At 38.9% G+C, this 288,358-nt stretch overlaps 1 pseudogene across 1 annotated transcript; it reads left to right on the top strand.

The window, feature by feature from the left end:
• The first annotated feature begins 148,308 nt into the window (after positions 1-148,308).
• On the top strand, positions 148,309-152,414 carry LOC145093985 (nucleolar GTP-binding protein 1 pseudogene; annotated as a pseudogene). The gene is made up of 8 exons (XR_013703176.1): positions 148,309-149,906; positions 150,016-150,074; positions 150,147-150,179; positions 150,330-150,395; positions 150,483-150,815; positions 150,969-151,112; positions 151,195-151,407; positions 151,575-152,414. The product of XR_013703176.1 is annotated as a nucleolar GTP-binding protein 1 pseudogene (transcript).
• The last annotated feature ends 135,944 nt before the right edge of the window (positions 152,415-288,358 follow it).

The raw sequence follows: 288,358 nt of genomic DNA, 5'->3' as shown, positions 1-288,358 counted from the left end.
CCTAACACACGAGTTTAAAGACTTGAATAGTTCAAGGTCACTCAAGCCCTATTGGCAAGTCTATGTGCACTCACATCTTGGAGATGAAGTCACATACTGACAGGATGGGAGAGCTGGGTTTCAAAGTCTCAAGGAAGTTGGCTATTGACTAGGTTCTTGAATCACTTCCTAAGTCACATAGTGAGTTCTGTAAGGACTGCTATGTAATAGACTATGACATGACCCATAATGATCTTTCTTATTTTCTTGTTGTTGCTGAATCAGCAATGATTTAGGGCACTGGTAAAGCAAATTTTTTTGGAAGATCTACTTCCCAAACTATCATGGACATTGACAATTGGAACGTTGGAAGTCCATAAAAGTCTTCTCTTCCCAATGCAAAGGGATTGTCCATAGTCAACCCGGTTGACCAAATGGTAAAGAGAAAGGCTAAGTCTGAGATAGTCCCATGTACCATTTCCGAAGAGTCCATATGTTTCTATTGCCTAAAGAAGGGGCATTGGTTTTGAAGCTACCCAATTTACCTAAAAGTTCACTAGGATGGTAAAAGTCAATGAATTTGACTATGCTTCAGGTAAAGTCCACTATCTAGCTCTATTAAGTTCCTATTTGGAGATTCTTATTACATGATCTGACAAGGTCACATTTTGATGTTTTGTAGAATCGACGACAGGTAGCTTAAAACAAGAGTAAGCTAATTCTAATGGCGAGGAGATAGATTTCGATCGCGTCATTCGAAGATCAGAATTTTGAGCTACTGCTTAAGATTTATGATACATTGCTTAGGAATAGATAAAACATAGTTTTAGTATGTATTTGCATTGTAAGGATAAGTTTTTCTGCAAGTTTTAAATAAAAGAAAAGTTTTGATTTTTTTAGGTATCTTTACAATCGCATTTGAGAAAAATTGTTTTTTATATGATCCAATTGATAGCAATATTGGAAAATGGATTTGATTCTTTCGTTTGTGGTAGTGACATAATTTACCAAATAAGGTAAGATTCTCTTCACCCGAGTTTTAGTTGGATAGAAACTTGGAATCATGCAACCGATATCGTATGATGGGTGAGAATTTTCATCTTTGGAAAATTAAGTCTAATTCCTTGTTCACATGTATATGTGAGTCAAGTGAAGGACAAAGGGATCAGGTACGCTTGGGAGTGTGCTGGTCAGGTCCACCACAAAGATCGATAAGGATATTCATCATGAATTACTAAACGTTAGTAAATATGGTTACACTTACAAGTTTAAGTGTAATTCTGAAACATTGGAAAAGTTTCAGTGTACGGCAGAATGAATGAGAAGAATCAAATTAGGCAGAATGATAAAAGTTTCTCAAATCTGAAAAGATGGGAGAGTACTTTAGTATCATGTTTTATGATCATCTTAATGATTATGAAACCATATCACAATTCATCCTCTAAGGACATCCTAGTGCATTTTTATGGCTAAGAAGAGGAGTCATGAATTGTTGAAGTTGTTAAATCAAGAAGATGAGTGAAACTTCATTCCAAAAGAATTCTTAGAGTCATATTCCAAGATTGTAACTTTAATGGCATATCTTAAAGAAGGTTTATAATACTTGTCAAATGTAAGAGTAAAATGTTTTCTACTCTTGTACATTTGAAATTTGTAAGCTGTGATGTTTTGGATAGAACGAAGACCAACTAAGGCTAATTGTGTGAAGTGTTTGTCTTGATAAGAATCCGCACTATCTCTTATATATTTTTTGTCAAGGAATGGTTCTTGGCAAGATAGTCTTATATGTCAAGAGGACAGTGGGAGTCTAAAAGATCCTGAAAGAGTTTCAAGGACTAATCAAGAATAAAACCTATAGTTTATCACTAGCGCACTACTTGAGGTTTGTAACCTATCGTGTTGACATATTCTTATTCATGTGCCCATTCCAATTAATGTTGACTATGCATATGAGTTCTACAAGTTCTCAATTGTTTGCATAACAACCTGGAAGCAATGGTAGGCCTTGAGCTGCCAAGTGGCAAGATATTAAGATTGAACAAGTTCAATCCATATGAGTTTGAATTTGTCACTAACCTTGTCTTGTGATTATGGTTTTGAAAAATTTACATGGATAGGAACACATACACCATAAAATCTAAGTGTCATAATGTTTCTCTCCGATTCATGAAAATGATGGTGAGGAAATGCTTTCACTAAGTAGATTTTAAGTAGATAGCAATTGTGATATTTGCATTCTTAAAGTTGTTAGTGGACCATGTGTGGGTAACCGACACACTAACAAAGACTTGTAAGAAGTGGGAATGGTCTAAACAATTGGGACTATGATTACCGCATCCCTTTTCATAGTTCTAAAAATTGTTTAGACACACATGTGAGCTATCTAATAAAACGACTATGATTTTGATAAAGTCTTATCAAAGCGTCTCGTATCAGAAATATGAACTTTGGTAAGAAAGTCAATAAAGTATTGATTTCTAGAAGTCTAGTTGATTTCTGGATCCATGTTAAAGCTAGTGGGAGCATGAGTGTTATGCTAATAACTATCATGTTAGTGGGAGCATGATAAGTATGATAAGTGTTGCAAGTTAGCAATGTTAATTATAGAAAACAAAAGTTTCAATTAGGAAAAGTTGTTTTGCTATAATTAAGGGAGACAGAATTATACTTCATTTCAATTCTAAAAGCTTAGATTGAGATTTTAATCATCTTTAGTCAAGGATATATATATATATATATATATATATATATATATATATATATATATATATGTATGAATTTTATGTTGGAATGGTTCAAAATAAGGAAATTCCATATATATTGTGTTCTCAAACCTCAATTATGATTACAGCATCCCTCTTCATAGTCAAATTATGAAAACATGGAAAATCAAAAATATTGTAGCAAAAGACTGGTATAGGATCATGTCTTTATGTGAGACATCATGATTCGTGTCCCATATGCTTCGGATAGAGGATCGCTTACATGTTCTATAATATTTATCCATTCAAAATTTTCGAAATGCCTAGGGCATTAAGAGGGGAAAAGGTCTAGAATTGGATATGACTAATATGATTAAACAATTATTGAGGACAATCTGAGGTTTACCAAAGATGGTTTGATCATGGACAGTTGGAAATATGGTGTTAAATTTTGGAGAGGAACCATATTGACATATTCGGAAAGGAGGCGACTCTTGTTCGGAAGTGATAGTCAAAAAGGGAATATGGAAATGTTTTTCCATATTGGGAGTTGGATATTAAGAATCTATGAGAAAGTTAGAAACTTTTATGCAAGAAGGATGTTCAAAGGAATGTACTTTAAACTTGAGACTTCGTCGCCTTGGAATTTTCTTGTAACAATTTCCAGTGGAATGCATTGTAATATTGTTGGTCAAGTCTTTGTGACTCTTCGTACCTATACATCACAAAAAAATATTTCATAATAGTGTAGAATCTAACACATTCGAGTAGTGGCAAGGGTTTGGAATTCTAACACTTACAATAAAGATTTGGGATTGTGAAATGAGCATCATTGGAATCAGGTTCAATTGATATGTTTCACAAAGTAAGGATCATAGACAAACATAGTGTGTGTACATGGAGTATGGCATAACTATCGTTTTGAAAAACATAGTGTACATGCTTGAAGCATGGGACAACTGTTGTTTTAATTCAAGTATTAAGTTCATTATTTGAAACATTATGCAATGAATAATGTGTAAACAATATGGTGATAAATAAAAGGTGTTCTATTTATATTCATAAGTTCTGAGACCATATTGGATTCGATTAATCTTGTGTTTCACTTTGCATGTTTTGACTTCCAGAATAGCTAGGTTATTCTTTCCGAATAACTAAGTTATTTAAATTCTCGACAGTCAGTAATATGTTTGAAGTAGGTACTAATGAATATTGTCATGAATTGGGCTTGCAGATGTCTAAGATGTTAGACATAGTAAAAGTTGCTACAACATTCATGAGTGCTAATAAGTTCTGAGTATTGGATTAAACCAACGCTCACTTGTATCACTTCATGGAATTTATCTCGAGTAATCGTGAGACGGTAATATCATATAAGTCTTCAAACCTAGAAATATGATTTGTTGCCTATAAGTTGGTTGTACATTGATTGCATGAAAACGCATCAGTAACTTGATGTTATAAAACATGCTTTTGTGTATAATTCAATAAGTAGTAGAACAAGCATATGAGTCGAAGTTTATCTATTCCTTTTAGTCCTTGGAGGATTCGAAGCAATATATGGGCCCCTCTATGATTTTATTTTGACCTATGTACCGAGCCCGGTTAGAACCAAATTGATGTGTTCAGTTTAGTTCTATGTAAAAAAAATCGGAAATCGGGAAAAAACCGTTGGACAATAAGTACGACGTTGTTCCATGTATTTGTTTGGATGATATCTAGAACGGAGGATTATATGATCACTTCTCCAAAATGGCGCTTCATAGTTCAACAAAGTTTAAGAGCTACGATTGCTGGTCGGTTCCTAAAGTCTTTCTTGAAACTATAGTTATTAGACTTATCCAAGTGGGAGGCCGTTGGATAGGGTGTCTAAGTCCATAACTATATTTGAGATGTACTTGACCTGACCCAACATGGTCCATTTGGGTTACACTTAACCATAACAATTTGGATAGTCTTTTGAGAATAGTATAGTTATGATTTGTTAATATATTATAAGTTATAATATATTAATATGAAATCATATTATTTAATTAGTATTGATCAAGAATTAATTTGGAATTAATTTAGTGGTCAAAAGGTAACTAAGTAAATATGGACTCTTCTATTTATATAGAGTGGGCTAATGCTTGTTTAGAATGGGCTAAGATTGCTTGGAAAGTCCATACATAGTCCATGCAGCTTTAACCCATGGATCTGATGGAAATGAAAAGTCATGGGTATTGGGGTTTACATGGATGTAACCCTAATCCAGTACACAATATAAAGAGGTCCTTGGAACATGAAATGGCACTATTCTCTCAAGTCTTCCAAGGTGTTTTGGTGATTTGTGATTCCAGTTGAGGCATGCACATTATTGCTGCTAGGCTCTCAAGACTCCAAGCAATCAACCACAGGAAAAAGTATGTTGTTCTACTAAAGTTTTATATTACAAGTACCCCATAACATGCTGGTTAGGTTAAGAACCTTGGAAAATAAAATTTACATGAATATTAGAGAAAACATAGATCCAAGGTTTCTAGGGTTGCATGTACACCACAGGTGTGTTAGAATGCTCAAAACCCTTTAGTGGTATCAGAGCCTAGGCTTGATTTCATGATATTTGATGCAAAATGCTTGAAAAAATCGATTTTTATGCGCATTATTCTATGGAGTCGCCGAGTCCATGGGGGGACTCGACGAGTCTAAGCGAAAATGCATCCTACTCGTCGAGTAGGTTCTTGCACTCAGCGAGTAGGAGCTGTAGTGTGAGATTTTCGAGTTTTTTTTTGCTAGAAATGGACTAGAATCATTACACTAAACTGTTTTGGACTTATAAAACCTGTTTTTGATGTGGTAATGATTATGCTAATCCATTTTCAAGGGTTATTATCAAAATTTCAAGTTTTTATATGTGTTTATATGATTCTCGAAATTGTTGATATGAATGTTCGTAGTTATGAGTTTTAGTAGATCATAGGAATTATTTGCAAATTGTTTGTTAGTGTAATTCTTGATCTAAATGACTATTGATGGAGTCCATAATTTGTCCTCAAGATATAGATTACCCAAAGTCACTTCTTTAAAGAGTCAGTAAAGAACCATAGGTTACATGAAATGAAGAGTCTTCATTTTAATAGACCATTAAACTCATAAGTTATGGAGTTGAAAAGTCTTGAATTGTTTCAAAACTTTCCCTCAAGTCTTGGAATTTGTAAATAATCACACATTTTAATTCCAAACCCTAGAGTTTTAGAAGTTAAAATTCAACCCTTAAACTTTGTAGTATTACAAGTGAATAATAATAATAATAATAATAATAATAATAATTATATATATATATATATATATATATATATATGTTCATGTGTGTGTATAAGATCAAGTCAGTCTTACCGTTATTAGGCCTCATTCACGAAGCCGGTCTATAAGCGGGGTATAAGGTTGTTGCCTATAAATGGCAGCTTAATGGGTGTCCACTCTCACCCACCGCTTCCTTGACTGGTGGAGGGTCATTAGCCGAACGGGTAGGGCAAGGACTATAATTCTCGTTAAAAGTATAATTATAAATATAAAGTAACTAAACCTTTTATAAATTCCTAATCTTAGTTACTCTAGGAAAATGTGAATTTTGTGCTAACCCATGAAATTACACTTTGTACCTTACCAAGTCGTTGGTGGAGCGTGTGTGGGTAACCGGCACACTAACATGGACTAGTAAGAGTGGAAAAGGGTAACTTAATGTTTATCATAGATCGGTGGAGCGTGTGTGGTTAACCGGCACGTCGATTAGGTGATAACGTTTAAGGGTACCAAGTTAATTTGCATGGTTATTTACACCTTGTTTGTGATCCTCGGCATCCCAGTCACAAACTTAAGAAGGCACAATCGAGATTTAAACATGCCATTGAAAAGTTCAATTAATCCCAAAAGATCTAGGAGTCTCAAATCCAATTAAAACCTAATAATTTATTCGTTTTTCATGGTGGAAATTGGTGAATCGTCATTCACCTACCTTCAAGTATTTTGTAGCTTGGATTACGACATCCCTCTTCCTAGTTATAAAATATTGTGTTGGGTCGTAGCCTTAAAATTTCATATTGGGTATTATATTAAGGGCTTAAATCAACTAACTTGAATTTCTCTTGATGTAGATGGCTGGTTCAGACAACTATGGTCTTCCCAAATCTCTTGAAAAAGCTTGCCTAATGAAAATGATGTTCCGCGATTGGATCATGGAAATCATACTTCTCTTCCTCCACCTCCTCCAATAATTCTCCCTAACCCACAAGTTTAAAGACTTGAATAGTTCAAGGTCACTCAAGCCCTATTGGCGAGTCTATCTGTACTCACATCTTGGAGATGAAGTCACATATTGATAGACTGGGAGAGATGGGTTTTATGGTCTCAAGGAAGTTGGTTGTTGATTGGGTTCTTTAATCACTTCCTAAGTCACATAGTGAGTTCTGTAAGGACTGCTATGTAATAGACTATGACATGACCCATAATGAATTTCTGATCGCGAGGAGATGGATTTCGATCGCATGATTCGAAGGTCAGAATTTTGAGCTACTACTTAAGAGTTATGAATCATTGCTTAGGAATAGATAACACATAGTTTTCATATGTATTTGCATTGTAAGGATAAGTTTTTCTGCAAGTTTTAAATTAAAGAAAAGTTTTGATTTATTTTTTTTAAGTATCCTTACAATGACATTTGAGAAAAATTGTTGTTTATATGATTCCATTGATAGCAATATTAGAAAATGGATTTGATTCTTTCGTTTGTGGTAGTGTCATAATTTACCAAATAAGGAAAGATTCTCTTCACCCAAGTTTTAGTTAGATAGAAACTTGGAATCATGCAACTGGTATTGTATGATGGGTGAGAATTTTCATTTTCGGAAAATTACGAATAATTCCTTGTTCACATGTATATGTGAGTCAAGTAAAGGACAAAGGGATCGGGTACATTTGGTAGTGCGCTGGTCAGGTCCACCACAAAGATCGATAAGGCTATTCGTCATGATTTACTAAAAGTTATTAAATAAGGTTACACTTACAAGTTTAAGTGTAATTCTGAAACAGTGGAAAAGTTTCAGTGTATGGCAGAACGAATGAGAAGAATCAAATTAGGCAGAATGATAAAAGTTTCTTGGATTTGAAAGGATAGGAGAGTACTTTAGTATCATGTTTTATGATCATCTTAATGATTGTGAAACCATATCACAATTCTTCCTCTAAGGACATCTTAGTGCATTCTTATGGCTAAGAAGAGGATTCATGTATTGTTGAAGTAGTTAAATCAAGAAGATGACTCATACTTCGTTCCAAAACAATTCTTAGAGTCATACTCCAAGATTGTAACTTGAGTGACATATCTTAAAGAAGGTTTATTATACTTGTCAAATGTAAGAGTAATATGTTTTCTACTCTTGTACATTTCAAATTCATAAGTTGTGATGTTTTGGATAGAACAAAGACCAACTTAGGCTAATTGTGTGAAGTGTTTGTCTTGATAAGAATCCGCACTATCTCTTGTATATTTGTTTGTCAAGGAATGGTTCTTGGCAAGACAGTCTTATATGTCAAGAGGACAGTGGGAGTCTAAACAATCCTGAAAGAGTTTATCACTAGCGCACGTCTTGAGGTTTGTAACCTATCGTGTTGACATATTCTTATTTCTGTGCCCATTCTAGTTAAAGTTGACAATGCATATGAGTTTTACAAGTTCTCATTTGTTTCCATAACAACCTGGAATCAATGGTAGGCATTGTGCTGCCAAGTGGCAAGAAATTAAGATTAAACAAGTTCAATCCATATGAGTTTGAATTTGTAACTAACCTTGTCTTGTGATTATGGTTTTGACAAATGCACATGGATAGAATTTGTGATATTTGCATTCTCAAAGTCGTTAGTGGAGCGTGTGTGGGTAACCGACACACTAACATAGACTTGTGAGAAATGGAAAATGTCTAAACTATTGAGACTATGATTATGACATCCCTTTTCATAGTTCTAAAAATTGTTTAGACACACATGTTAGCTATATAAGAAAAGGTGTATGATTTTGATAAAGTATTATAAAAGTGTCTCGTATCAGAAATCTGAACTTTGGTAAGAAAGTCAATAAAGTATTGATTTCTAAAAGTCCAGCTGATTTTCTGGATACCTGTTAAAGCTAGTGGGAGCATAAGTGGTATGCCAATAATTATCATGTTAGTAGGAGCATGATAATTATGATAAGTGTTGCAAGCTAGGAATGTTAATTATAGAAAACCAAAGTTTCAATTAGGAAATCACCGTCATCCTCTAACAGACATCCCCAATCAGAGTAGTCAATGCCATGCGGCTCAAGGCATCGGCCACCACGTTGGCCTTCCCAAGATGGTACAAAATCTAGCAATCGTAATCTTTCAATACATCAAACCATCTCCTCTGCATCATGTTAAGGTTCTTCTTATCCACCAAATACTTCAAACTTTTGTGGTCGGTAAAGATGGCGCACCGAACACCCTACAAGTAATGCCTCTAGATTTTGAGGGCAAACAAAACCACCCCCAATTCCAGGTCGTGAGTGGGGTAGTTCGCCTAGTGAGGCTTCAACTGACTCGAGGCGTACTCGATCACATGCACCCTCTGCATCAAATCCGCACCTAACCCTTTGATAGACGCATCACAATACACCACCAAATCATCCAACCCCTCGGGTAGTGCTAAAATCGGAAGCCTCAGATAGTCTCTGTCTCAAGATATCGAAAGCCAACTGCTGATCCGGGCCCCACCGAAAAGTCACATTCTTCTTGGTCAAGCGAGTCAAGGGTACCACAACCTTGTAGAAATCCTAAATAAATCTCCAGTAATACCCCGCTAGACCCAAGAAGCTATGAATCTCAGATGCATTCTTCAGTATTTCCCTTCACATCACTGCCTCAATCTTGGCTGGATCAACCGGAATACCCTCTTGGTTGATGAGTTTCCCTAAAAATTGCACCTCACGCAACCAAAAATCACACTTCGAGAACTTGACATAAAGCTTTTCCGTCCTCAGTGTCTCCAATACATCCCTCAAATGTTGCTTGTACTGCTCCTTGATTTTATAATAGACCAAGATATCATCGATAAAAATGATCACAGACCGATCCAACATCGGTCTCCACACCCTATTCATGAGGTCCATGAACGCTGATGGGGCTTTGGTGACCACGAATCGCATCACCACAAACTCATAGTGACCGTACCGAGTCCTGAAAGTTGTCTTCGGTGTATCCTAATAATCGATGCACATCCTATGTTACCCGTCCTTCTTTTTAACAAACAAGATTGGTACTCCCCATAGAGAACTGTTCGGACGAATAAACCATCGGTCTAGCAAATCCTGAAGCTGCGTTGATAGCTCCTGCATCTTAGGCGGAGCTAGCCGGTATAGTGCCTTAGCTATCGGAGCAGCACCAGACACCAAATTAATTTGAAACTCTACTTGTCTCTCCGGAGGCACCCCAAGAAACTCCTCAAAAAAGACATCCATAAATCGCGTACAACTGGTACACTATCCAAATCTGTCGTGGTCTCAACCCTCGTATCTGAGATGTATGCCAAAAATCGTGAACAACCCTAATGGAGAAGTCTCCTATCCCTTCTAGCTGAACAGAGGGTTGGTCCCTAAGAGGCCCTCTCGCCATGAATAACCAGTTCTCCCCCACTTCGGTTTCGAACTTGATGGGTTTTGAGCACAATAACATTCCTATGGTGCACATACAACCCTAATGCTTTAGATCTAAATTTTCTCTAGTTATACATGCAATTTTCATTTTCCAAACCATGCAGCCTAACTAGCATACAACATTGATATTTGAAACATCAAACGAGTTAGATGATTACCTATTTGTTGTAGCTTGTAGAACTTGACCTTACAAGAGCTTAGCACCTCAAATGTGATGCCACAAATAAATCAAAAAACACCAAGAAAAAATTTAGGATTATGAGACAGAGCTTGGAGGCACCAAAATTGACTAGCTTCTTTTTAAAACACCCTTATATCCGATTTTAGGGCTTAGGGGGTTACATATATAGTGTAGAATTCTAAGGATCACTTGTAAACCCTAATCCATTCACTTAGGCTTTTGTTCCAATAATTAATTTGGACTAACACTTCATGGACTTTCACATAAGATTAGTCCATCACTAATCAATCATGGATTATTAGCCCAAACTATATGTATCACTAATTTACATAATCAACCCCTGTTAATTTAATCAGTCTCTTTTGATCACTAAATTAATTCCAAATTAAATCTTGATCAATACCAATTAAATAACATGAGTTCTCATTTAATATATTATTCTTATAATATATTAATAAATCACAAATAACATATTTCTCAATTATCCTTCCTATCAAATTGCTCTGGTGAATGCAACCCAAATGGACCATGCTACTATCGGGTCAAGTACATAGCAATTATAGTTATGGGCTTAGACACCTAATCCAATAGTCTCTCGCTTGGAACCAGACCGGTTTCATGACTCCATACGGTCACTATGAGTTTCTAGTGATGTCATTCGGGCTTACCAATGCCCTAACAATGTTCATGGACCTCATGAACAGGGTGTATAGACTGATGTTGGACCGGTCTGTGACATTCTTTATCAATGATATCTTGGTCTACTTTAAGACCAAGGAGCAGCATGAGTAGCGTTTGAGGGAGGTATTGGAGACACCGAGGATGGAAAATGTAACATTCCATTTTCAAGTAGCTTCAAATTCATCCCTCGGATTTTAATTTTGTCATTTTTGGCCCTTGGTTGGAAGGAAGTGGAAAGAAAAAACCATGCATGGCAAAGGTGGCAGCTGGGTGAGTATGCCCAGCATAAGCTGGGGTACGCCCAATGTAGAAGGTTAAATGGTCGCGGGTGTTGGAGACTTTCGTTCAGCGTACGAGATGTACGCCCAATGTACGGTCAATGACACTAAACCCTAATTTTAGGGTCAAGCGTTATATAAAGAACATGACGACTTGAACCCTAGCCCCTTATCAGCCTCCCCAACCTCCAAAAAACCCTATAATGTCTCATCGCTTCATTGTTGTGTGATTTTAATCTTGAGAAGCCCAACTTGGTGATTTTAAGCTTGAAAAAGGAAAGAAGAAAATGGCAAGGAAGGACTTGGGAAGTTTAAGCTCATAGATATGGAATAGCACCATCATTTGAGACTCTTTTGAGGTATAAAGTTCATAACTTTCCTGAAGAATGCTTAGATCTAATGTAGTGTGGTTTTGAAGTAATTTTGGTCCCAAGTATAGAACTTTATCGTGCAAATCCGATTTCTGGACTTAGAGTTGCCACTCTCAGTTAAAAATGAGTCCCTAAAGCAGAAAGTTGCCATCCTGAATGTCTTATTAGATTTATGCATGAGTTAAGATCATTTCTATGAGAATGGAATGTTATTTTTGGTGTTTGGGCTTATTAGGGTCCTGCAAAGTCACCAAGTCAGTGACTTTATGGATTAAGCCTTTAAAAGGACTTCGATCTATGATTTTAGCTTTTGGATTGGAGTATTAAACACTTAATGGTAAAGTAACTTAACAGGGGAGTACGCTGATCATACATGCAGGTACGCCCAACATACTCACCATTTAGCTAGTACGTCCAGCATAGTCATCAGATATGGGCCTTGCGAGTTTTGCGCCTCGGTTTGGGCCATACAGGGGATTTTGGTTATTTGGGCCTTAGTGGACCATTAGAAGTCAAATAATGTGGGCCAAGAAGACGTTTGGGCTTAGGGTAAGGCCCATTAGGGGGATTGGGCCCAATTTAGGAAATTGGGCCATTAGTGGGCCACTAGTGGGCTTGGAAAGCCTACCTAGTGTTGGGTTTTGTTTTGGTATTGGGCTTGGCCCAAATTACAGAAAAGACAAAATGGACTATGTGGACCCTTAGTTAGGATTGATAGCCCATATGTTGACTTAGCATTCGTTATTTTGGATAGTACGAGATTTTCTATGAGACGATACTTTAGGAGTCGATACTTCAGTTCAGACCGGCATTGCGAGGTGAGTTATCCTCACTATATCAACAGGGTCTAAGGCACCAAGGTTAGCCCTTTATTGGATTTGTATCTGGGTATTTGCTTGATATGTTTATTGATCTGCTTGATATGCATCCTAGTAGTTAGGATGGTATTATGTTAGTAACCTAGTTTAGGTTGGTATCCTAGTATATAGGATGATGTTATGTTAGTGATCGGTTAGGTCGGTATCATGGTTATTAGATGGATGTTGTGTTAGTGATATGTTAGATCGGTGTGATTATCTATTATATACATGCTAGCGTGTGATATTTATGTACACATGATTATTTGATTGGTATGGTCGTTGTGTTAAAGCGGGTCCTGCTTCGTGTTGTACGCCAGCATACCCAGGGTGGACCGGATAGACTGCAGGCCCAGGAGGGCACATAGACTGAATGCCTGATGTGGGCAGTCCACTCATACTGTAGACTCAGAGAGTGGACCAGGTGGACTGAAGGCCCGATGCGAGCGGACCAATCACACTGTAGACTCGATATGCATGGTTGTTCTGTGCTTTTTATATTATATGTTTATGGTTGTATGAGGTTGATATTTTAGGGGTAACTCACTAAGCCTTTGAGCTTATATTTGTCGATATTGTTTCAGGTAAAGCGGATGACCACAGGAAGGCGAAGGTGTGACCGTACACTCCCTCATATTTTGATTTTGATTTCTCGGATACTCTGATATGAAACTATTTGGAAACCTTTTTGTGATAACTTTTAGTATTTGAATTGTTTTTAAAAGTTTAAAATTGGCATGATTTTTATGGTTGTTACAAGTTGGTATCAGAGCCTTAGTTTGGGTGAATTGGAGGAGCACTCATGTGAATCCAGTCTCAAACTAAGGAAAATATTTTCAAAATGATTTTAAATGGTTTTCATAATAAGAAAAGGAGGATACAAGTGTACGATCAGCCGGAGCCAACAAGTAGACCCCAAAATACCATGCAGTTGTTTGATTATGTGATATGTTAGAACAACATGCTAGTGATAAGATAGGGATCCTCAAGAATTGTATGATAGAATTGAAGGGTTTTGAGCCTTTTAACACTCCTTTGGTGCACATGCAACCCTAGATGCTTTGGATCTATGTTTTTTCTATTATACATGCATACATTCAATATTCCAAAGCATCATCCTAACTAGCATACAACGAAGCATAAACAACATGAAATACAAGTTAGTTGGCATATCTTTTAGTGTAGTTGGAAGCCTTGAACCTTTAAGAGCTTAGCACCAATAATATGAATGCCTCAAATGGAATCACAACACATCTAAGACAAAGGATAACTTGAGAGAGGAATTCTTACACTCAAAATCGGTTATGGCTCTCCAAGAACACATGCATGGGGCGATTTCATGAGATAGGCATTTCTTATATATTGTGGCAACATTAGGGTTACACCATGTAAACCCTAATGTGCATGACTTTCCATATTCTTCATGGTCCATGGGTTTAAATATCCATGGATCATCCATGGGTCACCACATGGGTTTAGCCCAACATAAAGAACTATGGATCATAAGCCCACATTACAAGAACGAATGATTTACATAATCAATCCCCATATATTTAATTAGTCTCTTTTGATCACAAAATTAATTCCATATTAATTCTTGATCAATACTAATTAAATAATATGATTTCATCTTAATATATTATAACTTATAAAATTTTAATAAATCACAAATAACCTCTTCTCAAAAGACCATCCTATCAAACTGTCCTGATGATATGCAACCCAAATGGACCATGCTACTCTCGGGTCAAGTACATTCCAATTATAGTTATGGACTTAGACACTAACCCAACAGTCTCCCACTTGGATATGTCTAATAACTATTATTGCAAGTATGACTCCACAACGCGACTAGCAATCATAGCTCTTAAAATCCGTTGTCGAACTCTGACCTAGTCAATGATGTGTCCATTAGATAAGGGATCATATATTCCTCCATTTTAGATATCATATGGACTGAGACATGGATTATAATCATTCTCTTTGTCCATTTGTTGTTTCCCGATTTCCGATTTATGACGACTTACTAATTGAACAAATCAAATCAGTCCAAGCTTGGCCAAGCACTTAGGGGTGTCATCACTAAATCATCAAGGGGCCCACATATATCGCTTTTATCCAAATGGGGTAAAAGGAACGGATAAACTTCGACCCAAATTATTGCTTGTACTTACTCACCAAATTACACACAACAATATGTTTTATAACACCAAGTTACTGGTGTGTTTACATACATCAATGTAAAACCGACTCGCAACTACAACTCACATGCCTCCGTTTCAAGAACATAATATATTATCGTCTCACAATCACTCGTGATAAAATCCATGGAGTGATTCAGATGAGCGTGGGTTGAATCCAATACTCGAATCTTATTCCAGGAGAACTCATGAACACTACAGCTATGTCTAAAACACTTAGACAAACTACAGACCCATTCATGACCGTCTTGCCTCAATACCTACTTCCAAAGTATGATCGACTGTGGATGGTTTGAATAACCTAGTTATTTGGAAAGTCAAAACATGAAAAGTGAAACACAAGAATAATACTAATCCTATATGACCCCAAAACTTTTGATCCATATTGATTAGTCATTATTCATTGTATAATGTTTCGAATAATCAACTTAATACTTGACTTAAAACAACGGTCATTCCATGCTCCAAGCATGCACACTATGTTTGTCTAAGCAATAGCTATGCCATGCTCCAAGCATGCACACTATGTTTGTTTATGGTCGTTTCTTTGTGAAATAGATCAATTGACAATATTTCAATGGTGCTCATTTCACAATTGCAAATCCTTACCGGAAATGTAAGAATATCAAATTTTTGCCATTTACTATAGTCTGTTAGATTTTAAACTTATATGCAATGATCCTCTTGTAATTACCATGCATAAAAGTCACTGAGACTTGGCAATAGACATTACAAAGTATTCCAATGGAGAGCACTTCCACGGAAACAAAGTCTCAAATTCAAAGTACATATCTTTGAACATCCTTCTTTCATTAAGTTTTCTAATCTTACCCAGATTTGAGGAATAATTTCCATCTATAGAAAGATATCCATATTCCCATTTTGCCTCTTTTTAGAATATATGAATATGGTCCATCCATTTTTATACTTCCAACTATAAGCAACCAATCCTTGGCGAACCTTAGGTTGTCCTTAAATGTTGTTTAACCACTTTAGTCGTATCCAGTTCTATTACTTTTTCCCCTCTTAATGCCCTAGTCATTTGGAAAATTTTCGAATGGATAAATATTATAGCACATGTAATTGATCTTATACCCGAAGCATATTGGACACGATTCACAAAGAGATGATACATCACCAGTCATTTGCTACAATATTTCTATTTGCCATGTTCTCATAATTCGAATTATGAAGAGGGATGTTGCAATCATAATCACATTTTGAGAATGCAATTTACATTTCCATATATATAATTTCCTTATGTTGAACCATTCCAACATAAAATTCATATATATATATATATATATATATATATATATATATATATATATATATATATATATATATATATATATATATATATATATATGACTAAATTTGATTAAAATCTCACAATCTACGCTTTTAGATTTGAAATGAAGTATATTTCCTCTCCTTTAATTATAGAAAAACAACTTTTCAAACTCTGCAACTTGCGAATTGATACTTTTATTTTCTATCATTAACATTGCTAACTTGCAAGATTCACTATAATTGATTATGCTCCCATTAGCATAATAATTATTATCTTACTCGCATAACACTTATGCTCTCACTAACTTTGACATGTACCGAGAAATCAGCTAGACTTCTCAAACTCGTACACCTTTCTTTAGATATTTTACATGTGTGTCTAAACAATTTAAGAACTTACATCAATAAGTCTCAAATGTTTAGACCTTTTTTGCCATTTCTCATAATTCGAATTATGAAACGGGATGTTGTAATCATAATCAAATTTGAGAATACAAATAGCACAACTGCTATCTTCTTAAAATCTAGTTAGTGAAAGCGTTTCCTCACCATCATTTTCATGAATTAGATAGAAACCTTATGACACTTATATTTTATGGTGTATGTGTTCCTATCCATGTGAATTTGTCAAACCATAATCAAAAGACAAGGTTAGGGACAAATCCAAACTCTTATGGACTAAACATGTTTAATCTTAATTTCTTGCTACGTGGCAGCACATGGGCCTACCATTGCGTCCAAGTTGTTATGCAAACAATTGAGAACTCATAGAACTCAACTTTTAACTAGAATGAGCACATAAATAAGAATATGTCAACACGATAGGTTACAAACCTCAAGTTGTGTGCTAGTGATAAATAATAAATTTACATGGATGTAACCCTAATCCATCACATTATATAAAGGAGTCCTTGGCACTTGAAATGGCAATAGTTTTTGTGTGAGAACAAGGGTTGGCTGATTTCAAGAAGTGTTCTACTATTCTCCCAAGTTTCCAAGGTTTGTGGTGATTTGTGATTTCCATTTGAGGCATCCACATTATTGGTGCTAGGTTCTCAAAATCCAAGCAATCAATCACTACTAAAAGGTATGTAACTCTACTAGCTTATTTTGTTTCAAAGTTCCCTATGCCATGCTAGTTAGGTTAAGAACCTTGGGAAAGCAAATTTGCATGTATCTTAGTAAAAAATAGATCCAAGGTTTCTAGGGTTGCATGTACACCATAGGAGTGTTAGAATGATCAAAACCTTTCAATGGTATTAGAGAGTAGGATTATTTACTTGATACTTGATGCAAACTTGTTTTTCAAAATAAAAAACTGACCAGACATGAAAACTCGACGAGTTCTGGCCAAAAACTCGACCAGTTCTGGAGTTAATACATGAACTCGATGAGTTCCTTAGAGAACTCGACGTGTTTGTCTTCCAATTTGAAGTTTTTTGAGTTTTGCTGCTGAAATGGACTAGAAACATTACCCTAAACTGTTCTAGTTTTATAAAACTTGTTTTAGATGGTGTAACGGTTATGCTAATCCATTTTCAATGGCTATTATCAAAATTTCAAGTTTTTGTATGGTTTATTTTTCATTCTTGAAATTGTTGATATGAATGTTCATGAACTTATGAGTTTAGAAGATCATAGGAATTATTTGCAACTTGCTTGGTAGTTTAATTCTTGATGTTGATGTGGTTTAATGGAATCCATAATTTGTCCTCAAGTTATGGATTACCAAAAGTCACTCTTTTAAAGTTCATTAAAGAAACACATAGGTTACATAAAATGAAAAGTCTCTCATTTTGATAACCCATTAACTCATAAGTTATAAAAGACGAAAAGTTTTGAAAGTTACAAACCTTGCCCTCATGTTTTGGAACAAGTAGAGTCTCACACACTTTGGTAAAACTTTAGTTCCAACCCCTAGAATTTTAAAAGTTAAAATTCAACCCTTATACTTTATAATATTGTAATTTTAATAATAATGATATATGTATAAGAACAATTCGTTTTACTGTTAGTAGGCCTCATTTACAAAGTCAGTCTATAAGGCGGTATAAGGTTGTTGCTATAAAATGGCAGCTTAATGGGTGTCCACTCTCATCCACCGCTTCCTTGACTTGTGGAGTGTCGTTAGCTGAATGGGTAGGATAAGGAATTTAAATCCTCATTAAAAGTATGATAATTATAAAGTAACTAAATGTTTTTATAAATTCCCAATCTTAGTTACTCTAGGAAAATGTGAATAAGGTGTTAACCCATGAAATTACACTTTGCACTTTGATTAAGTCGTTAGTGGAGTGTGTGTGGTTAACCGGCACACTAACATGGACTTAACAAGGTAGGCAAAGGGTGGCTTAAGTTTTATCATGGATCGGTGGAGCGTGTGTGGTTAACCAGCACATCGGTTAAGTGATAAACATTAATAGTTCCAAGTAATTTGCATGGTTACTTCACACCTTGTTTTGTGATCCTCGGCATCCCAGTCACAAAACCTGAAGGGCACACTCGAGATTAAAACATGCCATTGAAAACTTCAATAAATCTCAAAGAATCTAGGAGTTTCAAAACCAATTAAAAACTAATAATTTATTTCGTTTTTCATGGTGGAAATTGGTGAATCGTCATTCACATATCTTCAAATATTTTATAGCATGGATTACGGCATCCCTCTTCTAAGTTATAAAATATTGTGTTGCGTCCTAGCCTTAATATTACATTTGGGTGTCTTATTAAGGACTATCTTTATATCTAATCTAACATTTTCTTTCTTCTTTTCATACGTCTTCCAACAACGTTGCTTCTGGCTCAAACCCTACCGGCTCCTTCTCTCTCATGAACCTTTGTGGGAGAGTCATCTTCGATGGATCCAACATTATGGATTGGATCTGGAACATCAGGGTGGTCACCCGGTATGAGGGTAAGGAATATGTCCTCGACAAGGAGCTTAAAGAACTTGAGTCGTCTGCTACTCCTGAGGAGATCACTGAATACTAGGCACATGAGAGAGATGCTACCAAAGTGGCATGTATCATGTTGGCCATAATGACAGCCGAGCTCCAAAAGTCTTATAAGGACTACTACCATTTTGAGATGCACCAGGACTTCATGTACCGCTACCATCAGAGTGCTCGTGTAACACCCGGATTTCTAGGTATGAGATTTTGTTCCTTTATTTTTGGGTTTTGTGGGGGAACTTGGCGAGTTGGCGTCTAGACTCGCCGAGTATGGTCGCGGATTCGTATGCGAGTTCGCAGCTGGAGTCGGCGAGTTCATGAGTGAACTCGGGGAGTCCACGCTGTTTAATGAAACCCTAATTTCCAGGGTTTGAGACCTATTTAAAGGCCCTTATGGCCGTCCATTGCGGCTACCACACCCTAGAGAGAGTCCTAGATCGCTTGTGAGGTGAAGAGAGGCCATTGTTGATCATTTGTTTATGAAATTTGAAGGAGAAGTTGTCCAAGGCAAAAGAAGGCTGAAGGAAGTGCACATCTAGTGTGTTCAGAGATCAAAGGCTTCATATTAAGGTATTCCTTCAGAACTTCTCCAGTTTTGGGTGTTGATTCATAGAGTTAGGGTTTTTAAACGCCTTTAGAAGAAGAATATATAGAGTATTTAGTCCCCTCTCGAGTTTGGGCTTTGGATCTGGACTCAAAGAGGTCCGGAGACTTTATCCCATGGAGCTTTATGAGTCATTTTGGGATTATTGGACATAGGTTGCCACTTTTGGGACTAAATCACCATTGGATGCCATTATGTTGATATGTAAGCATCAAATTTCGAGCTTTACGTGACTTTCGTTCTTGGGAAGGCTAGATCTGTGGATTAGGGGCACAGATCTGACCCCAGGAGGTCAATACAGATGGTGAATGGCATAAACTCGCCGAGTTGTTCTTGAGACTCGGCGAGTAGGGTTTGGGTTTCACGTGAATAGCTCTGTGAGTAGACTTGCCGAGTTGGGGGATAACTCACTGAGTCAGAAAGGGATTAGAGGATTGGTGTTCAAGGCGGTACTCGCCGAGTTGTTCTTGAGACTCGGCGAGTTGAGTCGGGGTGGCCCCGCGATTCATGCCAAGCGTGACTCGTCGAGTAAAGAGAAGGACTCGATGTGCCAAGAAAGGGACTAAGAGCGTCAGTGGACACGTGTAGACTCGTCGAGTCGCCCAAGTGCACTCGACGAGTCGGGTCAACTTTGACAGTTGACTTTTGTTGACTTTAGGGTTTGGTCAACAGTAAGGCCTTTGAGCCTGGAGAGGGGTAAAATGGTCTTTTACCCTTCTAAGGATGTTAAGAAAGGTTGGATTATAGTTATATTTATGGGAGTATTTGCTTTATGTGATCAGGCAGAGGCTAGATCACGTTTCTACCGAGGCAGAGACTTACCGAGATATCAGAGGTGAGTCTTCTCACTATAGTGTACCTGGAAAGGTACCTATGTGTGACCGAAAGGTCTTGTATGTTATGAGATGCATGTTTTGCATTGCATGTTCTCTATGCGCTATGTATGTGATATATATGTATGATATGGGCCGGAAGGCATTATGACGTGGACCGGAAGGTCAGGGAGTCATGGACCGGAAGGTCGATACGAGTAGGACCGGAAGGTCTACTGGGACTGGGACGGAAGTCCCCTGAGACACATGGACCGGAAGGTCTTGTTGAGTATGGCCTAGAAAGGCGTATGTGTGTAAGGGTGTTTTGGGGAACTCACTAAGCATTTGTGCTTACAGTTGTTGTGTTATGTGTTTCAGGTACTAGCGTGGACCCTGGAAAGGCGCCGGCGTGACTCGTACACACTAGAGAGAGGATTTGATTTTTGTGATCTTGGGATACGATATGTTTTGATAACTATTACTGGATATTTTATAAAACATTTTATGTGAAAATGGTTGTGAAAAAAATTGAAATTTTTGTTTTGAAATTCACGTTGTTACAAGTTGGTATCAGAGCCTTGGTTTGAGAGATTCGGATGCACCTTCGGGCGTATCTGAACTCAAACTGAGGATTTGAGGAAAATTTTGATAATGAAGTAAAATTTTTGAAAAGAGTAAGAAGAGTTTTGAGACAAACAGAGCATAGCCGTGTGTACGATCAGCCAGCGCCCGAACGGTGAATTCCCAAACGTACCCTTACATTATGTGTTATGAGATATGTTATGTTACATTATGCATGCTAGAGTAGGCTAGGTATACATATTAGGACTAGAGTGGCCTAATTTGTGATGCCTTAGCCTAGGAGATTTCTGCTGTTGAGATGCTTTTAGAGCGAGTATATAGCAGTTAGGAGCTCATGAGAGTAGAGTACTCGTAATCCAGGATCCAAGGAGGAGGACTTGGAGTGAATACAGATGTAGTGTGGTCAGTAGTATTGGGCCCGTACTACTGAAGACACCGGATCAGTGGGCATTCCAAGTAAGAATCTTTTGGACAACGGAGGACGAGTAGGGTGGCGTCATCGAGTATGTTTATGCTCGATCGAGTCTCTGATAATTTTCGTTATATTTCAGAGGCATCATGTTTGGGACACACCACAGACCTGAGGCGAGCGGTGTGACTGTCGAGGAGCTTCGTCAGATGATCCACGATGAGGTGGCTGCGACGATCAGGGCTGAGATTCCGGAGATGTTTGGGTGTATCAAGACCACACTGTTGGAGACTTTTGATGAGCGGTACGCCGCGGTGACTGAGGCCACAGCCGCTGCAGCTACAACAGTTGTGGCTGCTTCCAGACCTCAGGGAGATGACTCGTTGTTATTTCGGGAGTTCAGCAACACGAAGCCACCCGAGTTTGATGGGACGCAAGATCCGATCGCTGCGATGAGATGGATTGTTGACATTGAGGGATGCTTTTATACGTCTTCATGTTCGGATCGCTTGGGAGCAAAGGATTGGTGGAAGTTCGTGATAGCAAACTTCACTCTTGCAGAGATTTCAGCGGTGACCTGGGAGAGGTTCACCACCATGTTCAGAGAGGAGTACGTTCCCCCGGTGGAGAGGAAACGGTTGGTTCAGGAGTTCTTGACCCTCAATCAGGGTAATAATTCGGTTGCTGTGGTCACTCGGAATTTTCATGAGAGGGCGATGTTCTGCCCTGAGCAGGTGTCTATTGAGCAGGCACGGATGAGCCGGTACTTGGGTATTCTGAGGAGGGACATTCGGGAGTTTGTGTCGAACTCGACGTAGCAGACATTTGCTGAGCTCCAGGAAAATGCCCGGAAGAGGGAGATTGAGTTGGAGACTCAGGCAAGGGAGGAGGCCGAGTCTCATAGGATAGATCGGCGGCCGGCTTAGTCTCAGCCGGCACCCAAGCGGAACAAGTCCGCCGATTCGAGGACTGGAGGCCATAAGGGCCACACTTGCGGGAAGTGCGGCAAGGGTCATGAGGGAGCCTGTCGATCGGGTGTTTGCTACAAATATGGAAAGGAGGGGCATATCGCCAGGGATTGCCCCAAGGGATTTATGGTTTGCTTCCATTGCAACCAGACCGGTCATCGGAAGGCCGAGTGCCCTCAGCTACACCAGGGATCTACGCCTGCTGCTACGGTTACCGAGGTTCGACCGGTGAAGGCCAAGGCTCTGAAGGCTCGTAGGAGAGCTTTTCAGTTGACTGCGGATGAGGTCCGCGTGGCGCCCGATGTTGTGGCTGGTACGTATTCTGTATTTTATCTTTTGTTTATGATATTGTGCTTATATGATGATATGCGTAGGTACTTTTCTTGTGAGTTATGTACCTGCATTGGTATTATTTGACTCGGGTGTGAGTCGATCATTTGTTTCCTTCGCATTTTGTCATCACATTAGTATCCGTCGAGAGGCGTTGAGTCGACTGCTGCGAGTTTCCATAGCTGATGAGCGAGCAGTGTATGCTTCTGAGGTGATTCGAGGGTGTATCTGATAGTTAGTTTTGTTTACTTCTTTTTATAGTTTATTTTAGCATATTTCATTCATAATTTAGATAATTTCCATGCATATTTTCCCTTTTTGTTATTTTATGACTATTTCGGGTACTTTCGAATCTTGTGAGCATAATTGCAGGTTTTCGGGTCTAGCGGAGCGGGAGTGTTCGGGACGTATGGGAAGCGATGAGATTTGGTAGAGAAAAATGATGTTAGGCTTGGTGATTGTGGAGATGATGCATGGAGCGAGCTTGATGGTTATTTGAAGGCTTGGAGAGAAATAAACATTTAAATTTGCAAGATGCGGGAGTATATTCAAGCATGCATAGATTATTAATCGGGCGAGTTTACGAGCTATGAATCATTTGGAGAAGCCAAATTGGGCTTAAATTGAAGAAAACTTGAAGAAAAATGGGCTAGGAGCTGATTGGGCTCGCACTGGGCCAAGTGGGCTAAGCTATGGAGGCCCAAAACCTCAAAGATGCTACATTCAGGGACCACCCGCGCAACAGCACGCGGGTCGCGCAACCTCCTGCAGGGGCAATTTCGGAAATCCATTTGGAAGGCTATTTGAGGAAGGTTGGTGCCCATCTTTTAGAGACTCTTGGACATCCGATTTTTGAAGATTCTCTCTGGAGTTTTGGAGACTTTTGAAGGCCAAGAACCCTTGAAGAACATCATATTTTTACCTCTTGATTCTTGCTTAATGTTTGGTACAAATTTCTCTAACTTTGTTTCTTTGTGTTTAGCCATGCTTGGATAAGCTAATCTTGGTTGACTTTTGGTTAATCCTTTGAACTTTTGTTGAATGTTGAAGAATCCATGAACATGTTCTTAAATCTTTATGGGAATGTTTTGTGTTTTAACATCTTATCACTACTTGTATGTTTTAGTTCATGAGTTTAAATGTGTTTGTGGTGATTAGTTGGCTAATTTCTTGATTAAGTAAAGGATCCTCAAATTAGCAAGCAACAAATGATTTTTGTGTTGTTTTTGCTTCACACAATCATAAAAACATTTCCTCCAACATGGTGGTGAAAGCATTTGACCCCTCTTGGATTTGGTGACTTTTTGGTTCTTAATGCTAGTTGACTTTCACTAATTACATGCTATTTGGAATTAGTGACTTTGACTAAGGAAATTGTTGTGAGCTTCTCTAGCCATTTCAACAATTAAGAAAAGTCTAGGTAATCTCAAGCTCCTTGGATTACTATAGCCAAATTAAGGATTTAAATCAAAGTATTGCACCATTGGATTCTAATGATATGTTCATCAAAAGTCAAAGTGAGGAAACTTTAAGTCAACCATCTCTACCTTATTGATTTTACATCAAACTCTTATTTTTGTTGCATTTGTCTATTTAAATCATAGTTAATTCTAGTTTGTTTCAAGTATTTCAAAACACCAAAACCCCATTTTATTTTTATTGTCATTTTACAAGTATTTTTACAAAGAGATTTTTCATAGAGTTATAAATTGAACCAATCTCCGTGGATTCGATCCCTTTACCACTATACACTATTTTAGTGTGTAATATTTAGGGTTATTATTTGTGTTGGCCTCGACAACCACCAAATTTTTGGCGCCGTTGCCGGGGATTGGTTTTGATTTAATCAGTTTGTTTCTCTATGCCTACATCTCATTGTGCAGGTACTCTAATTTAAAACCCCGAAATTAAAAAAAAAAGTATGATTTGGAAATGAACACTCCTTGCACTGAAGACCAACTTTCTGAGCTAGCTCAGTTAGTTATGATGATTGAAAGTGACCAAAGTGTGCAGTCCACACCTCTTTTTTGTGATTTTTGTGCCCAAAATGGACATCATTCCGACATGTGTCCATATTTACAAGGAGAATGGGAAGAAGTGCAAGATAAGGGAAGCTACTACCGGTCAAACCAATGGAGTTATGATAAGCCTCAACATGATCAATGGTGGGACAACAACCAAGTTGGGGAAAATAACCATTACCAAAATCCATACCAAACATGGGGAAATAACCAATACCAACCAACTCCACTGTTCCTAGAACCCTATCCTTACCCTCCTCAACAAACTGAAACGCCAAGCATGTCCTTAGAGGACATTGTGAAAAGCATTGCCACTTCTACCCAAATTTTCCAGGAAACAACTCAAGCTAGCCTCAAAAGCTTAGAGCAACAAATAACACAAATTGCTCAATCATTGAGTATAGTGGAAGCTCAACACAAATTACCATCTGAAGAGAGCCCAGGTCATAAAGCATGTTGCATTCCTTTGAAAGATGAGAAAACTTTTTATGGCTCAAGAGTGTCATATGAAGAAGAGGAAGAAGAAGTAGAAGTGGAAGAAGTTATCAAAAAGGAAGAAGAAATTGAGAATGTTGTCAATGAAACTATAAACGAAGTAATAAGGGTTAACGAAAGAGAGATTGAGCCACCCACTACCAATGAGAAACTAAATCTAGTGGTAGAACAACCACAAGATCCGGAAACGATAAATCTGTCGGACCCTTCAAAGGATACCTATCCCAAGAAAGAAGACGCCCAACCGGTCACCTACTCAAAAACCATGTCCAAGATTTTAGAAAAGAAGGAAGAGTTCGTCACCTTAATGAACAAGTACAAGAAAGAATATGGTTGGATGATTGCTATTATCAAAGGTCTGAGTCCGGTATGGTTCTCCCGTAAAAAGAAAAGTCTAGGTAATCTCAAGCTCCTTGGATTACTATAGCCAAATTAAGGATTTAAATCAAAGTATTGCACCATTGGATTCTAATGATATGTTCATCAAAAGTCAAAGTGAGGAAACTTTAAGTCAACCATCTTTCCCTCATTGATTTTACATCAAACTCTTATTTTTGTTGCATTTGTCTATTTAAATCATAGTTAATTCTAGTTTGTTTCAAGTATTTCAAAACACCAAAACCCCCCATTTTATTTTTATTGTCATTTTACAAGTATTTTTACAAAGAGATTTTTCATAGAGTTATAAATTGAACCAATCTCCGTGGATTCGATCCCTTTACCACTATACACTATTTTAGTGTGTAATATTTAGGGTTATTATTTGTGTTGGCCTCGACAACCACCAGTATCCTTGAGATCTTCGGTGTGGAGTTCCTGATATATCTGGTCCCGATTGCGATGGGGGACATGTGTGTTATAGTGGGCATGGATTGGTAGAGCCGATTTGCAGCTATTATAGACTGCAAGCGTCAGTTGTTGACGATACGAGACCCTAGTGGGGGAGTGCTTACGGTGTATGGCGAGGGGACCTGATGTGGGTCAGCGTTTTGTTTGGCTGCCAGGGCGAGAGAAAGTTTGCAGCAAGGCTGCAGTGGATTCGTAGCTTATGTGATGGACACACGAGTGGCCGTGAGGAGGCCAAGTTTGATCGATGAGGTTCTGATAGTGTGCAACTTTCCGGATGTTTTTCCCGAGGAGCTACCGGGTGTGCCTCCAGAGAGGCAAGTGGAGTTCCGTATCGATTTGGTTCCGGGAGCAGCACCTATCGCCAAGGCGCCTTATCGCCTCGCGCTGCCAGAGATGCAGGAGTTATCCTCGTAGCTTCAGGAGCTGTTGGGGAAGGGGTTTATTCGACTGAGTAGCTCACCTTGGGGAGCGCCGATCCTTTTTGTCAAGAAGAAGGATGGTTCACACCGGATGTTTATTGATTACCGGGAGTTGAACAAGTTGACGATCAAGAACCGGTATCCGTTGCCAAGGATCAATGATCTGTTCGATTAGTTACAGGGGGCATCTTCATTATCCAAGATAGACTTGAGGTTGGGTTATCATCATATGAGGGTTCAGGATGAAGATATCCAGAAGACAACATTCCGAACTCGTTATAGGCATTACGAGTTTGTGGTGATGCCCTTTGGGCTCACCAATGCACCAGCTGCGTTCATGGATCTCATGAACAGGGTGTGCAGGCCGATGCTGGATCGGTCGTTGATCGTATTCATTGATGATATTTTGGTATATTCGAGGTCCAGAGAACAGCATGAGGAGCATTTGAGGGAGATCCTTGGAGTTCTGAGATCGGAGAGGCTATATGCAAAATTCTCCAGGTGTGAGTTTTGGTTACTGGAGGTTCAGTTCTTGGGACATCTTGTCAACCAGTAGGGGATATTGGTCGATCCGGCCAAGATTGAGGCAGTCATGAGGCGGGAGGTGCCGAGATCACCCACCGAGATCAGGAGCTTTCTGGGATTGGCCAGCTATTATCGGAGATTTAATAAGGATTTCTCCAAGATCGTTGTGCCACTCACCAAGATGACCCGGAAGGGTGTTGCATTTTCTTGGGGTCCGGAGCAGCATACCTCATTTAAGACACTTCGCCAGAAGTTATGCGAGTCCCCAGCATTAGCTCTTCCGGAAGGGATGGAGGATTTTGTGGTATATTGTGATGCATCGATATCGGGATTGGGAGCGGTGCTTATGCAGAGGGGGCATGTGATAGCGTATGCATTGAGGCAGCTTAAGCCTCATGAGTCAAGATATCCCACTCATGATTTGGAACTAGGAGCGGTAGTGTTCGCCCTCAAGATTTGGCGACATAATCTGTATAGGGTTCGGTGTACAATATACACGGACCACAATAGCTTGAAATATTTGATGGATCAGCCCAAGCTGAATATGCGCCAGAGGAGGTGGTTGGATGTGGTCAAGGATTATGATTGTGAGATCCTGTACCACCCGGACAAGGCTAATGTTGTAGCCAATGCTCTGAGCCAAAGGGCGGAGGGCGCCCCATTGCGGGATGTTTGTTTAAGATTGACAGTGAAGACCCCGGTGTTGGATGCTATCTGTGGGGCCCAGGCTAAGGCCGTAAGGTCAAAAAGCCAGAAGAGAGAGCGAGTTGTCGGGCTAGTATCGGAATTCGTTACTGATAGCCGGGGAATTATGACTTTTCAGGGTCAAATATGGGTACCATCCGTGGGCGGAACGTGTACCATTTTGTTGGAAGAGGCTCATCGATCGAAATTCTCGATACATCCCGGGGCCACTAAGATGTATTTGGACCTAAAAAAGGATTATTGGTGGCCCTGTATGAAGAGGGATGTTGCATGGTTTGTAGAGAGATGCTTGACCTGTCGCAGGGTTAAGGCCTAGCACCAGCGTCCACATGGTAAGATGCACCCATTAGAGATTCCCGAGTGGAAATGGGAACAGATTACCATGGATTTCATCACCAAATTGCTAAGGACTGCGAGGGGTGTCGATGCAATTTGGGTGATTGTGGACAGGTTGACGAAGACCGCTCACTTTCTTGCTATCAGTGAGAGCTCTTCTGCCGAGAGGCTGGCAGAGTTGTATGTGAGGGAGGTGGTATCGCGACATGGAGTTTCGATATCGATTGTTTCAAACCGAGATGTGCAATTTACTTCCAGATTTTGGAAGAAGTTTCACGAGGAGTTGGGTATGAGGCTGCATTTCAGTACCGCATACCACCCACAGATGGACGGGCAGAGTGAGCGGACGATTCAGACGCTCGAGGATATGCTTTGGGTATGTGTATTGGATTTCGGAGGGAGTTGGGACACGTATTTTCCCTTGACGGAGTTTTCATATAACAACAACCATCATTCGAGCATTGGCATGCCACCCTTTGAGCTGTTGTATGGGAGGAGGTGTCGAACCCCCATTTGCTAGGGAGAAGTAGGCTAGTGTGTGATGGGCAGCACCGAGATTGTGCTTCAGACGACAGAGCATATCCAGCAGGTCAGACAGAGGTTGTTGACCGCTCAGAGTCGGCAGAAGAGTTATGCGGACAGATGCCGGTCTGAGCTCGAGTTTCAGGTCGGCGACTTCGTGCTCCTAAAGGTCTCTCGTTGGAAAGGAGTGATCCGATTCAGGAAGAGGGGAAAGTTGGGGCCCCGATATATTGGTCCTTTCAGGGTGATCGCGAGGGTGGGCAGGGTAGCCTATCGTTTGGAGTTGCCAGCAGAGTTGGGTCAGATTTATGACACTTTCCACGTATCGCAGTTGCGGAAGTGTATAGCCGACGAGTCGGCAGTGGTGCCATTAGAAGATATTTAGGTAGATCCGAGCCTGAATTATTCTGAGAGACCGGTGGCGATCAGGGACCGGAAGATCAAGGTTTTGAGGAATAAGGACGTGTCACTGGTGCAGGTCCAGTGGCAGCATCGGAAAGGGTAAGAATTGACTTGGGAACCGGAGTGTGAGATGCGGGAGCAGCATCCGGAGTTTCTTGCAGAGTGAGACTTCAGGGGTGAAGTGTGATTCTAGTGGGGGAGAATTGTAACACCCGGATTTCCAGGTATGAGATTTTGCAAAGTGAGACTTCGGGGGCGAAGTGTGATTCTAGTCGCGGATTCGTATGTGAGTTCACAGCCGGATTTCCACGTTGTTTAATAAAACTCTAATTTCTAGGGTTTGAGACCTATTTAAAGGCCCATATGGTCGTCCATTGCGGCTACCACACCCCATAGAGAGTCCTAGATCGCTTGTGGGGTGAAGAGAGGCCATTGTTGATCATTTGTTGGTGAAATTTGAAGGAGAAGGTGTCCAAGGCAAAAGAAGGTTGAATGAAGTGCAAATCTAGTGTCTTCGGAGATCAAAGGCTTCATATTAAGGTATTCCTTCGGACCTTCTCCAGTTTTGGGTGTTGATTCATAGAGTTAGGGTTTTTAAACCCCTTTAGAAGAAGAATATGTAGAGTATTTAGTCCCCTCTCGAGTTTGTGCTTTGGATCTGGACTCAAAGAGGTTCAGAGACTTTATCCCATGGAGCTTTATGAGTCATTTTGGGATTATTGGACTTAGGTTGCCATTTTTGGGACTAAATCACCATTGGATGCCATTATGTTGATATGTAAGCATCAAGTTTCGATCTTTACGTGACTTTCGTGCTTGGGAAGGCCAGATCTGTGGATTAGGGGCACAGATCTGACCCTAGGAGGTCAATAGAGATGGTGCAAGGCATGAACTCGCCGAGTTGTTCGTGGGACTCGGCGAGTAGGGTTAGGGTTTCACGTGAATAGCTTTGTGAGTAGACTTGGCAAGTTGGGGGATAACTCAGTGAGTTAGAAAGGGATTAGAGGATTGGGGTACAAGGCGGTACTCGCCGAGTTGTTCTTGAGACTCAGCGAGTTGAGTCGGGGTGGCCCTACGATTCATGCTAAGTGTGACTCGTCGAGTAAACAGAAGGACTCGACGTGCCCAGGAAGGGACTAAGAGGGTCAGTGGACACGTGTAGACTTGCCGAGTCGCCCAAGTGCACTCGACGAGTCGGGTCAACTTTGACAGTTGACTTTTGTTGACTTTAGGGTTTGGTCAACAGTAAGGCCTTTGAGCCAGGAGAGGGGTAAAATGGTCTTTTACCCTTTCTGAGGATGTTAAGAAAGGTTGGAGTATAGTTATATTTATGGGAGTATTTGCTTTATGTGATTAGGCTGAGGCTAGATCACGTTTCTACCGAGGCAGAGACTTACCGAGATATCAGAGGTGAGTCTTCTCACTATACTGTACCTGGAAAGGTACCTATGTGTAACCGGAAGGTCTTGTATGTTATGAGATGCATGTTTTGCGTTGCATGTTCTGTATGCGTTATGTATGTGATATGTATGTATGATATGGGCCGGAATGCATTATGACGTGGACCGGAAGGTCAGGGAGTCAAGGACCGGAAGGTCGATACGAGTAGGACCGGAAGGTCTACTGGGACTGGGACGGAAGTCCCCTGAGACACATGGACCGGAAGGTCGTGTTGAGTGTGGCCTGGAAAGGTGTATGTGTGTAAGGGTATTTTGGGGAACTCACTAAGCATTTGTTCTTACAATTGTTGTGTTATGTGTTTCAGGTACTAGCGAGGAACGTGGAAAGGCGCCGGCGTGACTTGTACACACCAGAGAGAGGATTAGATTTTTGTGATCTTGGGATACGATATGTTTTGATAACTAATGCTGGATATTTTATAAAACATTTTATGTGAAAATGGTTGTGAAAAATATTGAAATTTTTTTTTTGAAATTCACGTTGTTACATCTCGTCAAGAGCGGTATGAAATCATCTCCTCCATGATAACAATCCGAATTAAGGATGGTGAACCGATCACAGGCCACATGCAGAAAATGCAAAGGTATGAGGACCATTTGTTGAAATTGAATGTGAACTTCCCTGAGGAGTTGGCAATTTACATCATTTTGCACTCCGTACCTTCGTGTTATGATCAATTCCGAATAACATACCACATGAACAAGGAGGAAGTTACTCTCAGCAAACTTCAAGGACTTTTGAAGACCGCAGAAAGTGGTCTTAAGAGTAAATCGGTTGTTAGCACTCCTACTCCTACGGCGGCCCCTTTCTTGGCAATCGGGCAAGGTAAAGGAAAGAAGAGGAAGAGACCTTTGATGGGTACCAAGAGAAAGTCCCTTGATGGATCCTCTTCAAGTGGAACCAAGAAAGGTTTCGTCACTCCTTCTGCCAACCCTCAAGAGGTTGAATGCTTCTATTGCCATGAAAATTCACACTGGAAGCGAAACTGCCCAAAGTACCTGCAAGATGTTAAGGATGGGACAGTGCAACCCAACCATGCAGGTATTTACACTATATGGTCTAATAAATCACCCCATTCTAACTGTTGGGTCCTTGATACAGGTTGTGGTATTCACATATGTTCTGATTTGCAGGGACTAAGAAGAAGTCAGAATGTGGAGCATGGGTAGATAAACTTGATCATGTGGAATAGGAAAGTTTCACCTGTCACCAAAACTGGACTTTATTATTTGTTGCTAAGTAGTGGGTTAGTTTTAGATTTGAATAAGTGTTGTTACTCGTCTGAAATGGACAGAAATATTATTTCCTTTCATGGTTTGTATAAACAAGGTTTTTCCTTTTCGTTTGATAATGAATGTGGTGGTATTAATGTTTTCTTTAATAATGTTCTTTATTTTAAATCATTACCTTGTGATGGTGTATATTAAATTGTGTCAGTTGTTGATAACCTAGCAAATAATGTATTGTGTATCGATTCTTCCACTAGCTTGGATAAAATATCATTATGGCATTGTCGTCTTGGACATGTAAGCAAGAAACACTTAGGGCAACTCCAAAAGGATGGAGTCTTGGAGTCATTTGACTTCAATTCGGATGATAGTTGTGAATCTTGTTTGCTTGGGAAAATGACAAAGTCACCTTTCACTGGTACTTGTGCTAGGGGTGAGGGTTGGTTAGATCTCATACATACTGATGTGTGTGGACCCTCCAGAACTGCCATAAGGGATGCTAACCACTTCTACGTGTCTTTTACTGATGATATTAGTAGATATGGATATATCTACTTAATCAATCATAAGTCAGAAACATTTGAAAAGTTCAAGGAGTTTAAATAGGAAGTGGAGAATCAGTTGGGCAGGAACATTAAGATGATTCAATCCGATCGAGGTGGTGATTATCTTAGTATATAATTCCTTCAGTATCTTAAGGAATGTGGGATTATCTCACAATTGATACCTCGCAGGACACCACATCTTAATGGTGTGGCCAAGAGGCGCAATCAAACCTTGTTGGACATGGTTCGTTCCATGATGAGACGTGAGACTCACGATAACTTTGAAACTCGAAGTGAGAGGTGTATTTTAATCGGCTACCCATAGAGATCCTTTGTTTACCTATTATATAGACCCAGTTATAATGTGCTATTTGTAGCAAGGAGAAGAGTCTTTCGCGAGAGAGAGTTCATGAGCTAAGGAAAAAGTGGGAGGCAAATTGACCTTGAAGAATTTCAAGAGTCAAGTGGTGAAGGAACCTCAAACCCTAGCAATCAACCTGAGGAGGAAACTTTTGTTGATCTGACAGATGAGTCTGTACCTCTGAGGCATTCCACGAAAGTTAGGAATGCACCTGAGCATTACTATGGTTTCCATATTAATGGGGTAAGTGATACACTTATCAGTGATGGCACACTGGTAAGTCTGGATGAGCCTAACAGCTACTCGGAGGCCATGGCAGACCCTGAGGCTGCTAAATGGAAAGAGGCTATTGACAGCGAGATACAATCCATGTATGACAATCAAGTTTGGAACTTGGTTGACAATGTATCAGGTCCTAAGACAGTCGGGTGCAAATGGATATTCAAGAAGAAGACCGACATGGATGGTAACGTACACACTTATAAGGCGCAACTGGTTGCAAAGGGCTTCTCTCAAACTCCGGGAGTTGATTATAATGAGACCTTTTCACTAGTAGCGAAGATTAAGTCTATTAGGGTTATGATAGCCATTGCTGCATTTCATGACTATGAAATATGACAAATGATTGTCAAAACCGCTTTCCTTAATGGAATGTTAGCCAAGGATGTTTACATGAGTCAGCCAGAGGGTTTTGTCAGTACGGAGTACCCTAATAGAGTGTGTAAGCTTAATAAATCCATCTATGGATTGAAACAAGCACCTCGTAGATGGAATCTTTGTTTCGATGAGATAGTCAAAGAGTTTGGATTTTTGAGGAGCGAAGATCAATCTTGTGTATATGTCAAGGCTAGTGGGAGTATAGTTCGCTTTTTGGTATTGTATATGGATGACATACTACTCATAGGAAATGACATGCCAACTCTGCAGGAAGTGAAGTCCTGGCTTGGGAAGTGTTTCGCTATGAAGGACCTTGGAGAAGCTGCTTATATCCTATGGATAATTATTTTGAGAGACAGGAGTAAAAGACTAATTGAACTTAGTCAGAGCACCTATGTGGATAAAGTGTTGAAAAGGTTCAACATGCAGAACTCAAGAAGGGTGAGTTACCGATCTAGAGTAACGCCAGACTGATTAATACTCAGAGCGTGAGTAAAGAGGCTGAGATAGCAGAGATGAGTTGAGTTTCGTATGATTCCACTGTAGGCTCGATCATATATGCTATGACTTGTACTTGTCCTGATGTGGCCTTTGCATTGAGCATGGTCAACAGATATCAGGGGAATCCTGGAAAGGATCACTGGACTGCGGTAAAGAACATTCTCAAGTACCTGTGGAGGACTAAGGACTGCGTCCTTACCCTCGGTGGGAGTGATGATTTGAGAGTAGTACGGTAGAGTGATGCTAGCTTCCAGACTGATGTGGATAATTTCCGCTCGCAGTCAGGGGGGCTACTTACCTTAAACAGAGGAGCGATTACTTGGAAAACTTCCAAGCAAGAGACAGTAGCTGATTCAACTTGCGAATCAGAGTATATAGCAGCAAGCGAGGCAGCAACGAAGGCTATATGGCGAAAGAACTTCATTGGAGACCTTGGATTTGTACCATCTATAAAGGAGCCAATGGATATTTTATATGACAACAATAGTGCGGTTGCCTTAGCCAAGGAACTGAGAGATCATGGAAGATCCAGATACATCGACAGAAAATACCATTTCATCAGACATCGAATAGAAGGACTTCTCGTGGAAAATAGGGTATCATCGGATGAGAACCCAGCAGATCCCCTCACGAAGGGATTGAGTAGGTTTAAGCAGCTTCATCATGCAAGGCGCATACGGCTAAAGGATGATATTAGTTTTGTAAATTAGATCTGTTTGAAATGTGTAAAGTGTAATTGACATTTGCTGGTGAATAAAAGTTGTTGTTTATTGATGAGTAAAGTGTTTCTATCTTTTGTCAATCCTTTTCTATCGTTTCATTTTGCATGTTTTGACTTCCAGAATAATTATGTTTTGGTATTTCATATTATTCATATTCTCCACAGTCGTTTATATGTTGGAAGTAGATATGAATTAAAACTGTCATGAAGTTCGTTGTAGATGTCTAAGATTTTTAACATAGCAAGGTGTTTCTACAACACTCATGAGTGCTCATAAGTTCTGAGTATTGGATTCAACCCATGCTTGCTTGTATCACTTCATGGAATTTATCTTGAGTAATCATGAGATGGTAATATCATATAAGTCTTCAAACCTAGAGATATGAGTTGTCGACAATGAGTTGGTCATGCATTGATTGTATGAAAATGTATTGGTAACTCGATGTTATAAAATGTGCCTTTGTGTATGATCCAACAAATAGTAGAACAAGTCGAAGTTTTATGTCAAACAAATCGGAAATCGGGAAACAAACTACTGGACAATAAGTAAGACATTGTTCCATATATTTGTCTGACTGATATCTAGAACAAAGGATTATATGATCCCTTATCTAAAATGGCGCTACATAGTTCAACAGAGTTTTAAGAGCTATGATTGTCGGTCGGTTCCTGAAGTCATAATTGAAACTATAGCTATTAGACTTATCCAAGTGGGAGATTGTTGGATAAGGTGTCTAAGTCCATAACTATATTTGAGATGTACTTGACCCGAACCGGCATGGTCCATTTGGGTTGCACTTCACCCGAACAATTTATATGGATAATCTTTTGAGAATAGTATAAGTTATGATTTATTAATATATTATAAGTTCTAATATATTAATATGAAATCATATTATTTAATTAGTATTGATCTAAACTTAATTTGGAATTTATTTAGTGATCAAAAGTGTGACTCTTGTATTTATATAGTGTGGGCTAATGCTTAGTTTGAATGGGCTAGGCTTGCATGGTAAGTCCATGGATAGTCCATGGAGCTTTAACCCATGGATCTCATGGAAATGAAAGGTCATGGGTATTAGGGTTTACATGGATCTAACCCTAATCTACCACACTATATATAGGAGTCCTTGGCAATTAAAATGGCACTAGTTTTTGTATGAGAACACGGGTGGGCCAATTTCAAGAAGTGTTCTACTATTCTATCAAGTTTCCAAGGTTTGTGGTGATTTGTGATTTCCATTTGAGGCATCCACGTTATTGGTGCTAGGCTCTCAAACTCCATGCAATCAGTCACGACTAAAAGGTATGTAACTCTACTAGCTTATTTTATTTCAAAGTTCCCTATGCCATGCTAGTAAGGTTAAGAACCTTGGAAAAGCAAATTTGCATGTATCTTAGTAAAACGTAGATCTAAGGTTTCTATGGTTGCATGTACACCATAGGAGTGTTAGAATGCTTAAAACCCTTCATCAAGGCCTCGAGAGGGCGGTCCAGACGTATAGAGGCTCAAAGAGTGGGCCAGATAGACTGAAGGCCTGGTGCGGGCAGTGCTATCATATTGAAGACTCAGAGAGTGGACCAGGTGGACTGAAGGCCCAGTGCAGGCAGACCAGTCACGTTGTAGACTCGAGATGCATGGTTGTGTTGTGTTTGGTATATGAGAGGTTGGTATTTTCGGGGTAACTCACTAAGCCTTCGAGCTTACATCTTTCGATTACTGTTTCAGGTACAACGGATGACCGCGGGAAGGCGAAGGTGTGACCGTACACTCCATCATATTTTGATTTAGATTTCTGGGATACTCTAATATGAAACTATTTGGAAAACGTTTTGTAATTACTTTTAGTCTTTGAAATGTTTTTAAAAGTTTAAAATTGGCATGATTTTTATGGGTGTCACAGAAAAGCTTTATGAAAAGTTCTCGAAGCGTGATTATTGGCTGCGTGAAGTACATTTTTTGGGGCATATCATCAACCAAGGGGGTATTTTTGTTTATCCAGCAACGATTGAGGAAGTTATGCGATGGGAAATACCAAAGAATGCAACTGAAATCTGTAGCTTCTTAGGCCTAGCGGGGTATTACCGGAGATTTATTCAGGATTTCTTCAATATTGCGGTACCTTTGACTCGCTTGACCAAGAAGAATGTGACATTTTGATGAGGCTCGGATTAGCAGATGGCTTTCGACACTTTGGGACAGAGGCTATGTGAGGGCCCTATTGTAGCTGAAGCCTCACTAGGCGAATTACCCCACTCACGACCTGGAATTCGGGGCGGTAGGGTTTGGCCTCAAAATATGGAGGCATTACTTGTACGGAGTCCGGTGCACAATCTATATTGACCACCAAAGTTTGAAATATTTTATGGATCAGCAGAACCTCAACATGCGTAGAGGAGGTAGTTGGATGTACTAAAAGATATGACTGTGAAATTTTATACCATCCAAGGACGGCCAACGTGGTGGCCGATGCCTTATGCCGCAAAGCGGCAAGCGTTACGATTAGAGATGTTTGTATGAGAATGACGGTGATTTCCCCCTTGTTGGATATGATAAAGAAGGCTCAGGTGGAGGGTTTGAAAAATGAGAAATGGAAGATTGTCTAAGTGTTTAGACATATCACAAGTTTGTTGCAGTGTTCGTGAGTACTCCAGAAATAAGATTTGAGTATTGGAGTAAACCCACGCTTATCTGAATCGCCTCATGGATTTTATCACAAGTGATTGTGAGACAATAATATCTTATATTCTTGAAATGGAGACGTATGAGTTGTTGTTTACGAGTCGGTTGCGCATTGATAACACGTAAACACATCAGTAACTTGATGTTATAAAACGTATTGTTATGTGTGATTTGATGAGCAAATAGTGCAAGCATATGAGTTGAAGTTTATTCGCTCCTTTTAGCCAAAGTAGGATAAAAGCGATATATGTGGGTCCCTTCATGATTTAGTGATGATATCCTAAGCGCTTTGCCAAGCCTGGACTAAGTTGATTTGTTCAGTTGTAGTCTGAGTCAGTCGTCATAAATCGGAAATCGGAAAACAACACATTGACAAAGATAATGATTACAATCCATGTCTCATGTCGATATAGTATCTTGAAGAATGGACGAATATTTGATCTCTTATCTAAAGGACGCATTACTGATAAGATCAGTGTTCGAAAACGACTTACAAAAGCTACAATTGCTAATCAGATTCTGAAGTCATACTTGCAATAATACTTATTAGACTTATCCAAGTAGGACACTGTTGGATTAGTTGTCTAAGCCCAAAATTATATTTGGTATGTACTCGATTTGATTATGAGCATGGTTCTCTTGGGTTGCCTTCACTCATGAAACTGTATGGGATGACAAGTGGAGAGATAGTAGGATTTATTATATGAATAATAAATTGGTACTCAAAATGATCCTATTAATATATTATAAGATTCATATATTATTTGGAAATCATATGATTAATTAGTAATTAATCAGAAATTAATCTAGTATTAATTTTAGGATTAAAAGGAACTGATTAATAATGGAGGGACTGGTGTTGCAAATCATTGATAGTTGCAAAATGGGTTGATCGACTCCATAAAGTTGAGTGGACGAAATCCTACAGGGAAGCCCTATAGATTTCGTCCAAGGGCTCTAAGGAACGAGTCCACGGGCTACTTAGGCATTAAATAGGAATTTCCTCCAGAAACCGTTGCAACACACATAGCTATTTAAAGACCCCTCCATAAGGAATTTTGGCCCGAATGCTTGACAAACCCTAGAGTGGCCGATTTCATCTCTCTCCTTCTCCATCCTTTACATTGAGTGTTTATGACTCCATTAGAGGTGCAACACTTGGGACACTAAGCTTTCAAAGGTCAAGGATATTCAAGTTGAACTTGTTATTGCTACATAACAAGAGAGCTAACATCTAAATCCTAATTTATGTGTCAACTTCAAAATTGTATGCTAGTATTAGGGTTATTGCTTTGGAGTTTGTATTTCCATGTTTAATAGAGAAAAACATAGATCCAAAGAAATTAGGGTTCCATGTACACCATAGAATTGTTTTAGAACTCAAAACCCATGACTTTGGTCCATTCATAGCATAAAAATGGTGTCTTGATGGGTATTATGACCTCATGCATGGATAAAGACTCTTGGAAAGGTCTTAATGGGTTGTTGGGAGCATATGGAACATGCAAAGCCATAAAGTTACCAACTTTATGCCTTAGGAAGTCTGAATGGACTCAGATCTAAATTTGGACGTTGAAATCCCAAGTATTAAGTAATTAATGGTCCTTTATGCATACTAGACTAGTACGTCGCGCGTAGGGACATGTACGTTGCACGTATGGCTAAGGAGTCAGTACGCTGAGCGTATAGGAGTGGTACACAAGGCATATGCACTCAATTGGAATTTTGGCTTGTTTTGGACTTGTATGTCCTTGGGCATTAATCAGTTATTTGGCCTAGTCATGTTTTGAGTTAGTGGCCCACTTTAACTGTTTTGGGCCATCGTTGCTATGGATGGGCCTTACTGGGCCATGAGGCCCACTAGTAAGTTTTGGACATGGACTATAAGCCCATTAGAAAAGGAAAGGATTCTAGGCCACTATGAAAGGACTTGGGCTGAGGTAATTGGGCTTTTTAATCAGATTGTATACAATCCTAATTTTGGGTTAATGGAATTAGGATTTAGCACGGGTGATTTCGGACTGTTATGCAAGCAACTTTTGTGTTCAGTAGACAAAGGTGAGTCTCCTCATCATACCAATGGGTCGAAGGCACCAAGGCTGGCCCATTTTGTGATATGTGGTACACTAGTTGATGTAGTAATGTATGATATGCTAGTTGTTATATGTTATGTGATACTTGCATGAAAGACCATAGGGGAGCCTGGGCGCTTGAATGTTAGACCATGTGGGGGAGCCCATGGCTTTCCAGGTAAAGACCATGGAGGAGCCCATGCCACTTGGATGCCAGACCATGTTGGGGAGCCCATGGCTTTCGAGGTAAAGACCATGGGAGAAGCCCATGGAACATAGGTGTTAGACCATGTGGGGGAGCCCATGGCATCCTGGAGTAAGACCCTGGGAGGAGCCCATGGCATCCTTATATGTTTATATGCATGGATTATGTGATTGATATGGATTATATGATTATGTGGGGTATGCTTTGGGGAACTCACTAAGCATTAGCTTATAGTTTGTTGGTTGTTTCAGGTACTCTGATTTTATGAATGATTATTTGACGTTTTGGATTTGAAAATAATTGTGATTGGAAATTTATAACTTATGAAAATGGAATTTGGTATTTAAAATTGAAAAATTTTATTGAAAATTTGGGTTGTTACTAGTTGGTATCATAGCCTTCGTTTGGGGGATTCGGGCACACCCTCAGGTGTGTTAGAACTCAAACTGAGGAAATGGTAAAATTGTTTTCAAAAATAAAAGTTAAAAACTTTTATACCAATTTTTTTGTAAGAAAAAGGGAGAGTGGAATGTGTGTAATCAGGAGAGCTGAAGTAAGTACTATTGTGTTACGCCCAGCATAGTGGCATGGGCAGCAAGTGAAAACGGAGGTAAAACTTCAACTTCAAAAATTCATAATTTCCTCATATAAGCTCCATTTTTTATGTTCTTTATATCCTCATGTAGGTATTTCCGACTACTACAATTTCTCTTTTGACCACATTGGCTAATTCTCAACTGATCTTAAATTTAACAATCTAAGAAGATTATAATGCTAATGACCATTGTAAAATTCATAACTTCTACATACGGACTCCGTTTTCGACTGTCTTTTTATTTTTAAACTCCTATTAACAAGATTTTCAATTTTATTTTAGATCATTTTGTCTAAAAACCGACTGATCTAAAATTCGATTAATGTGCCCGCACTACTACGCTGAAACTCGAAAAATCATAACTTCCTCTACTGAAGTCAAATTTGGATGTTCTCTATATGCACACTAGCGGTTAAAAAATATTGTGACTTTCATTTACATGACCAAGGCTAAAAAGTATTTTATCAAAATCTCACTTTTTACGATACGTAGAGTCGTGTTGGTTTAATCACGAAACTTCAACGCATCATAACTTTTTCATTATAAGTTGGATTTAAGCGTGTCGTACATCTCCGAAATCCTTGTCACAACTACTTCAACTTTCTTCTAGGATACCTAATTATTATTCTATTTCAGGTGAGTTTTTATTCCTATTTTGTTATATCATTATAAGCACGTATATTTTAGATTATTACACATAAATCATGTAATTATCAAATAATTCTTCTTTTTTACTTCCAAATAGGTTATAGTTGTTGACCGTAACTATTACATCATTTTATTAATGTCTATCAGGAAACACAGGCGTTACATACAACACTAGCACAATCTTTGCTCAATTTTTCATTACTAGAACCGAAAACGATGTCATTAACATACACTTGAGTGAGTCTGAGATAAATTTTTTCTTTCTTAATGAATAGTGTGTTGTCAATAACACCCCACTCGTAGCCATTTTAAAGAAGATAAGGAGTTAGTATATCATACCATGCCCTGATAGCTTGCTTCAATCCATAGACAACCTTATCCGGTCTGTACACACGATCGTGGAATTCTTCACTTTCAAAGCAAGGGTTGTTTGAGAAAAATTTTTACTCCAAATCACCATAAAGATTGTGTTGGGTTTTATATACTACAACATCCTATGGTGCACATACAACCCTAAATGACTTGGATCTATGTTTTCTCTAATTATACATGTAATGGTGTTTCTAAATCATTAAGCCTATAACTAGCATGCAAATAACATATGTATAATAAAAAAAAGTTTTAGACATACCTCTTCATGTTGTTGATCTTGCTAGGAAGACTTTGGCCTTTAAGAACTTAGTGCCCCAAGTGTTCCACCTCAAATGGAATCACAACTCACCTAGGACAAAGGTGACTCTTGAGAGAGAATTTCCATGCACCAAAATCGTCCATCTTTCTCTAAGAATAGAAGCACATGAAATTGATCATGAAGTAACATATTTATATGTAGGATACCCAAGGTCGTGGGTAAAACCCAAATCCCTACCCATGGGTTTTATAATCCATGGTTCATGTGGCCCAACTCTTTATGTATCCATACATAAACTTAGTCTAATATGGATCATAAGACCAAGACATATAAATATAACCAATTACCATAATTAGTCCCCATAAATTTAAATAGAGTCTTTTAATCACAAAATTAATTCCAAACTAATTCTTGATCAATACTAATTAAATCATATGATTTCATATTAATATATTAGAACTTATAATACATTAATAAATCATATATAACCTCTTCTCAAAGGTTCATCCAAACAAATTGTCCTGATGTTATGCAACCCAACTGGACCATGCTACTCTCGGTTTGAGTACATACCAATAATAGTTATGGGATTATACATCTAATCCAACATTCTTCCTTTAGGATAAGTCTAAAACTATTATTGGAAATATGACTACAAGATCCCGACTAGAAATCGTAGCTCCTAAAAGTTGTTGTCGAACTCTGACCTAGGCAATGATGTGTCCATTAGATAAGGGGTCCTATATTCCTCCATTCTAGATATCATATGGACTAAGACATGGATTATAATCATTCTCTCTGTCTATTTGTTGTTTCCTGATTTCCGATTTATGACGAATGACTAATTGAACAAATCAAATCAGTCCAGGCTTGGCCTAGCACTTAGGGGTATCATCACTAAATCATAGAGGGGCCCACATATATCGATTTTATCCAAATGGGGTAAAAGGAATGGATAAACATTGAGCAAAATGCTTGCTTGTACTTACTTAACAACTGACTGAGTAAGGTAAAGCACTTGCAGCACGCTAGGAGCATTGGGCTGAAGGAGAATATTAATTTAGATTAGATAGTTTCGAAGCGTGTAATAGATAAATGTAATTGACATTTGATGACTAAATAAAGGATTATTATTTATGTTGATTATTTACGTATTGTTTCACTTTGCATGTTTTGACTTCCCGAATAATAAGATTATTCGAACATTCCACAACCGCTCATACTTTGGGAGTAGGTATCAAAGAAGATTTTCATGAATTGGTTTGTAGATTGTCTAAAGTGTATTAGACATAGCAAAGGTTTGATGAAATGTTCATGAGTGCTTATGAATTTGATTTGAGCGTTGGATTAGACTCGTGCTTGTTGTTATCAGTTCATGGAATTTATCTCGAGTGATCGCAAGACGATAATATCCTATGGTCTTAAAACCTAGATATATGATTTATTATTTGCAAGTTAGTTGTGCATTGATAGTGCGTAAATTCATTAGTAACTTGATGTTATAAAACACATTTTCCTGTATGATTTGATGAGTGAATGGTAAATGCATATAAGTCAAATTTTATCTGTTCCTTTTATCCTAAGAGGGTAAAAGTCATATCTGGGCCCCTCGATGATTTGGTTCGACTTATGTGATGGGCCCGGTCAGGACTGAATTGATGTGTTCAATTAAGTTCTATATCAGACGAATCACAGATCGAGAAACAAACTGCTAGACAATAAGTATGACTATGTTCCATGTAATTGTCCGCACGATATCTAGAATAGAGGACTATACGATCCCTTATCTAAAGGACAAGTTATTGATAAGATCGAGAGTTTTGAGAACTGTGATTGCTAATCAGATCCAGAAGTTACATTTTCATTTGTAGTTATTAGGCTTATCTAAGTGGGAGACTGTTGGATTAGTATCTAAGTCCATAACTATATTTGGCATGTACTTGACCCGATTGTGCATGGTCCTTTTGGGTTGCCTTCACCAAAGCTACTTGACTGGATGGATAATAGAGAAAGAGGTTATTATGGTTTATTAATATATTATAAGAATAATATATTAAAGGAGAAATCATATTTGTTTAATTAACATTGGTCTAGAATTAATTTTGTGGTCAAAAGAAGTTAATTGAACTAAGGGGACTGAATTGTAATTATGTGATACTTACAAGGTTGGGCAAGGAAACCCTAAATGATAGGGTGGACGAATTCTAAGGATAAGTCCTTATGAATTCTTCCATAATGGGGATTCTAGAGTTGTAACTACGAATTTACGTAAAGATATCGGGCTTATCTCATACTTTAATTTTGACGCTTATTTTTATTCTTTAATAATTATACCTTTATAATTAAGTTATAAGCACACAAATACACATAATTCACATAGTATTCAAATATTTCATCTTTATTACTTCAAAAAGAATTGCAATGGTTGACCTAGACTATTACATCATCTAAAATGCTTAGCCCCGAAACCCGGCGTTACAATTCTCTCCCCCTTAGGATGATTCTGTCCTAGAATCATGCATCAACAAACAGATGTGGGTAGCGACTCATCATGTCACTTTCTGTTTCCCAAGTGAGATTTGGCCCATTCGAATGCTTCCATCGGACTAGCATTAGATCGACCATCTTGCGTCATAACTTCTTAGTATCGTGGTCAACAATTGCCTCATGCTCTTCGACCAGCCTCTTATTCTCATCCATTCATAACTCTGAGATTGGAATTATGTCAGGAACTTCTCCTGTGAATTTCCTTAAATAACACACATGGAAAGTGTTATGAATACCATCGAGTTCTTCGGTCAATTCCAGCTTGTAAGCTTGGTTCCTAATCTTCTGAAGAACATTGAACGGTCCAATAAGCCTTGGAATCTGCTTTCCCCATTTCCCAAATCTTATAAGTCCCTTCCACGGTGAGACTTTAATCAAAACCGAATCCCCAACTTCGAAAGTCATCAGTCGTCTTTTCTTGTCAGCGTAGCTCTTCTGACGATCCTGAGCTGCTAACATCCTTTCCTTAATCACTTTCAATTTCTCAGCAGTCTCATGGACTATCTCGGGGCCCATAAACTACTTCTCTCCTGCCTCAAGCCAACAAGACGGTGTACGACACTTTTGTCCGTACAAAGCTTGGTAGGGCTCCATCTTGATGCTTGAGTGGAAACTATTGTTGTAGGAAAATTCTACCAGAGGTAAGTGCTCGTCCCAGTTCCCTTGGAACTCGAGGGTACATGCTCACAGCATATCTTCCAGTGTCTGAATCGTTCTTTCACTCTAACCATCAGTCTGTGGATGGTAAGCTGTACTCAAACACAATTTCGTACCCAATTCCTCTTGTAGGCTTCTCCAAAATCTTAACATGAAACGACTATCACGATCTGATATAATTGTTAGAGGAACACCGTGAAGTCTTACAATTTCCTTCACGTAAGCATTTGCGAGCTTATCCATAGACCACTTCTCGTTGGCTGCTATGAAGTGTGCACTCTTAGTGAAACGATCCATGACCACCCAAATCATGTCATGTCCTTTCTTCGTCCTGGACAGTTTAGTCACAAAAGCCATGGTGATGTCTTCCCATTTACCCATGGGTATAGGTAAAGGATCTAAACTACCATACGGTTTATGATGTTGTGCCTTAACTCTCGCACATGTCACACGCTCGGCCACATACTTCGCAACATTGAGTTTCATCGTCGGCCACCTGTAGTAGGGTTTTAGGTCCCTATACATTTTAGTGCTGCCGGGATGAATCCAGTACATGGTCTTGTGCGCTTCTTCCATCAGAAGATCTCTTATTCCTCCCATCTTAGGTACCCAAATCCGATCTTGGAATACCTTCAGTCCTTGACGGTTTGTACCGAACACCAACATTTTTCCCAAACGTTCTTCTTTTCGTTCATTCTTCTCTGAAGCTTTTTCTTGAGTTTTCCTGATGCTTTCCACAATCATTGAGACGACTTCAATTCTCAACGCTCTTGGCCTTTTCCTTTCAAGATTGGCTTTTCGACTGAGAGCATCAGCAACAACGTTTGCTTTACCGGGGTGGCAAAGTATCTCACAGTCGTAGTCCTTGAGTAATTCCAGCCAGCATCGTCGCCTCATATTCAATTCCTTCTGATTAAAGAGATACTAGAGACTTTTATGATCAGTGAAAAGTTTGCACTTCGTGCCATAGAGGTAATGCATCCATATCTTTAAGGCAAATACTACCACTGCCAACTCCAGATCATGAGTGGGGTAGTTCTTTTCATTCTCCTTCAATTGTCGAGATGCGTATGCTATCACCTTTTCTCTTTGGGTCAGAACACAACCCAACCCGACTCCAGATGCATCACTGTATATCGCGAAGTCTTCAACTCCATCGGGTAGAGAAAGTATCGGTGCTTCGCATAACTTCTTCTTTAGCTTCTCGAATGCCTCTTCGTGTGTCTCGCTCCATGTATATGTAGCTCCTTTGCGGGTCAACGTTGTCAATGGAGCAGCTATCGAAGAAAAGCCTTGGATAAATCGTCGGTAATATCCGGCTAATCCTAGAAAGCTTCGAATCTCTGTGGGACTCTTTGGACATTCCCACTTCATTACAGCTTTGATTTTTGCTGGGTCATCCATTATTCCCTCCTGGTTAACCACATGACCCAAGAATTGGACTTGTCGCATCCAAAAATCACACTTGGAGAACTTTTCATATAGCTTCTCCTTCTTCAACACTTCTAATACTTCCCATAGATGCTTTTCATGCTCCTCTTGGCTTTTCGAGTAGATCAGAATGTCATTAATGAACACTATCAAGGATTTATTGAGGAATGGTTTACAAACCCTATTCATGAAATCCATGAATGCTACTAGAGCATTGGTTAGTCCGAATGACATGACCAAGAACTCGTTGTGTCCTTATCTCGTTCTAAATGCAGTCTTCTCAATATCCTGATCTCTCACCTTCAGCTGATGATATCCTGACCTAAGATCGATCTTTGAGAAATAGCTCGAACCTTGCAGCTGATCGAATAGGTCATCAATCCTTGGCAATGGATACTCGTTCTTCACTGTTGCCTTGTTCAGTTCTCGGTAGTCTATACACATTCTCATGCTTCCGTCCTTCTTTTTCACGAATAACACCGAAGCTCCCCAGGGTGATGAACTAGGTCGAATCAAACCGTTGTCCAACAACTCCTGAAGTTGCGTCATAAGCTCCTTCATCTCTGTCGGTGCTAATCGGTATGGTGCCTTTCTTATCGGTGTTGTTGCTGGTAACAAGTCTATTCTGAACTCCACTTGTCTATCCGGTGATAATCCAGGAAGATCTTCAGGAAAGACTTCTGGATAATCACACACGACTGGTATATTCTGCACCTCCTTCTTTTCCTTCTTAGCATCGATCACAAATGCCGAATATGATGCACATTTTTTGGACAAACATTTTTTAGCTTTCATCAGGGAGATGATTCCAGAATTTACTCTGCGTTTGTCCCCGTACACCATGAATGACTCTTTTCTAGGTGGGTTTACTCTTACTATCTTCTTTCAGGATAATATCTCGACATCGTTGGCGCTAAGCCAATCCATTCTGAAACGCTGTCGAAACCATTTAACTCTATGGGTAATAGCTCCCCGTGGAATTCGTTTCCGTTTAGGTCGATGGCTATGTTCCTGATACGATCACTAACTAGTATGAACTTGCCACTGGAAACTTCTACAATTAGGGCATTATCAAGTTTTTCTACGGGAAATGCAAGTTTACCACTAAACTTATGTGACACAAAGGAGTAGTTTGCTCCGGAATCAAACAATATATTGGCAGGCAAATCATTTACAAGAAAGGTACCTGAAACGACGTCTGCTGCCTCCTTCGCAGCCTCGAGCGTCATCTGGAAGGCTCCCGCCTTCTGCTTCGATGGGATTTTGGGTCTTCCTGCCTCCTTCTTCTTTAGGCAGTCCCTTGAAATGTGCCCTTCCTCATTGCACTCATAATAGACCTTCTTAGTGAACGTGCACTCGTTAGCATAGTGCCCAGGCTTTCCACACTTGAAACATGTGACCCCTCCGTCACATTTTCCTTGGTGCTTCTTCTTGAATTTGTCGCACCATTTTCCTTCGGCTCCTTCTCCTCTCGAACCAGACTTCGAGAATTTACTCTTCTTTCTGGACCTCGAGGATCCATCAAATTTCCTTTTCTCACCGACCTCCACTCTCTCCAGACATTTCTCTTGTATTTGGTTCTCCACATTCTTAGCAGCCCAGATGGCGACTTTCAGAGTGGTTACTTGCTTGACCATCGGACTAAAGTCCGCTGGTAATCCGAGGGCAAACTTATAACCTTGGAGAGTTTAGTAGGCACCAAGTAGAAGTTCGAGATGAGAATATTAAGATAGGGAAATCTTTATTTACGATAGACGTATAAATCATCCTTATCACTCTGAAACATTTACATGTTAGTTCTAATATCGTAGTCGTACATTTAGAATCCTGAACACATAAGGTTTCCAGATCCGGCCGGCAATAGACCATAGATCCGAACAAATAATAGTATATAGCACATAAAAGCATTTTAGGCATCTTTCCTAAAATAAACTAGTGCTTGTGTCTAAAATATACTAGACACTCCTCTCATAATCATCGCTTAGCATTCTAAGTTTAAGTCTAGAAATCCTACAAATTCCTAGTTCGCTTAAACTAATGCTCTGATACCAATTGCGACATCCCCATTTGTCATAGTCAGATTAGACCGATTTGTTTATACTTTGTTTTAAAGTCAGAGTAACCTTTTAAATAAAATAGTTGCGCAATTTTTCCCAAAACAAAGATATGATAAAATTTTATGAAAAGCATTTCCATATAAATGTATTTCATTAAAAGACTCGGGATGTCATGTTCGATACAGATCAAAAGTATAAACAATACAATATAAGCCTTACTACATTATTTCATATCTACAGACCTATATCCGTAATCCATCATCCAAGACATCACATCTACGCTCGAGCGCCACTACCTGTAATACATGAAACTGAGTGGGTCAGGCTTCGGAGCCTGGTGAGCACATAGGGGTTTCAACCCACAATAAATAAGTTATTTAATTTCATCAACCAACAATAAGTCGATTACCCGTTCCCGTTATCCTCACTTTACGTCCCTAAACACCTATCATAAGGGACCTAGCTTAAGGATCATCATCGGGATGGACACTACTGCTAAGGGGATTCCTCAGCAATAAATGTCCTTAAGGCAACCATGTGGGGGATGGAGTACACCGGTGAACACATCGTTCACAAACCCCTATAGGTTGCGAGCCTGCTAGTGTTTACTGGACTGTCTAGAAGAGTCCGTGGTCGTCATCCATACTCTGCTAGATGAAAGAATCAACAACAACAACATCGAGCCCTCTCATCATTTTATCACATATCATCTATTACATCTACCCATGTTTTAACCCAACATTTTTTTAGATATAAAATACATATACAGTTTAAATCATTTAAAACATGTATAAAAATCATTCATCAGTATAGACAGCAAGTATTTAGACAATATGCACACATAGCACGTAGTTTATATTAAATACTTCATATCTATGTGTAAGATGAAAGTGACTATGCACTCACTTGAAAAGTTGGTGGTTCTACCTTCGAACAACGCTTCGCTATCTTAAAACAATTATCCCTCTATAAAACCTAGTATCAATATCATTAGGGTTTAGTCTAACGTTAACCACGACTAATTAATAGTCTAGCTATTATTACTATTATATAAGCGTTAAACAATACTTATATAACCCATAATAATAGCCCAAATACTCCTTATAAGGTCCTAATAACATTACTATATTGAAACATAAGCTATACTAAAGATAGGGTAGGCATAGCTCACTTACAACGGTTTTCTTGAAAACCGAGCTTCGCTCGAGCAGTGTTTCTAAACCGAAATACCCTTTTTCTTGGGACTCCGGGAGCCTAGGGGCTTCTTTCGGGTGCTAGGGGGTTTACCTAAGATTAGGGGGGGTTTGGGGACTAGAGAGAGAGTTTAGAGAGAGAAAGAATAGGTTGGAATGCTGTAGAGAATGAAGGAACCCGGCACCTCTATTTATAGGCTGAAAAACAGCTCTGCTCGTCGAGTAGGTCCTCCTACTCGTTGATTCCATGCCACTTGTCACCTTCTGGTGGCTTGCCTTTGGGAGAAAGCCTTGGCCCATATTCGACGTTCTTTATATACGCGCGTAGGTAAAAACAAGATCTACAACTTTCATTTAGACTATGTTGGCTAATTCTCGACCGATCTTAAATTTATCAGTAGGAGGAGATTAAATTGTTAAATGTCCGCGTAAAATTCTTAACTTCTACATACGGACTCCGTTTTCGTCTGACTTTTTATCTTTGAATTTCTATTAATGAGATCTTCAACTCTCATTTAGGTCGCATAGGCGAAAAACCGCTCGATCTAAAATTCGAGTTTCGGGTCGTACACTGGTACGCCAAAACATCGAAAAATCATAACTTCCTCAAACGAAGTCGGATTTGGGCGTTCTTTTTATGGACACTTTTGGTTTAACGTATACTACAACTTTGGTTCAGATTAATAAGGCCAAAAATTCCTCTATCGTAAATTCACTACTTTACGTTTCCCGGTGTCGTACCGGTTCTGTTGCGAAACTTCGACGGGTCATAACTTCTTCGTTATAACTCGGATTTAGGCGTTATTTATATCCCCGGAATCCTTGTTTCGACCACAACGACTTTACATAAAGATATTGGACTTATCTCACACTTTAATTTTGACGCTTATTTTTATTCTTTATTAATTACACATTTATAATTAAGTTATAAGCACACAAATACACATAATTCACATAGTATTCAAATATTTCATCTTTCTTACTTCAAAAAGAGTTACAATGGTTGACCTAGACTATTACATCATCTAAAATGCTTAGACCCAAAAACCGGGCATTAAAGAAATGGACTAAAATCAATACCCTAAACTGTTTTGGACCTATAAAACATGTTTTTGATGTGGTAATGATTATGCTAATCCATTTACAATGGTTATTATCAAAATTTCAAGTTTTATATGTGTTTATATGATTCTTGAAATTGTTGATATGAATGTTCATACACTTATGAGTTTGGTAGATCATAGAAATTATTTGCAAAACTGTTTGTTAGTTTAGTTTTTGATCAAAATGTTTTTAATGGAATCCATAATTTGTCCTCAAGTTATAGATTACCAAAAGTCTTTCTTTTAAATTCCATTAAAAACTCATAAGTTACATAAAATGAAGAGTCTTCATTTTAAAAAACCACTAAATCATAAGTTTTGAAGTTGAAAAGTTTTGAATAGTTACAAAACTTGTCCTAAAGTTTTGGAACATGAAAAGTCACTTTAGAAAACTTTAGTTCCAAACCCTATAATTTTAAAAGTTAAATTCAACCCTTATACTTTATAATATTATAAGTTAATTATATATATATATATATATATATATATATATATATATATATATATATATATATATATATATATATAAGAACAAGCCGTTTCACCGTTAGTAGGCCACATTCATGAAGCCGATCTATAAGGGGGTATAAGTTTGTTGCCTATAAAATGGCAGCTTAATGGGTATTCACTCTCACCCACCGCTTCCTGGACTGGTGGAGGGTCGTTAGCCGAACGGGTAGGAAAATGACCTTAATTCTCATTAAAAGTATAATGAATATTATAAAGTAACTAAATGTTTTATAAATTCTCAATCTTAGTTACTTTAGGAAAATGTCAATTTGGTGCTAACCTATGAAATTACACTTTGCAGCTTTCTTAAGTCGTTAGTGGAGCATCTGTGGTTAACCGGCACACTAACTTGGATTTAACAAGGTTGGCAAAGGGTGGCTTAAGGTTTATCATAGATTGGTGGAGCGCGTGTGGTTAACCGACACATCGATTAGGTGATAAACATTAAGGGTACCAAGTAATTTGCATGGTTATTCACACCTTGTTTTGTGATCCTCGATATCCCAGTCACAAAACTTGAAGGGCACAATCGAGATTGAAACATGCCATTGAAAACTTAAATGAATCTCAAAATAATCTAGGAGTTTCAAAAACCAATTAAAACCTAATAATTCATTTCCTTTTTCATGTTGGAAACTGATGAATCGTCATTCGCCTACCTTCAAATATTTTATATCTTAGATTATGGCATCCGTCTTCTAAGTTATAAAATATTGTGTTGAGTCCTAGCATTAATATTACATTTGGGTATCTTATTAAGGACTATCTTTATATCTAATCTAAACTTGTCTTTCTTCCTTTCCAGATGTCTTCCAACAATGTTGCTTCTGGCTCAAACCCTACCGGCTCCTTCTCTCTCATGAACCTTTGTGGGAGAGTCATCTTTGATGGGACTGATTTCAGTGATTGGATTAGGAACATAAGGATGGTCACTCGCTATGAGGACAACGAATATGTCCTTGACAAGGAGCTGAAGGATCTTGACCTATCTACTGCTACTCCCGAGGAGATCGCTGACTTTAGGGCACATGAGAGGGATGCTACCATAGTGGCATGTAAGATGTTGGCCATGATGACATCCGAGCTCCAAAAGTCCTATAAGGACTTTTATCCTTTTGAGATGCACCAATATTTGATGGACAGATACCATCAGAGTGCTCATCAAGAGCGATATGAAATAATATCCTCCATGATAAAAACCCGAATGAAAGATGGTGAACCCATCATGGGCCACATACAGAAAATGCAAAGGTTTGTGGACCGTCTGCTGAAGTTGAATGTGAACTTCCCTAAGGAGTTGGCTATTGATATCATACTACACTCCTTACCTTCTTGTTATTATCAATTCCGAATGACATATCACATGAGCAAGGAGGAGGTCACACTCAGCAAACTTCAAGAACTTTTGAAGACCGCCGAAAGTGGTCTTCAAAGTAAAACGGTTGTTACCACTCCTACACCTACCACCGCCCCTGTTCTGGCTATCGGGAAAGGTAAAGGGAAGAAGAGGAAGAGCTCTTCGAAGGGTACCAAAGGAAAGTCCCTTGATGGCTCCTCTTCAAGTAGAACCAAAGGTGGTTCTAACACTCCTTCTAACAACCTTAAAGAGGTTGAATGCTTCTATCGCCATGAAAAGGCACACTTGAAGCGAAAATGCCTAAATTACTTACAAGATGTTAAGGATGGGAAAGTAAAACCCAACCATGCAGGTATTTACATTATATTTTCTAATAACTCACCCTATTCTAATTCTTCGATCTTTGATACAGGTTGTGGTATTCATATATGTTCTGATTTGTAGGGACTAAGAAGAAGTGAGAATGTGGAGTATGGGAAGATAAACTTAATCATGGGGAATAGGAAAGCTTCACCTGTCACCAAGATTGGATATTATTCTTTGTTGCTAAGTAGTGGGTTAACATTAGATTTGAATAAATGTTGTTACTCCTCTGAAATGGCGAGAAATATTATTTCCTTTCACGGTTTGTACAAACAAGGATTTACTTTTTCATTTGATAATGAATGTGGTGGTATTAATGCTTTCTATAATAATGTTCTTTATTTTAAAGAATTGCCTTGGGTGGTGTATTTTAAACTGTGTCGGTTGTAGATAACCTAGGAAATAATGTGTTGTGTATCGATTTTTCCACTAGCTTGGATAAGGCATCATTATGGCATTGTCGTCTTGGACATGTGAGCAAGAAAGGCATAGGCCAACTCCATAAGGATGGAGTCTTGGAGTGATTTGACCAAAAGTCGGATGATAGTTGTGAATCTTGTTTCCTTGGAAAAATGACAAAGTCACCCTTCATTGGTACCTGTGCTAGGGGTGAAGGTTTGTTGGATCTTGTACACACAGATGTGTGTTGACCCTTCTGAACTGCCACAAGGGATGCTAACCACTTCTTGTCACTTTTACTGATGATTACAATAGATATGGTTATGTCTACTTAATAAATCATAAGTCAGAAACCTTTGAGACATTCAAAGAGTTCAAACAGGCAGTGGAGAATCAGCTGGGCAGGAACATTAAGATGCTTCGATCCGATCGAGGTGGTGAGTATATTAGTACGGAGTTCCTTGACTATATTAAGGAATATGGGATTGTCTCACAATTGACACGTCCCAAACCACCACAGCTTAATGGTGTGGCTGAGAGGCGTAATCGAACCTTGTTTGACATGGTTCGTTCCATGATGATTCAAGCTTCACTACCAATCTCATTTTGGGGGTATGCCTTAGAGACTGCCGCCCATATTCTTAATCTAGTCCCTACCAAAAAGGTTGACAAAACACCTCACGAGATGTGGACTAGGAATGTTCCTAATTTGGACCATATCAAGATTTGGGGTTGCGAGGCGTTCGTGAGGCGCGAGACTCACGATAAGCTCGAACCTCAAAGTGAAAGGCGTATTTTCATCGGCTACCCACATAAATCCTTTGGTTACCTCTTCTATAGACCCATTGATTATGTGGTCTTTGTGGCAAGGAGAGGACTCTTTCAAGAGAGAGAGAGAGAAAGGGAGAGACAGACAGAGAGAGAGAGAGAGAGAGAGAGAGTTCATAAGACAAGGAAACAGTGGGAGCAAAATTCACCTTGAAGAAATTCAAGAGTCAAGTGGTGAAGGAACCTCAAACCCTAGCAATCAACCTGAGGAGGAAACTCCTTTTGATCCAACTGACGAGTTTGTACCTCTGAGGCATTCCACGAGAGTTAGGAATGCACCTGAGCATTACTATGGTTTCCATATTACTGTAGAAGGTGATACACTTATCAGTAATAGTACACTGGTAAGTTTGGATGAACCTAACAACTACACGGAAGCCATGGCAGGCCCCGAGTCTGATAAATGGAAAGAGGCTATGGACAGCGAGATACAGTCCATGTATGACAATCAAATTTGGAACTTGGTTGACAATGTACGAGGTCGTAAGAAAGTCGGGTGCAAATGGATCATCAAGAAGAAGACCGACATGGATGGTAATGTACACACTTATAAGGCACAACTGGTTGCAAAGGGTTTTTCTCAAACTCCGGGAATTGATTATGATAAGACCTTTTCACCAGTAGTGAAGATTAAGTCTATTAGGGTTATGCTAGCCATTGTTGCATTTCATGACTATGAAATATGGAAAATGGATGTGAAAACCACTTTCCTTAATGGAAGGTTGGATGAGGATGTTTACTTGAGTCAGCAGAGGGTTTTGTTAGCGCAGGGTACCCTAATAGAGTGTGTAAGCTTGAGAAATCCACGTATGGATTGAAACAAGCACCTCGTAGATGGAATCTTTGCTTTGATGAGAAATTCAAAGAGTTTGGTTTTTCGAGAAGCAAAGATGAGTCATGTGTATATGTCAAGGCTAGTCGGAGTATAGTTAGCTTTTTGGTACTGTACGTGGATGACATACTACTCATAGGAAATAACATCCCAACTCTGGAGGAAGTGAAGTCATGGCTTGGTAAGTGTTTCACTATGAAGGACCTAGGAGAAGCTGCCTATATCCTAGGGATAAGGATTTTGAGAGACAGGAGTAAGAGACTAATTGGACATAGTCAGAGTACCTACTTGGATAAGGTGCTAAATAGGTTCAGCATGCAGGATTCAAAGAAAGAAGAGTTACTGATCCAGAGTAACGCCAGATTGAGTAAGACTCAGAGCCTGAGTATAGAGACTGAGATAGCTGAGATAAGTTGAATATCGTATGCTTCCACTGTGGGCTCGATCATGTATGTTATGACTTGTACTCATCCTGATGTTTCCTTTGCTTTGAGCATGGTCAATAGATATCAGGGGAACCTTGGCAAGGCTCACTGGACTGCAGTAAAGAACATTCTCAAGTACCTGCAGAGGACTAAGGACTGGCTCCTTACCCTCGGTGGGAGTCATGGCTTGAGAGTAGTAGGGTATAGTGATGCTAGCTTCCAGACTGATAGGGATAATTTCCGCTCTCAGTCAGGCTGAGTCTTTACCTTAAATGGAGGAGCAATTACTTGGAAAAGTTCCAAGCAAGAGACAGTGGCTGATTCAACTTGCGAATCAGAGTACATAACAGCAAGCGAGGAAGCAAAGGAAGCAATATGGCTGAAGAACTTCATTGGAGACCTTGGAGTAGTACCAGCTATCAAGGAGCCTATGGATATTTTCTGTGATAGTGAAAGTGCAGTTGCCTTAGCCAAGGAACCAACGGATCACGGAAGATCCAGACACATCGACAGAAAATACCATTTCATTAGACATCGAATAATGAAGTACTCCTTGTGGAAAAGAGGGTATTATGGGATGAGAACCCAACAGATCCCCTCACAAAGGGATTGGGTAGGGTTAAGCATCTTCATCATCCGAGGCGCATTGGGTTAAAGGATGATATTAGTTTTAGAAATTAGATAGCTTTTGGAATTTGTAAAGTGTAATTGACATTTGATGATAAATAAAAGTTGTTGTTTATTTATAAGTAAAGTGTTGCTATCTTCTGTCAATCGTTTACTATCATTTCATTTTTTGCATGTTTTGACTTCCAGAATAATCATGTTATGGTATATCATATTATTCAAACCATCCACAGTCAATCATACTTTGGAAGTAGGTAATGAGGCAAGACTGTCATGAAGGGTCTGCAGTTTTTCTGGGACAAAAAGGTTGCAGTGTTCATGAGTGCACCTAGAATAGTGATTCAAGTATTGAAATAAACTCACGCTCACATGTATCACTTCATGGAATTTAACTCGAGTGATTGTGAGACGGTAATCTCATATAAGTCTTCAAACCTAGAGATATGAGTTGTTGACTATGAGTTGGTTATACATTAATTATACGAAAATGCATTGGTAACTCGATGTTATAAAACATACCTTTGTGTATGATTCAAAAAGTAGTAGAACAAGCATATGAGTCACATTTTATATGTTCCTTTTAGTCCTTGGAGTATTAAAAGTGATATATGGGCCCCACGATGTTTTTGTTTTGACCTATGTATTGGGACCGGTCAGAATTAAATTGATGTGCTCGATTAAGTTTGATGTCAAATAAATCGGAAATCGGGAAACAAATTGTTGGACAATAAGTACGACATTGTTCCATGTATTTGTCTGGCTGATATCATGAGAGCAGAGGATTATATGATCACTTATCTTAAATGGCACGTCATCTTAGTTTCGCGAGGCTTTGAAAGAGCTACGATTGCTGAACGGTTCCTGCAGTCATACTTGCAGTTATAGTTATTACACTTATCCAAGTGGGAGACAGTTGGATTAGGTGTCTAACTTCATAACTATTTCTGGTATGTACTTGACCCGGTTGGCATGGTCCATTTGGGTTGCATGGCATCAAAGGAATGTTCAAAGGAATGTACTTTAAACTTGAGACTTCGTCGCCTTGGAATTTTCTTGTAACAATTTCCAGTGGAATGCATTGTAATATTGTTGGTCAAGTCTTTGTGACTCTTTGTACCTATACATCACAAAACAATATTTCCTAATAGTGTAGAATCTAACACATTCGAGTAGTGGCAAGGGTTTGGAATTCTAACACTTACAACAAAGATTTGGGATTGTGAAATGAGCATCATTGGAATCAGGTTCAATTGATATGTTTCACAAAGTAAGGATCATAGACAAACATAGTGTGTGTACATGGAGTATGGAATAACTATCGTTTTGAAAAACATAGTGTACATGCTTGAAGCATGGGACAACTGTTGTTTTAATTCAAGTATTAAGTTCATTATTTGAACATTATGCAATGAATAATGTGTAATCAATATGGTGATAAATAAAAGGTGTTCTATTTATATTCATAAGTTCTGAGACCATATTGGATTCGATTATTCTTGTGTTTCACTTTGCATGTTTTTACTTCCAGAATAGCTAGGTTACTCTTTCCAAATAACTAAGTTATTTAAATTCTCGGCAGTCAGTAATATGTTTGAAGTAGGTATTAATGAAGATTGTCATGAATTGGGCTTGCAGATGTTTAAGATGTTAGACATAGTAAAAGTTGCTACAACATTCATGAGTGCTAATAAGTTCTGAGTATTGGATTAAACCAACGCTCACTTGTATCACTTCATGGAATTTATCTCGAGTGATCGTGAGACGGTAATATCATATAAGTATTCAAACCTAGAAATATGATTTGTTGCCTATAAGTTGGTTGTACATTGATTGCATGAAAACGCATCAGTAACTTGATGTTATAAAACATGCTTTTGTGTATAATTCAATAAGTAGTAGAACAAGCATATGAGTCGAAGTTTATCTATTCCTTTTAGTCCTTGGAGGATTCGAAGCAATATATGGGCCCCTCTATGATTTTATTTTGACCTATATACCGAGCCCGGTTAGAACCAAATTGATGTGTTCAATTTAGTTCTATGTAAAAAAAAATCGGAAATCAGGAAAAAACCGTTGGACAATAAGTACGACGTTGTTCCATGTATTTGTTTGGATGATATCTAGAACGGAGGATTATATGATCACTTCTCCAAAATGGTGCTTCATAGTTCAACAAAGTTTAAGAGCTACGATTGCTGGTCGGTTCCTAAAGTATTTCTTGAAACTATAGTTATTAGAATTATCCAAGTGGGAGGCTGTTGGATAGGGTGTCTAAGTCCATAACTATATTTGAGATGTACTTGACCTGACCCAGCATGGTCCATTTGGGTTACACTTAACCATAACAATTTGGATAGTCTTTTGAGAATAGTATAGTTATGATTTGTTAATATATTATAAATTATAATATATTAATATGAAATCTTATTATTTAATTAGTATTGATCAACAATTAATTTGGAATTAATTTAGTGGCCAAAAGGTAACTAAGTAAATATGGACTCTTCTATTTATATAGAGTGGGCTAATGCTTGTTTAGAATGGGCTAAGATTGCTTGGAAAGTCCATGCATAGTCCATGCAGCTTTAACCCATGGATCTGATGGAAATGAAAAGTCATGGGTATTGGGGTTTACATGGATGTAACCCTAATCCAGTACACAATATAAAGAGGTCCTTGGAACATGAAATGGCACTATTCTCTCAAGTCTTCCAAGGTGTTTTGGTGATTTGTGATTCCAGTTGAGGCATGCACATTATTGATGCGAGGCTCTCAAGACTCCAAACAATCAACCACAGGAAAAAGTATGTTGTTCTACTAAAGTTTTATATTACAAGTACCCCATAACATGCTGGTTAGGTTAAGAACCTTGGAAAATAAAATTTACATGAATATTAGAGAAAACATAGATCCAAGGTTTCTAGGGTTGCATGTACACCACAGGTGTGTTAGAATGCTCAAAACCCTTTAGTGGTATCAGAGCCTAGGCTTGATTTCATGATATTTGATGCAAAATGCTTGAAAAAATCGATTTTTATGCGCATTATTCTGTGGAGTCGCCGAGTCCATGGGGGGACTCGACGAGTCCAAGCGAAAATGCATCCTACTCGTCGAGTAGGTTCTTGCACTCGGCGAGTAGGAGCTGTTGTGTGAGATTTTTGAGTTTTTTTTTGCTAGAAATGGACTAGAATCATTACACTAAACTGTTTTGGACTTATGAAACCTGTTTTTTGATGTGGTAATGATTATGTTAATCTATTTTCAATGGTTATTATCAAAATTTCAAGTTTTTATATGTGTTTATATGATTCTTGAAATTGTTGATATGAATGTTCGTAGTTATGACTTTTAGTAGATCATAGGAATTATTTGCAAATTGTTTGTTAGTGTAATTCTTGATCTAAATGACTATTGATGGAGTCCATAATTTGTCCTCAAGTTATAGATTACCCAAAGTAACTTCTTTAAAGAGTCATTAAAGAACCATAGGTTACATGAAATGAAGAGTCTTCATTTTAATAGACCATTAAACTCATAAGTTATGGAGTTGAAAAGTCTTGAATTGTTTCAAAACTTTCCCTCAAGTCTTGGAATTTGTAAAGAATCACACATTTTATTCCAAACCCTAGAGTTTTAAAAGTTAAAATTCAACCCTTAAACTTTGTAGTATTACAAGTGAATAATAATAATAATAATAATAATAATAATAATAATAATAATAATAATCATATATATATATATATATATATGTTCATGTGTGTGTATAAGATCAAGTCAGTCTTACCGTTAGTAGGCCTCATTCATGAAGTCGGTCTATAAGGGGGGTATAAGGTTGTTGCTTATAAATGACAGCTTAATGGGTGTCCACTCTCACCAACCGCTTCCTTGACTGGTGGAGGGTCGTTAGCCGAACGGGTAGGGCAAGGACTATAATTCTCGTTAAAAGTATAATTATAAATATAAAGTAACTAAACCTTTTATAAATTCCTAATCTTAGTTACTTTAGGAAAATGTGAATTTCGTGCTAACCCATGAAATTACACTTTGTACCTTACCAAGTCGTTGGTGGAGCGTGTGTGGGTAACCGACACACTAACATGGACTAGTAAGAGTGGAAAAGGGTGACTTAATGTTTTTCATAGATCGGTGGAGCGTGTGTGGTTAACCGACACGTCGATTAGGTGATAACGTTTAAGGGTACCAACTTAATTTGCATGGTTATTCACACCTCGTTTGTGATCCTCGGCATCCCAGTCACAAACTTGAGAAGGCACAATCGAGATTTAAACGTGCCATTGAAAATTTCAATTAATCTTAAAAGATCTAGGAGTCTCAAATCAAATTAAAACCTAATAATTTATTCGTTTTTCATGGTGGAAATTGGTGAATCGTCATTCACCTACCTTCAAGTATTTTGTAGCTTGGATTATGACATCCGTCTTCCTAGTTATAAAATATTGTGTTGGGTCCTAGCCTTAAAATTTCATATTGGGTATTATATTAAGGGCTTAAATCAACTAACTTGAATTTCTCCTGTTGTAGATGGCTGGTTCAGACAACTATGGTCTTCCCAAATCTCTTGAAAAAGCTTGCCTAATGAAGATGATGTTCCGCGATTGGATCATGGAAATCATACTTCTCTTCCTCCACCTCCTCCAATAATTCTCCCTAACCCACAAGTTTAAAGACTTGAATAGTTCAAGGTCACTCAAGCCCTATTGGCGAGTCTATCTATACTCACATCTTGGAGATGAAGTCACATATTGATAGACTGGGAGAGATGGGTTTTATGGTCTCAAGGAAGTTGGTTGTTGATTGGGTTCTTTAATCACTTCCTAAGTCACATAGTGAGTTCTATAAGGACTGCTATGTAATAGACTATGACATGACCCATAATGAATTTCTGATTGCGAGGAGATGGATTTCGATCGCATGATTCGTAGGTCAGAATTTTGAGCTACTACTTAAGAGTTATGAATCATTGCTTAGGAATAGATAACACATAGTTTTCATATGTATTTGCCTTGTAAGGATAAGTTTTTCTGCAAGTTTTAAATTAAAGAAAAGTTTTGATTTATTTTTTTTAAGTATCCTTACAATGACATTTGAGAAAAATTGTTGTTTATATGATTCCATTGATAGCAATATTGGAAAATGGATTTGATTCTCTCGTTTGTGGTAGTGTAATAATTTACCAAATTAGGAAAGATTCTCTTCACCCAAGTTTGAGTTAGATAGAAACTTGGAATCATGCAACTGGTATTGTATGATGGGTGAGAATTTTCATTTTCGGAAAATTACGAATAATTCCTTGTTCACATGTATATGTGAGTCAAGTAAAGGACAAAGGGATTGGGTACATTTGGTAGTGCGCTGGTCAGGTCCACCACAGAGATCACTAAGGCTATTTGTCATGATTTACTAAAAGTTATTAAATAAGGTTACACTTACAAGTTTAAGTGTAATTCTGAAACAGTGGAAAAGTTTCAGTGTATGGCAGAACGAATGAGAAGAATCAAATTAGGCAGAATGATAAAAGTTTCTTGGATTTGAAAGGATAGGAGAGTACTTTAGTATCATGTTTTATGATCATCTTAATGATTGTGAAACCATATCACAATTCTTCCTCTAAGGACATCTTAGTGCATTCTTATGGCTAAAAGGAGGAGTCATGTATTGTTGAAGTAGTTAAATCAAGAAGATGACTCATACTTCGTTCCAAAACAATTCTTAGAGTCATACTCCAAGATTGTAACTTGAGTGACATATCTTAAAGAAGGTTTATTATACTTGTCAAATGTAAGAGTAATATGTTTTCTACTCTTGTACATTGAAATTCATAAGTTGTGATGTTTTGGATAGAACAAAGACCAACTTAGGCTAATTGTGTGAAGTGTTTGTCTTGATAAGAATCCGCACTATCTCTTGTATATTTGTTTGTCAAGGAATGGTTCTTGGCAAGATAGTCTTATATGTCAAGAGGACAGTGGGAGTCTAAACGATCCTGAAAGAGTTTCAAGAACTAATCAAGAATAAAACTTGTAGTTTATCACTAGCGCACGGCTTGAGGTTTGTAACCTATCGTGTTGACATATTCTTATTTCTGTGCCCATTCTAGTTAAAGTTGACTATGCATATGAGTTTTACAAGCTCTCATTTGTTTCCATAACAACCTGGAATCAATGGTAGGCATTGTGTTGCCAAGTGGCAAGAAATTAAGATTGAACAAGTTCAATCCATATGAGTTTGAATTTGTCACTAACCTTGTCTTGTGATTATGGTTTTGACAAATGCACATGGATAGAATTTGTGATATTTTCATTCTCAAAGTCGTTAGTGGAGCGTGTGTGGGTAACCGACACACTAACATAAACTTGTGAGAAATGGAAAATGTCTAAACTATTGAGACTATGATTATGACATCCCTTTTCATAGTTCTAAAAATTGTTTAGACACACATGTTAGCTATCTAAGAAAAGGTGTATGATTTTGATAAAGTATTATAAAAGTGTCTCGTATCAGAAATTTGAACTTTGGTAAGAAAGTCAATAAAGTATTGATTTCTAGAAGTCCAGCTGATTTTCTGGATACCTGTTAAAGCTAGTGGGAGCATAAGTGTTATGCCAATAATTATCATGTTAGTATGAGCATGATAATTATGATAAGTGTTGCAAGCTAGCAATGTTAATTATAGAAAACCAAAGTTTCAATTAGGAAATCACCGTCATCCTCAAACAGACATCCCCAATCAGAGTACTCACCGAACACCCTACAAGTAATGCCTCTAGATTTTGAGGGCAAACAAAACCACCCCCAATTCCAGGTCGTGAGTGGGGTAGTTCACCTAGTGAGGCTTCAACTGACTCGAGGCGTACTCGATCACATGCACCCTCTCCATCAAATCCGCACCTAACCCTTTGATAGACGCATCACAATACACCACCAAATCATCCAACCCCTCGGGTAGTGCTAAAATCGGAAGCCTTAGATAGTCTCTGTGTCAAGATATCGAAAGCCAACTGCTGATCCGGGCCCCACCGAAAAGTCACATTCTTCTTGGTCAAGCGAGTCAAGGGTACCACAACCTTGGAGAAATCTTAAATAAATCTCCGGTAATACCCCGCTAGACCCACGAAGCTATGGATCTCAGATGCATTCTTCAGTATTTCCCATCACATCACTGCCTCAATCTTGGCTGGATCAACCGGAATACCCTCTTGGTTGATGAGTTTCCCTAAAAATTGCACCTCACGCAACCAAAAATCACACTTCGAGAACTTGACATAAAGCTTTTCCGTCCTCAGTGTCTCCAATACATCCCTCAAATGCTGCTCGTACTGCTCCTTGATTTTATAATAGACCAAGATATCATCGATAAAAATGATCACAGACCGATCCAACATCGGTCTCCACACCCTATTCATGAGGTCCATGAACGCTGATGGGGCTTTGGTGAGCACGAATGGCATCACCACAAACTCATAGTGACCGTACCGAGTCCTGAAAGTTGTCTTCGGTGTATCCTAATAATCGATGCACATCCTATGTTACCCGTCCTTCTTTTTAACAAACAGGATTGGTGCTCCCCATAGAGAACTGTTCAGACGAATAAACCATCGGTCTAGTAGATCCTGAAGTTGCGTTGATAGCTCCTGCATCTTAGGCGGAGCTAGTCAGTATAGTGCCTTAGCTATCGGAGCAGCACCATACACCAAATTAATTTGAAACTCTACTTGTCTCTCCAGAGGCACCCCAAGAAACTCCTCAAAAAAGACATCCATAAATCGCGTACAACTGGTACACTATCTAAATCTGTCGTGGTCTCAACCCTCGTATCTGAGATGTATGCCAAAAATCGTGAACAACCCTAATGGAGAAGTCTCCTATCCCTTCTAGCTGAACAGAGGGTTGGCCAATAAGAGGACCTCTCGCCATGAATAACTAGTTCTCCCCCACTTCGGTTTCGAACTTGATTGGTTTTGAGCACTATAACATTCCTATGGTGCACATACAACCCTAATGCTTTAGATCTAAATTTTCTCTAGTTATACATGCAATTTTCATTTTCCAAACCATGCAGCCTAACTAGCATACAACATTGATATTTGAAACATCAAACGAGTTAGATGATTACCTATTTGTTGTAGCTTGTAGAACTTGACCTTACAAGAGCTTAGCACCTCAAATGTGATGCCTCAAATAAATCAAAAAACACCAAGAAAAAATTTAGGATTATGAGACAGATCTTGGAGGCACCAAAATCGACTAGCTTGTTTTTAGAACACCCTTGTATCCGATTTTAGGGCTTAGGGGGTTACATATATAGTGTAGAATTCTAAGGATCACTTGTAAACCCTAATCCATTCACTTAGGCTTTTGTTCCAATAATTAATTTGGACTAACACTTCATGGACTTTCACATAAGATTAGTCCATAACTAATCAATCATGGATTATTAGCCCAAACTATATGTATCACTGATTTACATAATCAACCCCTGTTAATTTAATCAGTCTCTTTTGATCACTAAATTAATTCCAAATTAAATCTTGATCAATACCAATTAAATAACATGAGTTCTCAATTAATATATTATTCTTATAATATATTAATAAATCACAAATAACATATTTCTCAATTATCCTTCCTATCAAATTGTTCCGGTGAATGCAACCCAAATGGACCATGCTACTATCGGGTCAAGTACATAGCAATTATAGTTATGGGCTTAGACACCTAATCCAATAGTCTCCCGCTTGGAACCAGACCAGTTTCATGACTCCATACGGTCACTATGAGTTTCTAGTGATGTCATTCGGGCTTACCAATGCCCTAACAATGTTCATGGACCTCATGAACAGGGTGTATAGACTGATGTTGGACCGTTCTGTGACAATCTTTATCCATGATATCTTGGTCTACTCTAAGACCAAGGAGCAGCATGAGTAGCGTTTGAGGGAGGTATTGGAGACACTGGGAATGGAAAATGTAACATTCCATTTTCAAGTAGCTTCAAATTCATCCCTCGGATTTTAATTATGTCATTTTTGGCCCTTGGTTGGAAGGAAGTGGAAAGAAAAAACCATGCATGGCAAAGGTGGCAGCTGGGTGAGTATGCCCAGCATAAGCTAGGGTACGCCCAATGTAGAAGGTTAAATGGGCGCGGGTGTTGGAGACGTTCGTTCAGCGTACGAGATGTACGCCCAATGTACGCTTAATGACACTAAACCTTAATTTTAGGGTCAAGCGTTTTATAAAGAACATGACGACTTGAACCCTAGCCCCTTATCAGCCTCCCCAACCTCCAAAAAACCCTATAATGTCTCATCGCTTCATTCTTGTGTGATTTTAATCTTGAGAAGCCCAACTTGGTGATTTTAAGCTTGGAAAAGGAAAGAAGAAAATGGCAAGGAAGGAATTGGGAAGTTTAAGCTCATAGATATGGAATAGCACCATCATTTGAGACTCTTTTGAGGTATAAAGTTCATAACTTTCCTCAAGAATGCTTAGATCTAATGTAGTGTGGTTTTGAAGTAATTTTGGTCCCAAGTATAGAACTTTATCGTGCAAATCCGATTTCTGGACTTAGAGTTGCCACTCTCAATTCAAAATGAGTCCCTAAAGCAGAAAGTTGCCATCCTGAATGTCTTATTAGATTTATGCATGAGTTAAGATCATTTCTATGAGAATGGAATGTTATTTTGGTGTTTGGGCTTATTAGGGTCCTGCAAAGTCACCAAGTCAGTGACTTTATGGATTAAGCCTTTAAAAGGACTTCGATCTGTGATTTTAGCTTTTGGATTGGAGTATTAAACACTTAATGGTAAATTAACTTAATAGGGGAGTACATTGCTCATACATGCAGGTACGCCCAACATACTCACCATTTAGCTAGTACGTCCAGCATAGTCATCAGATATGGGCCTTGCGAGTTTTGCGCCTCGATTTGGGCCATACAGGGGATTTTGGTTATTTGGGCCTTAGTGGACCATTAGAAGTCAGATAATGTAGGCCAAGAAGACGTTTGGGCTTAGGGTAAGGCCCATTAGGGGGATTGGGCCCAATTTAGGAAATTGGGCCATTAGTGGGCCACTAGTGGGCTTGGAAAGCCTACCTAGTGTTGGGTTTTGTTTTGGTATTGGGCTTGGCCCAAATTAGAGAAAAGACAAAATGGACTATGTGGACCCTTAGTTAGGATTGATAGCCCATATGTTGACTTAGCATTCATTATTTTGGATAGTACGAGATTTTCTTTGAGACGATACTTCAGGAGTCGATACTTCAGTTCAGACCGGCATTGCGAAGTGAGTTATCCTCACTATATCAACAGGGTCTAAGGCACCAAGGTCAGCCCTTTATTGGATTTGTATATGGGTATTTGCTTGATATGTTTATTGATCTGCTTGATATGCATCCTGGTAGTTAGGATGGTATTATGTTAGTAACCTAGTTTAGGTTGGTATCCTGGTATATAGGATGATGTTATGTTAGTGATCGGTTAGGTCGCTATCATGGTTATTAGATGGATGTTGTGGTAGTGATATGTTAGATCGGTGTGATTATCTATTATATACATGCTAGCGTGTGATATTTATGTACACATGATTATTTGATTGGTATGGTTGTTGGGTTAAAGCGGGTCCTGCTTCGTGTTGTAGGCCAGCATACCCAGGGTGGACCGGATAGACTGTAGGCCCAGGAGGGCACATAGACTGAATGCCCGATGTGGGCGGTCCATTCATACTGTAGACTCAGAGAGTGGACCAGGTGGACTGAAGGCCCGATGCGGGCGGACCAGTCACACTGTAGACTCGATATGCATGGTTGTTCTGTGCTTTTTATATGATATGTTTATGGTTGTATGAGGTTGGTATTTTAGGGGTAACTCACTAAGCCTTTGAGCTTACATTTGTAGATATTTTTTCTATTATACATGCATACATTCAATATTCCAAAGCATCATCCTAACTAGCATACAACGAAGCATAAACAACATGAAATACAAGTTAGATGGCATATCTTTTAGTGTAGTTGGAAGCCTTGAACCTTTAAGAGCTTAGCACCAATAATATGAATGCCTCAAATGGAATCACAACACATCTAAGACAAAGGATAACTTGAGAGAGGAATTCTTACACTCAAAATTGGTTATGGCTCTCCAAGAACACATGCATGGGGTGATTTCATGAGATACGCGTTTCTTATATATTGTGGCAACATTAGGGTTACACCATGTAAACCCTAATGTGCATGACTTTCCATATTCTTCATGGTCCATGGGTTTAAATCTCCATGGATCATCCATGGGTCACCACATGGGTTTAGCCCAACATAAAGAACTATGGATCATAAGCCCACATTACAAGAACGAATGATTTACATAATCAATCCCCATATATTTAATTAGTCTCTTTTGATCACAAAATTAATTCCATATTAATTCTTGATCAATACTAATTAAATATTATGATTTCATCTTAATATATTATAACTTATAAAATTTTAATAAATCACAAATAACCTCTTCTCAAAAGACCATCCTATCAAACTGTCCTGATGATATGCAACCCAAATGGACCATGCTACTCTCGGGTCAAGTACATTCCAATTATAGTTATGGACTTAGACACTAATCCAACAGTCTCCCACTTGGATATGTCTAATAACTATTATTGCAAGTATGACTCCACAACGCGACTAGCAATCATAGCTCTTAAAAGCTGTTGTCGAACTCTGACCTAGTCAATGACGTGTCCATTAGATAAGGGATCATATATTCCTCCATTTTAGATATCATATGGACTGAGACATGGATTATAATCATTCCCTTTGTCCATTTGTTGTTTCCCGATTTCCGATTTATGACGACTTACTAATTGAACAAATCAAATCAGTCCAAGCTTGGCCAAGCACTTAGGGGTGTCATCACTAAATCATCAAGGGGCCCACATATATCGCTTTTATCCAAATGGGGTAAAAGGAACGGATAAACTTCGACCCAAATTATTGCTTGTACTTACTCACCAAATTACACACAACAATATGTTTTATAACACCAAGTTACTGGTGTGTTTACATACATCAATGTACAACCGACTCGCAACTACAACTCACATGTCTCCGTTTCAAGAATATAATATATTATCGTCTCACAATCACTCGTGATAAAATCCATGGAGTGATTCAGATGAGCGTGGGTTGAATCCAATACTCGAATCTTATTCCAGGAGAACTCATGAACACTACAACTATGTCTAAAACACTTAGACAAACTACAGACCCATTCATGACCGTCTTGCCTCAATACCTACTTCCAAAGTATGATCGACTGTGGATGGTTTGAATAACCTAGTTATTTGGAAAGTCAAAACATGAAAAGTGAAACACAAGAATAATACTAATCCTATATGGCCCCAAAACTTTTGATCCATATTGATTAGTTATTATTCATTGTATAATGTTTCGAATAATCAACTTAATACTTGACTTAAAACAACAGTCATTCCATGCTCCAAGCATGCACACTATATTTGTTTATGGTCGTTTCTTTGTGAAATAGATCAATTGACAATATTTCAATGGTGCTCATTTCACAATTGCAAATCCTTACCGGAAATGTAACAATATTAAATTTTTTCCATTTACTATAGTCTGTTAGATTTTAAACTTATATGCAATGATCCTCTTGGAATTACCATGCATAAAAGTCATTGAGACTTGGCAACAGAAATTACAAAGTATTCCAATGGAGAGCACTTCCACGGAAACAAAGTCTCAAATTCAAAGTACATACCTTTGAACATCCTTCTTGCATTAAGTTTTCTAATCTTACCCAGATTTGAGGAATAACTTCCACCTATAGAAAGATATCCATATTCCCATTTTGCCTCTTTTTAGAATATATGAATATGGTCCATCCATTTTTATACTTCCAACTATAAGCGACCAATCCTTGGCGAACCTTAGGTTGTCCTTAACTGTTGTTTAACCACTTTAGTCGTATCCGATTCTATTACTTTTTCCCTCTTAATGCACTAGTCATTTGGAAAATTTTAGAATGGATAAATATTATAGCACATGTAATTGATCTTATACCCGAAGCATATTGGACACGATTCAGAAAGAGATGATACATGACCAGTCACTTGCTACAATATTTCTATTTGCCATGTTCTCATAATTTGAATTATGAAGAGGGATGTTGCAATCATAATCACATTTTGAGAATGCAATTAACTTTTCCATATATATAATTTCCTTATGTTGAACCATTCCAACATAAAATTCATATATATATATATATATATATATATATATATATATATATATATATATATATATATATATATTTGACTAAATTTGATTAAAATCTCACAATCTACGTTTTAGATTTGAAATGAAGTATATTTCCTCTCCCTTAATTATAGAAAAACAACTTTTCAAACTCTGCAACTTGCGAATTGAAACTTTTATTTTCTATAATTAACATTGCTAACTTGCAAGATTCACTATAATTGATTATGCTCCCATTAGCATAATACTTATTATCTTACTCGCATAACACTTATGCTCTCACTAACTTTGACATGTACCGAGAAATCAGCTAGACTTCTCAAACTCATACACCTTTCCTTAGATATTTTACATGTGTGTCTAAACAATTTTAGAACTTACATCAATAAGTCTCAAATGTTTAGACCTTTTTTGCGATTTCTCATAATTCAAATTATGAAACGGGATGCTGTAATCATAATCAAATTTGAGAATACAAATAGCACAACTGCTATCTTCTTAAAATCTAGTTAGTGAAAGCGTTTCCTCACCATCATTTTCATGAATTAGAGAGAAACCTTATGACACTTATATTTATGGTTTATGTGTTCCTATCCATGTGAATTTGTCAAACCATAATCAAAAGACAAGGTTAGGGACAAATCCAAACTCTTATGGACGAAACATGTTTAATCTTAATTTCTTGCTACCTGGCAGCACATGGGCCTACCATTGCTTCCAAGTTGTTATGCAAAGAATTGAGAACTCATAGAACTCAACTTTTAACTAGAATGAACACATAAATAAGAATATGTCAACACGATAGGTTACATGGATGTAACCCTAATCCATCACACTATATAAAGGAGTCCTTGGCACTTGAAATGGCAATAGTTTTTGTATGAGAACAAGGGTTGGCTGATTTCAAGAAGTGTTCTACTATTCTCCCAAGTTTCCAAGGTTTGTGGTGATTTGTGATTTCCATTTGAGGCATCCACATTATTGGTGCTAGGTTCTCAAAATCCAAGCAATCAATCACTACTAAAAGGTATGTAACTCTACTAGCTTATTTTGTTTCAAAGTTCCCTATGTCATGCTAGTTAGGTTAAGAACCTTGGAAAAGAAAATTTGCATGTATCTTAGTAAAAAATAGATCCAAGGTTTCTAGGGTTGCATGTACACCATAGGAGTGTTAGAATGATCAAAACCTTTTAATGGTATTAGAGAGTAGGATTATTTACTTGATACTTGATGCAAACTTGTTTTTCAAAACAAAAAACTGACCAGACATGAAAACTCGACGAGTTCTAGCCAAAAACTCGACGAGTTCTGGAGTTAATACATGAACTCAATGAGTGCCTTAGAGAACTCGACGAGTTTGTCTTCCAATTTGAAGTTTTTTGAGTTTTGCTGCTGGAAATGGACTAGAAATATTACCCGAAACTGTTCTAGTTTTATAAAACTTGTTTTAGATGCTGTAACGGTTATGCTAATCCATTTTCAATGGCTATTATCAAAATTTCAAGTTTTTGTATGGTTTATTTTTCATTCTTGAAATTGTTGATATGAATGTTCATGAACTTATGAGTTTAGAAGATCATAGGAATTATTTGCAACTTGCTTGGTAGTTTAATTCTTGATGTTGATGTGGTTTAATGGAATCCATAATTTGTCCTCAAGTTATGGATTACCAAAGGTCACTCTTTTAAAGTCCATTAAAGAAACACATAGGTTACATAAAATGAAAAGTCTCTCATTTTAATAAACCATTAACTCATAAGTTATAAAAGACGAAAAGTTTTGAAAGTTACAAACCTTGCCCTCATGTTTTGGAACAAGTAGAGTCTCACACACTTTGGTAAAACTTTAGTTCCAACCCCTAGAATTTTAAAAGTTAAAATTCAACACTTATACTTTATAATATTATAATTTTAATAATAATTATATATGTATAAGAACAATTCGTTTTACTGTTAGTAGGCCTCATTTACGAAGTCAGTCTATAAGGGGGGTATAAGGTTGTTGCTATAAAATGGCAGCTTAATGGGTGTCCACTCTCACCCACCGCTTCCTTGACTTGTGGAGTGTCGTTAGCTGAATGGGTAGGATAAGGAATTTAAATCCTCATTAAAAGTATGATAATTATAAAGTAACTAAATGTTTTTATAAATTCCCAATCTAAGTTACTCTAGGAAAATGTGAATAAGGTGTTAACCCATGAAATTACACTTTGCACTTTGATTAAGTCGTTAGTGGAGCGTGTGTGGTTAACCGGCACACTAAAATGGACTTAACAAGGTAGGAAAAGGGTGGATTAAGTTTTATCATGGATCGGTGGAGCGCGTGTGGTTAACCAGCACATCGGTTGAGTGATAAACATTAATAGTTCCAAGTAATTTGCATGGTTACTTCACACCTTGTTTTGTGATCCTCGGCATCCCAGTCACAAAACCTGAAGGGCACACTCGAGATTAAAACATGCCATTGAAAACTTCAATAAATCTCAAAGAATCTAGGAGTTTCAAAACCAATTAAAAACTAATAATTTATTTCGTTTTTCATGGTGGAAATTGGTGAATCGTCATTCACATATCTTCAAATATTTTATAGCATGGATTACGGCATCCCTCTTCTAAGTTATAAAATATTGTGTTGCGTCCTAGCCTTAATATTACATTTGGGTGTCTTATTAAGGACTATCTTTATATCTAATCTAACATTTTCTTTCTTCTTTTCATACGTCTTCCAACAATGTTGCTTCTGGCTCAAACCCTACCGGCTCCTTCTCTCTCATGAACCTTTGTGGGAGAGTCATCTTTGATGGATCCAACATTATGGATTGGATCTGGAACATCAGGATGGTCACCCGGTATGAGGGTAAGGAATATGTCCTCGACAAGGAGCTTAAAGAACTTGAGTCGTCTGCTACTCCTGAGGAGATCACTGAATACTAGGCACATGAGAGAGATGCTACCAAAGTGGCATGTATCATGTTGGCCATAATGACAGCCGAGCTCCAAAAGTCTTATAAGGACTACTACCATTTTGAGATGCACCAGGACTTCATGTACCGCTACCATCAGAGTGCTCGTGTAACACCCGGATTTCTAGGTATGAGATTTTGTTCCTTTATTTTTGGGTTTTGTGGGGGAACTTGGCGAGTTGGCGTCTAGACTCGCCGAGTATGGTCGCGGATTCGTATGCGAGTTCGCAGCTGGACTCGGCGAGTTCATGAGTGAACTCGGGGAGTCCACGTTGTTTAATGAAACCCTAATTTCCAGGGTTTGAGACCTATTTAAAGGCCCTTATGGCCGTCCATTGCGGCTACCACACCCTAGAGAGAGTCCTAGATCGCTTGTGAGGTGAAGAGAGGCCATTGTTGATCATTTGTTTATGAAATTTGAAGGAGAAGTTGTCCAAGGCAAAAGAAGGCTGAAGGAAGTGCACATCTAGTGTGTTCAGAGATCAAAGGCTTCATATTAAGGTATTCCTTCAGAACTTCTCCAGTTTTGGGTGTTGATTCATAGAGTTAGGGTTTTTAAACGCCTTTAGAAGAAGAATATGTAGAGTATTTAGTCCCCTCTCGAGTTTGTGAGTCATTTTGGGATTATTGGACATAGGTTGCCACTTTTGGGACTAAATCACAATTGGATGCCATTATGTTGATATGTAAGCATCAAATTTCGAGCTTTACGTGACTTTCGTTCTTGGGAAGGCTAGATCTCTGGATTAGGGGCACAGATCTGACCCCAGGAGGTCAATACAGATGGTGCATGGCACAAACTCACCGAGTTGTTCTTGAGACTCGGCGAGTAGGGTTAGGGTTTCATATGAATAGCTCTGTGAGTAGACTTGCCGAGTTGGGGGATAACTCATTGAGTCAGAAAGGGATTATAGGATTGGGGTTCAAGGCGGTACTCGCCGAGTTGTTCTTGAGACTCGGCGAGTTGAGTCGGGGTGGCCCCACGATTCATGCCAAGTGTGACTCGTCGAGTAAAGAGAAGGACTCGATGTGCCAAGAAAGGGACTAAGAGGGTCAGTGGACACGTGTAGACTCGTCAAGTCGCCCAAGTGCACTCGACGAGTCGGGTCAACTTTGACAGTTGACTTTTGTTGACTTTAGGGTTTGGTCAACAGTAAGGCCTTTGAGCCATGAGAGGGGTAAAATGGTCTTTTACCCTTCTGAGGATGTTAAGAAAAGTTGGAGTATAGTTATATTTATGGGAGTATTTGCTTTATGTGATTAGGCGGAGGCTAGATCACGTTTCTACCGAGGCAGAGACTTACCGAGATATCAGAGGTGAGTCTTCTCACTATATTGTACCTGGAAAGGTACCTATGTGTGACCGGAAGGTCTTGTATGTTATGAGATGCATGTTTTGCATTGCATGTTCTCTATGCGCTATGTATGTGATATGTATGTATGATATGGGCCGGAAGGCATTATGACGTGGACCGGAATGTCAGGGAGTCATGGACCGGAAGGTCGATACAAGTAGGGTCGGAAGGTCTACTGGGACTGGGACGGAAGTCCCCTGAGAGACATGGACTGGAAGGTCGTGTTGAGTATGGCCTGGAAAGGCGTATGTGTGTAAGGGTATTTTGGGGAACTCACTAAGCATTTGTGCTTACAGTTGTTGTGTTATGTGTTTCAGGTACTAGCGAGGACCCTAGAAAGGCGCCGGCGTGACTCGTACACACTAGAGAGAGGATTTGATTTTTGTGATCTTGGGATACGATATGTTTTGATAACTATTACTGATATTTTATAAAACATTTTATGTGAAAATGGTTGTGAAAAAAATTGAAATTTTTGTTTTGAAATTCACGTTGTTACAGGTTGGTATCAGAGCCTTGGTTTGAGAGATTCGGATGCACCTTCGGGCGTATCTGAACTCAAACTGAGGATTTGAGGAAAATTTTGATAATGAAGTAAAATTTTTGAAAAGAGTAAGAAGAGTTTTGAGACAAACAGAGCAGAGCCGTGTGTACGATCTGCCAGCGCCCGAACGGTGAATTCCCAAACATACCCTTACATTATGTGTTATGAGATATGTTATGTTACATTATGCATGCTAGAGTAGGCTAGTATACATATTAGGACTAGAGTGGCCTGATTTGTGATGCCTTAGCCTAGGAGATTTTTGCTGCTGAGATGCTTTTAGAGCGAGTATATAGCAGTTAGGAGCTAATGAGAGTATAGTACTCGTAATCCAGGATCCAAGGAGGAGGACTTGGAGTGAATACAGATGCAGTGTGGTCAGTAGTATTGGGCCCGTACTACTGAAGACACCGGATCAGTGGTCATTCCAAGTAAGAATCTTTTGGACAACGGAGGACGAGTAGGGTGGCGTCATCGAGTATGTTTATGCTCGATCGAGTCTCTGATAATTTTCGTTATATCTCAGAGGCATCATGTTTGGGACACGCCACAGACCTGAGGTGAGCGGTGTGACTGACGAGGAGCTTCGTCAGATGATCCACGATGAGGTGGCTGCGATGATCAGGGCTGAGATTCCGGAGATGTTTGGGTGTATCAAGACCACACTGTTGGAGACTTTTGATGAGCGGTACGCCGCGGTGACTGAGGCCACAGCCGCTGCAGCTACAACAGTTGTGGCTGCTGCCAGACCTCAGGGAGGTGACTCGTTGTTGTTTTGGGAGTTTAGCAACACGAAGCCACCCGAGTTTGATGGGACGCAAGATCCGATCTCTGCGATGAGATGGATTGCTGACATTGAGGGATGCTTCTATACGTGTTCATGTCCGGATTGCTTGGGAGCGAAGGATTGGTGGAAGTTCGTGATAGCGAACTTCACTCTTGCAGAGATTTCAGCGGTGACCTGGGAGAGGTTCACCACCATGTTCAGAGATGAGTACGTTCCCCCGGTGGAGAGGAAACGGCTGGTTCAGGAGTTATTGACCCTCAAGCAGGGTAATGATTCGGTTGCTGTGGTCACTCGGAAGTTTCATGAGAGGGCGATGTTTTTCCCTGAGCAGGTGTCTATTGAGCAGGCACGGATGAGCCGGTACTTGGGTATTATGAGGAGGGACATTCGGGAGTTCGTGTCGAACTCAACGTACCAGACATTTGCTGAGCTCCAGGAAAATGCCCGGAAGAGGGAGATTGAGTTGGACACTCAGGCAAGGGAGGAGGCCGAGTCTCATAGGATAGATCGGCGGCCATCTTAGTCTCAGCCGGCAGCCAAGCGGAACAAGTCCGCCGATTCGAGGACTGGAGGCCAGAAGGGCCGCACTTGCGGGAAGTGCGGCAAGGGTCATGAGGGAGCCTGCCGATCGAGTGCTTGCTACAAATATGGAAAGGAGGGGCATATCGCCAAGGATTGCCCCAAGGGATTTATGGTTTGCTTCCATTGCAACCGGACCGGTCATCGGAAGCCCAAGTGCCCTCAGCTACACCAGGGATCTACGCCTGCTGCTACGGTTACCGAGGTTCGACTGGTGAAGGCCGAGGCTCTGAAGGCTCGTGGGAGAGCTTTTCAGTTGACTGCGGAGGAGGTCCGCGTGACGCTCGATGTTGTGGCTGGTACGTATTCTGTATTTTATCTTTTGTTTATGATATTGTGCTTATATGATGATATGCGTAGGTACTTTTCTTGTGAGTTCTGTACCTGCATTGGTATTATTTGACTCGGGTGTGAGTCGATCATTTGTTTCCTTCGCATTTTGTCAGCACATTAGTATCCGTCGAGAGGCGTTGAGTCGACCTCTGCGAGTTTCCATAGCTGATGAGCGAGCAGTGTATGCTTCGGAGGTGATTCGAGGGTGTATGCTTGAGATCTTCGGTGTGGAGTTCCCGATAGATCTGGTCCCGATTGCGATGGGGGACGTGTGTGTTATAGTAGGCATGGATTGGTAGAGCCGATTTGGAGCTGTTATAGACTGCAAGCGTCAGTTGTTGACAATACAAGACCCTAGTGGGGGAGTGATTACGGTGTATGGCGAGGGGACCTGATGTGGGTCAGCGTTTTGTTCGGCTGCCAGGGCGAGAGAAAGTTTGCAGCAAGGCTGCAGTGGATTCGTAGCTTATGTGATGGACATACGAGTGGCCACGAGGAGGCCAAGTTCGATCGATGAGGTTCCGATATTGTGCGAGTTTCCGGATGTTTTTCCCGAGGAACTACCGGGTGTGCCTCCGGAGAGGCAAGTGGAGTTCCGTATTGATTTGGTTCCAGGAGTAGCACCTATCGCCAAGGCGCCTTATCGCCTCGCGCCGCCAGAGATTCAGGAGTTATCCTCGTAGCTTTAGGAGCTGTTGGGGAAGGGGTTTATTCGACCGAGTAGCTCACCTTGGGGAGCGTCGATCCTTTTTGTCAAGAAGAAGGATGGTTCACACCGGATATGTATTGATTACCGGGAGTTGAACAAGTTGACGGTCAAGAACCGGTATCCGTTGCCAAGGATCGATGATCTGTTCGATCAGTTACAGGGGGCATCTTCATTCTCCAAGATAGACTTGAGGTTGGGTTATCATCAGATGAGGGTTCGGGATGAAGATATCCAGAAGACAACATTCCGAACTCGTTATGGGCATTACGAGTTTGTGGTGATGCCCTTTGGGCTCACCAATGCACCAGCTGCGTTCATGGATCTCATGAACAGGGTGTGCAGGCCGATCCTGGATCGGTCGGTGATCGTATTCATTGATGATATTTTGGTATATTCGAGGTCCAAAGAACAACATGAGGAGCATTTGAGGGAGATCCTTGGAGTTCTGAGATCGGAGAGGCTGTATGCAAAATTCTCCAAGTGTGAGTTCTGGTTACTGGAGGTTCAGTTCTTGGGACATCTTGTCAACCAGTAGGGGATATTGGTCGATCCGGCCAAGATTTAGGCAGTCATGAGGTGGGAGGTGCCGAGATCACCCACCGAGATCAGGAGCTTCCTGGGATTGGCCAGCTATTATCGGAGATTTAATAAGTATTTCTCCAAGATCGTTGTGCCACTCACCAAGATGACCGGGAAGGGTGTTGCATTTTCTTGGGGTCCGGAGCAGCAGACCTCATTTAAGACACTTCGCCAGAAGTTATGCGAGTCCCCAGCATTAGCTCTTCCGGAAGGGATGGAGGATTTTGTGGTATATTGTGATACATCGATATCAGGATTGGGAGCGGTGTTATGCAGAGGGGGCATGTGATAGCGTATGCATTGAGGCAGCTTAAGCCTCATGAGTCAAGATATCCCACTCATGATTTGGAACTGGGAGCGGTAGTGTTCGCCCTTAAGATTTGGTGACATAATCTGTATGGGGTTCGGTGTATGATATACACGGACCACAATAGCTTGAATTATTTGATGGATCAGCCCAAGTTTAATATGCGCCAGAGGAGGTGGTTGGATGTGGTCAAGGATTATGATTGTGAGATCTTGTACCACCCGGACAAGGCTAATGTTGTAGCCAATGCTCTGAGCCGAAGGGCGGAGGGCGCCCCATTGCGGGATGTTTGTTTAAGATTGACAGTGATGACCCCGGTGTTGGATGCTATCTGTAGGGCCCAGGCTGAGGCCGTAAGGTCAAAAAGCCAGAAGAGAGAGGGAGTTGTCGGGCTGGTATCGGAATTCGTTACTGATAGCCGGGGAATTATGACTTTTCAGGGTCGGATATGGGTACCATCCGTGGGTGGAACACGTACCATTTTGTTGGAAGAGGCTCATCGATCGAAATTCTCGATACATCCCGGGGCCACTAAGATGTATTTGGACCTAAAAAAGGATTATTGGTGGCCCTGTATGAAGAGGGATGTCGCATGGTTTGTAGAGAGATGCTTGACCTATCGTAGGGTTAAGGCCTAGCACCAGCGTCCACAGGGTAAGATGCACCCATTAGATATTCCCGAGTGGAAATGGGAACAGATTACCATGGATTTCATCACCAAATTGCCAAGGACTGCGAGGGGCGTCGATGCAATTTGGGTGATTGTGGACAGGTGGACAAAGACCGCTCACTTTCTTGCTATCAGTGAGAGCTCTTCTGCCGAGAGGCTGGCAGAGTTGTATGTGAGGGAGGTGGTATCGCGGCATGGAGTTCCGATATCGATTGTTTCAGACCGAGATGTGAAATTTACTTCCAGATTCTGGAAGAAGTTTCACGAGGAGTTGGGTACGACGCTGCATTTCAGTACCGCATACCACCCACAGACGGAAGGGCAGAGTGAGCGGACGATTCAGACGCTCGAGGATATGCTTCAGGCATGTGTATTGGATTTCGGAGGGAGTTGGGACACGTATTTTCCCTTGACGGAGTTTTCTTATAACAACAACCATCATTCGAGCATTGGCATGCCGCTCTTTGAGCTGTTGTATGGGAGGAGGTGTCGAACCCCCATTTGCTGGGGAGAAGTAGGATAGTGTGTGATGGGCAGCACCGAGATTGTGCTTCAGACGAAAGATCATATCCAGCAGGTCAGACAGAGGTTGTTGACCGCTCAGAGTCGGTAGAAGAGTTATGCGGACAGACGCCGGTCTGAGCTCGAGTTTTAGGTCGGCGACTTCGTGCTCCTAAAGGTCTCTCCTTGGAAAGGAGTGATCCGATTCAGGAAGAGGGGCAAGTTGGGGCCCTGATATATTGGTCCTTTCAGGGTGATCGCGAGGGTGGGCAGGGTAGCCTATCGTTTGGAGTTGCCAGTAGAGTTGGGTCAGATTCATGACACTTTCCACATATCGCAGTTGCGGAAGTGTATAGCCAACGAGTCGGCAGTGGTGCCATTAGAAGGCCCATATGGTCATCCATTGTGGCTACCACACCCCAGAGAGAGTCCTAGATCGCTTGTGGGGTGAAGAGAGGCCATTGTTGATCATTTGGGGCATATCATCAACCAAGGGGGTATTTTTGTTTATCCAGCAACGATTGAGAAAGTTATGCGATGGGAAATACGAAAGAATGCAACTGAGATCCGTAGCTTCTTAGGCCTAGCGGGGTATTACCGGAGATTTATTCAGTATTTCTTCAATATTGCGGTACCTTTGACTCGCTTGACTAAGAAGAATGTGACATTTTGATGAGGCTCGGATTAGCAGATGGCTTTCGACACTTTGGGACAGAGGCTATGTGAGGGCCCTATTGTAGCTGAAGCCTCACTAGGCAGATTACCCCACTCACGACCTGGAATTCGGGGCGGTAGGGTTTGGCCTCAAAATATGGAGGCATTACTTGTACGGAGTCCGGTGCACTATCTATATTGACCACCAAAGTTTGAAATATTTTATGGATCAGCAGAACCTCAACATGCGTAGAGGAGGTAGTTGGATGTACTAAAAGATATGACTGCGAAATTTTATACCATCCAAGGACGGCCAACGTGGTGGCCGATGCCTTATGCCGCAAAGCGGCAAGCGTTACAATTAGAGATGTTTGTATGAGAATGACGGTGATTTCCCCCTTATTGGATATGATAAAGAATGCTCAGGTGGAGGGTTTGAAAAATGAGAAATGGAAGATTGTCTAAGTGTTTAGACATATCTCAAGTTTGTTGCAGTGTTCGTGAGTTCTCCAGAAATAAGATTTGAGTATTGGAGTAAACCCACGCTTATCTGAATCGCCTCATGGATTTTATCACAAGTGATTGTGAGACAATAATATCTTATATTCTTGAAATGGAGACGTATGAGTTGTTGTTTACGAGTCGGTTGCGCATTGATAACACGTAAACACATCAGTAACTTGATGTTATAAAACGTATTGTTATGTGTGATTTGATGAGCAAATAGTGCAAGCATATGAGTTGAAGTTTATTCGCTCCTTTTACCCAAAGTAGGATAAAAGCGATATATGTGGGTCCCTTCATGATTTAGTGATGATATCTTAAGCGCTTTGCCAAGCCTGGACTAAGTTGATTTGTTCAGTTGTATTCTGAGTCAGTCGTCATAAATCGGAAATCGGAAAACAACACATTGACAAAGATAATGATTACAATCCATGTCTCATGTCGATACAGTATCTTGAAGAATGGAGGAATATTTGATCCCTTATCTAAAGGACGCATTACTGATAAGATCAGTGTTCGAAAACAACTTACAAAAGCTACAATTGCTAATCAGATTCTGAAGTCATACTTGCAATAATACTTATTAGACTTATCCAAGTAGGAGACTGTTGGATTAGGTGTCTAAGGCCAAAATTATATTTGGTATGTACTCGATTTGATTATGAGCATGGTTCTTTTGGGTTGCCTTCACTCATGAAACTTGATAGGATGACAAGTGGAGAGATAGTAGGATTTATTATATGAATAATAAATTGGTACTCAAAATGATTCTATTAATATATTATAAGATTCATATATTATTTGGAAATCATATGATTAATTAGTAATTAATCAGAAATTAATCTAGTATTTATTTTAGGATTAAAAGGAACTGATTAATAATGGAGGGACTGGTGTTGCAAATCATTGATAGTTGCAAAATGGGTTGATCGACTCCATAAAGTGGAGTGGACGAAATCCTACAGGGAAGCCCTATAGATTTCGTCCAAGGGGTCTAAGGAACGAGTCCACGGGCTGCTTAGGCCTTAAATAGGAATTACGGTTTCCTCCAGAAACCGTTGCAGCACACATAGCTATTTAAAGACCCCTCCATAAGGAATTTCGGCCTGAATGCTTGACAAACCCTAGAGTGGCCGATTTCATCTCTCTCCTTCTCCATCCTTTACATTGAGTGTTTATGACTCCATTAGAGGTGCAACACTTGGGACACTAAGCTTTCAAAGGTCAAGGATATTCAAGCTGAACTTGTTATTGCTACATAACAAGAGAGCTAACATCTAAATCCTAATTTCTGTGTCAACTTCAAAATTGTATGCTAGTCTTAGGGTTATTGCTTTTTAGTTTGTATTTCCATGTTTAATAGAGAAAAACATAGATCCAAAGAAATTAGGGTTGCATGTACACCATAGAATTGTTGTAGAACTCAAAACCCATCACTTTGGTCCATTCATAGCATAAAAATGGTGTCTTGATGGGTATTATGACCTCATGCATGGATAAAGACTCTTGGAAAGGTCTTAATGGGTTGTTGGGAGCATATGGAACATGCAAAGCCATAAAGTTACCAACTTTATGCCTTAGGAAGTCTGAATGGACTCAGATCTAAATTTGGACGTTGAAATCCCAAGTATTAAGCAATTAATGGTCCTTTATGCATACTAGACTAGTACGTCGCGCGTAGGGACATGTACGCTGCACGTATGGCTAAGGAGTCAGTACGCTGAGCGTATAGGAGTGGTACACAAGGCATATGCACTCAATTCGAATTTTGGCTAGTTTTGGACTTGTATGTCCTTGGGCATTAATCAGTTATTTGGCCTAGTCATGTTTTGAGTTAGTGGCCCACTTTAACTGTTTTGGGCCATGGTTGCTATGGATGGGCCTTACTGGGCCATGAGGCCCACTAGTAAGTTTTGGACATGGACTATAAGCCCATTAGAAAAGGAAAGGCTTCTAGGCCACTCTGAAAGGACTTGGGCTGAGGTAATTGGGCTTTTTAATCAGATTGTATACAATCCTAATTTTGGGTTAATGGAATTAGGATTTAGCACGGGTGATTTCGGACTGTTATGCAAGCAACTTTTGTGTTCAGTAGACAAAGGTGAGTCTCCTCATCATACCAATGGGTCGAAGGCACCAAGGCTGGCCCATTTTGTGATATGTGGTACACTAGTTGATGTAGTAATGTATGATATGCTAGTTGTTATATGTTATGTGATACTTGCATGAAAGACCATAGGGGAGCCTGGGCGCATGGATGTTAGACCATGTACGGGAGCCCATGGCTTTCCAGGTAAAGACCATGGAGGAGCCCATGCCACTTGGATGCCAGACCATGTTGGGGAGCCCATGGCTTTCGAGGTAAAGACCATGGGAGAAGCCCATGGAACATAGGTGTAAGACCATGTGCGGGAGCCCATGGCATCCTGGAGTAAGACCCTGGGAGGAGCCCATGGCATCCTTATATGTTTATATGCATGGATTATGTGATTGATATGGATTATATGATTATGTGGGGTATGCTTTGGGGAACTCACTAAGCATTAGCTTATAGTTTGTTGGTTGTTTTAGGTACTCTGATTTTATGAATGATTATCTGACGTTTTGGATTTGAAAACAATTGTGATTGGAAATTTATAACTTATGAAAATGGAATTTGGTATTTAAAATTGAAAATTTTTATTGGATTTGAAAACAACCATGGCACACCCTCAGGTGTGTTAGAACTCAAACTGAGGAAATGGTAAAATTGTTTTCAAAAATAAAAGTTAAAAATTTTTATACCAATTTTTTTGTAAGAAAAAGGGAGAGTGGAATGTGCGTAATCAGGAGAGCTGAAGTAAGTACTATTGTGTTACGCCCAGCATAGTGGCATGGGCAGCAAGTGAAAACGGAGGTAAAACTTCAACTTCAAAAATTCATAATTTCCTCATATAAGCTCCATTTTTTATGTTCTTTATATCCACATGTAGGTATTTCCGACTACTACAATTTCTCTTTTGACCACATTGGCTAATTCTCAACTGATCTTAAATTTAACAATCTAAGAAGATTATAATGCTAATGACCATTGTAAAATTCATAACTTCTACATACGGACTCCGTTTTCGACTGTCTTTTTATTTTTGAACTCCTATTAACAAGAATTTCAATTTTATTTTAGATCATTTCGTCTAAAAACCGACTGATCTAAAATTCGATTAATGTGCCCGCACTACTACGCTGAAACTCGAAAAATCATAACTTCCTTTACTGAAGTCAAATTTGGATGTTCTCTATATGCACGCTAGCGGTTAAAAAATATGGTGACTTTCATTTAGATGACTAAGGCTAAAAAGTATTTTATCAAAATCTCACTTTTTACGATACGTAGAGTCGTGTTGGTTTAATCACGAAACTTCAACGCATTATAACTTTTTCATTATAAGTTGGATTTAAGTGTGTCGTACATCTCCGGAATCCTTGTCACGACTACTTCAACTTTCTTCTAGGATACCTAATTATTATTCTATTTCAGGTGAGTTTTTATTCCTATTTTATTATATCATTATAAGCACGTATATTTTAGATTATTACACATAAATCATGTAATTATCAAATAATTCTTCTTTTTTACTTCAAAATAGGTTATAGTTGTTGACCGTAACTATTACATCATTTTATTAATATCTATCGGGAAACACAGGCATTACATACAACACTAGCACAATCTTTGCTCAATTTTTCATTACTAGAACCGAAAACGATGTCATTAACATATACTTGAGTGAGTCTGAGATAAATTTTTTCTTTCTTAATGAATAGTGTGTTGTCAATAACACCCCACTCGTAGGCATTTTAAAGAAGATAAGGAGTTAATATATCATACCATGCCCATAGCTTGCTTCAATCCATAGACAACCTTATCCGGTCTGTACACACGATCGTGGAATTCTTCACTTTCAAAGCAAGGGTTGTTTGAGAAAATTTTTTACTCCAAATCACCATAAAGATTGTGTTGGGTTTTGTATACTACAACATCCTATGGTGCACATACAACCCTAAAAGACTTGGATCTATGTTTTCTGTAATTATACATGTAATGGTGTTTCCAAATCATTAAGCCTATAACTAGCATGCAAATAACATATGTATAATAAAAAAAAGTTTTAGACATACCTCTTGATGTTGTTGATCTTGCTAGGAAGACTTTGGCCTTTAAGAACTTAGTGCCCCAAGTGTTCCACCTCAAATGGAATCACAACTCACCTAGGACAAAGGTGACTCTTGAGAGAGAATTTCCATGCACCAAAATCGTCCATCTTTCTCTAAGAATAGAAGCACATGAAATTGATCATGAAGTAACATATTTATATGTAGGATACCAAAGGTCGTGGGTAAAACCCAAATCCCTACCCATGGGTTTTATAATCCATGGTTCATGTGGCCCAACTCTTTATGTATCCATACATAAACTTAGTCCAATATGGATCATAAGACGAAGACATATAAATATAACCAATTACCATAATTAGTCTCCATAAATTTAATTAGAGTCTTTTAATCACAAAATTAAGTCCAAACTAATTCTTGATCAATACTAATTAAATCATATGATTTCATATTAATATATTAGAACTTATAATACATTAATAAATCATATATAATCTCTTTTCAAAGGTTCATCCAAACAAATTGTCTTGATGTTATGCAACCCAAATGGACCATGCTACTCTCGGTTTGAGTACATAACAATAATAGTTATGGGATTATACATCTAATCCAACATTCTTCCTCTTGGATAAGTCTAAAACTATTATTGGAAATATGACTACAAGATCCCAACTAGAAATCATAGCTCCTAAAAGTTGTTGTCGAACTCTGACCTAGGCAATGAAGTGTCCATTAGATAAGGGATCATATATTCCTCCATTCTAGATATCATATGGACTAATACATGGATTATAATCATTCTCTCTATCTATTTGTTGTTTCCTGATTTCCGATTTATGACGAATGACTAATTGAACAAATCAAATCAGTCCAGGCTTGGCCTAGCACTTAGGGGTATCATCACTAAATCATAGAGGGGACCACATATATAGCTTTTATCCAAATGGGGTAAAAGGAATGGATAAACATTGAGCAAAATGCTTGCTTGTACTTACTTAACAACTGACTGAGTAGGGTAAAGCACTTGCAGCACGCTAGGAGCATTGGGCTGAAGGAGAATATTAATTTAGATTAGATAGTTTCGAAACGTGTAATAGATAAATGTAATTGACATTTGATGATTAAATAAAGGATTATTATTTATGTTGATTATTTACGTATTGTTTCACTTTGCATGTTTTGACTTCCCGAATAATAAGATTATTCGAACATTCCACAATCGCTCATACTTTGCGAGTAGGTATCAAAGAAGATTTTCATGAATTGGTTTGTAGATTGTCTAAAGTGTATTAGACATAGCAAAGGTTTGCTGCAATGTTCATGAGTGCTTATGAATTTGATTTGAGCATTGGATTAGACTCACGCTTGTTGTTATCAGTTCATGGAATTTATCTCGAGTGATCGCAAGATGATAATATCCTATGGTCTTAAAACCTAGATATATGATTTATTATTTGCAAGTTAGTTGTGCATTGATAGTGAGTAAATTCATTAGTAACTTGATGTTATAAAACACATTTTCCTGTATGATTTGATGAGTGAATGGTAAATGCATATAAGTCAAATTTTATCTGTTCCTTTTATCCTAAGAGGGTAAAAGTCATATCTGGGCCCCTCGATGATTTGGTTCGACTTATGTGATGGGCCCGGTCAGGACTGAATTGATGTGTTCAATTAAGTTCTATATCAGACGAATCACAGATCGAGAAACAAACTGCTAGACAATAAGTATGACTATGTTCTATGTAATTGTCCGCACGATATCTAGAATAGAGGACTATACGATCCCTTATCTAAAGGACAAGTTATTGACAAGATCGAGAGTTTCGAGAACTGTGATTGCTAATCAGATCCAGAAGTTAAATTTTCATTTGTAGTTAGTAGACTTATCTAAGTGGGAGACTGTTGGATTAGTGTCTAAGTCCATAACTATATTTGGCATGTACTTGACCCGATTGTGCATGGTCCTTTTGGGTTGCCTTCACCAAAGCTACTTGACTGGATGGATAATAAAGAAAGAGGTTATTATGGCTTATTAATATATTATAAGAATAATATATTAAAAGAGAAATCATATTTGTTTAATTAACATTGGTCAAGAATTAATTATGTGATACTTACAAGGTTGGGCAAGGAAACCCTAAATGATAGGGTGGACGAATTCTAAGGATAAGGCCTTATGAATTCTTCCATAATGGGGATTCTATAGTTGTAACATCCGGTTTTCCAGGTATATTGATTTATGTTATATTCCTTTAATTATGTGAGGTGACTCGCGAGTTGGTGCTTAGACTCGTCGAGTCTAGTCGCAGTTGGATGACATGGTTAATGAGGGGACTCGACGAGTCAGGGGAGCGACTCGCCGAGTCAGAGCTGACGGAAGAAACCCAAATTTCTCAGGTTTGGGACCTATTTAAAGGCCCTTATGTCCTCCATTTGCGGCTACCAGTTCATAGAGAGAAACCCTAGAGTGTGTGAACGTTTTGATAGAGAATGGAAGCCATTCTTGACCTTTGTGGTGTTGTTTAGCAAGAAGAAGGAGATTCTAGCCAAGAGGAAGCAAAGAAGGTTGCTATACTGTGGATTTGAGGCTAAGATCATCTCATTTGAGGTACCATTTCGATCCATCTTCTAATTTATGAAGTAGATATGGATTTAGGGTTTCTTATGCCCTTTTGTTGGGATGAGTTGATGTCCAAATAGTCCCGTATGGCGAGGAGGCTTTAGATCTGGATCCATAGAGGTCCAGGGAGCCTTACTCATCAAGCTTTATGAAGAGCAATGAAGATTAGGACCTTGGGTTGAAGTATTTGGGGCTAAATCATCATATATGGTCATTTAGACGTTGCATGTGCATCAAGATAGACACTTTACATGATTGTTGAGCTAGGGGAGGTTAGATCTAAGGATTAGAGGAACAGATCTGACCTCAGGATGTCTCTTGAGTTTGTGAATGCCATGAACTCACCGAGTCCAGGAATAGACTCGACAAGTAGGAGCGGGTTTCCCCGAGGATCACAAAGTTGACGACTCGCTAAGTTGAGGGAATGATTTGGTGAGTCAGAGGGGATTTAGGGGACTTGAGTTCACGACTGAACTCGCCGAGTCAAGAGTCGGACTCGACGAGTTAGGATGGGTTGTCCCATAATTCACGATTAGTGTCGAGTTGAACAATGGGGGATTGACTTAGTGAGTCAAGTGAGTGCCAGGATTTTTTTGTAAGGACACGCATGGACTCGCCGAGGCACATTGGTGCACTCGCCGAGTCTGGTCAAAGTTTGACCATTGACTTTGTTGGCTTTTAGGGTTTGGTCGACATTTGTACTAGTGGACTGTTTGAAGGGTAAAATGGTCTTTTAGCCTTCTTAGAGGACATATGGGAGTCTAGTCTAGCCTGGAGAGCTGATATTAATTGAGATGATTGTTATGTTTTAAGCTGAGGATAGATCAGTGTATACGCGAGCAAGATACTACCCGAGATATCCGAGGTGAGTATTCTCACTATATTGTACCTGGAAGGGTACTTATGTGTGACTAGAAGGTCTTGTATGATATGATATTTGTGTTATATGTTGATATGTGATATGTATGCGTTATGTATGCTATGTATGATGAGGACCGGAAGGTCAAGATGATATGGATAGGAACATCAAAAGGACATAGACCGGAAGGTTAGGACATTACGGATCGGATAGTCGACACGGGTAGGGCCGGAAGGTCTACCGGGATTCGGGACGGAAGTTCCTTGACAGACATGGAATAGGAGGCTCCCACAGAGTTATGGCCTGGAAAGGCATATGTGTCGTATGTGGTATTTGGGGAACTCACTAAGCATTTATGCTTACAGTTGTTGTGTTGTGTTTCAGGTACTAGCGAGGACCGTGGGAAGGCGCCGGCGTGACCCGTACACACATAGAGAAGACTTGATTTTGATCTTGTCATATGTTTTGAATTGATAACAATTGTGGAACACTTTTGAGAATGTTTATTATATGAAAATTTTGGTTGTTGAAAAATGAAATTTTTGTTTTGAAAATCACGTCGTTACAAGAGTTATCTTTTGGGCTTCTTGGTGGCTAAGTAACCAGATAAGGATAATGACTGAAACCCTAATTCTCACGCCTATATAAGAACCTCGTGGGCATGAGAATTCGGCTACACCTAACCCTAGAAGTCTTAGAGTAGAATTTTCCCTCTCCCATCTCTCTCTTGCTTCATCCAATTGATTTTGGTGTTTGTGATTCATTAGAGGCACAACATTTGAGGTGCTATGGTTTTTAAACATTCAAGATCTACAATCAACAATAAAGGTATTCATCTAACTTGTTTATTTGATATTCAACTAGTTTTGTTGTATGCTAGAAATAGGGTTTTACAAGTCTTAGACAATATGCGTGAACCATTAGAACAACTTGATCCAAGCATTAGAGTTTGGATCTCTAGAACCTCTCTATAGCTTCGAAACCCCCCGAAAAGCCTAGGGAACCTCCCTAGCACGAGGCAGAAGCCCCAGAGCGCCCGGCGACTCAGAGAAGAAGAGCCTTTCGGCTTGGGAATGATGCTCCAGCAGAGTCCAGTTTTGAGAAAAACCCGTTGTAAGTGAGCTAGGCTTAACCTATCTTTAGTATAGCATATGTTTTAATATAGTTATGATACTAGGACCTTATAATAAGTATTTGGACTATTATTATGAGTTATATGTGTGTTGTTATAATGTCTTTTTAAGCACTCGCGGTACGGGGAATCTGGTTTTGAGGTCCGCTTGGGTTGCCAGATTCAGAAGTGCTATATGCCAAATTGATCATGCCCTCCGGTGTTCCATGTCTGTACATAGTGGGTGAAGAGTATTGTTTAACATGTATATAATAGTAATAATAGTTAGACTATTAATTAGTCTCGGAGAATATTATATTAAACTCTAGTGGTAATGATACTAGGTTTTGTCAAAGGAGTTGTTTAAAGTAAACAAAGTGTTGTCCGAGTACCGAGTCACCACCTTATCAGGTAAGTGCATAGTTACTTTCATCTTACACATAGATACGAAGTATTTTATATAAATTACGTGCTATGTGTGTATACTGTCTGAATACTTGTTGTCTATGCTAGATGAAAACGTTTTATACACGTTCGAAAATGATCTAAACTGTATATGTATTTTGTATCTACAAAATGTGTTGGGTAAAACATGGGTAGATTAGAGGTGAGATAAATGATGAGCGAGGAAAAGCAAGATGAATGATGAGTAATGATATATGAGTGATAAAATATGGTGCAAAGCAATGAACTAAGCGATGAACCAAAGCGATGAGCCAAAAAGATGACCCAAAACGATGAGCCAAAACAATGAGCCAAACGATGACCTAAGCGTTGGCCTCGTCATCTAGCAAAGTATGGATGACAACCACAGACTATTCTAGACAGTCTACTGGAACACTAGCAGACTCACAACCTGTAGGTGTTGTGAATGATGTGTTCACCCAGTGTACTCTAAAAACCCATTGACAGGTATTACGAGTGGACTCTCGAAAACAATACTGTCAATAAACAAGATAACCTCTGGCGACTATGCAGACTTAGTACCGATTTCTTAGGATACTCCTTAGGAATGACTAAACGAGGAGTATCTGAATCTTAGGGTAGATCGTTAAGAGTAAAGAAGATAATAGGGATGGGTAATTAACTTAATTGCTTGATGATTAAAGATAATAATTATATTATTATGGGTTGAAAACCCTATTTACTCACCAAGTTTCCCAACCTGACCCACTAAGTTTATTTGTATCACAGGTGTTGATATGAAGTCATATTATACTGAGAGATTAAGGAGATATAAATCAGTAGTGATAATGAATGTAATTTCTTTTTATGCTTATGTTTCTTTATTGACGATGACATCCCAAATGTTTTAAAATGAATAAAAATATTTTTCTTTGGAAATGCTTTGGTAACGTATTTATCATGTATTACTGGGATCAAATTCTGCAACATTTTTATTAAAAGTTGTACTCTGATTTTTATAAAGCATAAATAAAATTGTTCCTTTCAGGCCATGAAAATGGGGATGTCACAGTTGGTATCAGAGCATTAGTTTAAACAAACTAGGAATATGGATTTATTTCTAGACTTAAACTTAGACTGCTAAGTGATGATAATGCAGAGTGTGTCTAATATATTAGGTAGTACACCTGAATAGACACGGGCACTAGCTCATTTAGGGAAGATGTCTAAATTGCTTTTATTTGCTAAATGATTTGTGATGCTTTATGATGATATCGTTTGATCGGATATATAGTCTGTTGCTGACCGGATATGGAAAATTTATGTGTTTTTTTTATTTCTATACGTTCAATTACGATATTAGAACTGGCATGTAATTTTTCGAAGTAATAAGGAGAAATATGCATCTAAACCTTCCTCTGTCTATATTCTCGTCTTGACACACCAAACGACTGCTTCGGTGTGCAAAACATCATGGTGAAGACTCGTAGTGAATTGAGTAAATGGAGGAAATGAGAAGGCTTACGATAGTGAGTGGTACCTATCGGAAGATATCGTAAGAGTGATATCTTGCCTTTAGAAGGCGTCTAAGAAATAATACGTCTAGTACGGGAGAAGTACACTTTCGATTAGGAGAAAGAAAGATTTTTGGTATAATCCATGAAGTTATCCCATCGTCTAACATTTCCATCACTAACCGAATTGAAGGGGAATTGATGATTGAAGACACGCATGGAAGAAGTCCTAGTAGAGTCTAGAAAAAATTATATGATTGTTTGGACACATTTGTATGTGTTAAAATTGTTTTTGTGATAATGACTTGGAGAACTGCGAGTCAATACTTAAGACTGCTATGAGTAGGTGTGAAAGGTAGTAGAGGCTTATACTACCGGAAGTATAGGACTCACACTTGGATTAGGGAAAGTCATAAGGATACCAAGAAGCTAGTAATTGATTTTGTTTTATTCAAGTATGGCATTACCATTGTTTCGGTAATGACTAAGAAGATTGTTGTTATTCCGACCCTGATGGTCATATCAAATCGATTCCGACTAAGATGAGTGTGTTACGTGGTTTAGAGAACCAAGTTCGATGTAGCATCTGACTTAAGCCAGAAGAGTGAAATCAAAGCGATCAGTAGAGTTATGGTGATAATTATTCGTAGCTAGAAATGCTACCCTTTAAGATGAGATTAGAACATGAAGGAAGGTAGAGTCTGTTATGGAAGACTCTAAGAGGCCTAAGTCTAAGCGTTGCAACATATGATGGTAGGTCATTAAAATTTGACACATAGTTCCATTGTTGTAATAAAAGAAATTATCTTAAGTTTGTATCTAGGAAGGATCGAGATTGTGACTTGAAGGTCATAAATTGGAGTCTAACGTGAGATAAGGAGCAAGTGCAAGATAGTGCACCGCCTACAGTCAAGGAGTCCAAGAGTTAGATACTCATTCGAAGGAACAAATATGTTACAATTATTACCTAGGATGAAGAGATAACGTATGGAGTCATTATACTTCCCTGTTTCGTTGACGATTCCGGGACGTGCGTAATCATCCTAAGGGGGAGATAATTGTAACGCCCGCAGATCTGGGCTTGTCAATTTAGAGACAATGAGCATCAAAAATGAGTTTATGATGGTAGATTATTTAGAAGGAATAATCTTAACCAAGTGGTAGTATACATTACAAGGGTTCCGTACATATAAAGAATGCCGAAATCCGAGTTATAATGAAGAAGTTATGGCCCGCCGAAGTTTTACGGCAAAACTGGCACGACACCGAGAGACGTAAATAGTGGATTTACGATAAAGGACTTTTTAGCCTTAGCAATCTAAACAAAATTTGTAGTATATGTTAAACCGAGAACATACAAAAAAAACAACATCCAAATCTGACTTCGTATGAGGAAGTTATGACTTTTCTAAGATTTGGCACAGCAGTGCACGACCCGAAACTCAAATTTTAGTTCGAGTGGTTTTTGGCCTACGCAACCTAATTGAGAGTTTAATATCTCATTAATAGGAACTCAAAGATAAAAAGATAGACGAAAACGGAGTCTATATGATGGAGTTACGAATTCTTCGCGGTCATTTAACAGTCTAATCTCCTCCTACTGTTAAATTTAAGATCGAGCAAGAATTAGCCGACGGAGTCAAAATGAAAGTTGTAGATCTTATTTTTACATATGCGTGGATATAAATAACATCGAAAAATGAGCTCGTATGAGAAAGTAATGAATTTTTTAAAATCGGCTTATTTCCACCCTGTGTGTGATGCCACGTGTCAGCACGAAGCTCAAACTAGGAGCCCAAGTTGGCTCATGACGTGAGCATCATAGAACTCACGACGTGAGTGACCCTCCAGCCCCCTATAAATAAGAGGTGAATCCCTCTTCATTCATCACACGTCCCATCACTTCCCTCTCTCTCTGGAACCTATCTCTAGCCCCGACACACCCCGAAAAGCCTAGGGAACCTCCCTAGCACGAGGCGGAAGCCCCAGAGTGCCCGACGACTCCGAGAAGAAGAACCTTTCGGATTGGGAACAATGCTCCATTAGAGTCCAATTTAGAGAAAAACCCGTTGTAAGTGAGCTACGCCTAACCTATCATTAGTATAGCTTATGTTTTAATATAATAATGTTATTAGGACCTTATAATAAGTATTTGGACTATTATTATGAGTTATATACATGTCGTTATAATGAATTTTTAACCACTCGTGGTACGGGGAATCTGGTTTGGAGGGCCGCTTTGGGTTGCCGGATTCAGAAGTGTTATATGCCAAAATGATTCTGCCCTCCGGCGTTCCAGGTCTGGCCCCTGTCTGTATATAGTGGGTGAAGAGTATTGTTTAACTCGAATATAATAGTAATAATAGTTAGACTATTAATTAGTCTCGGAGACTAAACTCTAGTGGTAATGATACTAGGTTCTGTCAAAGGAGGTGTTTAAAGTAAACGAAGTGTTGTCCGAGTACCGAGTCACCACCTTATTAGGTGAGTGCATAGTTACTTTCATCTTCAACATAGATATGAAGTATTTTATATAAATTATGTGTTATGTGTGTATACTGTCTGAATACTTGTTGTCTATGTTGGATGAAACATTTTACACATGTTCTTAAATGATCTAAACTGTGTATTTATTTTATATCTACAAAATGTGTTAGGTAAAACATAGGTATAATAGAGGTGAGATAAATGATGAGCGATGAAAGATGAGATAAATGATGAGCGATGAAAGATGAGATGAATGAAGAGCGATGATATATGAGTGATAAAATATGGTGCAAAGCGATGAACTAAGCGACGAACCAAAGCGATGAGCCAAAACGATGAGCCAAAACGATGAGCCAAAACGATGAGCCAAACGATGACCCAAGTGATGGCCCATCATCTAGCAGAGTATTGATGACAACCATAGATTATTCTAGACAGTCGACTGGAACACTAGCAGCCTTGCAACCTGTAGGTATTGTGAACGATGTGTTCACCCGGTGTACTCTAAAAACCCATTGACCGGTATTACGAGTGGACTCTCAAAAACGATAATGTCAATAAATGAGATAAACCCTGGCGACTATGCTGACTTAGTGCCGATTCCTTAGGATACTCCTTAGGAATGAATAAACTAGGAATAGCTGAATCTTATGGTAGATCCTTAAGAGTAAAGAAGATAATGGGGATGGGTAATTAGGTTAATTGTTTGATGATTAAACATAATAATTATATTATTGTGGGTTGAAAACCCTATGTACTCACCAAGTTTCCCAACCTGACCCACTCAGTTTATTTGTATCACATGTGTTGATATGAAGTCACATTATACTAAGAGATTAAGAAGATATAAATCACCAATGATAATGAATGTAAGTTCTGTTTATGCTTATGCTTCTGTATTGACGATGACATCCCAAATGTTTTAAAATGAATAAAAATATTTTTTTTCGGAAATGCTTTGGTAACGTATTTATCATGTTTTACTGGGAACAAATTCCACAACATTTTTATTAAAAGGGGTACTTTGATTTTTATAAAGCATAAATAAAATCGGTCTTTTCTGGCCGTGAAAATTGGGATGTCACATATGACACTTAGATTTTTATACTATATGTGTTCCTATCTATATGAATTTGTCAAAACCATAATCACATGACAAGGTTAGTGACAAATCCAAGCTCATATGGACTGAACTTGTTCAATCTCAATTTCTTGCTACCCGGCAGCATAAGGGCCTACCATTGCTTCCAGGTTGTTATACAAACAATTGAGAACTCATAGAGCTCACAAGCATAGTCAACTTTAACTAGAATGGGAATAGAAATAAGAAGATGTCAACACGATAGGTTACAAACCTCAAGTTGTGTGCTAGTGATTATCGATAGGTTTACTCTTCATTAGTTCTTCAACATTTTCAAGATGATTAAGACTCCTACTAACCTCTTGACATATAAGATTCTCTATGTCAATAACCATTTCTTGACAAAAAAATATTCAAGAGTTAGTGCGGATCAAGACGAACACTTCACATAATTGGTCTTAGTTGGTCTTGGTCTTATCTAAAACGTCACACCTTACCAATTTCAAATATTCAAGAGTAAGAAAACACTTTACTATACATTTGACAAGTGTTACAAACCTTTCTTAAGATTATGTGACTCGAAGTACAACCTTAGAGTATGACTGTAAGACTTGTTTTGGAACGAAGTATGACTCATCTTCTTGATTTAACCATTTCAACAATTCACGATTCATCTTCTTAGCCAAGCAAATTAACCAAGATTTCCTCAGAGAATCAATTGCGGTATGGCTTTCCATAATCTTTAAGATCATCATAAAACATGATACTGAAGTACTCTCTTTCTTTTCAGATTAGAGAAACTTTTATCTTTCTGCCTAATTTGTTTCTTCTTATTTGTTCTGCCATACATTGAAACTTTTCCAATGTTTCGGAATTACACTTAAACTTGTAAGCATAACCATATCTACTAAACTTTAGTAAATCATGACGAATAGTATTATGGATCTTTGTGGTGGACTTAACCAGTGCACAACCAAGCGTACCTGATCCCCTAGTCTTTCACTTGACTCACATATACATGTGAACAAGGAGTTAGTCTTAATTTCCCAAATATGAAAATTCTCATTCATCACACAATACAAGTTGCATGATTCTGTGTTTCTGTCCAACTGGAACTTGTGTGATGAGAATATTTCCTTATTTTGTTAAATTATGACACTACTACAAATGAAAGAATCAAATCCATTTTCCATTATTGTTATCAATCGAATCATATAAACAACAATTTTTCACAAATGCCATTGTAAGGAAACTTAAAATAAAAAAAATCTTTTATTTAAAAATTTGCGGAAAATTTTTCCTTACAACACAATTACAAATGAAAAACATGTTGTTATCTATTCCTTAGTAATCTATCATGACTCTTAAGTAGCAGCTCAAAAATTTTGATCATCGATTCATGCAATCGAAATCCATCTTTTCGCGATCAGAATCAGCTTACTCTTCTTTTAAGCTTCCTTTTATTTTCTTCGATTCTACAAAACATCAAAATGCGATCTAGTCATATTATGTAATAAGAATCTCCAAATAGGAACTTAATAGAGTTAGATAATGGACTTTTCCTAAAGCATGGTCAATGTTTTTTTTACTTTTACCATCCAAGTGAACTTTCTGGTAAATAGGGCAGCTTTGCAACCAATGCTCCTTCTTTTGGCAATAGAAATATATGGACTCTTTGGTAACGGTACACGGGACTATCTCAAACTTAGCCTTTCTCTTTACCATTGGGTCAACTGGGTTGACTATGGCCGATCCCTTTCCATCGGGAAGAGAAGACTTTTCTAGACTTCCAATGTTTCCATTGTCAATGTCCATGTAACTATGGGAAGTATATCTCCAAATCGAATTTTCCTTTCCAGTACTCCAAATCATTGCTAATTCACCAGCGTCAAACAAATAATTAAGCTAAATAAGTTTCATGTCGTGATTTATCATCAGGGAGTGACTAAAGAACCCAGTCAATAGTCAACTTCCTCGAGACTTCGACACCTAACTCTCCCAGCTTGTAAATATGTGACTTCATCTCCAAGATATGAGCACATATAGACATTGCTTTCCAATAGGGATTGAGTGACCTTGAACTTTTCAAGAACTTCTGGGTTAGGGAGAATGGTGGAGGTGTAGGAAGTGAAGTATGATTCCGAGTCCCATTAATGCACGAAAAAGGGACTAATCTTTCACCTTGATCGCCATGTGGGATATCATCTTCGTTAGGAAAGCTTTATCCAAAAGTATAAGGAAGACCATAGTTGTCATAACAAGACATCTATGGGGGAGAAATTCAAGTTTAGTTGATTTAAGTCCTTAATATAACACCTAATATGAAATATTACGGCTAGGACCCAACACAATATTTTATAACTTGGATGAAGGATGTCGTAATCCAAGCTACAAAATATTTGAAGGTAGGTAAATGATGATTTACCAATTTCCACCATGAAAAACGAAATTTAACATTAGGTTTAAATGAATTGAAACTCCTAGATCTTTTAAGATTCATTGAACTATTTAATGGCACGTTGAAATCTCGATTGTGCCCCTTAAGTTTGTGATTGGGATGCAAGGAGTGAATAACCATGCACAGTAACTTGGTACACTTAATGTTACAACCACCTAATCAATATGGCAGTTAACCACACACGCTCCATTGATCTATTATTAACATCAAGCTACCCTTTGCCACACATTGTCAGTCCCAGATTAGTGTACTGGTTAACCACACACTCTCCACTAACGACTTAACAAGGTGCAAAGTGCAATTTCATGGGTTAGCACCAAATTCACATTTTCCTAAAGTAACTAAGATTGGGAATTTAACAAATTTTTGTTACTTTGTATTTATCATTATACTTTTAATGAAGGGAGAATTAATGTCATGTCCTACCCGTTCGGCTAACGACCCTCCACTAGTCAAGGAAGCGGTGGTTGAGAGTGGACACCCATTAAAGTGCCATTTTATAGGCAGTAACCTTATACCCCGTTATAGAACGGCTTCATGGGTGCGGCCTACTAACGGTAAGACTGACTTACTCTTATACATATATAAATATTAAGCCTATAATATCATAATAGTATAAGGGTTGAATTTTAAACTTTTAAAAATCTAAGGGTTGGAGTTAAAGTATACATGGGGGTAACTTTACAAATTCCAAAACTTGAGGGCAGGTTTTGAACAATTCAAAAACTTTTGGTTTCCATAACTTATGAGTTTAGTATGGTTTTATGGAATATTTTTCAAGTATCATAACTTGAGGACAAGTTATGGAAGACATAAAACTATCTTACGATGACATTTAAAAACAAGACCTTTCATTTTTTTCATAACCTATGAACTTAAATAAATCTTTTAAAATAAAAACTCCTCATTTTCCATAACTTGAGGACAAGTTATGGAGTTCATAAAAACCATTAATATCAATTATTCCAATTAACACAATAATCAAATAAATTTTCTATCAACAAGATTAAACTCATAAGCATAGATAATTCACATCAACAATTTTCAAGAAATTAGCTAATCACATAAACTAATACAAATCTTGAAACTTTGACAATTATTTTTTATTTGGATGAGGATAATCATTCATAGCATCAAAATCAAATTTTACGAACAAAAACGTTTTGTGGTAATGATCCTAATCCAAAACAGGCCAAAAAAACTCAAAAATTTGCATTCAGGACTGCCAACTCGTCGAGCCCCTTGATGCACTTGATGAGTCCAAGACAATCTTCAAGCAACTTGTCGAGTCACCCATTGGACTCGACGATTCCTACTGACAGAACGCAGAAAATTCGAGTTTTTTGCTCCGAAAACCAATAATAACATCAAATATAATAGAAAACAACCTATGGCTCTGATACCACTGTTGGGTTTTGTATGCTACAACATCCTATGGTGCACATACAACCCTAAATGCCTTGGGTCAATGTTTTCTCTAATTATACATGTAATGGTGTTTCCAAAGCATTAAGGCTATAACTAGCATGCAAATAACATATGTATAATAAAAAAAAAGTTTTAGACATACCTCTCGATGTTGTTGATCTTGCAAGGAAGACTTTGGCCTTTAATAACTTAGTGCCCCAAGTGTTGCACCTCAAATGGAATCACAACTCACCTAGGACAAAGGTGACTCTTGAGAGAGAATTTCCATGCACCAAAATCGTCCATCTTTCTCTAAGAATAGAAGCACACGAAATTGATCATGAAGTAACATATTTATATGTAAGATACCAAAGGTCAGGGGTAAAACACAAATCTATACCCATGGGGTTTTATGATCCATGGTTCATGTGGCCCAATTCTTTATGTATCCATACATAAACTTAGTCCAAAATGGATCATAAGCCCAACTCATATAAATATAACCAATTACCATAATTAGTCCCCATAGATTTAATTGGTCTCTTTTGATCACTAAATTAATTCCAAACTAATTCTTGATCAATACTAATTAAATCATATGATTTCATATTAATATATTAGAACTTATAATATATTAATAAATCATATATAACCTCTTCTCAAAAGTCCATCCTAACGAATTGTCCTGATGTTATGCAACTCAAATGGACCATGCTACTCTCGGATCGAGTACATACCAATAATAGTTATGGGCTTAGACATCTAATGCAACATATTGAACATTCACCGGAAACACTTCAAATTTCTTGTAAGAAGAATAAGCGATAAATAGTCTAATATCATCCAATGTTGAACATTCACCTGACACACTTCAAATTTCTTGTGCGACAAGTCTTTCCTTGTTTCTTGTAATAATTCCATCTTCATCCATTTTTTTTCTAAAGACCTAGCGAGTACCAATAATTGTTTTATCCATAGGACGAGGAACACAAGCCCAAACATTATTCCTTTTGAACACATGCAATGCATCTTTCATAGCTCAAATCCAATCCATGTCATTCAATGCATCATAACCTTTCTTTGGCTTAATCAACAACACAAATACCTTGAATGTTGGATAATCCGGACGAGGAGGAGATTTCTTTAATTTTAGGGAGAGAGGAATCTACATCAAGATCAATAGATACTTTAGATTTAGGATAAATAGAGGAATGGTCTTCATAATAAACATTTGAAGGAGTAGGAACGGTTGTAATGAATGAAACGTCATACTCATGTGACTCACTGAATTAGATAAGCTCATCCGAAATTCAACCTAAATGATCAACTAGATCTTTAGTATAGGAGTCTTCATCAAAATTCACATGAATTAATTCTTCAACAATTTTTAAATTAAACAATCTGAAATCCTTAGAAATTGATAAGTAACCCAAGAAAATCCTTCATCAGCTTTGGCTTGAAACTTTGGGAGCTGTTCCTTCATATTCCTAATAAAGCAAACACAAACAAAATATGAACATATGAAATACCATTCCTTCTACCTATTAACTACTCATAAGCGGTTTTTCCATGATGCTTAGCAACGATTGATCGATTTTGAGTATAACATGTAGTGTTAATAGTTTCATCCTAGAAAGAAAAAGAAAGAACAACTTCAATAACCATAGTCATACCTGTTTAGTAAGTGTACAATTTCTTTTTTCCACGACAGCATTTTGCTTAGTACTGAGAACAGCAGAAAAGTTCTATGATGTTCCTTTTCCTTCACAAAAACTTTATAGAGTGTGTTTGTGAAACTCAGTACCATGATCAATTCGGAGTTGTTTAAGTTTAAGATCATATAATACTTCACATTGTTTTATCAAAGATATAATCTCATCAGCTTCTTCATTCTTGTTTCATATAAACATTAACCAATTGAACCTATAGAACTCATCAACCATAATCAGTAAGCTTCTTCATCCTTGGGCAAGATCACGTTGATTCAAAGCGATATCTAATTCAGTTTCACTTAATACTCTAGCATCTTTTTCAAACAACAAATCTTTTTCTAACATATTGACCTTAATCTTTTTATCTTCTAGTCTTCCTCTTACATGGTACAGCTCTTGTGTCGCTATGTTCTATTCATCTAGGACTTTGTTGTAGTCTATAAGGATGGCATTACATGTGTCATTGTGTGTGACATCCCCAAAATCACGGCCAGAAAAGACCGGTTTCATTTATGCTTTTTAAATAATTTCAGAGTAAATTCTTTTGATTTAAAAGAGTTGCGGAATTTGTTGCCAAAACAAAACATGATAAAATAATATTTATCAAAGCATTTCATCAAGAGATGCATTTTCATTATATAATCAAAACTCGGGATGTCATGTTCTGATACAGACCATAAAGCATAAACGATAACATTACAAGTCATTCAACAAATATATACATATATAAAGACTTGTAAACAAAACAACTCAATGATTCATCCATCTTACGCCGTTGCGCCACTTCCTGTAATACAAATAAAACTGAGTGGGTCAGGCTTGGGAGCCTGGTGAGCATATAGGGTTTTCAACCCACAATAAATAATTTATATTTAATTTCACCAACCAATCACTATCCCGATTACCCATTCCCGTTATCCTCACTTTACGTCCCTAAAATAACATCTATCTCAAGGGACCTAATCTAGGATTTTCATCAGGACGGACATTACTGCTAAGGGGTTTCCTTAACAATAGATATCCTAAAGGCAACCATGAGGTGGATAGAGTACACCGGTGAACACATCGTTCACAACACCTACAGGTTATGAACCTGCTAGCGTTCCACAGGACTGTCTAGAAAGAGTCCGTGGTCGTTATCCATACTCCGCTGAATAACTAGATCAACAACAACAACAACATCGAGGCCTCTCATCCGTTTATTACACACCAACTATCTACCCATGTTCTACCCAACATATTAGTAGATAAAAATATATATTTTCATACATAGTTTAAAACCTGTATATCATTTTCATTCAATACATATTCCACATAACAGATGAGGCACACCCACATAACACGTATTTCATAGAAAGTAAATTAGATCTATGAGATAGAAGAGAATGAATATACATTCACACTTATAACAACAAAATTATACACATAAACAACAATATACTTAATACACTCAAACCATACTTGTATTATTATCGTGTTTATGAAAGGTAGTATACACTCACTTGATCATAAGACGATCAAACAACACTACGGCTTGTAGAAGTAGTAATCCTCAGCAGATCTGGAAGATCTCTACAAAAATCGAACTTCTCGCGGGCAGAGCTTCAGCTCGGAAATCGCGCTTCTCGGGATCTCGGGATCTCGGGACTTGCTTCGGGGCTCGAGAATATTACCGGGGCATCGGGGTACTTCTGGCATGCAAATCGAGGTAAAACAGGAGAGAGAAGAGAGAAAAGAGCAAAAGAACTCGGCTGCCCTCGCATCCTATTTATAGGAGGCTGGAGCCTTGGAGTACGCGGGGCGTACTGCGTTACGCGGGGCATACAGCCTCAGAATCGTCATTGCTTACGTATCCGAAGAACTCGAGTGCGAGGCGTGTCATGCTTCGCTGTATGCGGGGCGTACGCTAGTACGCTAGGCGTACTTCGGATGAGTCCGATGACTCCTCTTCGGATAATGCCAGATTTAATAATTAAATTTAATTATTAATTATTTAATAAACTTCGAAAATTCATATCTTCTTCATACGAACTCCGTTTTCGACGTTCTTTATATCCACACGTAGGTGAGACTACGCTCTACAACTTTTGTTTAGACTCCGTCGGCTAATTTTGATTTTGATTTTTATTATTTATTTTTAGGAGGTCGGGACAGAAAACTTCGTTATAAATTCATAACTTCTTCGTTTAACGTCCGTTCTCGCCTAACTTTTCATCGCTTCGATACCAACAACGAGACCTTCGATCCTCGTTTAGATTGCTTCGGCTAAAAACCGCTCGATCTCAAATCGAGTATTTCGGGCTGCATACCGCTAAGCCAAAACTTCGATAAATCATAACTTCCTCATACGAAGTCATATTTGGGCGTTCTATATATATTCGGAAACCTCATTTCAACTACTACAACGTTATCCAAACTTATCAAGCATATCTAATACTTTAATTTTGATGCTTATTTTTATTCTTAATTAATCAAACCACATAATTAAGCAATTAAGCACAAAACACATAATACTCAAATAATATACTTCTATTATTTCAAAACGGGTTACAAAGGTTAACCTAGACTATTATATCAACATTAATGACAGGCCCAGAAACACAGGCGTTACATTGTGTCTTTCTAGGTAAGGTTCACAATCATGCTTGTTCTAATCATTAGACTGAATCTTAATTTCTACATGTTTGATGATGATGAGGGTTCCATCCTTTGCCATGTAGCAATAATTCCTATGCAGGTTCGTTAATCCATCTTCCTCACTTGCTGCCACCTTACATATTTTCCCATTTAGTCCTATTGCTATCAACCTCTTCTTCTTCATCACCAAAGAACCACACCTGATGATCCCTTCTCACTTGAGCAACATAATCTCTGCCCTTTTCTTTTTCCTTAGCCTGTATTTCTTGAACCTTTCTGAGGTAGAATGCCTTGTCTTTTACCACGTTTTCTTTGCAGGCTTTGGCAAAGTGGTTTTCTTTGTGACACTTATGACAAACAATAACTCCATCTTGATCTTTGGTAGTGGTACCGGAGTCTGAAGATTTGTTAGTCTGTGGGGTTTCTTTTGAAGAGACATTTTGTGGCTGAGATTGGTGACGAAGAAGATTTCTGGGAGATGTCGGTTGGTTGTTCTGCAGTTTGAAGTTGCGATTGAAAGGTGGTTTGGTGAACTATTTATTTTTTTCGGAATAAGGGTAGTGGGAGTCTACTGAACTATTGGCTAACCAGGGCAATGGCATTCAGAAACTCTTCTTCATCATCAAGTTCTACATCAACTTCGTACAACTACTGTAAGTTGTCATATGAGTGTTGGTATGATGACTTTGTGGGATATGGGTACTGAGGAGTTTTAAATTCTTCTAACACTGTCGATTCTTGGGCTTGAAGTTCACCGTATAGCTTTAACAATGAGAGAGTTTGGATCTTTCTGTCTCCTTGGACTATCATTTTAGCCGTAGTCCAAATGTCTACCCAAACAATTCAGAAACTATAAGTTTGTTTGTGATTTCTTCTTATATTGCCAGCGTTTGAAAGTTTGGTGATGATGAGGTTGAATATCTTGAAGGAGTCAGCAATTCTTTCACCTGGTAAGGCTTTAAAGTTGGTGAATTCATTGATAGCTCTAGTAAGATTTTTATCTTGAGCCTGTTCAGACCCTTCATAGAGATTTTTAAGAATATCCAAGATCTCAGAGCAACACCACACAATATTTCATTGAAGGCGATTGCATCTTTCTCCATCTTCTCTAGGTCATCGTGGGTAGGTGTGCTCATGGCTACTTAACCTCCACCAAGTCTTTCTTGAGCACTGTCTGCTGCAATGGGAGTGAGAATAGGGAAATGAGGTCCTTCTTCTACAGATCTCCACACATCTCTACCGAGCCTCTTTAGATATCTTTCCATTCTTTGGTACCAATGATGATATTCACTTGCAACACGTATTGGGGCTCTATTAGAACCACCAACACTGTTTGAAATGTTTAGAGAATAAGCTTGTGCCATTTCCCTTGTTTTTTTTGGAATTTTCTTATCACCTTTCGTGGTATAGAAGACATTTTAAATCAGAGTTTTGAGAACAAATGCTTCGACTTTGAAAGGAATTAAAAGGCAACCACTTTGGCTCTAATACCAATTCCTGAGAGAAAAACTTGAACAAACGTTAGTAATGAGATAATAAGTTGCAAAATTATAGTTAATCACAGTGAATCTTGTTAGTTCAACAACAATAATAGTTAGATTGCGGAACTATAAGGAAAATAAATGGAAGAAAGTTTATATCAATAAGTAGTAAACAAGTAGATACAAGGTTGAATCATAACAAGGTTTGCATGCAAATACCAGTTAGTATAAGATGAACAACACAAGTGAAGAGGAATTCGATTTAATATATAGAGATGAACAATCTGATATTGATATACTTTCAACGATTGATCGATAGTTGGTAAATTGGTAAAGAATACATGAAGTGGGATGCTTTTATTTATAGAGTCGTAAAAGTTACATTAAAGAGTAAAATAATCATAAAGTGACTACTACAGTGACCATGAATGGTACACTGGATATTACACAAAATACAAGCAATGTTAATATAAGTAACATAAACAATTGTCATGCACAATTCAACTCTGTGCGTCATCTTCAACTCTGCGGTCCAAAAAAGACAAAAGGAGTTTCCAGTAGAATCTTCTCTGTGGTATCATCAAAGTAAAAGTCTTCGGTTCCTTTTAGCTGAAGAGGGTCACTTTTTGTTTCAGTATTACCATTACACAACTGACTAACAGAAATAAGATTGTGCTTAAGACCCTTTACGTATGATACATTTGAGAACTAAACTGACTTGCACTTGTTGGTACCATAAATTACACTTAAAGCATAGTAAGTGTAGCTTAACTTACAGAGGTTTTAGCAAAAATCAGGAAATTGCGTTGTTAGAGCTCCGACCCGAAAGCTTCTATTTTCCGGGCTCTTTGATGCCTCGGAGCCTTGCTAAACACCCCTAAGGAATAAAAGAACTTGGACTCAAGAAGAAAGAAGTCTCAGAGCAACTGGATTTAAAAGATGTGAGCAAATGAGGGATTTTCGCCACTTATTTATAGGCTGCCAGTAGCGATTACATGCAGAGTAATTTCAGTGTACGTCGTACTTTTGTGTTACGCCAACGTAGCGGCGTGGGCAACAAGCCAAAACGTAGGTAAAAGTTCAACTTCAAAAATTCATAGCTTTCTCATACAACTTCTGGTTTTGACGTTCTTTTTATCAATACATAGGTATTTCTGAGTACTACAATTTTCCTTTTAACCACGTCAGCTAATTCTCAACCGATCTTAAATTTGACAGTCTAAGAAGATTATAGTGCTAATGACCATGTAAAATTCACAACTTCTACATACAGACTCCGTTTTTTACTGTCTTTTTATCGTTGAACTCCTATTAACAAGATTTTCAATTTTCGTTTAGATCATTTTAGCTAAAAATCGGCCGATCTAAAATTCAATTTTTGTGTCGGCACTACTATGCTGAAACTTCGAAAAATCATAACCTCCTCTACTGAAGTCAATTTTGGAAGTTCTCTATATGCATGCTCACGGTTAACAAATACTATGACTTTCATTTAGATCACTAAGGCTAAAAGTATTTTATCAAAATATCACTTTTTACGATACATAGAGGCGTGTCGGTTTAATCGTGAAACTTCAACGGATCATAACTTCTTCATTATAAGTCGGATTTAAGCGTTCCTTAGATATCCAAAATGCTTGTCACGACTACTTCAACTTTCTTCAAGGATACCTAATTATTATTCTATTTTAGATGCACTTTGATTCCTATTTTATTATATCATTATAACCATGTATACTACAGATTATTACACACAAATCACGTAATTTTCAAATAATTCTTATTTATTACTTCAAAATAGGTTACAATTGTTGACCGTAACTATTACATCATTTTATTAATGTCTAGCACAAAACACGGGCGTTACATATAACATCAACACAATCTTGGCTCAATTTTTCATTAGTAGAACCCAAAATGATGTCATCAACATATACTTGAGCAAGGCTGAGATAAATTTTTCTTTCATGATGAACATGGTGTAGTCGATAACACCCCACTAGTATCCATTTCGAAGAAAATAAGGAGTTAGTATATCATACCATGCCCGGGGAACTTGCTTCAATCCATTGACAACTTTATCTAGTCTATACACATGATCGGGGAATTCTTCACTTTCAATGCCATGGGTTGTTTGAGAAAAACTTCTTACTCCAAATCACCATGATGATTCCTCCAGTTGTGTGAATCCTTGTGCAACAAGTCTTGCCTTGTTTCATGTAATAATTTCATCCTCATCCATTTTTTTCTAAAGACCCAACGAGTACCAATAATTATTTTATCCATAGGACGAGGAACCCAAGTCCAAACATTGTGCCTTTTAAATTCATTCAGCGTATCTTGCATAGCTCTAATCCAATCCACATCATTCAATGCATCATCAACTTTCTTTGGTTCAATCAACAACACAAAATTCAAGAAAATGAAAATTTTTGATGATATTTGACGACGAGTGCTATCTCCAGTAATGACATCTCCAATGACTTGGGAAATTGAATGATCACGAATACCTTGAATGTTGTATAAATGGAACGACAAGGAGGTTTCATCACTTTCAGGGAGAGAGGAATCAACATCAAGATCAACATATACTTTAGATTCAGGACAAATAAAGGAATGGTCTTCAGAATCAACATTTGAAAGAGTAGGAATTGTTGGAATGAATGAAACATCAGACTCATGTGACTCAGAGAATGAGGTAAGCTCGTCCAAAATTCACCATGTATGATCAACCAAATATTTAATATAGGAGTCTTCATCAAAATTCACATTAATTAATTCTTCATCAATTTTTTTAAATAAAACACTCGAAAAGCCTTAGAAATTGATGAGTAACCCAAGAAAATCCTTCATCATCTTTGTCTTGAAACTTTGTGAGCTGGTCCTTCTTATTCAAAGAAAAACAAACACAGCCAAAAATATGAAAATATGAAATATCATTCCTTCGACAATTTAACAACTCATAGGAGGTTCTTACATGATGCTTAACAATGATTGATCGATTTTGAGTATAGTATGTAGTGTTAATAGTTTCAACCTAGAAATAAAAAGAAAGACCAACTTCAATAACCATAGTTATACCAGCTTCAGTAAGTGTAAAATTTCTTCTTTCCATCACACCATTTTGCTTAGGATAGAGAATAGCGGAAAGTTCTGAGCAATTCCCTTTCCTTCACAAAAACTTTATAGAGTGTGATTACGAAACTCAGTACCATGATCACTTCGAAGTTGTTTAACTTTAAGAGCATATAATACCTCACATTGTTTTATAAAAGATATAATCTCATCAACTTCATCATTCTTGTTACATAGAAAAATTACCCAGTTGAACCTAGAGAATTCATCAACAATAACCAGTTTTTGTTTTTATAGCTCGAGATTCAATAGGAATATGGCTAAAAAAGTTCGTATGCAGAAGATGGAATGGAACAGTGATAGATGAACACTGCTTATGATTGAAGGAAGACTTAGTTTGCTTTCCTTTTTCACACATTGGGCACAATTTATCCCTTACAAATCTCATCTTCGGGAGCCCTCTTATAAGCTAGTCATTTAAGATCTTAGATGTAGATTTAAATTTAAGATGAGATAATCTTGTGTGCCACGACCAATTTACGTGACACTGTAAATGAGAGAAGAAGAAACGCATGCGAAAATTATCAACATAGAAGATATCTAAGATGAATATGTCATTGTGACAATCCGCTGAAAGAACAACATCATTGTTTGAATCAATCATTCTTCCTTCCTTTTTGCTAAATTTAACTTCATAATTACCATCACACAACTGAGTAATAGAAATAACATTGTGCTTAAGACCCTTTAGGTATGATACACTTGAGAACTGAACTGACTTGCACTTGATGGTACCAAAACCTTTTGTCTTTCCTTTCCCTTTGTCTCTATAGGTTTCTATATGGCCATCTTTCTTAACATAATCCTCCACAAGAGACTTGTATCATGTCATATCTCGAGAACATCCACTATCAAGATACAAAATATAATCTTGACCATGCATCACTTAAGAGCAGTTAAAACACTTTTTGAACCCATTTGGCAATATGTTTGACAATTAAATATTTAACAGAACTAAATATATTATAGCACTCAAAATGAAGACAATTTAAAGAATTTTCCTTTTTAATCCATTTAATATTACGAATCAAGATGTTATCATCCCTTTTTTTGTTTCACACAAATGTACAATCTCCCACTTTATGAGAGGTATCACTGCATCTATAACACTTTCTTACTCCGTAATAATTTTCTTTTGAAAATAAGGTTTACGATTTTTCATCAATTTGGGATTCCAGTGAGCGGAAACACATTCATTTGATTTTAAAGCTCTTTCATTGGCATTGGATAAATGTGAGTGATCAATGCTACAATATGTAGTTTCAGTGAACTGACACCCTGATGTTGAAGATTTTGAATCATCAGTGTCAAGAGACATTGAACTGAGATCAGTGTCATGACCACTAGTAGTGCATTCCAAGAATTCACAAATCGTGTCTTTAACAAAATGAATTTGACCATTATAAATGGGAAACTTGATAAAGTTAGTAGAATTTCGACACTCATACTCACGATCAGGCGTTTTACTAAAGGTTCTAAAGCAGTTAAAGGAGAAACACATGAGGTAAGTGTTGGATTAGGTGTCTAAGTTCATAACTATTTCTGGTATGTACTTGACCCGGTTGGCATGGTCCATTTGGGTTGCATGGCATCATGACACTTGGATAGACAAAATGAGAAAAGAACACTTATGGTTTATTAATATATTATAATTTCTAATATATTAATAATATTATTTAAATAGTATTGATCAAGAATTAATTTGGAATTAATTTTTTGATAAAAAAGAGACTAATTAAATATATGGGGTTGATTGTGTAAATAATCCATTCTTATATTGTAGGCTAATGATCCATGGTTTACTGAATTGGGCTAAAACCCATAGGGTGCTCCATAGATAGTCCACGGAGGTTAAAACCCATGGATCATGGAGGAAATGAAAAGCCATGTCAATTAGGGTTTACATAGTGTAGCCCTACTTGTGACACACTATATAAAGACCCCATGGCTACGAAAATTGGTACTAAGTGAAGACACAAGAGGGCTAGCCGATTTTTAGTGTGTGTATCCTTCTCTCAAAGTCATCCCAAGAGTTGTGGTGTTGTGTGAAACACTTGAGGCATCAGATTTGGGGTGCTAGGTTCACAAAGTTCTTAAGGAATCCAAGCAACAAGAAAGGTAAGTTCTTCTACTAGCTTTTATGTTTCAAGTTCACCATGCCATGCTAGTTACGTTATGAACCTTGGAAAAATCAAATTTGCGTGTATCTTAGTAAAACATAGATCCAAGGTTTCTAAGGTTGCATGTACACCTTAGGAGTGTTAGAATGCTCAAAACCCTTCAGTGGTATCAGAGCCTAGGCTTGTTTTCTTAATACTTGATGCATATTGTTGAAGAAAGTCGAAATTTATGCATTCTGTTGAGTGATCTCGCTTAGTCCATGGGGGACTCGATGAGTCCATGCATATATTCATCCTACTCGTCGAGTACGTTCATGCACTCGATGAGTAAGTGGCCTAGAGTGCAGTTTTCTGATTTTGCTGCTGGAAATTGTGACATCCCCATTTTTCACGGCCAAAACAAAGATATGATAAAATTTTATCCAAAGCATTTCCATAGAAATGTATTTCATTAAAAGACTCGAGATGTCATGTTCGATACAGATCAAAAGTATAAACAATACTATATAAGCCTTACTACATTATTTCATATCTATAGACCTATATCTGTAATCCATCATCCAAAACATCACATCTATGCTCGAGCGCCACTACCTGTAATACATGAAACTGTGAGCACATAAGGTTTTAAACCCACAATAAATAAGTTATTTAATTTCATCAACCAACAATAACCCAATTACTCATTCCAGTTATCCTCACTTTACGTCCCTAAACACTTATCATAAGGGACCTAGCCTAAGGATCATCATCGGGATGGACACTACTGCTAAGGGGATTCCTCAGCAATAAATGTCCTTAAGGCAACCATGTGGGGATGGAGTACACCGGTGAACACATCGTTCACAAACACCTACAGGTTGCTAGCCTGCTAGTGTTCCACTAGACTGTCTAGAAGAGTCTGTGGTCTTCATCCATACTCCGCTAGATGACAGAATCAACAACAACAACATCGAGGCCTCTCATCATTTTATCACAAATCGTCTAATACATCTACCCATGTTTTACCCCAACATTTTTGTAGATATAAAATACATATACACTTTAAGTCATTTAAAACATGTATAAAAATCATTCATCAGCATAAACAACAAGTATTCAGACAATATGCACACATATCACATAGTTTATATTAAATACTTCATATCTTTGTGTAAGATCAAAGTGACTATGCACTCAGTTGAAAAGGTGGTGATTCTGCCTTCGAACAACGCTTCGTTATCTCAAGACAATTATCCCTCGATAAAACCTAGTATCAATATCACTAGGGTTTAGTCTAACGTTAACCGCGACTAATTAATAGTCTAGCTATTATTACTATTATATAAGCGTTAAACAATACTTATATAACCCATAATAATAGCCCAAATACTACTTATAAGGTCCTAATAGCATTACTATATTGAAACATAAGCTATACTAAAGATAGGGTAGACATAGCTCACTTACAACGGTTTTCTTGTTAACCGGGCTTCGTTGGAGCAACGTTTCTAAACCGAAGACCCTTTTTCTCTGGACTTCGGGAGCCTTGGGGCTTCTTTCGAGTGCTAGGAGGTTTACCTAGGCTTAGGGAGTTTTGGGGGCTAGAGAGAGTTTAGAGAGATAAAGAAGAGGTTGGAATGGTGTGAAGAATGAGGGAACCCGGCACCTCTATTTATAGGGTGGAAAACAGCTCTACTCATCGAGTAGGTCCTCCTACTCGTCGAGTCCATGCCACATGTCACCTTCTGGTGGCTTGCCTTGGGGAGAAAGCTTTGGCCCATATTCAGCCACGTCACCCCTTTTGCAGCTGCACCCTACTGACTTCTAAACCCCGTAACTTTTGCATAAGAGAACTCACTTTTTGACGTTTTTTATATCCACGCGTAGGTAAAAACAAGATCTACAACTTTCATTTAGACTCCTTCGGCTAATTCTCGACTGATCTTAAATTTAACAGTAAGAGGAGATTATATTGTTAAATGTCCACGTAAAATTCATAACTTCTACATACAGACTCCATTTTCGTCTGACTTTTTATCCTTAAATTCCTATTAATGAGATCTTTAACTGTCATTTAGGTCGCGTAAGCCAAAAACCGCTTGAACTAAAATTCGAGTTTCGGGCCGTACACTACTACGCCGAAACTTCGAAAAATCATAACTTCCTCAAACGAAGTCAGATTTGGGCGTTCTTTTTATGGACGCTCTCGGTTTAACGTATACTACAACTTTGGTTTAGATTACTAAGGCCAAAAAGTCCTCTATCGTAAATTCACTATTTTACGTTTCCTGGTGCCGCGCAGGTTGTGTCGCGAAACGTCGACGGGTCATATCTTCTTCGTTATAAGTCGGATTTCGGCGTTATTTATATCCCCATAATCCTTTTTTCGACCACTACGAATTTACGTAAAGATATCGGGCTTATCTCATACTTTAATTTTGACGCTTATTTTTATTCTTTAATAATTATACCTTTATAATTAAGTTATATGCACACAAATACACATAATTCACATAGTATTCAAATATTTCATCTTTATTACTTCAAAAAGAATTGCAATGGTTGACCTAGACTATTAAGTCATCTAAAATGCTTAGCCCCGAAACCTGGCGTTACAATTCTCTCCCCCTTAGGATGATTTTGTCCTAGAATCATGCATCAACAAACAAATGTGGGTAGCGACTCATCATGTCACTTTCTGTTTCCCAAGTGAGATTTGGCCCATTCGAATGCTTCCATCGGACTAGCATTAGGTCGACCATCTTGCGTCGTAACTTCTTAGTATCATGGTCAACAATTGCCTCAGGTTCTTCGATCAGCCTCTTATTCTCATCCATTCGTAACTCTGAGATTGGAATTATGTCAGGAACTTCTCCTGTGAATTTCCTTAAATAACACACATGGAAAGTGTTATGAATACCATCGAGTTCTTCGGTCAATTCCAGCTTGTAAGCTTGGTTCCCAATCTTCTGAAGAACATTGAACGGTCCAATAAGCCTTGGAATCTGCTTTCCCCATTTCCCAAATCTTATAAGTCCCTTCCACGGTGAGACTTTAAGCAAAACCGAATCCCCAACTTCGAAAGTCATCAGTCGTCTTTTCTTGTCAGCATAGCTCTTCTGACGATCCTGAGCTGCTAACATCCTTTCCTTAATCACTTTCAATTTCTCAGCAGTCTCATGGACTATCTTGGGGCCCATAAACTACTTCTCTCCTTCCTCAAGCCAACAAGACGGTGTACGACACTTTTGTCCGTACAAAGCTTGGTAGGGCTCCATCTTGATGCTCGAGTGGAAACTATCGTTGTAGGAAAATTCTACCAGAGGTAAGTGCTCGTCCCAGTTCCCTTGGAACTCGAGGGTACATCCTCACAGCATATCTTCCAGTGTCTGAATCGTTCTTTCACTCTAACCATCAGTCTGTGGATGGTAAGCCGTACTCAAATACAATTTCGTACCCAAATCCTCTTGTAGGCTTCTCCAAAATCTTAACATGAAACGACTATAACGATCTGATATAATTGTTAGAGGAACACCGTGAAGTCTTACAATTTCCTTCACGTAAGCATTTGCGAGCTTATCCATAGACCACTTCTCGTTGGCTGCTATGAAGTGTGTACTCTTAGTGAAACGATCCATGACCACCCAAATCATGTCGTGTCCTTTCTTCATCCTGGACAGTTTAGTCACAAAAGCCATGGTGATGTCTTCCCATTTACCCATGGGTACAGGTAAAGGATCTAAACTACCATACGGTTTATGATGTTGTGCCTTAACTCTCGCACATGTCACACGCTCGGCCACATACTTCGCAACATTGAGTTTCATCGTCGGCCACCTGTAGTAGGGTTTTAGGTCCCTATACATTTTAGTGTTGCCGGGATGAATCTAGTACATGGTCTTGTGCACTTCTTCCATCAGAAGATCTCTTATTCCTCCCGTCTTAGGTACCCAATTCCGATCTTGGAATACCTTTAGTCCTTGACGGTTTGTACCGAACACCAACATTTTTCCCAAACGTTCTTCTTTTCGTTCATTCTTCTCTGAAGCTTCTTCTTGAGCTTTCCTGATGCTTTCCACAATGATTGAGACGACTTCAATTCTCAACGCTCTTGGCCTTTTCCTTTCAAGATTGACTTTTCGACTGAGAGCATCAGCAACAACGTTTGCTTTACCGGGGTGGCAAAGTATCTCACAGTCGTAGTCCTTGAGTAATTCTAGCCAACATCGTTGCCTCATATTCAATTCCTTCTGATTAAAGAGATAATAGAGACTTTTATGATCAGTGAAAAGTTTGCACTTCGTGCCATAGAGGTAATGCATCCATATCTTTAAGGCAAATACTACTGTTGCCAACTCCAAATCATGAGTGGGGAAGTTCTTTTCATTCTCCTTCAATTGTCGAGATGCGTATGCTATCACCTTTTCTCTTTGGGTCAGAACACAACCCAACCCGACTCCAGATGCATCACTGTATATCGTGAAGTCTTCAACTCCATCGGGTTGAGAAAGTATCGGTGCTTCGCATAACTTCTTCTTTAGCTTCTCGAATGCCTCTTCGTGTGTCTCGCTCCATGTATATGTAGCTCCTTTGTGGGTCAACGTTGTCAATGGAGCAGCTATCGAAGAAAAGCCTTGGATAAATCGTCGGTAATATCCGGCTAATCCTAGAAAGCTTCGAATCTCTGTGGGACTCTTTGGACATTCCCACTTCATTACAGCTTTGATTTTTGCTGGGTCAGCCATTATTCCCTCCCGGTTAACCACATGCCCAAGAATTGGACTTCTCGCATCCAAAAATCACACTTGGAGAACTTTTCAAATAGCTTCTCCTTCTTCAACACTTCTAATACTTCCCGTAGATGCTTGTCATGCTCCTCTTGGCTTTTCGAGTAGATCAGAATGTCATTAATGAACACTATCACGGATTTATTGAGGAATGGTTTACAAACCCTATTCATCAAATCCATGAATGCTACTGGAGCATTGGTTAGTCCGAATGACATGACCAAGAACTCGTTGTGTCCTTATCTCATTCTAAATGCAGTCTTCTCAATATCCTGATCTCTCACCTTCAACTGATGATATCCTGACCTAAGATCGATCTTTGAGAAATAGCTCGAACCTTGCAGCTGATCGAATAGGTCATCAATCCTTGGCAATGGATACGCGTTCTTCACTGTTGCCTTGTTCAGTTCTCGGTAGTCTATACACATTCTCATGCTTCCGTCCTTCTTTTTCACGAATAACGCCGAAGCTCCCCAGGGTGATGAACTAGGTCGAATCAAACCGTTGTCCAACAACTCCTGAAGTTGTGTCATAAGCTCCTTCATCTATGTCGGTGCTAATCGGTATGGTGCCTTTGCTATCGGTGTTGTTGCTGGTAACAAGTCTATTCTGAACTCCACTTGTCTATCCGGTGGTAATCCAGGAAGATCTTCAGGAAAGACTTCTGGATAATCACACACGATTGGTATATTCTGCACCTCCTTCTTTTCCTTCTTAGCATCAATCACAAATGCCAAATATGATGCACATTTTTTGGACAAACATTTTATAGCTTTCATCAGGGAGATGATTCCAGAATTTACTCTGCGTTTGTCCCCGTACACCATGAATGACTCTTTTCTAGGTGGGTTTACTCTTACTATCTTCTTTCAGGATAATATCTCAGCATCGTTGGCGCTAAGCCAATCCATTCCCAAAACGATGTCGAAACCATTTAACTCTATGGGTAATAGCTCCTCGTGGAATTCGTTTCCGTTTAGGTCGATGGCTATGTTCCTGATATGATCACTAAGTAGTATGAACTTGCCACTGGAAACTTCTACAATCAGGGCATTATCAAGTTTTTCTACGGGAAATGCAAGTTTACCACCAAACTTATGTGACACAAAGGAGTAGTTTGCTCTGGAATCAAACAATACATTGGCAGGCAAATCATTTACAAGAAAGGTACCTAAAACGACGTCTGCTACCTCCTTCGCAGCCTCGAGCGTCATCTGGAAGGCTCCCGCCTTCGGCTTTGATGGAATTTTGGGTCTTCCTGCCTCCTTCTTCTTTGGGCAGTCCCTCGAAATGTGCCCTTCCTCATTGCACTCATAATAGACCTTCTTAGTGAACATGCACTCGTTAGCATAGTGCCCGGGCTTTCCACACTTGAAACATGTGACCCCTCCGTCACATTTTCCTTGGTGCTTCTTCTTGAATTTGTCGCACCATTTTCCTTCGGCTCCCTCTCCTCTCGAACCAGACTTCGAGAATTTACTCTTCTTTCTGGATCTCGAGGATCCATCAAATTTCCTTTTCTCACCGACCTCCGCTCTCTCCAGACATTTCTCTTGTATTTGGGTCTCCACATTCTTAGCAGCCCAGATGGCGGCTTTCAGAGTGGTTACTTGCTTGACCATCAGACTAAAGTCCGCTGGTAATCCGAGGGCAAACTTGTTAACCTTGGAGAGTTTAGTAGGCACCAAGTAGAAGTTCGATACGAGAATATTAAGATAGGGAAATCTTTATTTACGATAGACGTATATATCATCCTTATCACTCTGAAACATTTACATGTTAGTTCTAATATCGTAGTCGTACGTTTAGAATCCTGAACACATAAGGTTTCCAGATCCGGCCGGCAATAGACCATAGATCCGAACAAATAATAGTATATAGCACATAAAAGCATTTTAGGCATCTTTCCTAAAATAAACTAGTGCTTGTGTCTAAAATATACTAGACACTCCTCTCATAATCATCGCTTAGCATTCTAAGTTTAAGTCTTGAAATCCTACAAATTCCTAGTTCGTTTAAACTAATGCTCTAATACCAACTACGACATCCCCATTTTTCACAGTCAGATTAGACTGATTTGTTTATACTTTGTTTTAAAGTCAGAGTAACCTTTTAAATAAAATAGTTGCGCAATTTTTCCCAAAACAAAGATATGATAAAATTTTATGAAAAGCATTTCCATATAAATGTATTTCATTAAAAGACTCGGGATGTCATGTTCGATACAGATCAAAAGTATAAACAATACAATATAAGACTTACTACATTATTTCATATCTACAGACCTATATCCGTAATCCATCATCCAAGACATCACATCTACGCTCGAGCGCCAATACCTGTAATGCATGAAACTAAGTGGGTCAAGCTTCGGAGCCTGGTGAGCACATAGGTTTTTCAACCCACAATAAATAAGTTATTTAATTTCATCAACCAATAATAAGCCAATTACCCGTTCCCGTTATCCTCACTTTACGTCCCTAAACACCTATCATAAGGGACCTAGCTTAAGGATCATCATCAGGATGGACACTACTGCTAAGGGGATTCCTCAACAATAAATGTCCTTAAGGCAACCATATGGGGGATGGAGTACATCGGTGAACACATCGTTCACAAACCCCTATAGGTTGCGAGCCTGCTAGTGTTCACTGGACTGTCTAGAAGAGTCCGTGATCGTCATCCATACTCCGCTAGATGAAAGAATCAACAACAACAACATCGAGCCCGCTCATCATTTTATCACATATCGTCTATTACATCTACCCATGTTTTACCCCAACATTTTTTTAGATATAAAATACATATACAGTTTAAATCATTTAAAACATGCATAAAAATCATTCATCAGTATAGACAGCAAGTATTCAGACAATATGCACACATAGCACATAGTTTATATTAAATACTTCATATCTATGTGTAAGATGAAAGTGACTATGCACTCACTTGAAAAGTTGGTGATTCTACCTTCGAACAACGCTTCGTTATCTTAAAACAATTATCCCTCGATAAAACCTAGTATCAATATCATTAGGGTTTAGTCTAACGTTAACCACGACTAATTAATAGTCTAGCTATTATTACTATTATATAAGCGTTAAACAATACTTATATAACCCATAATAATAGCCCAAATACTCCTTATAAGGTCCTAATAACATTACTATATTGAAACATAAGCTATACTAAAGATAGGGTAGGCATAGCTCACTTACAATGGTTTTCTCGAAAACGGGGCTTCGCTGGAGCAGTGTTTCTAAACCGAAAGACCCTTTTTCTTGGGACTCCGGGAGCCTAGGGGCTTCTTTCGGGTGCTAGGCGGTTTACCTAAGATTAGGGGGGGTTTTGGGGGCTAGAGAGAGATTTTAGAGAGAGAAAGAATAGGTTGGAATGTTGTGGAGAACGAAGGAACCCGGCACCTCTATTTATAGGCTGAAAAACAGCTCTACTCGTCGAGTAGGTCCTTCTACTCGTTGATTCCATGCCACTTGTCACCTTCTGGTGGCTTGCCTTGGGGAGAAATCCTTGGTCCATATTCGACGTTCTTTATATCCGCGCGTAGGTAAAAATAAGATCTACAACTTTCATTTAGACTATGTTGGCTAATTCTCGACCGATCTTAAATTTATCAGTAGGAGGAGATTAAATTGTTAAATGTCCGCGAAAAATTCTTAACTTCTACATACGGACTCCGTTTTCGTCTGACTTTTTATCTTTGAATTTCTATTAAAGAGATCTTCAACTCTCATTTAGGTCGCGTAGGCAAAAAACCGCTCGATCTAAAATTCGAGTTTCAGGTCATACACTGGTACGCTGAAACTTCGAAAAATCATAACTTCCTCAAACGAAGTCAGATTTGGGCGTTCTTTTTATGGACGCTTTCAGTTTAACGTATACTACAACTTTTGTTCAGATTAATAAGGCCAAAAATTCCTCTATCGTAAATTCACTATTTTACGTTTCACGGTGCCGTGCCGGTTCTGTTGCGAAACTTCGACGGGTCATAACTTCTTCGTTATAACTCGGATTTAGGCGTTATTTATATCCCCAGAATCCTTGTTTCGACCACTACGACTTTACGTAAAGATATTGGACTTATCTCACACTTTAATTTTGACGCTTATTTTTATTCTTTATTAATTATACATTTATAATTAAGTTATAAGCACACAAATACACATAATTCACATAGTATTCAAATATTTCATCTTTCTTACTTGAAAAAGAGTTACATTGGTTGACCTAGACTATTACATCATCTAAAATGCTTAGACCTGAAAACCGGGCATTAAAGAAATGGACTAGAATCAATACCCTAAACTGTTTTGGACTTATAAAACATGTTTTTGATGTGGTAATGATTATGCTAATCCATTTACAATGGTTATTATCAAAATTTCAAGTTTTATATGTGTTTATATGATTCTTGAAATTGTTGATATGAATGTTCATACACTTATGAGTTTGGTAGATCATAGAAATTATTTGCAAAACTGTTTGTTAGTTTAGTTTTTGATCAAAATGTTTTTAATGGAATCCATAATTTGTCCTCAAGTTATGGATTACCAAAAGTCTTTCTTTTAAATTCCATTAAAAACTCATAAGTTACATAAAATGAAGAGTCTTCATTTTAAAAAACCACTAAATCATAAGTTATGAAGTTGAAAAGTTTTGAATAGTTGCAAAACTTGCCCTAAAGTTTTGGAACATGAAAAGTCACTTTAGAAAACTTTAGTTCCAAACCCTATAATTTTAAAAGTTAAATTCAACCCTTATACTTTATAATATTATAAGTTAATTATATATATATATATATATATATATATATATATATATATATATATATATATATATATATATATAAGAACAATCCGTTTCACCGTTAGTAGGCCACATTCATGAAGCCGATCTATAAGGGGGTATAAGGTTGTTGCCTATAAAATGGCAGCTTAATGGGTATCCACTCTCACCCACCGCTTCCTGCACTGGTGGAGGATCGTTAGCCGAACGGGTAGGAAAATGACCTTAATTCTCATTAAAAGTATAATGATTATTATAAAGTAACTAAATGTTTTATAAATTCTCAATCTTAGTTACTTTAGGAAAATGTCAATTTGGTGCTAACCTATGAAAATACACTTTGCAGCTTTCTTAAGTCGTTAGTGGAGCATGTGTGGTTAACCGGCACACTAACTTGGATTTAACAAGGTTGGCAAAGGGTGGCTTAAGGTTTATCATAGATTGGTGGAGCACGTGTGGTTAACCGACACATCGATTTGGTGATAAACATTAAGGGTACCAAGTAATTTGCATGGTTATTCACACCTTGTTTTGTGATCCCCGACATCCCAGTCACAAAACTTGAAGGGCATAATCGAGATTGAAACATGCCATTGAAAACTTAAATGAATCTCAAAAGAATCTAGGAGTTTCAAAAACCAATTAAAACCTAATAATTCATTTCCTTTTTCATGTTGGAAACTGATGAATCGTCATTCGCCTACCTTCAAATATTTTATATCTTAGATTACGGCATCCCTCTTCTAAGTTATAAAATATTGTGTTGAGTCCTAGCCTTAATATTACATTTGGGTATCTTATTAAGGATTATCTTTATATCTAATCTAAACTTATCTTTCTTCCTTTCCAGATGTCTTCCAACAATGTTGCTTCTGGCTCAAACCCTACCGGCTCCTTCTCTCTCATGAACCTTTATGGGAGAGTCATCTTTGATGGGACTAATTTCAGTGATTGGATTAGGAACATAAGGATGGCCACTCGCTATGAGGACAAGGAATATGTCCTTGACAAGGAGCTAAAGGATCTTGACCTATCTACTGCTACTCCCGAGGAGATCGCTGACTTTAGGGCACATGAGAGAGATGCTACCATAGTGGCATGTAAGATGTTGACCATGATGACATCCGAGCTCCAAAAGTCCTATAAGGACTTTTATCCTTATGAGATGCACCAATATTTGATGGACAGATACCATCCGAGTGCTCATCAAGAGCGATATGAAATAATATCCTCCACGATAAAAACCCGAATGAAAGATGGTGAACCCATCATGGGCCACATGCAGAAAATGCAAAGGTTTGTGGACCATCTGCTGAAGTTGAATGTGAACTTCCCTAAGGAGTTGTCTATTGATATCATACTACACTCCTTACCTTCTTGTTATTATCAATTTCGAATGACATATCACATGAGCAAGGAGGAGGTCACACCCAGCAAACTTCAAGAACTTTTGAAGACCGCCGAAAGTGGTCTTCAAAGTAAAACGGTTGTTACCACTCCTACACCTACCACCGCCCCTGTTCTGGCTATCGGGAAAGGTAAAGGGAAGAAGAGGAAGAGCCCTTCGAAGGGTACCAAAGGAAAGTCCCTTGATGGCTCCTCTTCAAGTAGAACCAAAGGTGGTTCTAACACTCCTTTTGACAACCTTAAAGAGACCGAATGCTTCTATCGCCATGAAAAGGCACACTTGAAGCGAAACTGCCTAAATTACTTACAAGATGTTAAGGATGGGAAAGTAAAACCCAACCATGCAGGTATTTACATTATATTTTCTAATAACTCACCCTATTCTAATTCTTCGATCTTTGATACAGGTTGTGGTATTCATATATGTTGTGATTTGTAAGGACTAAGAAGAAGTGAGAATGTGGAGTATGGGAAGATAAACTTAATCATGGGGAATAGGAAAGCTTCACCTGTCACCAAGATTGGATATTATTCTTTGTTGCTAAGTAGTGGGTTAACATTAGATTTGAATAAATGTTGTTACTCGTCTGAAATGGCAAGAAATATTATTTCCTTTCACGGTTTGTACAAACAAGGATTTACTTTTTCATTTTATAATGAATGTGGTGGTATTAATGCTTTCTATAATAATGTTCTTTATTTTAAAGCATTGCCTTGGGTGGTGTATTTTAAACTGTGTCGGTTGTAGATAACCTAGGAAATAATGTGTTGTGTATCGATTTTTCCACTAGCTTGGATAAGGCATCATTATGGCATTGTCGTCTTGCACATGTGAGCAAGAAAGGCATAGGCCAACTCCATAAGGATGGAGTCTTGGAGTGATTTGACCTAGCAATCAACCTGAGGAGGAAACTCCTTTTGATCCAACTGACGAGTCTGTACCTATGAGGCGTTCCACGAGAGTTAGGAATGCACCTGAGCATTACTATGGTTTCCATATTACTGTAGAAAGTGATACACTTATCAATGATAGTACACTGGTAAGTTTGGATGAACCTAACAACTACACAGAAGCCATGGCAGGCCCCGAGTCTGCTAAATGGAAAGAGGCTATGGACAGCGAGATACAGTCCATGTATGACAATCAAATTTGGAACTTGGTTGACAATGTACGAGGTCGTAAGACAGTCGGGTGCAAATGGATCTTCAAGAAGAAGACCGACATGGATGGTAATGTACACACTTATAAGGCGCAACTGGTTGCAAAGGGTTTTTCTCAAACTCCGGGAGTTGATTATGATGAGACCTTTTCACCAGTAGTGAAGATTAAGTCTATTAGGGTTATGCTAGCCATTGTTGCATTTCGTGACTATGAAATATGGAAAATGGATGTGAAAACCACTTTCCTTAATGGAAGGTTGGATGAGGATGTTTACTTGAGTCAGCAGAGGGTTTTGTTAGCGCAGGGTACCCTAATAGAGTGTGTAAGCTTGATAAATCCATCTACGGATTGAAACAAGCACCTCGTAGATGGAATCTTTGCTTTGATGAGAAAGTCAAAGAGTTTGGTTTTTTCGAGAAGTAAAGATGAGTCATGTGTATATGTCAAGGCTAGTCGGAGTATAGTTAGCTTTTTGGTACTGTACGTGGATGACATACTACTCATAGGAAATAACATCCCAACTCTGGAGGAAGTGAAGTCATGGCTTGGTAAGTGTTTCACTATGAAGGACCTAGGAGAAACTGCCTATATCCTAGGGATAAGGATTTTGAGAGACAGGAGTAAGAGACTAATTGGACATAGTCAGAGTACCTACTTGGATAAGGTGCTAAATAGGTTCAACATGCAGGATTCAAAGAAAGAAAAGTTACTGATCCAGAGTAACGCCAGATTGAGTAAGACTCAAAGCCCGAGTATAGAGACTGAGATAGCTGAGATGAGTTGAATATCGTATGCTTCCACTGTGGGCTTGATCATGTATGTTATGACTTGTACTCGTCCTGATGTTGCCTTTGCTTTGAGCATGGTCAACAGATATCAGGGGAACCTTGGCAAGGCTCACTGGACTGCAGTAAATAACATTCTCAAGTACCTGCAGAGGACTAAGGACTGGCTCCTTACCCTCGGTGGGAGTCATGGCTTGAGAGTAGTAGGGTATAGTGATGCTAGCTTCCAGACTGATAGGGATAATTTCCGCTCTCAGTCAAGCTGAGTCTTTACCTTAAATGGAGGAGCAATTACTTGGAAAAGTTCCAAGCAAGAGACAGTGGCTGATTCAACTTGCGAATCAGAGTACATAGCAGCAAGCGAGGAAGCAAAGGAAGCAATATGGCTGAAGAACTTCATTGGAGACCTTGGAGTAGTACCAGCTATCAAGGAGCCTATGGATATTTTCTGTGATAGTGAAAGTGCAGTTGCCTTAGCCAAGGAACCAACGGATCACGGAAGATCCAGACACATCGACAGAAAATACCATTTCATTAGACATCGAATAGAAGAAGTACTCCTTGTGGAAAAGAGGGTATTATGGGATGTGAACCCAACAGATCCCCTCACAAAGGGATTGGGTAGGGTTAAGCATCTTCATCATCCGAGGCGCATTGGGTTAAAGGATGATATTAGTTTTAGAAATTAGATAGCTTTTGGAATTTGTAAAGTGTAATTGACATTTGATGATAAATAAAAGTTGTTGTTTATTTATAAGTAAAGTGTTGCTATCTTCTGTCAATCGTTTACTATCATTTCATTTTTTGCATGTTTTGACTTCCAGAATAATCATGTTATGGTATATCATATTATTCAAACCATCCATAGTCAATCATACTTTGGAAGTAGGTAATGAGGCAAGACTGTCATGAAGGGTCTGCAGTTTGTCTGGGACAAAAAGGTTGCAGTGTTCATGAGTACACCTAGAATAGTGATTCAAGTATTGGAATAAACTCACGCTCACTTGTATCACTTCTTGGAATTTAACTCAAGTGATCGTGAGACGGTAATCTCATATAAGTCTTCAAACCTAGAGATATGAGTTGTTGACTATGAGTTGGTTATATATTAATTATACGAAAATGCATTGGTAACTCGATATTATAAAACGTACCTTTGTGTATGATTCAAAAAGTAGTAGAACAAGCATATGAGTCACATTTTATATGTTCCTTTTAGTCCTTGGAGTATTAAAAAGGATATATGGGCCCCACGATGTTTTTGTTTTGACCTATGTACCGGGCCCGGTCAGAATTAAATTGATGTGCTCGATTAAGTTTGATGTCAAATAAATCGAAAATCGGGAAACAAATTGTTGGACAATAAGTACGACATTGTTCCATGTATTTGTCTGGCTGATATCTTGAGAGCAGAGGATTATATGATCACTTACCTTAAATGGCACGTCATCTTAGTTTCGCGAGACTTTGAAAGAGCTACGATTGCTGAACGGTTCCTGAAGTCATACTTGCAGTTATAGTTATTACACTTATCCAAGTGGGAGACAGTTTGATTAGGTGTCTAAGTTCATAACTATTTCTGGTATGTACTTGACCCGGTTGGCATGGTCCATTTGGGTTGCATGGCATCATGACACTTGGATAGACAAAATGAGAAAAGAACACTTATGGTTTATTAATATATTATAAGTTCTAATATATTAATAATATTATTTAATTAGTATTGATCAAGAATTAATTTGGAATTAATTTTGTGATCAAAAAGAGACTAATTAAATATATGGGGTTGATTTGTAAATAATTCATTCGTATATAGTGGGCTAATGATCTATGGCTTCTTGAATTAAGCTAAAACCCATAGGTGCTCCATGGATAGTCCATGGATTTTAAAACCCATGGATCATGGAGGAAATGTAAATCCATGTCAATTAGGGTTTACATGGTGTAGCCCTACTTGTGACACACTATATAAAGACCCCATGGGCTACCAAAATCGGCACTAAGTGAAGAACAAGAGGGCTAGCCAATTTTGAGTGTTTGTGTACTTCTCTCAAAGTTATTCCAGTAGTTGTGCTGTTGTGTGACACACTTGAGGCATCACATTTGAGCATAGTCTTTCTCACTGTTGAGTACATGGTTTGTGAGAGACACATCACGATATTTATAACTCATCATGATAGAGACTTCTCATTACTCAGGAGATCATTTTTTAATGATTTAACTTCCTTTTTGAGATTTTTAATTTCCTAATTTGATTTTGAAAGGTCAAGACGCAAATACTCAAACATTGTAGTCTTTTCATCATTAAAATAAGTTACAATTTTTAAACCTAATACAAGGAAGTTGAATCCTAATTCAGAGCCATAGAGTCTTTTCCAGCTCTAAGAATATCAGCTTTGAAGGAGCTTGAGTTGTTACTTCCTTCGTTAGTGAATGTCGTCAAACAAACATCCTTTTTACTTCTTCATTTTATGATTCCTCTTCATCAACCCATTCTTAACCTCTCGGCAACCAAAACATTAGACTCCAAGTTCTGTCTTTCTAGCGATGCCACCAACCTCGTGTACATTGTCTCATAGGATTCTTCAACTATTTTTGTTGGGCTTGTAGTATCGTTAAAAGTGACCAGTACCTCGGAAATAGAAGCACTTGCCTTCATCTTTCTTTTTATAAATAATCTTCTTGGCGTTTAAAGGGTTTCTGATGACTTAAAATTGGTTTGAAACTTTCTAGGTCCACCAAACTTCTTGTCGCCATAGTGCTTTACTATCATAGTTGCATTCGAAGCTAGGTCAGTGTAGGATGCATCTTTTGATTCAGCACAATCAGACTTTTTGATGTCACTATCTTGGACAAAACTTGATTTCATTGAAAACAAAGTTGAAGTCTTTTCTTTGTAGATGTCCTTCTCGATTTCTTTTTGCATGATATTTGTTTCTTCATAGTTACGTAAGTTTCCATATAAGCTTGGAAGGTCCATGGTTTTGAATATTTCATTGTTCTTGAGAACATCCACATGATGTTCCCGCTTATCGTCAAAAAAATCCAAGAATGTCATCACTAAAACATTTTCATGTTTAATAATATCAAAAATTCTCATATCATTAAATAAATAATTAATATAATTAAACGTTTGAGTATAAGATTCATTCCTTTGAGGAAAAAAATGCACATACTTTTGATTGAGACTGTTTTCTCTTGTAGCTTTGACTTCATTAGTACCTTTATAAGCCACAGTCATCGTGTCAATCATCTCTTTGGCAAGAGATGTAGTTCTGAATGGGATGATAAATATCATATGGAAGAGATTTTCCAATGGCAACACGTGCACGGACATCCAGACTGAGCAACCTCTTATCTTCTTTAGTGTATTGATGTGCTTGAGTCAATTTTTTACACCAGTGGGAGAACCTTCTTTCACCTCAGTAAAGGTTGGAATGTATGAACCATTTTTAAAAATGTTCAACACGTTGTAATCCATGGTTTCAAGAACAACCACGGCTTTGCTCTTCCCCATAGCAAAATTCTTTTCATCAAAAGGAGGAATTTTATTTGCCAATGTAGATCTAGAAGTTGGTTTAGATCCGAAGGAAGATGTCGTTGCTTGATAAGTCAGAGTCCTCATCTGATACCAATTAAATGATCGAAAGTAACAATATATATATATATATATATATATATATATATATATATGTGTGTGTGTGTGTGTGTGTGTGTTGGATCAGGTGTCTAAGCTCATAACTATTTTGGTATATACTTGACCCTATAGTGAGCATAATCCTTTTGGGTTGCCTTCACCATAGCAACTGATAGGATGAACTAAGGAGAAAGAGGATTAATTATGATTTATTAATATATTATATGAATAATATATTAAAGGAGAAATCATATTGTTTAATTAATATTATTCAAGAATTAATAAGAACTAATTTTTTGGCTAAAAGAGATTAATTAAATAAAGGGGACTAGAACTATCAATTGTGTGATAGTTGAATATTGGGCTAATGGACTCCGTAGAAGTTGGAGTGGACGAAATCCATGGGGAAACCCATTAGAACTTGTCCAAGGTTTGTAAGGAGGGAGTCCATGGGCTGCTTAGGGCCTAAGCAGTCAGATTAGGGTTTCCTGGTTGAAAACCCTAATAGCCTAAGTATAAAAGGAACCCTTGGCAAGCGAAAATCGTCCCTAACCTTCTAAGAGAAACCCCAGGACATTTTTGGTGCCTCCTCCCTCTCTCCTTGTTCATCTAGTTGCTCATGGTGTTTTTGACTCCATTAAAGGTGCAACACTTTAGGCACTAAGCTTTCAAAAGCCAATTACAAGAATGAATAGATTGTTAATGCTACATAACAATCAAGGTAAGATCTAAATACTATGCTTATGTGAATATCGATTATCACATGCTAGAATTAGGGTTTATTGCTTTGTTATTCAATGTTGTATGTTTAATTAGAAAAACCTAGATCAAAGCAATTAGGGTTGCATGAACACCATAGGAATCATGTTATGCTCAAAACCCAACAATATCAAGCAAATACGAACAAATAACAAAGGAAATCAAAAACCAATTTCGATTAAATAAAATTTTTCACAAAGAGAATGCACAAATTAGTGTTTTTACATCAAACCCTAGTGTAAGATATATACTCGGTTAATGACTATTTTAGAATCAAATCGCTACATATCAGGGATTTGAATATCAATATAACTACCATATATATGAGATATAAACTATACAAAAGATGAACCTATGTAGCATCCCAAATTTCGAGTCCAAAAAATTTCATTTTTAATTAATTGATTTATAAAACTTCCATAAGAAAACATAGTGAAGACATATCATTTCATAAAACTAATATCTCATGTCTGAAAACCAAAACATAACTATAACAACGTCAGAGTACAATCCCAAGAATCTCGTAATGCGGAAATCCAACGTGTGTGTGTGTATGATTTGCAGCTACCGCGCCAGCTCCTTCCCCTTTGCTGAAGAGGTACCTGAAACAAAACTGAAAACTGTAAGCACGAAGCTTAGTGAGTTCCCCCATCGTACCGCATAACATACAATCACATAACATACATATACTGTTAGGCATATCTGGGTGTTCAACCTACCCCTTCGGTCCTCTCGATCGGATACTGCCTGGCATACCTGGGTGCTGGCCTCCCCTTCGGTCCTCTCGACCGGATACAACCTAGCATACCTGGGTGCTGGCCTCCCCTTCGGTCCTCTCGACCAGATACTGCCTAGCATACTTGGGTGCTAGCCTCCCCTTTAGTCCTCTCGATCGGATACTGGGGACTATTTCACCCCTCTACTACTACCACATAACATGTAACACATAATCATATTCTATCTAGCATGACTGGGTATGACTACCCCCTTCAGCCCTATCGACCGGAAATCTTGGGGACTATCTCCCCTTACTGCTACTAGCATATAACATCATATCATACTAGAACATAACATATCAGGTAGTAGCAAACCTAGATGAATATTACAAAGACGATCATCTAACATACGACTCCTACTGGTGGGCCGACATTGGTGCCTTGGACCCACTTCTACTGGAAGGTAACTCACCTCGTAAGGCTGACAGCTAAAAAGTTAATCGGCAGATGTCTGACTGCTACTCCAGTGATCCTCCGGCTATACATCCATAAAACACTTAATTAGACACTGATAACTACTCTTAGAGTAAAATAACTATTTTATCCCTGACCAAGTCAAAGTCAAAGTCAACTTCCAGTTGACCTGACTCGTCGAGATGGGCCGCCAACTCGGCGAGTCCCTATCATTTCATCTGAACTTCTTCACGCCCCTACTCATCAAGTTTAGCAACGACTCGATGAGTTCTCCTTCAAAAAAATCCTCGAATGAACCTTCATTCGACTCATCGAGTTGTATGAACATTTCATCGAGTTCATCCCCATCCTATGAACAAGTCTGCCCTTGACTCGCCATGTTGTATGAACAAGTCGTCAAGTCCTATGATTTCCAGGTCTATGGCTAAGTCTAATGCGTTGGATCAATCCCTAAGACCCCTCTAAGACCACTCTAACACTCACCGGGTTCCTTCGAACCACAACAAAAAAGGGAAGTCAAGCCATGGACTCGCCGAGTCCAAGAACGACTCGCCGAGTCGAGAATGATAAAGTATCATTCTCAATTTTTGATGTACAACACTTGACCAAAAGATGGATCTAGGCATCTAAGATCGATCTAGCACGTAAAGTTACAAACCTCATGTGCATGCAAGGGACTATGAGCTCAAATGGCCCTAAATGAGACTCTTAAGATGCATGGGGCTCTCTAAGGCTCGAAAATCAGTCCCTTTCTGCCTTGTAAGCCCTTAAAGACCTTGGATCTGAAGTCTTAGCCCCCAACCATGCTTGCACTCATGATTGGTCACCAAGAATGGCTCCTAAAAGCCCTAAATCACCCCAAAAAGGGGTCTAAAACATGAAAGAGCAAGGTATGAGCTTTATACTTCTAAAGAACTGCAGAGGGTGCACAAACTTGAACTCTTCTGGCCTCCTCTTGATTCGACAAGCCTTTATCTTCCTTCTTATGTTCCGAAATCACCAAAAACCACCACCAAGGCCTTAGATCTTTATGCAAACGATTAGGGTTTGATATGGAGAGTTGTGAGAGCAATAAGGACGAAGGGGGCTGAATAAGATGCTTAAATACGGTGCAATCCCTTAGATTAAGGTTTTTTCCAGTCAGGGCCTACTCGTTGAGTCTGGCTGCCGACTCGTCGAGTAGGTCATTAAACTCCCAGGTCCAAGTCGCTCCTACTCGTCGATTTGGCCATCAACTCGCCGAGTTCTAGGCCAAAAAATGAATAATATTTGAATGAAATTCATACCAGGAACCGGGTGCTACAAATATCCCCCACTTATTTTAGAATTCATCCTCGAAGTCTGCTGCTCGGTCTTGAAAAAGCTCTGGATAATGCTCCATCATCTCGTCCACCAGCTCCCATGTCCACTCCGAGCCCTTCCGGTGCTGCCATTGCACCTTCACTATCTCGACCTTCTTGTTCCTCTGATCCTTCGACATCCGGTCGAGGATCGCCACGGACCGTTCAATGTAGTTCAGGCTGCCATCAACGTGTATATCCTCCAGGGGAACCACTGTCGAGTCGTCCACCAGACACCTTCGCGGTTGGGAGACGTGGAAAGTGTCGTGGATCTGATTGAGATCCACTGGCAGATCCAGCTGATATGCCACCTTGCCCACCCGGGCCAAAACCCTGAAAGGCCCGATATACATGGGGCCCAACTTGCCCCACTTCCTGAATCGGATGACGCCTTTCCAAGGTGACACCTTTAGGAGAACCATATCCCCGACCAGAAACTCCAGGTCTTTATGGCGCTTTTCTTCCTAGCTTTTTTGCTGACTCTATGCAGTCTGAAGCCTGCTCCTGACCTGCTGAATTCTTTCTGTCATCTTGAGCACCACTTCGGTGCTCCCCATGACCCTCTCGCTAAGCTCACCCCAACATATCGGGGTCCTGCACTTTCTCCCGTATAACATCTCAAAGGGAGGACGATCAATACTTGTGTGGTAGCTATTGTTGTAAGAGAATTCAGCCAATGGAAGGTAAGTATCCCAGCTACCATTGAAATCTAGCACACACACCCGCAACATATCTTCCAAAGTCTGGATGGTCCACTCGCTCTGACCATCCATTTGCAGGTGAAATGCAGTGCTAAAGTGCAGACGAGTACCCAACTCGTCGTGGAATTTCTTCCAGAACCTGGAAGTAAACCGCACATCCCTGTAAGAAATCACGGAGACTGGCACTCCATACCGAGCCACCACCTCTCGAATGTAAATGTTGGCCAGCTTCTCAGCCGATATACTCTCCTTGATCGGTATAAAATGGGTGCTCCTGGTCAACCAATCCACAATGACCCATATGGAATCCATTCCCTGCGCGGTCCTGGAAAGTTTGGTGATGAAGTCCATGGTATTATCTGATGGGTTTTAGCCATAAGAACTTTCCTATGTGCGCATGCAAAACCCTAATGCTTGGATCTAGGCTTTCTAATTAAACATTCTTTGAATCCAAGACTTCTAATGACTATTTAGGTGTAATAACAATATTGAAATAGATCTAGAATCATACCTTTGAATTCCTTGTTGATCTTGTTGTCTTGGAGCTTCTAGAGTCACAATTGTCACTCCTCTAATGGCTTACAAACACCAAATAGCAAAGAGGATGATTTGGGAGAGAAGAGAGGGGAGGAACTTAGCTAGGGGTTCTATACTTTAGACAAAGTACCGATTTCCTTATGCCATACGGTCTATTTATATTTGTAGACTCCTTAAGGGTTACAACCTAAACCCTAATTGGATAATCTTCTCTTAAGGCTATCCAAATCCATTCCTTAGATAACTCTTTGGACGATTTGAAGCTATCCTTAGCCTCTAGAATCCGTCCAATGCATATCAATATGGATTTACAGTCTAAAGTTTAACTATCAAACAATTGACAGTTTATACCCTCTTATTTAATTAATCTCTTTAAGTCACCAAATTAATTCCAATTAATTCTATGACTTATATTAATCAAATAACAATATATTATTCTTTATATTATTCTCATAATATACAAATAATATTTACTCTCTCTTAATAAATCATCCTATCAAGTTGCTATGGTGAAGACGACCCAAAAGGACCATGCACAACCGGGTTAAATACTTGCCTAATATAGTTGCAGCCTTAGACACTATTCCAACAGTCTCCCACTTGGATAAGTCTAGTAACTATATGCACTAGTACAATTCGGTTTGCAATCGTAGCTCTCAAAGACGCTGTCTAACTCTGATCTAATCAATCTTGTCCTTTAGATAAGGGATCGTACAGTCCTCTGTTAGATATCATGTTGACAATCCTATAGAATGGTTAGTCAAGCATTTAGGTTTCTCGATCTCTGATTTATTCGTCATAGAACTTAATCGAACACATCAATTCAGTTCTGACCGGGCCCGGCACATAAGTCAAATCAAATCATCGAGCGGCCGAGATATCTCTTCTACCCTCTTAGGATAGAATTTAAAGATAAAATTCGACTTATATGCATTTACTTATTCATTAACCAACTATACACAACAATGTGTTTTATAACACCGAGTTACTAATGCGTTTTCGCATTATCAACGTACAATCAATTAACAAATAACAAACCATATATCTAGGTTTTAAGACTATATGATATTATCGTTTTGCGATCACCCTTTTATATCATATTCCATAAGGTGAGTCCAGCAAGCGCGGGTTTGTTCCAATGCTCAAAACCAGTTCATAAGCACTCATGAACGTCGCAACAACCCTTTGCTATGTCTAATACCATTTAGACAATCTACGCACCAATTCATGACAATCTTCATTCATATCTACTTCCAACACATGAACGATTGTGGACAATTTGAATAATTCGATTATTCATAATAAATTCAATTATTCTGGAAGTCAAAACATGCAAAGTGAAACAATAGCTAAACAATTAACATAAGATAGTTACATTACTCCCTCCGAGGACTAAAAACCATTCCTTCCTCCTCCGAAGGTACTTAAGGATATTCTTCACCGCAATCCAATGTGCTCTGCCAGGATTCCCTTGATATCTACTAACCATGCTCAAAGCGAAAACTACATCAGGGCGAGTACAAGTCATAGCGTACATGATTGAGCCAACTGCGGAAGCGTATGGTACTCGGCTCATTTATGCTATTTCAGCTTCGGTACTCGGACTTTGAGTCTTACTCAACTTGGCATTACTTTGTATCGGTAATTCTCCCTTCTTCGAGTTTTCCATACTAAAACGTTTTAGTACCTTCTCTAAGTAAGTGTTCTGACTAAGTCCAATTAGTCTCTTACTTCTTTCTCTTACTATCCTTATTCCCAAAATGTAAGAAGCCTCTCCGAGGTCCTTCATAGCGAAGCACTTCCCGAGCCAGGACTTAACCTCCTGCAGAGTCGGGATGTCGTTTCCTATGAGTAATATGTCATCGACATATAGAACGAGGAAGCTTACTATACTCCCATTGGCTTTGACATATACACATGATTCATCTTCGCTTCGTACAAATCCAAACTCTTTGACTTTCTCATCGAAGCAAAGATTCCATCTTCGAGACGGTTGCTTAAGTCCATAAATGGACTTCTCAAGCTTACACACTCTATTCAGATGCTTCGGATCCACAAACCCCTCTGCCTGAGCCATGGAAACATCCTCATCCAACTTTCCATTAAGGAAAGCGGTCTTGACATCCATTTGCCAAATCTTATAATCATGAAATGCGGCAATCGCTAGCATCACTCTAATAGATTTTATCTTCACAACTGGTGAGAAGGTCTCATCATAGTAAAGCCCTTCACAACCAATCGTGCTTTATATGTGTGTACGTTTCCATCCACGTCGGTCTTCTTCTTGAAGATCCATTTGCACCCAACGGTCTCACGTCCGGGCATATTATCAACCAAATTCCAAACTTGGTTATCATACATGGATTAGATCTCGCTATCCATTGCCTCTTTCCATTTCGCAGACTCTGGGCCTGCCATGGCTTCCTTATAGCTATTAGGTTCATCAAGATTTATTAGTGTACCATCACTAATATACGTGTCCCCTTCGGTAGTAATATGAAAACCATAAAACTGGGGTAGAACTCTAACTCTATCGGAACGTCTAATATGTAAGGATTCGTCAATCGGTTCAACCGGAGTTTCCTCCTCGGGTTGAGTGCCAGTGGTAGAGGTTCCCTCATCTATCGACTCTTGAATCTCTTCAAACTCGATTTCCCTCCCACTGTCTCCTTGGCCTATGAGTTCTCGCTCTCGGAAAACTCCTATCCTCGCAACAAAGACAACATTGTCCTTCGGTCTATAGAAGAGATATCCAAAGGATGTCTGCGGGTAGCCGATGAAAATACATCGCTCACTTCGAGGTTCGAGCTTGTCGTGAGTATCTCGTCTTACGAAAGCCTCGCAACCCAAACCTTGATATGTGCCAATGAGGGAGCTTTCCCTGTCCACATCTCGTGACGTGTTTTGGCAACCTTCTTAGTATAGACTCGGTTAAGGATATGGGCGGCAGTCTCTAAGGCATACCCCTAAAAAGAAATAGGTAGTGAAGCACGACTCATCATAGAGCGAACCATATCCAATAAGGTTTGATTACGCCTTTCTGCCACACCATTCAACTGCGGTGTCCTAGGAGGCATCAATTGCGAAACTATTCCACACTCCTTGAGATAATCGTGGAATTCAAGACTTAGGTACTCTCCTCCTCGATCGGATCGAAGCATCTTGATTTTCCTGCCCAATTGATTCTCCACTTCATTCTTGAACTCTTTGAAGTTTTCAAAGGTTTCTGACTTTTGCTTGATTAAAAAGATATACCCATATCTACTATAATCATCGGTAAAAGTCACGTAGAAGCGGTTCCCATCCTTCGTGGTTGATCTAAACGGTGCACATACATCGGTATGTGTTAGGTCCAATAGACCCTCACCCCTTTCACATGTACTCGTGAAGGGTGATTTAGTCATCTTTCCAAGTAAACAAGACTCGCACGTGTCATCTTCCCTAAGGTCGAATGACTCCAACACTCCATCCTTTTGGAGTTGGGCTATGCGTTTCTTGTTGACATTTCCAAGACGACAGTGCCACAAGGATGCTCTATCCATACTAGTGGAAGAATCTACGTTCAAAACATCATTTCCTAAGTTATCAACAATCATAACAGTTTCATAAATTCCAATACATGGTATAGCTTCAAAGTAAAAGAAACCATTTAGATAAGCCAAAATAGAACCATTCTCATTATTAAAAGAAAATCTAAAACCTTGTCTATATAAACCATGAAATGAAATGATGTTTCTAGCCATTTCTGGCGAATAGCAACAATTGTTCAAATCTAAACATAAATTATTCCTAAGCACTAAAGAATACACTCCAATCTTGGTCATAGGCGACGATCTTCTGTTCCCCATGATTAGATTGATCCTTCCTTGCTCCACATCCCTACTTCTTCTTAGTCCCTGCACATTAGAACAAATGTGGTAACCACAACCGGTATCAAGAACCCAAGAAATAGCATGATTAGAATCGTTAGATTTAATTGTATATATACCTGCGACAGATGGCTTGATCTTTCCTTCCTTGATGGCTTGCAGATACTCTGGGCAGCTTCTCTTCCAATGTCCGATCTTGTGGCAGTGGTGGCACTCTGCCTCCTTAGGGTTAGGGCAGGGCTTAGCGGGATCAACTTTGGTCCCACTAGAAGAGGCACCATCTCGGGCTTTAACCTTGAGATAGTTCTTAGATGAAGCCTTCCTCTTCTTTCCCTTTCCTTGACCAATAGCCAAGACTGGAGCAGCGGGTGGATTGGGAGTTGGTGCAACAAACTTGTCTTTGAAGTTGCTCTCAGCGACCCTCAAGAGACCTTGGAGTTTACTTAGGGTGACCTCCTCTTTGTTCATGTGGTAGGTCATCTTAAATTGATTGTACATCGGAGGCAAAGAGTGAAGCACCATGTCGATCGCCAAGTCTTTCCCAAAGTCAACATTTAACTTGCGAAGGCGGTCAACATACCTTTGCATCTTTTGCAGGTGCACGGTAAGAGACTCTCCATGACCCATCTTAGTGGAAATCATGTTAGTGAAAATCTCATAACGCTCTTGTCTCGCGTTTTGGTGGTATCTCTCCAATAAGTCTTGATGCATCTCGTACGGGTACATGTCCTCGTAGGACTTTTGGAATTCGGAGGTCATGGTGGCTATCATGATGCAATGTACCTTCGTTGCATCTCGCTCATGAGTTTCAAAAGCGGTAATTTTAGCCAGAGTAGCAATTTCTGGGTTGATTTTCTCGAGCTTCTCATCGAGGACATACTCCTTATCCTCATAGCGAATGTATCTTATCCATTCGCTGAAGTTCGCTCCATCGAAGGTGACCTTTTGGCAAAGGCTCATCAACGTGAAAGAACTAGCAGCAGTGTTGTTTGCGTTCGACATCTACAAATAGAAAGGACAAAGATAGATTAGAACATGAATCCCTAATTATCACCCAATAAGAAAAGTTAGGGCTAGGATCCAACAACAACATTTACATATTAGAAAAGGGATGTCGTAATCTAACATGCAAATAAATTGCAGGTAAGTGAATGACGATTCACTAATTCTCCACCATAAAACCTAACTATTAGTACTAAATGTATTGAGAATTCCTAGGATCGGATGAGATTCATTGAAACTATTCAATGGCATGTTTAAATCTCGATATGCCCCTCTAGTTTGTGACTAGGATACCGAGGATCACAAAGCGGGTGTGAATTACCATGCAAATTCACATGGTGCCTTCATTGTAACGATCACCTATTCGATGTGCCGGTAAACCACACACGCTCCATCGAACTATGATAAACAATGAATCACCCTTTGCCACCTTTGCTTAGAACCAATTAGTGTGCCGGTAAACTACACACGCTCCACTAACTTCTTAGCAAGGGTGCAAAGTGTAATTTCATGGGATTGCATCAATTCACTTTTCCTAAAGTAACTAAGATTGGGAAATTTTAAAATATGTGTAGTTACTTTGTATTTCCTATTATACTTTTAATGAGAGGATGAGGTTGCCCTATCCTACCCGTTCGGCTAACGACCCTCCACCGATCAAGCAAGCGGTGTGTGTGAGTGTACACCCATTAAGCGCCATTTTATAGGCCGCAAGCTTATACCCACCTTATAGATCGGCTTCGTGAATGAGGCCTACTAACGGTAAGACTAGCATTTTAGTTATACATATATATATATATATATATATATATATTAATCTTGTAATATTATATTAGTATAGGGTTGTATTTTAAACTTTTTAAAATCTAGGGTTTGAAATTTAAATTGTCTAAATTAAAACTTTTAATCACAAAATATATATTTCAAAACTTGAGGACAAGTTTTAAACATTTAAAACATGGAGGATCAAATAACAAATAATTTTAATTAACAATTAATTTCCTAATTATCTATATTTGATTTATTCAAGATTTCTTGCAAGATAATTACCAAAATAATCAAAATAATTAATTAATTATCATATAAGGAAATTAAATATTTCATTAGTTGATAAATATCTTTAATTAGATCAAGATAATAGTCATATATATATCAAAAAATTGGATTAGGGTTGATCTAATATGATTAAGGTAAGTTTCCATAACATAATCATGAAGAAATCTCGAATCTGGCCATTCCTGACGCTTGCACTCGCAGAGTGCACCAAGTGACTCACCGAGTCCACTATGGAACTCGCCGAGTCCATGACTCAGAAACACAAAAATCGAATTTTGCAGTTAAGTTTCAAACAAATAAGCAACAATTTAATGAAAACCAAGCTAGGCTCTGATACCACTGATGGGTTTTAGCCATAAGAACTTTCCTATGTGCGCATGCAAAACCCTAATGCTTGGATCTAGGCTTTCTAATTAAACATGATTTGAATCCAAGACTTCTAATGACTATTTAGGTGTAATAACAATATTGAAACAGATCTAGAATCATACCTTTGAATTCCTTGTTGATCTTGTTGTCTTGGAGCTTCTAGAGTCACAATTGTCACTCCTCTAATGGCTTACAAACACCAAATAGCAAGGAGGATTATTTGGGAGAGAGGAGAGGGGAGGAAATCGGCCAGGGGTTCTATACTTTAGACAAAGTACCGATTTCCTTATGCCATAGGGTCTATTTATACTTGTAGACTCCTTAAGGGTTACAACCTAAACCCTAATTGGATAATCTTCTCTTAAGGCTATCCAAATCCATTCCTTAGATAACTCTTTGGACGATTTGAAGCTATCCTTAGCCTCTAGAATCCGTCCAATGCATATCAATATGGATTTACAGTCTAAAGTTTAACTATCAAACAATTGACAGTTTATACCCTCTTATTTAATTAATCTCTTTAAGTCACCAAATTAATTACAATTAATTATATGACTTATATTAATCAAATAACAATATATTATTCTTTATATTATTCTCATAATATACTAATAATATTTACTCTCTCTTAATAAATCATCCTATCAAGTTGCTATGGTGAAGACAACCCAAAAGGACCATGCACAACCGGGTTAAATACTTGCCTAATATAGTTGCAGCCTTAGACACTATTCAAAAATATCTTCCCATTTCCACATGGGAATATCCAGCGGATGCATCTTGCCGTGTGGCCTCTGGTGCTCGGCCTTGACCTTCCTGTAGGTCAAGCACCACTCCACATATATTTTGGGTTTTGAGCATTCTAACACTCCTACGGTGTACATGCAACCCTATAAACCTTGGATCTATGTTTTCTCTATTATACATGCAAATATTAAATATTCCAAGGTTTCATCCTATCTAGCATTTTATGAAGCACCTATACTACAAAGTTCTAGTTAGATGACATACCTTTTGATGTAGCTTGATGTCTTCAAGCTTTAAGAGCTTAGCCCCAATAGTGTGGAAGCCTCAAGTGGAATCACAAATCATCAAAACACCTTGTAAGACTTTGAGAATAAGAATACTTTGGTTCTCTCTAGTGAAATCGGCTAGCCTTCTTAGTGTACCCACACTAGTGCCAATTTCACCAACCAAGGTCATCTTTATATAGTATGGAGACTAGGGTTAAACCCATGACCTTTCATTTCGTATGATCCATTGGTTAAACACTCCATGGACTATCCATGAAAGCTTAGCCCAACCTAAATGAACTTGCCCCATTCCATATATATATGAGTCCATATTTAATTAGTTCATTTTGATCACTTAATTAATTCTAAATTAATTCTTGAACAATACTAATTAAATAATGTGATTCCAAATTAATATATTAGAACTTATAATATACTAATATGGATCATAAATATACTATTCTCAGAAGACTATCCATATAAATTGTGTCGGTGAAATGCAACCCAAATGGACCATGCCGGGTTGGGTCAAGTACATACCAAATATAGTTCTGGACTTAGACATTAATCCAACAGTCTTCCACTTGGATAAGTCTAAAACTATTATTGAGTATGACTTCAAAACCTAACTGGCAATCGTAGCTTTTAAAGCCAATGTCAAACTCTGATCTTTGTCAATGACTTGTCCATTAGATAATGGATCATATATTCCTCCATTCTAGATATCATATGGACTAAGACATGGATTATAAATCATTCTCTCTGTCCATTTGTTATTTCCTGATTTCCGATTTACGAAGACTGACTGATTGAATAAATCAAATCAGTCCTCGCTTAGCCAAGCACTCACATGTGTCATCATTAAATCATCGAGGGGCCCAGATATATCACTTTTATCCTGAAGGTCAAAGGAATGGATAAACTTCAACTCATATGGCTTGTTCTGCTACTTGTTGAATCATACACAAAGGCATGTTTTATAACATCAAGTTACCAATGCGTTTTCGTGTAATCAATGTACTATTAACTCATAGTAACAACTCATATCTCTAGGTTTGAAGAATATAAGATATTATCGTCTCATAATCACCTGTGATAAAACCAATGAAGTGATTCAAATGAGCGCGGGTTGAATCCAATACTCAGAACTTATGAGCAGTCATGAGTATTGTAGCACAACTTTGTCCACCAACTTGGACCTCTACAAGCCAACCCATGACAGTCTTGATTCGTATCTACCTCCAACATATGACCGACTGTGGATGGTTTGAATAACTTAGTCATTCCGGAAGAATAACCTAGTTATTATGGAAGTCAAAACATGCAAAGTGAAACACAAGAATAAATGAATCAAATATGGTATCAAAACCTATGAATATAAATAAGACACTTTCTATTTATCACCATATTGATTACTCATTATTCATTGTTTCGGTTTTATCAACTTTATACTTGAATTAAAACACTAGTTATCTGATGCTCCAAGCATGTACACTATGTTTTTCTAAACAATAGTTTTGCCATACACCAAGTATGCACTCTGTGTTTGTCTATGATCCTTACTTTTGTCAAATAAACCAATTGACCAAACTTTCAATGATTCTAACTTCACACTTCCAAATCCTTGTTGTAAATGTAAGAATTCCTAACATTTATCGAAATATGTTTAGATTTTAAACTTATATGCAATGTTCCTCTTTTAATGATTATGCACAAATCCACAAAGACTTGGCAACAATCATTACAGAGTATTCCAATGGAGAGCAATTCCATGGAAATGATGTCTCAAATTCAAAGTGCATTGCTTTGAACATGCTCCTTGCATTAAGTTTCCTTAACCTTACATAGGTTGCTTCCACCTATGAAGACAACTCTATATTCCCATTTTGACTACAACTTCTGAACAAGAGTTGCCTCTTTTCAGACTATGTCAATATGGTCCTTCCAATATTAACAGTATACTTCCAACTGTCCTTGAGCAACCAATCTTTGGTAAACCTTAGATTGTCCTTGAAAATTGCTTAATCACTTTAGTCATATCCAATTCTAGACATTTTCCTCCTTAATGCCCCACGGCATTTGGAAAATTCAGAAAGGATAAATATTATAGCACATGTAATTGATATTGTACCCAAAGTAAATAGGACACGATTCATGATATTTCACATAAAGACATGGTTCTAGACCGGTCTTTTTCCATAATAAGTGTTGTTTTCCATATTCTCAAAATTTGAATATGAAAAGGGATGTCGTAATCATAACCGAAATTTGAGAACGCAATATATAGAATTTCCTTAAGTTGAACCAATCCAACATAAAATTCACACACACACACACACATATATATATATATATATATATATATATATATATATATATATATATATATATATTCTGGACTAAAGGTGATTAAAACCTCAATATAAGCTCTTTAGAATGATTATAAACTCAATCTAAGCTTTTTTTAGAATTGAAATGAAGTATAATTTCCTCTCCCTTAATTATAGCAAAACAACTTTTTCAACCCCTGCAACCTCACGAATTGAAACTTTTGTTTTCTATAATTAACATTGCTAACTTGCAATACTTACCATAATTATCATGCTCCCACCAACATGATGATCATTAGCATAACACTTATGCTCCCACTAGCTTTGACATGTACCCAAAAATCAACTGGACTTCTAGAAATCAATACTTTATTGACTTTCTTACCAAAGTTCAGATTTCTGATACTAGATTACCTTGATAAGACTTTATCAATATCATACACCTCTCTTAGATAGCTCACATGTGTTTCTAAACAATTATGAAGAGGGATGTCGTAACTATAATGTTTAGACCTTTTGTCATTCCCATAATTGCTATCTACTCAAAATCTACTTAGTGAAAGAGTTTCCTTTACCATCATTTTCATGAATCGAAGAGAAACCTTATGACACTTAGATTTTATGGTGTAAGTGTTCCTATCCATGTGAATTTGTCAAAACCATAATCACAAGATTAGGTTAGTGATAAATCCTAACTCATATGGATTGAACTTGTGCAATCTTAACTTCTTGCCACCTGGCAGCTCAAGGGCCTGTCATTGCTTCCAAGTAGCTATGCAAACAATTGAGAACATGTAGAACTCAAATGTATAGCCAACTTAACTGGAATGGGCACAAAAATGTCAACACGATAAGTTATAAACCTCTAGTTGTGTGCTAGTGATGAAATACAGGTTTTTATTCTTGATTACTTCTTGAAACCCTTTCAGGATCTTTTAGACTCCCACTGTCTCCTTGACCTATAAGACTTTCTTGCAAAATATTCTAGAGATAGTGTGGATTCTAATCAAGACAAACACTTAACACAATTGGCCTTAGTTGGTCTTTGTTTTATCCAAAGCATCACAAATTACCAATTTCAAATATACAAGAGTAGAAAACTTTTGCTCTTACAATTGAAAAGTGTTTTAAACCTTCTTTAAGACATGTCACTCAAGTTACAATCTTAAAGTATAACTCTAAGAATTGTTTTTGGAACGAAGTATGAATCATCTTCTTGATTTAACCACTTCAACAATTCATAACTCCTCTTCTTAACTATCAGAATGCACTTAGAGGATGAATTGTGATAAGGTCTCCAAATCATTAAGATGATCTTAAAACATGATAATAAAGTACTCTCCCATCTTTTCAGATTTGAGAAACTTTTATCCTTCTACCTACTTTGATTCTTCTTATTCGTTCTGTCATACATTGAAACTTTTCCAATGTCTCAGAATTATACTTAAGCTTGTAAGTATAATCATATTTACTAAACCTTAGTAAATCATGAAGAATAGTCTTATCCATCTTTTGTGGTGGACTTTGACAAATGCACAAGAAAGTGTATTTGATCCTTTAGTCCTTCTCTTGAGTCACATATACATGTGAACACGGATCTAGTCTTAATTTTCCAAAGTTGAAAATTCTCACACATCACACTCAACACCTTATATGATTCGAAGTTTCGGTCCAATTGAAACTTGGGTGATGAGAATATTTCCTTATTTGGTAAATTTAGACACTACCACAAATGAAAGAATCAAATTCATATTTCCAATATTGCTATAAACATACAAACATCAAGTTTTCATGAATGTCATTGTATGGATATAAAATAAAGTTTTAAAATGCGGAAACAACTTTTTCCTTACAATGTAACTTGAAATGAAAACTATGTTATTACATGTTTCCTAGCAATCTATCATAACTCCTAAGAAGTAGCTCAAGAATCTGATCTTCACTCAAGCAAAAGAACTCCATCTTCACGGTCAGATTCAGCATACTCTTTCTTTAAGTTTCCTTCATTTTTCCTTTGATTCTTAAAACATCAACATGTGACCCAGTCACATCATGTATCAAGAATATCATAATAGAAACATACCAGAGTTAGATAGTGGACTTTACCATAAGTAGGGTCAAACTTATTGACTTTAACAGCCTTATGGTCTTTCAGGTAAATTTGGCAGCTTCGCAACCAATTCCCTTTCCTTTTTGGCAATAGAACAATATGGATCCTTCGGGAATGGTACATGGGATAATCTCAAACTTAGCCTTTCTCTTTACCATTTGGTCAACTGAGTTGACTATGGCCGATCCCTTTCAATTGGGAAGAGAATGATTTTTCTGGATTTTTAGTGTCATCATTGTCAATGTCCATAAAGTTTTGGGAAATCGATCTTCTAATCAAATTTGCTTCACTAGCCTTCCAAATCATTGCTGATTCAGCAGCACCAAGAAATTAGATAAGATCATTAAGGGTCTTGTCCTAGTCTGTTTCATCGGAGTCCCAAAGGAACTCACTATGTGACTTAGAAAGTGATTGAACCACTAAATTTATCAAGACTTTGACACCCAACTCTCTCGGCTTGTCAATATGTGACTTCATCTCCAAGATGTGATCACACATAGACCTCTTTTGCCAATAGGGCTTGAGTGACCTTGAACTTGTGGGTTAGGGAGAATAATTGGAGTAGGTGGAGGAAGTGAAGTTCCAAGAGATTTGGGAAGATCATAGATGTCTGAACCAAACATCTTTTGGGAGATATTCAAGATAGTTGATTTAAAGTCCTTAATATAACACCTAGTATGAAATATTAAGGCTAGGACCCAACACAATATTTTATAACTTGGAAGAGGGATGCCATAATCCAAGCTATAGAATATTTGAAGGTAGGTGAATGACGATTCACCAATTTCCACCATGAAAAACGAAATAAATTATTAGGTTTTTTTTAACTGGATTTGAAACTCCTAGACCTTTTGAGATTCATTGAACTGTTCAATGGCATGTTTCAATCTCGAGTGTTCCCTTCAGGTTTTGTGACTGGGATGTCGAGGATCACAAAACAAGGTGTGAAGTAACCATGCAAATTACTTGGTACCCTTAAGTGTTTACCCCTCAATCGATGTGTCGGTTAAGCACACACGCTCCATCAATACTATGATAAACATTAAATTACCCTTTGCCTACCTTGTTAAATACGAGTTAGTGTGCCGGTTAACCATACACGCTCCACTAACCGACTTAAACAAAGTGCAAAGTGTAATTTCATGGATTAGCACCTTATTCACATTTTCCTAAGTAACTAAGATTGGGAATTTATAAAAGGTTTAGTGACTTAGTATTTATCATTAATACTTTTAATGAAGGGAGAATTTATGGTCTTTTTCCTACCCATTCGGCTAACGACCCTCCACCAGTCAAGGAAGCAGTGGGTGAGAGTGGACACCCATTAAACTGTCATTTTATAGGCAGTAACCTTATACCCGCCTTATAGACCAGCTTCGTGAATGAGGCCTACTAACGGTAAGACTGACTTACTCTTATACATATATATTATTAACTTATAATATTATAAAGTATAAGGGTTGAATTTTAACTTTTAAAATTCTAAGGGCTAAACTTGGAATTAAAGTATTCAGAAGAGAAAACTTTTCAAATTCCAAAACTTGAGGGAAAGTTTTGTAACTTTCAAAACTTTTCTATTCCATAACTTATGTGTTTAAAGTAGTTTTAATTAAAAAACTCTTCAAGTTCCATAACTTGAGGACAAGTTATGGAAGACTTTAAACTAATTAAGAAAGTGACTCTTCATAATTCATAACTTATGGAAGCTTTATGAGTTTAACTAAGGTTACACATATTTTATTTACTGAAGAGACTCTTGAACCTCCACAACTTGAGGACAAGTTATGGAGTCATAAAACCATTTAATGAGAACAAGACTCTTCATTTTTGTAACCTATGACAATTTTTATGAGTTTTAAGAAACTTAAATGTGATTTTTCATGTAACTTGAGGACAAGTTACACAAACACATTTTAGAATCAACTTTTAGATTAAAATGGATTAAAAACAACTATTCAATTAACTTTTCTATTAATCTAAGGAACTCATATGAACAAAGATAATTCACATCAAACTTTTCCATGTAATTAACAATACTCTTAAACTAATACAAAACATGAATCTATTGACAATTATCTTTGAAATTGGATTAGCATGAACATTACCACATCAAAAATAGGTTTATAAGTTCAAAAACAACTTAGGGTAATGTTCCTAGTCCATTTCTAGCCAAAACAGTCGAATATATGCTGTCTGGGGGTCCAACTCGTCGAGTGCATGAACCAACTTGGCGAGTTGGATCGTTTTGAACATTTTTAAGGCATGGACTCGTCGAGTACCCTAGTGGACTCGCCAAGTCCGTTGTCCAGACAGCAAAAAAATTCGATTTTTCAGCAGTTTTTGCAAGTGTAACAAGAAAACAAGCCTAGGCTCTGATACCACTGTTGGGTTTTGAGCATTCTAACACTCCTATGGTGTACATGCAACCCTATAAACCTTGGATCTATGTTTTCTCTATTATACATGCAAATATTAAATATTCCAAGGTTTCATCCTAACTAGCATATTATGAAGCACCTATACTACAAAGTTCTAGTTAGATGACATACCTTTTGATGTAGCTTCATATCTTCAAGCTTTAAGAGCTTAGACCCAATAGTGTGGAAGCCTCAAGTGGAATCACAAATCACCAAAACATCTTGGAAGACTTTGAGAATAAGAATACTTTGGTTCTCTCTAGTGAAATCGGCTAGCCCTCTTAGTGTACCCACACTAGTGCCAATTTCACCAACCAAGGACATCTTTATATCGTATGGAGATTAGGGTTAAACCCATGACCTTTCATTTCATATGATCCATGGGTTAAACACTCCATGGACTATCCATGAAAGCTTAGCCCAACCTAAATGAACTTGGCCCATTCCATATATATAAGAGTCCATATTTAATTAGTTCATTTTGATCACTTAATTAATTCAAAATTAATTCTTGATCAATAATAATTAAAGAATATGATTCAATATTAATATATTAGAACTTATAATAAACTAATATAGATCATAAATATACTATTCTCAAAAGAGTATCCATATAAATTGTGTCGGTGAAGTGCAACCCAAATGGACCATGTCGGGTCGGGTCAAGTACATACCAAATATAGTTATGGACTTAGACATTAATCCAACAGTACCATGCTCCGTCCCGCTTCATGCAGGGCCACCAATAGTCAAGACGAAGATCCCTATACATCTTTGTCGCCCCGGGATGAATAGAAAACCTGGATTTGTGCGCCTCCTCCATCAATATATGATGCACGCCTCGATGATAGGGGACCCAGACCCTATGGTGAAGGATCAACAACCCTCGGCTATCATATTCGAAGGAGGAAACCTGACCCACAATACGCTCGCTCTTCCGTTGTTCCTCATTCATCGCATCCTGTTGGGCCTGTCGGATCCGCTCCAACAGCGGAGCCACCACGGTCATCCTCATACAGATACCCCTGATCGGGGCTTTCTTGCGGCTAAGCGCGTTGGCCGCAACATTGGCCTTCCCCAAATGGTAGAGTATCTCGCAATCATCACTACTAGAAAAAAAAAAGCCTTTAATGACATGCAATTTACGATACGCAAAAGCATGTGACGTAAAAATAATGTCATCTCCCCTAAAATTTAAATGATTTAGGACACGTATTTTTGTGTGCCCTAAAATTAGTGTCTAATAAAAAAAACACAGAGGGCACCTTAAATAAAATATGTGTCATCTAACCATGTCGTTTTATAAATTTTAATGAAACGCGCGTTTGCATAAGGGGGGAAATGAAATCCCAAAAATTAAAAATCCCCACTTTGTTTCCACGGGCTGAAAACCCTAGCTTGTCCCTATCGAAAACCCCATTTCTTTCTTTCTTCTCTCTCGATTCTCAAACCTCCACCGCTTCACTTCACTACATTTGCTCTCCAATTTTGCATCTCCAGCATGATCCTCCCACAGCTTCGCATCTTCGTCGTTTGTTCCCACAACTTCTCCACATTTTCTCTCCAACTTCTGCTCAGCTTTCTTTGTACGCCTGTTTCTTGTTCGACGACCAGAGATTGAGACACTGTTGGTGGACCAAGCAAGGTCATCCACTGCTGGGTAGACCCTGACACCATCCGCCTCCAACCACAACTCCTTCTCCCATTCTTCATTCCCTCTATGATGAACCTCCCCCAACCTGCAATGTGGGAGCAATGGTGGGTACCAAATCATCATGGTCGCGATCGAGAAGCAAACTTAAAACCGCATTGATGGTGGCTTCTAGATCTACCATGTTTAATCAACCCAATATTTGTCTCAGGTTCGTATTTTTTTAGGTTATTCTTCCATTAAAGAACTTACTATGCTTAGATCATTGATAATTTTTTTCTTTTTTATAAATATGTTTACGTTGATTGAGGTTTTGAGTTAATTGGTAATTTCGAAAACCCAAGGACTCAATCGTATGGATATGTAAAATACAGGATTTCCAATCCTAGCAGGAAAAGGAGGGAAACAGATACTCAATTTAAAGTGAGTAAACAAAATTCCATGTTTAATGTTTTAATGAATTGTCTCGATCGAGAACTGGTTTAAGTCAATGTTGTTCAATCGGACCAAATCAGCGAATTTCTCTATAATAATGCGGTTAAATTCTATACATTTTGTTTATATTCGGGTGTTTTCAAGGCGAGAAACATTTCCAGATTTGGATTGAGTTGACTGGGTGAACTCGTTATACTTTGAAAGACCTTAACGACCAGGGACTAAAGGTATCTTCTCTTTGATTTTTAGGCTTATTCTAACCTTAATTAGTTGAGCCCGTTACCATGTTATTATCAATGTATCCGCATCCATGGTAATGAATCGACACTTGCAATCCAAGTTTTAGGTTTTTTTATTTATAATTCCTAATTTATCGCATCTAAACCACACCTTACAGGCAGTGAACCCGATCGAGTATAGTATAGCTTTGATAAGCAAGGGTGTCGAACACAAGGGTAACAGTAGTGAATTAATTTAAAATATTTGATTATATGTTACAAAACATACGAAAGGAATAACTAAATGTTTAATTAAATCTAAAATGAATTACTAAATAGCAAATCTCGATAAACTGGCAGGAAGACAAATCTCTTTAGGTACTTTGGTTTAGACAGATTACACCTTAAAATCATAGACAATTGCACACACAGATTTATTTATTAATGTTCACTGATTTCTAAAATGATTAGGTTCATTTTCATTATTACTAATCCTTTAGCAAACAAGTCAATTCAAGTAGTGATCAATTGATTAAACTAACATGTTTCCTAGTGTTCAGTTCGTATCAAGCAAGACTTGTAATAATAGTTAATCGAATTGGTTAGTTCAATTAGCTCATATGTGGTTGGTCGTCACATATGCTCACACATTAATTTACTTATTTCCTAGTTAACCCTAGTTTCATGTTCACTATTCCTAGTCATATAATCTTGATGGTCATCAAAATCATAAGAGGCAAGCAATCAAGCAGACGTTCATACAACTCGATATACTTAATAATTAAAAGAAAATAATTGTCATTAACACATGAGGATCTTTTAACAAGATTAACAAGATAAATTAAACAAAAATAAAACAATTCAATATAGAAATTAATCCATAAATCAAGGTTTTATCAAAACATAAACTCAAAGCAAATGGTTTTGATACCAAGATCAGAAAGTAAAAACATAGTAGTATCACAGTGGAATGCTAAACATGGTCACGATAACAAACCACATGATTACCGACACGAATACGCTCTCTAATCCTTCAGATCTTCGCTCCCGTCAGCTTAACGGCCTTTCGGCCGCTTTCTAGACCCTCAAAACGGCAGCTATGAAGTTTTCTTGTCGAACAAGTCGAAGTGGAATATCATAGATTATGAAAATGGTGGAATGATATGGGGTATTTATAGTAGATGGAGATGGAATTTATATGGAATATTAGAGTTGGATTGGAATAAGGAAACTAATGGTGGCTTAGGGATTAAGCAAATAAATATAAGATAGGTGGTGCTTGGGGAATAAGTAACTTGGAGGGAATTTCCGTCCAGCTTTTATGCTTCATCTTCATGGTCGATTTTTGATAAGATAAGTGTCGAATTAGCCCAAAGTCCCTCTCACATAAGTCATAGGAAATTTCGTCTAGTTTTCAGAACAATTTGAATCTCGTCAATTCGACTTGTGAGTCATCAGATATACCCAAAACACTAAAGAGGGGTCAATCTGCCAGCAATATCCTTTTTGCATCTTTTCAGCTCCATTCTCTTCCTTTTGCATTTCAGCTCCCATTTTTACTGTAATTGAATATTTCAAATCATATTAATTATCTTTTAGTTCTAATTAACATAAAAACATAGTATAAAATAATAATAAAACATCATAAATATATGCATAAAATAGACGTTATCAAGCTTCGTAAAATTCTTGTATTGTGTCCTTGGGTTATTTTCTTTTTTGATGGTGGGATGTCAAAATAAACGGTTCTTATATAGACTACAGAGCGAGAGCTATGTTATTCTTGTCTCTTCAACTACATTTAACTAAGGAACCACAATCATCTTATTAAATTTAACTCAAAACCCATTGGTCATTGGTCTTGTAAACACTGAAATCACTCAAAACTCAAAACAATATATACCAAGAAACAAATAGTCAGCAAATTTCTGATATAATGACTTGTGTTGATGTAGTTTTTACTTAAATATTCAAACATGGTGCAATACAATTTCAAGAAAATCAGAAGGGTACCCACTGGAAAAGACTTTGTAGACATAGTCCTCAGAAGAACCCAAAGACAAACCCCAACAGTTGTCCACAAAGGCTATGAAATCAACCGATTAGAGGTTTTTATATGAGAAAAGTGAAGTTCACACAAAAAAAATTTCACGAAAACCTCTCCATAATTGTAGATGAGTTCCTAAGAGTCGATGACATCCATCCTTTATATGGTGTCCTTCTTCTTGTCCTTTACAACAAATATCATTACAAACTTGCCCTTGGTCAAATCAACACAACAAGAAACCTCATTAGGAAAATAGCCAAATATTATGTCAAGTTATTGAAATATGGTGACTCACTTTACAGATGCAAAGCCCTAAAAGTTGCAGCCCTTGGTAGAATATGCACAGTCACAAAGAGAATTGGGCCTAGTTTGGCTTATCTTGAACAGATCAGACAACACATGGCTAGACTTCCTTCTATTGACCCAAACACTAGAACTATTTTGATTTGTGGGTATCAGAATCTTGGAAAGAGTTCTTTCATCAACAAGATTACAAGAGAAGATGTTGATGTGCAACCTTATGCTTTCATTACAAAGTCTTTGTTTGTTGGACATACTGATTATAATTATTTAAGGTATCAAGTGGTTGATATTCCAGGAATTCTAGATAGACCTTTTGAGGATAGGAATGTCATAGAAATGGTGAGTATAACAGGTTTAGCACATCTCAGAGCTGTTGTTTTGTTCTTTCTTGATATCTCTGGTTCTTTTGGATACACTATAGCACAACAAGCTGCTCTTTTCATAACATTAAGTCGCTCTTCATGAATAAGATCTTAATCATTGTCTGTAACAAGACAACTTGCAATCATTGGAAGGGATTTCGGAAGATGATAAGAAGTTAGTTGAAGAGATGGAGTCAGAAGCAATGAAGATTTCGGTTGTAGAAGGTCAACAAGTATTGTTGACCATGAGTACTTTGACCGAAGAAGGGGTAATTGCGGTAAAAAATGTAGCTTTTGAGAGGCTGTTGGATCAGAGAGTTGAAGTCAAAATGAAGTCAAAGAAAATCAACGAGTGTTTGAATTGGTTTCATGTTGCAATTCCAAAGCCACGTGATCAGAAGGAAAGACCTGTTTGTATACCTAAAAGTGTTCTTGAAGCTAAAGCCATGGAAGCTAAAAAGGTGAAGAGGAAGCTCGAAAGGGATAATGAGAATGAAAATGGTGGAGCGGGTGTTTATTCTGCAAGTTTGAAGAAACATTATCTTTTAGTAGATGATGAATGGAAGGAAGATAACATGTCTGAAATACTCGATGGGCATAACGCGTTTGATTTTATTGATCAGGATATTCTATAGAGGCTTGAGGAATTGGAGAAAGAAGAATGGCTTCTTCAAGAACAGGGAGATGGAGAAGATGAAGAAATGGAAGGTGAGGATTTGACTCCAGAACAACAGAAAGAGCTTAAATAAATCAAGAAAAAGAAAAGTATATTAATTCGTGAACATAGAATCAAGATTTGGATGATGGACCGGATTTGGATGGCTTACCAACTGAAGGCGTCAAAATAACACGCTTTCAGATGGTATATTTTAAGATCACTTTATCTTTTTCTGTATTTTCTCCTAATTTTACTTTCTCTTAACTTTTATAATTATTTTTTATTCTTATATTGTTTTTCATTTCCAAATAAGATGGTTCACATTACATGATCTACACACCATTTGATCCACTTATGTTTGTAGCTATGAAGGTAAACTACCTACTTTTATCTGCTTAAAAAATTATGTTATTTTTTCTCACACTTTTATCCTTAAATTCACAGGATGGAAATGGTCAATTGCGAATAACTGATGATGTATGAAATCCCATTTCTATTTCTTGCATTTATTTAGCCTTATTATTTGTAGCATATCATTAATCAAATCACATATTATGATTAATGCTTTGATGGATTACTTTCTTTCTTGGAATTTATATCATAATATGACTATATTTATCAAATCAGGAGGTGCTTGAGGACCCTTTTACAATAAGTGCCATAGATGAGGGAACTGAGTTCAATGCTTTGGTGGTATGTTTATTTTCCCATAATTGAAATAACTTTTGTGAATAACTTAATAATTGACAACTGTTATGCATTTATATATATTTTTTTCAGGAAGAAGAGGAAACTGGATACGGCACACCAGGTGTTCGATCATTTGAAATGGGTGGCACTCACATGATGATGCATCAATCATGGACCTGGATGCTTGACTCTGAGGTGTCCTAATCCATCTTGTGGTGCAGTTGTTGGTCAAGACATGATTGTTTCCATGGTCTCACATGATGATGCAGAGAAATATCAATGCTATTTTCTTAGATCCTTTGTGGAAGACAATAGAAAGGTAACAAATACATTTAATTTTTGTTTTTGTAGCTTGAGAAACTGAGTGACAAGCAGTGCCAGCCTGAATCACAACTAAAGTTCATCACAGAGGCCTGACTATAGGTGCGTATTTTTTATTAATTGGTGACATGTTCAGGATGATAACATATTTGTTGCGCTTAATTTATGGATTGATAACATTAAAAATCACATCTCATAGTATTTTCAAATATACATTTCTCCTTTTGTCTTACAACTGTTATATTGAATGTTTAGGATGATTTAGATAACATAAAGAGGAGCATGGGCTAGGGCTACATACTGCTGATATAGTGATGGAAGAAAATACACATGGTGATGATGTAAATCAAAGTAATGAAAAAGATGAAGACGCTTCAAAGGCTAGAAATGAACTTGTAGGTATCTAATCTACTGGTTTCTTGATCCTTGTAAGTTTTTATTCAAACTTTTTACTGATTCTTTTGGAGTTGATTGTAGGTAGGAGTTGTCTCTGATGAGAATTTATTGGAACTTCTGGAGTTAGCAATGTCATCAAACACAGCTGAAACTGTGAAAAGAGCCAGAGAACTGATGGAATTGGGAGTTTACCCTATGGTCCTCATGTCTCAAATGGCTACACTTATTATGGAAATTATTGCTGGAACATATCATGTAATTGAAGTTGGTGCTGACTCATTGTTTGATGGTAGAAGCTGTAAGTTCTTCTAAACTTTTTTCTTTATTATTATATTTTGAGTACTATAAACTGAAACTATGGATAGGTAAATGAAACTAGTTGCTAATTCTTGCGTTTAAACTTTTAATATTGTGTTTTTTTTTCTTTGTTTAAAATTTATTAAGAGTTTTTTTAATAAATTGCAGCCTCGGAATCCATACGAGACACTGGAGCAGTTGCAAGTTCTCGGGCTGCTGAAATTAGGCTTAATATTCTACCACAAACAATCTAGGTGTCACCTAGTTATTAAAGTTATATTTGTAAACATGTATATAAATACAAGGGCATTTCGGTCATTATACCACCATAAAAGTTTTTAAAAAAGATAAGTAACTATTTGTTGCGCTTAATTTATGGATTGATAACATTAAAAAAAATCATATCTCATAGTATTTTCAAATATACATTTCTCCTTTTGTCTTACAATTGTTATATTGAATGTTCAGGATGATTTAGATAACATAACTCGTTTTCTAATACTAGCAAGAGAACCTATAATCCTAGGAATTGACAAGCCCCATAAGGTAACAAAAAAGATAATTTATTTTATTGTATTTTAAATAAAATTATCAAATCATATATAAACTACCCAAAGAATATTCAAATTTTATTTTATCGCCTCAAATTTTCAAACGAGCATTGTGTTTACATTAGAAGAAGGCCCTAGGGTCTTGTTCAATGCTTTAGCTGTGTTTGCTCTAAGGGAGATCAACTTATCAAAAGTAAGTTATTTTTGTCACCCTTTTATTTAATATTTTTGTGATTGAATGAAAGTCTTTATGAAAGTAATTGACAACCCTTTTTCTGTAAATGATGTTGTGATTGTGGGAGAGGTGTTGTATTTTTCTCTATTGCTAGGTAACCTTCTCAACAACAGCATTCTACTTATGCAGGTGACTAATCAAGATTAAGGGAGACTTGTAATCATGTTTGGCATTCCTTTCCAGTAAGAAACAGAGTTGTATGATTATTCGTTAGCTTTATAGGAATGTATAACCCATGTTAGCAATGTATTATTTTTGTTTAACATTTGAATGATTCTTTGTATGACATTATAATTTGTGCAATTTATTTTATTTTTTGAGTATGAAATTTTATTTTATATTATGCAATGGATTGTATTTTTTGTATATGGTATTTTATTTCTATTATGAGTGTTGGGTTGCAGATTTGTTTAATATTGCATCATTGGGCTCGGTTAATTGTTCAATTATTTTGTACTCCGGTTTGGGCCTGTCCAACCGTGAGCTTGTAGGGTTTACTATATAATAATGTGCTTGCATGCATATTAGGTTAACGATCTAGAATACGATTTACAGAATTCCTATAGCTTTACAGATTTCTTTATCGTTCTTGTAAACCTTTAATCCTCTACAGTTGTAGTTCTTCATCGAGCTCTTCTGAGGATTGTTTTATAATCATTCGACACGTTTGATTCATTCTTGAGTTGTTTATTGTTTTCGTGTTTTTGCTGTTTAATCTTTATTTTACCTTTTGAGATCTAATCGATCTTCAAGATTAAGTTTTAATCTCATCAATTGGTATCAGAGCAGGAGGTTGTGTAATCGATACACTTCTTTTCTGTGAAAAAGGTTTCAATTAGGGTTTTCCGCAATTACTGATATTTATTGAGCCGTCATCTCATTATTGCCGTATCTTGATATTTATTGTTTTGCCCTAATCTGATTTATTACAAGTCTGATCTTTAAACAGGTTATTCGATCATTATGGACGAGTCGCAATCGAATCCCATCAATATTTCGAACAACATTGGATCTACCACGAAAATTCCCATCCTGTACACCCATGATTATGAAGTCTGGGCGCATCACGTTGAAGATTACGTTATAGGATCTGAGGATAATGGATACCTCATCTGGGAAGCAATTATTTCGGGACCGTTTTCTCATTCTGCAACTTCAAGGATTATTAAAACTCAAAAAGAGTATAATGATCTTCTGAAAGATGTTAAAGATATTGCACAAGATGAAAAAGATAAATTTCAGTGCAATATCAAGGCGTTAAGATTGATCAGATTCGCACTTCAGTCCGACACTTTTACACTGGTGAGTTCATGCATGACGGCAAAGGAGATTTGGGACAAGTTACGTGAATTGTACTCTACAGATGAGGATCTTGAACACTCTATCCAAACCTTACTCTTCTCTGAGTTTGGAGAATTCAGGCAAGGAGCCAAAGAAACTGTGACCCAAACGTTCGATCGCTTCAATCACCTTTTCAGCAAGATGATCAAACATGACATCGAAAGGAAACTTATTGAGTAGAAGGTTACGTTTTTAAATGGTCTAAGATCAGCGTGGAGAGCAGTGGTGTCTACAGTTAAAGCCCATGAGCAATTTAAATCATATTCCTTGGCGAAACTGGTGGGTATTCTCAAATCTCAGGAGAAGATTGTGTTGCAGGAAAAGAATGTGGTTTCAAGCCTAGGTTCGTTAACCCTCTTGTCCAAAAGTAAAGCTGTAATGGAGGACGAAGACCTCAACTTGGAAGATTATGACCTCACGTCTGAGGATTATGCTATGATGGTGTCTAACCCCAAGAGGTTCATCAAGAAGAGATTTCCCTCCAACAAAAACCGAAACTGGCAGGGGAGTTATAGTTCTGAAAAGGTTAAAGATGAACTGAAGGTTGAAGAGTCTAAGAAGGAACCGAAGGCAGAAGGTGATTCTGGAGTAAGCTGTTACTATTGTGGTGGAAAGAACCACTATGCAAAGGATTGTGTCCTCAAAAAGATGGCTGAAAAGGATGAGGAAAAGGATGAAGAAGCTTTGTTGCAGAAAAAGCTTGATGAGATAAGGAAGAAGAAATCTACCGCTAACCCTTCTACGAATGCTCTAATTGTGCAGGGTTCGGTTGTTGATGACGAGTTCGGTGGCGTGGAGGTTTGGTCAACCGATTCTGAAGACGATGAAGTGAGGAAGCCCTCTCATGGAAAGGCTTGTGTGGAAAAAGAGGAACACAGTGGAGGAAGATGCTTGATGGTGTCTGACGTATCTCAGATGAGGGGATACAACACTGATGGTGGAAGCAATGAACCGAAGGAGCAGCAGGATATGTGCTTCACAGCCAAACCGCTCAGCGTGCAGTTCAACGAGCTCGATGAACTCATCAATAAGGTACAATCGGTGTTTGTTTCATTTAAAGTCCCACAATGCTCATATGAAAAAGAACTAAAAAGCGTTAATTCAAGAATTTCTCATCTAGATAGTAGTTTAACTCAAACTTGAGTCACCAATTCTAACCTAACTGATCAATTAAGCAGGGTGTCTTCGAAGAGTGAGGAACGGCGCATGTGGATCGAATTGAAGGAGTCAGAATTAGTCAAAATAAAAGATGAAAACATTTATTTGCAAAGAGACAATTTAAAGCTTTTGAAACAGCAAAATGTTTTCTGTTTAATTGCCAAACGTCTTTACACTAATATTACTCAGCTTCATTTGGATTGTGAAATAGGACAAAAGATTCATCGCATGATTTTACCCTTCCTTGAATTTAAGGAGGATGAAATTGATGCTGAAGCGTATAATTGTGAGAGTGTTATTTCATCTGAGGATGTTAATCCAACGTACATGTATGGACTGGACAAAATAGAATCTTTCATTAAATCCAAGGACCATAAGGACATGCTTAAAAACCTTTTGGATGAAAATGATAAACTGAAACTGAGAACCGAAACCATACAAAAATTTGATTCTTTAAACGCCAACTTGAGCTCAGAAAATAAAATTGATGTTGAAAATGCATCTGAGCTTAATGAGGACGATAATATGAGTGAAATTTATGTAGAGGACACGGTTGACTGCTCAGAATTTGTAAAAAGCGAACCCGAAAACCACAAGAATCTAATTTCAGAAAATTCAGTAGAGTTCGCTCGTTTGTCCCAACAAAAGTCCCCGATTCTTGCAGAGAAGGCCGTAGTATATCAAAAGGTTAGAACCACTCCAAATCAGGTATACAAGGTGACAGGCGTAACCGAACATCAGACTGCTGAACTCACAGCTATTGTAAACGAAGACAATGCTGATGGCTGCGATGAGTTCTTCTAGTCAGCTCCAACCGATAATGCTGATGAAACAGTAGGTTTGTCTGAAAGGACCTCATGGAAAAGCAAAGGGAGATACGTACCAGAACCCTTGAATAAACCTGATAACTTCGATGTGCCAAGCACAAGCGGTACGAAAGACATTCCTCAAGAAAAAGGAATTCCAGCAAAAGAAGTCACAACTTCAAGTGAAACTTCCTCAGTTCAGAGTGAACCAGCCATAGAAAAACCGAAACCGAAAGCTAATATCCATCATCAGCCGAAGCAGATGAGAAATCACAAACGTCAAAGGAATCAGAGATACAGGAAGAATCTCTCTGAAAGAAAACAGTTCTGGCAATCCCAGAATGCTTATTTCTCTCATCAAGACAATAACCTGAAGTATGAGAAAAATCCTGTTGAAATGCACGAGAGCCATAACAACCGAAAGCAAAGGTTCGGTTCAGAGAACGAAACCAACCGAAAGCAAAGGTTCGGTTCTAAGAATAACTCCAACCGAAAGCAAAAGTTCGGTTCAGAGAAGGAAACCAACCGAAAGCAAAGGTTCGGTTCAGAAATCAAAAGAGATCAAAGCTCTAAGGTAAGTCCCACCAATGATCAAAAGCAAAAAGGTCACCTAGAGTCTCTAGCCAAGAAGTCATCTCAATCTAAGCTCTCTCATTCTATCTCATCTAATTCTGCTAATTCTTCCAACTCTTCTTCACCTCATTCTAAATCCCATTCTGCTCTTTCTCAAAAATCTCAATCATCAGCAGAACAAAAGGGAAAACAGAAGGTTTCAGCGTCTGAACCGGAGTCAAAACCAAAAGAACCAAATCCTAATAAAATTAAAGTTTTTACCATCAAAAAGAAAGATGAAACAACTCTAATTAAACGAACATATTTTGTTGACATCTCTCTTACTATTCCTGTTCCTGTGAAAGGCTCACGAGGACCCAAGAAACTTTGGGTTCCTAAATCTACTTAATTTTTGCAGGTTATCAGTGACGAGCAGTTTGACGAAGAATGGTACATTGATAGTGGCTGCTCACGTCACATGACAGGAAGGAAGGAAGAACTAAGGGAATACAAGTCTCGTTCAAATGGTGGAAACGTCAAATTTGGAAACAACTCCTTCGGCACCATAAAAGGATATGGAATGATTACTAACGGTGATTTCACGATAAGGAAGGTTGCATACGTGGAAGGGCTACAACACAACCTCATCAGTGTATCTCAGCTTGTTGGAGGTACCGGTCTCAAAGTCTCGTTCGATGATGAGGGTTCTGAAATAATTGAGAAGAAGACGAAAAGATTTATTCTCAAATCTGAACGCAAAGGTGAAATGTTTCCTCTAAACCTCAAACCCATCAAAGGAAACCCAGCTATCTGCTTGTTATCAAAAGCGCAATCTGACGAAAGCTGGCTGTGGCACCGAAGGCTCTCTCATCTTAACTTTAAGGACATCAACAAACTTGTCACTGGAGGTCACGTTCGAGGTCTTCCACTGCTCAAGTTCGATAGAGACCATCTGTGTGCTGCTTGTGAAATGGGGAAGCAGAGTCGTCAAAGTCACCCATCTATAATAAACACTAAAGTTGTTGAACCACTTGAATTACTTCATATTAATTTGTGTGGTCCTTCATCTATCGAAAGCATCAGTGGTAGCAAGTATATTCTTGTTATTGTTGATGACTTTTCGCGTTTTACATGGGTGTTCTTTCTGAAGCTTAAATCTGAAGCGACTCCTAAGCTAAAGGTGTTCATCAAGCAGATTGAAGTACAGCTGAAAAAGGTCGTTCGCAACATCAGGAGCGACAATGGTCTGGAATTCAAAAATAGAGAATTCGAAGAATTCCTGGCGGAAAAGGGAATTAGTCACAACTTCTCAGCTCCCTACACTCCTCAACAAAACGGGATTGTCGAAAGACGAAACCGATCTTTGTGTGAAGCCGCCCGAACCATGCTAAGTTTCGCTTCCTTACCTCTTTATTTTTGGGCTGATGCTATTTCTACTGCTTGTTTTACACAGAACAGGTCATATCTCAACAAGCGATTCTCGCTCACTCCTTATGAGATTCTCAACAACAAGAAGCCCAATGTGAAGTTTTTCCGTGTGTTCGGTTCTAGGTGTTTCATTTTCAATTCCAAAGAACACGGAAACAAGTTCGATGTCAAAGCCGACGAAGGGATATTTCTGGGATATTCTCTCACTTCTAAGGCGTACAGGGTATTAAACAAGCGTTCGAGGAAAATCGAAGAAACTTACTACGTGACTTTTGATGATAGCTATGTCAAAAAGCTAAAGGCCAATGAAGACACAGCTGGGGAAATCTTTCCTCAAACTGGCCAAGTCACAGTCTCGATCGCTAATCTATTCGAGAAGTTCATGGAGCTCTTTGATGAACCAGAGAAAGCCACTCTATCAGAAGCAGGCGCAGCAGACAACAAGGTAGATCACATGAAGCAAGTTGTTGAAGACGCTGCAAGAAGAATGAATGAAGGAGAATCAAGTTCTGACGAACCTCCATCACATAATACTTCAGTCGAGGGGGAGGATCAACCAGCGTCAACTCAGCCGACCTCACAAGCTGAGGGGGAGCCAAGCCCTTTGCTAACCGAGAGTGCTTCACCATCCGAAGGTGCATCAACGCTTGAAAGCTCCACACCTCAAGAAACCTCTGAAGCTCAAAACGAAGTCCGGAACTCACTGAATCATAACATAGCATAACCTGTCAACTAGAATGAACACATATAGTGCATACTGCATCGGAACAGAGTCCGAAACACATAACACAAAACATGCTTGAATCACAAGACATCAATCACCCTAATTACCACATCCGACTGAGGTCCGGAACTAATTGAACATAACATAACATAATCATAGCATATAACATGAACACATATACTACATACTGCATCGGACCATAGTCCGGAACACATAACTCATACCATGCCTGTATCACAAAGACACCAAACATACTGAACTACTGAATCGGACTGAAGTCCGGAACTACTGCTAACTAAACGGGCCGTCATTGTAGTCGTAGACCCGTTCCTACTAGAAGGAAACTCACCTCACACTGCTGAAGTCCCGTAGACACAATCTCATACTACTGAAGTCACGCAGACTCAACCCTAGTTGTTGGATGACAAATTCCCGAACTGTCAACACCAAAATAACACCCAATTAATAATTGGGTTCCAACTCATAACCATAAGTCCATACTTGGGTAAAAGACTACTTTACCCTTGTCTTAGCTTGACTTAGTCCCAAGGCCCAATCCAAAGGCCCAAAATCCAACTATGGCTCAAAGCCCAACCTTTGGCCCAATTTTCCAAATTGGGCCCAAACTTCTACTTGGACTACCCTTAAGGCCCAACTGTTCAGTTCAGTCCAACATGTCTCATTCTAAGGGCCCAATATCATACAACCATCTAGGCCCAAACTATGGCCCATCTATGGCCCAATTTTCCAAATTGGGCCAAATCCTTCTTATGGGCCTTACCCTAAAGCCCAACTAATTACTCTAGTCTATTTGATCATTCTTGGATGGCCCAACACAAGCCGAAGTGAAATTAGGGTTTCTCATAAAATGATGTTTAGGGTTAAGTGTTTCTTACTTAACCCATTAAGGACTTAATCCATTAAGTCCTTTACTCCACTAGATCATTGATATGGAGAAATTGGGCTTACTACACAATCCAATCTCAATAGCCCAAAAGTGGGTCCAATAAGTCTAAGGCCCAATTACTCACAATTAGGGTTTTCTAAACCCTAATTAGGGTTTCCACTCAAACATGGCCCAATAGGCCCAAAATAAATCTTTAAGCCCATTAGGGTTTGCTTAGCGGGGCTCCACCCACTACCACCTCGGGTAGTGCTGGTTGATGGAGGCTCACGGCGGCGGCCACCACCCTACGGAGGTGGTTATGGTTCTTTTCATTACATCTTTTGCTAATTAAAATTACAAGCTTTTAATCCACAAATAAACACATACACTAACTATTCTAACACACACACACAACCACCCTAGTGCTAGTCGGCGGTGGCTCGTGGCGGCAGCCACCACCTCACGGTTATGGTGGTTATGATCTTGGGCAACGCAAAACCAAAAACACTTCAATCATCAATCTAAACGCACCCGAAAGCCCACTACCGCCAGAGATGGTAGCTAAAGGCGGCAGAATGGTGGCATAAGGTGGTGGTGATGTGTTTTCTTCATTTTTCCTGCCCAAGAATATAAATACAATATTAAATCACGAACTAGGCATGCACACACACTAAATCACGCACACAGCCACCCTCCCACGGTGGCTGGTGGTGGCAAAAGAGTAGAAAACGGTGGCAGCCACCTCCTTGTGGTTGTGGCAGCGGGGGTTTTTGGCTATCTGTCTCGCAAACAACCCTCGAATACTAAGAACGACCTGCATACACGATTATACTCATATTCAGCAACCTCTCGGGTGGTAGTCGTCATCGGAAAAAGGCAAGAACGGTGGCCAAAAGGTCACAGGTGCAGCAGGGACGCATCTGACACCTCACACACACAAAAGGAACGGAGGAGAGGAGATAGAGGGGCTGCAGAGGGTCATACCAGTAGTTCCTCGGTAGTTCGTGGCCCAAGCATGAGAACACAGCACTTCCATCGATCCTCGGCGATCCTCCGGTGCCTACAACGTCTCCAGCAGCAGCGTCGCAACGGCTCTCATCGGTGGGGCAGCAGGCGGCGTCCTTGCTTGGTCGGAAAAGCGAGAAGAGGGGAGGTGGCGGCTGGCAACTCACGCATGGCGGCTAAAGGTCTCTAGATTTAGGGTTTTGATATATGACGAGGGGAAAAGCACAGGTTTAAGTCCCGTGTCATTTCCTTAACATTTCAATCATTTTTACACTTTTAGTCCTCCCCTTCCAAACCTATTCAATTTAAATCCTACAATTTACAAAATAACCCCCAACATCCAAATTCTTATCAATTCAGGTCCCATATTTACCTTATAGCTCCTTGCTTCCATAATCTCTTCAATTTAAGTCTATAAATTACCAAACGCACCCTGACTTCTATAACTATGACTTTTAACTCCTCGAAACTAACGCCTCGCTCAATTATTATTCATTTTAGGGCTTCTATACATTTATTTATTTATTTTATAAATGGGGTGTTATAACTCTCCCCCACTTAAATTAGATTTCGTCCTCGAAATCATTCCTTACCATCTCTTACATGCCAACCTACTCTAGTAAAATGGTCACCATCCTGGGCACACCCTATCCCTACTAGGGTAGCCATGACCAATCTTCGCAAAGCCCTAAAACGCTCAGGTGAACAAATTCCTCGCAACAAGATTACATGTACTCTGTCTGACGTTTGCTATCTCTAGATGATCTGAATCCCTAACAGACAACTCATACCAAATCATTATAGCTGAACCCCACCGGGGGGTGACTAAGAATTACTCAGCAAGCTCTTACGCTTATCATACATGAGATCCTCAAATACCATTACTGATGGAGACCCAAAACTGTCTGAATCCCTGATCTGCCTGAAAACACTAAACTGCCTGAAACACTGACTGTCTGTAACACTGAATTGCCTGAACACTGAACTGCCTGAACACTGAACTGTCTGAAACATTGAACTGCCTGAAACACTGAACTGCCTGAACACTGAACTGCCTGAACACTAAACTGCCTGAAATATTGAACTGCTTGAAACACTCAACTGTCTGAAACATTGAACTGTCTGAAACTATATGCTGCCACATGGCTGCTTCCCAACATCTACCGAGACCAACCTGGTCTCAATTTTCTGTCAATCATCTGAAATATCAGGTTCCAGCCCAACTGCAGAGCCAAAGGACTCCCTACTTAGCCGCCTCGCATGACTTCTAAACAAAATCCTTCTATGGATCTAGCTGCTACTAGTTATCTTGTCACAGTGGCCCTAACAGCCTTCTGATCTAACTGATTGGTTCCATGCATTGAATTCTGACGTCACCAATTCCCAAGCTAAAGGTGATTGCTACATGACCATTGGTAGCCTTATGTCATAAATGAACTTAAGTAGTCCACTGCTCCCTTGCTCTCATAGTTGTAGTGGCGCTTCAACAGTCTTATCACTGGCTTAACCAGGTCTAATCCGTTTGGGAAATTACAAAATCCACTCCGTGGATTTCCATTTCCTCACAATTACACCCGAACTGGTGGGTACTACTGTTCTTTCTGCGTCCTAACAATGCACTCATGCTATCTACCAACCTAGTGAATGCTACGGCTACACCCACAGACTTACAACACTCTATCACTGTCTAGCTGTTCGTGAATGCTACGGCTACACCCGCAGACTTACAACACTCTAACACTATCTGGCTACTAGTGAATGCTACGGCTACACCCGCAGACTTACAACACTCTAACACTATCTGGCTACTAGTGAATGCTACGGCTACACCCGCAGACTTACAACACTCTGACACTATCTGGCTACTAGTGAATGCTACGGCTACACCCGCAGACTTACAACACTCTGACACTATCTGGCTACTAGTGAATACTACGACTACACCCGCAGATTTACAACACTCTAACACTATCTCATTTGCTGGTTACTGATCCGAACACATCCAACGTCGAGCATACACACGGCCTAGCATCCAAAACTAAACTCATGTCCTGACTGGAATCTCCAAAATGATTCCCTAAGGCTTGCTAGCAACATTCTGAGAACGCGATCTCATCATTGGCAAGTTTTTTTCTGAACTTCCATCTCACGCTATCCTCAAATCATATAGCCACATGGGCTGTCTTCCTTTCAGACAAGGATGAAAAACTTATCCTAGTCTCAAAACTGCTCTTGCTTATGAATCCTTGGGCGATTCCTCCCCACTTTGATTCAACTAATGCCTTACAGCATACCAAACTGGAAGAATTCCCAATCCTTCTCACCACCCATGACCAATCTGCTAGAACTCACGCTTATCCGTGCTAGAGTTTCAACACCAGCTAATCCAAAAGATCACACAACTTCTAAAAATCCGAATAAATCACCGGTAATAAACCGCTAGACCCAGGAAGCTCCGAATCTCAATTGGAGACCTCGGAATCTCCCACTGTATCACGGCCTCTATCTTGGTCGGATCAACTAAAATATCCTTCCGATTGACAAGGTGCCCAAGAAATTGCACCCCGCGCAACCAGAACTCACAATTGGAGAACCTTGCGAAAATTATCTCCCTCCTCAAACTCTCTAGCACCTCCCTCAGGTGCTTCTTGTGCTGCTCCTCAATCTTGGAATAAACCAAGATGACATTGTACTTCCCAATCCCGTAATCTGGGGGATTACCCTATCACTATTCGGTAATGCTTCTCGGTATGCAATTGGCATATGACATCTCTTTAAAAATAATAATAATAATAATAATAATAATAATAATAATAATAATAATAATAATAATAATAATAATAATTCGGACATAAACGGAGGTTAACTCAGGGTTACACTCACTCAACCCATGGAACGAAAGGCTCCCTTATGCCATTTCCCACAAGTGCTGCACCGAATCTGGTTATGTTGGCCTCTCGAAAGCTAATCTAAAAGCTACGGTCTCCTCCCGAGACCCCTCACTATAAGGAACTGATCTGGTTCCCTCTTCCCAGTGTTCTCTAAGTCAATATCCCTCTCTCGAGCTCTAGAAGTCATATTACCCAGGGTCTCACACCCCGAGGTACTCCCGATCTAATTGTTATCATCCTGTGGTATGTTCTGATAACTTACCTTCTTCGTTTCCTCATCTGCTGCATACTGTGGTACCATATAAGCTCTTTCCCGAGACTTGGCAGCGACCTCTGCCACAGTCTCAGTCGTCTAGTGGAGATCTAACAACTCTTGCGCCAACTGCTGCGCCTCAATCGCCTGGGCATGCTCTGCCCAGAATCTGGTCTAAAAGCCATCACATGACATAGCATCAACCACGTCATCACTCAACTCACTACCAGCCTCTTCCTATCAATCTCGTGCTCCATCCCTCAGGAGATAGGAAGTAAGTCAGATCTTGTCTCCTTTCGAGACAATGTCTGGTACGAAAAGCGTTGGTCACATCCGCCAACCATCTACTAATAACAATGGGGTCCCTAACCCCCATGACAATCTAAAGCCTCACAAACTCTGAATTCTCGAAACATCAACGTACAGGTCTCTATCATGACTGCTATCTCAGTGCAGAATGCACTCGTCCTCTCATCATAAATCTCTATAATGTCCTCCTTGATCACACTGAGTATCACAGGAGTCTGGTCAATGATATTGCTCGAAATTCTAAGATGAAATGAACTCCCTTATCTGAACATCAATCTGCCCGGCTCCAGAGTCCGAGCCTGATCCCCTGTCGACACCAGAACTACCATCTGGTCTACCACGTAGCGTCACTATACTCGGCAACATGCCATCACTAACATCACAATACTCATCCAATCTCGAGGGATCTCACACACTACAAGTTCCCTGGATTCATCTCAGCGTTCCTTGATTCGAGTACGGATCCTCTGCTTTCAGTAGTACAGGCCCATACTACCTTCCACATCTATCCGTACTTTCCTCAAGTAGTGCCTCGACTCCACCAAGTCACTTCTACTACTGCTAATCTCTGCTACTCTCATCCTAGGCTTGCCCTAGGGAAATCTCTGACTTCACCAACTTACTCCCCACCATCAGCTGCATAAGAAGTTCCTGCTTTCTTCCCCTAACTAGCTCGCGAATACTATTACATATTACTTAGACTAGATAATTCTTCGAATGAGAGACCCTACCCTACAACGGTTGGATTCAGACAAGAGCTACGAAATAGGGCTAGACCTAACCTTCTGAAATTATTTAGTCCTTGCAATATGTAACTTATCATATTCGTTTACTAGTTAGTGAAAGACAACTAGACCTCCTAGGAGCAAAAAGCACGTAACATTCGGGCATTGAGTACACATACTAAAGCATATACTACTCTGGTTATCATACTGGCTACTCTGTACTAGCATGCATCTCTCAATAAGTTGGTACACATATAACAGGCACATAAGGCATCCTCCCTAGATCCTTAGCCCTAACTAGCATGCAATTCTCATAAAGCTGATACACATATAATAGGCACATAATGCATCCTTCCTAGATCCTTAGCCCTATTCTAGCATGCTATTCTACTGAAACTGAAACTGATATTCATAACATAAACTTGTATGGGTAATTTGGGAGTACTTACTTGAGCTCGGCTGATTGCATGCACCACACCCTTTTTCTCTTTTCAAAGTTCTTTTCTTTCTAAAAATTCTTTTTGCTTTTCTAAAACTCTTTTATTTTTAAAAACTTTTTACCACTTCCTTAGTTTGAGTTCAGACACACTCGGGATTGCGCCCAAATCCCTCAAACTAAGGCTCTGATACCAACTTGTAACATCCCAAAAATATAGTCTGAAATTTTCATTTTAAATCAGTAATAAAACCACATTCATCAACGTCATATAAGAACCATAAACTATGTATCTCAAAATATCGTAACAACTGTCAAACATATCAGAGTATAAACATCCCAGGCTGAACAAATGGTTTGTGCACTGCAATCTTCCCGAGCTCCTATTTTGAAAACTGAGTACCTAAAACCAAAACTGAAAACTGTAAGCACGAAGCTTAGTGAGCTCCCCCAAACTACCACATACCATACAATAACATATAAACACATACTGGGCCTTGCCCACTGCATCGGACCGAAGTCCAGAAACTGCATCGGACCGAAGTCTGGAACTAACCAGGGCCTTGCCCTTTGCATCGGACCGAAGTCCGGAAACTGCATCGGACTGAAGTCCGAAACTAACTGCATCGGACTGAAGTCCGGAACTAACTGGGACCTTGTCCCCTGCATCGGATCGAAGTCCGGAACTAACTGCATCGGACTGAAGTCCGGAACTCACTGAATCATAACATAGCATAACCTGTCAACTAGCATGAACACATATACTGCATACTGCATCGGAACAGAGTTCGGAACACATAACACAAAACATGCTTGAATCACAAGACATTAAGCACCCTAATTACTACATCGGACTGAGGTCCGGAACTAATTGAACATAACATAACATAATCATAGCATATAACATGAACACATATACTGCATACTGCATCGGACCATAGTCTGGAACACATAACTCATACCATGCCTGTATCACAAAGACACCAAACATACTGAACTACTGCATCGGACTGAAGTTCGGAACTACTGCTAACTAAATGGGCGTCATTGTGGTCGTAGACCCGTTCCTACTAAAAGGAAACTCACCTCACACTGCTGAAGTCCCGTAGACACAATCTCATACTGCTGAAGTCCCGCAAACTCAACCCTAGCTGTTGGATGATAGAATCCCGAACTGTCAACACCAAAATAACACCCAATTAATAATTGGGTTCCAACTCATATCCATAAGTCCATACTTGGATAAAAGACTACTTTACCCTTGTCTTAGCTTTACTCAGTCCCAAGGCCCAATCCAAAGGCCCAAAGTCCAACTATGGCACAAAGCCTAACCTTTGGCCCAATTTTCCAAATTGGGCCAAAACCTCTTTGGACTTCCCTTAAGGCCCAATTGTTCAGTCCAGTCCAACATGTCTCATTCTAAGGGCCCACTATCATACAACCCTCTAGGCCCAAACTATGGCCCATCTATGGCCCAATTTTCCAAATTGGGCCCAATCCTTGTTATGGGCCTTACCCTAAAGCCCAACTAATTACTCTAGTCTATTTGATTATTCTTGGATGGACCAACACAAGCCCAAGTGAAATTAGGGTTTCTCATAAAATGATGATTAGGGTTAAGTGTTTCTTACATAACCCATTAAGGACTAAATCCATTAAGTCCTTTACTCTACCAGATCAATGATATGGAGAAATTAGGCTTAATACACAATCCAATCTCAATAGCCCAAAAGTGGGTCCAATGAGTCTAAGGCCCAATTACTCACAATTAGGGTTTTCTAAACCCTAATTAGGGTTTCCACTTAAACATGGCCTAATAGGCCCAAAATAAATCTTTAAGCCAATTAGGGTTTGCTTAGCGGGGCACCACCCGCTACCACCTCGGGTAGTGGTGGTTGATGGCGGCTCATGGTGGCGACCACCACCCTACGGTGGTGGTTATGCTTCTTTTCATTACATCTTTTGCTAATTACAATTACAAGCTTTTAATCCACAAATAAACACATACACTAACTATTCTAACACACACACACACACAACCATCCTAGTGGTGCCCGACGGTGGCTCGTGGCGACAGCCACCACCTCACGGTGGTGGTGGTTATGATCTTGGGCCAACGCAACACCAAAAGCACTTCAATCATCAATCTAAACGCACCCGAAAAGCCACTACCGCCGAAGATGGTAGCTAAAGGCGGCGGAATGGCGTCATAAGGTGGTGGTGATGAGTTTTCTTCATTTTTCCTGCCCAAGAATATCAATACAATATTAAATCACGAACTAGGCATGCACACACACTAAATCACGCACACAGCCACCCTCCCACGGTGGCTGGTGGTGGCAAAAGAGTAGAAAACGGTGGCAGTCACCTCCTTGTAGTGGTGGCAGCGGGGGTTTTTGGCTAACTGTATCGCAAACAACCCTCGAATACTGAGAACGACCTTCATACACGATTATACTCATATTCAGCCACTTCTCGAGTGGATGTCGTCATCGGAAAAAGGCAAGAACGGTGGCCAAAAGGTCACTGGCGCATCAGGGACGCGTCTGACACCTCACACACACAAAAGGAACGGAGGAGAGGAGATAGAAGAGCGGCAGAGGGTCATATCAGGAGTTCCTCGGTAGTTCACGGCCCAAGCATGAGAACACAGCGCTTCCATCGATCCTCGGCGATCCTCCGGTGCCTGCAATGTCTCCAGCAGCAGCGTCGCAGCGGCTCTCATCGGTGGGGCAGCAGGCGGCGTCCTTGCCTGGTTGGAAAAGCGAGAAGAGGGGAGGTGGCGGCTGGCAACTCATGCATGGCGGCTAAAGGTCTCTAGGTTTAGGGTTTTGGTATATGACGAGGGGAAAGGCACGGGTTTATGTCTCGTGTAATTTCCTTAAAATTTCAATCATTTTTACACTTTCAGTCCTCCCCTTCCGAACCTTTTCAATTTAAATCCTACAATTTACAAAATAACCCCCAACATCCAAATTCTTATCAATTCAGGTCCCATATTTACCTTATAGCCCCTTGCTTCCATAATCTCTTCAATTTAAGTCCATAAATTACCAAACGCACCCTGACTTTTATAATTATGACTTTTAACTCCTCGAAACTAACGCCTTGCTCAATTATTATTCATTTTAGGGCTTCTATACATTTATTTATTTATTTTATAAATGGGGTGTTACACCAAGTCAAATTCAAAGTCAACTTCCAGTTGACCTGACTCGTCGAGTTGGGCCGCCAACTCGTCCAGTCCCTATCCTTTCATCTGACCTTCTTCACGCACCTACTCGACGAGTTCTCCTTCAAAAACATCCTCAAATGAACCTTCATCCGACTCGTCGAGTTGTATGAACAACTCGTCGAGTTCATCCCCGTCCTATGAACAAGTCTGCACTTGACTTGCCAAGTTGTATGAACAACTCGTCGAGTCCTATGATTTCCAGGTCTATGGCTAAGTCTAATGCGTTGGGTCACTCCCCGGGGCCTCTCTAAGACCACTCTAACACTCATTGGGTTCCTTCGAACCACAACAAAAAAGGGAAGTCAAGCCATGGACTCGCCGAGTCCAAAAACGACTCGCCGAGTCGAGAATGACCAAGTCTCATTTCTCAATTTCTGATGTACAACACTTGACCAAAAGATAGATCTAGGCTTCTAAGATCGATCTAGCACATAAAGTTACAAACCTTATGTGCATGCAAGGGACTATGAGCTCAAATGGCCCTAAATGAGACTCTTAAGATGCATGGGGCTCTCTAAGGCTCCAAAATCAGTCCCTTTCTACCTTGTAACCGCTCAAAGACCTTGGATCTGAATTATTAGCCCCCAAACATTCTTGCACTCATGATTGGTCGCCAAGAATGTCTCCTAAAAGCCCTAAATCACCCCCAAAGGGGATCTAAAACATGAAAGATCAAGGTATCAGCTTTATACCTCTAAAGAACTGCAAAGGGTGCACAAACTCGAACTCCTCTGGCCTCCTCTTGATTCCTCAAGCCTTTCTCTTCCTTCTTATGTTCCAAAATCACCAAAAACCACCACAAAGGCCTTAGATCTTTACACAAACGATTAGGGTTTGATATGGAAAGTTATGAAAGCAATAGGGACGAAGGGGGGGGGGGGGGCTGAATAAGATGCTTAAATACGGTGCAATCCTTTAGATTAAGGTTTTTTCAGTCAGGGCTACTCGTCGAGTCTGGCTACCGACTCGTCGAGTAGGTCATTAAACTCTCGGGTCCAAGTCGCTCATACTCGTCGAGTTGGCCATCAAGTAGCCGAGTTCTAGGCCAAAAAAATGAATAATACTCTAACGAAATTCATATCAGAAACCGGGTGCTACAACCTATCACTAAGATAACATATCAGAAACTTGATGCAAAAGTAATGTTACGCTGCAGTGAGAAGCTTGGATAACATCAGCAAATGTTGTCAACATATAATTAGCGTGAAGAAGGTTTGACTCATCAGATTATAAAGTTTGACCTTACATAAGTGTTTTGTAAACTTTCAAGTACTGAAATCATTTCCTTAATGCAATACATAAATAAGTAGTTTGGAGCCATAAATTCCAAATAAATACTTCCAGTTGGAGAAAAATTATGAAAATATTATGAGATTGATATACATAAAAATAATGGTTCTACCTAAATTTTCATCCTTTTTTCGTTACTGCTTGATATTTTACTTGAATGTTACCTTATATTTAAGCATGAATTTGGAATTCCAAGTTTTAGACTCTCAAACCATAAACTAATATTTTCCTTGGCCTTAGACAAGTTTGAGGAAGTGTAAATTATTTCATGCATTATCTTAATCGTTTACTAATTATTCTTAATTTTCCTATTGTTTTAAGCATAAATTGAGAACAAATATTAAACAAGCCTAAAAATTCACAGAAACTTTAGGGAAGTCTCATATCTTCTATTAGATTATGAAAATAAATTTTCATAATGTTTGGAGTTCATTATCATGCATTTGTCAATTTTTTTAACTTTAGTTTCACATTAATTCGTTTATTTCTAACAAAAATTCAACCAAAACGTGTGACACTTTGTAAGTCAAGTAGTTGACTATGTAATTAGTAGCTTATTGTTTAGTAGACGAAAACTCACTAGAAACTTATTGTTTCGTAGGACACTAGTAGGATTCGATCCCAAAATTAGCAAATTGCGACACTTCGAACCTCGAAAATCCCTCGTGAGTATTCACATGCCTTTTTACTCTTTAAATTTCTTGGTGAAAAGAATGTTACTAAAATACAAAATGTGTTATCATTGTGTGTGTTTTAAACTATTACATATGTATTTGTATGGATTTACTATTACACTTTTATTGAATGCTTGAGATGATTATCGTATGGAAAGTCACAACCACCAGAAACTACTTACAACCCATTAACTCACTTTTGGGCTGATGATCTTATGGACATCGCTATTTGGGATTGACAATCCCCACTCACACCGCAAATGTAAGTGTATGTTACCAACACATTCCCATGCTAACGATATAACATGGCGCATTGGGGAATTCAGGTCAATAGACTTTGTTGTAACTCAAGGCATTAACAATTGAAAGTTATTACTTACACCGCAAATGTGAGTGTATGTTACAAACCCATTAACTCACATTCGAGTTGATGGTCTGATAGATATCATTATTTAGGATTGACAATCCTCACTCACAACGTAAATGTGAGGGTATGTTACCAACACATTACCATGTTAACAATAGAACATGACATATTAGGGAATTCAGGTCAATAGACTTTGTTGTAACTCAAGGCATTAACACTTGAAAGTTATTACTTGATTGTAATTTTGTACCAAACAAATGCTTACTTGGTATACCATTTTATCAAATCACCTTGTCAAAAATGGGGCATTCTCATAAACTTGTGATCTCACCCCCAATATTTATAATTAATCGTCGTTTTTGTATGTTTTTTAGGGTGTGGTCATTTATTGGCATATACGATCATACTATTAGTAGCTTTCCACATGAGTATTTTAGTCACATAATCTATGTTTACTTTTGTGCAGTGTTTTGGAAAACAATGTAATCAACATCATTGTAAAATTTTGATATAGTGTCTATGGTTGATGTTGCTTGTATTTTGTGTTATGAAACTTTAGTTGTCGTACTCGTGTTTTGGCGAGGTGTGATATGTTGAAGAAAAGGAGAGGATTTTTTTTTGTTCGTGGCTAATTATGAAAGAAATGTTATGTCTGATTAAACGTTATGGAATGGTTTTTACACAAGACCATTATGACCATATTATTTATTTTTATTTTTTTGCTATTTATAATAATATAAAAAAATATATTAAAAAGGACAAAAATAACCTTAATGATAAGCTAAAATGAAGAGTTCCTAGGTTTTTTAAAATTTTATATTTTTTATTTGATTTTTTACCTATATAGATAAAAGATAAAATAAGTCTAAATTTTTTTATTAGAATTGATAAAGTAGCTTTAATATTAACTAGATGGGGAATCCTCGCGTTGCGGGGGTCGGATGTGACAATTTTTTCCGTTGTTTGTTATTTGAAAATGTTTATAGTTTGAATTGCTTATCCATTCCCTCTTTAACTGATCTATAAATAAATAAATAAATAAGAAATAAAAAAACATCAATCAACCTCTAAGCAAAACTAATAAAGTGACAATTAAACGAAAACATAGGAACCTATAATGCCACAAATAACCAACGGAAGTAGAGAGACCAAAAAAGACAAAAAGGAAGCAACTTTAAAATGACCCAAATATAGTTGAAGGACAATTTCTGCAAAAAAATATTAATATGACTAAATACTAATAGTATGTAATAAAATGCGAGAGTTATGAAAAAATTGAAACCAAAGTGAAAGAGTTGTTTGTCAACAAAAACATAAAGGTGAAGGATAAATGTTGTAACATTAATTGAAAAAAGAAATTTCAACCAATCAAAACAAAGGACTGTTACAATTTTTGATAACTTTAATATATATATATATATATATATATATATATATATATATATATATATATATATATATAATAATAATTCCGCAAACTATATATGGAAATTTTTAAAAGTGCAAATTTAATTAAAATGAAAAGTTAATTATCCCTAAAATCTATATATATAATAATTATTCGGCAAACTATATGGAAATTTTTAAAAGTGCAAATTTAATTAAAATGAAAAGTTAAGTATCCCTAAAATCTAAAAGCTTCAAACGATGAAGTGGTTTTTCAATAAATAGTTTTTTTTTTTTAATTTAAAATAAAAACTATAAGCTCGTCTTTCTGACCAATTTTTTTTTTTATTTTTTTAAATTTAATTTTTTTGCTTTAAAGTTAAAAGCTTTTAAAATTTCTCAAAAGTGGCTACATAACCTTGTGATATCCATTTGACAAAATAATTTATGAAACTTAAACTTTTCTTTAGTAAATGATCTTTCCACGCAAAAATGGCGTAAAGTGTTAATTTTTTAGGACGGTGGTTGGCGTCGGAATCACTTCTATGTATTAAATCTTTAAGTCAAATTGCGGCATTGCAGGTCCATCTCCGGCCAGATTTAAGTCACCTATTTCGTGACAACACCAGTGACGCACGACCGAGCGCCACCCTATCCTAAGACCTACCATATCAACCTCTTGAAATAAAATCTTGACGGGAGCCTTTTACTTAGTGTTCACATATACTCGATGTTAATATTCATGTTGAATATTTATTTAGTTCTTTTTTTATTTAAGGCTATTTTAGATATGTCATATATGATAGTTTAAAAGTTGGAACTTATGTATTATACAGATTGGTTAAAAAAAATAAAATATAAAGTATAAACATTAAATATCTTTTTAAGTAAATTTAAAAAAAAAAAAAAATACAAACGAAATGATGTATTAGTAAGTAACACAATCTAAACTAATAAAAAAACTACTTACATGTTTTAAATAATTATGTTGAATATCAAGGTGTAAAAATTAAACGTTTTTTAAAATAAACTTTCAAAATAAATACAATAAAAATATAATGTAATTCAATCTATACTAATAAAAAATTATTAACATAATGTAAATAATGGTTATAAATCACAAATTTTCAAAAGCTTCTTTGAATACAACATACAACTACCCACAAGTAAACATTAATTGTCTCAAAAATAACCACCGCCTTCAATAGCGATTGTCCTTGACTATTGCATATTTTTATTGCAAAACATACAGTCAGTGAAAATTGTCTCTTTAAAATGTGAAATTAATCCTTTTATCTGAAGGTGTCAAAACATTATTGGAATAAACATACGTGTAATACCCCAAAAATTACTATGTAAAATTTTTATTTTAAACTGATAAAAACATCATTCATTCATTCCAAAATCCATCAAAATGTGATAATGTATAAAACAATTATCATAGTACAAATCATGTCATAAAATGCGGAATGCTGGTGGATGTAGTGTGATCATGTCGTGTAACACTTTGTTCCGAATTGACACCTAGTTTGAGGCTGTGGCTCGAAGGTCGGTCATCATAAGGATTATGGCTTTTGAAAAAGGTAAATCCAGGCCCATTTGGGTGCGGTGATGTATTAGAAGTGATTCGGGTGTTCGGTTCGTATTTTGGAGCATAGGGGTATTTCGGTAAAGTATCAGTTCGGGCTTTTGTGGAAAATGGATTTTGATCGGAAGGTCTTAAGAATGGTTTGAATTGTTAGAAGTGTAGGGCTTCTCGTCACCTTTCCGTGGATATAAGGATCTTCGGAATCGGGTTTATAACGAAGAAGATATGGCCTTCGGTAGTTTTGCGATTTTCAGGCTTAGCCAAGTACACGGGGCGTACACAAAGTGTACGTGGGGCATACTACCGAAAAAGGTAGTACGTTGGGTATACCTTGGAGTACGTTTGGCGTACTGACTAGGAGGGTCGCGAATGTTCCCCAGAGTACGTTGGGCGTACTCCAATCAGATCAGAACCCTATTTTAGGGTCTTGGACCCTATTTAAACTCCTTATCTCATAACCTAACCCTAATATCTTCAGCCTCCACCCCTCTAAACCCTAATATCTTCAAGAAGATGAAGTTTGATGCAAAGATGGGAATCAAGGAGGAGCTTATAGATCTGGCTTTCAGGACTCATTCTCAGCTTGATGAAGGTATAAAGCTTTGAAGTTGATCATTCATCTCTTAGATCTACCATTTTTGAGTTTTGGTTACTTTTTGGTCCCAAGGATGAAGCTTTATGGTCCAAATCCGATTCTTAGACTTAGGGTTGCCACTCTCAATGTTAAATGAGTACCTAAGGCAGAAAGTTGTTATCTTGGAGATCTTAATGGGTTCATGCATAAGTTAAGACCATTTTCATGGAAGTAGATTATCATTTTAGGAGTTTGAGCTTATGTAGGACATGCAAAGTGACCAAGTTCGTAACTTTATGGATTCAGACGTTAGGAGGAACTCTGATCTGTGGTTTGGACTTATGGCTTAAGGTATTAAGTGCTTAATAGCCATTTGTGCATCACTGACTTGTATGCTGCACGTTGCAGCATGTACGCAACGCGTACTTACCAAACCCTAGTACGCTAAGCGTTCTAAAGGGGTATGTTGAGCGTACGCACTCAGAAGGATTTTGGGCTTCGTGTGGGCTGTAAGCCTTTCTAGGCCTTGACCAGGTTTGGGCATGGACTTAGGTTGGATTGGTGGACCAATTTATCTGTTTTGGGCCATGGTTGCTATGGCTGGGCCATATGGCCCATTTAGATAGTTTTGGACATAAACTTTAGGCTCGCTAGTAAGGAGAGACTTTTGGGCCATCATGAAAGATTTTGGGCTAAAAGGTGTTTGGACCTTAGGATAAGGTCCAATAAGAAGTATGGGCCTAATTTGGAAAATTGGGCCATTAATGAGCCTTTATGGATTTTATGGTTTTGGACTTTGTGATTTGGGCCCTTTTTGGCCATCATGTTTTGGGATTGATATTTAGTTGTAGACTATTGGGTTTTAGCCCAATTTAAAAATTAGGCCATTAAAGGACTTATGGACATTATAGTGTCAAACTCTTATTTTGGGATTGGGCCTTAGTTTTAAATCATACTGGGCCAGGGGTAGAATGGTTATTTTAACCCATGCATGGATTAAGGATTTTGGTATGGGAACTAATCACTAATTGGGTATATTGTTTGGTAGTGACAGCTCGGGAAGCTGGCGGGACAGCAACAAAGGAGTTCATGCTGGAAGCTTCTACAATTTAAGGTGAGTCTTCTCACCATACCAAAGGGTCTAAGGCACCAAGGCCGGCCCATTTTAAGATAGTTGGTATTCTTGTTGTGTAGATGTGTGTGACATATTTATGCAGTGATACGTGGTAGAGATAGCTTTTACAGCTAATGGTAGAGAGAACCTTCGTGGCTAATGGTAGAGATAGCCTTTAGGGCTAACAGTAGAGATAACCTTTGGGGATAACAGTAGAGATAGCCTTTGTGGGTATAGGTAGAGATAGCTTTATAACTAATTGATATGTGATATGCGGTAGAGGTCGCTTTTATCGCTAATTGATCTATACTATGAGGTAGAGGTAGCTTTTATAGCTAATTGATATGTGGTATGATATACGATATGTGGTAGAGATAGCTTGTATAGCTAACATGATATGTGGATTGTTTGTGGGGTATGCTCTGGGGGACTCACTAAGCTTTGTGCTTACGGTTTATAGTTTATTGTTTTAGGTATCATCGATTTGGGAAAGAAGGACTCAGATTGATAGCAGTGCACACACCTATGATTTCCGCAATGAATGATTTTTGGGATGAACTATGATAAATGATTTACTTAACTATGATTTGAAATATTTGGAATAAAGTTGTCAATGTTTTAGCGATATTAAAAATGAAATTTTTACCCTTGATTTTTGGGTCGTTACAAGTTGTTATCAGAACCTTGGTTTGAGGGATTCGGACATACTATCGGGTGTGTCTGAACTCAAACTGAGGATCTGTAAAGTTTTCAAAAAGAAAAAATGTTTTCAAGGAAAAAGTTTTGTAAAACAAGAAAAGGTATGGTGCATGCAATTAGCCGAGCTAAAGTAAGTTTCCCCACAATATCCATATATGTTATCTGTTATGATTTGGTTTATGAATATGAGAATCGCATGCTAGTTAGGGCTAGGAAATATGCCTTTATATGTTGTATGAGCTGGTAGATTTGCATGCTAGTGTTGCGTAGTCAGCGATAGATTGGCCTGATATGTGATGTCTGTAGCTTTGGAGATACTGTTTGCTATGCTGTAATGAGAATGACTGTTGGTATTAATAAATGCTAAGGGTATGTTTTGAAAATTGTATATGGTTAGGATCTTAGAGCCTTAGAATTGCTAATTTGGCCTTATTTCCTATGGTCTTAGGGTATAGTCTATTATCCGACAGTCTGTTAGATCATATTCTGTGTATAATTTGCATGCATAAGGCAGTTGGCAACGAGGATGGATGGATGTGGACAACATGGGTTGTGGTATATGGGCCGAATGTTCTACGATAGTTTGTAGGTTGGAGATTACCCTAGGGTAAGCCCAGGATGAGACTAGTGTGTAACATCCCAAAAATACGAGCCAAAAATTTCATTTTTAAAGCATATACTTAGCAAAATATTGGAATTAAACATTCACCGATCACATTGTTTCATAAAAGATATTGCGTGTCTGGAAAAACATTTTCTAAAACAGAATAACGTCAGAGTATAAATCCCCAGGAAGATCTCATTGTGCAGAATACAAAGCGTGTATGTGATGTGCTGCTACCGCGCCGGCTCCTTCCCCTTCGAACAAGAGGTACCTGAAACCAAAACTGAAAACTGTAAGCATGAAGCTTAGTGAGTTCCCCCATCATACCACATACCATACAATCACATATCATACATACTGCCGGGCAATTATGGGGTGCCCGACCTACCCGGTACGGCCATTCTGGGGTGCCGACCTACCCGTGTCAAGCCGTTCTGGGGTGCTGACTACCCGTGTCAAGCCATTCTGGGGTGCTGACTACCCATCGGTCCTAACAACCGATCCTCGGGGACTATTTCACCCCCTACTGCTACTATCACATATATCATAACATAACATATTATCAGCCATATCTGGGGTGACCGATCTACCCTTCGGTCCTAACAACCGAACTTGGGGACTATTCCCCTCCTACTACCACTATCACATATAACATATCATGCCAGCATATAAACATATCATCAAGTACTGTCAGACATATCTGGGGTGTCTGACCTACCCTTCGGTCATCACAACCAAACTCTACTACTATCACATATACATATCATGCCAGCATATAACATGTCAGGTAGTAGCAAACCTAGATGATATCACAAAGACAATCATCTATCATACAACTCCTACTGGTGGGTCGGCATTGTGGCCGTAGACCCACCGCAACTGGAAGGTAACTCACCTCAAAGTAGCTGCTAATCTGTGTGGGAACTGACTGTCTTCTGCTGCTGCTGCCCTGGAAATCCTCTGGCTATAATCCCCACAAAACACTCATTCAAATACTGCTAAACGACCTCAGGGTAAAATGACCATTTACCCTTAACCAAACCAAGAGTCAAAGTCAAAGTCAACTTCCAGTTGACCCGACTCGCTGAGTTGGGTTGCCAATTCGCCGAGTCCCTATCCATTCGACTGACCATCATCCCGTCTCTAATCGTCGAGTTAGGCATTGACTCAACGAGTTTTCCTTCTAAACCAAGGTCCAATAGTCCTTCATCCTACTCTCCGAGTTGTATGAACAACTCGTCGAGTTCATCTTCATCCGAAGAACATGCTATGCTGAGACTCGCCGAGTCTGTTCTTGGGGCAAGAAGATTGCCTTGAACTCTGCGAGTCAGGGGATTGACTCGCCGAGTTCCTTCATGAGTGAGTCTGGCTTCCGACCCACTGAGTCACACCCCGTGACTCACTACTCCACCCATCAAACACGAAAAGGGGGAAACTCGAGGACTCGAGACTCGACACGCCGAGTCCGATGAACGACTCGCCGAGTCCATCACTTGCAAATACTATATACTCGATTTTGCTTGAATCCAGCTCATGCCATACATAGATCTGGGTTTCTAGGGCTTGATTAACACGTAAAGTTTCCAACTTTATGTGTAAATAAACACCAATGAAGGTTTTAGGGCTCAAAATGCACTAAAAGAGTAGATATAGGGCTTTCATGCAATATGGCTCCATAAAGGCAGCAGATCCAAGCTCCTGAAGCTCAATCATGCCTAGATCTAGAGGCTAAACAATTTATTACAAACCATAATACACAATCAAGCTTGGGGAAAGGCTCAAGAAGGACTTTCATGGAGCTATAAGGGACGATAAAAGCATGAAAACAGAGGGAAACCGAGTTATACCTCAAGGAAATCAACAAAGTAACACCAAGATGCCTGGCCTCATTTTTCTCTTCTTGATCTACTTTCCTTTCCTCTCAAAATCTTCAAGAAAACACACCAAAATGCTTCAATCTCACAAGGAACAAGGCTTGGACGAAGTAGAGAGCTCTGAGGGTGAAGGGGGCGACCTTGGGGGTGGATGGTGCAAGCCCTTGAAATAGGGTTTCATCAGACAGCGGGGACTCGCCGAGTCTAAAATATGGACTCGCCGAGTCCAAAATATGGACTTGCCGAGTCCAAAATATGGACTCGCCGAGTCGCCAACTTAAATGTGTTCCATATCCCGTCTCTACTCGGCGAGTCAGCCTACAACTTGCCGAGTCCAAGGCTTAAAATGCAAAACACTTAGATAAATTTTACATACCAGGAACCAGGTGCTACAAATCTCCCCCACTTATTTTAGACTTCGTCCTCGAAGTCTGCTGCTCGATCCTGAAAAAGCTCGGGGTAATGCTCCATCATTTATTCAACCGGATCCCAAGTCCACTCTGAACCCTTTCGGTGCTGCCATTGCACCTTCACTAATTCACCTTCTTGTTCCTCAGATCCTTCAACTTCCGGTCGAGGATTGCGACTGGGCGCTCAATGTAATTCAGGCTGTCATCAACCTGAATATCCTCTAACAACACCACTGTTGAAACATCCACTAGGCACTTCTGTAGCTGGGAGACATGGAAGGTGCTGGCAGATCCAACCTATATGCCACCTTGCCCACCCGGGCTACAACCCTGAACGGACCAATGTATCTCGGGCCCAACTTGCCCCTCCTGAATCGAATGATGCCTTTCCAAGGTGACACGTTTAGGAGAACCATATCCCCGACCCGGAACTCCAGGTCTGATCGACGCTTGTCGGCGTAGCTTTTCTGTCGACTCTGCGCAGTCTGAAGCCTGCTTCGAACCTGCTGGATTCTCTCGGTCGTCTTGAGCACCACCTCAGTGCTCCCCATGACCCTCTGGCCAACTTCACCCCAACATATCGGGGTCCTGCACCTCCGTCCATACAACATCTCGAATGGAGGACGGTCAATACTCGCGTGTGTTGGGTTTTGGTATAATACAACATCCTATGGTGCACATACAACCCTAAATACCTTGGATCTATGTTTTCACTAATTATACATGCAAATGGTTTCCAAGGCATTAAACCTATAACTAGCATGCATTTGACATAAACCATATAATATACTAGTTAGGGAAACATACCTTTTATGTGGCTTGAAGTCTTGATGTATTTGGCCTTCAGAGCTTAGCACCAATAGTATGAAATGCCTCAAATGGAATCACAACACACCTAGGACAAAGGTGGCTCTTGAGAGAGAATTCCATGCACCAAAACACCTCCATATTTCTCTAAGAAAAGAAGTGGTGATTTTGGCTATGGAATAACCTATTTATATGTAGGATTCCAAGGGTCATGGGTAGAACCCATAATCCATACCCATGGGTTTTATGATCCATGGTTCATGTGGCCCAACTCTTTATGTATCCATACATAAACTTGGTCCAACATGGATCATAAGCCCAACACATATAAATATAACTAATTATCATAATTAGTCCCCATAGATTTAATTAGTCTCTTTTGATCACTAAATTAATTCCAAATTAATTCTTGATTGATACTATTTAAAACATATGATTTCATATTAATATATTATAACTTATAATATATTAATAAACCATAAATAACCTTCTCTCAAAAGTCCATCCTAATAAATTGTCCTAATGATATGCAACCCAAATGGACCATGCTACTCTCGGGTCAAGTACATACCAATAATAGTTATGGGCTTAGACATCTAATCCAACAGTCTCCCACTTGGATAAGTCTAAAACTATTATTGCAAGTACGACTTCATAACCCGACTAGCAATCGTAGCTCTTAAAGCCGCTGTCGAACTCTGAACAAATCAATGACGCGTCCATTAGATAAGGGATCATATATTCCTCCATTCTAGATATCATATGGACTGAGACATGGATTCTAATCATTCTCTCTGTCCATTTGTTGTTTCTCGATTTCCGATTTATGACGACTGACTAATTGAACAAATCAAATCAGTCCTGGCTCGGCCGAGCACTTCCATTTGCCATCATCAAATCATCGAGGGGCCCGCATATATCGCTTTTATCCCGAAGGTAAAAGGAATGGATAAACTTCGACTCATATGGCTTGTTCTACTACTTGTTGAATCATACACAAATGCACGTTTTATAACATCGAGTTACCAATGCGTTTTCGTGCAATCAATGTATAACCAACTCATAGTAACAACTCATATATGTAGGTTTGGAGAATATAAGATATTATCGTCTCATGATCACTCGTGATAAAATCCATGAAGTGATTCCAATGAGCGCGGGTTGAATCCAATACTCAGTACTTATGAGCACTCATGAGTGTTGTAGCACCACCTTGTGCAACATCTTAGACCTCTACAAACCCAACCCATGACAGTCTTGATTCATATCTACTTCCAACATATGACCGACTGTGGATGGTTTGAATAACTTAGTCAATCAGAACAATGACCTAGTTATTCTGGAAGTCAAAACATGCAAAGTGAAACACAATAATAATCGAATCCAATATGGTCTCAGAACTTATGAATATAAATAAAACACCTTTTATTTATCACCATATGATTACAGATTATTCATTGTATACTGTTTCAGCTATCAACTTTATTCTTGAATTAAAACAATAGTTGTCCCATGCTCCAAGCATGTACACTATGTTTTTCTAAACACTAGTCATGCCACACACCAAGTATGCATAATATGTTTGTCTATGATCTTTACTTTGTGAAATAGATCAATTGAACATAACTCCAATGATTCTCATTTCACAGTCCTAAATCTTACTGCAAATGCAAGAATTCCAAATTCATGCCATTTACTGAAATCTGTTAGATTCTAAACTTATATGCATTGATCCTCTTGTAATGATTATGCACAAATTCACAAAGACTTGGAAACAATCATTACAGAGTATTCCAAAGGAGATCAATTCCTTGGAAACATCCTTCTTGCATTAAGTTTCCTAATCATACAGATTGAATACTTTCTAACTTTGAAGCATTTCCATATTCCATTTTGACTATCACTTCTGAACGAGAGTTGCCTCCTTATAGATTATGTCAATATGGTCCTTCCAGAATTAATACTATACTTCCAAATGTCCTTGAGCAACCAATCTTTGGTAAACCTTAGATTGTCCTCAACAATTTCTTAATTATTTTAGTCGTATCAATTTCTAGACCTTTTTCCCTTCTTCATGCCCCAGGTATTTGGAAAAACTTAGAAAGAGTGAATATAGCAAATGTAATCGATCCTATATCTGAAGCATATGGGACACGATTCATGATGTCTCACATAAAGACTAAACCAGTCTTTTGCTATAATATTTCCATTTCTATTTGCCAAGTTCTCATAATTTAGATTATGAAAAGGGATGCCGTAATCATAATCAAATTTTAGAACGCAAATAATGAAACTATATATAGAATTTTCTTATGTTGAGCCATCCCAACATGAAATTCATATATATTCTTGACTAAATACGATTAAGACCTCAATCTAAGCTTTTAGATTTGAGATGAAGTATAATTTCCTCTCCCTTAATTATAGCAAAACAACCTTTTCAACCCCTGCAACCTCAGGAATTGAAACTTTTGTTTTCTATAATTAACATTGCTAACTTCCAATACTTACCATAATTATCATGCTCCCACCAACATGATGATTATTAGCATAACACTTATGCTCCCACTAGCTTTGACATGTACCCAGAAATCAACTGGACTTCTAGAAATCAATACTTTATTGACTTTCTTACCAAAGTTCAGATTTCTGATACTAGATTGCCTTGATAAGACTTTATCAATATCATACACCTCTCGTAGATAGCTCACATGTGTTTCTAAACAATTATGAAGAGGGATGTCGTAACCATAATGTTTAGACCTTTTGTCATTCCCATAATTGCTATCTACTCAAAATCTACTTAGTGAAAGAGTTTCCTTTACCATCATTTTCATGAATCGAAGAGAAACCTTATGACACTTAGAGTTTATGGTGTAAGTGTTCCTATCCATGTGAATTTGTCAAAACCATAATCACAAGATTAGGTTAGTGATAAATCCTAACTCATATGGATTGAACTTGTGCAATCTTAACTTCTTGCCACCTTGCAGCTCAAGGGCCTGCCATTGCTTCCAAGTAGTTATGGAAACAATTAAGAACATGTAGAACTCCAATGTATAGCCAACTTAACTGGAATGGGCACAAAAATGTCAGCACGATAGGTTATTAACCTCTACTTGTGTGCTAGCGATGAAATACAGGTTTTATTCTTGATTACTTCTTGAAACCTTTTTCAGGATCTTTTAGACTCCCACTATCTCCTTGACCTATACTACTTTCTTGCCAAATATTCAAGAGATAGTGTGGATTCTAATCAAGACAGACACTTAACACAATTAGCCTTAGTTGGTCTTTGTTTTATCCAAAACATCACAACATACCAATTTCAAATGTACAAGAGTAGAAAACTTTTACTCTTACACTTGACAAGTGTTTTCAACCTTCTTTAAGACATGTCACTCAAGTTACAATCGTAGAGTATAACTCTATGAATTGTTTTGGAATGAAGGATGAATCATCTTCTTGATTTAACCACTTCAACAATTCATAACTCCTCTTCTTAACTATCAGAATGTACTTAGAGGATGAATTGTGATAAGGTCTCAAAATCATTAAGATGACCTTAAAACATGATACTAAAGTACTCTCCCATCTTTTCAGATTTGAGAAACTTTTATCCTTCTACCTAATTTGATTCTTCTTATTCGTTCTGTCATACATTGAAAATTTTCCAATGTTTCAGAATTATACTTAAGCTTGTAAGTATAATCATATTTACTAAACCTTAGTAAATCATGACGAATAGTCTTATCCATCTTTCGTGGTGGACTTTGACAAGTGCACAAGAAAGTTTACTAGATCCCTTAGCCCTTCTCTTGAATCAAACATCCATGTGAACAAGTAGTTAGTCTTAATTTTTCCAATGCTCGAAAGTTCTCATTCATCATACTATACAACTTGCATGATTCCAAGTTTCGGTCCAATTGAAACTTGGGTGATGAGAATCTTTCCTTATTTGGTAAATTTAGACACTACCACAAATGAACGAATCAAATTCATATTTCCAATATTGCTATAAACATACAAACATCAAGTTTTCATGAATGTCATTGTAAGGAGATAAAAATAAAGTAAAACAAACTTTTATTTATTTTAAAATGCGGAAAAACTTTTTCCTTACAATGTAACTTGAAATGAAAAATATGTTATTACTTGTTTCCTAGCAATCTATCATAACACCTAAGAGTAGCTCAAGAATCTAATCTTCAATCAAGCGATAGAAATCCATCTTCGCGATCAGATTCAACATACTCTTTCTTTAAGTTTCCTTCACTTTTCCTTTGATTCTTAAACATCAACATGTGACCCAGTCAAATCTTGTAATAAGAATCTCAGAATAGAAACTTAACCGAGTTAGATAGCAGACCTTACCTGAAATAGGGTCAAACTTATTGACTTTACTAGCCTTATGATCTTTCAGGTAAAATTGAAAGCTTCGCAACCAATGCCCTTTCCTTTTGGCAATAGGACCATATGGACCCTTAGGTAATAGTACATGGGACTATCTCAGACTTAGCCTTTCTCTTTACCATTTGGTCAACCAAGTTGACTACGGCCGATCCCTTTCCATTGGGTAGAGAATGTTTTTCTGGATTTCCTGTGTCACTATTGTCCCTGTCCATAAAGTTTTGGGAAGTTGATCTCCTAATCAAGTTTGCTTTACTAGTACACTAAATCATTTCTGATTTAGCAGCACAAAGCAAATATATAAGATCATTAAGGGTCTTGTCATAGTCTGTTTCATAGGAGTCCCAAGGAACTCACTATGTGACTTAGAAAGTGATTGAACCACTAACTTTCTTAAGACTTTGACACCCAACTCTCCCGGCTTGTCAGTATGTGACTTCATCTCCAAGATGTGATCACACCTAGACCTTTCCTTGCCAATAGGGCTTGAGTGACCTTGAACTTGTGGGTTAGGGAGAATAATTGGAGGAGGTGGAGGAAGTGAAGTTCCAAGATATTTGGGAAGATCATAGATGTCTGAGCTAGACATCTTTTGGGAGATATTCAAGATAGTTGATTTAAAGTCCTTAATATAACACCCAATATGAAATATTAAGGCTAGGACCCAACAAACTATTTTATAAATTAGAAGAGGGATGCCATAATCCAAGCTATAGAATATTTGAAGGTAGGTGAATGACGATTCACCAATTTCCACCATGAAAACGAAATAATTTATTAGGTTTTAATTGGATTTGAAACTCCTAGATCTTTTGAGATTCATTGAACTTTTCAATGGCATGTTTCAATCTCGAGTGTGCCCTTTAGGTTTTGTGACTGGGATGCCGAGGATCACAAAACAAGGTGTGAAGTAACCATGCAAATTACTTGGTACACTTAAGTGTTTACCCCTCAATCGATGTGCCGGTTAACCACACATGCTCCATCGATACTATGATAAACATTAAGTTACCCTTTGCCTACCTTGTTAAATACGAGTTAGTGTGCCAGTTAACCACACACGCTCCACTAACCGACTTAAACAAAGTGCAAAGTGTAATTTCATGTATTAGCACCTTATTCACATTTTCCTAAGTAACTAAGATTGGGTATTTATAAAAGGTTTAGTTGCTTAGTATTTATCATTAATACTTTTAATGAAGGGAGAATTATAGTCCTTGTCCTACCCGTTCGGCTAAAGACCCTCCACCCGTCAAGGAAGCGTTGGGTGAGAGTGGACACCCATTAAACTGCCATTTTATAGGTAGTAACCTTATACCCCCCTTATAGACCGGCTTCGTGAATGAGGCCTACTAACGGTAAGACTGACTTTACTCTTATACATATATATAAATATTATTAACTTATAATATTATAAAGTATAAGGGTGGAATTTTAACTTTTAAAATTCTAAGGTCTAGTTTGGAATTAAAGTATACATGGGGGGTAACTTTACAAATTCCAAAACTTGAGGACAAGTTTTGAAACCTTTCAAAAATCTTGACTTTTTCATAACTTATGAGTTTAATTAAGGTTTAATGAAAAAAAAGTTCAAGTTCCATAACTTGAGGACAAGTTATGGAAGACATTAAATCATTTAATGATGACATTAAAAATAGAGACTCTTCTATTTTCATAACCTATGAGACTTAATTAAACTTTAAAAAGAAAAACTGTTCACTTTCCGTAACTTGAGGACAAGTTATGGAGTTCATAAAAGCCATTAAGATCAAATATTCCAATTAACACAATAATCAAATAATTTTTCTATGATCTAGATTAAACTCATAAGTAAAGATAATTCACATCAACAATTTTCAATAAATTAGATAATCATATAAACTAATACAAATCTTGAAACTTTGACAATTATCCTTTGAAGACTCTTGGACTTCATAACCTAAAGAGTTAATAAATGAGACATTTCACATCCATAACTTATGGAAGTTTCAAAACTCTTAAGATCATAACTTTAAAAAAACTTTTGAGTTCCAAAATTTTATGACAAAATTTGTAACTCCTTAAAACCACTTAGATCAAACTTTTAAAACAAATAAAATAATCATATCATTCTATCTTTTAATAAATTGACCTAATTCAACTCTTGTAGTAAAGTGACTCAAATTTTACAAATAATTAGTTTTTCATAAAATCAAGTAATTATCATAAAATTTGACAAACTTCATGTTTTTTTTCTTTGTTTTTTCCATCAACTTGAAAAAAATACATTTGCATCAAATATAATAGAAAACAACCCATGGCTCTGATACCACTGTTGGGTTTTGGTATAATACAACATCCTATGGTGCACATACAACCCTAAATACCTTGGATCTATGCTTTCACTAATTATACATGCAAATGGTTTCCAAGGCATTAAACCTATAACTAGCATGCATTTGACGAAAACCATATAATATACTAGTTAGGGAAGCATACCTTTTATGTGGCTTGAAGTCTTGATGTATTTGGCCTTAAGAGCTTAGCACCAATAGTATGAAATGCCTCAAATGGAATCACAACACACCTAGGACAAAGGTGGCTCTTGAGAGAGAATTCCATGCACCAAAACACCTCCATATTTCTCTAAGAAAAGAAGTGGTGATTTTGACTATGGAGTAACCTATTTATATGTAGGATTCCAAGGGTCATGGGTAGAACCCATAATCCATACCCATGGGTTTTATGATCCATGGTTCATGTGTCCCAACTCTTTATGTATCCATACATAAACTTGGTCCAACATGGATCATAAGCCCAACACATATAAATATAACTAATTATCATAATTAGTCCCCATAAATTTAATTAGTCTCTTTTGATCACTAAATTAATTCCAAATTAATTCTTGATCGATACTATTTAAAACATATGTGTTCATATTAATATATTATAACTTATAATATATTAATAAACCATAAATAACCTTCTCTCAAAAGTCCATCCTAACAAATTGTCCTGATGATATGCAACCCAAATGGACCATGCTACTCTCGGGTCAAGTACATACCAATAATAGTTATGGGCTTAGACATCTAATCCAACAGCGTGGTAGCTGTTGTTGTACGAGAACTCAGCCAAGGGAAGATAGGTATCCCGGCTACCACCGAAGTCTTGCACGCATGCCCGCAATATATCCTCCAAAGTCTGGACGGTCCGCTCACTCTGACCATCCGTATGTGGGTGAAAGGCGGTGCTAAAATGCAGACGAGTGCCCAACTCATCATGAAACTTCTTCCAAAACCTGGAAGTGAACCGCACATCTCGGTCTGATATCACTAACACTGGCACCCCGTGCCGCGCCACTATCTCCCTGATATAGATATCGGCCAACTTTTCGGCCGTGATGCTCTCCTGGATCGGAATAAAATGGGCGCTCTTGGTCAATCGATCCACGATGACCCAAATCGAATCTACTCCACGCACATTCCTGGGAAGTTTTGTGATAAAATCCATCGTAATATCTTCCCATTTCCACAACGGGATATCAAACGGCTGCATCTTGCTGTGTGGTCTCCGATGCTCGGCCTTGACCTTCCTACAGGTCAAACATCGCTCGACGTACCAAGCCACATCCCGCTTCATGCAGGGCCACCAATAGTCTAGACGAAGATCCCTATACATCTTTGTCGCTCCTAGATGAATGGAGAATCGGGATTTGTGCGCCTCCTCTATCAAGATCTGGCGCACGCCTCCGTGATATGGCACCCACACCCTACGGTGTAGTGTCAATAATACTCGGCTATCATAATCGAAGGAGGTGACTTGACCCACTATTCGCTCACTCTTCCGATGTTCCTCCTTCATAGCCTCCTGCTGAGCTTCCCGAATCTGCTCTAACAGGGGAGTCACCACAGTCATCCACATACACACATCCCTGATCGGTGCCGCCTTAAGTCTAAGCGCATCGGCCACCACATTGGCCTTCCTCGGGTGATAAAGGATTTCGCAATCATAATCCTTCACCACGTCCAACCACCGACGCTGCCTCATGTTCAGATTCAGTTGATCCATGAGGTACCTCAAACTCTTGTGGTCCGTGTAAATGGTACACCGAACATCGTAGAGGTAATGCCGCCAAATCTTGAGGGCGAAGACCATCGCCCCCAACTCTAAATCATGCGTCGGGTAGTTTGCCTCGTGAGGCTTCAGCTGCCTCGAGGCATAAGCGATGACATGTCCCCTCTGCATCAATACTGCGCCTAAGCCCGAGATAGACGCATCACAGTATACCACAAAATCCTCTACGCCCTCATGCAGGGCTAAGATTGGCGCCTAGCACAATCTTTGCCTCAGAATCTCGAATGCTGCCTGTTGCTTAGGCCCCCATCGAAAGACCATGGCTTTCCTGGTGAACCGTGTCAGAGGTACGGCTATCTTCCAGAAATCCTGAATGAATCTCCGATAGTAACCTGCTAATCCTAGGAAACTCCGAATCTCGGATGGAGACTTCGGAACCTCCCATCTCATCACGGCCTCCACCTTGGCCGGGTCTACTGAAATCCCGTTCTAGTTGACGAGGTACCCAAGAAACTGCACCTCGCGCAACCAAAACTCACATTTGGAGAACTTGGCGTACAAGCTCTCCCTCCCCAAGGTCTCCAAAACCTCTCTCAGATGCTCCTCGTGCTCCTCCTGCGTCTTGGAATAAACCAAGATGTCATCAATAAAAACTATCACAGACCGATCCAGCATCGGTCTACACACGCGGTTCATGAGGTCCATGAACGCGGCAGGAGCATTAGTGAGCCCAAACGGCATCACCACGAACTCATAATGGCCATAGCGCATCCGAAACGCGGTCTTATGTACATCCTCCTCTCTGACCCTCATCTGATGATAACCTGAACGCAAATCGATCTTGGAGAACCAAGATGCTCCCTGTAACTGATCAAAGAGGTCATCAATCCTCGGGAGTGGGTAACGGTTCTTCACCGTTACCTTATTCAGCTCCAGGTAATCTATCCACATCCGATGCGACCTGTCCTTCTTCTTCACAAACAGGATCGAGGCTCCCCAGGGTGAACTGCTCGGTCGAATAAATCCCTTGTCTAGCAGCTCCTGCATCTCGGGAGGAGCCAACCGATATGGTGCCTTGGCTATCGGAGCTGCACCAGGAACTAGGTCGATCCTGAACTCTACCCGACGCTCCGGAGGTATTCCAGGAAGCTCCTCCGGGAACACATCACTGTAGTCTTCGCACCACTGGAAGCTCGCTCACCATCGCCTTACCAGTCTCCCGCGTATCCATAACGTATGTGAGATATCCCGCGCAACCCCGCTGAAGGTAGCGCCTAGCCCTTGCTGCTGAACATAATGTGGGTCCACACTGTGGTCTCTCGCCGTGGATCACCGACTCTCCCCCACTTGGGGTCCTGATCCGCACTAGCTGCTGTGCGCAATCTATCACCGCCCCATTAGGGCTCAACCAATCCATGCCTATAATCACTTTGTTCCCTAGCAATGGAATGGGAACCAAATCCACCAAGTAGCGCTCCTCAAATAACCTCAGGACACAATCCTGAACACCGATGATGCCCGCACCAATCGATCATCGACAATCTCTACCTCTAAAGGGCAATCCAACATGCCCGAAGACGCGGTAAACCTCTTGCTAAGTGCAAGGGAAACAAATGATCGGGTGACACCCGAGTCAAACAACACCTGAATAGGGATACCGTTCACATGGAACGATCCTAACGCATATACGCAGAGCACATATCAATATCATAACATCATAAAAATGAAATAGAGGGAAAGAATCATACCTGTCACCACATCGGGTGCGGAGCGTGCCTCCTCGGTAGTCAGCTGAAACGCCTGGCTCCTCACCACTGGAGCCTCCGCCTTGCCCTGCCGGCCATCTGTAATCCGCAGGGTAGCTGGAGCTGGTGCCTTAACCAGCGTTGATGCTGTCAACTGGGGGAAATTGGCCTTCTTGTGGCCCCTCTGGTTGCAGTGAAAACACAGCAACTCCGACGTCTGAATCATAGGTGCAGGGGCGGTACAATCCCTGCTGAAATGCCCCGTCTTGGCGCACTTATAGCAGGCCGACGATCCCAGCCTACATGCCCCCTCATGAGGCCTGCCGCATTTCTTGCAGCGGCTCGGTCCTGACAGGCCTTTCGGCCTACCATCTGATCCCTTGGGCTTCTTCCCCGAAGCCCCTCCTGCCTGTCCCTCCTCTGACTTCCTCTTCCAGATGTGCTCCAGATCTATCTCCCTCTCCCTCGCCCTGGCAGTCATAGAGTCCAAGGTGGGGCAAGCTGAAAATTTGACATGCTCTCGAATATCAACTCAGAGCATATCATGGTAGCGGGTCCTCCTCATGTCCTCATCCCCCGCATACTGGGGCACCAACAATGCCCTTTCCTGGAACTTGGCGGTGATCCCCGCCACAGTCTCCATCGACAGCCGGCGCAAACTCTGCCCAAAACCTGGTCGTGAAGTCCGACCAAGTCATAGCCTCGACAGCCAAGGCTCCCAACGAGTCACCCACAGACTCCCACCAATCCCTAGCTCGATCTCGTAAACACCCTGCTGCAAACCTCACCTTCGACCCCTCAGGTCAGAAGCTAATCATCTGTGCAGACTCAATGTTTGCAATCCATCGCCTGGCAGCTATGGGGTCCTTCGCCCCGTGAAAATCCAGCGAACCACTGCCCTGGAAGTCCTTGAAGGACAGTGTGCGAGATCCCAACTGGCCAGATGCCATGTCGCTCCTGAATGCCCTGAGGAGATCCTCTGTCAACTCCAATATCCCTTCCTTGATCGACCCGAAGATAATGGGGGTCGACTCAATGATGCCTCTAATGATCTATGACGCGATGAAGTCGCATAGCCCCTCATCTACTGGCTTGGAACCTGATCCCGAACCCGATCCCTCTCCTGTACTGCCAACTGCTGGCCTCGAGCGTAGTACCACCATTTTGAAATACATAAATAATAATCGTTAGCGATACTGATACCTCTGGAGGGATCACACCTACTACAAGTTCCCTGGTCTTATCTTGGCCTTCCTCGGTTCGGGTACGGATCCTCTGCTTTCAGTAGTACGGGCCCATACTCATCCTAGGCTTGCCCTAGGGAAATCTCTAACTCCACCCTATCTGGTCCTCAGCTGCTGAAGGCCTCCTTGTAATGCCGGTTAGCCATTACCTGAACACCATCAAATGTGATGAGGCTCAGATAATCCTTCGAGTAACAGACTCGGCTCTACAATGGTTAGACTCAGACAAGAGCTGCACAATAGGGCCAAATCCAACACTTTAAGATTATTCGACCCTGATCACATGTGAGGTGACGTATTCACCTAATGTCTAACTCCCATCACTCAGAGTCCCACGAAGCACAAAGCAAGCAACATTCAGACAAAAGGGAACAATCTCAAGCAAATCCGTTTGCATAGAGAGAACTGAACTAGCATACAATGCTAAACTCATACTATCAGGCATAACCTAAACATGCTATCCTATTGCTGTCTACTCAATTCTAGCATGCAATTTTCATACACTGAAGCACATAAAGCAGACACATAAGGCATCAGTCCTAGATCCTTAGTCCTATTCTAGCATGCTGTTCTACTGAAACTGATAAACATAACATAAGCTTGTATGGGTACTTTGGGGAATACTTACTTGAGCTCGGCCGATCGCGCACATCACACACTTCGTTCCTTCTTAAAACTCTTTACTTAGCTTTTCAGAAAATATTTTCTTCTTTAAAATCTTTTAATCCCTCGATTTGAGTTCAGACACCCCCTAAGGTGTGTCCGAATCCCTCAAACCAGGGCTTTGATACCAACTTGTAACATCCGAAAAATACGAGCCAAAAATTTCATTTTTAAAACATATACTTAGCAAAATATTGGAATTAAACATTCACCGATCACATTGTTTCATAAAAGATATTGCGTGTCTGGAAAAACATTTTCTAAAACAGAATAACGTCAGAGTATAAATCCCCAGGAAGATCTCATTGTGCAGAATACAAAGCGTGTATGTGATGTGCTGCTACCGCGCCGGCTCCTTCCCCTTCGAACAAGAGGTACCTGAAACCAAAACTGAAAACTGTAAGCATGAAGCTTAGTGAGTTCCCCCATCATACCACATACCATACAATCACATATCATACATACTGCCGGGCAATTATGGGGTGCCCGACCTACCCGGTACGGCCATTCTGGGGTGCCGACCTACCCGTGTCAAGCCGTTCTGGGGTGCTGACTACCCGTGTCAAGCCATTCTGGGGTGCTGACTACCCATCGGTCCTAACAACCGATCCTCGGGGACTATTTCACCCCCTACTGCTACTATCACATATATCATAACATAACATATTATCAGCCATATCTGGGGTGACCGATCTACCCTTCGGTCCTAACGACCAAACTTGGGGACTATTCCCCTCCTACTACCACTATCACATATAACATATCATGCCAGCATATAAACATATCATCAAGTACTGTCAGACATATCTGGGGTGTCTGACCTACCCTTCGGTCCTAACAACCGAACTCTACTACTATCACATATACATATCATGCCAGCATATAACATGTCAGGTAGTAGCAAACCTAGATGATATCACAAAGACAATCATCTAAGATACAACTCCTACTAGTGGGCCGGCATTGTGGCCGTAGACCCACCGCAACTGGAAGGTAACTCACCTCAAAGTAGCTGCTGATCTGTGTGGGAACTGACTGTCTTCTGCTGCTGCTGCCCTGGAAATCCTCCGACTATAATCCCCACAAAACACTCATTCAAATACTGCTAAACGACCTCAGGGTAAAATGACCATTTACCCTTAACCAAACCAAGAGACAGTGTCAAAGTCAACTTCCAGTTGACCCGACTCACCGAGTTGGCTTACCAACTCGCTGAGTCCCTATCCATTCGACTGACCATCATCCCGTCTCTACTCGTCGAGTTAGGCATTGACTCGACGAGTTTTCCTTCTAAACCAAGGTCCAATAGTCCTTTATCCTACTCGCCGAGTTGTATGAACAACTCGTCGATTTCATCTTCATCCGAAGAACATGCTATGCTGAGACTCACCGAGTTGTATGAACAACTCGCAGAGTCTGTTCTTGGGGCAAGAAGATTGCCTTGAACTCTGCGAGTCAGGGCATTGACTCGCCGAGTTCCTTCATGAGTGAGTCTGGCTTCCGACCCACTGAGTCACACCCCGTGACTCACTACTCCACCCAGCAAACACGAAAAGGGGGGAAACTCGGGGACTCGCGACTCGACTCACCGAGTCCGATGAATGACTCGCAGAGTCCATCACCTGCAAATACTATATACTCGATTTTGCTTGAATCCAACTCATTCCATACATAGATATGGATTTCTAGGGCTTGATTAACACGTAAAGTTTCCAACTTTACGTGTAAATAAACACCAATGAAGGTTTTAGGGCTCAAAATGCACTAAAATAGTAGATCTAGGGCTTTTCATGCAATATGGCTCCATAAATGAAGTAGATCCAAGCTCCTGGAGCTCAATCATGCCTAGATCTAGAGGCTAAACAGCTTATTACAAACCCTAATACACAATCAAGCATGGTGAAAGGCTCAAGAAGGACTTTCATGGAGCTATAAGGGACTATAAGCATGAAAACAGAGGGAAACCGAGTTATACCTTAAGGAAATCACTGAAGTAACACCAAGATGCCTGGCCTCCTTCTTCTCTTCTTGATCTACTCTCCTTTCCTCTCAAAATCTTCAAGAAAACACACCAAAATGCTTCAATCTCACAAGGCACATGGCTTGGAAGAAGTAAAGAGCTTTGAGGGTGAAGGGGGCGAGCATGGGGGTGGATAAGAGGGTTTAAATAGGGTGCAAGCCCTTGAAATTTAGGGTTTCATCAGACAGCGGGGACTCGCCGAGTCCAAAATATGGACTCGCCGAGTCGCCAACTTAAACATGTTCCATATCCCATCTCTACTCGGCGAGTCGGCCTACAACTCGCCGAGTCCAAGGCTAAAAATGCAAAACACTTAGATAAATTTTACATACCAGGAACCAGGTGCTACATAGTGACATGAGTCACTTGATTGTGAATTGGACGTATAGAGAGAGTTGTTTGACTGGAATATGTTGGTTAGTTTTTTGTTGTTCGAATATTGCTTGCTTTGTGCTTTGTGAGACTTCTAGCCATGCGAGTTAGCTACTAAGTGAATATGATAGGTCACATGTGGCACATGCCGGATAATCTCAGGGTAATGGGGTTGTCCCTATTGCGCATCTCTCGTTTGAGTCTAACCGTTCTAGGATTAAGCTTGTTACTCAAAGGATTATCTGATCTCTGTTGCATGTGGCTATATTCATAAGGTAGCTAGTTGACATTACAAGGAATCTTTCAGCAGCTGAGCACTGGGTGAGGTTGGGAACCTAAGAAAGCCTATGATATGCTCCAGTGAGTTTAGCGGGGCGATTCGTTGAATTTGGGAACCTAGGGGAGCCTAGGAGGTGCTACGGTAGAGATCGTCTTGCTGCTTATCAAACATTTAGTATATCAGTGATGTAAGTGATTTAGAGGATTCAGGAGGATTGTTGAGGAAAGTATGGATAGGTGTTGAAGGTAGTATTGGGCCCGTACTACTAAAAGCATAGGATCCATACTCGAATTGGTGAGAGTCTTGGAGAATTTGAGAAGCTTATGGGAAGGAGAATACTTGGTTATGCATTGATCGTGGGAATAACTGCTTTGCAGAATGAGGATGAGCACGCAGGGATGGGACCTAGGTTTGGTCCCGGCTCCAGTGGTGAGCCAGTTAGTGGAAGGACTATGGGATGAAGTTTCGTTCCAAGGGTTTGGACTGTTATTGGGATCGGAATGAGGTGTTACATCATGTTCTTAGGGTGGTCTAGGTATCACAAGAGGAGGTGGTCAGGATTCTTTCTGATGTTTGCAGATATGCTATCTTCCGCCATTTCCGGTGGATATCAGGTATTTGTATCACTTGGGAATTGTGATAAGTTGGATCTCGGGTCGGTTTTCTACTATTGTCTGGGTTAGCAGGGGTTGTCAGATGCCATTCAACATGTCGAGGAATCTTTGAGAGATCTTCAGAGGTATGTATCTTGTAGAGCGGATTCCGTGTGTACCATGATTGCTCCGAGTCGTTGTCGAAATCTGTTCAGTGATCTGGGTTGCGACGGGCATAGCAGGTTTAGCCACGTCTTCAGGGATTACCCATGGGGAGTAAGCCCGTTATATTTTCATTGTGTTCAGGTGGAGGATGTCACAACTAGTACTCTCGGCTAGGAAATTCTGTGTACATGTAATCAACTTTTGATGTATTCTGCAACTTTAAGCTTGAGAATATATGATGTTTATTCCTAGAACCAAATTCAATGCATGTTATACATTCAACATTGGGTCGTAACCCTAATATTTCAATTCAATCTCCAAATGAGCCATGATCTTCTTACTGGGCCTAATGGGCCAATAAAATTTCAATTTGGTTATGTTTGACCAACAAACTCTATTTGGGCTCTAATTGGAACCACCTTCATTAAGATCTAGTCTTTTGGGCCATATTGGGCCTAGAATGGTCCATTTTATTTCTAATGGGACATAATTGGTTTCATAAGCCTTAATGGGCCATAAACTCCATTTCTTTTATCCTATTGGGTCGTGAACCCTCATAAGTGCCCAATGGGCCAAGAACCATCCATTTGAGTCTCATAGTATCGAAGTCAAGAATGTAAGGCCCAAACCACTTCTCCTTTCTTCTCTTCTCCCTTATTCTCGGCCCAACTATAAAAAAAATTGCATGGACTTAAATGGTGACACATCATTGTTGTTTAGAGGATAACCAAGCCATTGCACAACATGTATCTAAGCATGTGTTAACCCTACATGTAATAACCTAGTTAACCCATCCCTCTCTTTTTCTTAATCTTCGGTCGAACCCACCCTTCACCACCTTCAATTTTCTTTCAAACTCTCTCAAATATCCTCTCAAGAACTCCACTTTCTACCTCAAAATTTCGTGAGTTTGTGTGTGTGTGTTTCAAGAGAACTTCATTTAGAATTCATCCATTTTGGTAAGCTACTCTTACTCAAGAAGTTTAACTTCATGATTTTTTTAACACTTGTTACTCATTTTCTCTTCAAACTATGACCTATGTGTTGGAATAGTGTCTAAGGCTGTAACTATATCCGGTTGTGCATGGTCCTTTTGGGTTGCCTTCACCATAGCAACTTGATAGGATGATTTAATAAGAGAGAGTAAATATTATTAATATATTATGAGAATAATATAATGAATAATATATTGTTATTTGATTAATATAAGTCATAGAATTAATTAGAATTAATTTGGTGACTTAAAGAGATTAATTGAATAAAGGGGTATAAATTGTCAATTGTTTGATAGTTAAACTTTGGACTGTAAATCCATTTGGATATGCTATGGACGGATTCTATAGGCTTTAGGATAACTAAAATCGTCCATTAGAGTTATCTAGGAATGGATTTGGATAGCCTTAAGAGAAGATTATCTGATAGGGACTTATCTGTAATCCTTAAGGAGTCTACAAGTATAAATAGACCCCATGGCATAGGGAATTCGTGACTTAACCTAAAGTAAGGAACCTCTGGTCGAATTCCTCCCCTCTCATCTCTCCCAAATCATCCTCCTTGCTATTGGTGTTTGTAAGCCATCAGAGGAGTGACATTTGTGACTCTAGAAGCTCTAAGACCTCAAGATCAACAAGGAACTCAAAGGTATGATTCTAGATCTGTTTCAATGTTGTTATTTAGCCTAATTAGTAATTAGAAGTCTTGGATTCAAAGCATGTTTATTAGAAAGCCTAGATCCGAGCATTAGGGTTTTGCATGCGCACATAGGAAAGTTCTTATGGCTAAAACCCATCAGTGGTATCAGAGCCTAGCTTGGTTTTTTGTAAATTGTTGCTTGATTAACTGAAACAAACCTGCAAAATTCGATTTTTAGGTTTCTGAGTCATGGACTCGGCGAGTCTCAAAGTGGACTCGGCGAGTAGGCCTGACTCGGCGAGTCCCCTTGTGCACTCGGCGAGTCCAGGCGTCAGGAATGGCCAGATTCGGGATTTCTTTGTAATTATCTTATCTATACTTTCCATAAACTAATTAGATCAATATTAATTCGTTTTTCTGATAAATATAACTGTTATCTTGATCTAGTTAAAGGTAATTATCAACTAATTAAATATTTAATTTCCTTATATGATAATTAATTAATTATTTTGATTATTTTGGTAATTATCTTAAAAGAAATCTTGAATAAATCAAATATAGATAATTAGGATATTAATTGTTAATTGGAATTATTTGTTATTTGATCCTCCATGTTTTAAATGTTTAAAACTTGCCCTCAAGTTTTGAAATTTATATTTGTGATTAAAAGTTTTAATTTAGACAACTTAAATTTCAAAAACCCTAGATTTTAAAAGGTTTAAAATACAACCCTATACTAATATGATATTACTAGTATAATATATATATGTATAACTAAATGCTAGTCTTACCATTAGTAGGCCTCATTCACTAAGCCAATCTATAAGGTGGGTATAAGGTTGCGGCCTATAAAATGGCGCTTAATGGGTGTACACTCACACCCACTGCTTGCTTGATTGGTGGAGGGTCGTTAGCCGAACGGGTAGGATAGGGCAACCTCGTCCTCTCATTAAAAGTATAATAAGAAATATAAAGTAACTACACATACTTTAAAATTTCCCAATCTTAGTTACTTTAGGAAAAGTGAATTGATGCAATCCCATGAAATTACACTTTGCACCTTGCTAAGAAGTTAGTGGAGCGTGTGTGGTTTACCGACACACTAATTGGTTCTAAGCGAAGGTGGCAAAGGGTGATTCATTGTTTATCATAGTTCGATGGAGCGTGTGTGGTTTACCGGCACATCGAATAGGTGATCGTTACAATGAAGGCACCATGTGAATTTGCATGGTTATTCACACCCGCTTTGTGATCCTCGGTATCCCAGTCACAAACAAGAGGGGCATATCGAGATTTAAACATGCCATTGAATAGTTTCAATGAATCTCATCCGAACCTAGGAATTCTCAAAAACACTTAGGACTAATAGTTTAGGTTTTTGTGATGGAGAATTAGTGAATCGTCATTCACTTACCTTCAATATATTTGCATGTTAGATTACGGCATCCCTTTTCTAATATGTAAATGTCATTGTTGGATCCTAGCCCTAATTTTTCTTATTGGGTGATAATTAGGGATTCTTATTCTAATCTATCTTTGTCCTTTTCTAATTATAGATGTCGAACGCAAACAACGCTGCTGCTAGTTCTTTCACGTTGATGAGCCTTTGCCAAAAGGTCACCTTCGATGGAACGAACTTTAGCGAATGGATAAGATACATTCGCACCATTGCTCGCTATGAGGACAAAGAGTATGTCCTTGATGAGAAGCTCGAGAAAATCAACACCGAAATCGCTACTCCAGCCAAAATCACCGCTTTTGAAACTCATGAGCGAGATGCAACGAAAGTACATTGCATCATGATTGCTACCATGAACTCCGAATTCCAAAAGTCCTACGAGGACATGTACCCGTACGAGATGCACCAAGACTTATTGGAGAGGTACCACCAAAACGCGAGACAAGAGCGGTATGAGATTTTCACTAACATGATTTCCGCGAAGATGGGTCATGGAGAATCTCTTACCGTGCACTTGCAAAAGATGCAAAGGTATGTCGACCGCCTTCGCAAGTTAAATGTTGACTTCGGGGAAGACTTGGCGATCGACATGGTGCTTCACTCTTTGCCTCCGATGTACAACCAATTTAGAATGACCTACCACATGAACAAAGAGGAGGTCACCCTAAGCAAACTCCAAGGTCTCTTGAGAGTCGCTGAGAGCAACTTCAAGGACAAGTCTGTTGCACCTACTCCCAATCCGCCCGCTGCTCCTGCCTTGGCTATTGGTCAAGGAAAGGGAAAGAAGAGGAAAGCTTCATCGAAGAACTATCGCAAGGCGAAAGCCCGAGATGGTGCCTCTTCTAGTGGGACCAAAGTTGATCTTGCTAAGCCCTGCCCTAACCCTAAGGAGGCAGAGTGCCACCACTGCCACAAGATAGGACATTGGAAGAGAAGCTGCCCAGAGTACCTGCAAGCAATCAAAGAAGGAAAGATCAAGCCATCTTTCGCATGGTATATACACAATTAAATCTAACGATTCTAATCATGCTATTTCTTGGGTCCTTGACACCGGTTATGGTTACCACATTTGTTCTAATGTGTAGGGACTAAGAAGAAGTAGGGATGTGGAGCAAGGAAGGATAAATCTAATCATGGGGAACAGAAGATTGTCGCCTGTGACCAAGATTGGAGTGTATCCTTTAGTGCTTAGGAATAGTTTGGTTTTAGATTTGAACAATTGTTGCTATTCGCCAGAAATGGCTAGAAACATCATTTCATTTCATGGTTTATATAGACAAGGATTTATATTTTCTTTTAATAATGAGAATGGTTCTATTTTGGCTTATCTAAATGGTGTCTTTTACTTTGAAGCTATACCATGTAATGGAATATATGAAACTATTATGATTGTTGATAACTTAGGAAATGATGTTTTGAATATTGATTCTTCCACTAGTATGGATAAAGCATCCTTGTGGCATTGTCGTCTTGGACATGTCAACAAGAAACGCATAGCCCAACTCCAAAAGAATGGAGTGATGGAGTCATTCGACCTTAGGGAAGATGACACATGCGAATCTTGTTTACTTGGAAAGATGACTAAATCACCCTTCACGAGTACATGTGAAAGGGGCGAGGGCCTATTGGACCTAATACAAACCGATGTATGTGGACCATTTAGATCAACCACGAAGGATGGGAACTGATGGGTTTTGAGCATTCTAACACTTCCTAAGTGTACATGCAACCCTAATAACCTTGGATCTATGTTTGTCTAATTATCATGCAAAGTTGAATTCCAAGGTTATATTCCTATCTAGCATACATGGGGAACAATTTTAACTTGAATCATAGATAGAATAACTTACCTTGTTGTTGCTTGTGTTCCTTGAAACCTTGTGAGCCTAGCACCCCAAGTGTGATGCCTCAAATGCTTCACACAACACCAAATGCTCTTGGAAAGACTCTTGAGATAACACACACTTCTCAAAATCGGCCAAGCCCTCTAGTTTCTTAGTGTAGCCAATTTTGGTGGAGAATATGATTCTTATATAGTGTTGACACATCTAGGGTTACACCATGTAAACCCTAATGTGTCATGACTCTTCATTTCCATGACCCATGGGTTTGTAACTCCCATGGAGCATCCATGGAGCATCCTATGGGTAGAACCCAACTTGATGATCCATGGAGCCTCTTAGCCCACTATACAAGATATGGATGATTTACATAATCAACCCATATATTTAATTAGTTATCCTTTGATCACTTAATTAATTCCAAATTAATTCTTTGATCAACTAATCAAATAATATTATTAATATATTAGAACTTATAATATATTAATAATCTCCAAGTGTTATTTCTCTCATTTAGTCTATCCAATTGCATGGTGCCATGCAACCCAAATGGACCATGCCGGGTCGGGTCAAGTACAAGCCCGAAATAGTTATGGACTTAGACACCTTATCCAACAGGAACCGCTTCTACGTGACTTTTACCGATGACTATAGTAGATATGGGTATATCTACTTAATCAAGCAAAAGTCAGAAACCTTTGAAAAGTTCAAAGAGTTCAAGAATGAAGTGGAGAATCAATTGGGCAGGAAAATCAAGATGCTTCGATCCGATCGAGGAGGAGAGTACCTAAGTCTTGAATGCCACGATTATCTCAAGGAGTGTGGAATAGTTTCGCAATTGACGCCTCCTAGGACACCGCAGTTGAATGGTGTGGCAGAAAGGTGTAATCGAACCTTATTGGATATGGTTCGCTCTATGATGAGTCGTGCTTCACTACCTATCTCTTTCTGGGGGTATGCCTTAAAGACTGCCGCCCATATCCTTAACCGAGTCCCTACCAAGAAGGTTGCCAAAACACCTCACGAGATGTGGACAGGGAAAGCTCCCTCGTTGGCACATATCAAGGTTTGGGGTTGCGAGGCTTTCGTAAGACGAGATACTCACGACAAGCTTGAACCTAGAAGTGAGCGATGTATTTTCATCGGCTACCCGCAGACATCCTTTGGATATCTCTTCTATAGACCGAAGGACAATGTGGTCTTCGTCGCGAGGAGAGGAGTTTTCCGAGAGCGAGAACTCATAAGCCAAGGAGACAGTGGGAGGCAAATCGAGCTTGAAGAGATTCAAGAGTCGATAGATGAAGGAACCTCTACCGCTGGCACTCAACCCGAGCAGGAAACTCAGGTTGAACCGATTGACGAATCCTTACCTCTTAGACGTTCCGATAGAGTTAGAGTTCTACCCCAGTTTTATGGTTTTCATATTACTACCGAAGGGGACACGTATATTAGTGATGGTACACTAATAAATCTTGATGAACCTAATAGCTATAAGGAAGCCATGGCAGGCCCGGAGTCTGCAAAATGGAAAGAGGCAATGGATAGCGAGATCCAATCCATGTTTGATAACCAAGTTTGGAATTTGGTTGATTATGTGCCCGGACGTAAGACCGTTGGGTGCAAATGGATCTTCAAGAAGAAGACCGACGTGGATGGAAACGTGCACACATATAAAGCGCGATTGGTTGCGAAGGGCTTTACTCAAACTCCTGGAGTTGACTATGATGAGACCTTCTCACTAGTTGCGAAGATTAAATCTATTAGAGTGATGCTAGCTATTGCCGCATTTCATGATTATGAGATCTGGCAAATGGATGTCAAGACCGCTTTCCTTAACGGGAAGTTGGCTGAGGATGTTTACATGGCTCAGCCCGAGGGGTTTGTGGATCCGAAGCATCCGAATAGAGTGTGTAAGCTTGAGAAGTCCATTTATGGACTTAAGCAAGCATCTCGTAGATGGAATCTTTGCTTCGATGAGAAAGTCAAAGAGTTTGGATTTTTACGAAGCGAAGACGAGTCTTGTGTATATGTCAAAGCCAGTGGGAGTATAGTAACCTTTCTCGTTCTATATGTCGATGACATATTACTCATAGGAAACGACATCCCGACTCTACAGGAAGTTAAGTCCTGGCTCGGGAAGTGCTTCGCTATGAAGGACCTCGGAGAAGCTTCTTACATATTAGGAATAAGGATAGTGAGAGAAAGAAGTAAGAGACTAATTGGACTTAGTCATAACACTTACTTAGAAAAGGTACTAAAACGTTTTAGTATGGAGAACACAAAGAAGGGAGAACTACCGATACAAAATAATGCCAAATTGAGTAAGACTCAAAGTCCGAGTACCGAAGCTGAGATAGCAGAAATGAGCCGAGTACCATACGCTTCCGCAGTTGGCTCAATCATGTACGCTATGACTTGTACTCGCCCTGATGTAACCTTCGCTTTGAGCATGGTTAGCAGATATCAAGGGAATCCTAGCAAAGCACATTGGATTGCAGTGAAGAATATCCTTAAGTACCTTCGGAGGACGAAGGAATGGTTCTTAGTCCTCGGAGGGAGTGATGACTTGAAGGTGCGAGGGTATAGTGACGCCAATTTTCAGACTGACAGAGACAACTACCGTTCGTAGTCGGGCTGGGTCTTTACCCTAAATGGAGAAGCAGTGACATGGAAGAGTTCCAAGCAGGAAACTGTAGCTGATTCAACGTGCGAATCAGAGTACATTGCAGCGAGCGAAGCGTCGAAGGAGGCGATATGGCTAAAGAACTTCATCGGTGATCTTGGAGTCGTACCTGCCATAAAGGAGCCCATGGAGATTTTCTGTGATAACGAAGGTGCGGTTGCCTTAACCAAGGAACCGAGGGATCATGGTAGATCAAGACATATCGACAGAAAATATCACTTCATCAGACATCGTGTAGAAGAAGGACAACTCGTAGTGAAGAGGATATCATCAGAAGATAACCCAGCAGATCCGCTTACGAAGGGACTGAGTAGGGTTAAGCACTTACAACATGCTAGGAGTATTGGGCTGAAGGATGATATTAGCATAGATTAGATAGTATTAGAAACGTGTAATAGATAAATGTAATTAACATTTGATGATTAAATAAAGGAGTTTTATTTATGAGTAATGTTACTGTCTTATGTTAATCATTTAACTATTGTTTCACTTTGCATGTTTTAACTTCCAGAATAATTGAAATTATTAAGAATAATAGAATTGTTCAAATTGTCCACAATCGTTCATATGTTGGAAGTAGATATGAATGAAGATTATCATGAATTGGTGTGTAGATTGTCTAAATGGTGTTAGACATAGCAAAGGGTTGCTGCAACGTTCATGAGTGCTTATGAACTAGTTTTGAGCATTGGAACAAACCCGCGCTTGCTGGAATCACCTTATGGAATAAGATATAAAAGGGTGATCGCAAGACGATAATATCATATAGTCTTAAAACCTAGATATATGGTTTGTTATTTGTTAATTGGTTGTACATTGATAATGCGAAAACGCATCAGTAACTCGGTGTTATAAAACGCATTGTTGTGTATAGTTGGTTAATGAATAAGTAAATGCATATAAGTCGAAGTTTATCTGTAACTTTTATCTAAGAAGGTAAAAGCGATATCTCGGCCGCTCGATGATTTGATTTGACTTATGTGCCGGGCCCGGTCAGAACTGAATTGATGTGTTCGATTAAGTTCTATGTCAAATAAATCGGAGATCGAGAAACCTAAATGCTTGACTAACCATTCCATAGGATTGTCAGCATGATATCTAACAGAGGACTGTACGTTCCCTTATCTAAAGGACAAGATTGATTAGATCAGAGTTTGACAGCGTCTTTGAGAGCTACGATTACAAACCGAATTGTACTTGTATAGTTACTAGACTTATCCAAGTGGGAGACTGTTGGAATAGTGTCTAAGGCTGTAACTATATCCGGTTGTGCATGGTCCTTTTGGGTTGCCTTCACCATAGCAACTTGATAGGATGATTTAATAAGAGAGAGTAAATATTATTAATATATTATGAGAATAATATAATGAATAATATATTGTTATTTGATTAATATAAGTCATAGAATTAATTAGAATTAATTTTGTGACTTAAAGAGATTAATTGAATAAAGGGGTATAAACTGTCAATTGTTTGATAGTTAAACTTTGGATTGTAAATCCATTTGGATATGCTATGGACGGATTCTATAGGCTTTAGGATAACTAAAATGGTCCATTAGACTTATCTAGGAATGGATTTGGATAGCCTTAAGAGAAGATTATCTGATAGGGACTTATCTGTAATCCTTAAGGAGTCTACAAGTATAAATAGACCCCATGGCATAGGGAATTCGTGACTTAACCTAAAGTAAGGAACCTCTGGTCGAATTCCTCCCCTCTCATCTCTCCCAAATCATCCTCCTTGCTATTGGTGTTTGTAAGCCATCAGAGGAGTGACATTTGTGACTCTAGAAGCTCCAAGACCTCAAGATCAACAAGGAACTCAAAGGTATGATTCTAGATCTGTTTCAATGTTGTTATTTAGCCTAATTAGTAATTAGAAGTCTTGGATTCAAAGCATGTTTATTAGTAAGCCTAGATCCGAGCATTAGGGTTTTGCATGCGCACATAGGAAAGTTCTTATGGCTAAAACCCATCACTATGCACCATGAAGCTCTTAGAACTCGAAGAACTCATCAAGGAAGTAGGCTAGGCCAAAAACAACATCATTTCCTCTCATCTCTTCATCAAAATCGAATCAAAATGCCAAAGTGAGTTCATACCCCCTTGTTTTCGGTTTTACAATGTTTTGGGGGAGAATACAAGTTGCTTATGTGATAGATCTATTTATTTGTACATGTTTAGGTGTGTGTTCTAAGTTATATGTTGTGATTATGTGTAGAAACTTCATAAATCTTCAAAGCTCTATCAAATCTTGACAATATTTGTAAACTAAAACACTTTATGCAACTTACCATAAGGATGAAAGTGTTAAACATGTTAAGGATGTTGAAAAACTAAACAAAATCTTGTAAAGGGACCACTTTTGACAAATAATCAAAAAGATGAAGCTTTTATGATACTTACAGTTTTCCAAGGACCAAAGAGTCATTTTTATATAAAAATGGGTCTTTATGATATTCATGGTTTTAAAAAGGGCCAAGAGAGTAAATTTCTCATAAAATGAGTTTAAATTGGGCCTTCACGGTTTTATGGGCCAAAATTGGAAAAATTATGACTTTTGTGGATTAAATTGTCATTTTTAACAAATTTGAGCCAAAGATGTTGTTTTTCGGTTAAAAAGGGCTAAAAATGTCAATTTTATTAAATTGGGCCGAAAATGTTAACTTTTATTAAATTGGGCCGAAAATGTCAATTTTCATGATATTGGGCCAAAAATGTTCATTTTAACAAAAGTGGGCTAAAAAGAGAAATTAAATTTTAATTATCATCGTACAACAAGTGAGATGGCAAACGGGCAACAAGCTGCGCCGCTAAGCCTTTTTGTATAAGAAAGCTCAATCTTTTAAAGACTACATTCATACAACTAGGGGATATACAATTGCAATGCATGATTCGTGTACTCTATTAAGAAGCCCTACCGCATCCGGTGCGAGGAAACCAAACATATCAAATGCAAATGGTATGAACACGTGTTGATTTTCCATGCACGATTTCTCATGTTTGGTGACTTTGCCTGTAGCAGCTAGTCCTGCCGTGAAACCCCCCGCCCTCAAGCCCACGATAGGGGATACCCCTGTAAGGTCCACACATGCATGTTTCCCTTCGACCCATCCAAAAATCAAAATGTCAGCCGGTCTAAGGGTTGACCTTCTTTCTATCGGGTCAATCAAGAAATTCACAGGTGCCTCCTTCTTAGCGGAACCTCCGGAATACTTAAATATATCGAACAAAACATCTCTAACCATATCGTGCCTGTATTTGAACCCTAGGAGTTCTTTACAGTGAACTGCATGCTCTCCAAAGGAGTCCAAACATGCCTTGCGACACACTGGACATATCTCGTCAGCTGGGAATATCGGAATTATGAGTCGATATTTGAGGATAGTACGATACTCTATAGGAGACATATGTTGGCCAATCCCATCTATAGGGATAGCAAGAAGAAAATCTTGGGCATGTGGTGCACGTAAGCACTGGAAAACCGCTTTCTGACAGGCCGTCATATCGAGATGAACTTCCAAATCTGGGACAATTTTACGAAAAAGGGCACTCGCTAGCGTACTCTGGGATTTAGGGGGTGGTGTCTTTAGTAGTAAAACTGCTAAGGTCAGAATTTGGAAGCTTGGTACGAAGAGAAGCCAAGGCACCATCATAATCAGAATCCATACCGTAAATGCTGCTATCCCGTAAGATATGGTCTTGCAATACCCAAGTTTGGGCCCTTGAGGCAACAAAAGCATATGAAGTAGCCTCTATTGCCAAGTATAAACCCAAACCACCAAACATGATGTGTAAGGAAGGAATGCGCCATTGTATGTCACCAAAGAAAGGACCACCTCAAACCATAATGTCCTCAATAGCCCCGCGCAACCCATTGTCAAAGAATATTGCTGCCTCTTCCATGTGAAGGGTTGACACGTCCTCAGCCCAAAGAAAAGCTTAGCAATACCCATACAAGAAAGAAGTAGAAGGAGCTCACTTTGGGGGTCAGACAATTGAGGAAGAAAGCGCATCAAATTCATAGCATTTTCGGCTCTCTTTATGGCTAAGCTGCTAATGAAACTAGCATCTCTACTAACAGCTCCCCTAAGAAGTTTCACCCCCCAAATGTAGCCTCCCGATGTCAGCCGGGAATAGACCCTCACGTAGCTTCCTACCGTCGTACGAGGGCCAAAAGAGCTCTGTTTTCTTGATATTCAGTTGAAGGCCCAATTTTGGGCCAATCGTCGTAATGATGTCCAACGATTTGGCCACCTCCTCCGAATCTCCAATAAGTGTGCCATCATTAAGGTACCATGCATGGAGAAGAAGCTTGCAATTGTTGCTAATATTATGCAAGAGCGGGTGTAACACAAGGGGAAAGAGAAGTGGTCCCAAGGGGTCTCCTTGCTGAACCCCAGTAGTGGACCAAATATGTGTGTTGTCTAGATACAACCTTGCTGCTTGACCATATGGAGAGAGATCCGTCATCATGGCGCTCGCTGAACACCCTATTGGCGCTATGTAATATGGCCTCAGCACCACCCGACACCCCGACCTTGAACTGAAAATCATTGAGATACTTGGTCATTTCCTTACCAACACCTTTCACAGCCAACTTGGAAACCAAACGTCTCCATATAGTACCTACAACAATAGGTCGTATTCCCCTGTCATGTTTTAAGAGCGGCGTGAGAGGAGCAGAGGCAACAAATTCTGCTAAACTCGAAGGTCATCTCCCCCCAATCCATAGACTAACCACAGATGTAATAGCACGCATGAGGTCGTTTGCTATAGCCGAACCTTCACCACAAAGGGCATCCAAAATATGTTGAGCTCTCAACCCGTCTCTCCCACACGAGGTAACTTTAGGGAAGGATTTAATTCCCCCAAGGACATTGTCAACATCAACTACAAGGGGAGGTTCTGAAAATATGGTGTTGGGCATGGAAGGTGGTGGCTTGTATGGATGCTTATCCTCCAATGCCTTCGTGGTATCACCCCCAAATGGACCAACCCCCGAAGAACATATAACTTTCATTGCTGCTGTAAAATGTTCATCGACAACCTTACGAAGACATTGTCTGACATTGGTGTTGCCCGGTGTTCTTCCATCCTGAATGTACTCTTCTATTTTGCCTTGTTGCTCCAGTCTTGCATTGCCAAATAAGTTTTTAACTAGCTTGGCAATACCGTATTCAGTCCCCCAAGTGGCTAAAGTGCTCAAAATATTACGATGTTGCAAAGACTTCCTGTTGTTAGACCTCCTTTCTTGCCTATTCTTATGCTTGAACACCTGAAGAGTACACCTAGGTAGAATTAACAAAGCAACCCACGCTTCAACGGACCCGGGATGAGCAACCACCTTGGAAAGGGATGCTTTAAAAGCCTAAGAGAATGCCATGCGACAACTATGAGGGATACTTTTGACGGTGGTGATAGGTAGTTTAAAAACACGATCAAGTAGTTGAGCATCCATCACCAACCCACATTGAGGTCGGCTTCCGGTTCATTGGGAGTTGGCTTTGGAATGCCAACCATATGCCTGCTCATGTCATCAGCCCCGTCATTAAACTTAATCAGGTCACCCGGGTGGTGACATGAATGAATCAGGGCATGAAGTTTCATGCAATTTCCACATATCCATTGCCCAAACTCCTTCAAAGTTGCTGCCACCACCATAAACAATCCTTGGTCAGAAGTAATAGCCTCCCGTAACACAGCTCTGCGTTCATCTGTATGGAGGTGTAAGCTCTTGAGATGAGATATCATACGTGAAATCTCTTTACTTCAAACAATACCATTTGGGCAATAGTGAAACCCCCGAAAAGGACACGGCCAACTCCCGCTCTCAAAGGAAAGTGTTGGGATTATTAGATTGCGTCATGGGCTCGGTCCTTAGCTCAGTTTTGATTGACGGTATTGGGCCTATCCAACCGTGCATGTTTTTGTTCTAGGGTTTAGTATATAAGCTGCATGCATGTAGTATTAGAAGTTATCGCTTTTATTATTTTTCTCTAAGTTCTGTAAACCCTAGCTCGCCTCTACATCGGAAGTTCTTCATCGAGCTCTGCTGAGGCGTGACTTTATTGAATCATAAGCATACATTTGATTCCATTCTATGTTCATTCTCTTACTGTTTTTGCCTTCTTTGATTTTCATAATCATACCTGTGAAAGATCTAATCAATATTGAATTCAATTCTCATCAATTGGTATCAGAGCAGGAGACTGTGTAATTCATACACATCTCTTCTGTCGAAGAAGTTATTAATTGATCCGTCACTCCATATTAACGTATCTCAGTAATTGTTGATCTAACGCTAACGATATATTACAAGTCTGATCTTTTACAGGTAATCGATCAAAAGTCATTACAATGTCCATGGATGATTCACAAACCAATCCAATCAACATCTCCAATATTATTGGTTCTACGACAAGGATACCAATCTTGTATACACAAGACTATGAAGTTTGGACGCATCACTTTGAAGATTATGTGATTGGATCGGAGGAAAATGGATACTTGATCTGGGAAGCGATCACTATAGGCCCATTCGCTCACTCAAGCACCTCTAAGATTGTCAAAACTTAGAAAGAGTACAATCAGCTTGTTAACAATGTCAAAGATATTCCTCAAGATGAGAAGGAAAAGTTTCAATGTAACATCAAAGCCCTGAGGATGATAAGGTTTGCGCTGCAGTTAGATACGTTTCGTTTTGGTAAGTTCTTGTACAATGGCTAAAGAGATCTGGGACATATTAAAAGAATTGTATTCCACTGACGAAGATTTGGAACATTCAATTCAAACTCTTTTGTTGTCTGAATTTGGAGACTTTAAGCAGAAGCCTGAAGAGAAACTTGTTCAAGCCTTCGATTGTTTCAATCATCTTGTAAGTAAAATGGTAAAGCATGGAATTGAAAGGAAAGTTATCGAACAAAAAGTTACTTTCATGAATGGTCTCAGATCCGAATGGATGGCTGTTGTATCTACAATTAAAGCTCATGAACAGTTCAAGTCATATTCTCTGGCAAAACTAGTGGGTATCTTGAAATCCCATGAAAATGCACTGTCTAAGGAAACATATGTGGTTTCCAGTCTGGGTTCTTTAGCTCTTGTCTCTAAAGGAAAAAGCACAGTTGAAGAAGAAGAGGGATTGGATCTTGCCAATTATGATCTAATCGGTGAAGAATATGCCATGATGGTGTCTAATCCCAGAAAATTTATTAAGAAGAAATTCCCAGCCAACAAGAACCGGAACTGGAAGGGTAGTTACAGTGCCGAAAAGATCAAGGAGGAACCGAAGATGGGGTCAATGTATGAAGAGTCAAAGAAAGAAGCGAAAGTTGGAGGAGACTCAAGATTCCACTGCCATTACTGTGGAGGCAAGAACCATTTTGCAAAAGATTGTATGCTGAAAAAGAAAGAAGAAAAGATAAATGAATAAGATGAGGAAGCGAGCCTCCTGAGAAGACTGGAGGAAATCAAGAAAAGAAAGTCTGTTGCTAACAATACTACCATGAATGCTTTAATTGTGCAGGATACAAACAACTGTGATGAATTTGGTGGTGTGGAAGTTTGGTCCACAGATTCAGAGGATGAGGAAGTCAGGAAGCCCACTCATGGGAAGGCTATGCTGGCAAAAGAAGAACATGTATCGGGAAGGTGCTTTCTGGTGACCGAAGGTGTGTCTCAAATGAGAGTATATACAACCGACGAGGTAGTAGAAGGCGAGAAGGAGTGAGAGGACAGGTGTTTTGCTGCCAAACCTGTGCGCTACGAATGTGATGAGTTGATCAAAAAGGTACAAAATATTATTGCTTCTCTAAAAATACCTGTTACTGACTATGAAAAGGAATTAAATAACTTAAAATCTCAATTTCAAGCATAAGTAGCAGTCTCACACAAACCCGTGTCACAAATTCTAACCTAACTGATCAAATTAGCAGGATTTCATCAAAGAGTAAGGAAAAGAGGATGTGGATCGAGCAAAAGGAGAAGGAGTTGATTAAGTATAAGGATGATTCAATTTATTTGCAAAGAGACAATCTTAAACTTCTTAAACAGCGATATGTGTTTTGTTTATTTGCTAAAAGACTTTATTTTAACATCACTCAGTTGCATCTTGATTGTGAAATAGGAAAGAAGATACATCGCATGATTTTACCCTTCCTTGAGTTAAAGGAGGATGAAATCGATGCTGAAGCCTACAACTGCGAAAGCATTGTATCTTCTGACGAGGTTTCTCCGGCGTATAAAATAGGTTTGGACAAAATTGAATCCTACATAATGTCCAAAGACCACAAGGACATGCTCAAAAATCTGTTAGACGAAAATGATAGATTGAAATTAAGAACCGAATTTTGTACAGAAATTTGACTCTTTGAATGCCAAATTAAGTTCATAAATTAAAATTGATGTTGAAAATGCATCTGAACTTAATGAGGATGATGATTTGAGTGAAATCACTATAGAGGATATGGTGGACTATTCAAAATTTGTCAAAAGCGAACCTAAGTCATGCAAAAACCTGATTTCTGAAAACTCTGTTGAGTTTGCTCGCTCATCCACTGACAAAACCAAAGTTCTCAAAGCTAAAGCTGTTGTGTACCAAAAGGTACAAACCACTCCAAATCAAGTCTACACAGTTCCGGGTGTCACTCCACAACAAACTGCAGAATTGACAGCTATGGTGGAAGAAGACAACGCTGGCGGATGTGATGAGTTTTTCTGGTCAGCCCCAATAGACGACGCTGACGAGACTAAGGGCCTATCTCAGAAAACTCATGGAGAATAAAAGGTAGATATATACCCGAACCACTAAATGAGCCTGCAAGATATGATGTGCCGAGCACAAGTGGAACCAAAACCTCATTGGGCGAACCTGTGCAAACCACTACTGAAACATCCTTAGCAAAAAGTGAATGTTGTGCTCATACTTCGAAAAGAAAGGCCAACATTCACAGAAATCCAAAACAGGTGGCTGATCGAAAGCATCAAAGAAATATGAGATACAAGAAGAATCTCTCAGAAAGAAAACAGTTCTAGAAATCACAAAATCCTCACTTTATAAGGATAGACAGGAAGCATAAATCACAAGAGGAATCATGGAACCGAAAGGGGAGTTTCGGTCCCACGATGGAAAGGAACCGAAAGAGTAGTTTCGGTGCTTAGAACAGCACCAACCGAAAGGAGAGGTTCGGTCCCTCGACTGAAAGGAACTGAAAGGAAGGTTTCGGTCCATCTACCGAAAGGAACCGAAGGGTGAGGTTCGGTCCCTCGACCGAAAGGAACCGACATGATAGTTTCGGTCCCCATCCATAAAAGTCCAATCAGAAACACAGGGGATCCAAAGTCACTTCTGAATCCAACACTTCCCACTCAAATTCTCGTCCTTCAATTGATTCAAAGGGAAAAGGCAAACGCTTTCCTGAAAATAACCGTCTTCCAAAAGAGATCCAAAAGAATGCTGGAGTCAACACCACAAATTCGAATCCTATTAAATCAACCAAAATTAAAGTTTTCACCATAAAAAGAAAAGATGAAACAACTTTAGTTAAGTGCACATACATGGTTGATATTTCAATTACTATTCCATGTACTGTAAAAGGCTCACAAGGACCCAAGAAACTTTGGGTTCCTAAATCTGCTTAATATTTTGCAGGTTATTCGTGACGAGCAGTTTGACGAAGAATGGTACATTGATAGTGGCAGCTCACGTCACATGACAGGAAGGAAGGAATAACTGAGAGAGTTTCGGTCTCTCATGGATGGTGGTATTGTGAAGTACGAGAACAACTCATTTGGTACTATTAAAGGATATGGAATGATTACTAATGGCGAGTTCTCTATAAGAAAAGTGGCTTATGTTGAAGGGCTCCAACACAACCTTATCAGTGTATCACAGCTGGTAGTTGGTACTGGATTGAAAGTATCATTTGACGATGAAGGCTAGGAGATTGTCGAGAAGAAATCTAATAACGTTCTGCGGAAGTCAAAGTGAAAGGGGGAAATGTATCCTTTGAACCTCAATCCAATTCGAGGCAAACCAGCAGTTTTCTTACTCACAAAGGCTCACACTGATGAAAGCTGGTTATGTCATAGAAGACTCTCTCATCTGAATTTCAAGGATATCAACAAGTTGGTTTTGGTCGATCATGTTCGAGGTGTTCTAGTTCTAAAATTTGATAAAGAACGTCTTTATGTAGCATTTGAAATGGGAAAACAGAGTATGCAAAGTCATTCTTCTATTATCAATACTAAGGTGATAGAACCATTGGAGCTGCTGCATATTGACCTGTGTGGTCCATTGTCCATTGAAAACATTGGGGGGAACAAATACATTCTGGTTATAGTGGACGGTTTTTCTCGATTTACATGGGTATTCTTTCTGAAGCAAAAGTTTGAAGCCACTCCAAAGCTTAAGCTCTTTATAAAACAGATAGAAACACAACTGAGAAAAGTCGTTCGTAATGTGAAAAACGACAATGGCTTGGAATTCAAGAACAAAGATTTTGTAGACTTTCTTGTTGAAAAGGGGACGACTCACAATTTCTCAGCCCCTTTTAGTCCACAGCAGAATGGTATAGTTGAAAGACGAAACCGATCTCTGTGTGAAGCAGCTCGAACAATGCTATGCTTCGCGTCCTTACCTTTGTATTTCTGGGCTGATGCAATTGCCGCTGCATGTTATACTCAAAACAGATCATATTTGAACAAGCGATTCTCCATTACACCTTACGAGATTTTGAATAATCGTAAACCAAATGTGAAATTCTTTCATGTGTTCGGTTCAAGATGCTTCATCTTCAACTCCAGAGAGAATCGAAACAAGTTCGATGCTAAGGCTGATGAAGGAATATTCTTAGGCTACTCCTTGAACTCCAAGGTGTATAGAGTTCTCAATAAGCGCTCAAAGAAGATTGAAGAAACATACTATGTCACCCTTGACGATAGTTATGTTAAGAAGATGAAATCAACAGAAGGTGCAACGCAAGAGATCTTTCCAAAGAATGGTCAAGTTACGACCTCTATCTCAAATCTGTTTCAACAATATTTTCTTCTGTTTGATGAGCCTCAAAAAATGATTGACTCTGAATCTAGTGCAAAAGACAACAAAGTTGATAATCTAAAACAAATTATCAACGACGCTGCTCAAAAGATGGCTAATGATGAATCCAAAGAATCCGAAAGGCCAGCAGCAAGCGAACCTTCTAGTAACCGTCCTAATGTCTAGGTGGAGGGTCCAACTCTTCATCATGATCAAGGTTCATCGTTCCAGGGGGAGAACTTATCGTCTCGTTCTTCAAGCTCTTCTGAAATTCCAATCAAAGAAGGGAATACCAATACAGGTAATGAACAGGAGTCATTCTTCGAGAGGGAGAACACCAATGTCAATGATGATGACATTCTGTCTGAGTTAGAAGAAGAAATAAATGCCGAATTGGATCCCTCTTATGATCCAAATTACCCTCCACTTATCAAATGGACCAAAGATCACCCTCAAAGTCAAATTATCGGGGAATCTTCACAAAAAGTGCTTACTCGATCTCAAATCAAAGCGAAACAAGCTGCACTTTTTTCTCAATTAGAGTTTTGCATGTTCAATTCCTTTGTTTCCCAAGTTGAGCCGAAGACCGTTAACTTTGTACTTGATCATGCAGTCTGGGTTTAAGCCATTCAAGATGAGTTAAATGAGTTTGAAAGAAACAAAGTGTGGCGTCTTATTCCAACTCCAAAGGATGCTTCGGTTGTTGGTCTCAAATGGGTGTTCAGAAACAATATGGACAAGGAGGGGAATGCCATTCGTAACAAAGCAAGGTTGGTGGTCAAAGGATACTGTCAGGAAGAAGACATCGATTATGAAGAGACCTTCGCTCCAGTTGCAAGGTTAGAGTCTGTTCGTATCTTTCTTGCCTATGCAGCTCACAAGAACTTTGAAGTCTATCAGATGGACGTCAAATGTGCCTTTCTCAACGGGGAACTTGAAGAAAATACGTATGTTGAGCAACCGCCAGGCTTCGTAAACGAAAAGTATCCATATCATTGTCTTAATAGTTGAATTTAGGAAGTTGATGGAAACTAAATTTGAGATGAGCTCAATGGGTCCAATTAACTTTTTCCTTGGATTAAACATTAGACAGGGACCCAAAGGCATTTTTATTAATCATGAGGCATACACCAAGACTCTATTGGCTAAGTTTGGGATGATGGGAGACTCCAAAGTGAAAGTCCCTATGGCCTTTGGCACAAAGCTTACACCCTCATTGGAGAAACCAGCAGCTGATATGACGCTCTATCGACAAATGATTGGGTCTCTGATGTATCTCACAGCCAGTAGACCTGACATCATGTTCTCATTCTGTTACTGTGCAAGATTTCAAGCCAACCCACGCGAACCTCATCTACAAGTCGTGAAAAACATCTTTCGCTATCTGAAGCAAACCTCTTCTCTTGGTATGTGGTAACCAGCCAACTCAGGATTCTTTGTTCAAGCATTCTGAGATGCTGACTTAGGTGGTTGTGGATTAGATCGTAAAAGCACCACTGGAGGATGTCAATTTATAGATGGTAAATTGGTTAGTTGGCAATTGAAGAAACAAACGTCTCTCTCTCTCTCTCTCTCTCTCTCCACTACAGAAGCTGAATATATTGCTGCAGCATCATGCACATCTCAAGTCGTATGGATACAAAGCCAACTTAGGGATTACGGGCTAAACATGAAGAAAATCCCACTATATTGCAACTCTGAAAGCGCAATTAGGATTTGTCACAACCTAGTGCAACACTCGAAGACCAAGCATATAACACTGAGGTACCACTTTATCAAGGATCACGTCGAAGATGGTAACGTAGAAATTCACTTCATCAGAACGACGGATCAACTAGCAGATATATTCACTAAGGCTTTACCCAAAGCAAGCTTCAATAAAATTCTACAAGGCCTAGGAATGATGCAAGCCGAATATCACACTCCCAAACCAAGGATGACGGAAACGTCCGGGGGTGGAGGACTTCATGTATAGTATCACAACAACGAGTATAATAGTGTTCAAAGTAAATACATCCATCATAAATATAATTGAAAAAGTTACACCAAAGTATATGTTTACATGATTCAAATCAATTACATTATGATGACAAAATGAACTGTTTAACGATTTATCGTCCCATCCTCAAAACGCTGTTGATTTCCTGTTTCACTGAATTCCTAAGAATACAAGTTGTTTGAAAAAGTGTCAACACAAAGGTTGGTGAGTTCATAAGCTTTTTAGATAAAGAGTTTGGAAACCGTTCTTTGTAATGTGCGGTGTGTTACCAAGAAAAATCCAATATTTTCCTTATAAAAGTTATGTGGTCCTAAATGCCGGGACCGAGAATGAACAAGTATTTGTCATACTTAAAGATATAAAAGTGGTTTTAAATTGGCATAAAACCCTTTTTGATTTGAGAAATCCCGTAATGAATGATGTGTAGTGTTAAATACCAAGACTAAAAGTATACAATAATATCTGTAATTATTGATATAAAAAGTGATTTTAAATCGACATAAAACCCCTTTTGATTTATGAAAATCCCCGTAAACTTTATGTGTTGTTAACTCCCTATGTGAGCCGCTATAATCATACTATGACTGAATGAACCTGCCACGATGTTTCTCAGGTGTCGCGAAACTGAAATGACACTTGTCACCATAGACTTGCCGGTCTAGCGGTTGCATACAGCTCAGGTGTGGGGCGTCTAACCCAATATAAATCTATACAAAACTATCATGTTCTCCCTCCAGGAGACTCTGATTATAACTACCAGGAATTTAGATCCCGCACTCGGACGTACGGAAAGGGAATGTCTCACAATTTAGGTTAACGAGTTTACGTGTGGTGTGCGTGAATGTAAAACCTTTTTGTATGAATGTACCCTTTTGTATGAGTGTGTTATGTGATGAACCATAAACTATACCTATTATAGTTTATCAAAACAAGGGTAAAAGTGGTAGTGTACATGAACTATACTTTAACATAGTTTATTTGAATGTTTGTATGTAATAGATGTGCTATGATTATATCAAATAGTTATTTCTGTGCTTTATCTAGCAAACTCCATTTGTTAACTGATGTATGACTATATACTAAGTCAAAATTTCATTTATTTGCAAAAACATATTTTCACATAAAGAGATACACCTTGCTCAACATGTTACAAGTTGAAATGAAATTGATAGCATTTTTCTGTTATTAATATTTTCATTTACTGTTCTTAGAAAATTTATAGAAGAATCATCAAAGGTCCAAATCAGAATCCGTAAATTCTGAGAGTTTGGGAAATGAGTCTAGTTTGTTCATAATTTTTATTATGAATTTTAATGACCTCTAACTTGTGTGAACAAGTCCATAATCACAGACTGGTCCGGATTGATGTTTGAAATGATAGGCAGTTTTGTAAAAATCACCATAAATTGTAGAAAAATCGTATGGAGATGTGCAAGTATTCATTTTAAAGCTAAGAACGGGAACTACTTACAACTTAAACAGTTTTGAAAACAAAAATGTTTAAGTTGCCCAAAACAGTCGGTGAATGGAGTCCAACTTTTCTGATGAAAGCTGTTAGAAAATTTTAGTTATGTTCTTGGTGTTTTAACTTGTATTCCCCCCCCCCCCCCCCCCCCCCCCGTAAAAACTTAAGAAAACATGAAAATGTAGGGATATGAACTCACCTTATATGATTTCAGTGGGTGAATGTTGAAGAAGTGAAGTGTTCAACTCGAGAACACTTGACGGATCACTTGAAGATTTGAGAATCTAACACACAAATGATGGAGTTTGTGTAAGGAATCCTTGATTTGAGTGAGAGGGAATGAAATAATCAGAAGGAGAATGATGAAACTTACCCAAAAATGAGATAAAGTTTGATGATCTGGCCTTAAATCTCGAAATTGGAGTGGGAGGATTTGAGAGAAAAGTGATGTTTGATACTTGGAGAAAATGGGGAAAATGAGTGAATTGTGGGAAATGAAGAGAGATAAGAGTGTTCTCCAGCTCCTTTGGACGTGAGTTGCTGGTCAAGGAGTGGGTAGTGCCTTGAGGTGACTAGAAGTTGTGGGGTGTACAGTAGCTGGTCAAAGGAATAGGCATGGGGTGGTTGTTTGTGTCAAATATTATGGCAAGATTCACACTCCACCTCAAGATCTCACTTAAAAGATTTTATTCTTGAATAAATATTTCCATAAAAATATGCCCAAATTATGAATATTTAGGGTCTTATATGTTAAAATATGATTTCTGGAGAAAATCCCGCGTTAAAATGATTAAAAACGGACTTAAAATGGAGAATTAGTCAAAAACCGGGTGAAAAACGTAGAATCCGAAGTCTAGGCGAGGGACTTCGGTCTCAGCAGCATTAGAGTTGGAAGGAGCCTTGGTCGCTGAAGTGGGTCCGAAGGAAGCTTAGCCATGGATGAAGAAAGGGGGTGCTGCGGTCCGAAGTCAGGAGAACCGGATGCGAACCTCGGATGCGGGCTGCTCCATGCGGCTGCGGTCGGAGGCTGCGGCTTGCTGGCGGCGGCTGCTGGCTGCGACTGCGGCTAGATGACCGCGGATCCTCAAGGAGACTTCGGTTCAATGAGGGTTTTGGCCCCTATAGAGAGGCTTCGGCCCTAAGAGGCTAATTTCCAAGGATTTTCCCTTCTTTGAGTGATTCCTTATCAAGCCATGTATCGGGATGCCCCGATTGATTATAAAAATTTCAAGAGAGGTTTCGGGAGAGATTTGGGAGAGATTTCACATTCTTGGAGAGATTTCTCATACAAAGAAAGATTTGGGAGGGATTTCACATTCTTGGAGAGATTTCTCATACAAAGAGAGATTTGGGAGAGATTTCTCATACAAAGAGAGATTTGGGAGACATTTCACATTCTTGGAGAGATTTCTCATACAAAGAGAGATTTGGGAGAGATTTCACATTCTTGGAGAGATTTCTCATACAAAGAGAGATTTAGGAGAGATTTCACATTCCTGGAGAGGGATTTGGGAGAGATTCCACATTCTTTGAGAGATTTCTCATACAAAGAGATAAAGTGAAAACGATTAAGAGAGGTTTTGTGTATGACACTTGTGAGTGTTTGGCTCCACAACGCAAAGTCGATAAACCCCATTATGTCATGTTTAAGGATCTTACACACTCCCAATGAGTATGCAACAATGTTTTATCGGTTTGGTTCGTTACTTTCCACAGTTTTAGGTTAAAGAAATCTAGATGTACGAACTTTTCGATTTATGATCTCTCATTAGAATAGCGAGTTGTTTAGTAATCACATAACGTAAACCCTAGTACCTATGGGCTAATTGAGTCGACTGGTTTGACATGTTGACTTCATTTGACTTTGACTTGACCAGAAATTGACGGTTGTCACACCGAATCCGTATTAAAATCTCCTTCGCTTCCATAAAGGTAACAAGCGAAATAGAGTGAACCGAAATGAACCGAGCGTTCGGTCTATTTCGGGTGAAGTTTGACCATGAACCGAAATGAACCGAACGTTCGGTCTATTTCGGGTTCGGTCCTTCTGAACTCGTTCGCTTCTTTTTCTTAACAAAGCATTTTGACTGTATTCTTTTGTACATTTTTCTTACTTCTTTTCTACTTATAATATCAAAATATTTTTCTCTCTTTTATTCACATAAAAATACTTATAAAATCCAAAAGTATTTTTCTCTTTCGTTCAACTGGTCAATTCTCACAAAATTCAAAAATATTGTTACTTTATTTTTTATTTTTTTATTTATATTTATTTATTTTTTATTTTATCTAAAGTTTTTCTTTTTGTCTAAGTGTGATTCTCGATGGCGAAGCTAAGAAGTTAAATGTTTTTATTAGTTAGGAGTCCTTAGAAGCATACTGCTGTATGTTGACTAAAGCCTCGAAAGATTTTTGAGTGAAGCCTTAATAACATGATATATACCAATCATGTTTTCCCAATCCAGGCTGTCATATTCACTCTAATCATGAGCTACCTTACTCTACTCACATTGAGTTTAGAGTTTTCTGCTTGGTCACTCTTTTTCTTTAGAGCAGAGGTACATTCGCTTCTTATACCATCTCCATCACTTTTCTCCATTATAATTCGTTTCTCCAATATAACCCCTGAGACTCTCAGTATTAACCACTGAGGTTTATGGTTATACAAAATATGCGTTCATGATCTTAGTTTCATGCCACTATGTACTAAGTGAAACCCAAAGTTCAAAACCACTAATGAATTGACGGTAAATTCTAATATTCAAGATCTTACTTGTTAACTAATGAAATCTCTTTATACTTTTGAGTGATCTTTATGAGTTTGTCTTTAACCAAGGCTTCTCTTACCCTAAAGATCCAGTATATTTTTTTGAGATTTCCTTAGTTCCTTTTGTTACAATAAAATTTATCCTACCTACTTGTTCAACAGATCACAATGATCTCACAAGTACTTCATTCAGTTTCGGTCTTATGTCAAGTATCAAAATTATGAATTGAAGCGAAAGCCACCCTTTATAACCTTCAAAAAATGCCTTTCAATACTTCTCAACAAGTTATTGATCGTTATTTAATGGGAAACCAAGCAAACACTTTAATGTCTCTCTTGACTTTGAAGAAAGTGATTTATGTCCAGAATCCATTGTTTTATGTCTACTTGAGGTATCACAGAATATCCCATCACTTTTGCTTTATTTCTTTATCTTTTACACCCTCTGCACGAAAATTTTTAATTTTCCACACTCTGGTTCTGTAATGGCGGTTCAATAAAGCATTATAGGCATCGACGATTCAAAGGTATTTTGAAGTGGTGATTGGAATAAAGTGAAAGCTGACTCAACGGTTATCCAAACGGTTTGGCGATTTGAAAAAGTGTATTTTATGGAATGGCGTGAAAAAAGGAAACGTCCTTTCTCTTTCCTGCGTCATCTTCGGCATGCCAATTGTTCATCCATCAAGTCAGGCGCTATTTTTGAGATTATCCAAGATCTCAGCCTGATTTTTCTCTCTCTTCCTTATACGTATAAAAGGAATTGAAATGGTACTCTCTCAACTTTTATCAATTACCAATTTCTCTCAAAGGACACCGACGATTTTTGTTACTATTCATCATCTTCTCCAAGCTACTACAATGGCAGACTCTTCGTCCGTTCATGATACTTCCGTTCGTCAACTACTTCTCACAATCAAACCCAACAAAACCTGGTCATCGATCTCACTCCGTTTATCTATGAGCCATACATGCTATACTTTGTTGAGTGTGTCAAATACTCACCTCTCGTTGAGGCGGTGACTAAAGTCGAAGTTGTACCAATGTCCTGCCTTTCTCTTGTGTACTCTACTGCCTACTACGACAAGGTTCATGAAAGGATTCACTTCGAAATCCACAATGAAAAGACCTCTACCTCCAAGCACCGCTTCTGTGCCCTAATTGGTCTTTCTTAAGAGCAATCTATGGTAAACCCTGAATCCATCACCACTGGTCAAATGTTTTCCATGTTTTATCAGATGGGGTATACCGAAACCCTCACCACAATCACAAAGTTCAAGAAGTCTTGCCTTCCTCCTCAATGGAATGGCCTTTTCACATTGCTGTTCATGGGACTCTCTAAGCGAAGTGCCGGCTCAGATGGTGCGAGCAAGTCTTTTATGATTGTGCTGTATGGGCTGTACCATGGGATCGACTTAGATTTTGGGTCAATTATCTAGCAGCAGTTGGTACAAAGCTTGGTCACTTCATCCAGGAACTCTGAGATCTCATGTCGGCGATTTTGGTCAATCATCTCCAACTGGGCAATGGACCGCCTTCATGTTCCAATAATGGCAGATTCTCTTCTCTCATCCATTGCTACCTTTCACACAACCAAAATCATTGTCACAGATCTAACCAAGTACTCCTTTATTGGATTTATTCCTGAGGCAATGCTAGCTCGTATTTCTGCATTGAGTAACGTTCTCCAACAATACAGGAATCATCCATCACCAGACCCAAGGGAGCTTACGCCAACCATGGTTCGCTCCATTGAAGAGGCTGACAAGCCAGCTAAAAGGGCTAAGAAGACTGACACTCAGAAGTAGGCTCTTCTTTCCAAACCAACAAAGGGGCAAACCCCAAGAAGTGAAAGTCTGACAAGGCTGCAACATCACAGGCTTAACCAAAGAAGCAGAAGAAGCCTGCTAGGAGGCTTATACTACAATCCATAAGTGATTTAAATTCTAAGTATGTTCCTCCTAAACATAAGAGCGCTCCTCCTTCAGAATCTAAGAGCGAAAGCTCTGATGATGAGGCTTCGGGGCCGAGGCGATACTCCGTCTCGCTCCCCTACCCCATAAATTCCAGTTTGCTCTCACCCTCCTTCACCTCCACCTATAACCATCCCAGTATCTATCCCTCCCATATTTCCCATTCCAACCACTCAACCATTCACTACAATTCCCATCCCTACTCCCACATTCACAGACACTTCTTGCACTAATTCCTCGTTTGTTCAAAGTAATAAAGACCGTGAAGCCTACACAGAAGAAATGATCTCTCGCCTCATTTGACGCAAAGGGGGAGATTGTTGGGATTATTAGATTGCATCATGGGCTCGGTCCTTAGCCCAATTTTGATTGCCGGTATTGGGCCTGTCCAGCCGTGCATGTTTTTTTTTCTAGGATTTAGTATATAAGTTGCATGCATGCAGTCTTAGAAGTTATCGCTTTTATTATAATTCTCTAAGTTTTGTAAACCCTAGCTCGCCTCTACAGCGGAAGTTCTTCATCGAGCTCTGCTGAGGCGTGACTTTATTGAATCATAAGCATACATTTGATTCCGTTATTCTCTTACTGTTTTTGACTTCTTTGATTTTCATAATCATACTTGTTAAAGATCTGATCGATCTAGAATTTAATTCTCATCAAAAAGAGAGGACGCCATAAACACACAAATAAAGTTTATTTAACCCTCAAGGCGAGACCCGAAATTAGAAGCATGAACCCAAATGAAAATGTGACACTCCAACAAAAGCTTGGAGTGTGCACAATGAAACCCCGGTCAGAATCTCTACATCTTTTGGAATCTAAATTTGGCTACAGCACTTGAAAACCTCATTTAAGCATTTAATCAAACACTTGGCGGGCAGGAAAAGAAACACCTTGTTAGCATCATGAAGCCTTAAATTTTGTTTGCCCAAATGCAATCTATAAGAGGGAGGCAACCAACACACTAAAGAAACGCTGAAGATGCTTAAATGATTTTTTTAAGGCCGATCCTTGGAACCGTTCATCAAAATTGAAATCGGAATATCATGCTTCAAAGTCGAAATCGATTGAAATTGAATGTGACAATCTCAAAAATCATTCATCGGGAATTGGGATTTGGTGGCCAAAGAACGAAGGAAGGAAATTAGGATTTGGTGGCCATTTGGGAGAAATCGCAACAATACCTTTTGCTCTTAAGGGACCTAAACTATAATTTTTCCAAAAATGTGCCTAAATTATAATTTTTTGGCTTAATGGGCCAAAAATGTCATCATTACAAAAAATGGGCTTTTTATGTAATTTTGGAAAACAATCGAGATAAAACAAACAATGTAATAACAAACGAACTAAATACATCGATTACATGTTTATTGGGCCTAGTACTTACATTTCATGTTTATTGGACCTTAGTGGTCCATTTACATGCTTATTGGGCCTGGATTATACATTTAATGTTTATTGGCCCTTAGTGGTCCATTTACATGCTTATTGGGCCTGTATTATACATTTCATGTTTCTTGGGCCTTAGTGGTCCATTTACATGCTTATTGGGCCTGGATTATACATTACATGTTTATTGGACCTTATTTGTCCTTTTACATGTCTTTTGTGCCTCGTACATTCACATACATACTCGTTGGGCTTTGCAAACATTAAACATACACGGAAACATTATACACAATGTAATACAATATTTGCGTAAACTCAATTAAGGATCTGGTGAGACATGTCGGCTGACACCTCTTGAGTGTACACTCGTAATCTGTAGTTATAACCAGAATTTCTTGGAGGGAGAGCGAGAGTTTGTGTATAGATCTATACGGGGTGACACCCCACACCTGAGCTGTTCGCTATAGTTAGCCTAGGCCAGTCTATGGTGATAAACCATACCTTAAACAAGTCGGCGCCTGAAAACGCCATGACAGGTAAATTTGTCATTATCAAGTATGGTTATAACGACTCACACAGAGATTAACTCCATAATAAATTTACGGAATACATATAAAATCTTTTTGATACGAGAACATACATACACTGATATTCGGTCTTAGGGTTACGAAATTACGATACTTTTATAAACATAAAATATCGGATTTTATGGGGAAACATACAGTTAAACAATACCTTCTACTTACAACAGAAAATACAGGATTTTTCCGGATTACATTTTTATATATATTCTAAAAACAGAAATCACACATGCATTAATACTTGATTTTGATACATCACTTTCAAACCATTTTATAGAAAATATCAGACTTTCTAGTGTTTTACGATCAATACAAAACTTTTCATTCAAACATGCTTATGAACTCACCAACATTATTTATGTTGACATTTTCAAAATAACTTGTATTCTCAGGGAATTGTTAAGCGAAAACGTCAACAAGAACATGTGGAATTTGTCTTATTTTGCTACCATCACAGATTGAATATTTTGGCATGTAATTTATGATACTATACTTGATGTAAACAATGATGGTTGTATTTTGATATGTGTGATGATGGTGTTGTCTTGTTTCAATTATATACATTGTGATGATATTACAAGAGGAGTCACCCAAGCTCCCTGACGTTTCCGCCATCTGGTTCGGGGTGTGATAGATTGGTATCAAAACATTGTTTATAGTGAACTGACATATATAATCATACTGAATATGAAACTATAAATACACTGGGACTAAAAGAATCTAAAAAAAAATGATACTTAAACATGCATTAAAACTATAACACTAAAAGTCTCTAGAGGAAATTGAACACTCTGATTAAACCCAGACAACTATGTAGTCATATTGGGGATAAATATAGTCTGATCCACTATATTTATTCAAAATATGACCAACATGTTTTGGGAGTAATCTTGGTGGGAAACGAACCTAGAAGCTTACCTTGTATCCAAGAACACTAAGGAACTCAAACTTAAACAATTAAAAATACTATAGGAGTATTTTTTTTGAAATACTATATGCATACTCTCTTTACACGTCTCTCACCCCTCGTGCAGACACGATGGCCAGATTTCATCACCTTGGAGATCCCTATTTCCCCAACCAGGGGAACGGCGGATGGTTAGAGCTAGAGGAAGAACCCGAGGAAGACCCAGATGAGGAACCAAAAGAGCACGCGGACAAGATGACACATGAGGTAGTCAGGGACTACCAGGGGCGCCAGTCAGCATTGGAAGCCCGACTTCAGGCCGCCGAGCACCACCTGGCTAGACTTTAGGACGCATCTACCTCGTCGTCGGCACCACTAGATCTACTGGATACTCAACATCTTTTCGTTCCATGACAGAAAGATGCCTCGAAGGCAAACACACGGTAACCGCAACACAAAACCACCACCACCGCCTCCACTAGAGATGAACTCAGCGGCATTTTAAGCAGCAGTTTCAGCTGCAGTCACAGAAGCGCTAGCTCATATACACAACTGGAACAACGATGGAGGGAATGGACAAGGGGCCAGAAGCTCAAACCATGGGATAAACTAGGGAGCCCCCCCCCCCCCCCCCGAAACTGTATGTACAAGGACTTCGTTAATGCCAAGCCTCAGACTTTCAACGGGACGAGAGGCATAATAACTTTGAAAAGGTGGTTAGAAAAGGTGGTGTCGGTGTTTGAGATCTGCAGATGTCTCGAGGAGTGTTAGGTGTAGTTTGCTGCCTGCACATTCATGGATCGAGATCTTTTGGTGGAATGGCGACATGGAGGCCATGACACTCCCTGTGGCAAATGCTATGCCATGGGAAGAGCTCAAGGAGATGCTGATGGCTAAGTAGTGTCCAAGGGGAGAAATCTAGAAGTTAGAGCATGAACTGTGGAATCTCACAGTCCAAAACTCCGACATTGAGGCATACATAACAAGGTTTGGTGAATTGTCACTTCTTATGCCCACGAATGATCACGTCTGAGGGGAAAAAGATCGCAAGATTTATTTAGGGATTGACCTCTCCAATTCAAGGTAACACAATCGCAGCAAACCCGGGAACGTATGACAGCGCTAAAAGCTTAGCCAAGAAGTTATACGACCATGGAAACAAGAAAGGTGTCAAAGCGGGGGAATCAGAAGTTAAAAAGGAAGGTGATAACAAGAAGGGTAAGAACAACTGCGAAAAGGGCGACAAAACTCAGAGTCATCAAAGAAGCAACAAATAGTAGTTGTCCATGCTGCTATTACTCAAGCTACCACAACACCACGTGCTCCAGCTTCATCTACACCAAATGCTCCCAAACTATACTCAGGGACCCTACCCAAGTCCAGCAAATGCAATTTTCACCATTATGGAGAATGCAGGGAGATGCATTGCACAAGTTGCAACCGAAAGGGTCATACTGCAAGATCCTACAGAACTTAGCCTTGACAGAACCAGCAGTCAAACAACAACTATAACCGCAACAATAATAACATCAACAATAACGCTTGGGCCAGTCACACCTGCTATGGGTATGGAGGAACCGATCATTTCAAGTGCAATTGCCCAAAAGCCAACAACTAGGGAGCATGAACATCAGGGAGAGTATTGACATTGGGTCAAGGCGAAGCAGTTCAGGACCCAACAGTTGTTACCGGTACGTTCCTACTTAACAACACATACGCATGCATATTATTCGATAGTGGGGCGGAGCGAAGTTTCATTAGTAATAAGTTCAAACACTTACTAAATCAACAACCCCAGAAGCTCAACGAAACCTTCACGGTGGAAATGCCCAATGGGAAATCTGAAACAACCAAAGATGTCTATGTAGGGTGCACATTATTACTAAACAATCACTCTTTTCAAATAGACTTAATGCCGATAAATATTAGGAGTTTTGATGTTATAATCGACATGGATTAGTTAAGCCCCCATCATGCTGATATTATGTGTCACCAAAAGACCATTCAACTTCACCTCCCCAATCACGAAACCCTAATAATCTATGGTGATAAACCTGGTTTCAATCTTCGCCTTATATCGTGCATCAAGGCACATAAGTTCCTACACAAGAAGAACTACACATTGCTCGCTCATGTTGTGGATAAGACCAAAGAAGAAGTAAGCATTAAAGACATCCCAGTGGCATGCGACTTCCTAGATATATTTCCAAAAGACCTTCCGGGAATACCCCCAGAAAGACAGATCAAATTCCGAATCGACCTAATACCAGGAGCCACATCAATTCCCAAATCACCCTAAAGGTTAGCGCCTGCCAAAATGCAGGAGTTATCCAACCAACTAAGTGAGCTGCTGAGTAAGGGATTCATCCGACCAAGCTTCTCACCTTAGGGAGCTCCGGTCTTGTTTTTCAGGAAAAAGCTCACTGTCAAAAATTGATACCCACTTCCTCAGATGGATGAGCTATTTGACCAGCTTCAAGGAGCTAGTTATTTTTCCAAAATAGATCTGAGATCCGGTTATCATCAACTTCGAGTTCGGGAAGACGAGATTCCTAAAACTGCCTTTCGAACTTGATACGGTCATTACAAATTTGTCGTGATGCCCTTCAGTCTAACGAATGCTCCTGCAGCATTTATGGACCTCATGAATCGAGTCTGCCGCCCATTACTTGATAAATTCGTGATTGTATTCATCAATGATATTATTATCTACTCTCGAAACAAAGAAGAGCATGATCAACACCTCCGTCGAATCTTGGAAACTATCAGAGCAGAAAAGCTATATGCAAAGTTCTCCAAATGCGAGTTTTGGCTCTGCAGTGTAAACTTTTTGGGTCATGTAGTCAGCAAGGAAGGGATTCATGTAGATCCTTCCAAGATCAAAGCCATTGAAGGCTGGACGATTCTGAAAACACCAAAAGAAATTCGACCATTCTTGGGTCGCGCAAGCTACTACCGAAGGTTTATTCAGAATTTTTCCAAGGTAGCCAAACCCCTCACCGCATTGACACAAAAGGGTGTGCCTTTCAACTAGACGGAAAAGCAAGAAGCCGCCTTCCAAACCTTGAAACGAGCCCTCTATAGTGCACCGGTGCTATCCTTATCGGAGGGAACCAAAGACTTCGTAGTCTACTATGATGCTTCGAATCAAGGGTCAGGTTGTGTCCTTATGCAGCGTGGAAAGGTGATATCTTACACATCCAGACAACTAAAGATGAATGAAGTAAATTACACCACTCATGATCTCGAACTGGGAGTTGTAGTCTTCGCCCTAAAAATTTGGAGGCACTACCTCTACAGGTACAAAGTGCACCATCTTCACCGATCACAAAAGCCTCCAGCACATTCTAAACTGAAAAGAGTTAAACATGAGGCAGCGAAGATGGGTAGAGCTGCTAAATGATTACGAGTGTGAGATCAAGTACCACCCAGGCAAGGCTAACATGGTAGCCAATGCCCTGAGCAGAAAGGAATACTCAGGTCGCTGAGTGAAAACCCTATCTATAACCATCCAATCCCACCTAACCTTGCAAATCAAGGAAACCAAAATAGATGCATTGAAACCGGAAAACGTCGCAAATGAAACATTGTGTGGCATGGTTAAGAACTTTGAAACCAAGGAGGATGGAACTTACAGCTTCATGAATAAAGTCTGCGTCCATAAACTTGGGGGATTCAGAGAAATGATCATGAACGAATCCGACAAGACGCGATATATCATCCACATGGGTTTGGATAAGATGTACCTGTACATTAAGAAACATTATCGGTGGCCAAATATGAGGGTAGAGATCGCCAGTTATGTGGCCAAGTGTCTCACTTGCGCCAAGGTGAAAGTGGAATACCAAAGCCCTCGGGACTATTAAAACATCCAGTAATACCTGAGTAGAAATAGGAAAGGATTACTATGGACTTCATGACCAAATTACCTAAGACGACAGACGGATTGGATGCTATCTGGGTAATCGTCGATAGGTTAACTAAATCTGCTCATTTCCTGCCAATAAAAGAATCTTACAAGATGGAAAGATTAATACGAATCTACATCAAAGAGATCGTAAGACTTCATTGGGTGCCATTGTCTATTATCTCGGATCAAGATAGTAGATTTACTTCACGGTTTTGGCAGTCGCTTCAGAAGGAAATAGGAACACAACTAGACATGCGCACTGCTTACCACCCTCAAAATGATGCCCAAAGAGAAAGAACCATCCAAACGATTGAAGACATGCTCTGAGCCTGTGTAGTTGATTTCAACAAGTCATGGGATACCCACTTGCCTTTGGTTGAATTCTCATACAACGACAGTTATCACACGAGCATCAAGGTTGGTCCTTTTGAGGCTTTATATGGTCGCAAATTCAGATCGCCTCTATGCTGGGCTGAGGTGGGTGACACCCAACTAGCAAAAGGAAAATCACCAGACAGAACACTTACAGGACCATAAATCATTCGAGAGACTACAAACAAGATAATCCAAATCAGAGCTCGACTTCAAGCATCGCGAGACCGAAAAAAGAGCTATGCTGACAAACGGCGAAAGCCTCTGGTATGATATGGGATATATGGTAAAGATAGCTAATTGATATGTGATTTGTGGTAGAGGTAGCTTTTATAGCTAATTGATCTGTATTATGTGGCAGAGGTAACTTTTATAGCTAATTAATATGTGGTAAAGATAGCTTGTATAGCTAATATGATATGTGATATGTGCTTTGTGGATTGTGTTTGTGGTATGCTCTGGGGGACTCTATAAGCTTTGTGCTTACGGTTTACAACTTATTATTTCAGGTATCATCGATTTGGAAAAGAAGGACTCGGATTGATCGCAGTGCACACACCTATGATTTCCGCAATGAATGATTTTTGGGATGAACTCTTATAAATGATTTACTTACCGATTATTTGAAATATTTGGAATAAATGGTATCAATGTTTTAGCGATATTAAAAATGAAATTTTTACCCTTGATTTTTGGGTCCTTACAAGTTGGTATTAGAGCCTTGGTTTGAGGGATTCAGACATACTATCGGGTGTGTCTAAACTCAAACTGAGGATCTGTAAAGTTTTCAAAAAGAAAAATGTTTTCAACGGAAAGTTTTTTAAGACAATAAAAGGTGTGGTGCATGCAATCGGCTAAGCTAAAGTAAGTTTCCCTAGAATACCCATACATGTTATCTATTATGGTTTGGTTTATGAATCTAAGAATCGCATGCTAGTTAGGGCTAGCAAATATGCCTTTATATGTTGTATGATATGGTAGATTTGCATGCTAGTGCTGCGTAGTCAGCGATAGATTGGCCTGATATGTGATGTCTATAGCTTTGGAGATACTGTATGCTATGCTGTAATGAAAATGACTATTGGTATTGATAACTGCTAAGTGTATATTTTGAAAATTATATACGGTTAGGATCCTATAGCCTTAGAATAGATGATTTGGCCTTATTTCATGCGGTCTTAGGCTAGAGTCTATTATTCGATAGTCTACTAAATCTTGTCTTGTGTATAATTTACATGCATAAGGCAGTCGACAACGAGGATAGATGGATGTGGACAGCATGGGTTGTTGTATATGGGCCGAATGTTCTATGATAGTTTGTGGGTCGGAGATTACCCTAGGGTATGCCCAGGATGAGACTAGTGACATAAGTCACCTGATTATGAATTGGACGTATAGATAGAGTTGTTTGAATGGAATATGTTGGTTAGTTTTCCATTGTCCAAATGTTGCTTGCTTTGTGCTTTGTGAGACTTCTAGCCATGTGAGGTAGCTACTAAGTGAATAGGCTAGGTCACATTTGGCACAGGCCGGATAATCTCAGAGTGATTGAGTTGGCCCTATTGCGCAACTCTCGTTTAAGTCTAACCATTCTAGGATTAAGCCTGTTACTCGAAGGATTATCTGATTTTTGTTGCATGTGGCTATATTCATAAGGTAGTTAGTTGACATTACTGGGAATCTGTCAGCAGCTGAGGACTAGGTGAGGGCGGCAACCTAGGAAAGCCTATGATATGTTCTAGTGAGTTTATTGGGGTGATTCGGTGAAATTAGGAACCTAGGGGGAGCCTAGGAGGTGCTATGGTAGAGATCGTCTTGCTGTTTAGCAAACATTTTCTATAACGGAGAAGTGAGTGACTTAGAGGATTCAGGAGGATTGTTGAGGAAAGTATGGATAGGTGTGGAAGAGTAGTATTGGGCCCGTACTACTAAAAGCACATGATCCATACTCGAATCGGTGAGAGTCTTGGAGAATCTGAGAAGCTTATGGGAAGGAGAATTCTTGGTTATACATAGATCGTGGGAATAGCTGCTTTACAGAATGAGGATGAGCACACAAGGATGGGACCATAGTTGTGTCCCGGCTCCGATGGTGAGATAGTTAGCAGAAGGACTGCGCGATGAAGTTTCATTCCAAGGGTTTGGATTGTTATTGGGATCGAAATGAGGTGTTACATCATGTTCTTAGGGTGGTCGAGGTATCACAAGAGGAGGTGGTCAAGATTCCTTCAGATGCTTGCAGATATGCTATCTTCGACCATTTCCGGTAGATATCCGGTATTTGTATCACTTAGGAATTGTAATAAGTTGGATCTCGGGTCGATTTTCTACTATTTTATGGGTTAGCAGGGGTTGTCAGATACCATTCAGAATGTCGAGGAATCTTAGAGAGAGCCTTAGACGGATGTATCTTGCGGAGCAGATTCCGCGTGTACCGTGATTGCTCCGAGTCGTTGTTGGAATCTGGATTGCCCATAGGGATTAAGCCTGTTATATTATCGTTGTGTTCAGGTGGACGATGTAACAACTAGTACTCTTGGCTAGGAAATTCTGTCTACATGTAATCAACTTTTGATGTATTCTGCAACTTTAAGCTTGACAATATATGATGTTCATTCCAAGAACCAAATTTAATGCATGTTATACATTCAACATTGGGTCGTAACCCTAATGTTTCAATTCAATCTCAAAATGAGCCATGATCTTTTTACTGGGCCTAATGGGTCAATAAAATTTCAATTTGGTTATGTTGCACCAAGGAACTCTATTTGGGCTCTAATTGGACCCACCTTCATTATGATCTACACTTTTGGTCCATATTGGGCCTAGAATGGTTCGTTTTATTTCTAATGAGACACGATGGGCCATAATTGGTTTCATAAGCCCTAATGGGCCATCAACTCCATTTTTTATCCTATTAGGCCGTGAACCCTCATAAGGGCCCAATGAGCCGAGAACCATCCATTTGGGCCTCATAGTTGAAGTCAAGCATGTAAGGCCCAAACTACTTCTCCTTTATTCTCTTCTCCATTATTCTCGACCCAACTATAATTTTTTTTTTGCATGGAGTTAAATGGTGACACATCATTGTTGTTTAGAGGATAACCAAGCCATTGCACATCGTACCCCCTTGTTTTTGGTTTTACTATGTTTTAGGGGTGAATACAAGTTGCTTATGTGATAGATCTATGTATTTGTGCATGTTTATGTGTGTTTTCTAAGTTATATGTTGTGATTCTGTGAAGAAACTTCATAAATCTGGAAAACTCTATCAAATCTTGACAATACTTGTAAACTAAAACACTTAATGCAACTTACCATATAGATGAAAGTGTTAAACATGTTAACGATGTTGAAAAACTAAACAAAATCTTGTAAAGGGACCATTTTTGACAAATAAACAAAAAGATGAAGCTTTTAAGATACTTACAGTTTTCTAAGGACCGAAGAGTCATTTTTATAAAAAAAAAATGTGTCTTTGTGATATTCTTTGTTTTAAAAAGGGCTAAAAGAGTAAATTTTTCACAAAATGGGCTTAAATTTTGCCTTCACGGTTTTATGGGCCAAAATTGGAAAAATTATGACTTTTGTGGATTACATTGTCATATTAAACAAATTTGAGCCAAAGATGTTGTTGTTCGGTTTAAAAGGGCTAAAAATGCCAATTTTATTAAATTAGGCCGAAAATGTAAACTTTTATTAAATTCGGCCGAAAATGTCAATTTTCATGATATTGGGCAATGTTCTTTTTAACAAAAGTGGGCTAAAAATGTCATTTTATTTGAAATAAGCCCATAAAAGTAAACTTTTGGTCTTAAAGGACCTAAGGTGAGAATTTTTCCATGAATGTGCCTAAACTGTAAATTTTCGGCTTAATGGGCCAAAAATGTCATGATTACAAAAGCGGGCTTTTATGTAATTTTGGAAAACAATAGAGCTAAAACAAACAATGTATTAACAAACGAACTAAATACATCGATTACATGTTTATTGGGCCTAATACTTACATTTCATGTTTATTGGGCCTTAGTGGTCAATTTACATGCTTATTGGGCTGGTTTATACATTTCATGTTTATTGGTCCTTAGTGGTCCATTTACATGCTTATTGGGCCTGGATTATACATTTCTTATTTATTGGGCATTAGTGGTCCATTTACAGGCTTATTGTGCCTGTATTATACATTACATGTTTATTGGGCCTTAGTGGTCCATTTACATGCTTATTAGGTCTGGAAAAAACTTACATGTTTAGTGGGCCTTAGTTGTCCTTTTACATGTCTTGTGGGCCTCGAACATTCACGTACATACTCGTTGGGCTTTGCAAACATTAAACGTAGACAGAAACATTACACACAACGTAATACAATATTCCGTAAACTCAGTTAAGGATCTGGTGAGACATGTCGGTTGACACCTCTCAAGTGTACAATCGTAGCCTGTAGTTATAACCAAAGTCTCCTGGAGGGAGAGTGAGAGTTTGTGTACAGATCTATACGGGGTGACATCCCACACCTTAGCTGTTCGCTACAGTTCGACTATGCCAGTCTAAGGTGACAAACCTTACCTTAAACAATTCGGCGCCTGGAAACGCCATGACATGCAAATTTGTCATTATCAACTATGGTTATAACAACTCACACAGAGATTAAATCCATCATAATTTAACAAAATATATATCAAATCTTGTTGATACGAAAACATACATGCATTGATATTCGTTCTTAGGGTTTTCAGACAACAACACTTTCATAAACAGGAAAGATCGGATTTTCTAGGGAAGCATACAGTTAAACAATACCTTCTACTTACAACAGAAAATACAAGATGGTTATAACGACTCACACAGAGATCAACTCTATCATAAATTTACGGAATACATATAAAATCTTTTTGATACGAGAACATACATACACTGATATTCGGTCTTAGGGTTTCGAGATTACGACACTTTTATAAACAGAAAATATCGGATTTTCTAGGGAAACATACAGTTAAACAATACCTTCTACTTACAACAGAAAATAGAGGAGAGGATTTTTTCCGGATTACATATATATATATATATATATATATATATATATATATATATATATATATATATATATATATATATTAAAAACAGAAATCACACATGCATTAATACTTGATTTTGATACATGACTTTCAAACCATTTTACAGAAAATATCGGATTTTCTGGTGTTTTACGAACTATACAAAACTTTTCATTCAAACATGCATATGAACTCACAAACATATATATGTTGACATTTTCAAAATAATTTGTATTCTCAAGGAATCGTTAAGCGGAAAGGTCAACAAGAACATGTGGAATTTGTCGTATTTTGTTACCATCACACATTGAATATTTTGGCATGTAATTTATGATACTATACTTGATGTAAACAATGATGGTTGTATTTTGATATGTGTGATGATGGTGTTGTCTTGTTTCAATCATATACATTGTGATGATATTACAAGATGAAGTCACCCAAGCCTCCGGACGTGTCCGCCGTCTGGTTCGGAGGGTGTGATAGACAACAAGGAGGTCGACTGTCTGACAATCAGGGAGGAGCAGTGAGTGCACCTGCTCCAGTCATTTTCGGGGTTGGTTCAAGGGCTTAAACGAGGGAGTTATGACTAGTTTTCAGTAGCCTTAGTATTTATGTTTGGAAGAGCCATCGGGATCGTCGAGGGGAGAGAGAGTTGATGCTGAGGTTTGCTTAGACTATCCGTTCCTTGGACTCCAAGATTTGAGCATGATATCACTTTTTTTAAGCGTTTGAAGTCATTGATGTTGTTGGGGTACAAGAAGTGTTACCTAGATTTCAAGAAGTGTGCTCTTCGGTAAGGGATATTTTTGGTATGCTAGCTTTGGTAATCACTGGCCGTCAGCAAGGTGAACAATGGAATGTAATGAGGATTGGGAATCCTTCAATTTTCGTATGCCGAGCGGACTTAGTTGAATCTAAGTGGGGAAGAACTGTCCAAGTATCCAGGGTAGAAGCAAGGGTGAAAGTGATGTAAGACTACGAGGGAGTCGTCGCATTCACTAATGGTCAGTTAGGGTATAGTGTTGTAAGACTATGGGGGAGTCGTATAAATTCACTAGCAATAGAGAGTGTTGTAAGACTGCGGGGGAGCTGTAGCATTCACAGATTCTTTCAGGTGATTTGAATTAGAGTAGGGTAGTTCACAGGGTTGTAGGGGAGCCATAACTTAGTTAGGATCGGGACCAGAGGTGATTGATTGATAATTTATTTGGGGGCGAGCCCTGATGGTTATGGGAATTTAGGATGGAAACCGGTAGAGACTGCTGAGCTAAGGGTTGGGCCTTTTCATACATGATCTTGTGGTCGAGTGGTGCGTGTTTCTGTAGGGCTACGACTAGGTAGCCCTATTATTGGATCTCATAAGAACATGGTGGTTGGGTTGGGTGCGGGACTGGAAGTCTCAGGGAATCGGCTAAGGGTATTTATTAATCGGTCGAGTAAAGGATGACGAGAAGTCATTGTGCATTATGCAAGTGCCGATTCGAGGATCTCTGGATAGGAGCGGGGTAACAATTTGGATTTGGATAGGAACCCGAATCAGAATTTGTTCAGGATTTTGTTTCAGTGAGATGGGATGTAGGGCATCTATATGCCAGGGGCGTCGAGGAAAGAATTCCAGGGTGGTGAATGCTTGTTTTGTTGGTAGTTTAAGCCATTGTGATGTATCTCGGGTAGCTTTATCAGTAATATAGCCACGACATGTCGGAATTAGGAAACGGTAGGTCAAAGGAGGCTGGATATGATGTAAGACTACAACTATTCTGGTAGTATTCACGTTTTTACGTCGGATTTAGTGGCGACTGGTTATCAGCCTATCTCGATCGGATGGATCAAATGGATTGAAGGAGATAGGGCAGTTTCGGTTAGACGAGGTATTCTTCGGAGGTCCCAGGGAACTGTTGAGTGTGTTTTTAGCTCAACAATCGGGTAGGTGTGCGGTGTTCTGGGCAATTGGTAGACAGGTTGGGAACAGTGAGGTCTCCGGGTGTTCTCCAGGAAAGCAGCCATGTGGCAACAAGAGGAGTAGGAGCAACTTCAGTGATTTGGGATCTATGTGTGGATTGATGGTTATTCGGTAGTCACAGTTGATCGGTGATTTTGTTCTTTAGGAAGCCTCAAGGTAGTACGAGTGGGAAATATTCCATCTAGACTGGTTTCTTGTGAAAGCAGTTCGATGATGATTCGATGTGGGCAGTCTGGCATGGAGACAAATCATCTCGAGACTTCAGATTTCAGATGGAGCAGATGTGATCAGGTTGCAAGGAATTCGTTCGTCTCTGGATTCTAGAACCCTATTAGGAGTGGTTTTAGTTTCCTTGGGTAGTATTCACGGGTTTGTGGTGGTGTTGCTCAGGTTGTTTGGTATGTCGGGGAAGGTGATGCATGATTTCGAGGACGAAATCTACTGTAAGTGGGGGAGAGTTGTAACGCTCTATTTCGAACTAACTCATAGTCTGAGGCTGTGGCTCGAAGGTCGTTCATCATAAGGATTATGGATTTTGAAGCGATCTGGGTGTTCGGTTCGTATTTTAGAGCGTATGATATTTCGGTAAAGTGCCAGTTCGGGATTTTGTAGAAAATGGATTTTGTTCCGAAGGTCTTAAGAACGGTTTGAGTTTTTAGAAGTGTAGAGCTTCTCGTCACCTTTCTGTGGATATAAGGATCGTTAGAATCGGGTTTATAACGAAAAAGTTATGGCCTTCGGAAGTTTTGCGATTTTCACGGTTAGCCGAGTACATGAGGCGTACACAAAGTGTATGCGGGGCTCGAAAGGTTCTGAAAGAATTGAAAAAGCTCTAAAAAATAAACAACCCAACCTGAGGAACGTTGGTCATTCCTTGGAGTACGCTGGGCGTACTGACCAGAAGGGTCGCGAATGTACCCTGGAGTATGCTGGGCGTACCATATGTACGCTGGGCGTACTCCAGTCAGATCAGAACCCTATTTTAGGGTCTTGGACCCTATTTAAACTCCTTATCTCATAACCTAACCCTAATATCTTCAGCCTCCACCCCTCTAAACCCTATAAATCGTCATAGATCATCCAGGGTGGCATTTCGAGCTTATGGAGTCCATTTTTGGGGTGTTTGATCTATGTTCAGGAAGATGAAGTTTGATGCAAAGATCGGAATCAAGGAGGAGCTTATGGATCTGGCTTCCAGGACTCATTCTCTGCTTGATGAAGGTATAAATCTTTGAAGTTGATCACTCATCTCTTAGATCTACCGTTTTTGAGTTTTGGTTACTTTTTGGTCCCAAGGATAAAGCTTTATGGTTCAAATCCGATTCTTAGTCTTAGGGTTGCCACTCTCAGTGTTAAATGAGTCGCTAACGCAGAAAGTTGCCATCTTGGAGGTCTTAATGGGTTCATGCATGAGTTAAGACCATTTTAATGGAAGTAGATTGATATTACCATAATTATACAGATTTTTAGGCAATATTTATTTACATTTTTATTAATAATTTGTTTTTTTTCATAGAATAATGGTACTTATAAAGATAAATTGTTATTTGCAGCCAAATTAAAGCATTTTCGAAGAAAGGGACCAAAATTGACAAAACATGGAACTTTAGAGACTTGGAATACAAAAGTAGAAGAAACCCACAAATTTACCTCTATTCACGACGTGAACCACAAGTTCACGACATGGACTTGAATCTTCTAGAAGATGAATACGTGCGAAGTAAGAATCTGTGCCCGATAAGGATATCTCTAAATTCACGATGTGAAGCTTCCTTTCACGACGTGAATCACGACTTTCAGAAAAAGTATATAAACCCAAGATCATTATGATTTTGTGGGCTTTTTTCTACCTTGGAGGGTTCCTGGAGACGAATTGGAGAAGAAGAAGCGTTATGGAATTGGCTTTCAACACCAAGGGAGAAGAAGTTCAATATTTGATTCATAGCTTGGTACATTTAAATATGCTTTTGATTATGGATTTTTGTTGCTTAGTTGCTAGTATGTCCAGCTAAATCTAGCTGCTTTTGGTAGCTAGATGAAGCTGGAACTCATGGTGTATTTACTTTAGCTTTGACTTACTAGTTGGTTAAGACTTGTATTGGATTGATTTTACCTAGCATGTTTGCTTGATAATTGTTTTCTTTAAATTCTTGTTCAATGTAGTTAGTGAATATGAAGATGCATGAATTTGAATACCTAATAATTCAGTGAACACTAGTTTATTAGAGCTAAGATCAAACCAATCTTAGTTAAGCAATTAAATTATTAAAATTAAGCTGTGCTAGAGAACTCATGATTATGACCATAATGTGTGTTTATCAAATCAATCTTACATAGCCCCAATTTCATTTAATAATCGATTATGTGTTAACTATTGTCTGACCATACACGGATTTACTTGAATTGATTAATGTTAGTAGATTTAGAACTAAATTGCTAATACTGACTTAATTGGTAACCAACAATAATTGTCATAGCTAATTATTACCCATTGAGCGAAAGTGGATTCGAACTAACAGAAGTGTTTGTTTATTGATTGGTTTTGTGTTAAATAATTAAGTCCATCTAAACTTGCAAAATTAGATAAAACCATTTTATTTGTTAGTAATTAGCTTAATTTAGTAGTAAATAAATTAATTAGTCAAAACCGTTCCCTGAGATCGACACCCGAGTTACCCGACTATTCTATAATTTGACTAGGTACACTGCCTAGGTGCAATTTACTGAGTTAAGTTAGTTAGGTTATAAATATTAAAATTAGGTGTAGCTATTTGCACGCATCATAGATTATAGTTTTTGGAGTTTGAGCTTATGTAGGACACGCAAAGTCACAAAGTCCGTGACTTTATGGATTTAGACGTTAGGAGGAACTCAGATCTGTGGTTTGGACTTATGGCTTAAGGTATTAAGTGCTTAATAGCCATTTGTGTGTCTTTGACTTGTAGGCTGCGCATAGCAGCATGTATGTAGCGCGTACTGACCAAACCCTAGTATGCTAAGCGTACTAAATGGGTACGCTGAGCATACACACTCAGAAGGATTTTGGGTTTCTTGTGGGCTGTAAGCCTTTATGGGTCTTGACCAGTTTTGGGCCTGGACTTGGGTTGGATTGGTGGACCAATTTATCTGTTTTGGGCTATTGTTGCTATGGCTGGGCTTTATTGGGCCATATGGCCCATTTAGATAGTTTTGGACATAGACTTTAGGCTCCTTAGTAAGGAGAGACTTTTGGGCAATCATGAAAGGTTTTGGGCTAAGAATGTGTTTGGACCTTAGGATAGGGTCCAATAAGGAGTATGGGCCCCAAATTGGGCTATTAATGAGCCTTTATGGATTTTATGGTTTTGGACTTTGTGTTTTGGGCTTTGTTGGGCCATCAGGTTTTAGGGTTGATATTTATTTGTGGACTATTGGGTTTGGGCCCAATTTAGAAATTGGGCCATTATAGGAGTTATGGACATTATAGTGTCAGACTTTTATTTTGGGATTGGGCCTCAGTTTTGGATCATACTGGGCTAGGGGTAGAATGGTGATTTTTACCCCATGCATGGATTAAGGATTTTGGTATGGGACCCAATCACTAATTGGGTATATTGTATGGTAGTGACAGCTCAGGAAGCTGGCGGGGCAGCATCTAAGGAGTTCATGCGGGAAGCTTCGGCAATGCGAGGTGAGTCTTCTCACCATACCAAATGCTCTAAGGCACCATGTCTGGCCCATTTTATGATAGTTGCTATACTTGTTTTGTAGAGATGTGTGGCATATTTATGCAGTGATATGTGGTAGAGATAGCCTTTGTGGCTAATGGTAGAGATAGCCTTTAGGGCTAATGGTAGAGATATCCTTTGGGGCTAACGATAGAGATAAACTTTTGGGTAGAGATAGCCTTTGGAGCTAAGGGTAGAGATAACATTTGTGGCTAATGGTAGAGATAGCTTTATAGCTGATTGATATGTGATATGTGGTAGAGGTAACTTTTATAGCTAATTGATATGTAATATGTGGTAGAGGTAACTTTTATAGCTAATTGATATGTGGTATATGGTAGAGATAGCTTTATAGCTAATTAATATGCGATATTTAGTAGAGATAGCTTGTATAGCTAATATGATATGTGATATGTGTTATGTGGATTGTGAGTGGGGTATGCTCTGGGGGACTCACTAAGCTTTGTGCTTAAGATTTATAGTTTATTGTTTCACTTATCATCGATTTGGAAAAGAAGGGCTCGGATTGATCGCAGTGCGCACACCTATGATTTCCGCAATGAATGATTTTTGGGATGAACTCTGATAAATGATTTACTTAACGATGATTTGAAATGTTTGGAATAAATGGTCTCAATGTTTTAGCGATATTAAAAATGAAATATTTATCCTTGATTTTTGGGTTGTTACATGTTGTGCCCTTCCCTTTCAATCAAGAAGTACCGGAAACCATAAACATGAACTGTAAGCACAAAGTTTAGTGTGTTTTCTCAAAATACTACACACCAAACATACATAACAGCTTGAGACAAAATTGGGTCTATTTCATCCCATTTAATATCTTTCATCCGATACTTGGTCAATTTCACCCCCTTCGGTATCTGTCAACTGGTACTGGGTCTACTTAACCCCCCTTCGGTATCTTTCAATCAGTACTGGGTCTATTTAACCCCTACAACTAAGCATACAATCATATCAGCAAGAGTCACAAAGACAACAAGCACATACATGCATATCAACAAGTGTCACAAAGACAACTATCATGCTAAAAATGTAATCCACTGAGCCGATATTGGTGCCTTAGACCCGCGAGTACAGTGAAGAGACTCACCTAACAAACGATGATCAACCGCTACTTCTCCTACTGCCGCGAATACAGATGCTATAAACCACATATAAAGTTGTACAAATTACACCCTTAGGCTTCCTTCCAAACTAGGGGTTTGATCAAAAGTCAATGCAATCCAACATTCAAAGTCAATGGTCTTGGTTGACTCGCCACGTCGTGGTCCTCAAAGGCCAAAACAAACTCGTTTTCCCTAGTCTCCATGTTGTAGTAGCCTTGGCCACATCGTGGGCACTGGGTACAAAGTGTATTAATGGGTTAAGTCGAATCCTCCAATTCCAGAGGTTCCAAAATCCAAATCTAATCATTATTATTGTCTAAATGGATAAATTTTCCAACTTTATCTGTTGAGACTCACCAAGGGGTCTAGATCTCAAGTCTTAGCTCCAAAAAGTACAACCATGACATGGGCTTAACCAAGAAGCACTTAATCCCTCGAGACTCAAACCCATTTGCTCCAGAAGCTTATAATATTAACACCAACTTAAAGATTGGTGCTTTTTAGGCATGCATGTGCAATGCATTTCTTGGACTCAACTTAGGTGAAAATGGGGTTTATGGCCAAAAACTTATGCATGGCTCAAACAACCAACCACACTTCAGATCCTAACCATGAACTACTCCAAATGATCTAGAGATTCATATATTTGAAACCTTTATGAATTCTCACCATCCCAACTAACAAGATTATAAAGAAAAAGGGACAAAATCTAAGATCTAGCAAATTATTATCAAAATGGTGGAGCCTTTAACACTTACAATGGTCCAAAATCAAGTTATTAAGGGAGGTAGGGACTTTCTTGCTGATCCTTGGCTTACTCCTTGTTTCTTCTTCCTTCAAGATCTCTTAAAAGCACTCAAGAAAGCTTCAACGATGGAGGAAAAAGAATTAGGGTTTTTTTTCAGTAAAAGAGGGTTGTGGAGGCTGAGGGTGAGCAAACCCTGGCCTCCTCATTATTTTAAATAGGATGCAATACCCGAAAATTTGGTTTTGAAACACCAGCCGCGGCTACGCGATGGCCGTCCTTGCCACATCGGGGCAAGCCAAAAAGACCCGCGACCAGAAAATGCATCACCATGTTGTGGCTATCCTTTCCCATGTCGTGGCGACTCCCAAAGTAAAAATTTTAAATTAAGAATAATACATGCCTCAAAACTGGATGTTACACCTCTCCCCTACTTGAATCAAACTTCATCCTCGAAGTTTGTTGATGCGAATAGTTCCGAATAGTGCTCCTTCATTTTCTCCTCAGGTTCCCAAGTTCACTCTAAGCCTCTTCGATATTGCCATTGCACCTTCATCAGGTTCACCACCATGTTTCTTAGGGCTTTGGTCTTCCTTTTAAGGATCACTACCAGTATCTCTATGTAATTTAGGTGTTCATCCACCCGAATGTCCTCCAAAGCCACCATTGCAGAATAATCAGCCAAACTCTTCTGCAGTTTGGAGACGTGAAAAATGTTGTTGATCTGACTAAGCTCTTCGGTCTGCTCCAAACGACATGCAACCTTGCCCACCCGGGGCCAGCATGCACCGCTTCTTGAACCAGATGATACCTTCCCAAGGTGACACCTTTATAAGTACCATATCTCCGACCTAAAACTCCAAATAGGATCGGCGCCTATCTGCATAGCTCTTCTGCCGATTTGGCGTGGTCTACAATCCCCCGTGCACTTGTTGGATCAACTCGGTAGACCAGAGCACCACATCTCTGCTACCCATGACTCGCTGACCAATTTCACCCCAACAATTTGGAGACCGACACTTCATCTCATAGATCATATGAAAAGGAGGTCGATCAACAATGGTGTGGTAGTTGTTGTTGTAAGAAAACTCAGCTAATGGGAGATACGTATCCCAGCTACCATCAAAGTCCAGCACACATGCCTGAAGCATATCCTCCAAAGTTTGGATAGTCCTCTCACTCTGACCATCGGTTTGCGGATGAAAACACATGCTGAAGTGTATACGAGTACCAAAATCCACATGAAATCTCTTCCAAAATCTGGAAGGGAAGCATATATCCCAATCCAAGACCACTGATACCGAAACACCATGTCATGCCACAACATCTAAGATATAAACATCTGCCAAATTCTCTGCAAAGATGCTCTCCTAAATAGGAATAAAATATGCACTCTTAATCAATTGATCAATGATGACCCAACTTAAATCCACTCCCTTCACACTGTCTGTGGTAACTTCGTGATGAAGTTCATCGTGATCTCCTCACATTTCTAAACAGGAATACCCAACGACACCATTTTTCCGTGAGGTCGTTGATGTTCGGCGTTGACCATCTTACAATTCAAGCACCTGTCCATGTACCAAGCCACATCTCGTTTCATGCAAGGCCACCAATAATCAGGTTGGAGGTCTTTGTACATTTTCATCACACCTGGATAAATAGAAAATATCGACTTGTGCGCCTCCTCCATCAACACTTGGTGAGCACCTCCTAGATATGGAACCCAAACTCTCTGATGCAAGGTCAACAATCCTTCGCTATCATAATTAAAAGAGGGCACCTGACCCACTATGCGTTCACTCTACCGGTGCTCCTCTTTTATAACCTCAACCCGGGCCCCATGAATCTATTCCAAAAGTGGAGTAACCACTTTCATCCTCAAACACAAATCTCAGATAGGCGTGCTAGTCACCTTACGACTTAGCACACCAACCATCACGTTGGCCATTCCAGGGTAGTATAAAATCTCGCAGGTGTAATCATTCACTACATCCAACCACCTGCATTGCTTCATATTTAGATTTGTATGATCCATCAATTACCTCAAGCTCTTGTGATCCGTGTAAATGGTAAAACGGACCCCATAAAGGTAATGTTGCCAAATATTGAGAGCAAAAACCACCACCCCCAACTCCAAATCATGAGTGGGATAATTCACCTCATGAGGCTTCAGCTGCCTCAAAGCATAAGCAATCACACAAACTTTTGCATCAACACCACACCCAACCTACTGATTGACACATCATAATATACCACAAAATTGTCCACACGCTCCGGTACAGTCAAAATTGGAGTTTAAAATGACCTCTGTATGAAAGCCTCAAATGTCTCCTATTGCTTAGGCCCTCAGCGGAAAGAAAACGGTCTTCTTCGTCAACCTGGTTAACGGAACTGCAATCCTATAAAAATTCTCGATGAACCTATGATAATACCCTGCTAAACCCAAGAAGCTGTAAATCTCATATTGTAACATCCCGACTCCCAGGTATTACATTTATTTATTTATTTTTGGGAATTAATGAGTGACTCGGCGAGTTGTGTGTTCGACTCGCCGAGGAGAGTCGGATTTGAGCATGCGAGTTAAATAACCGACTCGATGAGTCAGAGATGCTGACTCGCCGAGTTGGCGTTGTGTGAGGAAACCCTAAATCCCTGGGTTTGGGGCCTATTTAAGGAAACTTATGTCCTTATTTCTGCCTCACCAACTACCCTACACCCCTAAGTGAAACCCTAATCGACCTTTGAGCTATGAGAGATTGTTAGAGCTAATATATGAGTGTTTTGGTGAAGCATTGGAACAAGAAGAAGTGAGATTCAAGCAAGGAACGAAGAAAGGTTGTCAGATCTAGTATTCATTCACTTGGAGCTTCTATTGGAAGGTAAAAGTCATCACCTTGCTCGTCATGTTGTTTAGATCTTGTTAATGAGAAACTTTTGGGGCTTTTTCCATATTTCCTTGAGATTTGGTATGACTTGTGCTTGCCAAGCATTGAGATATCAGATATGGACCTTGTGAGGTCCATAGAGTCCAAAGGTCCCAGCTTTATCCAACCATAAAGATTTATTATGCTAAAACACCTTGGTTAAAGCTTTTATTTGGCATTATAGAGCAAACATGCCATGCATGAATGTAATGATTGAAGATTTACATGACATTCGACCCTTGGGAGGTTAAATCTAGAGTTTGGATTGATAGATCTGCCTTAAAACGTCAGAGTGAGATTTTGACTTAAGGGACTCGATGAGTCAAAGATCTAACTCGATGAGTCAACTAGGGTTTTCCCCGATGAGTCTGGACATGGGTAAATCAATGAGTTGACGGGGCAACTCGACGAGTTGAGTTTAGCTTTCACGAGGTTCTGAAGGAACAAGGGGGACTCGGCAAGTCACATAGATGCACTCGGCGAGTTGGGTCAACATGGACAGTTGACTCGAGTGTTGAATTTTGTTGACTTTAGGGTTTAGTCAAGGCAGGGAGTATGGGGATCGTGGAGGCATACAATGGTCTTTTACCCATTCCACGAGTTTGAGAGAGAGAGAGAGATCAACCTAGTTTATTCTGAGTCGTGATTTAACTGTTGATTAGAGATTATTATCTTATGTGTTAGGCGGAGGCTAGTTCGAGATTCGTGTATGAGATTATTACTTACTTGATTACGAGGTTAGTCTTCTCACTATACTTACCATGAGTGCTATCTTTGTGTAACTGAGATGTTTTATGTTCTTACCTGTGTATGGTGATATTCTGCGTTATATATTTGTGATTTATGTTAGGTATTATTATTACGATCTTATTGAGTTAGGACCAGAGGGTCCACCCGAGTTGTGGGACCGGAGGGTCTCAATTGAGACACATTGACTGGAGGGTCATATTGAGTTAGCCTCGAGTGGTTAATGCGATGCGTGTGGTATTTTGGGGAACTCACTAAGCTTCGTGCTTACCGTGTTATGTGTTATGTGTTTTAGGTACCTCTTAGGATCACGGGAAGGTACCAACTTGATTGTACACACACCCGAGTTGGAGATATGTTTTTGGAGGATCTTGGATTTGTGTTATAAACAGTTTTGGGACATGTGATTTGATAAATTGATGTTTATGGAATTTTGTGATTTTGAGATGAGATAATTGGATTTTTAAATGAAAATTTTTGTTTGAAAATTTACGGTGTTACAAGTTGGTATCAGAGCCTTGGTTTTAGGGATTCGGATGCACCCTTGGGTATGTTTGAACTCAAACTGAGTATTTGAGAAAGAATTTCAAAAGAAATGATTTTTCTTAAAAGAGAAAGAGTTTTAAGAGATAACGAGTTGGAGCAGTGTGTATATAATCAGCCAGAGCCCAAACGATGATTTCCCAAAATACCCTTCCTTATTTTTTATGAGATATTTATGTGATATTAGAAATCCATGCTAGAGAATAGGCTAGGTATTTCATATTCTAGGAATAGAGTTGCCTGATTTGTGATGCCTTAGCCTAGGAGATGCTATTGATCACTGTTATCTGTTATTTTCCCTAAGTATATGTTGAGTTTTGAGTTGAGGGGTAATATAGGAGAGATATTAGATGAGCTTGTGAGTTGCCTACTGAGAGCGTAGTCTGATATTTGTGAGAGATAGAGTACTTGTGAATTAGAATCCGAGGAGGAGGACTTCGGGTGACTAGGGTTAGTTGTGGAAGGTAGTATTGGGCCCGTACCACTGAAAGATCTAGATCTGTATGCAATCTAAGTAACAATCCTTAGGATGCTAAGGAACCAGTAGGGATGACTGGTCGAGCGTGAGTATGCTCGAGTGAGTCTCTGATGATTTTTGTGTTGTGTTTCAGAGACATATTAGTGGGTACACACCATAACCCCGAGAGCAGTGGGACTAGCAGTGATGAGATATGCAGAATGATTCATGATGAGGTGGCCACGACCATTCGAGAGGCGATTACTGAGATGTTTGGGTCTATTAAGACCACCCTGATCGAGACATTTGATGAGTGATATGTTGTTGTTATTAAGGTGGTTGCTGCTGCCAGGCCACAGGGAGGTGACTCGTTGCTGTTTTGGGAGTTCAACAACATGAAGCCACCTGGGTTTGATGGAACACATGATCCGATTGATGCTATGAGGTGGATCTCTGATATTGAGGGATGTTTTTACACATGTTCTTGCTCGGAGCATTTGAGGGTTCAGTTCGCATTGAACCAGCTTCGCATGCGATCGAAGGACTGGTGGAAGTTTGTGATAGCAGTTTTACTCCAGCAGAGCATATTGCACTGATGTGGGAGAGGTTTAAATTGATGTTCCGAGATGAGTATGTTCCCCCGGTGGAGAGGGAACGGTTGGCCTAGGAGTTTCTGACTCTCAAGAAGAAGACATAGTCAGTGAATGAGATTACACGGATGTTTCACGAGAGCGCGTTGTTCTGCCTTGAGCATGTGTGTACTGAGCAGGCACGCATGAGCCCATATTTGACCATTCTGAGGAGGGATATTCGAGAGTTAGTGGCGAACACGTCTTATCAGACATTTTTCGAGCTTCATGCAAATGCAAGGAGGAAGCAGATTGACCTAGAGACTCAGGCCATGGAGGAGGCAGAGTCTCAGGGGAAAGACCGGAGGCCGGCGTAGTCGCAGCCGAAAACGAAGTGGGCTAAGCCTACTGATCCAAGATCGGGAGGCCAGAAGGGTCGCACTTGTGGCAAGTATGGAAAGAGTCATGAGGGATCTACCCGGGCGGGGATTTTCTACAAATGTGGCAAATAGGGGCATATGGCGAAGGATTGCCTCAATGGATTTGCAGTCTACTTTCACAACAATCAGACCGGCCATCGGAAGGCCGAGTGCCCTCAGCTTGTTCAGAGATCAACCCATGGTTCCACTTCTACTACTTTGCATGCTATTGATAGTCGTATGGTGAAGGCTGAGGTTCCAAGGGCTCATGGGAGAGCTTTTCAGCTGACAACGGAGGAGGTCCGCGCAACACCTGATGTCGTGGCTGGTACGTATTTCCTTTTTTTATTTATTTTGAGATTTATTGTGCTTATTCTATGTTGTATCTAGGTACATTTCTTGTGAGTTTTTTTACCTGGTTTGGTGAAATTTTACTCGGGTGCGAGTCGATCCTTCGTGTCATTAGCTTTTAGTCGTTACATAAGTATCCGATGTGAGGCGTTGAGTAGACCTCTGAGGGTTTCCATAGCTGAAAAACATGTAGTTTTTGCTACTGATGTATTCCAAGGATGTGTGCTGGAGATTTTTGGTGTCAAGTTCCCGATAGATCTAGTACCGATAGTGATGGGTGATATATGTTTCATCGTGAGCATGGATTTGTTGAGCCTTTTGGAGCAGTGATTGACTGCGAGCGTCAGTTGGTGACTATACGAGACCCTAGTGGGGGAGTGCCTACAATGTATGGTGAGGGTACCAGATCTGGGTCAGCTTTCTGCTCTGCTGCCAGGGCGAGGCAGAGTTTACAGCAGGGTTGTATGGGCTTCTTGGCGTATGTGATGGATACGCGGGTTGATTCAGAGAGGCCGAGTTCTATCTCTGATGTTTCGATAGTGTGCGAGTTCCCGTATGTTTTTACAGAGGAGTTACTAGGTGTACCTCCCGAGAGGCAGGTGGAGTTTTGGATTGATATAGTTCCGGGTGCAGTGCCTATTGCCAAGGCACCTGATCGCCTTGCGCCACCAGAGATGCAGGAGTTATCCTCACAGCTCCAGGAGCTGCTCGGGAAGGGTTTTATCAGAATTAGTAGCTCACCGTGGGGAGCACCGATCATTTTTTCAAGACAAAGGATGGTTCACACTAGATGTGTATAGATTACCGGGAGTTGAACAAGCTGATGGTCAAGAATTGTTATCCAATTCCGATGATCGACGATCTATTCGATCAGTTGCAAGGGCATCTTGGTTTTCCATGATTGATTTAAGATCTGGATATCACCAGATGAGAGTATGCGAGAAGGATATTTAGAAGATGGCCTTTAGAACTCGTTCTGGGCATTACGAGTTTGTGATGATGCCTTTCAGGCTCACCAAGCACCAGCAGCGTTCATGGATCTCATGAATCGGGTGTGTACGCCTATGTTGGACCGGTTGGTGATTGTATTCATTGATGACATCTTAGTGTATTCGAGGTCCAGAGAGTAGCATGAGGAGCATATGCAAGAGGTTCTTGGGGTATTGAGGTCGGAGAGGCTGCATGCCAAATTCTCCAAGTGTGATTTCTGGTTACAAGAGGTCCAGTTCCTGGGACATCTCGTTAATCAGAATGGGATATTGGTCGATCCGGCCAAGATTGAGGCAATTATGCGATGGGAAGTTCCGATATCCCTATCTGAGATCAAGAATTTTCTGGGATTGACCGGCTACTATCGGAGATTTATCAAGGATTTCTCCAAGTTTGCGGTTCCTCTCACCAGATTGACCTGGAAGGGCGTTACTTTTGTTTGGGGGCCTGAGCAGCATGCATCATTCGATACTCTTATCTAGAGACTGTGCGAAGCTCTGGTGTTTCCCATCCGGAGGGAGTGGAGAACTTTGTAGTATATTGTGAAGCATCTATTTCAGGGATGGGTGCAGTGTTGATGCAGAGGAGTCACATGATAGCATATGCATCGAGGCAGCTGAAGACTCATGAGACGAGCTAACCCATCCATGATTCGGAGTTAGGGGCGGTTGTGTTCGGCCTTAAGATTTGGCACCACTATCTTTATGGTGTCCGGTGTACCATATACACGAACCATAAGAGTCTGAAGTACCTAATGGATAATCCTAACTTGAATATGAGACAGAGGAGATGGTTGGATGTAGTGAAGGACTACGACTATGAGATCTTATATCACCCATGCAAGGCTAATGTGGTAGCCGATGCCTTGAGTCACAGATCCGAGAGTGCTCCAATCCGGGACCTGTGTATGAGGATGACGGTGATGACTCTAGTCTTCACCCGAACAAGAGAGAGCATGTGGTCGATCAGGTTTCTGAATTTCAATCAGATAGTCGAGGACTTATGAATTTCCGAGGTCGGATTTGGGTGCCATATAGAGGTGGAGTTCGGTGTATATTGATGGAGGAGGCACATAGATCGAGATTCTCGATCCACCCCGGGGTCACTAAGATGTATTTGGACCTGAAGAGAGACTATTGGTGGCCCTGTATGAAGAGGGACATGGCGTGGGTTGTAGAGAGGAGCTTGACCTGTCGCCGGGTTAAGGCGGAGCACTAGCATCCACATGGTCCTTTGTAGCTTTTAAAGATTCCCCAGTGGAAGCGGGAACACATTTCTATGGACTTTATCACCAAGTTACCTAGCACTACGCATGGGGCTGACGCGATATGGTTGATTTTGGACCGGCTGACGAAGAGTGCTCACTTCCTCGCTATTAGTGAGAGCTCTTCTGCAGAGAGACTGGCCGAGATTTATGTGAGAGAGGTGGTAACACGGCATGGAGTGCCAACTTCGATGGTGTCAGATCGATACGTGCGCTTTACTTCCAGGTTATGGAAGAAATTTCATGAGGAGTTGGGTACCCGTTTGCATTTCAGTACCGCATACCACCCGCAGATTGACGGGTAGAGCAAGCGGACGATTCAGATGCTTGAGGACATGCTACGTGCATGTGTTATGGACTTCGGTGGAAGTTTGGACACTTATTTTCCCTTGGCTGAGATTTCTTATAAAAAAACATCATTCGAGTATTGGTATGCCTCCCTTTGAGCTTCTATATGGGACGAGGTGTTGGACTCCCATTTGTTGGGGAGAGGTAGGGCAGTGAGTGATGGGTGGCACTAAGATAGTGCTGAAGACGACCGAACTGATTCTGTAGATACTTAAGATATCCCCATGGAAAGGGGTTATCCGATTCAGGAAACGGAGAAAGCTGGGGCCCTGACACATTGGTCCTTTCAGAGTGACTGCCATAATGGGTAAGGTAGCTTCCCAGTTGGAGCTATGTGTAGAGTTGAGCCAGATTCATAACACCTTCCACGTGTCTTAGTTGAGGAAGTGTGTGGCCGATGAGATGGCAGTGGTACCATTAGAGGACATTAAGGTTGATGCAAGCCTAAATTACATTGAGAGGCCGGTTGGGATCTTGGATCAGAAAGTGAAGGTCCTAAGGAACAAAGAGGTGCCCCTGGTTTAGTTCTAGTGGCAACATCAGAAAGGGTCCGAGTGGACTTGGGATCCGGAGTCAGAGAGGCAAGAGCAGTATCCAGAGTTATTTATGGGGCATGACTTCGAGGGGAAAGTATGATTCTAGTGGGGGAGAATTATAACATCTCGACTCCCAAGTATTACATTTCTTTATTTATTTTTTGGAATTAATGAGTGACTCGGAGAGTTGTGTGTTCGAGCTGACGAATAGAGTTGGATTTAAGCATGCAGGTTAAATAACCGACTCGACGAGTCAGAGATGCCGACTCGCCGAGTTGGCGTTGTGTGAGGAAACGCTAAATCCCTGGGTTCGGGGCCTATTTAAGGAAACTTATGTCCTCATTTCCGCCTCACCAGCTACCCTACTCCCCCCCTGAGTGAAACCCTAATCGGCCTTTGAGCTAAGAGAGATTGTTAGAGCTAATATTTGATTGTTTTGGTGAAGCATTGAAAGAAAAAGAAGTAAGATTCGTGCAAGGAATAAGAAAAGGCTGTGAGATCCAGTATTCATTCACTTGGAGCTTCTGTTGGAAGGTAAAAGTCATCACCATGCTCATCATGTTGTTTAGATCTTGTTAATGAGAAACTTTTGGGGGCTTTTTCCATATTTCCTTGAGATATGGTATGAATTGTTCTTGCCAAGCATTGAGACAACAGATCTGGACCTTGTGAGGTCCATAGAGTCCAAAGGTCCCAGCTTTATCCAACCATAAAGAGTTATTGTGCTTAAACACCTTGGTTAGAGCTTTTATTTGGCTGTATAGAGCAAACATGACATGCCTCAACGTAAAGATCGAAGCTTTATGTGACATTCGACCCTTGGGAGGCTATATCTAGAGTTTGTATTGATAGATCTACCTTAAAACGTCATAATGAGATTTTGATTTGAGGGACTCGACGAGTCAAAGAGTTGACTCAACGAGTCGGCTAGGGTTTTCCCCGATAAGTCTGGACATGGGTAACTCGGCGAGTTGACGAGACAACTCGACAAGTTGAGTTGTGTTTTCGCGAGGTTCTGAAGGAACAACGGGGACTCAGCGAGTCACATATATGCATTCGGCGAGTCGGGTCAACATGGACAGCTGACTTGAGTGTTGACTTTTGTTTACTTTAGGGGCTGGTGAAGGCAGGGAGTATGGGGACTATGGATGGGTAAATTGGTCTTTTACCCATTCCATGAGTTTGAGAGAGAGAGAGATAAAGAGATTAACCTAGCTTATTACGAGTCGTGATTTAAGTGTTGATTAGAGATTATTATCTTATGTGTTAGGCAGAGGCTAGTTCGAGATTCGTCTACGAGATTATTACTTACTTGATTATGAGGTGAGTCTTCTCACTATACTTACCATGAATGGTATCTTTGTGTGACCGAGATGTTTTATGTGCTTACCGGTGTATTGTGATATTCTGCATTATGTCTTTGTGATTTATGCTGAGTATTATTATTACGATCTTACTGAGTTAGGACCGGAGCTTCCACCCGAGTTGTAGGATCGAAGGGTCTCCACTGAGACACATTAACCGGAGGGTCATATTAAGTTAGCCTCGAGTCGTTAATGTGATGTGTGTGGTATTTTAGGGAACTCACTAAGCTTCTTGCTTACCGTGTTATGTATTATGTATTTCAGGTACCTCTCAGGATCACGGGAAGGCACCGACTTGATTGTATACACCCGAGTTGGAGATAAGTTTTTGGAGGATCCTGGATTTGTGTTATAAATAGTTTTTGGACATGTGATTTCATAACTTGATCTTTATGGAATTTTGTGATTTTGAGATGAGATAATTGGGTTTTTAAATGAAAATATACGGTGTTACACATTTGGAGACTTCGGAACCTCCAATTGCGTCACAACCTCGATCTTGGTTGGATCAACCAATATCCCCTTCTCATTGACAAGATGCCCCCAAAATTGCACTACGTGCAACAAAAAGTCGCACTTGGAGAACTTGGCATAAAGCATGTACCTCCTCAGAGTCTCTAGAACCTCTCACAGATCATCTTCATGCCGCTCCTTGGTCGTAGAATAGAATAAGATATCGTCAATAAATACAAGGACAGACTAACCCAACATTGGTCTCCACACACGGTTCATGAAACCCATGAACGCGATTGGAGAATTTGTGAGCCTGAAGATAATCACCACGAACTTGTAATGACTATAATGAGTTCTAAAAGCAGGTTTTTGGACATCCTCATCTCCGACTCTCATCTGATGGTAGCCTGAACACAGATCGATCTTGGAGAACCAAGACCCACCCTGTAACTAGTCGAACAAATCATCAATCCTCTGAAGTGAATAACGGTTCTTCACCGTTAGATTGTTCAGCTCCTGATAGTCGATGAACATCCTGTAGGAGCCATCCTTTTTTCTTCAAAAAAAAAGTCAGCGCTTCCCATGGTGAACTACTCGGTCTGTTAAACTCCTAGACTAACAGCTCCTGCAGCTATGTAGACAAATCTTGAATCTCGGGCGGTGCTAGCTGACAGTGTGCCTTGGCTTTCAGAGTCGCACCGGGTACCATATCAATATGGAACTCCACCTGTCTCTTCAGAGGCACTAAAGGAAATTCCTCCGATAATACATCTGAATACTCTCGAACGATCAACATATCCTCAATCGTCCTCTTTCAACCTGGTGTCCCAAACATAAACCACAAAACCCAAACGACCATTCTTAAGGTATCTCCTAGCTCTCGCGACTGAACAAAGAGTTGGTCCGCGTAGAGCACCCTCGCCATGAATAACCAGTTATCCCCTACTTGGGGTTCGAAGCCAAACCAGCTGGTTCCTGCAATCAATCATCGCCCCATTAGCGCTCAACCAATCCATCCCCACAATGACCTTGCTCTTACACAAAGGAATAGGAACCAAATCAATCGGATATCTATCATGGAACAACTCAAGAGTACAAACCGGATCAACTCTTGAGAACCTCACTGAACGATTATTGGTGATCTCCACACTCAACGGCTAATCAAGGTCCCCAGGAGTATCATCAAATCTCTTGCTAAGTGCAAGAGATACAAATGATTAGATAGCACCCGAATAAAAAAGAACCAGAGCAGGCAATCCATTCACTAAGAATATTCCTGAACATTACAAGATAAAAAATAATCATAAGAAATAACGAAATTGTATAAATGAAAAGAAGAGCATACATGTAACCACATCAGGAGTCATACCCGCCTCCTATTCCATTAGCTGAAAAGCCCTGATCTTCACCACAGGGGTCACCACCTTGCCTTCTCGGCTATTTGTGATCCTCAATGTCGCTGGAGCGGGTACTAAAGCCACTCCTGCTACAGGCGAGAAACCTTCTTGTGGCCCCTATAATTGCAATGAAAGAAGATTAGATCTGACGCATGGGTAGTGGTAGTGGTGGTAGTGCAATACCTACTAAAGTGCCATGTCTTGCCGTACTTATACCAACCCGAACCACATGCCCTGTATACCACGTCATGCATCCTACCACACATGCCACAGCGGCCTCAGCCCAGCTAGCACCTCGATCTAGAATAAAAAAACTTGGGTTTCTTTGTTGAAATCCCAAGTATCTACACCTACTCTGCTTTCCTTTTTTCGATGTGCTCCAAATCGATTTCACAGTTTTGGGCCCTTGATATCATGTCCTCCAATGTCGGAAAGGCTGAATAAATAACAAACTCCCTGATATATGATCTCATCATATCGTGGTATCGAGTCTTCTTCAGCTCCTCATCTACAGCATATTCGGGTACCGATAAAGCTCTCTTTCGGAACTTGGCAGTGATCTCCACCATAGTTTCAATCTTCTAGCGCATATCATGGACCTCCCTCGTCAGTTGTTGTACCTCAACAGCTGGTGCAAACTACACTCGGAACCGAGTCACTAAAGCTGACCATGTGATGACCTCAATGACCGATGATCCCTGAGAATAACCAACCTCCTCACACAAGTCCCGAGCTCACTCCCTAAGACAACCTACATCAAACCTCACCTTCGACCCCTCGGGGCAGAAGCTAGTCATCTGGGCGCTCTCCATGTGTACTATCCATCTCCTGGCGGTGATGGGGTCCTACACCCTAAGGAAATTTGGCGCCCTGCATCCCTTGAAATCCATGAACGAGAGCGTGTGGGCTTTGTACTTCCTGATAGCCAACTCGACTCTGAAGGTCCGAAAGCACTCCTCCATCAACTCAATGATACCCTCCTTGATTGACCAGAACATCACCGCGGTTGCATTAAGGATGCCTCTCATAATCTCGGACGTGATGAACTCGGGTTGTCCCTCATCAATTGGTTCGGTGCCCGTACCCGAACCAGATCCAGATCCGCAACCTCCTGCTCCACCATGTGTCATCACCATGCTGAAACACAATACAAAAAATCAGTACGCGCATTAAGAGGTGCATACTCCCGAATTTTATAGAAATCATCAAGACCTTCCTTGTCTTGGGTATATATGTTGTGCTTTCAGTAGTACGGGACCAATATTACCTTCCACACCTATTTATACCTTCCTCAAGAACATTCTCGATTCCTCGAAGTCACTTCCCCCGCGATCAACTGCAGAAGAAACTCCCTCCAATACCTTCTAACTACCACCTGAATACAGTTACATGTTACCGGAACCAGATAATTTTCGACTGCTAGGTCCCACCCTACAATGGTTGGACTCAAACAAGAGTTGTGCGATATGGTTAAACCTAACCTTCGGAAGTTATCTAATCCACACAACATGTAATTTAACGTATTCGCTTAATAATTAGATGACACTAGTGGATTAACTAGAATCACAAAGCAAGCAGCATTCAAGCATTGAGTTCTAAACCAGAACACTACCTAACCAGGCCACTCTATCTGATCATCTGAAATCTATACTGGTATGCAGTTCTAAATGTTTGTACAACCAGTATATAAGGCATCCCTCCTAGCATCCTACAATGCAATTCTAAGTATATACTTAGCCCTAATCTAGCATGCTATACATATATACATATACTTAACAATAAACATGTATGGATATTTTGGGAAGTACTTATTTGAGCTTGGCTGACTGCACGCATCACACCCCTTTTCTTTATGAAAATCTATTTAGAAAATCCATTTTCTTCCAGAAAGAGATTACCAATTTCTCAGTTTGAGTTCAGACACACCCGAGAGTGTGCTCGAATCACTCAACAAAGGCTCTCATACCAACTTGTAACGTCCCAAAAGTTACTATGTAAAAAATATATTTTTAAACTAACAAAAACATCATTCATTCATTCCAAAAACCATCAAAATGTGATAATGAATAAAATAGTTATCAAAGTGCAAATCATGTCATAAAATGCAGAATGTTGGTGGATGCGGTGCGATCATGTCGGGCCCTTCCCTTTCAAACCAATAGTACCTGAAACCATAAACATAAACTAAAAACACAAATCTTAGTGAGTTTCCCAAAAATACCACACACCAAACATATGTAACAACTTGAAACTAAATGGGGTCTATTTCACCCCCTTCGGTACCTTTCAACTGGTACTAGGTCTATTTCACCCCGTTCGATATCTTTTAATCGATATTGGGTGTATATCACCCCTTCGGTATTTTTCAACCGGTACTAGGTCTTTTCACCCCTACAGCTAAGCATACAATTATATCAATAAGAGTCACAAAGACAACAAGCACATACAGACATATTAGCAAGTGTCACAAAGACAACTATCATCCTACAAGCGTAACCCAGTTGGCCGTCATTGGTGCATAACAAGAAATGATTAACCGTTACTACTCCTACTTCCACAAATATAGATGCTACAAACCACCTATACAGCCGTATAAAGTACACCCTTAGCTTTCCTTCTAAACTAAGGGTTTGAACAAAAGTCAATGCAAGGAAAAACTTCAAAGTTAACTTGCCACGTCGTGGCTATCCTTGGCAAATTCATGGCCCTCAAAGGCCAAATCAGACACGTTTTACTCATTTGCCATGCCGTGGCAGCCTAGGCTACGCCGTGGGCACTAGGCTCAAAGTGTTTTAATGGGTTAAGCTAAGTCCTCCAATCCTATAGGTTCCAACGTCCAAATATGATCATTATTAAGGTCTAAATGGATAGAGTTTCCAAATTTATCCCTTGAGACTCACCAAGGGGTCTAGATCTCAAGTCTTAGGTCCAAAAAGCACAACAATGACATGATCTTAATCAAGAAGCACTTAACCCCTTGAGACTCAAACCTATTTTCTCTAGAAGAGCTTATAATACCAAAACCAACTTAAAGATTGGTGCTTTTAAGGCATGCATGTCCAATTCATGTATTGGACCCAACTTAGGTCAAAATGGGGTTTATAGCCAAAAACTTACGCATGGCTCAAACAACTAACCAAACTTCATATCCAAACCTTGAACTACTCCAAATGATCTAGCGATTCATAGTTGTAAACTTTATGAAATATCAACATCCCAACTAACAAGATTATAAAGAAAAAGGGACAAAATCCAAGATTTAGCAACTTATTATCAAAAAGGTTGAGCCTTGAACACTTATAAGGGTCTAAAATCGAGCTAGGAAGGGAGGTATGGACTTTCTTGCTGATCTTTGGTTTACTCCTTCTTGCTTCTTCCTTCAAGATTCTTAAATACACTCAAGAAATCTTCAACAATGGATAAAAATTAATTAGGGTTTATTCTAAATAAAAGAGGGTAGTGGAGGTTAAGGCAGAGAAAACCCGAGCCTCTCCATTCCTTTAAATAGGGTGAAATACCCAAAAATTAGGTTTTGAAACATCAACCGCGTTCGTGGTAACCGAAAAAGACTCGCGACCAAAAAATGCATCAACACGTCATGGCTATCCTTCCCTGCGTTATGGTGACTCCGAAAGTGGATGTTATAGTATATTACTCTTGGAAATCATCTCTACTTCGATAACATGTTTACCCAATGGCTATAACACATTTTTTCTCCAGTTACCGTAACAGACTGATGATGTATTTTCTCCAGTTACCATATCTTATCGATGGCTCATGCTCTAATGACCTTTCGATGTATGGTGTAACGGCTAGACTCACGTCTCTTTGAGTCAGACTCTAGCATGAAATATACCTTCGTGCATGTTCTAATGTGATATAATCATATTCTGGCATGTAGCAACTCTAGGTATAGGCTACTAAATCTTAAAAACGATTGTGATACTTCTATCAATCGCTTCGTTTATCTTTTCCTAAAGTTGGAGGCTACGTTGAACTTGCTTTATAGATTAGCCGAACTTGATTCGATATGACCACTAAGGTCGGAATAATATTTATCTTTGTACTCATTATCAAAGCAAAGGTAATGATGGAAATAAACAAAATAACTCAAATACTGATAGACATATAAACCCTGTTACTTTCCCTGATCCAAGTGCAAGTCATGTGCCTCGGGTAGTATACGCCTCTACTACCTTTCATGCCTACTCATACTCGTCCCAAGTATTGTCTCATAGTTACCATATAATAAATCCACACAATAACACATTGAATAACTTAATTTAATAAATTAGATTTCTTCTTAGATGATTACATTGTTATTCCAAATTATTATGCCTTTTACATTAGGCTACATAAGATATTACTATCATGACATATTAATTCAAATACGCCTGACACATAGCTCCAAACTCCCACCCTCTCGCTTCCTCATCAAGTTTCATGTAGTTGTTGGGTTTTGAGCATTCTAACACTCCTATGGTGTGCATGCAACCCTATAAACCTTGGATCTATGTTTTCTTCTAAAATACATGCAAATAATAAATTCCAAGGTTTCTTCCTAACTATCATAGCATAAGGATTATGAATCATAAAACTACTAGTAGAAATACAAACCTTTTGATAGTGCTTGATTGCTTGGAGTTTGAGAGCCTAGCACCAATAATGTGAATGCCTCAAGTGGAATCACAAATCACCACAAACTTGGAAAAACCTTGAGAGAATAATATGCTTATGTAGAAATCGGCCACCTTTAGTTCTCACACAACTAGTTGCCATTTCTTGTAATATGTGCATCTTTATATAATTTGGAGGATTAGGGTAAACCCTAATAACCCATGTCTTTTTCCTTTCCAAGGATCCATGGGTTAAAAGCTCCATGGATCATCCATGGACCCCCATGCATGCTTAGCCCATTCCTAATGAGTGTAAGCCCACATTATATAAAATGCAATAGCCCATATTTAATTAGTCTTCCTTTTAATCACTAAATTAATTCATAATTAATTTACGACTAAAACTAATTAAATAACATGACTTTATATTAATATATTATAACTTATAATATATTAATAAATCATAAACATACTATTCTCATAAGATTATCCATATTAATTGTTCGGGTGAAGTGCAACCCAAATGGACCGTGCCAGGTCGGGTCAAGTATATACCAAATAAGTTGTGGACTTAGACACCTTATCCAACAGTCTCCCACTTGGATAAGTCCAATAACTATATTTGCGTATATTACTTCAGGAACCAACCAGCAATCGTAGCTCTCGAAAACTCTGTTGAACTATGAAGCGCCATTTTAGATAAGTGATCAGATAATCCTCTGTTCTCATGATATCAGCCGGACAAATACATGGAACAACGTCGTACTTGTTGTCCAGCAGTTTGTTTCCCTGTTTCTGATTTGTTTAACAAAGAACTTAATCGAACAAATCAATTTAGTTCTGACCGGGCCCGGTACATGGGTCAACACAAAATCATCGAGGGGCCCAGATATCGCTTCTATTTCTAGAAGGAACAGATAAACTTCGACTCATATGCTTGTTCCACTACTTGTTGAATTGCACACAAAGGCACGTTTTATAACATCAAGTTACTGATGCGTTTACGTGCAATCAATGCACAACCAACTCATAGGAAACAACTCATATCTCTAGTTTTGAAGACTTATATGATATTACCGTCTCACGATCACTCGAGATAAATTCCATGAAGTGATACAAGTGAGCATGGGTTAATTTCAATACTCATAACTTATGAGCACTCATGAATGTTGTAGCAACCATTGCTATGACTAAACACATTTAGCCATCTACAAACTCAATTCATGACAGTCTTAATTCAAACCTACTTCCAACATATGAACGAATGTGGAGTGTTTAAATAACTTTGTCATTCGGAAAGAATAACCTAGCTATTATGGAAGTCAAAACATGCAAAATGAAACACAATAATAATCGAATCCAATATGGTGTCCAAACCCTTTTGAATATAAGTAAAACCACCTTTTATTTATCACCATATTGATTACACATTATTCATTATATAATGTTTCAAATAATCAACTTAATACTTGAATAAAAACAATATTTGTCCCATGCTCCTAGCATGTACACTTTGTTTTCTAAACAATAGTTATGCCATACTCCATGTATGCAAACTATGTTTGTCTATGATCCTTACTTTGTGAAATAGATCATTGAACATGATTCCAATGATGCTGATTTCATAATCCCAAATCCTTATCGTAAATGTAAGAATACCAAATTCCTGCCATTCACCGAAACCTATCAGATCCTAAATTCAAATGCATTGATCCTCTTATAATGACTATGCACAAAGTCACAGAAACTTGTCAACAGTCATTACCGAGTCTCATATTCAAAGTACATTGCTTTGAACATCCTTCTTGCATTAAGTTTTCTAATCTTAAAGAGATTGAACGAATAACTTCCACCTATGGAAACATTTCCATATTCCCATTTTGACTATCACTTATGAACAAGAGTTGCCTCTTTTAAGAAAATATCAATATGGTCCTGCCAAAAAATTAACACTATACTTCCAACTGTTCCTGAGCAACCAATCTTTGGCAAGCCTTAGATTTTCCTCGATAATTGCTTAATCACTTTAGTCACATCCAGTTCTAGACTTTTCCTCTCTTAATGCCCTAAGCATTTGAAAATTTTAGAAAGGATGAATATTATAGCACATGCAATCGATCCTATATCTGAAGCATATGGGACACGATTCATGATGTTTGACATAAAGACATGATACTAGACCAGTCTTTTGCTACAATATTTTTTATTTGCCATGTCCTCAAAATATGACTATGAAGAAGGATGTCGTAATCATAATCGAATTTTGAGAATGCAATATATATAGAATTTTCATAAAATTCATATATATGTCCTTGACTAAAGATTATTAAAATCTCAATCTAAGCTTTTAGAATTGAAATGAAGTGTAATTTCCTCTCCTTTAATTATAGCAAAACAACTTTTCAACCCCTGCAACTTCACTAATTGAAACTTTTGTTTTCTATAATTAACATTTCTAACTTGCAATACTAATCATAATTATCATGCTCCAACTAACATGATGATTACTAGAATAACACTTATGCTCCCACTAGCTTTGCAATATACTCAGAAGTCAGCTGGACTTCCAGAAATCAATACTCTATTGACTTTCTTACCAAAGTTCAGATTTCTGATACAATATGCTTTGATAAAATTTTATAAAAATCATACACCTATTCTTAGATATTTCACATGTATGTCTAAACAATTTTAGAACTATGAAAAGGGATGTCATAATCACAGTCTTAATTGTTTATACCTTTTGCCATTTCTCACAAGTCCATGTTAGTGCGCCGGTAAACCACACACGCTCCACCAACGACTTTGAGAATGCATATATCAAAATGCTATCTGCTTAAAATCTACTTAGTGAAAGCGTTTCGTTACCATCATTTTCATGAATCGGAGAGAAACCTTATGAAACTTAGATTTTATGGTGTATGTATTCCAATCCATGTGAATATGTCAAAACCATAATCAGAAGACAAGGTTAGTGACAAATTCAAACTCACATGGATTGAACTTGTTCAATCTTAATTTCTTTCCACTTGGTAGCATAAAAGCCCACCATTACTTCCAAGTTGAACTCTGATAACTCACATGCATATTCAACTTATTTGAAGTAGGCACAAAAATAAGAATTATGTCAACACGATAGGTTGCAAACCTTAAGTCGTGTGCTAGTGATAAACTATAGGTTTTATATTCTTGATAAGTTCTTGAAACTTTCAAGACCTTTAAAACTCCCACTGTCCTCTTGACATATAAGTTTCTCTTTGTCAAGAACCATTCCTTGACAGCCAAACAAATATTCAAGAGTTAGTGCAGATTGTTATCAAGATAAACACTTCATATAATTGGTCTTAGTTGGTCTTTGTCTTATCCAAGACATCATAACCTACCAATTTCAAATGTACAAGAGTAGAAAACATTTTACTCTTACATTTGACAAGTGTTAAAAAAAAACCTTTTTTAAGATGTGTCACTCAAGTTACAATCTTGGAGTACGACTCTAAGACTTTGTTTTGGAATGAAGTATGACTCATCTTCTTAATTTAACCAATCCAACAATTCATGACTCGTCTTCTTAGCCATAAGAATGCACTAAGATGTCCTTAGAGAATCAATTGTGATATGGTATCTTAACCATTAAGATGATCATAAAACACGATACTAAAGTACTCTCCCATCTTTTCAGATTTGAGAAACTTTTATGTTTTTGCCTAATTTGATTCTTTCCATTCGTTCTGTCGTACATTGAAACCTTTTCAATGTTCCAAAATTATACTTAAACTTGTAAGTATAACCATATTTACTAAGCTTTAGAAAATCATGAAGAATAGTCTTATCAATATTTGTGGTGGACTTGAACAATGCACAAGCATGTGTACTCGATCCCTTTAGTCCTATCCTTGTTCACATAAGGAATTAGTCTTAATTTTCCAAAAATGAAAATTCTCATCCATCACACAATACAGCTTGTATGGTTCCATGTTTTGGTCTAATTGAAACTTGGATGATGAGAACCTTTCCTCTTTTGGTAAATTCAGACACTACCACAAATGAAAGAATCAAATCCACTTTCCAATATTGCTATTACTGGAAACATATAAGCAACAATTTTTCACAAATGCAATTGCAAGGATATTGTTTTTTAAAATAAATAAAATTAAACCCCCCTTTTTTATTATAAAACTTTGCGGAAAAACTTATCCTTACAATCCATATGAAAACCTTGTTGTTATCTATTCCTAAGCAATTTATCATAACTCTTAAGCAACAGCTCAAAATTCTGATCACCAAACCATGCGATCGAAACCCATCTTCACAATCAGAATCAACATATACTTCCTTTAAGCTTTCTATCTTTTCTTTGATTCTTAAAAACATCAACATGTGACCCATTCACATTATGTAATAAGAATCTCCAAATAGGAACTTAATAGAGTTAGACAGTGGACTTTAACTGAAGTAGAGTCAAACTTCTTGACTTAATCAACCTTATGATCTTTCAGGTAAATATGGCAGCTTCGCAATCAGTGTCCCTTCCTTTGGCAATAACACATATGGACCCTTTGGTAATGGCACATGAGACTATGGTCGATCCCTTTCCATTGGTAAGAGAAATCTTTTTCTAGATATCTAATGCTACCAATGTCAAAGTCCATTTAAGGTTTGGGAAGTTGATCTTCTATTAAAATTTGCTTTACTAGTGTTCCAAACCATTGTTGATTCTGCAACACCAAGCAAATAGATAAGATCATTAAGGTTCATGTCATAGTCTGTCTCATAGTAGTCCCAAAGGGACTCACTATGTTACTAAGAAAGTGATTGAACATCCAACTTTCACAAGACTCTGACGCCTACCTCTCCCGGCTTGTCAATATGTGACTTCATCACCAAGATGTGATCACATATAGATCTTACTTGCAAATAGGGCTTGAGTGATCTTAAACTTGTGGGTTAGGGAGAATAAATGGAGGAGGTGGAGAAAGTGAAGCATGATGTTAAGGGACACCATCTTCTAGAGATTTGGGAAGATCATAGTTGTCAGAACTAGACATCTATAATGGGAGAAAATCAAGTTAGTTGATTTTTTAAGTCCTTAATATAACACCCAATATGAAATATTAAGGCTAGGACCCAATCACAATATATTATACTTAGAAGAGGTATGCCGAAATCTAAGTAATAATATATTTGGAAGGTAGGTGAATGACGATTCACCAATTTCCACCACGAAAAACGAAATAAAATTAGGTTTTATTTGGTTTTGAAACTCCTAGATCTTTTGAGATTCATTGAACTTTTCAATGGCATGTTTCAATCTCGAGTGTGCCCTTCATGTTTTGTGACTGGGATGCCGAGGATCAGCAAACAAGGTGTGAATAACCATAGCAATTCACATGGTACCCTTAATATTATCACCTAATCAATGTGTCGTTTAACCACACGCGCTCCACCGATCTATGGTAAACATTAAGTCACCCTTCGTGATCCTTACTAGTCCAAGTTAGTGTGCCGGTAAACCACACACGCTCCACCAACGACTTGGTAAGGTAAAAAGTGTGAATTCCATGGGCTAGCACCAATTTCACATTTTTCCTAAAGTAACTAAGATTGGGAATTAAAAAAAATTAATTACTTTATAATACTCATTATACTTTTAATGATAATTTAAAGTCATTGTCCTACCCGTTCGGCTAACGACCCTCGACCGATCAAGGAAGGGGTGGGTGATAGTGGACACCCATTAAGTCGCCATTTTATAGGCAACAACCTTATACCCCCCTTATAGACCGGCTTCATGAATGAGGCCTACTAACGGTAAAACGACTTATTCTTATATGTATATATAATATTAACCATTAATGTTATAAATAGTATAAGTGTTGAATTTTAACTATTAAAACTCTAAGGGTATGGAATTAAAGTTTGTGTGAGACTTTACAAATTCCAGAACTTGAGGGAAAGTTTTGAACAATTCAAAAAAACTTTTGGATATTCATAACTTATGAGTTTTAATTAAGTGTTTAAAACTTTTAATGAAGAGTCTCTTGGAAATCCATAACTTGAGGACAAGTTATGGAGTCCATAAATACATTTATTAGAAAAAACTCTTCAAATGTGTAACTTATGACTTCTCAAAAAACATTTAAAAGAAAAACTTTTGGAATTCCATAACTTGAGGTGAAGTTATGGAGTTCATTCAATGTCATAAAGATCAAGAATTATTCTATCAAACAATTTGCAAACAATTCCTATGATCTATCAAAACTCATAAGTTCATGAACATTCATAATCATCAACTTTCAAAATTCATATAAACATATGTAAAGTTGAAACTTTGATTATAACTTTGAAATTGGTCCACCATCATCATTACCACATCAAAAACAAGTTTTATAAGTTCAAAACAGTTTAAGGTAATGATTCTAGACCAATTCCAGCACCAAAGCTCGAAAATATGCACTCAGACCTGCCAACTCGTCGAGTGCATGAACTGACTCGGCGATTAGGTTGAATATACACATGGACTCAGCGAGTTCCATGAAGGACTCGACGAGTCAGCTGTGCAGAATGCAGTTTTTCGACATTTTTAAGCAATTTGCATCAAGTATTCAAGAAACCCAGCCTAGACTTTGATAGTGATGTTAGGTTTTGAGCATTCTAACACTCCTAAGGTGTGCATGCAACCCTATAAACCTTGTATCTATGTTTTCTTCTAAAATACATGCAAATAATAATTTCCAAGGTTTCTTCCTAACTAGCATAGCATTAGGATTATGAATCATAAAACTACTAGTAGAAATACATACCTTTTGATAGTGGTTGATTGCTTGGAGTTTGAGAGCCTAGCACCAATAATGTGAATGCCTCAAGTGGAATCACAAATCACCATAAACTTGGAAAAACCTTGAGAGAATAATATGCTTATGTAGAAATCGGCCACCTTTAGTTCTCACACAACTAGTTGCCATTTCTTGTAATATGTGCATCTTGATATAATTTGGAGGATTAGGGTAAACCCTAATAACCCATGTCTTTTTCCTTTCCAAGGATCCATGGGTTAAAAGCTCCATGGATCATCCATGGACCCCCATGCATGCTTAGCCCATTCCTAATGAGTGTAAGCCCACATTATATAAAATGCAATAGCCCATATTTAATTAGTCTTCCTTTTAATCACTAAATTAATTCATAATTAATTTAAGACTAAAACTAATTAAATAACATGACTTCGTATTAATATATTATAAATTATAATATATTAATAAATCATAAACATACTATTCTCATAAGATTATCCATATAAATTTTTCGGGTGAAGTGCAACCCAAATGGACCATGCCGGGTTGGGTCAAGTATATACCAAATACATTGTGGACTTAGACACCTTATCCAACAGTAGTATGGTCTGGCCTTTGGGTTTTTTGGTACATTTGGATTTGTAGCTCCTTCCCTCTTTGGACAGTATTGCTTGAAGTGTCCTTCTTCACCACACTTAAAGCGGACTTCTTTCTCGGTCGTGCATTCGTTATCATAGTGACCAGTGTTTCCACATTTGAAACATGTCACTTCCTCAATGCATTTTCTAGAGTGCTTCCTTCTGCACTTGTCACGCCACTTTGCCTCACTACCCCCAGACTTTTTCTAATCCTTTGACTTTAATATTTTACTCTTCTTGTCGGACTTTAAGAATCCTTCACTCTTCCTTTTTTCGCCAAATTCAATATTTTCAGTGTTTCTCGCCTTAATCATGTTTTTCATAAACCTTGTAGCCTAGATGGTTGCTTTGAAAGTAGGAGACTGCTTAACTGTCACAATGTACTCCCATGGTAGTCCCTTAGAGTACCTATTGATTTTTGTAAGCATGTTGGGTACAAGGCACAAAGCGAGCTCCATTTTGTCTATGAAGGCGTTGGTGTATTCCTTAAGCAACATGTTGCCCTTCTTTAATGTCAGAAGCTGATTCTCCATCTCTAGCATGTTTTAGGCCAACCAGAATTTACGCTTGAAGTGAACCAAGAACTCTTCCCATGTTTATTGTAGTGGCTCGTTAGGGCTTATGATTTTTCCTAATGTATTCCACAGCGAATAACCCCACCTCTAAACTGACGTCCAATGTAAGTTGTCTGCAACTTGCCCTTGCAACCACAAGTTATTAAAGCTTAATGCATCTCAGAAATCTAATCCATAACTTCTATCAGATCTTCTTTTTCATTCAAAGTTGATGGTTTGCAAGTCGTAAAGTCATTGTACTTGCATCCATTCCCTTCAATCTGCACTCCAGGGCTATTCCTCCTAACCACTTGTGGTTCCATACGACTCATTGTCCTACAATTATTTCCTTCCTCAAATTCCTGCTCATTAAATCAGGTTGCATGACAGGCACAATGGCTTCTCTGTCATTCTCTTGGATAAGTTGTCTCATCTCCTCCCTCTTTTCGGCTAACAGAGCCCTAATCATCACTATCATGATAGGTTCAGCTACCGGCACAACTCCAGGTGCACACTCAATTACAGGGGACTTAGGCTGTTGATTCTCATTACTGTTCCCTAATCTCCTACGAGTTCTCACAGTGACGTTATGTATGCGAAAGCGGAATTTAGTGTATCGAGACGAAAATATGGACAGGGAATGTTTTTTTATGTATAATTCTCCTTATCACTTTGATAATTTATATGCCAGTTCTAATACCGTAATTAAAAGTTTAGAAACAGGAAAATTTCCTAATTCCATGTTGGTGAAAGACCTTAAACCTAATAATAGAAACTTAGATAGGCAACCCAATGCATGCTATGTTACAAGTCATTTAGCACACAAGAGGAAATTAGGCATCTTATCCTAAGGTAAGCTAGTGTTTGTGTCGATTCATGTGTACCGCCTAAAATATAATAGACACACATATCACGATCATCGCTTAGCGTTCTAAGTGTAAGTCTAGAAATCCTTAAAGTTCCTAGTTTGCTTAAACTAATGCTCTGATACCAACTATGACATCCCTAATTTTTTCGGCCAAAAAAAGACTATTTTATTTAGGGTTATTTTAAAACAGGGTTTGTTTATAAATGCGGAATTTGTCCCATAAAAAATATTTCTGAAAAAAAATGTTTTTCATTGATTATTAAAAACTTGGTATGTCATAACAAATACAAAACATACGCATAAACGTAATCATTATAGGCCTTACATGAACTAACGGCCTAAACTCCTTGAATCTCTCAGTGGATTGTACCTTTGTACTGTTACCTATGACACAAAGAAACTGAGTGGGTTAGGCTTGGGAGCCTGGTGAGAATATAGGGTTTTCAACCAACAATATTATTATTATTATATTTTTCTATGTATATTTTAACACACCAAACAAATTGAATCCTGATTACCCATTCCCGTTATTCTCACTCTTTGATACTAAAATGATAATCTCAAGGGACCTATCTTAAAGGATCTCTATGACAACGAGTAGACATTATTGCTTTATGGATTCATTAGGAATACACGTCATCAAGGAAACCATGAGGGGGATAGAGTACTCAAATGAACATACAATCCATATTCCCATATAGTATGGTTCATTAACACCTACATATTACGAGTATGCTAGTGTTCCACCGGACTGTCTAGAAGAGTCTTTGGTTATCATCAATACTCTGCTTGATGATTGATCTTAGTTGGGCATGGTCTCTCACCAGTATCTTGTTCGATTAGGTGTCTAAGCCAATAAATGAATTAGTATATACTTGAACTATTAGCAAAGTCTTTTGGGTTCCCCTCAAACCTAATAATTGAATAAGATGACTTTTAGAGAGTGAGATTGATTTATTGATTTATTATATGATTAATAAATAGAAGTAAATGAATTTATTAGTATGTCATCGAAATAATATATTAATTAGTAATAATATTATTTAATTAATAGTTAATCAGAAATTAATTAAATTTATTTTGGTATTAGTTACATTAATTAAAAGTACAAGGTCTAATTGCAATTGTTCAATAGTTGAACAAGAGGTTCCAGAACCTTCCTCCATAAGAGGTGGATGGTTCTGGGAGGATAATTCTAGGGTTTCTGGAGTATCCCTTACAAATAATTAGGGAGTAGATAATTATAAAATTTGAAATATTAATATAATATTCAAATTAGGGTTATCTAGGGTTTCCTAATGTAACTATAAATGGACCCCTTTGGATCTAGTTGTCAGCCACTCCTCTTTTCCAAGGCATAGCCGAAATTTTCATCACCTCTTTCCACTTTCTTTAAGCCTCCTTTTGCTAGGTTTGGGTGTGAACCATCAGAGGCACGAGAATTCTGGAGCTAACTTCCAAGTTACTACAAGAAGGATTTTGTTTAATGATCTACTAGTATAATCAAGGGGTGTGTTTTTCTAAAGCCTTCTGTTCTTTTCAAAAATACTAGGGTTCTTGTAGGGTTCTTGATGTTCAATTGGTTATTGCATTCACTAGTGAAAAACATAGATCCTATAGGTTGCATGCAAACTTAGGGTTTAAGTTTTCCTGCCAAAGTACGATTTTTGTAACCTATAAATCCCATCAGTGGTATCAGAGTGTTCGTTTTCAATTGAATATGCATAATAGTTGAATAGATCAAGATTAGGGTTTATAGAAATTAAACCCTAAAGGTTGCAAATTTCTAATAGCACTTAGGTTCTTGAAACCCTAGCCTCCACCCTTATTTTCGAAATTTCTAGAGTTTCCTAGGGTTTCCTTATTTGATAATTATTGCTTTTAAATTTTTCACAAAATAGGATAATTAAAATTAGATAACCCCTTATCCCATGATTTTCGAAAATTTAGATGGAAAGGGATTACAATTAAATTTAAATTATTTGATTAATAGTTAATGGTAAATAATTATTTAATCATCATAAGATTTAAATTAATTTAATTAATTATTAATTAAAAGATAAAGATTAAATCTTAATTGATTTATTTTAAATTAAATTAATTTTCTAATATAAAAAATTAAAATTAAACCTAGTATTTTACAAAAGTTTTAACATATACCTTATATATATATATATATATATATATATATATATATATATATATATATATATATCATTAATTGTAAGTTACAATACGAATTAGACTAAGTCAGTCGAATCGCTAATATGCCTCATTCACGAAACTGAACTATAAGGGGGATATAAGGAAACTACATATAAAATGGTAGTTGAATGGGTGTCCATTCTAACCCATCACTTCCTCATTTGGTGGATGGTCGTTAGCAGAACGGATCTGATAGGACATTAACTTCATTATAAGTATAATGCTATTAAACTACTAGAACTCTTTTATAAAATCCCACGCTAGTTACTTTAGGAAAAATGTAAAAAGTATGCTAATCCACAAAATTACACATTATACTTTATATGTTGTTAGTGGAGCGTGTATGGTTAACCAGCACACTAATAGATACCATAAAGAGTATTAATGGGCATCTCAAGAATTATCATTATTGATGGAGCGTGTGTGGTTAACCAACACATCAATTAGAGATGATAAACGACATTGAGGTTGCCAAACATATTTTTCATGGTTATTCACATCTTGTTTGTGATCCTCGGTATCCCAGTCGCAAATAGAAGAGCATAATCTGAGATTAAACATGTCATTGCTAGATTTGTAACACTCGAAAAATCACAATAAATTTAAAATCTTCAAAACCAACCATGAACCAATATTGTTTACAAAAAGAGTTATCGTTTCAAAAGCATCATTTCAAAATAGAGTTTTCCCAAGACCCGGAGACATAAAAATAGGAAGTTGTGTATGATCATGCCTTTGCCTTCCTACGATCCTCTAAAGTACCTGAAACAATAAACTGAAAACTGTAAGCCAAACTTTAGTGAGTTCCCCCAAAGTACCAGCACACTAGAACAACTAACATACAAACGGCTACACGCGTTGCCAACCTAACTGGACTGCCTTACAGGGCCTACAGCCTATTCGGTCATCCCTAGGTGTATTGGCCAACAACACAAAGCAAGACCACCTCAACCCAACACAAAATATCGACATATGCAACAAATAAACATAAACATAGAGCCAGAAAATACAGATAATCATATAGATCTGCTAAACAGCTACAACTAGCATAATACCATCCTAACCAGGATAAATAATCTAGTGGGTCAGTATTGGTGTATTCCACCCACTGGTACAGCGAGGAAAAATCACATCTTAGTTTGAATACAATTTGAATAAACCTCGGTCCCAAAAACTGGCTCAATGATCACCTAACCAAAACCAAGGACCTAATCTCAATTAATCAGATCAAAATACCTAAAATACCCCGAGACAATTTGGTCAAAACCCTGGTCAAAGGTCTAGGTCCACAGGTCAACTCGGTCCACCGAACTGAGTATGTGAGGCATACTCGGCTCCTTTGATGGGCATTCTTTAGCTTTGACCAAAGTCGGCCTGTTGACCTCGTACGTTCGGCATTAAGATCTTCTAGAGCATCCATGGGCAAAAACTAAGCATCAATACCACATTTTTATGACTCAAGACCCCTCATTAGCTATGAAAGGATGACTTATTCGACTTAGAGCATGCCAAGCTCAAGAATCATCCTAGTTGGGACCAAAAATGCCCTAAATGAAGAAGTGGCTAGTTCTACAAGATAAGATGAGAGAGTTATGAGCTTTTTACCTCCTGGAGGTTGCTAACAAGGAGATAATTGCATATCCAAGTTGCTTCCAACCTCCATGTTCTTCCCACCACCTGCTTCTTCTTCAAGAATACCACAAAACACAAAGATAAGCTCAAGATGCACTCTTCTCACTTAGGGTTAGCTAGAGGGACATATTCTTAGATGTAGGCTAGTGAGGGAATGAGAAATAAGGTGACAATGATGGTTATATATGCACCAATCCTTGAAAGTTAGGGTTTGAGGATTCGTCATGTACGCCCTGCCTACGTGTTGGGTCAAAACCCTAAGAACAATATGTTGAACATAATGCGGAAAATAAGAACAAACACAATTATGAAGATATGTTGAATGACCAAATGATTTATGCAAGAACATGCGGAATAAATTACACTATAAGAACAGAATAAAGTAAATTTATTCTAACTAATAATCCTCTTTATGTTTGGCGGCTACATTTTGCCTCACTCTAAATCCTAATAATGAATAATACATGACAATGTACAGGGAATAAGACAAGTCTTGGGCCTAATAACCAACACTTCATCAAGGGGGCCCATTGTCATAACACATGGACTACTTTAAACCCTACATTCTTCCCCTCAATGTATTGAATGGATGACAAGGCTTCAACTTCCAAAAGAAGAATCTAGCAAATAAGAAAGGATCTCGTAACGAGGAATATCAAAAGTGATCCACAAATCTTGATTCTTCAATAGTATTTAAAAACGGGTTCTAGGATATGTAGACCAAGCATTGAAGTAATGTTTTTAAACTTCTTTTTCTAATGTAATCCCAAATATCTTCAAGAAAGCCAAACCCGCCATAAAAACCCATTTCGGAATTAAGAAACAAAATCACTTCTTGTCTTTGATGAACTGCCCCTCCAAGTCACAATGATCTTCAAATAAGCTAATGATATAAGCCACCAAAAAATATCATGTAACAACCCAAATTTAAGATTCGTAACGTCACTTGTTTGAAAAAATACTAGAAGTCAGAGATATATCAGGGATTTAGAAGAGCTCGATGAAGAACTTCTCTATAAAAGACTTAGAAGAGCTCGATGAAGAACTTCTCTGTAAAAGATACATTTATATTGCTACCACAAGCTTCATAAAAAATCTTCAAATTTGAAAAGTCACAATCTAGTTTTAAATGGCCATATCAAATTCTCCCCATTTTTATAATAAAAAATGAGATTATAAAACCTTCAAATGGTCATTAGAATGATCTTGAATGGATAAACAAATACTATCCCCCCCCCCCAACAAAATGAAATAAACAATGAAGTTTAGAACCTGAAGACGCCGAAAAAAAATTGACGTTATTACAAAAAGCGACTTTCTGAACCACGAAGACTTGATGGAATCCATAATTTTATGTTCATGAAAGAATATGCGCCTTAGAAATCCAAATTAGTTCACCAACGCTTAATTTTGCAAACAATTCCGAATATTGGGCAGAAACTGTCATTTGCTGAAAGTTAGAGGACTAAATAATAATTCAGCAACATTATCCCTTTGATTTGTAACAAATTCGGAGAAGGGGCGAAAACTGTCAAGATGCTGAAGTTAGTGGGACCACAAGTGAAACTTAACACCTTCTTTCCCATTTACCCCTGATAAAAGAACATAGCCTCACAATTGGTAACGAAAACTAAACCTCTAAATCCAAACAACCATTCTGATCAATCATTTTCACTTCCGATTATATTCGCTGGTGAAACATTCGTTCCAATTTTGACTTTTAGCATTGACCATCAAAACTCAATTATGTTCATCCGATCTTCATCTGTTCATCACTGGTGGTCGAAATAGCCATTTAACAAACATCCGATCGCTACTTTCAAAGATCAATTTCTAGATTAAAGTAGTAGGACAAACTTGATATGATCCATAATTATCACATCGTTATCTATTCTTGATGTTCTTTAAAGCACACACGATCAAAGATTCATGAAATTTGGTTTTCAAACAAATCGATTGAAATGGATAGGTTATTCAACCACAAGATCATACAACAAATAACACTATTGATCAAGTATTGATAACAAAATGAATCGAAAATAGGAAACACGCTATAAATCGAACTCGATTATCAAGAGGATTAAATCGATTGAAATAGTTTGTAATCGAAACTATGGAAACAGATAGTTAATTTTGAATCGATTAAAATTCAGGAACATTTAATCGTCTTATAGATGAAGGCATCATTTGAATAAATAATTTTGATTTGTAAATCATACTTTGCGATACTGACACCGATATAATTTATAGATGATGAACAGTGGAAGAAAAATTGGGCTTATTGAGTGAAAAGAATGAACAATAAAGAACCAGATCTAAGGCCTAAAACTAATGAATTTGATTCACGAAGCGAACAATTAATTTTGGCCAAGAAATGATCAGATCCAACTATGAGAATAAATAAACAATAAGAGATGAAAAAAATTCTCATATGAACAAAGAAATACACCTTATGTCTTCATGAACAGTTTCTTGAACATAATTTTGATTCTAAACCGACAAAACACTAAAAATCTTAAATAACTTGTGCAGAAAATCATCAAATCAACAACCGATACTTCAAAAATCAATAGATCTTCAAAGACCCGCTTTGATACCAATTGGTGGGTAAAAACCCTAAGAACGATTTGATGAACAATATGTGGAAAATAAGAACAAACACAATCATGATGATATGTCGAATGATCAAACGGTTTATTCAAGAACATGAGGAATAAATTACATTATTAGAATAGACTAAAGTAAATCTATTATACCCAAGAAACCTCATTATGTTTGGCAGTTACATTTTGCCTCACTCTTAACCCTAATAGTGAATAATACATGACAATATATAGGGAATAAGACAAGTCTAGGGCCTAATAACCTACACTTCATCAAGGGGGCCCATTGTCATAATACATGAAGTACTTTGAACCCTACACCACGTGGTGTATGTTTAGTGTACTAAGGTCCGCCCTAGTACTCCAACATACACAACGTACACCCATCATACTAGGTCTTTGGCCAAAATCACCAAAATGTGACTATGTGCCATTCTTGCAATATTCCTTCATACATAGGGTTAAAATTGAAAATACCTCGTCATCGGGATATTACAAGATTCAAAAAAATCTCAAAAGATCTAGGAATTTAATTTTAATTGAAATTGGTAAATTGTTTTTACCTACCTTTATAAAATTTACAATTAGATTACAGCACCCCTATTTTAGATTGTGAATTGCATAGTTAGTCCTAGCCTCAAATATTTATTATGGGTTAAATATTAATATTTATTTTATCACCTAACTAAAACTACCTTTTTTCTCTATAGATGTCTACTCCTGGTGATGCTTCTGCTCCTTATTCGTCTACCCACCACTCAGCTTTCTCCCTACTCTCGACAATGTACAAGGTGACATTTGATGGCACGAACTAAAACGATTGGATGCGTAACATAAAGATAACTCTTTCATTCGAGGGCAAAGAGTATGTAGTCGAAGAAAAACTTTTTGAAATCTACGAATCCAGTGCTACTCTAGAACAACTAGCCTCCTACAACAAACACTACAACGATGTAACGAAGGTTGCTTGCATCATGGTCGCTACTATGGTCCGCGAATTGCAGAGGTTCTATGTATTAGATTAGATGTTTAAGCCCATAAATATTGTTGGTATGTATTCGACCCAAGAGTAGCATGGTCCATTTGGGTTGCATGGCATCGAAACAATTGGATAGACAAGTGAGAAAAGGTTATTTTCTGATTTATATTAATATATTATAAGTTCTAATATATTAATATGAAATCATATTATTACTTAGTATTGATCAACAATTAATTTGGAATTAATTTTGTGATCAAAAGAGACTATTTAAATATACAGGGATTGATTATGTAAATGATACATTCTTATATATGTGGGCTTGTGATCCACTGTCCTTCATGTTGGGATTAACCCATGAGGTAACCCATGGATACTCCATGGAGGTTAAAACACATTGATCATGAAGGAAATGGAAAGTCATGCACATTAGGGTTTACATGGTGTAACCCTAATGAGCCACACTATATGCGGGAATCCATGCTTCATGAAACGGCACTAGTGGATACACATAGTGAGAGCAAGGGTCGATTTCATATGGAGAACCAAAGTAACCTTTTTCTCAATTTATTCCATTTGTTGGTGGTGTTGTGTGATTCCATTTGAGGCGTCCACACTATTGGGGCTAACCTCTGAAAGGTTCAAGACATCAAGCTCCATCAAAAGGTATGTCATCTAACTACACTTTTGTAGTACATTTGCTCCATAATATCCTAGTTAGGATGATGCTTTGGAATTTTGTATATTTGCATATGTAATAGTGAAAACATAGATCCAAGGCACATAGGGTTGTATGCACACCATAGGAGTGTTAGAATTCGAAAAACCCATCAATGGTATCAGAGCCTAGGCTTGGATTTCAATTATACTTTATGCAATTGCTGAAAAATCGAAAATCTGGCTTTCTGAACACTAGAATCAACGTGTCCACTGGAGGAATCACCGAGTCCAAGGCAAAATCTAACCAACTCGCTGACTTTGTTGATACACTCGACGAGTTGGAGGCCTAGAGCGCATATTTTCGACTTTTAGGCAGGAATTAGACTAGAATCATTACCCTAAGTTGTTTTTGAACTTATCAAACCTATTTTTGATGTGGTAATGATCATTCTAAACCAATTCAAAAGATAATTGTCAAAAGTTACATGAAAATTGTTTGATTTGAATTGTCTTGTTCATATGAGTTTAATCTAGATCATAGTTTTTATTGACATGTGTGTTTGTTTATTAGATGATCTAAATGGCCTTTCCACAACTTGTCCTCAAGTTATGGAAAACCGAAAGTCTTTCTTGTTAACAAGTCTTTAAAAAGTCATGAGTTATGGTTTTGAAGAGTTTTTTTCCCATAAATTGTTTTATGACATCCATAAGTTGTCCTCAAGTTATGGATTTTCAAGAGTCTTGCCATTAAAATCCATATTAAACTAATATGTTATAGATTCCAAAAGTTTTTAAATTGTTCAAAACTTTCCCTCATGTCTTGGAATTTGTAAAGTTACACTTTTGAATACTTTAGTTCCAAACCATAGAATTTTAAATAGTTTAAAGTTCAACCGTTATCCTATTATAATATTATAGGTTGAATATTATATATATATATATATATATATATATATATATATATATATATATATATATATATATATGTATAAGAGTAAAAGTCAATCTTACCGTTAGTAGGCCTCATTCACGAAGCCGGTCTATAAGGGGGTATAAGGTCATCGCCTACAAAATGGCAGTTTAATGGGTGTCCACTCTCACCCACCACTTCCTTGAATGGTGGAGGGTCGTTAGCCGAACGGGTAGGATAGGACTCTAATTCTCCCTTCATTAAAAGTATATGATAAATATAGATTAACTACACACTTATAAATTCATAATCTTAGTTACTTTAATAAAATGTGAATATAGTGCCAACCCATGAAATTACACTTTGTACCTTAGCAAGTCGTTGGTGGTGCATGTGTGGTTAACCAGCACACTAGCATGGACTAATAAGTGTGGCAAAGCGTAACTTTATATTTATCATAGATTGGTGGAGCGCGTGTGGTTAACTGACACATCGATTAGGTTATAAAGTTAAGGGTACCAAGTTAATTTGCATGGTTATTCACACCTTATTTGTGATCCTCGACAGACCATTCACAAACTTGAGAGGGCACAATCGAGATTTAAACATGCCATTGAAAAGTTCAATGAATCTCAAAAGATATAGGAGTTTTAATCCAATTAAAACCTAATACCTATTTCGTTTTTCATGGTGAAAATAGGTGATTCATCATTCGCCTACCTTCAAATATTTTATAGCTTGGATTACGACATCCCTCTTCCAAGTTACAAAATATTATATTCAGTCCTAGCCTTAATTTTTCATATTGGATGTTATATTAAGGACTTAAATGAACTAACTAGAATTTCTCCCATTATAGATGTCTAGTTCAGAAAACTATTTGTCTTCCCAAATCTCTTCGAACAAGTTTTCCTAATGAAGATGATGTCCTACGGTTGGATCATGGAAATCATACTTCTCTTCCTCCACCTCCTCCGATTATTCTCCCTGACCCACAAGCTCGAAGACTTGAAAAATTCAAGGTCACTCAAGCCCTACTTGCAATGAAACATGAAGATGGAAGGCTTGTGTGTACTCATGTCTTGGAGATGAAGTCACATATCGACAGGCTGAGAATGTTGGATATCGAATTCTCAAGGAAGTTGGCTGTTGACTAGGTTCTTCAATCACTTCCTAAGTCATATAGTGAGTTCATTAAAGACTACGATGTGACAGACCACGACATGACCCTTATTGATCTTACCTATTTGCTTGTTGCTGCTCAATCAACAATGTTTTGGTGCACTAGAAAAGTAAATTTGGGTGGAAGATCTACTTCTCAAACTTCCATGGACATTGACAATGGTAACATTGGAAGTCCATAAAAGTTTTCTCTTCCCAATGGAAAGGGATTAGCCATGGTCAACCCGGTTTATCAAATGGTAGAGAGAAAGGCTAAGTCTTTGATAGTCGCGTGTACCATTCCCAAAGAGTTTGTATGCTTTTACTGTCAAAGGAAGGGACATTGGAAGCGAAGCTACCTGACTACCTGAAAGATCTGAAAAAAGTAAAGACAAAATCTTTTACTCTGCTTTAGTTAAGTACACTATCTAACTCTATTAAGTTTTCTGTTCTTTATTTTTAATACATGATGTGACTAGGTTGCATTTTGATGTTTGGCAGGATCATGCAAAGGGAAGGAAGCTTAAAAGAAGAGTATGTTGAATCTAATCACGAAGATGGATTTCAATCGCATGCTTCGAAGATCGTATTTTTGAGCTACTGTTTGGGAGTTATGATAGATTGCTAGGAAATATGTAATAGCATAGTTTTTCACTTGTAATTGCATTATAAGGAAAAGTTTTTCCGCATTTTATAAATAAATAAAAATTTGTTTTTGTTTTATATCTCCTTGCATTGGCATTTATGAAAAATCGATGTTTGTGTGTTTCTACCAATATTGGAAATATGAATTTGATTCTTTCATTTGTGGTAGTGTCTAAATTTACCAAATAAGAAAAGACTCTCATCACGCAAGTTTCAATGGGACAAAAACTTGGAATCATACAAGTTGTATTGTATATGAATGAAATTTTCATCTTTGGAAAACTAAAACTAATTCCTTGTTCACATGTATATGTGAGTAAAGTGATAGACTAAAGGATCGAGTACACGTTCTTGTGCACTAGTCAAGTCCACCACAAAGATCGATAAAACTATTCGTCGTGATATACCAAAGTTTAGTAAATATGGTTATACTTACAAGTTTAAGTATAATTCTGAAACATTGGAAAATTTTCAATGTATGGCAGAACGAATGAGAAGAATCAAATTAAACAGAAAGATATAAGTTTCTCAAATCTAAAAAGATGGGAGAGTACTTTAGTATCATGTTTTATGATCATCTTAATGATTATGTAGCCATATCATAATTGATCCTCTAAGGACATCTTAGAGCATTCTTATGGCTAAGAAGAGGAGTCATGAATTGTCGAAGTGGTTAAATCAAGAAGATGAGTCATACTTCGTTCCAAAACAATTCTTCGAGTCATACTCCAAGATTGTAACTAGAGTCACATATCTTAAAGAAGGTTTATAACACTTTTCAAATGTAAGAGTAAAATGTTTTCTACTCTTGTACATTTGAAATTGATAAGTTGTGATGTTTTGGACAAAACAAAGACCAGCTAAGGCCAATTGTATGAAGTGTTTGTCTTAATAAGAATCCGCACTATTTCTTGAATATTTATTGTCAGGTAATGGTATTTGAAAAAGAGAAACTTATATGTCAAGAGGTTAATGGGAGTCTTAAAGATCTTGAAAGAACTAATCAAGAATAAAACCTGTAGTTTATCACTAGCACAAGACTTGAGGTTTGTAACCTATCGTGCTAACATAATTCTTGTTTCTATGCCTATTCCGGTAAAATTGACTATGTATGCAAGTTCAATGAGTTCTTAATTGTGTGCATAACAACTTGGAAACAATGGTAAGCCCTTGTACTGCCAGGAAGCAAGAAATTAAGATTGAACAAGTTCAGTCCATATGAGTTTGAATTTGTCACCAACCTTGTCTTGCGATTATGGTTTTGAAAATTTCACATGGATAGGAACACATACACCATAAAATCTAAGTGTCATATGGTTTCTCTTCGATTCATGAAAATGATGCTGAGGAAACGCTTTCGTTAAGAAGATTTTAAGTAGATAGCAATTTTGATGTTTGCGTTCTCAAATTCGATCATGGTTACGACATCCCTCTTCCTGGTTTGAACTGTGAGAATGGTAAAAGGTCTAAACATTATGATTACGTTATCCCTCTTCATAATTGTTTAGACACACATGTGAGCTATCTAAGGAAAGGTGTATGATTTTGAGAATCTTAGATAAAGTTTTATCGAAGCATCTTGTATTAGAAATCAACACTTTGGTAATGAAAGTCAATGAAGCATCGATTTCCAGAAGTCCAGCTGATTTTTGAGTACATGTCAGAGCTAGTGGGAGCATAAGTGTTATGCTGGTAAGATAGTAATTATTATGCTAGTGGGAGCATAATTCATTATGGTAAATATTGCAAGTTAGCAATGTTAACTATAGAAAAACAAAAGTTTCAATTCGTGAAGTTGCAGGGGTTGAAAAAGTTGTTTTGCTATAATTAAGGGAGATGAAATTATACTTCATTTCAAATCTGAAAGCTTAGATTGTGAGATTTTAATCAACTTTAGTCATGATTACATTATTTGCGTTCTAAAATTCAATTATGATTATGGCATCCCTTTTTCATAATTCGAATTATGAGAACATGGCAAATTATAAGAAATAATGTAGCAAAAGACTGGCCAACTATCATGTCTTTATGTGAGACATCACGAATCGTGTCTTGTATGCTTTTGATATAGGATCGATTGCATGTTCTCTAATACTTATTTGTTCTAAATTTTCCAAATGCCTAGGGCATTAAAAGGGAAAATGATGGGATTAAAACAACTTTTAATCTAAGAAGATCGATTAGATCTTGAACAAGTATATGAATTTAAAACAGTAAAAACGCAATAATAAGAACAAACAGCTTGAATCAAACGTGTCGAATGATTAAATAAAATCCTTAGAAGAGCTCGATTAAGAACATCAACTGTAAAGGATTGGAAGATTACAAGAACGATTACTGGAAAATATTGTACTCTTGATCAATCGCTATATCGATAATCTCTTGAATCTTAACCTAATATGCATGCAAGCATTTAACTTATATACAATACATAAAAGGTTCTCGGTTGGACAGGCCCAAACCGGAGAATAAAAGGCTAATCTAACGAGCCCAAAAGACGCAACATCAAAACTCTTTTCAGCCCAACAATCTCCCCCTTTGCGTCAATTTGGAGCGAGACCTTCACTTCCTACTTGGGCCGGCGGCTGAAGCTGGTACCTTCTTCTTCACGGTACTAAACAGACACTTGGTTATGGAAAGGATGGTCTGTCTAAACCGGATGTACCAATTGATCATATCATTGAAGTACTTGATATCATCAGCCGAATTGTCTTTACACTGCTTGATGATGAATAAGATGTGCTCCAAGCAAGTTGTAGTGTAAAGATGTTTGTCAGCTAAAGCGAAGAGACATTTCTGTCCTTCGGCTCTAGTGAACATCACAGAGTTTCGCCTCGAATCTATCTTGCCCATTTGCATTTGATTCAGATCACTGGCCGATCCCACAGGCTTGACTTTCGGTTTCTTCTTAAAAACTGTGGCAACCTCCTGATCCATTAGGGCCACCTCCATGATATAGCATGCCAGCATCCTTTTGACATGGTCTAAGATGGGACCATATTCGGCTTCGTTTGTCAGCAGGATATTGTACAAGACTATCCAATAATGAGGGTTCAGATTGGGCAGATCCGCCAGAGAGATCATGTGAGCAGTTCTTGCAGATCCTCATATAAGCTTGAACTTGACGTTTGTGAATCTCCCCACGGCAAAAGGCTTCATCACCCGAACATTGACAATCTTCTGGGCGCTCCATGTAAGGTATTGAGGGCGAGCGGCCTCCAGGTAGAAGTCAATGAGCTCCCTGTCAAGCTCATCGTTCGGATGCGGGACTTCAAAGATGTTGGAGAAGGCGTGGAAGATGAACGCCTTTCGAGTCAGTGGCATATCGAACTGCGAATCGATGGTGTTGTTGCAGTCGAACGATATCACCGGATCGAGCCATAGTATGCTTGGAGTCTCTATGGCCTCTTTTATCAAACGATCCCTGGTCCAGGCAGGGAAGAGCAACTTTCGGCTCTCAAGGAGATCGTGGGCTTCTTTTAGTTTTCGTTCGGCTTCTTCAGCCTCACGCGCCACACGACTGGCATCACCTTCAGCATTGCGACTGTTCTTTCTTTTTAACATGTCCGCAATGGTCTCCTTATCTTCATCTTCATCTTCATCTTCATCCTCTACTATGTGTTTGCCTTTGTTCTTCACACCCGAACCCGAGGCATGACCAGTTGGGGGTGGTTCGGTTGTGTGAGTAGCTTTAGAGGACGGAGGTGGTTTCGATCCTTTCTTCTCATCTCCCCCTTGTTTCGGAATGGACACGAAACTGGGTAGGCCTTCAAGTTTGCTTAAGAGATCCATGGCCGGGGAGAGCTTTTCAGCGAGGGTGCGCCTCACCGAATGATTAAGGATGGGTTCGTGTGCTTCCAGGATGTTGGATAGAGCTGCGTGGACATCCGAAACACACGTCTTTATGAATTCCCTCTCGGATCGAAGAGCTTCCAATTGTTGTTCGGAGTTGGAAAGCTACGTGCTCTTGACCTTTAGGGCAGTTGTTTTACTCGCCAGAACGTCCATCAGAGAGTTCTCTGCCGCAAGATCCTCTTGTAGTTTTGCCAGACGGGCATCGATGGAGGCACGGAGTGCCGAGTTGTCGTCGCTGATATTTTGTCGGAGGGTAGCGAACGAAGTCAACTCCGTCGAGACGAACTTGGCCAATTGCTGAACAATCGGTTCCAAAGTTGTCTTTGTGGCATTGGCGCTTTCCTGCAGAGACTTTAGCAGGTCAGAAGCGTCGGAGAATAGTTTATCGACTTTTTCGGTCGCTGCCTCACAGGCTCGGGTGGAGGCGTCTATCGCAGCAGTAGCTGAGGCCACTGAGTCATGTTGAGCCCTGGAGAAGGCATCAACTATCTTCTGAAGGGCAGCTTCAGATAAGGATGACTGCTGGTTGGAAGAGGAGGCGAGAAGTTGATCAACCTTCTCGTTAAGCTCGCGGAGATGCTTCTTTGTCACTGGAGCATCATCCTCCTCATCACTCTGAACTTGAAACGGACTATAGTAGACCGAATCAAAGTTCATGTGATCACCACCAAGGTATTGATCATCGCCATCGGAGGGGTCTTCTAGAGATTGAGGTGGTGGTGAAGCTGGGGGTGTTGTGGGTTTGGTTGGTTCAGGTTGAGTGGGTGGGGGGTTAGTTTCGGGTGGTGGTGGTGTATGAGTTTCGGTTTGTGGAGGTTCGGTTACGGGAGGGGTTTCGGTTGATGTGGTGAATATGGGTGGGGGTATAGGGAATGAGGTTGGTGGTATAGTAGGGTTTATGGTGGGAATGGAAATAGGTATTGTGGGTGGAGGGGAAGGAACTGGGGATTGGTGAAGTTCCATCTCCGGGGTTGGGGACCGAGGGGGTGTGTTGCCTCGTTGTGGAGATTCGTCTCCTTGTGAGCCCTTAGAGTCCGAACTCCCACCTTCGGATTCGCTTGATGAGGAGGGAAGGACGAGCTTTCGCTTCTGTTGGGTCTTCCTCCTTTTCGGTTGTGGGGATGAAGCAGGTTTCTGTTGTTTACGCTTCTTTGGAGAAGGTCCCTTTGGAGCTTTGGACACTTGCTTTCCCTTGTCACCCTTTTTGCCCCTGGCCACCGGTTTGTCAGCATCATGAATTGATCGCAGCATGTCCGGTGTCACTTCCCTCGGACCAATTTGGCGAAACTCCTTGATCGTTCTGATCAATCTGCTATCTGCTGGCACATCAGCATACATCGACTCCGGGATAGAGCCAATGAAGGAGAATTTCGATGCATCGGATACGATGATCTTCTTGGTATGAAAGGTACCAATAGAAGACATCGGTGCACCGTCGGCTGTGGGAACGTTAAACTTGTCCATAGCCCATCTGGTGATCAAGATCCAGAACCGGGCCAGCGACACCTCGGAGTGTCGGGAAGAGGAAGAGAGGCTCTGAATCAGTTGTTGCCAAAGGACAAACCCATAGTCCAGATTGATCCCGTTGTACACCCCATACATAATTGACAAGAAAAGACGACTGGCCCCGTCCGATCCTGAGCTCCTTTCTGACAGTCCCTTGAAGAGAACTGTAAATAACCCATTCCACTGGGGCGGTAGGCAGGACTTCTTGAACCTTGCGACGGAGGTAAGAACTTCCGTGTAGCCCATGTTGTAGAACATGTTGTAGAGCATACCAACCGGAATCGTCTCCGGGTGAACACGCGATGGGTCAGCAGCAAACCCAAGCATGGTGCAGAAGCGGGGACGAGAAATCGACGTCTTGTGTTCCGCCACTTCGAAAAAGACCCTGTCGACGGCCTTGTCGTAGTAAGCCGTTGCGTAGACCTGAGATAAGGCCACCATTGGCACCGTTTCAATCCGTGACAGTGCAGGAGCAAGATGGGAGTATTTGAGACATTCGATGACCGGCGACATATAAGAATCATACGCCAGTGGGTTGAGATCAATCACGAGGCATTGCTGAGGACGGATTGGAAGAATCTGAGAAGTAGCATGGACGGAAGAGGATTCAGCCATTGTTGCAGGTTTGGAGAAGAAGATAACCGGGAGAGAGTTTGGAAGTATTTTTGCTTTGGAAATTATGGGGCAGTAAAGAGGTAAAAGGTGGTGTTGATGGGTTTTTATAGTAGGTGATAGGAGAGAGAAAGATCGTTTCAAATCTCTTATGGAAATACGAAACGGGTGTTTTTGGAGTGACTGATTGGTGACAGTTGGGACGTGCGATGATCACGTAGGAGAGAGAGTGTCAGATTCCTAGGATCACGCCGCCCAATAAGCGCCGGTTCAGAGAGAGAAATCGTTTCCATTTCCACACGCGCCTGTAACTTTAGAGATATGACGCTTCGACATTGCACACGCGTCCTCAAGTGTCAGAAAAAGCGCGGCCGTTTCAAATTCACGCGCCCTCCTTTTTACCGTCGTTTGAATTTCTATCCTTTTAACTCCCGCCGAGTCAGCAACTTTTTGTCTTTTCCCCTTTTTAATCAGTTGTATTCAATTTAGAACCCACGTGGCTGATTTTTGACCACAACTGCATTTGTAACCATCCAGTAAATATCCAGCCTGTAAAATAATTAGTAACGGAATTTTTGAAAATATAGGATTTTCGTGCAAAGAGTGTAAAAGAAAAAAGAAATAAAGCAACTCTTTTTAGGATAATCTGTGATGTCCATAAGGACACGAAACTGATGATCCCGGGCACGAATCTCTTCCTTCAAGGTCCAGAAGAACCTCAAAGTGTTAATGTGGAATCCCGTTGAAGTACGATCAAACATTTATTAAGAAATGTTGAAAGACTTCTTTTAATTAGGCTAATTAATGGTGGTTTCGCTTTGATTCAACAATGCAATTCTTGATATAAGAACGAATGTCAACAAAGTACTTGTGAGACCAGTGTAGTCTGTTGAACAAGTAGGTTTGAGTTGATTTTGTAGTGGCTTGGATTAATATGAAATCTCAGATAAAAATTTAAAACTGGATCCCATGGGAAGAAATGTTATGGTGTGTAACAATTTCATTGGAATCACGCAAAAAAATGGAGATTTCATGAAGGTACATTCGTCAACTCATTGGTGAAAACTTGATCAAGTTAATTGGTCACCGTCAATTCGTTGGTGTTGAATTTTGGGTTTCACTCAGCTCGTAGTGGCACGAAGCTAAGATCATAAACACAGATGTTGTGTAACCATAAACCTCAGTGGTAGTTTCTGAGAGTCTCAAGGGTTACAGTGATGAAACGAATGTTATGGAGAAGTGTAATGGGGATGGTGAAAGAAGACATAGTACCTCTGCTGCGAACAAAAGGACCAAGCAGGAGACTCTGAACTCATGTGAGAAAAGAGTGAGGTAGCTCACGATTAGAATAAGTATGTTAGCCTTATTGGGAAGACAAGGTTTGTGTATACCAGGTCATGAAGGCGATTATTCAAAATCTTATGAGGCTTGGGACACATACAGCAGCATGCTTCTAGGGACACTTAAGTAAGACATCAAATATATCCCCATAAACGAATGAGCACACAAATAAATAAAATATTTTTGCAGTTTTTGAAATTTATAAAAAAAATAAAAAAAAAAGGTAATAGATAAAAATAAAAAAATAAGAGTTAAAATAAAAATAAGACCTAAAAAAAAACTCTGGAAAAAAATGAAAAACCGAACCCGAACATTCGGTTGGTTTCGGTTCTAGAAAATTTTGAAAAACCGAACCCGAACCTTCGGTTGGTTTCGGTTCCACAAAATTTTGAAAAACCGAACCCGAACCTTCGGTAGGTTTCGGTTTTGGAAAATTTTGAGAAACTAAGGAATTTAGATATACAAGAAATAAATACTTTTTACATAAAGAAAAACAAATTTTGCACAAGAAATATACAACACAGAAAAACTACCTTTGAAGTAATGAGCGAGTGAAATGGTTGAACCGAACCCGAACGTTCGGTTGGTTTCGCTTCTTACGTTTGAGATTGAGAGGTAGTGTGAGGTACTGACTCTGATTCCATCATACCTAGCCCTTGCAATATTTTATTGAATGATGCTTCAGGAAGAGCTTTGGTAAAGACATCAGCCAGTTGATCAGTGGTTCTTACGAAGTGAACTTCGACATTTCCATCTTCCACATGATCTTTGATGAAGTGATACCTCAGTGCTATGTGTTTGGTTTTAGAGTGTTGCACTGGGTTATGACAGATCCTAATTGCACTTTCAGAGTCACAATATAGTGGGATCTTCTTCATATTGAGTCCATAGTCTCGAAGTTGACTCTGGATCCAAATCACTTGTGATGTGCAGGATGCAGCGGCAATGTATTCCGCTTCAGCAGTAGACAGCGACACACATGTTTGTTTCTTGGATTGCCAGCTGACCAACTTCCCATCAAGAAATTGACAGCCACCAGTTGTGCTTTTACGGTCGAGTCCACATCCTCCAAGGTCAGCATCAGAATAGGCTTGAACGAAGAAGCCTGAATTGGATGGATACCATAGACCTAAGGAGGCGGTTCGCTTGAGATAGCGTAGGATGTTCTTCACTGCCAGCATGTGAGGTTTGCGTGGGTTAGCCTGAAATCGAGCACAATAACACACAGAAAACATGATATCAGGCCTGCTAGCAGTTAGATACATCAGTGAGCCTATCATTTGATGATAGAGCGTGATGTCGACAGCCGGTTTGTCTAGAGAAGGGGTAAGCTTGGTGCCGAATGCCATTGGGACTTTGACTTTTGATTCTCCCATCATGCCAAACTTTGCTAGGAGAGTCTTTGTGTAAGCTTCCTGATTGATAAAGATGCCTTCGGGTCCCTGTCTTATATTTAAACCAAGGAAAAAATTAATAGGACCCATTGAGCTCATTTCAAACTTAGTCTCCATCAACTTTCTGAATTCAGCTGTTAAGCTGGGATTCGTAGAGCCAAAGATGATGTCATCGACATAAATTTGAACTATCATAAGGTGGTTACCTTCCTTTTTGCGAAAGAAGGTTGGGTCAACCGAACCTTGTTTGAATTTGGACATCTTTAAAAATTTTGTAAGCGTTTCATACCAGGCTCTCGGAGCTTGTTTGAGGCCGTACACAGCTTTATCCAGAATATAACAATGATTTGGATACTTTTCGTTCACGAACCCAGGAGGTTGCTCCACATACACAGTTTCTTCAAGTTCTCCATTGAGAAATGCACACTTGACGTCCATTTGGAAGACCTCAAAGTTTTTGTGAGCAGCAAAGGCCAGAAATATTCTAACCGATTCTAGCCTAGCTACTGGAGCGAACGTCTCTTTGTAATCTATCCCTTCCTCCTGACAGTATCCCTTGACAACCAGACGAGCCTTGTTCCTTATGACATTACCTTCCTTGTCCATTTTGTTTCTAAAAACCCATTTAAGACCAACAACCGAAGCATCTGGAGGAGTTGGAATGAGGCGCCAGACTTTGTTCCTTTCAAACTCGTTGAGTTCGTCTTGCATTGCTTGAACCCAATCAGAGTGATCGAGGGCAGTGTTCACTGTCTTCGGTTCAACTTTTGATACGAATGAGTTAAACATACAAAACTCTACCTTTGAGAATAAAGATGTCTGTTTTGCCTTCAGTTGAGATCGGGTCAAGACCTTATCAGATACATCACCAACTACTTGAGAGATAGGATGATCTCTGGTCCATTTGGTAAGAGGAGGGTAATTCGGGTCGAAGGTTGGATCTAGTTCAGCATTGATCATCTCTTCGGGCTCAGATTGGCTATCGTCATCAAGCGTCATATCATCATGCTCCCCCTCAAATAATGAGTCTTGAGAAACATGAGGCTCAGGATTTTGTTGTGGTGCTGGATTTTCAGACATTGAAGCACCTTCGTTTGGAGGGGCACCTTCGGTTGGAGAGGTACCTTCGGTTGGTGAAGGACCTTCGGGTGAAGTGGTAGAGCTTTGCTCCCCCTCGACATGAGAACTTGGCTCCCCCTCGACTGAAGCATTGGTGGTTGGAGAGTCATCAGTGGGCGATTCTCCTTCATGCATTCTTCTTGCAACATTTTCGACAATCTGCTTCATATGATCTATTTTGTTGTCAGCTGCACCTGCTTCGGAGAGAGAAGCTTTTTCCGGTTCGTCAAAGAGTTCCAGAAATTTCTCGTACAAATTGGCGATTGAGACTGTGACTTGGCCAGTTTGAGGAAATATTTCCCCGGCATTGTCATCTATGGCCTGTAGCTTCTTGACGTAGTTGATCGTTTGTTTAGGACCCTGTACGCCTTGGATGTGAGTGAGTAACCCAGAAAGATTCCCTCGTCAGCT

This window comes from Lactuca serriola, chromosome 3 (assembly GCF_051521515.1).
Source record: "Lactuca serriola cultivar US96UC23 chromosome 3, Lser_US96UC23_V15, whole genome shotgun sequence".
Taxonomy (NCBI): domain Eukaryota; kingdom Viridiplantae; phylum Streptophyta; class Magnoliopsida; order Asterales; family Asteraceae; genus Lactuca; species Lactuca serriola.
This window is presented reverse-complemented; position numbering and strand designations above follow the sequence as displayed.